Source organism: Notolepis coatsorum (genome assembly GCF_963971535.1).
Source record: "Notolepis coatsorum genome assembly, chromosome: 17".
In the NCBI taxonomy this organism is placed as follows: Eukaryota; Metazoa; Chordata; class Actinopteri; order Aulopiformes; family Paralepididae; genus Notolepis; species Notolepis coatsorum.
In genome coordinates, this window is record NC_140181.1 from 35,543,769 (window position 1) to 35,832,126 (window position 288,358).

Consider the following 288,358-nt stretch of genomic DNA (forward strand, 5'->3'; position numbering starts at 1 on the left):
ACGGAGCGCACAGACAGGCAGCCGGTCGTAGCGGCGCCATCTTCTCGCCAGACAGTACTGAAAGCTGAGACTCTATAGTGTGACCACTTGACTTAACACGACTTACAAGTGAAACTTGCATGACGACATGCAAGTTAGTCAACAGTAACATAGTCCACATTCAGAAAACTGTCAGCTCCTAGTGGTCAACACTGTCAACAGTGTCAGACTGTGGTTGTACTGGGAAGCTCCTAGTGGTCAACAGTGTCAGACTGTGGTTGTACTGGGCAGCTCCTAGTGGTCAACAGTGTCAGACTGTGGTTGTACTGGGCAGCTCCTAGTGGTCAACAGTGTCAGACTGTGGTTGTACTGGGCAGCTCCTAGTGATCAACAGTGTCAGACTGTGGTTGTACTGGGCAGCTCCTAGTGGTCAACAGTGTCAGACTGTGGTTGTACTGGGCAGCTCTTATTGGTCAACAGTGTCAGACTGTGGTTGTACTGGGCAGCTCCTAGTGGTCAACAGTGTCAGACTGTGGTTGTACTGGGCAGCTCCTAGTGGTCAACAGTGTCAGACTGTGGTTGTACTGGGAAGTTCCTAGTGGTCAACAGTGTCAGATCATGGTTGTACTGGGCAGCTCCTAGTGGTCAACAGTGTCAGACTGTGGTTGTACTGGGCAGCTCTTAATGGTCAACAGTGTCAGACTGTGGTTGTACTGGGCAGCTCCTAGTGGTCAACAGTGTCAGACCGTGGTTGTGGTAAACAGTGTCAGAGTGGTTGTACTGGGCAGCTCCTAGTGGTCAACAGTGTCAGACTGTGGTTGTACTGGGCAGCTCTAGGTCGTCAACAGTGTCAGACACAGTGTCAGACTGTGGTTGTACTGGGCAGCTCCTAGTGGTCAACAGTGTCAGACCGTGGTTGTACTGGGTAGCTCCTAGTGGTCAACAGTGTCAGACGGTGGTTGTACTGGGCAGCTCCTAGTGGTCAACAGTGTCAGACCGTGGTTGTACTGGGCAGCTCCTAGTGGTCAACAGTGTCAGACTGTGGTTGTACTGGGCAGCTCCTAGTGGCCAACAGTGTCAGACTGTGGTTGTACTGGGCAGCTCCTAGTGGTCAACAGTGTCAGACCGTGGTTGTACTGGGCAGCTCCTAGTGGTCAACAGTGTCAGACTGTGGTTGTACTGTGTGAATGTGACACAGGGCTTTGCTGAAAAAGAGCACCCGTGCTCAGAGAACCTCAAAGTAAGTCAGTCTCCTTCCATTAAATATGCATTCATACCTCTAAACCTCACCCGGTCTGAAAGTTTGGGAAGAGCAGTCTCTTTGGGTGTTGATGTAAAATGATTGCCTGGGCTCCTGACCTCTGACCCCTCCTCAGGGCTGTTACCAAGGCGACAGAGGCAACATCCAGTTGGTGAGGCTGAGCGATGATCATTTCTCTCCCAGTAGCTTCTCTGATTCTACTGTCCCGCTTGGCACTTTGCAGGAAATACCAGCTCAGGTACTACACACACACACACACACACACACACACACACACACACACACACACACACACACACACACACACACACACACACACACACACACACACACACACACACACACACACACACACACAACACACAACACATACACACACAGCATGTTGTTGTCCATTGACAACTCACATAAGCAGGGCCGGACTGGGGAAATAATTCAGGCTGGGAAATATAGTGTGAAATATAGCCCCAGTCAGGCCACTTTCTAAGTGGGGGTCCCCCACCAGGAATTATTTTGTTACAAAGACTTAATTTCCTGCATTCTGGTGCAGGATTTATTTTATTTTTACCCTTTAAATTCCAGTGTTTGTGATGGGCATCACAAATTATTGAGAAAAATAAAATAAAAAAACACATATTCAATACATTTTCGAATTGTAACCCTTTAAATGCCAGTTTGTGTGATGGCATCACAAATTATTGTAAAAAAAAAAAAAAACACAAAAAGTAAAATATTTTCAATATATCAAATGCAAAGTAAATTTCTCTGGGGGGGGTTATTACAGGCTAGGCATGTGTCAATGATTAGCAACAACACAGATTTTGATGGATTTTTTGTAATGTCAGATTTAACAACAACTCTTTTCAGAAAAGTGGGAGTATTTCATTTTTTATCTGACATTACAAAAAAATCTAAAAATAAAAATGGTTATGATCAGGGCTGAAGTTGAATAAAAGATGTATGACTGTTTAGACTGCATTACTCTCTGTCACATTGATCTCCTGGTTGTTCCCCACCTAGGTTATCTAACTATCGCGCCACCACAACTAGAAACACTGGCCTGGCCTGCTTCTAAGTTCAGTTGCCTGACTGCACAAAAAAGAAATGATTAAATCTTTTCAAGTACCACCAGCAGTACCACCAAGTACCACTAGTGGTACGCGTACCACAGTTTGAGAACCACTGCTTCAGACAGTACTGAAAGCTGAGATCTCTCTCTATGCAGTACCTTCAGACAGTACTGAAAGCTGAGATCTCTCTCTATGCAGTACCTTCAGACAGTACTGAAAGCTGATATCTCTCTCTATGCAGTACCTTCAGACAGTACTGAAAGCTGAGACTCTATAGTGTGACCACTTGACTTAACACGACTTACAAGTGAAACTTGCATGACGACATGCAAGTTAGTCAACAGTAACATAGTCCACATTCAGAAAACTGTCAGCTCCTAGTGGTCAACACTGTCAACAGTGTCAGACTGTGGTTGTACTGGGAAGCTCCTAGTGGTCAACAGTGTCAGACTGTGGTTGTACTGGGCAGCTCCTAGTGGTCAACACTGTCAACAGTGTCAGACTGCATGTGGTTGTACTGGGAAGCCCCTAGTGGTCAACAGTGTCAGACTGTGGTTGTACTGGGCAGCTCCTAGTGGTCAACAGTGTCAGACTGTGGTTGTACTGGGCAGCTCCTAGTGGTCAACAGTGTCAGACTGTGGTTGTACTGGGCAGCTCCTAGTGATCAACAGTGTCAGACTGTGGTTGTACTGGGCAGCTCCTAGTGGTCAACAGTGTCAGACTGTGGTTGTACTGGGCAGCTCTTATTGGTCAACACTGTCAGACTGTGGTTGTACTGGGCAGCTCCTAGTGGTCAACAGTGTCAGACTGTGGTTGTGGTTAACAGTGTCAGAGTGGTTGTACTGGGCAGCTCCTAGTGGTCAACAGTGTCAGACCGTGGTTGTACTGGGCAGCTCCTAGTGGTCAACAGTGTCAGACCGTGGTTGTACTGGGCAGCTCCTAGTGGTCAACAGTGTCAGACTGTGGTTATACTTTGTGAATGTGACACAGGGCTTTGCTGAAAAAGAGCACCCGTGCTCAGAGAACCTCAAAGTAAATCAGTCTCCTCCATTAAATATGCATTCATACCTCTAAACCTCACCCGGCCTCCTGTCTGAAAGTTTGGGAAGAGCAGTCTCTTTGGGTGTTGATGTAAAATGATTGCCTGGGCTCCTGACCTCTGACCCCTCCTCAGGGCTGTTACCAAGGCGACAGAGGCAACATCCAGTTGGTGAGGCTGAGCGATGATCATTTCTCTCCCAGTATCTTCTCTGATTCTACTGTCCCGCTTGGCACTTTGCAGGAAATACCAGCTCAGGTACCACACACACACACACACACACACACACACACACACACACACACACACACACACACACACACACACACACACACACACACACACACACACACACACACACACACACACACACACACACACACACACACACACACACACACACACACACACACACACACACACACACACACACACACACACACACACACACACACACGCACACACACACAACAGGTCTAAAGTTTAGTCTTATTATATTGAACTGTACTCGGTTTGGTTTACTGCTTATCAACTCTGTCTTTGTCTCTTTCTCTCTTTATCTCTTTAGCTCTTTCTCGCTTTCTCTCTATCTCTTTCTCCATTTCTGTCTCTTTCTCTCTCTTTCTCTTTCTTCTGATTTCTTCTGATTTCTCTGATCATTCCATGGTGTCTTGCAATGTGTTTATTGCAGTTGTAAAACACAAGTCTGCATACTGGCACTTTAACACTGCTATGCTTTTAGATGTTAATTTTAAGGAAGATTTTGTATTTCTGGAAAGCGTTTAGAGCTAGGAAAGGAGAGTTTGCATCTTTGAAATAGTGGTGGGATTGTGGGAAAGTGGAGATTCGTCAGCTTTGCCAACAGTACGCTCTCAATATCTCTTGTGACATCACCAAATCTATGAGATCTGGAGATTTAAATAGTGGAGCTGCAGGCTTCTGCAGAGTCCACAGGAAATAGAGGTTGTAATGAAGACCTCAAAAAAGCCGCACTGGCAGACTTGTTGGGCACTAGAACACAGCTGGTCCGGTCACATTTTCGGAATGTTGCGCTGATGGATTCACCATCAAAGATCTTTTTCAGTCTGGAGAAAAGAAAATGGACAGAGCAGGTTTATCCATGCTCTCCGTTCGGATACAGGGCAGTTACTAACTGGAGCCAGGGATATCCGGCAGAAGGCTGTGGATTTTTATGCTAATTTGTTCAAAAGTGAATAAAAAGAGGATGACGAGGCCTTTGACTCCTTCTGCAGTGGGCTGCCTATTTTATCAAAAGAGATGAATAAGGAGTTGGACGACTCTTTGACTGCAGAGGAGGTGGACGTGGCACTGCTTTCTGGACTGAAATGAAGGAGGATGTGATGGAGGTGTTCAATGAGAGGACTAATTGCTCCCTCAAAGTAGCAGGAGAGCAGTTCTGGCTCTGTTGCCAAAAAAAGGCGATCTCCAAGAGAAGAACTGGAGGCCTGTCTCTTTGCTATGTAGCTAATATAAGCTTCTGTCTAACGTCCTGGCTAACAGACTGAAAAAGGTAATGGACCAGGTCATCCACAGGACACAAACCTACTGTGTGCCTGGCAGGTCCATTGTTGACAATGTGTCATTAATTCGAGATCTTTTGGAATCTTTCTGGTTCAGTGGGTTTTGATGCTGGTTTGGTTTCTTTGGACCAGGAAAGGGCTTTTGATCGGGTTGAGGATCAGTACCTGTGAAAGTGTTGGAAAGGTCTGGCCTCAGCCCTGGATTCATTGCCAAGAGTAAGGTGACGTAGAAGACATTGAGAGCGTGCTGAAAATGAATGGTGGTATTAAGTAAACCTTTTAAAGCAACTTGGGGTATAAGACAAATCAAGTCAAGTCAAGTCAGCTTTATTTTTATAGCACATTTACAATGACTAAAAGCCAACCAAAGTGCTTCACATGTAGGACATGATAAAAACACATACAATGCAGTAACCCTTTAAATGCCAGTTTGTGTGATGGCATCACAAATTATTGTAAAAAAAAAAAAAAAACACAAAAAGTAAAATATTTTCAATATATCAAATGCAAAGTAAATTTCTCTGGGGGGGGTTATTACAGGCTAGGCATGTGTCAATGATTAGCAACAACACAGATTTTGATGGATTTTTTGTAATGTCAGATTTAACAACAACTCTTTTCAGAAAAGTGGGAGTATTTCATTTTTTATCTGACATTACAAAAAAATCTAAAAATAAAAATGGTTATGATCAGGGCTGAAGTTGAATAAAAGATTTATGACTGTTTAGACTGCATTACTCTCTGTCACATTGATCTCCTGGTTGTTCCCCACCTAGGTTATCTAACTATCGCGCCACCACAACTAGAAACACTGGCCTGGCCTGCTTCTAAGTTCAGTTGCCTGACTGCACAAAAAAGAAATGATTAAATCTTTTCAAGTACCACCAGCAGTACCACCAAGTACCACTAGTGGTACGCGTACCACAGTTTGAGAACCACTGCTTCAGACAGTACTGAAAGCTGAGATCTCTCTCTATGCAGTACCTTCAGACAGTACTGAAAGCTGAGATCTCTCTCTATGCAGTACCTTCAGACAGTACTGAAAGCTGATATCTCTCTCTATGCAGTACCTTCAGACAGTACTGAAAGCTGAGACTCTATAGTGTGACCACTTGACTTAACACGACTTACAAGTGAAACTTGCATGACGACATGCAAGTTAGTCAACAGTAACATAGTCCACATTCAGAAAACTGTCAGCTCCTAGTGGTCAACACTGTCAACAGTGTCAGACTGTGGTTGTACTGGGAAGCTCCTAGTGGTCAACAGTGTCAGACTGTGGTTGTACTGGGCAGCTCCTAGTGGTCAACACTGTCAACAGTGTCAGACTGCATGTGGTTGTACTGGGAAGCCCCTAGTGGTCAACAGTGTCAGACTGTGGTTGTACTGGGCAGCTCCTAGTGGTCAACAGTGTCAGACTGTGGTTGTACTGGGCAGCTCCTAGTGGTCAACAGTGTCAGACTGTGGTTGTACTGGGCAGCTCCTAGTGATCAACAGTGTCAGACTGTGGTTGTACTGGGCAGCTCCTAGTGGTCAACAGTGTCAGACTGTGGTTGTACTGGGCAGCTCTTATTGGTCAACACTGTCAGACTGTGGTTGTACTGGGCAGCTCCTAGTGGTCAACAGTGTCAGACTGTGGTTGTGGTTAACAGTGTCAGAGTGGTTGTACTGGGCAGCTCCTAGTGGTCAACAGTGTCAGACCGTGGTTGTACTGGGCAGCTCCTAGTGGTCAACAGTGTCAGACCGTGGTTGTACTGGGCAGCTCCTAGTGGTCAACAGTGTCAGACTGTGGTTATACTTTGTGAATGTGACACAGGGCTTTGCTGAAAAAGAGCACCCGTGCTCAGAGAACCTCAAAGTAAATCAGTCTCCTCCATTAAATATGCAGTCATACCTCTAAACCTCACCCGGCCTCCTGTCTGAAAGTTTGGGAAGAGCAGTCTCTTTGGGTGTTGATGTAAAATGATTGCCTGGGCTCCTGACCTCTGACCCCTCCTCAGGGCTGTTACCAAGGCGACAGAGGCAACATCCAGTTGGTGAGGCTGAGCGATGATCATTTCTCTCCCAGTATCTTCTCTGATTCTACTGTCCCGCTTGGCACTTTGCAGGAAATACCAGCTCAGGTACCACACACACACACACACACACACACACACACACACACACACACACACACACACACACACACACACACACACACACACACACACACACACACACACACACACACACACACACACACACACACACACACACACACACACACACACACACACACACACACACACACACACACACACACACACACACACACGCACACACACACAACAGGTCTAAAGTTTAGTCTTATTATATTGAACTGTACTCGGTTTGGTTTACTGCTTATCAACTCTGTCTTTGTCTCTTTCTCTCTTTATCTCTTTAGCTCTTTCTCGCTTTCTCTCTATCTCTTTCTCCATTTCTGTCTCTTTCTCTCTCTTTCTCTTTCTTCTGATTTCTTCTGATTTCTCTGATCATTCCATGGTGTCTTGCAATGTGTTTATTGCAGTTGTAAAACACAAGTCTGCATACTGGCACTTTAACACTGCTATGCTTTTAGATGTTAATTTTAAGGAAGATTTTGTATTTCTGGAAAGCGTTTAGAGCTAGGAAAGGAGAGTTTGCATCTTTGAAATAGTGGTGGGATTGTGGGAAAGTGGAGATTCGTCAGCTTTGCCAACAGTACGCTCTCAATATCTCTTGTGACATCACCAAATCTATGAGATCTGGAGATTTAAATAGTGGAGCTGCAGGCTTCTGCAGAGTCCACAGGAAATAGAGGTTGTAATGAAGACCTCAAAAAAGCCGCACTGGCAGACTTGTTGGGCACTAGAACACAGCTGGTCCGGTCACATTTTCGGAATGTTGCGCTGATGGATTCACCATCAAAGATCGTTTTCAGTCTGGAGAAAAGAAAATGGACAGAGCAGGTTTATCCATGCTCTCCGTTCGGATACAGGGCAGTTACTAACTGGAGCCAGGGATATCCGGCAGAAGGCTGTGGATTTTTATGCTAATTTGTTCAAAAGTGAATAAAAAGAGGATGACGAGGCCTTTGACTCCTTCTGCAGTGGGCTGCCTATTTTATCAAAAGAGATGAATAAGGAGTTGGACGACTCTTTGACTGCAGAGGAGGTGGACGTGGCACTGCTTTCTGGACTGAAATGAAGGAGGATGTGATGGAGGTGTTCAATGAGAGGACGAATTGCTCCCTCAAAGTAGCAGGAGAGCAGTTCTGGCTCTGTTGCCAAAAAAAGGCGATCTCCAAGAGAAGAACTGGAGGCCTGTCTCTTTGCTATGTAGCTAATATAAGCTTCTGTCTAACGTCCTGGCTAACAGACTGAAAAAGGTAATGGACCAGGTCATCCACAGGACACAAACCTACTGTGTGCCTGGCAGGTCCATTGTTGACAATGTGTCATTAATTCGAGATCTTTTGGAATCTTTCTGGTTCAGTGGGTTATGATGCTGGTTTTTTTTTTTCTTTGGACCAGGAAAGGGCTTTTGATCGGGTTGAGGATCAGTACCTGTGAAAGTGTTGGAAAGGTCTGGCCTCAGCCCTGGATTCATTGCCAAGAGTAAGGTGACGTAGAAGACATTGAGAGCGTGCTGAAAATGAATGGTGGTATTAAGTAAACCTTTTAAAGCAACTTGGGGTATAAGACAAATCAAGTCAAGTCAAGTCAGCTTTATTTTTATAGCACATTTACAATGACTAAAAGCCAACCAAAGTGCTTCACATGTAGGACATGATAAAAACACATACAATGCAGTAACAAGTAAAATACACAAATTACAGAAAAAGGTATTGTACATTTAGGAAAACAAGAGCAAGGTGCAATATAAAAGAGACAAGAAAATAGATAAAAAGTCCAGAGTAACAGCAAACGTAGTGTACAAGTGGCAGGCTAACTTTGGTCAAAGGCCAGGGAAAAGAGGTACATTTTAAGCAGCGATTTAAAAGCCTCTAAGCTCTGGGCAGATCTTATGTGGGGGGGGGGGGGGGGGGGGGGGCTGTTCCAGAGCCGAGGGGCAGCAGCAGCGAAGGCTCTGTCTCCCCTGGTTTTGAGCCTGGTCCTGGGCACCTCCAGCAGCAGCTGGTCAGCAGACCTTAGGGCTCTGGATGGGGTGTGGTGGTGCAGGAGCTCAGCCAGGTACAATGGAGCCAGCCTACAGTATGTAATGCTTTAAAAACAGTCAGCAGTCATTTAAAATCAATGCGGAAACGGACGGGGAGCCAGTGGAGTGAAGCCAGGACTGGTGTAATGTGGTTACGTTTTTTGGTACCAGTGAGAAGGCAGCCGCATTTTGGACTAATTGTAGGCGACAGAGCAGCAACTGGTCAATGCCAACATACAGCGCATTACAGTAATCCAGCCGGGTCGAAATGAAGGCATGGATCGCCCTCTCCAGATCCTTCTGAGAGAGGTATGCTTTGGTCTTAGCCAGGAGTCTGAGGTGGAAAAAACTGGTTTTAACCACCGAGCTAACCTGTTTATCAAATTACTGTCTGTCAAATTACTGTACTGTCAAAGATTACTCCAAGGTTTCTGACAGAGGAGCCGATATTTGAGCCCAGAGGGCCTAGGGCATTGACAGTAGGGTCAACCGAAGCGTTTTGCGCTCGTTTAGGTTGAGAACATTTGCACTCATCCATGTTTTTATGTCGGCCAGGCAATCTAACAGTGGCTGTAGTTGACCTTGCTTTTTGCTTTTAAGGGTAGATAGATCTGCACATCGTCTGCAAAGCAGTGGAAGGACATGGAAAGACAGGGTTGCTCTATGTCTGGTATGCTGTATGCATGTTCCATTTAACCAATGTTGCACAATGTTCGTTTTAACATTAATGGCCTGTTTTTACATTTGATTTTATCTGCATATGCAGATGATAAGATAGATATTAGCTGGAGATCTACCACTTACCGCTCAACATCAGTAAGACAAAGGAGGTGGTGGTGGACCATCGGTGGAGGAAGAGGAAGCCCCCAACTCCCATCACCATCCGGGGGGTGGAGGTGTAGATTGTGGAGAATTATAAATTCATGGGTGTTCTCAGGGCGGCTGGGTGGCGCAGCGGACATTGCACTTGTCACCAACGCAAGAGACACCGGGTTCGACTCCGGCTGTCGGTGTTGCCCCAGGCTTGGGCCGGCCGTCATACTAACTCAATTGGCAGAGTTAGCGGGTGGAAGTCGATGGGTGGTGACGCGCCCATTTCCGCCTCGACCAGCAGCAAACTACCTAACGCCTAGTTTATCACTGGTTAAGCTTAGGCGACTCTTTCGAAGTTGGTTAAGGTTAGAGTTTGGAATCAGGGCTGGCGTTCTATCTCCCTGCTCTAAGACAAACTCTAACCTTAACCAACTTCGAAAGAGTGCCTAAGCTTAACCGGCGAAAGAACTTGCCGTCACACGATTGGTGTGACCAGAAACATCAGTGGCCAATCAGAGCACAAAACGCGAACGCGGAAGCATGAACCGGTTGGTATTCGAATAGACGCGGTCGGGCCAAAATTACCATTTATAAGAGCAGGAAAATCCAAATGGAAAATGGCTCAGGTGGTGAGCTGATGCCAATGTTTAAGGCCAGGGTCAAAGAGGATTTTAGATTTTATTCACTCATGAATAATATTGATGCATTTTTGTTTCGGCAGAGCTTCAATTAAGTTATTTGTTGTGTTGTAGAGGGGCAGTTGTATTTTAGCACTGCTTTTATGTGAGATCTCATGTGTTTTTGAGTATGATGAAAACACATGTATGATGTGAGATATAATGTGTATTTATTGAATTGTATTGACACACACCTTGTAGTGAGATTATGTAAATAAATGTTCTTCTAAAAATCAAAAGATATCTAGAAATCTCTTTCTCTGTTTCTCTCTTTCTCCGTCTCTCTCTCTCTCTCTCTCTCTCTCTCTCTCTCTCTCTCTCTCTCTCTCTCTCTCTCTCTCTCTCTCTCTCCAGGATGGTGCTCTTATCTACACAGCACCAGGACTGGGTTATGTCTCTACTTTTCTTCCTCCTCCTCCTCTCTCACTCCATCCTCTCATCCAGCCCAAGGAGGAGGAGTTCCTCATGTATGATGTGAGATATAATGTGTATTTATTGAATTGTATTGACACACACTTTGTAGTGAGATTGTGTAAATAAATGTTTTTCAAAAAAGAAAAAAGAAAAAAATCTCTCTCTTTCTTTATCTCTCTCTCACCTGCTCTCTCCTCTCTCTGTCCTCTCTCTCTCTAACGGAACGTAGACCAATCTCAGTCACTCTTATTGTCTGGGACCAAATTCGGTCACGCCCCATTTTGCGCAACATCCAGGCTTTTTTTACCGTCAGCGTTTGGGAATTTCATGTCGACAGGTAGATGAAGTGAAATTATACTTATTTTAGAATATATATATCAAATTTCATGAGTATTCATCTATATTTAGTCATCTAAAGACTATTAGATATGAACCTATGTACCCGTAAAAAGTGGGAATCTCTAGAATGTGTTTTGGGCGACGGTGTTTACGGAAGTGCGGGTAGCCTCTCAGGTTGACGTTATACTATAACTTACACAACACTTTCTGTTGTCAGTAGATGGCAGCATTGGTTTAAAATTAAAAGGTGAACATGTGAAAACTACAAAATGAATACAATTCCCAAGACCTTTAGCACAGGTCACTGGGACGCGTCTATTCTTTGACGCGATCTGAACAGCGTTAAACTATTAATGGGACCGTGTACAGTGATCGAGAATGGTCACCCAATTATCTTAACAAAATCATCATTAGCATTATGTTTATTGTCTAAACGGGAACATAATGGTACAATTTAAGATTTGAATGTTATCCGCATATAAAGGACAAATAAAACATCGTTAATTTGTAAGAAACCTCAATGAAAACGGCGCAGGGTAAGTTATATTCGCTATTGTTATGAAAATGTGATCGAATCCTATAAAAATGTGGACGCATTTGGTCACCGTGACGTTATCTCTCTCTCTGTCTCTCTCTGTCTCTCTCCAGGATGGTGCTCTTATCTACACAGCACCAGGACTGGGTTATGTCTCTACTTTTCTTCCTCCTCCTCCTCCTCCTCCTCTCTCACTCCATCCTCTCATCCAGCCCAAGGAGGAGGAGTTCCTCATGGAGATCAGTGTGGAAGGGGGGATGAGAAGAGAAGAAGTGATGAGAGAGGAGCAGACAGTCAGTGAGGATGGAGGGATGAGAGAGAATGGAGAGATGAGTAGTAAACAACAGACAGTAGAGACCAGGTAGGAGAACAACTCGTCTGTTTACATTAATATATTAAAGGGGAACTATCTTATAAATGGCCTTTTTCAGTGTTTAGCATTGTTTCCTAGCTATGTGGACTTATATTAATAGGATCTATGTCTCTAATTCTCATATTGGCACATTCTTCCAATTCTCCTCTCACAATATTCACCCTCACTGAACTGAGTCATCTGAAAATGTGCATATCTGTGATGTCAGAGATTTCTCGGCTGCATAATAATGTGGCAGTTGATGTGGCAGTTGGCACCAGGCCACACAGTGGTTGGAGCCCAGCCTCAAAACGGCTTAAAATCTTGAGGTAGAAAAATGCTGTTTTTGAGTACTTGATTAGAAATACAAAACAATTTTTTTTTAATTTTTTTTTAAACCTTACAGAGGTGTTCCATAGACTAACAGGAATTGTGTAAAAGTGCCCAAATAGTGAAAGAAATAGTAAAATAGTTCCACTTTAACACTCAGAGCATCATCCTCTCAGAGAGTTCAGAACATCATCCTCAGAGCATCATCCTGTCAGAGAGTTCAAAACATCATCCTCAGAGCATCATCCTCTCAGAGTGTTCAAAACATCATCCTCAGAGCATCATCCTCTCAGAGTGTTCAAAACATCATCCTCAGAGCATCATCCCCTCAGAGTGTTCAGAGCATCATCCTCTCAGAGTTCAGAGCATCATCCTCTCAGAGCATCATCCTCTCAGAACATCATCCTCTCAGAGCATCATCCTCTCAGAGAGTTCAGAACATCATCCTCTCAGAGCATCATCCTCTCAGAGAGTTCAGAACATCATCCTCTCAGAGCATCATCCTCTCAGAGCATCATCCTCTCAGAGAGTTCAGAGCATCATCCTCTCAGAGCATCATCCTCTCAGAGCATCATCCTCTCAGAGTGTTCAGAACATCATCCTCTCAGAGCATCATCCTCTCAGAGCATCATCCTCTCAGAGAGTTCAGAGCATCATCCTCTCAGAGCATCATCCTCTCAGAGCATCATCCTCTCAGAGCATCATCCTCTCAGAGTGTTCAGAACATCATCCTCTCAGAGTGTTCAGAACATCATCCTCTCAGAGCATCATCCTCTCAGAGCATCATCCTCTCAGAGAGTTCAGAGCATCATCCTCTCAGAGCATCATCCTCTCAGAGCATCATCCTCTCAGAGCATCATCCTCTCAGAGTGTTCAGAACATCATCCTCTCAGAGTGTTCAGAACATCATCCTCTCAGAGCATCATCCTCTCAGAGCATCATCCTCTCAGAGAGTTCAGAACATCATCCTCTCAGAGCATCATCCTCTCAGAGCATCATCCTCTCAGAGTGTTCAGAACATCATCCTCTCAGAGCATCATCCTCTCAGAGCATCATCCTCTCAGAGAGTTCAGAGCATCATCCTCTCAGAGCATCATCCTCTCAGAGAGTTCAGAGCATCATCCTCTCAGAGCATCATCCTCTCAGAGCATCATCCTCTCAGAGTTCAGAGCATCATCCTCTCAGAGCATCATCCTCTCAGAGAGTTCAGAGCATCATCCTCTCAGAGCATCATCCTCTCAGAGCCAGGCAGCAGTTAAAGGACCAGTGTGTATTATTTAGGGGGATCTATTGGTAGAAATGGAATAATTCTAGTAGTTATAAGTATGTTTTCATTAGTGTATAATCACCTGAAACTAAGAGTTGTTGTGTTTTCATTAGTGAGAGGATGATGCTCTGAGCTCTCTGAAAGGATAATGCTCTGAAAGGATAATGCTCTGAAAGGATCATGCTCTGAGAGGATGCTGTTCTGAGAGGATGCTGTTCTGAGAGGATGCTGTTCTGAGAGGACAGAAAAAGGATAATCAGTTACTCACCCTGTGATGCCTTGAATTCATGCCTCCACTTTGAAAGTAGAATGCAAAAAACAAACAAACAAACAAACAAACACATCTTGCAGTATAATCCAAGTCGTATGCGCAATACTTCTGAATTCTGCATGAACTCTGCCTGTGCATTCAAATAGTCTGTTGTTGATATAGATGGTTTGTTGATATAGATGGTCTGTTGACTTTATATAGATATAGTCTGTTGACTTGATAGTCTGTTGACTTGATATAGTCTGTTGACTTGATAGTCTGTTGACTTTATATAGTCTGTTGACTTGATATAGTCTGTTGACTTGATATAGTCTGTTGATATAGATGTTCTGTTGATACAGATGGTCTGTTGTAGGGCTGACCCTTATTATTATTTTTTGTTGACCAATATTCGACTAACGGCAAATTTTGGCCAATCATAGTCGACCATCCAAATCCTTAGTCGGGGACAGCCCTAGTCTGTTGATATAGAATCTAGATGGTCTGTTAACTCATTCACTGCCAACAACTATTAAACTCGTTATTGGCCGCCAATCGTTGAACGCCAACAACGAGTATACTCGTTATTTGCTCGTTATTTCTTTTATTCAATATTTCCATTCATTATCCTATCCATCCAGGGAACTTGGTGTTATCATGGGGTTGAGTCTGAGATCACTAAAGTGCAATACCGGCCGCATCCTACCAGGCGGCGGTATCAAGCACCATTTGAAACCTTGTGTATTGGGCTGTGCCACACGCTAAACGCTCCGGGCGCTCTTTTCTACTAACCTGAACCTAGGGCTTCACCCGATCGCATTGAATCGTTTTCGGGACCCCCGATTCATTATGCTGTGGTGGGTTATGTCGTGGGCCAAATGGACATACGATCTACCAGATGGCAATCAAATAATTGGAATATTCTTTTTGGAATCCCACCGGCCACAGGTAAGAGCAATGTAACGTCAATTTCAGCTTGATTGTGCCTTGTTTTCATAGCCATCGCCCTGATCAGCATATGTTGTTGTACTAACAAATGCCGTTATTGACAATCAATTAATCAGAAACAACCCCCCCCCCCCCCTTTCATGCATTCATGATGGAACATAATACCGATCATATGCATTTGAATTTTTTATTGTAGCGTGTGTAGGGACGAAATGCCAATGGATTTAGTATAATACACATCACCGGCTATTACTAGCCTCCCAGGAATTACCCCAGACCGATCTAAAACCATACTTATATTCACCACAGTATAAAACGGGAATGTATGGATGGAAAAATTATTTCTTTTTCACATATTGAACGATAGATACTCGATGTCAAATGGGCCATAGTATTGCATCTATAGCTATAATATAGAATATAGTTATAGCCCTGCAAACAAGGTGACGGACTCCATTGGTTTAATGCGTGGCAGCGCATAGCCATATCCCGGAAACAGCGTGGCAGCCAATGAGTTAATATAGATGGTCTGTTGACATCTGGGTTCATCCCTGAATGAAACAACTTATTTTGTGTTCCCAGGTTGGAGACGGGGGACAGGAGGCAGTGTTTTGACATTGAGGTGGAGGTGCCCAGGTTTGACTCAGAGGATGACATCACACCACCCTGCCATGACATCACAGAGGTCACCAGAAAGGTCACAGATGATATTACGTCGATGGACCTCCCGGAGCACATTTCATGGGTTAGTTGAGGTGTCAGTCAGTAATGAGTAATGAGGAACCTACCTTTCATTCATTCATTCAATCAAATTGAATCGGGAAAGATCATTGAGAACAAGGTCTCATTTACAATGACATCAAGAAGTATAGCACATAATAAATACAGAAACAGTACAAGTTAATCAATTCAACAATTTAAATGAATTAAAACAACTACAGACTGAGGTGAAATGGTTGGCTATTATAGATTTAAACTGACCAATGCATACAACAAAAAAGTGCTTTGCAAAACTCTGGGGACCTTAAGTCTAAGCCAGAATGAGTATGCTCACCAGGGTGAGTGTGATAAGGTCCAGAGTCCCAGTCCAGTAATGAAGTGATGTAGGGTGGAAGATCATCAATAATGGCTTCATACTAGGGCTGCACGATTCTTGCTAAAATGTGAATCACGATTTTTCTCTCTAAGAATTGAGATCACGATTCTCTCACACGATTCTTATTTTTTCCAATAAAATAACTTATTGCACTCTTTCTTAAACTTAAACATAACATATCAAAGTGCTTGACTTAAACTTAAACATAACATATATGAAAGTGCTTGACTTAAACTTAAAAGTATCTTGTAACATACAAAATAACTCAAGTCAGAATCGTCATCATTTAAAAAAGTAAAGTAAAAAGTAAAATAATAAATATTGTCATAATTTGGGGTGACAGTGGCTCGGGAGGTAGAGCAGTCGTCTGGCAATCCGGAGGTTCCCTGTTCGATTCCCGCTCCTCCCGGGCAGTGTGTCGATGTGTCCTTGAGCAAGACACTTAACCCCTAATTGCTCCCGATGAGCAGGTTGGCACCTTGCATGGTTGCCTCCGCCGTCGGTGTGTGAATGTGTGAGTGAATGGGTAAAAATGTGAGTAACAAATTGTAAAGCGCTTTGGATAAAACCTTTCTAATAATGGGAAACCTAGGGCTTCACTCGATCGCATTGAATCATTTTCGGGACCCCCGATCCATATGTTGTGGTGGGTTATGTCGTGGACCAGATGGACATGGGATGGACCAGATGGTGATCAAATAATTGGAATATTCTTTTTGGAATACCACCGACCACAGGAAAGGACAATCTGACGTAAATTTCAGCTTGATCGTGCAAGGTACCCATCCCCCTGATCGGCGTGTGTTGTGGTAATAACGAATGACGTTACTGGCAATCAAATAATCAGAAACGACCCCCCCCCCCCCCTTTCATGCATTCATGATGAAACATAATACCTATTATATAGATTTGATTTGGAAATAGTAGCATGTCCAGGGACAAAACGCCAATGGTTTTAGTAGAATTCACGTTGCGCCCTATAACCAGCCTCCCAGGAATTAGCCCGGATCTTTCCGAAATTATACTTATATTCACCACGGGATAACGCGTATTCATGAAAAAATTTATTCTTTTTTGCATCTTGAACGGAAGATAGTTACTGTCAAATGACCATTGTATTGTATCCATAGCTATAATATAAAATATAGATTTAGCTCTACAAACAAGGTGACGCACAGTGAAACTATGTAATGGAAACCTGGCCCAGCTAGACCTAGATGGGGAAATCGAATGGCCTCGAATGTGTTAAGAACACGGACACCAGTCTGTCCTACTTACGACTGTCTTTCCTCGTTCGTAAATCCTGTCCGTAGCTACGAACGAATCTCTCACGAAAAGAAACCATTAGGTCGTGCCAAAATCGGCCCGAGAAGTTCGTAAGTGGAGTTGTGAAGAAATTTGTTCGTAACTTTCTCGTGAAGTCCATTCGAGCATGAGGACCATTATTTGTTGTAGGCAGCCATCTTTATGTTTTGTTTCTGTCCCCAGAACCCCTGGAATTTCAGCCTTGCGGGGGAGGCTGGGGTCAACCGTAACAACGTGGGAGAGAGGTGTCTGCTGCGTCTCCTGAGGGAGCTGAGGATGACGGTGCTTCCCGCTCACTGGGTGGGTGTCATCGCTGCCGGACCCCTGCTACAGCTCCTGCAGACCTCCAAGGTAAGAGTGTGTGTGTGTGTGTGGGCTGCTTGATTATGGCAAAAATTATTATTTTGATTGATATTAAAATCACGATTATTAAACACAAGTACTCATTGATTTGAGAACATGATGACGACTGCATTTGGTTGACCTTTCTTCTCAACCAAAGGCTGCCTTTCTGTCCAAAGACATGTATCTCTATAACTGGAGAAACACACGTGGCTCCCTCCTCCCTCCTCCCTCTCAACACCAGCTGAAACTACTGCTTGGGCTTGAGGGGGGAGGTGGGAGCGCACCGCTGTGAAAGAAGGATGTGCTGCACTTACAACACAAGACAAAATGAGAGCAACATGGCATGCGGCACAATAATCATTCTTATCTTGGTTATCTTGTTTTCATGATTGTGGGAAGCCAAAATCATAATTTAAATTGAAACTACATTAATCACCCAGCCCTAGTGTGTGTGTGTGTGTGTGTGTGTGTGTGTGTGTGTGTGTGTGTGTGCGTGTGTGTGCGTGTGTGTGTGTCAGACACATGCATTGCTAATAAACTCATTCATAACAAATCAGATACGTTTTCCCTCAAAATAACAGTATATTGTGGAACTCTAGAACCCTATATCTTTTAATGGCCAGTAGCCATTGTGACATCATCAATAAAATCAATAGAATGTTCTAACCGCCGTCTACCCAGATACCGAGATGTCACTCCATGTTACCTGCTACCTGTTACTGCACAATGTTGTTTCTTCTTTTGATTCTATTATATGTACCACTGTATTGCACATCGTTGCGGGCAAGACCACCCGCATTTCATTGTATACCTGTATGCCGTGACAATTAAAACTCTTGACTTGACTTGACTTGACTTGACCCCACCATGCACCCCGCCAGTTGCCTAGCAGCGGGATGCAGAAGGCGTTCCAGCTCTAAGGGCCGCACGAGAGGTGGGGCCCTCAACCAAGGCCGCGAGATAGAACCCCCCAAAGGTTCCGATGAGGACCAACGCCCTACCCCCCCCAGGGCCACCGTGCTACTTACCGAGCCGAGTGCCGAAAGAGGGAGTGCGCAGGCGCTTGACCGTGAGTCACAGAGGGTGCCATGGGGGCTAGCTGCCTGAAGCAGCTCCGCCGTAGCCCACCCGCTGGGTGAGCCCCCCCTGTGACAGCAGGTCTGCCCCACCCATTCCCATACTGGAAGCTCTGGGCTAGGTCTGACGAGGCAGCCGCATAACTAGGCTAAGACTGATCCCGCCCGGCGCGGCCAGGACGAGACCTGTGTCCCCCAACGTAGCTGCCCCTCTGTAAAACTGGAGCACCAGCCAGGGGGCGCACGTTTGGCCATAAATCACAGGGGGCGCTAGAGGGACCGACTGCCAGAGAGCAGCACCCCACTGGCCCACCCACTGGGTGGGGACCCCCCTGTGACGAGAGGCCTGCCCCGTTACCCCCTCTTGGGAGTCTCTGGCTACGTCTGACCAGACAAGCCCTCTCACAGAGCCTCCCAGGGGTTTCAGGGGCCTACAGGCTGACCAATACCTTAGTAATAGCAAAGCTCGATTGTCTGCCTGGAGGAGGGAAAAAACTCCTTCCTATCTGTACACATAGAAAACGCAGTTTTATGCTGTTTTGACAGATCTGGGGGCGTGCAGGTTCCTAACGGCAGTGTCATAAAGACACCCGGAACCAGGAAGCACTGACCTCTAACTACCAACACGTTAGTCTGTAGGGAGGCAGAATAGGCCAACTACCTCCCCACAGTATTTGGCCCGACACCCCACTTTAGCCCCCTAGAGGTGGGGGAGTCGGCGAAGCCCGCCATGTGAGATGTGACACAGCCCAGTGGCCGAGGTCCCACATAAATGATTGATTAACTAATTGAAAAATTCGTATTAACAGATTGGAGAATGGGTACCACACCGTACGCTCAATACACAATTGTTAAGGGGGGGATGCAGACCAGAGAAAGATCTTTCGTCTTGTTTACCTCCGGGCCCCCCATTTTCAATTCATAATGAAGATGATCGGAGATGTGGGATCTCATTCTAAGACTCTACTCGCCATCCAACCACTCATGAGTCGGGGGAAAAACATACCATAGTACCACTGTGTGTTCTTCCCCCCTACATTCAGGCGATGAGCAGGGCCACATCTCCCTGTCATCCGTATTACAGGCACCCCCGACACCAGTCAAAGACCCAGAACTGGGGAAGTGCGCACGTAATTCCCCTGGTTGGCTAACCCCGGGGCTAGCAAGGATCCCCACATTATCCGGGTTGACGGATAGCGGGGAACCCCCCTTATGACAAGGAAGATATGCTAATACAGCTCTGATGTTGAACACGACGTCAGGTCATCCTGACCGGGTGGGAATCCCACGTATACGTCACCACGTAAAAACTTAACGAGACCCTTTTCCCAGTTAACATACAGGAAAAAGACGGGGGGACTCGAGTTTAATTTATTACCATGTTCAACCCCAGGCTCTGCCTTGATGAAAGGGGAAAACCCCCTGGGGGGTCTTCCCTTCCTAGACAGCCTCATATCACAACATATTATATGAGCAGATTCAGGGAACCCCAGATGTAACGTTAGCTCCAAGTTTCAACCGAAAGCTGAACCAACCACCGCTCGTGGGCTCTGGGCTACGTTTACCCAAAAAAGCGGCACATGAGACAGCGGCTCCCAATTTTACCTTTAAATACAATAAAAAAGCGGGGGTTCACCGGATAAATCTATCACACATCAGTCAGTTAAAAAACCTGCTGATAACAGACATACAAAATGTCTACCACCTACCTTCCAAAACCAGGAATGGTAACGTGGTGTACTCGCTGTTTGGCACCATATCCTAGACATATTTATGGAGGAAATGATTACACGGTTGTTGAACAGACAACCACCGGTTCTAGCCGGACATTTTTATTTCGAACCATCAACATCAACGTCAGCCACACAATATATACAGCGTAACAAAATTACGTACATAGTGGCACGTTTGTTGAACAGAAAACTGCCAGTATGGCTTCAGAGCTGACTTTTTATTTTCCAACACCACCCAACTCCAAACATAAAATTACATACATAATGGCGAGGGGGGGAACGTATGGCGTTCCAACAACCAACACCAACACAACAAATATGTACATAACGGGGCGAGGGGGAACATAAGCGTAACGCTTGTTTCCGACAACCCTCACCTCCTCCTGTGTACTGAGCCTCGCCCTCGGTAACCGGACGTCTAACCGGTTCTGGTACACATCTGAAAACAGAGTGGGGAGTGTGGCAGGGTCCCTCTCTGAACACACTGCATGGCTCTGAGACGCTTCACCTTATTCAAAATAGGTGAAGCAAGACGCGAGCCAGTATGATATATTGATTGAAAATTGTATTAACAGATTGCAGAATGGGTACAATACTATATACAATACTAAATATATAATTCCCCGTTGTCGTGCGTTCAGCCCCCGGTCCAATGTAAGGACCTGGGCAGCCTGCTGACATAACACAGGGAGAAAAACCAGGCTGCTCTTTAATAAGTGCGGTCAGTGGTCACAAGGAAAAACAACAGAGCACCAGAGACAGTAGAAATGATGGGGCGGTCCACTCCCCCCGAGAGCTTCTCAGTACACTTGCCGCTGGTCACGCTCCTTTCCTTGGGGAAGGCGGCCAAGCTCTTCTGGACGTCTCTCCACAAAACACGTCCAAATGACACATGCCCAGCGGCGGTGTCTGGCTTGTCTTGCCGGCGCCGATGCTTACACGTAGAGATGTCCAGTCAGAGTGCACACGATACACAGGGGCGAATGACTGCCCGTTTGTTTTAACACAAAACTGCCGGTCTTTTCATAGAGCGGTCTTACACTTTTATAAACAAACAAGAATGATACGCAGACGGGGTGGGGGACAGGTGCCTTTCTTCAAGCCGGTCCCAGCCACCTTCGCTTCTGTCTCTATGTCGCGTGCTCTCTCCGTACCTGGCGAGGGCGGGCTCAGGGAACCCCACTTTAGGGAACCACGCCGAGCGGGGGTAAAACATTCGGGTGTGTTTTAGCTCAAGTTCAAGTTCTTTAATAGTTGTCATACAGAAGTACAGGATACTTTCATACAAAATGCTTCTTACTGTTACGCTCCAGAGACTGTGCTAGACAAGATAGTATCAAATAACATAATAACATAATATAGCATGAATTTAGAAGAAGAAAATGAGGTCAGTGTTCGGTATAGACATATGTACAATGTTCTGAGTTACCATATAATATACAATACACAATACTATGCAGTGTACTAATGTACAGTACTATCTAGTGCAAAGCAGAAATGGGATGAGGTACAATTTTAGGTACAATTTACAGTAAGGTGTACGAGTTGTAGTGCAATCCTTCATCCATAAATATAAAGTGTGGGGAGTGGGTGCTACAGTGTGTTTGTTTAAAGTGGGTGTGTGCTATAAGTGTGTGGAGTGGGTGCTACAGTGTGTTTGTTTAAAGTGAGTGTGTGCGTGTGGATGTGTGTGCTATGTGCGTTTGGTGGTTGTTGTTGTGTAGTGTTCATTCATTGTTCGTTTAGCAGCCTGATGGCCTGGGGATAGAAGCTTCTTCTGAGTCTTTCTGTGCTCGCCTTGAGACTCCTGTATCGCTTGCCTGACCGCAGCAGTTCAAAGAGGCAGTTGTTCGGGTGACTGGAGTCTTTAATGATTCTCTTAGCCTTGCCCTTGCAACGCTTGTAGTAAATGTTCTGGAGGGTGGGGAGCCCCCCTCCAATTGTGCGTTCGGCTGAACGTGTCACTCTTTGTAGTCTGCTTTGGTCTTGTGCAGTGCTATTCCCAAACCAGGAGGTGATGTTGCCGGTCAAGATGCTCTCTATTGTACATGAGTAGAAGTTCTTAAGGATCTTCTGGCTGACTTGGAACTTCCTTAGGCGCCTAAGGAAGTAGAGGCGTTGTCGTGCCTTCTTCACAACACTGTTAATGTGTGTGGTCCATGTCAAGTCCTCGGATATGTAGGCTCCGAGGTACTTAAAGCTGTTGACTCTCTCAACCGGTGCCCCGTCGATGCTGAGGGGGCTGTAGTCCTTGACCCCCGACCTCCTGAAGTCCACAATCATCTCCTTTGTTTGGCTGACGTTCAGGGAGAGGCTGTTTTCCTGGCACCATCCCGCCAGGACCTTGACCTCTTCCAGGTAGGCCCTCTCGTCGTTGGCAGAGATCAGGCCCACCACCACTGTGTCGTCAGCAAATTTGACGATTGTATTGCTACTCCGCTGAGCCACACAGTCGTGTGTGTACAGGGAGTAGAGGAGGGGACTCAGAACACAGCCCTGGGGGGCCCCTATGTTGAGGGTGATGGATGAGGAGGTGCAGTTGCCTGCTCTCACCACCTGGGGTCTGCCAGTCAGGAAGTCCAAGACCCACTGGCAGAGGTCATAGCCCAAGCCCAGGTCCCTGAGCTTGGCTATGAGTATGGAGGGGACTATGGTATTGAATGCCGAGCTGTAGTCGATGAATAGCATTCTCACATAGTTCCCCTGCCTCTTGTCCAGGTGTGATGCTGCTGTGTGCAGCACATGGGATATGGCGTCCTCCGTGGACCTGTTGGGGCGGTATGCAAATTGCAGGGGGTCCATGTTGATGGGGAGGGAGGAGCAGATGTAGCCCTTTACTAGCTTCTCGAAGCACTTCATGGCTATGGAGGTGAGAGCTACAGGGCGGTAGTCGTTGAGGCAAGCAGGCTTGGATTTTTTGGGTACAGGGATAATAGTGGACTTCTTCAGGCAGGTGGGGATGACAGCCTGTTCTAAGGACAGGTTAAATATGTCAGTGAATACTGGGGCCAGTTGGTCGGCACAGACTTTTAGGACGCGGCCGGGGATGCCGTCTGGACCTGCTGCCTTCCTGATATTCACTTTTTTAAAGGTCCGCCTCACCTCATGCTCTGTTACCCTGAACACTGCGCCTCCATCAGCAGCCGACCCCCCCCCCCCATTGCCGAGGCTTGTGAGCTGGTGTTGTTATTACCAGCATCAAACCTCGCATAGAAGGTATTGAGGTCATTTGCTAAGGAGATGTCACTGTTCAGTTTGAGGGAGGCGCCTTTGTAGTCTGTCATCGTTTTGAGCCCCTGCCACATAGCTCTAGAGTCAGCTTGTTCAAACTGGATGTAAACAGTGTTTTAGCTGTAATCTACACTGTGTTTTAGCTGTAATCTACACTGTGTTTTAGCTGTAATGTAAACTGTGTTTTAACTGTAATGTAAACTGTTTTAGCTGTAATCTACACTGTGTTTTAGCTGTAATGTAAACAGTGTTTTAGCTGTAATCTACAATGTGTTTTAGCTGTAATCTACACTGTGTTTTAGCTGTAATGTAAACAGTGTTTTAGCTGTAATGTAAACTGTGTTTTAGCTGTAATGTAAACTGTGTTTTAGCTGTAATGTAAACTGTGTTTTAGCTGTAATGTAAACTGTGTTTTAGCTGTAATCTACACTGTGTTTTAGCTGTAATGTAAACAGTGTTTTAGCTGTAAACTGTGTTTTAGCTGTAATCTACACTGTGTTTTAGCTGTAATCTACACTGTGTTTTAGCTGTAATGTAAACTGTGTTTTAGCTGTAATGTAAACTGTGTTTTAGTTGTCCACCATGGCGGACACCATCCTTCAGATCCAGCCTGGTTTCCTCTACCAGATCACTGTCCAGGGACAACCACTGCTGCCTACACACCCTCTGTACGATACTTATCCTGAGAGGTTCGCCAACATGGTCCAGGTAACACACACACACACACACACACACACACACACACGCACGCACGCACGCACGCACGCACGCACACACACACGCACACACTCTGTACGATACCTATCCTGAGAGGTTCACTAGCATGACACAGGTAACACACACACACACACACACACACACACACACACACACACACACACACACACAAAAGGTAACACACAAAGTGTCCTTGAACAAGACACTTAACCACGATGAGCAGGGTGGTACCTTACATGGTTGCATTATAACAGTAGTACATAAGTACCGGGCTCTATCTCTCACTCTCTCTCTCTTTATCCCTCTCTCCCTGTCTATATCTCTCTGTCTCTCAGGTGGTCTCTCTACTGCTGGACTTGGAGGGCCTGGTAGTGTGTCAGGGCATCGCTGTTCGATCCTGGTTATCACGGCAACGTGACCAGCCTCTACTGGTGGTCAGAGCTGCCACCTGCCAGCTGCTAGTCCCGCCCACCCAGGAACGCTGCCCACCCTGCCAGGGGGAGTGGTCTGAGGAAGAGGAGGAGGAGGAGGGAGAGAAGGAGGGATGAAGAGAGAGATAGAGAGACTGGGAGAAGGAGAGATAGAGAGAATGTGACAAGCTCTGCCAAGATTGACAATTAGTCTGAGGAAGAAGGGATGGCATAATCGATGAAGGGATGGAAGAGTGAGAGAATGACGGTGTAGATCTTTGTGGAGCAGCTGTTGACTGAAGAAAGAAGAAATGTTTGTTTGTATTTAAAAATAAATCACTTCCTCGCAAGTTTCATCCACAGACTTTCAACCATTTGACATTTTTGCACCATCTTGTGGTGAATAAGAACTACAACAAACCTTCACTTCGATGCAGGGATGGAAACCGTGCCATCCTGCCATTGTCGTTTCTAACGAATGGGAGAGACGAACGGTCGAGATACTGATGGCAGCACAAACACCCCCGCTAGGCTAATGGCCCAAATACGTCCTTACATCCTTCCAGCTCCACCCCTCTGTGGGACATCCCGGTCAAGACTGAACTGTCATTGTGTTTCTGACTCGTCCCTGCTGTTAGCAAGACCTGCTGGAGCTACAGTGATACAGAATGTGTCCCAAACACAGCCTACCTCACACTAGAACACTAGAACACTAGAACACGCTATTGCTTTCAAACCCCGTTTTCTGGGAACATTTGGAGTTGTTTGTTATTGTTTGATAACCTAAAGATTGTTTTCTTGATTACTGATATTTTGTTTTGCATTGTATATAGATGAATCTGTACCCTGTGTTTAGGCTACTGACCTGCCAGCCTGCAGTGTGTTATTCAGCTGTGGTTTATGTAACACAGCCCTCTGTCTGTCCTGTCCAGACTCTTCAGATTAGACTCTTGAAGAGTTCACTTCCTGAAGCCGCAGGATTTTTCCAGGATAATTTTGGGGCCTGTTTTATTTATTTTTTCCCTTGAACCCAAATGTGGGTTCTGATCCAAACTTCACTACCTCACTGGGGATCTGACCAATCAGCAGCTTCTCCACTTAGGAGATGTAGAATTGGAATGGTACAATAGCCTTAACCCTGACGCTGTATGAATGACAGCTCTTACCCCACGTCACCAACGTCCATTTTGGGATTATTCAGATACCTGACGTCAACCCAGATCAAATGTTAATTTTGCTAATTTTAGGATGTACCCGACCATGTTGTGAATCAGGTTCAAAACATGATGTTGTATTCTATTGAAACGCTGCGTAGTTCTCTTAGTATTGTATTCACATGCTGTATTATACCAGACTATGGTGTAGGGCTTTAGCCTGGCTCTCAGGCTGAGAGAGGGCTAGTCTACACAGCACCGTAGGGCTTTAGCCTGGCTCTCAGTCTGAGAGAGGGCTAGTCTACACAGCACCGTAGGGCTTTAGCCTGGCTCTCAGTCTGAGAGAGGGCTAGTCTACACAGCACTGTAGGGCTTTAGCCTGGCTCTCAGTCTGAGAGAGGGCTAGTCTACACAGCACCGTAGGGCTTTAGCCTGGCTCTCAGTCTGAGAGAGGGCTAGTCTACACAGCACCGTAGGGCTTTAGCCTGGCTCTCAGGCTGAGAGATGGCTAGTCTACACAGCACAGTAGGGCTTTAGCCTGGCTCTCAGTCTGAGAGAGGGCTAGTCTACACAGCACCGTAGGGCTTTAGCCTGTGGCTCTCAGGCTGAGAGAGGGCTAGTCTACACAGCACTGTAGGGCTTTAGCCTGGCTCTCAGTCTGAGAGAGGGCTAGTCTACACAGCACCGTAGGGCTTTAGCCTGTGGCTCTCAGGCTGAGAGAGGGCTAGTCTACACAGCACCGTAGGGCTTTAGCCTGTGGCTCTCAGGCTGAGAGAGGGCTAGTCTACACAGCACCGTAGGGCTTTAGCCTGGCTCTCAGTCTGAAAGAGGGCTAGTCTACACAGCACTGTAGGGCTTTAGCCTGGCTCTCAGTCTGAGAGAGGGCTAGTCTACACAGCACAGTAGGGCTTTAGCCTGTGGCTCTCAGGCTGAGAGAGGGCTAGTCTACACAGCACCGTAGGGCTTTAGCCTGGCTCTCAGTCTGAGAGAGGGCTAGTCTACACAGCACAGTAGGGCTTTAGCCTGGCTCTCAGTCTGAGAGAGGGCTAGTCTACACAGCACAGTAGGGCTTTAGCCTGTGGCTCTCAGGCTGAGAGAGGGCTAGTCTACACAGCACCGTAGGGCTTTAGCCTGTGGCTCTCAGTCTGAGAGAGGCCTAGTTTACACAGCACCGTAGGGCTTTAGCCTGTGGCTCTCAGTCTGAGAGAGGCCTAGTCTACACAGCACCGTAGGGCTTTAGCCTGTGGCTCTCAGTCTGAGAGAGGGCTAGTCTACACAGCATCGTAGGGCTTTAGCCTGGCTCTCAGTCTCAGAGAGGGCTAGTCTACACAGCACTGTAGGGCTTTAGCCTGTGGCTCTCAGTCTGAGAGAGGGCTAGTCTACACAGCACTGTAGGGCTTTAGCCTGTGGCTCTCAGTCTGAGAGAGGCCTAGTCTACACAGCACAGTAGGGCTTTAGCCTGTGGCTCTCAGGCTGAGAGAGGGCTAGTCTACACAGCACCGTAGGGCTTTAGCCTGGCTCTCAGTCTGAGAGAGGGCTAGTCTACACAGCACAGTAGGGCTTTAGCCTGGCTCTCAGTCTGAGAGAGGGCTAGTCTACACAGCACAGTAGGGCTTTAGCCTGTGGCTCTCAGGCTGAGAGAGGGCTAGTCTACACAGCACCGTAGGGCTTTAGCCTGTGGCTCTCAGTCTGAGAGAGGCCTAGTTTACACAGCACCGTAGGGCTTTAGCCTGTGGCTCTCAGTCTGAGAGAGGCCTAGTCTACACAGCACCGTAGGGCTTTAGCCTGTGGCTCTCAGTCTGAGAGAGGGCTAGTCTACACAGCATCGTAGGGCTTTAGCCTGGCTCTCAGTCTGAGAGAGGGCTAGTCTACACAGCACCGTAGGGCTTTAGCCTGGCTCTCAGTCTCAGAGAGGGCTAGTCTACACAGCACTGTAGGGCTTTAGCCTGTGGCTCTCAGTCTGAGAGAGGCCTAGTCTACACAGCACCGTAGGGCTTTAGCCTGTGGTTCTCAGTCTGAGAGAGGGCTAGTCTACACAGCACCGTAGGGCTTTAGCCTGTGGCTCTCAGTCTGAGAGAGGCCTAGTCTACACAGCACCGTAGGGCTTTAGCCTGTGGCTCTCAGTCTGAGAGAGGGCTAGTCTACACAGCACTGTAGGGCTTTAGCCTGTGGTTCTCAGTCTGAGAGAGGGCTAGTCTACACAGCACTGTAGGGCTTTAGCCTGTGGTTCTCAGTCTGAGAGAGGGCTAGTCTACACAGCACCGTAGGGCTTTAGCCTGTGGTTCTCAGTCTGAGAGAGGGCTAGTCTACACAGCATCGTAGGGCTTTAGCCTGTGGCTCTCAGTCTGAGAGAGGCCTAGTTTACACAGCACTGTAGGGCTTTAGCCTGGCTCTCAGTCTGAGAGAGGGCTAGTCTACACAGCACCGTAGGGCTTTAGCCTGTGGCTCTCAGTCTGAGAGAGGGCTAGTCTACACAGCATCGTAGGGCTTTAGCCTGTGGCTCTCAGTCTGAGAGAGGCCTAGTTTACACAGCACCGTAGGGCTTTAGCCTGTGGCTCTCAGTCTCAGAGAGGGCTAGTCTACACAGCACTGTAGGGCTTTAGCCTGTGGCTCTCAGTCTGAGAGAGGGCTAGTCTACACAGCACTGTAGGGCTTTAGCCTGTGGTTCTCAGTCTGAGAGAGGGCTAGTCTACACAGCACCGTAGGGCTTTAGCCTGTGGTTCTCAGGCTGAGAGAGGGCTAGTCTACACAGCACCGTAGGGCTTTAGCCTGTGGCTCTCAGTCTGAGAGAGGGCTAGTCTACACAGCACAGTAGGGCTTTAGCCTGTGGCTCTCAGTCTGAGAGAGGGCTAGTCTACACAGCACTGTAGGGCTTTAGCCTGTGGTTCTCAGTCTGAGAGAGGGCTAGTCTACACAGCACCGTAGGGCTTTAGCCTGTGGTTCTCAGGCTGAGAGAGGGCTAGTCTACACAGCACCGTAGGGCTTTAGCCTGTGGTTCTCAGTCTGAGAGAGGGCTAGTCTACACAGCACCGTAGGGCTTTAGCCTGTGGTTCTCAGGCTGAGAGAGGGCTAGTCTACACAGCACCGTAGGGCTTTAGCCTGTGGCTCTCAGTCTGAGAGAGGGCTAGTCTACACAGCACTGTAGGGCTTTAGCCTGTGGCTCTCAGTCTGAGAGAGGGCTAGTCTACACAGCACTGTAGGGCTTTAGCCTGTGGCTCTCAGTCTGAGAGAGGGCTAGTCTACACAGCACAGTAGGGCTTTAGCCTGTGGCTCTCAGTCTGAGAGAGGGCTAGTCTACACAGCACTGTAGGGCTTTAGCCTGTGGCTCTCAGTCTGAGAGAGGGCTAGTCTACACAGCACTGTAGGGCTTTAGCCTGTGGCTCTCAGTCTGAGAGAGGGCTAGTCTACACAGCACTGTAGGGCTTTAGCCTGTGGCTCTCAGTCTGAGAGAGGGCTAGTCTACACAGCACTGTAGGGCTTTAGCCTGTGGTTCTCAGGCTGAGAGAGGGCTAGTCTACACAGCACCGTAGGGCTTTAGCCTGTGGTTCTCAGTCTGAGAGAGGGCTAGTCTACACAGCACTGTAGGGCTTTAGCCTGTGGCTCTCAGTCTGAGAGAGGGCTAGTCTACACAGCACTGTAGGGCTTTAGCCTGTGGTTCTCAGTCTGAGAGAGGGCTAGTCTACACAGCACCGTAGGGCTTTAGCCTGTGGCTCTCAGTCTGAGAGAGGGCTAGTCTACACAGCACAGTAGGGCTTTAGCCTGTGGCTCTCAGTCTGAGAGAGGGCTAGTCTACACAGCACCGTAGGGCTTTAGCCTGTGGTTCTCAGTCTGAGAGAGGGCTAGTCTACACAGCACCGTAGGGCTTTAGCCTGGCTCTCAGTCTCAGAGAGGGCTAGTCTACACAGCACTGTAGGGCTTTAGCCTGTGGTTCTCAGTCTGAGAGAGGGCTAGTCTACACAGCACCGTAGGGCTTTAGCCTGGCTCTCAGTCTGAGAGAGGGCTAGTCTACACAGCACCGTAGGGCTTTAGCCTGTGGCTCTCAGTCTGAGAGAGGGCTAGTCTACACAGCACCGTAGGGCTTTAGCCTGTGGCTCTCAGTCTGAGAGAGGGCTAGTCTACACAGCACCGTAGGGCTTTAGCCTGGTTCTCAGTCTGAGAGAGGGCTAAATGAGGTCTTGTCCTGCTGTAGTTCTTTAAACACACACAGTTCTTCTGACATGTAAGGGGCCCACTGCAAACATGCCTCGACCCGGAGTTTAGAACATTGTCTGTTTCATTTTTATCAACCCTGCTCTTGAGATTAAAGGGGCACTTCACCAAAAAAACAATGCTGATTTATTTTGCACATAATCTCACACACATCCAAAAACTAAACAGTTTTGCACACATTAATTTTTTTGTTTGACAGTTATTGAGAGTAAATGAGTTTGAATATGGCCAACAGTGATGTCATCAGGAACACTGAATCATTGTGTTGTGTTAATTACAGCTCACTGAAATGATAAGGTAACAGTCCATATAACAATAAAGGTATTGCTATTTTTTCATCGACATAATTTCATGTGAGATTATGTGTAAAATAAATTAGCATTGTTTTTTGGTGAAGTGCCCCTTTAAGGTTTTCTCTGACGGTGGAGAGACCTGCTTTGTAGTACGTCCTCTGAATATATTTCACACAAACTTTGGGCGTAAGTGTATTTCCCGTCAGCTATTGTACAGAGGGGCGCTACGACAGGAAATAAACGTGGGGCCATTTAGGATGTTTATGTTGTCAAGTTTGAAAAAGTTGTATACATGCTGATTGATATTTTATTGTAACTGTAATGACAGGTGACATTGATTGTGTTCCTCTTGTAGAAAACATGTTTAATGAAAATACACATTGTAAAATGTAAAAATGTACTTAATGCCCTGCTGCCTCCGGTGCTTCATAATAATCATGTTAACTCTGTGGAGTTTTACTCCTGATAGATCAGAGACCTCCTCTGAATGAGTAGATCTGAATGAATCCTGTCAGATGAATAGAGCTTTACTCCTGATAGATCAGAGTAGATCTGAATGGATCCTGTCATATTAATAGAGCTTTACTCCTGATAGATCAGAGTAGATCTGAATGGATCCTGCCAGATGAATAGAGCTTTACTCCTGATAGATCAGAGTAGATCTGAATGGATCCTGTCAGATTAATAGAGCTTTACTCTTGATAGATCAGGGTAGATTTGAATGGATCCTGTGTCATATTAATAGAGCTTTACTCCTGATAGATCAGAGTAGATCTGAATGGATCCTGCCAGATGAATAGAGCTTTACTCCTGATAGATCACAGTAGATCTGAATGGATCCTGCCAGATGAATAGAGCTTTACTCCTGATAGATCAGAGTAGATCTAAATGGATCCTGCCAGATGAATAGAGCTTTACTCCTGATAGATCAGAGTAGATCTGAATGGATCCTGTCAGATGAATAGAGCTTTACTCCTGATAGATCAGAGTAGATCTGAATGGATCCTGTCAGATGAATAGAGCTTTACTCCTGATAGATCAGAGTAGATCTGAATGGATCCTGTCAGATTAATAGAGCTTTACTCCTGATAGATCAGAGTAGATCTGAATGGATCCTGCCAGATGAATAGAGCTTTACTCCTGATAGATCAGAGTAGATCTGAATGGATCCTGTCAGATTAATAGAGCTTTACTCCTGATAGATCAGAGTGGATCTGAATGGATCCTGTCATATTAATAGAGCTTTACTCCTGATAGATCAGAGTAGATCTGAATGGATCCTGCCAGATGAATAGAGCTTTACTCCTGATAGATCAGAGTAGATCTGAATGGATCCTGCCAGATGAATGGATCCTGTCAGATTAATAGAGCTTTACTCCTGATAGATCAGAGTAGATCTGGATGAATCCTGTCATATTAATAGAGCTTTACTCCGCATAGATCAGAGTCCTCCTCTGAATGGATCCTGTCAGATGAATAGAGCTTTACTCCTGATAGAGCAGAGTAGATCTGAATGGATCCTGTCAGATGAATAGAGCTTTACTCCTGATAGATCAGAGTAGATCTGAATGGATCCTGTCAGATTAATAGAGCTTTACTCCTGATAGATCAGAGTAGATCTGAATGTCTCAGAGACACTGTGTCCTAAATGGACTGCTGTAGACCAGAGTACTGTATAAGACAGGACTTGTATAGTCTCCACCCTATATTTTGTTTGTTTGTTTGTTTTGTGGTCTGGTGTTGTTTTATGCTGTGCTCACTTTAATGCAAGTCTTTGACTTTGAAACGTCATTCCAGGGTTCATACTGGTTGATTGTGACTGGCTGGTTGTTTATTTTTTTATCCGCCTAGACCGAGACCCCTGAATCGCCCACTTCTGCCCTTTAAAGTAAATCCTATAATATTTCTACGATTCAGGTCAGGTGATTAAAATCATGTAATCACTCTTTATTTGACCTCAGAGATGTCATTCTGATTACTACAGTCTACACCAGAGCCATAGACATCGAGAGTTTGGTAACTTGTTTTCAGGAGCAGCCATGTTTGCACCATCAGTCCATACCTGTTGCTATAGTAACTGTTGATTCTCTGCAAGCTAGAATGTTGGTCACCATGGTGATGTTATGATTCTATACCAGCTGATGTTTAGAATGTTGGTCACCATGGTGATGTTATGATTCTATACCAGCTGATGTTTAGAATGTTGGTCACCATGGTGATGCTATGATTCTATACCAGCTGATGTTTAGAATGTTGGTCACCATGGTGATGTTATGATTCTATACCAGCTGACCTTTAGAATGTCGGTCACCATGGTGATGCTATGATTCTATACCAGCTGACCTTTAGAATGTTGGTCACCATGGTGATGTTATGATTCTATACCAGCTGATGTTTAGAATGTTGGTCACCATGGTGATGTTATGATTCTATACCAGCTGATGTTTAGAATGTTGGTCACCATGGTGATGCTATGATTCTATACCAGCTGATGTTTAGAATGTTGGTCACCATGGTGATGCTATGATTCTATACCAGCTGACCTTTAGAATGTTGGTCACCGGGCGGTTAGGTGGCCGAGCGGAGATTGCGTTCGTCACCAGCCCCGGAGCTGTGAGCTGGATTCGCCTGTTCGAATCCAGCTCACAGCTCCGGGGTTGTCACCAGCTTGGCTGGCCGTCTGCACTAATACAATTGGCTGTATTAGAGGGTGGGAGAAGCTGGCGGGGTGGGTCCGGGTCGTTGTAAACAGCGACTCCTACAGTTCGGTCGGGGCGCCTGCTAAGCGCGGATAGGACTCGAGGGGGATAGTGTGGTCCTCCCACACGCTACGCCCTCTCGATGAGAATCCGCGCTGCCAGGTGAAAAGAAGCGGTGATTGGCTGGACGTGTGTCGGAGGAAGCACGTGGTAGCCTCCACTCTCCCAGATGATCTGACTGTGGGGGGTAAGTGCGCAGCGACCAGGAAGGGACTGGGAATTGGCATACGACTAACATTGGGATGGGAGAAAATCGGAGGAAAATGGAGGGGGAAAAAGACCAATAAAAAAAAATAATAATAATGTTGGTCACCATGGTGATGTTATGATTCTATACCAGCTGACCTTTAGAATGTTGGTCACCATGGTGATGCTATGATTCTATACCAGCTGACCTTTAGAATGTCGGTCACCATGGTGATGTTATGGAGGAGAAGAGACTACTGCACTGCATGGTGCCCATAGTCCAACCTGGGCAAACTCTTGTCTATATATGGCTCTGCAATACACTGCCAAAGGGTGCTTTCTCTGGCTTTATTTAGTTATCTCCTGTGAATATTTTGTATGTACATAATGTGAAAAGGTTTTGATATAAATACAAGGAGTTTTCTAGCTGCTGTGTTTGTGTTTTTATTACTTAGTGCACCGTTACCACTTTTTATAGCCAAGAAGTACAGGTACAGTACATGATGTTGAGTCCTCACTGATGCATAGTACTGAATACCTTTCATGGTATTGAACATTTTGGTCAACAGCTTCAATCAAATAGAAAAGTGTATGAGCGGCCTCACAGCTAGAAGGTCCAGGGTTCGATTCACGCTTGGGGACCAGGTTTCCGCGTTGCCAGGTACCCAGGTGGGGTATCTCCCAGGCCTTTCTGTGTGGAGTTTGCATGTTCTCCTCATGCTCGCAAGGGTTCCCCTCCCCCCATAAGATAAACCCAATGGAAAAACATGCACAACAGATCGCTAACGCTGTTGTGTCCCTGACAAAGACAGACAGGAGCACTTGGATTTTGGTCCCCTTATTATCTGCTCCCGGCTGCCCTTGGGGGGAAGGACGATGGGATGGGTGAAGCGCAGACATTCAATTTCATCGGCGACCCAAAAATAATTGCATGTGTGTGCCGCCCATCGCAAATGGGGGACCCTGATGTAAACAAAGTCTTTCTCTGGTCTGCATCCCCTTGAGCTGTACTGTACTGTACCCATTCAATCTGTTAATAACGTTTTCAATCAATCAATCAATGTGTCACTGCATGATAAATAAAGACTTCTTCAAAAAGTCCAGTTTTTATAAACGCCTGATGCATTTCCTACACGTTGTATTAACGTTAATCAAATCAGTCCCATAGTGGCATTAACACAAACGTTAAAATTGTGACTTTTATTTTGAAAAACGTGCCAAAGAGCAGCTGGTGAGTGTGCCAGTAGTGGTCCTTCCTGTACCCTCTCTCTCAGTAGTCAACAGACTGGCGTTAGCCTGCTAGCTAGCTGCACAGGTAAACATGGCCATGGCGCAGGCTCTGTCCGAGGAGGAGTTCCATCGGATGCAGGTATGAAAACACGACAGCTTGTCGTGTTATAGCCTCTGTTGTCATCATCGGTGTGTAAATCAAAACTGTCATTCTGCACAAACCCCCAGCATCACTAGCTGGTAGCCTGTTAGCTGACGCTACACTACTAGCTGTTAGATGTGAGCTAACGGGCGCTAGTTCGTCTTGCAGAGAGACACGGCTAGTAAACTGAGTGATGATGGGAGTGTTGACTGTCAGAACAGACACCCTTGTCAGATGCTGATAGAGTCGTGCATTTTTCATGGGAGCTGACGTTTGTGTAGTTTGATATGTGAGCGAGCTAGGTTAACCTAACCACCTCCCTCTCTAGGAGGAGGAAATGGGACACTCCTGATAGCTGGCTAACTAACTAGCATCCACGGGACACTTGGCCTGATGTTGGATGTCACGGGGTTAGCTCGCCAGCTGGCAAAGCTAACATATAAGACAGGGAGACAGCTAGACAGGGAGATAGACAGACAGACAGACAGACAGACACACACACGCGCGCGCACACACAGACGGGGTGACAGGGAGACAGACAAGACACCTACGTTGTTTTCTGGGAGTCAGGTTATAATACAATAAGTATTCGGGTAACTTAAAGGGGACATGCATTATAAATGCCATTTTTCTGTGTTTAGCATGGTTTTATAGTAATACAGGTTAGTATCAAATCAATGGGTCTGTGTCTCTAATTACCATATTGACTCATCAGTCTAGTCTCGAGTTCACGAGATCCTCCCTCACTCAACTAAACTGTTATGATTTGACGGTTTCCGTGACGTTAATATAGCATTGATTTGCATAGCTCCGCCCCTGGTTGTACTCACCTCCACCGCCCACATCAACCATTATAGTGCAGAGACCGCATTGTAACCCGACACTTCCTCAAACTGGTTTGACAGGCAGAGAACGAGCGAGGAGAGGGAGGTAGAGAGAGAGAGAGAGAGAGAGAGATTTTTTTGATTTTATAAAAAAACTTTATTCTTTACTAAAAACACTCAAGATGCAACATAAACTTTCAACATTAAAATATTCTACAACCCAAACAACACAAACAAAACAAAGAAACAAAACACACAAAAAACAAAACAAATCACAACAAACAAATCAATTAGGGACAACACTGCTTAAACTGAACCAAATTGTCACTTAGAACTTTTCCCCCATATGGAGGGGGGGAAAAAAACTCTACACGATCCAAAAGTCTGAGTGTATCAACGAGAGACACACCGGAGAGGCACTGTAGCGTCTCTGTCTTCACCTTTCCCCTTTTGGTACAACACAACAGGCCTTTGTGCGTGTCTGACAGACTCCAGTCACCACCCATCTCGTGGATAAAACGGGCCGCTTCGACAGCCGACCCTCCTCCTTCATCCTTATCACGTAAGCTCCATTTCAAGTTTGAAGTCGTCCTACCGTCCACCCGTCTTATATCATATGGCCTCAATGATGTCAGGGGCCGAAACCAGAGCAGGGGGACCGAGATGCCCTCTGGACCGACATCCTCAGTAGACATTTTGTAACCCTCGCCTCCCCGTCCGAGGCCGCCTTTTCCTTCCCGGTCCAGATGCCGCTCCAACCTCACCTCCCACACCCCCGTGCGGAGACTGGCAGCCCCCAGTGACTTCCCATCTTCCATCACCCTCCGAGGCTGAGCCAGTAAAATGTTCACACAGTTCCACAAATGCATACGAGTACATGAGATGATCAACCAAAGTCTCAGCCTCCAGGCCTCAGCATCAGGACACCATGAAACGTCCAGTCCTAAGTGACAACACACCAGTCCCGTCAATAAAAAAAACTCTCATTTCAGAAATAAAAAATAAAAATAAAACAAAACAAAAACTACACCTATTCCACTCCAGCCCCCTCCACACTGGGGCCCTGTATTACCTTCTGTACAATCTTCCTCATCCTGTATATATCTGTGTCAACAAAACGACCTTCTCCTTTAAACCTCATATGTTCCTTTGCTGCTGCAACAAACAAAATTTGATCTGGAAAAAAATCTTTCACCTCCACACTCTTCCTGTTCTTTGTCAACTTTAAAAACAGTTTCATTGCCTCCATTGAATAGGAATAACCATCTTCCACATATTCATCATCACTTTCCACAAAGTCTGCCCATAAACGCCCCTGCGTACTCTGCGTACTGCTAAGTTCCTCCGTCACATCTGCCTTCTTAGCTTGAGAGCTCGACACCCCAAACACCTCAACCTGCCTAGCAACCCCCACCCCGCCGTCCCCCTCCCCCATGTCAATATCCTCTACTTCCTCCACCCCGACCCCCTCATCATCTGCAGCTACCCCAGGTACACTCCCCACATCTTTAACCCTTCCCGCCATGACCCCCCCCCCCCCCCCTCATCCTCATCCCCTTCTCCAGTCCCTTGTGTCTCAACAGATCCACCCTCCACCTCCGTAATCCTTCCTGCCACGACCCCCCCCCCCCCCCTCATTTCCATCCCCAGCAACTGTCCTCATTACATCAACAGGTTGCTTCGTACCTGCTACACCGGTTCTGTGACCCTGCAGCTGGATACCATCCGCTGTGCTACTGACGGTCTGCACAAGGACACTATTTACATTGCTGGCGGTCTGCAGCGGGACTCTGTTGTCGTCACCGCTCGCTGCTTTGCGCTGCAACACTCTGCCCTCCTCTGTACCACTACTTGCGCTGAGCCCAGCCCCGCGCTCGTCTCGGGGCTGAGACGGAGTTCGCCTTGCCCCTCTCCCCTCACTCTCTACACCTGCACTACGCGCAGCTTCAACTGAGATCACCGTCCCTGTTGCGCTATGCGCATCCGTGACTGGGATCACCGTCCCCGCTGCACTGCGCGCAGGCTGAGACCGTACGCCTCTCCCCTCTTCCCTCACACAATCTCGAATTAAATGACCCTCTTCCCCGCAACGGAAACACCTTGAGCTTCCAGAGTTCACAAAAACAACGTAATCAAAATCATCGACTCTTAATTTCAAAACCAAATCAATCTCCTCTCTGTTGTTCTCGAGAATCATTAAAACCTGGCGTCTATGTGACACAACATGTTTTAACAACGGAGATTTGCATCCAGATGACAGTTTTCTTATCGGGGAAATTATCCTCCCATACCTTGCAAGTTGAGTTATCAGTACTTCGTCACTTATGAACGGCGGGATGTTATTTATATTAACCCTTCTGCCTGGTGTGGACAGATGCTCCACCGCAATAGACACATCCTCGATATTGATCCCCGATTCAACAACCGAATGCACCTTCTCAAGGCAATCTAGAAAAATGACAATACTACTGCTCATCTTCGCGGCTGATTTCACACTTTTATGTCCAACGACTTTACCTATTGCCAAGCTGCAATCCTCTACGGACACATTAGAAGCATTAATCTTTATACCATGCTTCCTGCTCATTTTGGCAAACTCCATACTGGCGTCTGACGTCAGCCAGCAAACGAGCCTGGCCGACGCGACTTCCAAACAAACAATACACTCCCACTTAACCCTATACACACCAAAACACACAGCAACCCAACACTACCCTTATAAAACAATATCCCATAAACAAATTACCAAAATAGACAGATAAAGATAGAAAAAAAAACTCACTACACCTCCAACCTCCAACCTCTCCAATCTCATTCCCAGCAGAGAGAGAGAGAGAGAGAGAGAGAGAGAGACTGCAGAAGTGTGTGTAAATGTGTATGCCATCTCTCCCTCGTCGGGGACGCATCTCTCTCTCTCTCTCTCTCTCTCGCTCTCTCGCTCTCTCGCTCTCTCGCTCTCTCGCTCTCTCGCTCTCTCGCTCTCTCTCTCTCTCTCTCTCTCTCTCTCTCTCTCTCTCTCTCTCTCTCTCTCTCTCTCTCTCTCTCTCTCTCTCTCTCTCTCTCTCTCTCTCTCTCTCTGCTGGGAATGAGATTGGAGAGGTTGGAGGTGTAGTGAGTTTTTTTTTCTATCTTTATCTGTCTATTTTGGTAATTTGTCAGTGCTGTAAAGTTTAAATCTTAGACAAACAAAACACTTGGCTTGTAAGTAGGGCTGACCTTCGAAGTTTTTTTTGTCAATCGTAGCTTCGGGGCCGAGCTTAGATTTTAATTCGAAGCTTCGAGAAAAAAAAAAAAAATAATAATTAATTATAATATATATATATATATTTTTTTATATTATGTTGTGGGACTTGTACAGCACTTTGGTAAACTTTGTTGTTTTTAAATGTGTTCTATAAATAAAGTGGATTGGATTAATTAATTAAGTAGCCCCTTTCGACAAGGTTTCACTCGGCTGCGCTGCCTGGGTGCAGTGGGGCTGCTCTCACAGCCAACGACATGACATTACATAATTATGTTGCAACCTTCGTCTATCAAGCAAACAATTATATTATATTTAATTAATAATTTATAATTATATCAGACAATGCACCTACAAAAGCAGATGATTACAATTAAATTAGCCAACTTGGTAACACATTAGTCATAGCAGCATAGGCATAGCCTTATTAATGTTTTGTGTGGCGTTGCCGTCGTGTACAACGATACTTACGTTTTTTAGGAGATTTGACAAAGTTGTTGTAGAGTTGTGATATGCCATTTTCTTTGGGCACTCTGCTTTTTGGGCATTGTCTTTGCATATTTTAAAGTGTAACCACACGTCTGATGACTTCTTCGTCGACATGTCTGCTGCACATGTCCTTGTTGTTTTCAACACAGATAATCTCCACGTGCTTGTTGTAGAGAGGTGGAGTCGAGGCGCGCTTACTTTCGTTTCATTGGAATGGAGGCGGGAAGGCGCCGCTTACTTTCGTTTCATTGGAATGGAGGCGCAAGATTTGAGGCAATTTTTTTTCTTCTTTTTTTACTTAGATTTGTTTTTAATGTTCGAAGCTTGTGCCATCGAACAAAGCTTCGAAGTATTTAAGACAGCCCTACTTGTAAGCCGCCATTTGAGGCTTTATAAAAGCAGCACAATGAACACAAATCTGTCAGTGCAGAGTCCGACCTCATCTTAAATAACAAACAACATTGCTTGTTGTAGTTAACACTTTAACTGCCAGAAGACGAGTTTAGGCGTCCTTCCCCGCCATGCTCAAGTTGCCGAAGACGCCGTAACTCGTCTTTGATATCAATATTTCAAAAATCTGTGATCGGATTCATATTTCCCATCCGCTGGCCTGAGACCCACCAAAAAGCCCCACTGAACCCTCTAGCGGTTCAAGAGCGCCATCTGGTGGCCGATCGGCGCAATCGCCAAACAGGAAGTTACTTGGGCGATGTGCTGTTCACCCATATTACTTCCGGGCACTCTGTATAGGTTCCGGCACTCTAGCTCGTCACAATACATAGCGATCCGTTGCCAATAACTCGATAAACAACATGATTTGGACGTATATACTATTATACAAGCTGGAAATGGACCGGATATTTTTACATCCCATAATGTAGGGCTGGGCGATATGACCAAAAACGTTATCGCGATAAAATTATAAAATTATTTTCATATAACTCGATATTAGGCCTGCCGCGATAAGCAATAAATCGATTAATTGCTGCGATAATTAAAATGAATGCAATGATTTTGACGGGCGCGATTAATTGCTATTTGCGCGTTTGTTTTAATGAGGCGGAACCAGTGCCGCTTGTCAGTCACTGTCCGTGTTGGGAGGCGGGTCGCTGACGTTACTAGAGTACAGCACGGGAGCCCCGTGGGGCAACGCCACAGCTTAACTACATTTCTCAATAGTGTGGCTCCTTTTAACCAAGTAGCATTATTTGTAGTGTAACGTTAGCTATTTTTAGACCCAAGTAGTTACTCGCTACTGCCCGGAGAAACTGGACTGCTAAATAAAGATGAAAGATAGAGCTTTGATTCTCATTCCATGCTAACAACATTAGCTAACAAACGAAATACAACGTATAGCATAGCTACAAGTACAACACAGAATAACGTTAATACAATTACATGCATCATTGTTTACAATGAACGGGTGGGGCTGGTCAAAGGACTGGACACGGGGACAAGTTAAACATGAATTAATTTATTATAACACTCCGGTAGTTTCGAGTCGTGCTGCAGTGCCTACGCACCACAGCTATTCTATTATATACTGCTTTGACGCTTCCTCCTCATCGTTGATTGCCTGTAGTAGCTGCATCTAACGTTAGTAGCTAACGTTAAAACTAACCTAAAGTTAGTTGTTCACCAACAATCTCAACATTTGTTATTAGCTCAAAAACAACCGGACGAGACATGTTGTCGGCTCATATGTTCTGCTTAGGATAATCGCAACAATACTTCCGGTCCGGTCGGTGGGCTTCAAAATAAAAGTCTAAAACCGGAAAAGACGGAGCGGTGGGCTTCAAAATAAAAGTTTTGGGAAATAAATTTCTCAAAAAAAATTCTCTAACCGGTCGCAATAATATCGCTTATCGCGATATTTTCGGGGGCAATTAATCGCCCAGCAAAATGTGTTATCGTGGCAGGCCTACTCGATATCGATAATTATCGTCGATATAATGTCTGTCAAGTTTAATTAACTTTTTATGCCCGGCGCCGATGGACGGGCTATTAATAGACTTATTTTTCTGCGTGAATGTCTCGAGTTGATGTCGTCATCAGTCCGCGCACGTTAGCCAGAGCGAGCAGTACTGTGTATCCCATGACAATGTACTAGTAAATATCCCTAAAACACTCTGTTCCGCCACAATACATTGCAACGACGTCCACCGTATATCACACACTACTCTAACCGTGGCATCAGAATTCTCGCCACACACATACTCTGCACGTAAATATATAAAAACAGCGCAGTGCAAGCTAGTTAACCTAGCCAGCTTCGTTTACAAGCGATGTATTCCATGACAATGTAGGGCTGGGCGATATGACCAAAAACGTTATCGCGATAAAATTATAAAATTATTTTCATATAACTCGATATCGATAATTATCGTCGATATAATGTCTGTCAAGTTTAATTAACTTTTTATGCCCGGCGCCGATGGACGGGCTATTAATAGACTTATTTTTCTGCGTGAATGTCTCGAGTTGATGTCGTCATCAGTCCGCGCATGTTAGCCAGAGCGAGCAGTACTGTGTATCCCATGACAATGTACTAGTAAATATCCCTAAAACACTCTGTTCCGCCACAATACATTGCAACGACGTCCACCGTATATCACACACTACTCTAACCGTGGCATCAGAATTCTCGCCACACACATACTCGGCACGTAAATATATAAAAACAGCGCAGTGCAAGCTAGTTAACCTAGCCAGCTTCGTTTACAAGCGATGTATTCCATGACAATGTACTAGTAAATATCCCTAAAATACTCTGTTCCGCCACAATACATTGCAACGACGTCCACCGTATATCACACACTACTATAACCGTGGCATCAGAATTCTTGCCACACACATACTCGGCACGTAAATATATAAAAACAGCGACGTGCAAGCTAAGTATCCTAGCAGCATTGAGTCCTGAGCTGTGGTGCGTAAGGACGTCATCACGTAACGTTGGTTGTTAGTGAGTGAGCTGAGCCGAGGCTGAACGGAGCCAAACTTGGAAAATCGATATATCGAAACTTTGCGACCACGTTTCATGTTTATTTCGAGGAAATAATTTATCGCGATATTTATCGTTATCGTTTTATCGCCCAGCCCTACCATAATGGAAAACTGTCTACCCCACGCTGATCGCCCAACGGCCTGCGGAGACTGGGGTGAGTTTTAGCGTGTAATAATTCCGTGTTCGACACTAACTGCTATGATGAACATTTGACCCACATTAGATGAATGGTATAACGCTGCCCACGGAATTATAAACGCCCCCTCGCCCATCCGGTCAACATCAGATGACGTGTAGTAACTTCCAGAAGTCCGTCCAGTTGGATTTTTTTATATCGCGCCGATTGCTATCAAACTGTATTTGATCATCAATATAATGCATTTGGGGCTATAAATCACGTTCTGGAGAAAGCTGCAGAAAGAGATGAAAACATACTTATACTTTAGATCATATTTTAGTATGAATATGTGAATGAAAAAGTTTAACGTTCATACACCCTGAACAATACATATAGGACATTGAATGGGCCCTAATAATGGCAATTTAGCAATAGAATTTAAAAAGTTATAGCCCTGCAAAGAAGGGGAACTTCTCCATAGACAAATAGAGCTGGCAACCTATGGTATATCATGAATTTAGCCTTAGGCAATCAAAGTGTTAACAAAGAGTGGCACAGTTGATTTTGCACACAAAAAAATAAATCATATATATATATTTTTTTAATCAAAATTTATTTTCATATTCGAATCCCATGCCCATCGAACGAAGCTTTGAAGTATTTAAGACAGCCCTACTGAGGACACAGCCACTAAGCCAGGGTGGTGCAGCAGTGTGAGGTAGGGCTGACCTTCGAAGCTTTTTTTGGCAATCGAAGCTTCGGGGCCGAGCTTCGATTTTAATTCGAAGCTTCGGAAAAAAAATAATTTTTTTTTTTTTTTTATATATATTTTTTTTAATATATATTTTTTTTGTATCTTATGTTGTGGGACTTGTACAGCACTTTCGTAAACTTTGTTGTTTTTAAATGTGCTCTATAAATAAAGTGGGTTGGATTAATTAATTAAGTAGCCCCTTTCGTGACTGTGACGCATCCAACAAGGTTTCACTCGGCTGTGTGATTTAATTCAAGGTGAATCGCTGTTGAACAACTTCAGATTTCATGGGAACTACCAATCCCCCAAATCAAGAATGTTTAAGATGAATGAAGTAAGATTTTGATTATTTGAAATATGGCCTGTGTAGACTAAACTATGCACAGAATTATGTCAGTCTACAAGGTCCGGATTCTACATGGTCCGGCAATGTAGACCTTGTAGACTCCACTACAGACCAATTATCAGTGAATGTTCATGCATTTTTAAGAAGGGCAACTTCCACAAAAAAACAAAGAACTCACCAAAACATCTCAGTAGCACCTTATCTAAATGTTATATTTCATATATGGAGATTCATATTTATTTATGTATTGCATGCATTTCTACATTTTATTTCCTATTTTGTTTATTCATCCCAGTATCTTTCTTTCTTATGTGTGGAATTCTACAAGGCGCGCGCACACACACACACACACACACACACACACACACACACACACACACATCTACACACACACCTACACACACACACTTACATTTAGTCATTTAGCTGACGTTTTTATCCAAAGCGACTTACAAGTTCTGTACGACAAGACAGCAAGAAGGTAGAGCCATATGAAATCCGTTTTATTATTTTCCAAATTCCATTTTATTTTTTCCCAAATTCCATTTTTTCCGTTTTAATATTTCAGAATTCTGTATTTTGCCTTTTATGCTCATTTTACCATCAGAAATAGTGTCTAATAAGTGGGAATGAATAAATGTCCACAATTGAATAAGATATAACAGTCCATTTAATGTTTTTAAGTGCTTCAACTCAGAAATACAGTTCAATTTTACACTATTTTTCAATTAATATTGTGACAAAATAAAAATACATATTTCAAGTGTAAACAATAGATACAGCTAGCTACTACTGACATTATCACAATGACAATGTCAGTAACCTAGCTATATCTATTATATTGTGATGAAATATAGTAATGCATAATTTAGGCACCTTTAGTTTATTTCGTTTATAAAGGACAGTGTATAATGGCAAACGTTTGCATTAAACAAATGGATGAGTGCACCAGATTTAGCAAGAAGCTATCATTTCCATCTATAGTCCTATGTACTGTAACGTTTCATAGCTATTTAAGTTTATTTAGATTATAAAGGGCAGTGTATAATGACAATAGTTTGCATTAAACAAATGGATGGGTGCACTAGATTTAGCAAGAAGCTATCATTTCCATCTATAGTCCTATGTAATGTAACGTTTCATAGCTATTTAAGTTTATTTAGATTATAAAGGGCAGTGTATAATGACAATCGTTTGCATTAAACAAATTGATGGGTGCACCAGATTTAGCTAGAACTTCTAGAAGCTATCATTTCCATAGATAGTCCTATAACGTTACATAGCTATTTAAGTGTATTTAGTTTATAAAGGGCAGTCGTTTGCATTAAACAAATGGATGGGTGCACTAGATTTAGCTAGAAGCTAAACGTCCTAACGTATAGCTATTTAATCACAATAGTGTCGCAATTGTTTTTGCGGGTCCAGTCCACGGAACGTTGACAGAATTAGCAAAACACCTTATCACCGGAGGCATAAAAGTCATTAGGATACTGTTCTGCTCTGAATTGAGGGCTTATTGTGGAATAGTTTAGCTTCTTGACGATGTTAACACAAGCAGCCAGACGCTTGAGCACCGCGGCTGTGTTGTGTGTAACACGCTGTAGCGTCCCCGCATCCCCGGTCGCGTGTACACCAAACGTTCCACCCAAAAACGAAATTTCAGTCCAGATTAGGCCAAATTCTGCAATATTCCACGTTTTGCAGTTGATTCCATTTTTATTGGTTAATTCCGCGATTCCGTCCGCGATTCCGTGAACGCGGATTTCATATGGCTCTACAAGAAGGGTACAACTCTATCAGCTGAGTAACAATGTTCATCAAAGTGTTGCGTGTTACAGTGTAGGTTAGTTTATTAGGACAAGTGCATGACAGTAAGGTTAGTCACGGTTAGATTTTTTTTTTTTTTTTTTTTTAATCATTTCATATAATGGTTGAAGAAGTGAGTCTTTAGTCGACGGCGAAAGATTGGACGGGATTCGGCTGTCCTAACTGGGATGGGTAGTTCACACACACACGCACACACACACACACACACATTTTTATTTTAATGTTCGAAGCTTGTGCCATCGAACGAAGCTTCGAAGCTTCGAAGTATTTAAGACAGCCCTAGTGTGAGGAGAGTAGAGTTAGGCAGAAATATCAATTTGGCCAAAAAATTACTTAGGCAATTATGCTATGAGGCTAATTCAACTCTTCCATTTCTATATTTGCTGTGTAATGCCGTTGTTCACTGCCCTTTTGTATCTCTCAATCATGTATTTTGTATCTCAGCTCTCCACACCACAGAAGGCCACACACTAGGCATATTTACCCAACCACTCCAGTCAGTCCACTCCTCTTATTATATTTCCTTTACTGAGACAGAGTAGGGGAGACGCAGGAGACATAGGACTAGAGAAGGTTCTTTTATTGAGACAGTAGGCGGTCTGAGATGGAGACAGTAGGGGAGACATAGGAGAGAAGGTTCTTTATTGGCAGTACGAAGGATGAGAGGAAGACACAGTAGGGGAGACACAAGGGAGAAAGTTCTTTATTGAGACAGTAGGAAGGCTGAGCGGGAGACAGTATGGGAGACACGGGAGATAATGTTCTTTATTGAGACAGTAGGAAGGCTGAGAGGGAGACAGAGTAGGGGACACACGAGAGATGGTTCTTGAGACGGTAGGAAGGCTGAGAGGGAGACACAAGGGAGAAAGTTCTTTATTGAGACAGTAGGAAGGCTGAGAGGGAGACAGTATCGGAGACACGGGAGAGAATGTTCTTTATTGAGACAGTAGGAAGGCTGAGAGGGAGACACGGGAGAGAAGAGTCTTTATTGAGACAGTAGGAAGGCTGAGAGGGAGACAGAGTAGGGGACACACGAGAGATGGTTCTTGAGACGGTAGGAAGGCTGAGAGGGAGACACAAGGGAGAAAGTTCTTTATTGAGACAGTAGGAAGGCTGAGAGGGAGACAGTATGGGAGACACGGGAGAGAATGTTCTTTATTGAGACAGTAGGAAGGCTGAGAGGGAGACACGGGAGAGAAGAGTCTTTATTGAGACAGTAGGAAGGCTGAGAGGGAGACAGAGTAGGGGACACACAAGAGATGGTTCTTGAGACAGTAGGAAGGCTGAGAGAGACACATGAGAGAAGGTTTTTTATTGAGACAGTAGAAGGCTGAGAGGGAGACACAGGAGAGAAGGTTCTTTATTGAGACAGTAGGAAGGCTGAGAGAGAGAGACACATGAGAGAAGGTTCTTTATTGAGACAGTAGAAGGCTGAGAGGGAGACACAGGAGAGAAGGGTCTTTATTGAGACAGTAGATGGCTGACTGGGATACGGAGTATGGGAGACACAGGAGAGAAAACACACACAATGGAAAAGAGGACAGAGGACCGAGCAATCACGTATTAAACAATGATGCGTCTATTTCTAAGCTGGCGCCAAGATTTCACTGCAAAAACAAAAATACATTTAAGTTTAACACATGATTGCACTGCAACCCTATACCATTGTTTATTTATTTATACTTTTTATTTTTTTACCTTTTTATTTACCCAGGGTAGGTTTTGAGCATTGGTGCTCTTATTCAGCAACGCCCTGCTTCACACTCACACAGTTCCATTCACACCTGAGAGCTGCCCAGTACAACTAGAGATGTTCCGATACCATTTTTTCCTTTCTGATCCGATTCCGATACCTAAGCTTTGGGTATCGGCCGATACCGATACTGATCCGATACCAGTGCATACATTAAAAAAAATGTAAATTTAAAAATAATTATATAAATTATAATTTTTAATTTAATTTTTTATATACAGAGCTGTTTTATATATACTGTTTTTTAGTAATAACTAGAAAGTAATGGTATTTATTCAACAACAGGTGATTGTATAGATTTGTATTAGTATCATTAATCAATGAGTGGGGCTGCAGCACTGCAGATATACCCTACTCCAATGATCCACACGGACATTATTAGTTGCTGCACTTGCTACCAGAAGGCTCCGGTTCAGTTAGTAGTAGAGGCTCTGTTGTGATTTTTGCACAATAAATATTAAACATTCTCTTTTGAGACTCCGCCTCAGACTCTTATCATTTGGCACTAAAAGCTAAACATTGTCACCGATATGGCTGTCCGCAACATGTCGTTAATTGTGTACGCGAGGTGGTTCAGTGATGACGCTAACGTGAGCTAGGTTAGCTAGCATGAGCTACCGGCAGATGGAAAGACTAACGTTACTGGTGAAAATGTGATTTACGTTGGAATACTCCTTTGCCAACTTGCTGTACTTTGCTTGCAGGTCTGCAGCCATTATTGCTGTATTATGAATAGCCCCAACTTTAGCCAAGGTAACGTTAAAAACGTATGGCTAAACCTTTAACGTTAGTTAACGCTAATAACACCACCAAGCGAACCCATCTGAGCTCCCCGTCAACACCGCTCTGTCGGGAGGATGGCATTTAAGAAAGTATCTGCTGTTAAAATGACAAACAGCATTGACACTTTAATTCACGGTCGGTTAAACACACGTTTGTTTTATAATGCTCACTCAACAGACCGCAGTGTTGTTGATAAATTACGTGGTATCGGAGCGCAGCATTAGAGGGTACTCGCCGATACCAGCATTTTAGGCAGTATCGGCGGCATTTCCGATACTGGTATCGGTATCGGAACAACTCTAAGTACAACCACAGTCTGACACTGTTGACCACTAGGAGCTGCCCAGTACAACCACAGTCTGACACTGTTGGCCACTAGGAACTGCCCAGTACAACCACAGTCTGACACTGTTGAAGGAGCTGCCCAGTACAACCACAGACTGACACTGTTGAAGGAGCTGGCCAGTACAACCACAGTCTGACACTGTTGAAGGAGCTGCCCAGTACAACCACAGTCTGACACTGTTGAAGGAGCTGCCCAGTACAACCACAGTCTGACACTGTTGGCCACTAGGAACTGTCCACAGTCTGACACTGTTGACCACTAGGAGCTGCCCAGTACAACCACCGTCTGACACTGTTGGCCACTAGGAACTGCCCAGTACAACCACAATCTGACACTGTTGACCACTAGGAGCTGCCCAGTACAACCACAGTCTGACACTGTTGACCACTAGGAGCTGCCCAGTACAACCACAGTCTGACACTGTTGCCCACTAGGAGCTGCCCAGTACAACCACAGTCTGACACTGTTTACCACACCCATGATTGCTTAGGCTGTGTTTATGATATGGCAATATAATTCATTTATATTGATGCTTTGTAAAATGTTGATGTTTTACACATCAGAACAGAGTCCACATTCCTCTCTAAGCAGGTCTGCCTACGTGTTCACTGATAGGACAAGACATTGAGCCCCTGGTCCTCTGTCCTGTCACTCGTAAACTACTTTAATGCTTTCATATGACAACGCAGTTTTGTGTGGTTTGAAAGACAATCCACATAATAGACTGAGTGTGAAGTGAGTTGACTTGAGCCTGGAGTGTGTTGTCGAGTGAACCAGCATTTCAGTCATGGTTTCCGATAGCAATCTTTTTGGCCCGGCCAATGTGGCCGACACGATTCAAATTTACCGGCCAAATGTAAGAATGAACAGCCATATCATGTAATACACATGCGGTTATAGAAAAATGCATGAAACATGGTTTGGCTGCGGCTACATTGAACCGTCACTGAGCGGATCCAAATTTGATGGAAGGTATATTACCAGTGATGCAGTGGTCATGGGACGGGGTGGCACGCCATTCCACCAGGTCTTTGAGCAGAAGCACGCTCACGCACATGCACGGATGTGCACGCGCGTGCACACAATAATGCGTTCCACTCGACTTTGCACCAAGTACCCACCTGGCTACTAGAGCTGTCCCCGAAGCCTGTTTTTGTGCTTCGAACTTCGTCAGGTTTTTCGAACGGACGTTCGAACCTTCATTTTTAATAAAATTATAAAACATTTTAAATCTCTTATTTTTTGTATAAAATATCCTCAATTTGAATAAAGTGATTAATCTCTTTAAAGTTAGTCTTTAAATTTTTTTTATCAACTTTCTTTAATGAATATAACTTTCGTCAACATAAATAATCCAATAAGGGCACGGTTTGTACGAAAGTGATGGTGACGTCTTGATGGAGCACCGAGTCCCAAGTGGACGCATGCGCGTGATGTCATTAAAACAGAGTGCAACCAGAGATAAAATCACCACTGGGTATTACTGTCCCATTTGTTCATTTTCAAATTAAAACCGAACGTATTGTGCGGGATGGTAACGTATCTGTCGGTTCCAAAATTGCATTTATTTAGCAATTCACAATTTGTTTTACAATGGTGTTTTAAATTAAAAACCTTTTGACATTTATGGCAATGTGAGAAGAAGGCTCCCTTATAGTAGGATTTACTAATCAGTAATCACCATATGTCCACCATTCCTACATCCTCACTAATCATATGTAGCCTATTGCAGCTCTGTCCTTAGGCATTATTGGTCCATTACATTTACTCTTATCTAAAAAAGCATCAAAAAACACTTGATTGAAGTCTCTCCTGCCAATATTATCTGACTCTCCATTTCTCCCCATGACTTATTTACTTCATGGAAAAAGTGTGGATCACCTTTTATTAGGTCCGTAAATGTTGCACATCATGTATCATTTCAGTCTCATTAATCAGTGCTTGTATGCACTAAGGCTGAGCCCGAACCCTGTTTTTAGGGTTCGAACGTTCGCCAGGGTTTATCGAACGAACGTTCGAACGTTCGTTTTTTGTAGATTTTTTAATAATTTTTTTTTTATTATTATTATTATTATTTTTTATATATATATATATATATATATATATATTTTTTTTGTATCAAAGTTCCTACTTATGATAAACAATAGCCCTTGCATACCGCAGTCACGTAAGGGGCTAGATAAACAAAGGCATTCGTTTTGTGGCATTAACGTTATATAGTTAGTGTTACACGTTCAATAACAGGTATTCACTCTTGGTCGACGGGAAGGAGAGAGGCGCGCGCCTCGGCTCCTTCCACCGTCTACCTCGGAACGGGGGACGGCAGAGAGACAGAGAGACACCGGCGCGGGGGTCAGGGCTCGAGACTAACGATGTCCCGTCGTCCCGGGGACGATCAAATATTGATTTGGGACGCACAGAAATCTTTGCTGGGACGCATCCGGGACGGAGAGGATTTTTTTTCACAGGAAATGTCAATTGGACGACTGTCAGTGCGCGCATATATTGCTGTCAAATGGTTAATGTCTCGTGCTGACTAAGTTCACTGAAGTCTAAACGTAGCGTGATTTGCCAAATCCAATGACTATCTCCGCTTCCCAACGCAGCAATACGCTCATCCAGCATCAAGTTCCTACCCACCTCTCCTCCGGTACAGTACGCGCTGTGCACCGTACAATTGCAACGGTGCGGAACCTTTTTTTGCGGAACTTAAATCCCCACGTAATTTATCAACAACACTGCGGTCTGCTGTGAGCATTATAAAACAAACGTGTGTTTAACCGACCGTGAATTAAAGTGTCAATGCTGTTTGTCATTTTAACAGCAGATACTTTCTTAAATGCCATCCTCCCGACAGAGCAGTGTGACGGGGAGCTCTGATGGGTTCGATTGCTGGTGTTAGCATTAGCTGAAGAGCTAGTTTTAGCTTAACGTTACCTTGGCTAAAGTTGGGACTATTCACAATCCAGCAATAATGGCTGCAGACCTGCAAGCAAAGTACAGCAAGTTGGCAAAGGAGTATTCCAACGTAAATCACATTTTCACCAGTAAAGTTAGTCTTTCCATCTGCAGCTACATGCTAGCTAACCTAGCTCATGTTAGCGTCGTCACTGAACCACCTCGCGTACACAATTAATGACATGTTGCGGACAGCCATATCGGTGACAATGTTTAGCTTTTAGTGCCAAATGATAAGAGTCTGAGGCGGAGTCTCAAAAGAGAATGTTGAATATTTATTGTGCAAAAATCACAACAGAATAGATCCTCTCCAACGGAGCCTTGTAGCTGAGTAGGGTATATCTGCAGAGCCACTTGGTAACGAGTGCAACACCGTGTAATGTCCGTGTGGATCGTTGGAGTAGGGTATATCTGCAGTGCTGCAGCCCCATACTCGGTGTATAGATTTGTATTAGTATCATAATCAATCACCTGTTGTTGAATAAATACCATTACTTTCTAGTTATTACTAAAAAACAGTATATATAAAACAGTAGCTGTATAAAAAAAAATAAAAAAAAGGTATAATTTATATAATTTAATAAAAAAAAGAAATGTATGCACTGGTATTTTTGGGACGGTTACATTCACTTTGGGACGGTTAAAATTGTATTTCGGGACGGTTCTGGGACGGTGGTGAAAAAAGTTAGTCTGGAGCCCTGGCGGGGGTCCCGCCGGGCTCCCAACACGCCTGCCGCCTCGGCCAGAGTTGTTTCCAACGCAACCACCTCCCGCCATGAAGCTCGTGCTCCGTGGCCGAAAAAGGCTGGTATTCATTAATGATCCTTCCGCAGGTTCACCTATGGAAACCTTGTTACGACTTTTACTTCCTCGGCGGGGAGCTAACGCTACGTTAATGCTTCTCTCAAGCAGATCAATGGCGGCATTGCCGGAAGTAAAAAAAATAATAAACGCTTGCCGATTGGTGGTAACAGCAGAGGCGGGTGCAAGCGGTGTGACGTAATTGGCAGAATCGCCTGTCATGCAATCAAAATTGTTCTATTGCATTGGTTGAGACTAGAGCTCTGGTTGAGTATCCAGCAACAGCCCGGCAGAGACCATACTGGTTGAGCCGAGCGACTCGGGGGACGCGCCGCTTCACATCGCCTCACCGTCGTTGCGCCTGCTTTATTTTTTTTCACCGAACGTTCGAACCCATTAATTAAAGTCCGAATGTCAGCTTAACGTTCGAACGTTCGAACGTTCGGGCTCAGCCTTAGTATGCACACCATTCTGCCCTCCTTATCTTTGACCTCTGAGTAAAATAAGATTAAAACCTTTGTTTATCAGCATGATTATTCCGCTCTGCTTACTGGAGAAAGAGCTATGAAAGATTTGTCCAACCCAACCCCTTTTCAGTTTCACTGCCTTTTCTTTATCTACTGGATGAAAGCTACAGTTACTGTAGGTCCATGCATATCTGTACACCACCACAATGGACTTGAAATTAAACAAACGGCCAGAGAAAAATGTGGGATCGAATGGGAAGGCAAGGGTTTAATTCAGATTTTGTGCTGCCTAAGGCCTAACAAAAAAAAATAGTTTGTTTCCGGTTGCCGACTGACCCTGCTGATTTATGTGCGACCCAAATGTATTTTATAAAAAAAAAAATCAATAAAGTTTAACTCATTGACCGCCACGCTCTTTTCCCATCTTTACTCAATGGCGCCAGAGTTATTGACCATTTTAGCGATGTTTGTGGACCCATCGTGTGTTCTATATTATAGCTATGGAGACAATAGTATGGCTCATTTGACAGGCATTGTTCATAGTGCAACACTGACTAACCAGTTAATTTCTACATACTGTAGTTTGTGCGCTATTCCATGCTAAACATCGCCCCTTTCCAAAATAATCCAGTCTTTTTTCATAAATCGCGAGATATGACGCGTTATATGCATTATGCCCAACTCGTTCGGGTTGCCCACCTGAAAGTCCAAATACGTTTTAACTCAACTGCAATCGTTACCAAAAGCATGTTTTAGGTCTGGTAAAATACGACACTGTGATCGTTACAAAAACATGTTTTAGGTTAGGTAAAATAGACATAGAATAGACCTTACCTTAGCCAGAAGTACTCCAAAAAGAATAATCCCAGTGATCCCATCGCGGTTGGGAATACTTGTGTATATGTGTATACTCGTGTACGGGAAATAGGTTTGAGGCGATAAAATCTCAGAGCGATCGCTCTGTCCGGATTCCCTCTGAAAGGGAGGAGTTCTTGCAAAAAAAAAAGAAAAGTGTCCCCACACTAAACTATCCCAGTTCAAAAGGTAGGTGATACTGCCACCTGGCATGATTCAATCGTCATTGCAATTTTAACGTAGGCAGATGTGCCAGGGAGACCCAGGGAGCTCCGGCCGAGTGTTTAGAACGGGGATCAAAGGAAAAAGGTCAAAGGATCAAAATCCGAGAAAAGTCGGCTTTGGCGCTCAACCGTTGGCGACGAAACCCGACCTTTCTCGGGTTTGGCGGGCAAAGAGTTAATTAAATCTTAGTAAAAAAGTGCAGTCCATGTCAAGAATGAGAATATATAAAGAGCATTTCACAATATTTGCACAGCTCTCTGAAGTTGGGATATTTAGTGAGTAGTATATTTAGGGGTGACATTTTTAATACATGTACATTGTACATTGTACTTTTGTAGTACAGTGTCTTTGTATTTTAACCTTTAGTACATTCATTCGGTATAAAAGCAACTATATGTATGGATATTAATAAACATGCTGGCAGAGTACATGCATCCATGTTGTCGTAAAAATAAAAAAATGTATTCCCTATCCATAGTTGCCGTGGGAAAAAAAGAAATTCCCTACCCACCCATGGCCTTAACACATCCAGCGCCAAAAACGCTGTCCAGCGTTATTGGCCGCCATGCGTTGACCGCCAGGATCGCTGTACAGCGTTTTTTGAGATCAATATTTATTTTTTTCGCCATGGTATTCATAATTCATATACCCATCCCCGGTGCTGCAGCTGGACCTTAGATGTGACTGCAACAACGGCTCAATACCGCCGCCTGGTGGATGGTTGGGCGAGTTACACTCGCCAACAGGATGTGCCATCAGTGCATCGATGAAACTCATCCGGCAGTCACATCTCGTTACGGGACTCCCGACAGACACTATGTACATAATGGATCGCTTTCTAAATTTAATAATCTATATGATTTCGGCGTTTAGTTCGACATACAAACCGGAAATGGACCTAGGCGATCGGCGTCGTATAATTGGGATCTTTCACCGCCAGTCTCATTGGCCCACGGTAAGAGGAATATAACGTTATTTTCAACCCGATTGTGCGTTTCCTTGTTTGCAAACCATCTGATCAATTATATCCACCCAACCTACATAAAGCATTTACTGATGATCGGGGAATTATAAACAACCCCCCCCCCCCTTTCCTCCGCGCATGATGAGGCATAATGTATACCGATCATATACATTTGAGTTTTTTGGTGTAGCGTGTATGGGGGGGAAACGGCAATCGATAATCTATATAATGCGTTTGGGCCTATAACTAGCGTTTTTGGAATTACAGCAGAAAAGATTAAAAACATATTTATATACTAGAAGGTATTAACACAACAATGTATGAATGAAAAAGTTCCCACATCCTGAACGATAGATAATCGATGTTGAATGGGCCATAGTAATGTCAATATAGCAATACAATTTTAAAAGTTATAGCCCTGCAAAGAAGGTAAACATCTCCATAGGCTTACAGCGCTGGCAGAGAGGGGCATGAGATAAGCAATACCCCCGGCGGGCAATGTGTTAACTGACCAACATTTTTTTTTTGTTAGGCCTAAGCAGCAAATTCAGAGAGTTTCTACTGGCTGGGTGGGTGCAGTGGTGGACGATGCCCCACAGACAGTCATCACCGTTGTGTTTTTTTTTTAAATTTTATTTAACCCTTTCACTACCACACTATAGAAGGTTAAACTTTCACTACCACACTACAGAAGGTTAACCTTTCACTACCACTAACCACACCACACTACAGACAGTTAGCGCTTTGGGTGACCTGTTTATTATTGATCTATTTCTTCTGTGGTAACGTAGTAATGTTGACATTGTTGCACACAACTTGTTTAACGTAAAATGTTTAATGGTAAAATACGTAAAATAATATGCTTTAGATAAGTCAATAGGGAGGTGTAGTGGTTACGTCATTGTTGTTTCTGGCTACTTGAAATTGCAATGTATTTCCAATGGACACATTTCTAAATCGTCTCCTTTAAAACAAATAAAGCATGAACATTGGCATGGTGTACCTTTTCTGTGTGTATTCATCCACAATCTATAGCTCAACATGAAACAATTGGCAATTAATCGTAAAATAATTACGTATAATTTTATTTCAACCAAAAATGCTTATACAATAATGTTAGTGATAGAAGGGAACTCATTTTGTGCAAAAATGAAAGCATGCCAATGTTCATGGCTGTGGAACTATCAATGACAATGGAGAGAGGCTTGTTGACTTCTGCATTAACAACAGATGCACAATAGGTGGAACCATCTTCCCCCACAGAGACATCCTCAAACTAAGCTGGAGATCCCCAGATGGGCATACGGTCAACCAGATTGACCATGTCATTGTCAACAAGAAATGGCAACGATCTCTTCTGGATGTCAAAGTCCACCGGGGGGCGGATGTTGGCAGTGACCACCACCTGGTGATAGCCAAGATCAGGCTAAAACTCAGAGCAACACCTAACACCAAACAGCGACGCAAAGTGTTTGACATCAACAAGCTTCTTGCACCAAAAGTCCAAAAAGAGTTTACCATCGAGCTTAGAAACCGCTTCAGTGCACTGGAAGATGAAGATGGAGAAGAAAATGGAGATGTTGAGAAAACATGGGGGAACATCGCAAAAGTATACAAAGAAACAGCAGAGAGTGTCATAGGCTTTAGAAAGAAAGGAGACAAACAATGGATAACACCTCAGACATGGACAAAAATCGATGAGAGGAAGAAAGCCAAAGACAAACTGCTGAGTGCAAAGTCACCCAGGCTAACTGAACGTGCAAAGAAAGAGTACAAGGTGAAAGACTTAGAGGTCAAGAGGAGTGCCCGAAGGGATAAGAGAGCCTTTGTGGAGAACCTGGCAAGTGAAGCAGAGACGGCTGCAGCTAAAGGACAACTCAGTATTAGGGATGCCCCGATCACGTTTTTTGCCACCGATACCGATCACCGATCGTCGTGAGCCATATCGGCCGATACCGATCCGATACCGATCGTTTTTGATTAAAAAAAAATTAAAAATAATTTTATATAAAAAGTTTTTTTTTTTTTTTTTTTATAAAATATATATATTATATAATTAGACTTGTACTTGTATTATCTGCGAGACATCGCCACCACGCAACAAGTCAAAATGCTCGCTATCTGCAAACAGCTCCACTGTCTGTGTGTACTCTAGTAGCCCTAGCTCCAAAAAGGATTCTCCGGCGCTGCAGCGGGACCCTATTGCCTTGGTAACGTTATGCTTTGGTCATTTCACATTCAGCAAGCCCTCAGCTCGAATACGCATTCAATCAATGTTATAAGACATTGATATCAGGAGCTATCTGTAGCTACTGCTAGCCGGCTAGATGACGTTAAGACAACTATTTAGTTCAATCGGACATTTCGTTTTGAACCGTGAACTAACGTCAGCTAACGCAAGCTAACGGAGATATCAACATGGGCTACTAGACTTCCTGGGGCATTTGTTGATATCCGGAGCTATCAGTAGCTAGCCGGCTAAATACCGTTAGACAATGCCTACTAAAAGTGAATAGTTGACTGGGTAATTTTGTTTAAACAGTAACGATAGCTAGGTAGCTAACGTTAGCTCAGGTCGAATGCACTATCTAGACTCAGCAGAGGAGGTCCGCCTCCTCTGTGTTTACAAACTCTACACGGGTACGGGCGGGGCTAGGGAGGAGGAGCAGTTTGCAGGTCCTGTGCGTCTGAGACAAGCGAGTGAGATATCCACTTGATCAGTTTCCGCGATCGGCGAATATGACTAATTATCGGAATTCCCCGATCGCATATTTATACTGATTATCGGCCGATAACGATCGGTGGCCGATCGATCGGGGCATCCCTACTCAGTATAGTGTATAGCAGGGGTCGGCAATAGGCGGCCCGCGGGCCGACATTGGCCCGCCAGCAATAATTTCTGGCCCGTCAGTTTATTTTGAGAATATGATATTTATTTTATTTTCATCATATAATTTGTATTATATGCATACTTTATGTTTTATCCATGTTGAGAGTGAATAACAGGTATAGGCAGTGAGGTGCAATGTACGTATATATAGGCTTGCTCAAAGTGAGGTGGACAGCGCGTGGTGCTGAAATGGGAAACACAAGTCCATGAAATAAAAACACCAGTTCAGTAAGTCATTCAAGCTTTATCTTTACTCATGACTGACGGCACCACACATGCATGTGAACACTAATGCAATTCAAAACAATGCAAAAACAATGCAATTAACTTTAAACAAAAAGAGTGCTTGAAGAAGCTCCTGAAATGACAGCGCTATAGGTATTTGAATTACGAGACATTCATTAGCTCCATTTCCAGTGCAGCCTCATCTAACAAGGTTAACTATCATAATCGATCGTCCCACTATATTCCTTTATCCATAATTGATCAGTCTCCCCAGTTAGTAGCTAGATTAATATATTTAGCGGAAGTGTCAATAATCGATCACGGGGGATTCCCCAATCTGGATGCATCAGCCCCAGGCTCCTCCGTAGACCAGACCGTCTCATTTAACAAGACGAGGCTTGTTTGAGATTCAATAAGTATAATAATAAGTAAGACAACGGATAAGTTTAACGAATTCCATATAAATCGATAGTTTTAACATTAAACATTCAACATTAAACCGGTCCATGGCCGTCAGATAGACGGTTGCGCGCGTAATGTAGGATAGACCGATAGAGAGGCGCTTTATAATACAATGGAAAAAAGACAAAGGTATAATGTTCAGAGCATGTATATGTCGTTTACAGTTTATTATGCCACCTATGCAGCTCGTTTATTTTGACAGAGTTAAAAAAATTTCACTATCATTATATTAAATTAGCCATTGTTTTTGGTTCTGGCCCGCCATTCAATGGCTTGGGGGACAATTGGCCCGCCGCCAAACCTAATTGCCGACCCCTGGTGTATAGGATCACTAAACAGCTAAGCGGTCCAAGGAACAAGCTGAAAGATGGGCTCAACACTTTGAAGAAGTGCTCAATGGACCAGAACCTGAAGAGCCTGCAGATCCAGAACCTTTGGATGAAATCGCGATCCTCCCTCCCAAGCTGAAGTACAAACGGCAATCAAGGATATGAAGCGGGGAAAAGCCCCTGGAATCGACATGCTACATGCAGAAATGTTGATGGCAGATATCACAACAGCCTCCAGGGTGCTGACCGACCTCTTCGCCAAGATATGGGAGCACAATGCCATACCAAGGGAATGGAGCAAGGGCCTCATATGCAAGCTTCCTAAGAAAGGTGACCTGAAAAACTGTGACAACTGGCGAGGCATAACACTTCTGTCCGTCCCTAGTAAAGTCATTTGCAGAATCCTTCTTAAGAGATTTGATAGTGCCATAGATGTCAAGCTAAGAGAGGAACAGGCAGGATTTCGCAAAGGTCGAGGTTGTATCGATCAGATCTTTACCTTACGCAACATCATCGAACAGTGTATTGAGTGGAACGCCCCCTTGTATATTAACTTTATCGATTTTAAGAAGGCATTTGACAGTATTCATCGTGAGAGCCTATGGAAGATCTGTTGTGACTTTTTGATAGTAATATAATTTGAACAGCTTGAAATATATCATTTTTTTATTGTAGCAAAAGGTGTAATCGAATTGGCATAAATATGTTTTATAATAGCCTAAATGGAGATTCACGTTAAATTGTTTATCATATTGTTTAGAATTATTGCATTATAGGACTATATTCTGTAACGCACCATTTTTGCCCCCAGTGGAAAGTCAGCTGCGCGCAGGCCTAGGCCACACGCTTCAACGCTAATTAGGGACGCGTGCCACCTGTAAAATGGTGTGTTTGATCCTTCGGGAGAAGTGACAGAATGTTTGTTAGAATACAAGCTATGCCTCGCTGCTGCTCTGCTAGAGAACCTGTAAAGGGAGAAACAAATTAAATGAAATGGAATTGAGAACTACATTTCTGCCTCCTGGTCGTCAATGAAACATGAAGAACAAAAACTGTGAAATATGAATAATCATATGTGTTTAAATTAGGGATGCACCGAATGGGAAATTCTTGGCCGAAACCGATACCGAAAATAGGAAACAGTTGGCCGAAAACCGAATGCCGAAAGGCCGAAAATGATTAATATAAATATATATATATATATATATATATATATAGTTTTTTTTAGCTACCTGATTATGGCAAAAGACATGATTATGGCTAAACTTAACTTAAATAATATTAATAATCACTATTATGGGCCCATAAAACATTTATTCAGCACTTTTGAATGCATACATTAATTCCAGACTGTTAAGACTAAAAGACTACAACGATTGATGACGACTTCCTGTCCTCGCATTTCCATTTCCGGTTTAACGATAATACATTTTCAACAACAGATTGCTGCTAATTAAACAGTTAATTTAAACGGAGTAACGTTAACGTTATGTCGAGTTCATACGTGTAGTGTAGTATGAACTCGTCATAACGTTAACATTACTCAGTGTCCACTGTTGCTGCCACCGTTGCGTCGCAGATGGATGGTACACTGTTAGCTCCGTAGCTAATCCGCTCCTAGACTACTGATAGCAGTACCGCTAACGTCGGAGCTGATCAATACTCCGGTTTTTTCTAATTTAGTTTAGAACCGGGTTTCGGGGGGCACCCCTACTCCCAAGAGGAGTTAGTTATCACAGGCTGTAGAATGCAGGAAGAGCTGCCAAGCTGCTCACGTTACATGTTGCGCATGCTACCGGTATGTCTGTAGTCGCGTTTTGATGACGTCATCACAACAACACGTTATTTGACTTTCGGTCATATATTTTCGGTGCTAAAACCCTTTCGGCCGAAAGCCGAAAGAGCCTTTTTAACCATTTTCGTCCGATAATTTTCGGTAGCCGAATTTTCGGTGCATCCCTAGTTTAAATAAAAAGAGGATTTTGAACAGTTTATTGTGCAAACAAGATCCTAAGGGCATATGGAATACCTTCCAAAATTGTCAACATCATTGGAAAATTCTATGAACACTTTGAATGCAGTGTCATCCTTGATAACACCTTGACAGAGTCATTTCCCATTAAATCTGGAGTAAGACAAGGCTGCATCCTCTCCTCTATTCTGTTCCTGATTACCATCGACTGGGTTATGCGTCAAACTACATCAGACCGTCCCCGTGGAATCCAATGGACCCTGTTCTCCTTTATGGAAGACCTTGACTTTGCAGACGATCTGGCGGTCATGTCATCCACTCGTAGCCACCTCCAGGAGAAGTCTGACCGGCTAAGCAATTATGCAACGCAAACTGGTCTCTACATCAACCAGAAAAAGACCCAGGTGATGTGCATCAATGCCCCAACAGCACCTCCAATCACCATCGATGGAGAGGCATTGGAATGTGTAGAAGACTTTACATACCTCGGAAGCCTCATAAGCAGTGAAAGTGGAACGCAAAAATACATCAAGACGTGTCTCAACAAAGCAAGAGGTGCTTTCAGCCAACTTCGCAACATCTGGAAGTCTAAACAATATAGTAGAGCTGCCGCGGTATTGATGTTTTCCTTACCGCACACATTTGCAAAATATTTCCTACCGCCGCGGTAATAACCGCACACACACACACACAAAAAAGTTTGAATGCATTTTTTTTGTAGTCTACTCTTTATATAGCATATAGCCTGCCTCTAGTCTAAATGTCTATCTTTAGAGGGTGACTTTGCAGCATGAATATTGTTTGGGATTCGGCATGCACGCATTCGTTATTAAAAGTGAAACACGGATTCGAAGTCTCCCCTCGGTGTCGCGCCCGCCGGTTACCCCCCCGACCCTTTCTTCTTCTTCTTATTATAACGTTACTACTTATGATTACAAAGGCATTCGATTTGTGGCATTAACGTTAGTATAGTTACACGTTCGTATTTACCGGACCACATAGCAAGGCAAGCGTTACTCAATTAATATCTAAGTTCCTTTCTTTGCTCAGAGCGTGCCGAGTTGTACCCATTCTGCGGTCTGTTAATAAAGTTTTCAATCAGACAAGTGTATAGAACGAAGGGCTTTTATTATAACATTTCGTTGCAGTAAAATCATTATGCCTCGTTCCCTGAGGAGCGACGGCGTCGGTAATCCACTCCGTTCTCCGGTGGGAGCTAACGTACTATTAGCCGTGTTGTGATGGCTGAGATTCAGGAAGTAAAAGCACTGCAAGATGCTCCAAGCATGTGACGCGTATCTCTTCTGACCAATCAGTGGTCTGCAGTGTTTCATGTGACTTTTCTGGTACCCAATAGGGTCGCTTGGAATCTCGACAGAGAAGTAGGGTATATCTGCAGAGCCGCAAGCCCAACGAGAGCGTAATAATAATAATAATATAATAAAAAACAGCGGTGATGCCGGTATTCAGCCCAACGCTGCGGTGGGCATGATGTAACAGCGATACCGCGGTAATACCGATACCGCGGCAGCTCTACAATATAGCCTTAAAACCAAACTCAGGCTCTACAACAGCAATGTTAAGTCTGTCCTGCTATATGGCTCTGAGTGCTGGAGAGTAACAAAACAGGATATGAGAAAGGTTGACGTCTTCCACAATAGCTGCTTACGTAGGATCTGTTGATGAATGACTGCACTCTAGTCATTGTGATCTTGGGGTGTCCTCCACGTCTCTGATCCGTATAGGAGTACTGGCTTGATGTTGGATTTGAAGAGTCTGATCTTTGTCTGCTGACTGATTACCTTGGAGCTCCAGATGTTCTTTAGTTGGATACGAGGCCCTTGCCTTGCTGATTCTTGCTCTTGACATCTGCCTCCGTGCCACCCTTCTTGTCTATGCTGCTACCTAGGTAGGTGAAGGATTCTACTTCCTCAAGTGCTGTTCCCTCCAGGTTTACTGGGTCTTCGTTGTTTGTGTTGATCTTGAGTATTTTGGTCTTTGCTTGGTGGATGTTGAGGCCTAGTTGTGTTGAGGTGTCGGACTGTCTGCCAGTATGTTAGTCTTCTCCTGCATCTGTTGTCGACTGTGGGATAGTAGGGTAAGGTCGTCTGCGAAGTCTAGGTCGTCCAGTTGTGTTGAGTATTCACTGGATCCCGTTTCTCCTCTGTGCTGTTGTGGTCTTCAATATCCAGTCGATGGCCAGGAGGAAGAGGAAAGGGGACAGTATACCGCCTTGCCTTACTCTGGTCTTCACTTGGAAGCTTTGTATGAGCTGTCTGCAGGTCATACCTTCATAGGAGTTCCTCATGATGTTGACGAGCTTTTCTGGTATGCCGTAGTGTCGAAGCAGTTTCCAGAGGGTGTTTCTGTGGAGGCTGTCAAATGCCTTCTCGTAGTCTACGAAGTTGATGTTCCATTCCAATGATTGCTCGACTATCACTCACTTTTTTTTACCGGCCACGATGACCATCAAGATTAATATTTGCCGGCCAATTGATATTCTAGACAGTCACCGGACAATATTTACCAGCTAACCGTGCCTACAACTAGGGCTGTCTTAAATACTTCGAAGCTTCGAAGCTTCGTTCGATGGCACAAGCTTTGAACATAAAAAAAAAATCGAAGTTTAATTATTTTTTATTTTTTTTTACTTCGATTTTTGTGTGTGTGTGGGGCCATTGGGTGGGGGCGGGGAACTAATACACTGGAGGAAAGTAACCCAGTTCAGCACTGCCCAAATTATATCATCACTATTGCCTGTTTGAAGGATATCATCCTCAAACACATATACACCTACATGCCTTGTAGAATTCCACACATAAGAAAGAAAGATACTGGGATGAATAAACAAAATAGGAAATAAAATGTAGAAATGCATGCAATACATAAATAAATATGAATCTCCATATATGAAATAGAACATTTAGATAAGGTGCTACTGAGATGTTTTGGTGAGTTCTTTGTTTTTTTGTGGAAGTAGCCCTTCTTAAAAATGCATGAACATTCACTGATAATTAGGGATGGGTACCTTTCACATTTGAACCGATACCGGTACCGGTACCTGTGAATCGATACCGGTACCCAACGGTACCTTTTTTCGGTACTTTAGTCTCAAGAAATTTAATTTACCTACCTCAGTCGTAAAAAATAAAATCCAAACTTCAAATAACTACAATTTTGACAGTTTTCGGCTTGTCATTGCTCCGACTGCTTTGTTGTTGAATCAAGTCAAATCCTAGGTAAGCATATATTGTGCGTGTGAACGTTGACATGAAAAAAAAAAGTAAAAAAAAAAAAAAAAAAAAAAAAAAAAAAAAATTTTCGGTTTCTCACTTGATTCAATACTCGGTAGTACCGACGTGTTTTGGTTCGGTACCTCAAAAGTACTGAATTCGGTACCCATCCCTACTGATAATTGGTCTGTAGTGGAGTCTACAAGGTCTACATTGCCGGACCATGTAGAATCCGGACCTTGTAGACGGACATAATTCTGTGCATAGTTTAGTCTACACAGGCCATATTTCAAATAATCAAAATCTTACTTCATTCATCTTAAACATTCTTGATTTGGGGGATTGGTAGTTCCCATGAAATCTGAAGTTGTTCAAACGACAACAGCGATCCACCTTGAATTAAATCACACAGCCGAGTGAAACCTTGTTGGCTGCGTCACAGTCACGAAAGGGGCTACTTAATTAATTAATCCAATCCACTTTATTTATAGAGCACATTTAAAAACAACAAAGTTTACCAAAGTGCTGTACAAGTCCCACAACATAAGATAAAAATAAAAATAAAATAAAATATTAAAAGAAATAATTTTTTTTGAAGCTTCGAATTAAAATCGAAGCTCGGCCCCGAAGCTTCGATTGCCAAAAAAAGCTTAGAAGGTCAGCCCTACCTACAACACCAAGTTATTTCTTCCCCTTTTAAAAAATCATTATCCGTCACTGAATTTAGTTTTTTAGTAGTTTGTGTCAACCTTCCAGAATGTCTTTGTCATGTTTGTTTCCTTCAGCTTCTTCATATACACCGTTTAATTTATGCACGCTCTCTCTCTCTCTCTCTCTCTCTCTTTCTCTCTCTCTCTCTCTCTTTGTCTCTTTGTCTGTCTGTCTGTGTCCAGGCCCAGCTGTTGGAGCTGAGGACTCAGAACTACCAACTGTCTGATAACCTGAGGAAGAACTCAGCTGGTAGGATAACCATCACATCACTACTGCAATATAACCATCACATAGAACCATCACTACTGTACTAGAACCATCACATATAACCATCACTACTGTAATAGAACCATCACATAGAACCATCACTACTGTAATAGAACCATCACTACTAGGGGTGGGAATCACCAGTTTCATCACGATACGATATCGATTCTTTGGACAACGATACGATATTTTCCGATATCACAAAGTCTGCCACGATACGATACGATTCAATTCAGGTGCCTGCGATCGATATGAGACGATATTATATGCCCATTTAACACAATCAGTAACATTTAAATCAACAAAAAAAAGGCAATGGAAATATCATTTGACATTTTAATTTTTGATCTCTTCCAGACATTTAAATGAAAAACAATCGATTGTTTTTAATACAAATAGACCTCCTGTTCACTGTTTTTGGTTCGTTCGATATTAATATCCTTTCACAGCGCTGTATTTTGGCTGGAAAAGGCATATTGGGAGTCAGAAGGTGCAGTACCGGCCAGATCCTGTTATCTCGAGAATGCAGTAACCCCCCTCCTTCCCAGTCCCTAGTGGACCTTTGCCGTTCTCTCTATATGGCTCTATCAGCTTAGCTTAGTTAGCTCACGCTAACGCAACGTTAATTTCGGTATTTAACGCGACGTGGGCATAAAGGAATGGCGAGGATGGAAAGCATGTTCGATGCATTTGACCCCTTGTGGGGAAAAAAACAACAGGCACTTATTTCGGGCAAAATAGGCGGACTCTGAAGTAGGGCTGGGCGATATGGCCAAAAACGTTATCGCGATAAAATAATTAAATAATTTTCATATCACTCGATATTAGGGATGGGTACCTTTCACATTTTAACCGGTACCGGTACCTGTGAATCGATACCGGTACCCAACGGTACCTTTTTTCAGTACTTTAGTCTCAAGAAATTGAATTTACCTACCTCAGTCGTAAAAAAATAATAATCCAAACTTCAAATAACTACAATTTCGACAGTTTTCGGCTTGTCATTGCTCCGACTGCTTTGTTGTTGAATCAAGTCAAATCCTAGGTAAGCATATATTGTGCGTGTGAACGTTGACATGAAAAAAAAAGTTAAAAAATAAAAAAAAATAATAATAAATTTTTTTTTTATTTATTTTTTTTTTTATTTTTTTTCGGTTTCTCACTTGATTCGATACTCGGTAGTACCGACGTGTTTCGGTTCGGTACCTCAAAAGTACCGAATTCGGTACCCATCCCTACTCGATATCGATAATTATCGTCGATATAATTTCTGTCAAGTTTAATTAACTTCTTGTGCCCGGCGCCGACGGGCTATTAATAGACTCACTTGTTTTGCTGCGGTAGAACGGAGACGAGTTGGAGAGCCGTTGCGTGTCGAGCCAACCCTTTGAGAAGCGTTGTGGTCCCGGCTTGAATTTTCCACGAATGTGTCCAAGTCCATAATCCATATAAATCCATTTAGTTATATCCAACACAGTCTGAATGAATGTTTCTTGTGATTATGCCGCGTGATTTCAAACAACCAAAACAACTGAATGTCTCGAGTTGTCATCAGTCCGTGCACGTTCTTCTACGCAGTATACTAAACACCCCAGTGCATAGATTATTATATTCCACCAGGGGGCAACCTACCGCCACTGGATCATATGCATTATAAGAATGGAACTAACAGTTAGCCAGAGCAAGCGGTGTATCCCACGACAATGTACTAACTATCACCCTAAAATACTCCGTTCCGCCCCAATACATTGCAACGACGTCCACCGCATACCCCACACTACTCTAACCGTTACCATCAAAATTCACGCCACACACCCACTCCGCACGTAAACTATAAAATAGCGGCGTGCAAGCTAATGATCCTAGCCAGCCTTGTTTCCAATGTACTAACTATCACCCTAAAATACTCCGTTCCACCCCAATACATTGCAACAACGTCCACCGCAGCATACCCCGGCCCACACTACTCTAACCGTTACCCTCAGAATTCACGCCACACACCCACTCCGCACGTAAACTATAAAATAGCGGCGTGCAAGCTAATGATCCTAGCCAGCCTTGTTTCCTACCCAGAGGTGCACCGCGGGTCTCCTTCGCTGTCGCCATCTCCTTCACTGATTGGTTGTTAGTGCGTGTGCTGATATCCAAGCTTGGAAAATCGATATATCGAAACTTTGCGACCACGTTTCATGTTTATTTCGAGGAAATAATTTATTGCGATAGTTATCGTTATCGTTTTATCGCCCAGCCCTACTCTGAAGCAATGCTGTCTAACGTTAACACACACTGAGCTGCGCTGAGCTACTGTTGTTGCAGCCGGGCGGATATGCTCACGAGGGGATTTTCAAAATAAGAGTATCGCAATATGAATCGATCTTTTTACGTTGCATCGATCCGATTTTATAATTGATAATAGATCGATATATCGATCTGGATCGATGTATCGTCCCACCCCTAATCACTACTGTAATAGAACCATCACATAGAACCATCACTACTGTAATCGAACAATCACTACTGTAATACAACCATCACTACTGTAATAGAACCATAACATAGAACCATCACTACTGTAATAGAACCATCACATAGAACCATCACTACTGTAATAGAACCATAACATAGAACCATCACTACTGTAATAGAACAATCACAAGAACCATCACTACTGTAATAGAGCCATCACTACTGTAATAAAACCATCACTACTATAATAGAACCATCACATAGTACTATCACTACTGTAATATAACCATCACATAGAACCATCACTACTAGGGATGCACAGACATTTCGGTGGCCGAAAACTTTCGGCCGAAAATGGCCAAAAATGGCCTTTCGGCTTTCGGCCGAAAGAGTTTTTTCACCGAATGTCAAAGAACATAAACAACCTGTAACCTAACGCGTGTTGTTGTGATGACGTAATCAAAACGCGGCTTCAGTCATTACATGCGCAACGTGAGCTCTTCAGTCCTGCGTTCTAGCAGCCTATGATAACTCCTCTTGGGACTCGGGAGTCGCGCTGTTTCTATGTAAACTCTGCGCGCAACACGTCCAATAAATGAGTCTTTAACATGCTTTATATCCTCGCCATTACTATATGCCCCGTCGCGGTTAAAAACCTTAACTAACGTTAGTGTTAAGCTAGCTAACAACGCTTCAGTTCCTCTTTCAATCGTCTTTCTTAAGCTACGTCATCCCCCGCTAAGAGTCACGGGAGATGTAGTAAATACAAGTCCTTCCATGTAGGCTAGAACGCAGTGAATTATGACAGTAGTTCAAGTTTCTTTATTAGTTGTCATACAAAAATACAGAGTACTTTTATATAAAATGCTTACTGTAGCCACTACAGTAACATCATTAAGTCTGCTATAAGCTATTCTCCCTCTTGTGTGTGCAGATCTTTATGCAGTTTTAAAGCACCTTGGCTTTGTTCTGAATGCACTTGGTTGTATAACCTACAGAGAAAAGAAAATGCACTTGACTTTTATTAATATTATTTAAGTTAAGTTTTGCCATAATCATGTCTTTTGTCATAATCAGGTAGCTGAACAAAAAAAAAGACATTATATATATATATTTCTATTAATCATTTTCGGCCTTTCGGCATTCGGTTTTCGGCCAACTGTTTCCTATTTTCGGTATCGGTTTCGGCCAAGAATTTCCCATTCGGTGCATCCCTAATCACTACTGTAATAGAACAATCACATAGAACCATCACTACTGTAATAGAACAATCACATAGAACCATCACTACTGTAATAGAACCATCATATAGAACCATCACTACTGTAATAGAACCATCACTACTGTAATATAACAATCACTACTGTAATAGAACCATCACTACTGTAATAGAACCATCTCTACTGTAATAGAACCATCACTACTGTAATATAACAATCACTACTGTAATAGAACCATCACATAAAACCATCACATGTAACACCTCTACTTTGTAGTAAACATATAAATACATAGTGTATATACAGTGTCAAGGGCGAAACTTTAGTTTGAGAAGTGGGGGCGGGGCACAATTATTATGGGATGGGAAATATGTGCGCGCCATTGATTTTTTCGTGCATGTGAAGAACACATGCCTGTGAAGTTCAAATCATACCCACGGCGATTTCCATTTAACCATACTTTTTTCATTAGCCATACTCCTCTCGACATGTCATTGCACAAACGCACACATCACAGAACAAGTCTTGCATATTAATTAACATTATATAATGTTAGTTTTCGGACTGTAAAAAGTGAGAGGGACAAAAACAAGATGTGGATTCCCTGTCCCTAGTGGAAATGTTGCCCCTGTACAGTGTAGTAAACATAAATACATACTGTATATACAGTGTAGTAAACATATACATACATTCTGTATATTCAGTGTAGTGAACATAAATACATACTGTATATACAGTGTAGTAAACATATAAATACATATACAGTGTAGTAAACATAAATACATACTGTATATACAGTGTAGTAAACATATAAATACAGACTTACATACTGTATATACAGTGTAGTAAACATACTGTAAATACATATTGTATTAGGGATGGGCGAAACCATGTGATTTTGTTTTTACTTAATAGCGAACGTGACATATTCAAACAAGTGAGGTATCTGGCTGCTGTCATTCCGAACAAGTAAATATTTGTGAGTCTCAGTAGTGTAAGATCCTGATCAAACTGGCCAGTATCACGTCTTCATCTGTTTTGGCTCTCCATCCAATTCCTCTGCGTTGTGTCATTTTAATGGTCCTGACGTCTCTCCGACACTGGCTGATAAGATCCTTATCTCCCCGTTAGTGCAATCCATAAACCATACTAATTCTCCACCTCCGTAAGAATTCGACACTTCGACACCGTGGAATACCTTATTGCGTTGTTTTATTGCTATAAACAGAACCTCATAATCAGATGTTATCAGATGTTATCAAATTGTATCGTCCTTGAAGAGTCTATTCTAATGATCTTTCGGTGTGTTCGTCTATCTAATGATCTTTCAGTCCAGTCTATTGTCCCTCTGTCTCTCAGTCCAACAGTGGTCAGGCCTGTTCGTTAGCCAAGACCATCCTCGTGGTAGCCGAAGCTACTGATGATGTGCCATCCCCCCCCCCCCCCCCCTCTGTGATAAGAGGAGAGAGAGAGTCTCTCCTGGTTTCTTCCCTCTTAGTCTCAGCCATGTCAACTGTTGTCATGACAACTGCTAACCTTTCACACATTAAAATGCAGTTTCTACTGTTTCATTAAAATAAACCGCTCTCCCTCGCTCTGGGAGACACTTGCTCTTATCTCAGATGTTCTTACAAGGAATGTCAACAAACATTCTCTCGCTGGCAGTGTGGTGCTCACTCGCTCTGAACCAACCTCTGCTAAGCCAAACACATTTCTGCCCTCTCTGACCTGGCACCGTTAGATGCTACCATCTTCCCCCAATCTATACATCACATACATTGAAAAAGCACCCCAAATCCCTCAGTAGGCTAACGTTATTTCCAGGAACAATAGCATTAATTCTGAAAGTTACATTGTTGAAATGAAACAAAACGTTTCCAGGAACAAAATCACTGATGCCACAGTACCTGGCTAGCTAGTGAGCTGTACCCAGCATGCCGTTCAGCGGTGTAACAGTTAATAGGGTCCCCTCTAAATACACTACACCAGTGGTCACCAACCTTTTTAAGCCCAAGATCACTTTTTTTTTTTGGTGAAGGCAAGATCTACCTATTGAAGCGTTGAGAGAAAAATACAGCCAAGATTGTACTTTAAACTAAATTACTTTTATTTGCCTGTATTCTAATTACATGCAATGCTTTGGTCCAACATTAAAACGTCAAAGTAGAACTATTATGTACTTTCTCAGTCAGTGCTAAGTGCAGTCATCTTATGCAGCATCACTTTTCACATCAAAACAAAAGTAGAACTGTAATGTGGACTTTCTCATATTATTAACATTGACAAACATATTTACAATTAGCATTTTATAAAGTAGAACTGTAATGTGTACTTTCTCAGTCAGTGCTAAGTGCAGTCAGTGCTAAGTGCAGCATCACTTTTCACATCAGAACAAAAGTAGAACTGTAATGTGGACTTTCTCATATTATTAACATTGACAAACATATTTACAATTAGCATTTTATAAAGTAGAACTGTAATGTGTACTTTTTCAGTCAGTGCTAAGTGCAGCATCACTTTTCACATCAAAACAAAAGTAGAACTGTAATTTGTACTTTCTCAGTCAGTGCTAAGTGCAGTCAGTGCTAAGTGCATCATCATTTTCACATCAAAACAAAAGTAGAACTGTATGTGTACTTTCTCAGTCAGTGCTAAGTGCAGCATCACTTTTCACATCAAAACAAAAGTAGAACTGTAATGTGGACTCTCAGGGTAAGATCTAAAAAAAGAAAAAGAAAATTTTAATTTTTTATTTTCATGGAAAGATCTACAGGGACAGTCTCAAAGACCGACCAGTCGATCAAGATCGACGGGTTGGTGACCACTGCACTACACAGTGTAGAGGTGCCGGTAAAAAATTGGGAAAATATATTTTTGTAGACCAAACGATATTCGCCTAAATTAATCGTTTTTCTTTATAATTTCATGACTATTTAAGCATTACATCACGCGCAGGAGTGGTTTGTGACCAATAAACCATGCCTAGGGGTGGTCGTTAGACCCCCCTAGGCATGGTTTATTGGTCACAAATCACGACTACAAGTGGTGTAAAGCTTTTATACAACTGCCAGATTCATCCAACCTTATTTCTATACAATAAACACACATTAATCGAAGATTTATTGAAAAAACCATCCGCCAGAAAAAGTAGTTCCCACAACTACAAAAAAGACAAGTTGCCTCCATGTGGAAGCAGCTTGAAGTGCATCCAACCAAACTAACACATCCAACTGTGTATTATTGGAATGATTGAGAGAAGTTGCCTCATGTGGAAGCAGCTTGAAGTGCATCCAACCAACTAACACATCCAACTGTGTATTATTGGAATGATTGATTGAAAATGTTATTACCAGATGCAGAATGGGTACAATACAGTACGGCTCAATACACACAATTGTTAAGGGAATGCAGACCTACTTTCCATAGAACTTCATTCTTAGATGCTTCTATATAAAGTAGGTAAAACAAATTAAAACGTTTTCTTTGCCCTATAGGAAAAAAACGTTTTCTTCGCCCTATTTTTTTATTTATTTCTTTTAGCCTAAACTTAACCAGTTGGAAACCAGGGGTACAGTAATAAAATTAGCAATCAACCAATCAATCAATTCAATAGACCATGCTCACTCAAAACAGCGCTGCTTCTCTCTCAGTCTGACTCCCCCGCTGTTGCAGACAGGAGTGTGTGTGTGTGTGTGTGTGTGTGTGTGTGTGCGTGTGTGTGTGTGTGTGTGTGTCACAGTGTGTGTGTGTGTGTGTGTGTGTGTATGTGTGTGTGTGTGTTTGTGGGTACGCCAGCGTCGGACAGTGTGAGAGTGAACGCTGCAGTCAGTGGGAAGGAAGTAGAAATTTAAATCAATCAATTAATCAATCAATCAATCCGCGATTTTTCTTTTGTTCTAGATTGACTCAAGACCCATCAATTACATCATCCAACATTGTTTAAAGGACTAACACATTCCCCTTGACAGAATCGCTTCATATTTAGTCGTTATGGTGCTATCAACATATCCATTTGTTGTCCGCAATCTTGTTTTCTCCCGGAGTGAGCCGGGGAGTGATATGTGATTCGGTTGTGGGCGGGTCCTGAGCCCAGGACCGTGGATTGTTGCCAATAAAGACGTGTAAATGGCCAATCAGAATCGAGAAATTTGCATGCCGTTGTATAATAGAACATCTATGCCCATCCTATATTGTATATACAGTGACACAACTCTGCAAAACAAAACTATATGTATACTACACTCAGTATTTGTATGTATCTTATATACATGCTATATAGTATACATATAGTTTTGTATTGCAGAGCTGAATGTCTCTTATATTATACATACTATATACAGTACAATGTAATAAACATAGTTTTGTATTGCAGAGCTGAATGTCTCATATATATATACAATATATAGTGTAGTAAACATGTACTTTTGTATTGCAGAGCTGAATGCTGTCCGTCAGAAGAGCGCGGCCTTGGAGAGGGATTATATCAAAGTCCAGAAGGTATATAATAATGTTATGGTTATCTATTCTAGATTATATCAAAGTCCAGAAGGTATATAATGTTATGGTTATCTCTATTCTAGATTATATCAAAGCCCAGAAGGTATATAATGTTATGGTTATATATTCTAAATTATGTCGAAGCCCAGAAGGTATATAATGTTATAGTTATATATTCCTATCTCATCTTTATGCCTGTTATTTATACCAGTCAATTTAAGTCTGTATTATTCTTCTCCTCACCAGGCACTGAATAAGAGCAAGAAGGCTCAGGTATGTGGACTAGATGTTAGTCTGTCTGTCTGTCTGTCTGTCTGTCTGTCTGTCTGTCTGTCTGTCTGTCTGTCTGTCTGTCTGTCTCTGTCTCTGTCTCTGTCTCTCTGTCTCTCTCTCTGTCTCTCTCTCTGTCTCTCTCTCTGTCTCTCTCTCTGTCTCTCTCTCTGTCTCTCTCTCTCTCTCTCTCTCTCTCTCTCTCTCTCTCTCTATGGTATTATTGTGTGCTTGTGCTTTCAACATCTGGGGTAAACTAGGGTGAAACCTCACTGTTTACGCTAAATGTTTCCCTTAGTCCTTGTTTTAAGTTGAAACTACCTAAGGGGGACTGATATCCTGTGTGTGTGTGTGTGTGTGTGTGTGTGTGTCTAGGAGGTGGATGCGTTGCTCAGTGAGAATGAGATGTTACAGGTTAAACTCCACAGTCAGGAGGAGGACTTCAGGCTACAGAACACCACTCTGATGCAGGAGCTGTCCAAGGTACGTGTGTGAGTTGGATGCAGGTTGCAAGTGCAGTTGCAACAATTGAGGTGAAATTAGTCAAGCACACGTTCCCACCCCAAAAAAAAGAGTTGTACCCTTCCTGCTGACTTGTTGTACTTGTAAGTTGCTTTGGATAAAAGCATCAGCTTTTACTAAATGTAAATGTATAGAGTTGCTATAACATAACTAATTGGTTGCCAACCTAACTGATTAGTCTAAACTGAAATCGTTGTGATTTTCACAACTTAAAATCATGGAAATAACCAACCAGAAGGTTTGCAGACCCTACAGCTTCAGGTAGCTCTCTCTTTTTTCACCCTACATATGTGTGCTTCCCTGATTCCTGCATTGCTAGAAGGACTTAACCATGATCATTTGAATCCCTCTCAGGAGGGTCATACAGAAGCAAATATTTCACTATAATGTATATGACAAATAAAACAAGACTTGAAACTTGAATGTAAGAGCTACACAAACATTTTATGGCCTGATACAGTCAGAGCCTCATTCCTTGTCTATGGAGCAGCTTCAGATTTAATATCTCAGATTGTAGGGTTCAGATTGTAGGATTCAGATCATAGGGTTCAGATTAGTGATGCACCGATGTGAAAATTGTGGCCAATACCGATAACCGATATTAATATTGCCGGTCTGGCCGATACCGATATTTACCGATGTCGATATCTCTGTATAGAAAACACTTTTCAAATAAAGAGCTATTTTGTACTTTTGTAACTTATTTTTAGAAATGACTGATATTTTGAAACTATTTAAGGCCAAAACAAGTAAAAAAAAAATATAAATAAATAAATAAACTTTTTTTTTTATCGGTTCATATCAGCCCTATCTTGATATCGGACCGATACCGATGTGTAAAAAAACGGCCATATCGGCCGATATTATATCGGCGGCCGATATATCGTGCATCACTAGTTCAGATCATAGGGTTCAGAGAGGGTTCGGATCATAGGGTTCAGAGAGGGTTCAGATCATAGGGTTCATGCCTCCATGAAACAAACAGGAGAGGCGATGAAAGCTGAAACGATTGTAATCTTACAATTAGGGATGCACCGAATGGGAAATTCTTGGCCGAAACCGATACCGAAAATAGGAAACAGTTGGCCGAAAACCGAATGCCGAAAGGCCGAAAATGATTAATATAAATATATATATAATGTATTTTTATTTATTTTTTGCTACCCGATTATGGCAAAATACATGATTATGGCAAAACTGAACTTAAATAATATTAATAATCACTATTATGGGCCCATAAAAAATTTATTCAGCACTTTTGAATGCACGTCATCACAACAACATTTTAGGTTTACGAATGTTATGTAACCCTGTTCTTTGACATTCGGTGATATATTTTCGGTGCTAAAACCCTTTCGGTCGAAAGCGGAAAGGGCCTTTTTAACCATTTTCGGCGGATAATTTCCGGTGGCCGAATATTTGGTGCATCCCTACTTACAATACTCTATTGTGATTGCACTTATTGTATTTATCCTGTATTTATTATTATGTTTGTATGCTCGACATCATTGAAAATGTCCCCTCAATGAATGTTAAAAAATATATATATATATTAGGATTTTATTTATAGCATTTTCAGCTTTTTTGGTCAACGCAGGACCTTTTGGCCACGCAGGACCGACAGAGGAGAGAGGGGAAGACATGCGGCATATGGCCACCGGGTCGGGGAATCGAACCCGACTCAGCGTGCTATGTGGTGTGCTACTGGAGCGCCCAATGAATGTTTGAGTAGAAATAAAGATTGAATGAATGAATGCTGTAGAAGAAGATCATCTGACTCAAATGGATACTTCATGGAACAGGATACTTCATAAGTACACAATGTACATAATTTGTACATGTCTCTCTCTCTCGCTCTTGCTCCCCCCCCCCCCCCCCCATAGCTCTGTACTCAGATAGAAGAGTTGGAACAGGAGAACCAGGGGCTGAAGGAAGGAGGAGGAGCCACTGCAACAAGCCCCGCCCCCAACCCTGCCTCCAGCTCTGTGGATGGGGAACTGCTCCACCTACAAGCTGAGAACTCCGCCCTACAAAAGAAAATGACAGGTGTGTGTGTGTGTGTGTGTGTGTGTGTGTGTGTGCGCGCACGTTCAGTAGGGAGCTGTACAGACTAACTACACGCATACATATTTCATAGAAGATTTGCTCATGGAGCCCTGTGTGTTAGAATCTCAAATATCAGTGATTTGAATCATAACGTTATCTGCATTTCCTGTTCCTGTTGAAAAAGAAGTGTTTTAAAACTCTCTCTCTGTCTTTTTCAATTCAATTCAGTTCATTCGTCTTTATTTTCATGAATGTAATAAATACAATGTTGCCAAAACTTTATAATGACATTAAAAAGAAAAAGATACAGTTCATAAAATCAAGAAAATCGCAGAAAACAATGAATGTGCATGAATAGATAGATGATAGATGGAACTCTTATCAATGCTCAATGTTCTGCTTCCTCATGTCCTCACGTCCTCATGTCCTCTCGTCATGTTTTGATGTTACTGGTCTTTTCACGTATTGACCCACTTCAAACCTTTAGGAATCCCATTACGGGACCCGACCCATATGTTTAGAACCCTGTGTATTAATCTACCATCGAACCCCCCTTAGCCCTGCAGGAGCGCTATGACCAGGAGTTACAGAGGCAGGCTGTTGCCCACGGCAATCAGAGCGCTACCATGGAGACAGATGGATCGACCAGTGCTAACGGAGTCTCTGATGTCAGGGCGAGAGAGGAGGAGTTGGCTGCAGAGGGAACCAATGAAAGACTGGAACAGGTGATGGAGGAAAATAAGAGACAGAGAGGGGTTCGTTCACATCAGGTGTGTTCACATTGAGAGTGAGTTCACAGTAAGAGTGAGTTCACATCAGGTGTATCTATATTGAGAGTGCGTTTGCATCAGGCATGTCCACAGTTAGCCCTTTTACACCGGCAGGGCTCCGTGCCGGTTCCCGAACCGAATCTTGAACCGGCCGGCGCGTTCAGACCTGAATTAATTGGTTCGGAACGTGAAAAGTCGGTGCTCAGCTGGAACCGAACATTTTTAGTTTTTTCCTTGCGAACTGTGACATCATCAGTGGGCGTGTCATATTCTAGGCTGTGAAGACAAGTGAGAACGGCGAAAACCAGAGGTTCGGCATTGCACTCAATCGATTTCAAAATTTGATTAGATTCCAATGTATTGTTATTATACAGCACACATACAATACACCATCCAACCAGAGTGGATGCTCCAGAAATAAATATGCATGGAGAAAGGCTTAGTGAGGCAGCCTCAGCACACGAGCACACACACGCACACGCACACGCACACGCACACACACACACACTGTATACATGCAAAATGAATCGTTCCAGCAAAGTAGGCTTCTATTATTATTATTTTTTTTAACTTACATTTTAATTTAACATTTATAGACATACAACACTTAGACAATACTTACAATGACATCCATAACACAACAATATACAAACATGGGTCCCTTGAATATGGCGTCGTTCAGCCGCCCAGACCCCCATAAGAGGCCCCCCCGCTCCCTCCATCCACCCCTAGAAACTGGACTCCCCCACATCCCAGGTCCGTCCCACTCAGCAACACGGGTCCCCTGAATTTAATTGGGCCAGGCTCAGGTGGTACTACCCCCCCCCCCCCCACCTCCCCCCCCCCCCGAGCCAAGCCCGCTACCTCCCATGTCACCAAGCACCCCACCCCACGCACAACAAACCCACAACCTACAAGACCCCACTCTCCCGGGCCAAACTGCGGAAACGATGGTGTGTCCCCCCGACATTCCCCCCCTGAGTTAAGCCCGTAGAACTCCCCCATATCCCAGGCCGATGCGCGCGGAGCCGGGCCCCCAGCGACACGGGTCCCTTGAATTAATTGGGCCAGGCCCAGTAGAGGAGAGGGACCGAGTCCCCCCCCCCACCGAGCCAAGCCCGCTACTTCCCATGTCACAGAGAGCCACGCCCACCGACCCCGCAACACACAGGACCCCACTGGGCAAAGCTCAGCCGCTCTGACCCCCATAAGAGAAACCCCTCCTTCCCTCTTTCCAGAGAAACAGAACACCCCCATATCCTGGTCCACCATGCGCGGAGCCGAGCACCCAGAGCCCCCCCCCGCCCGACCGCCAGGCCCCCGGCCCACGAGAACCCCAAGCCCAGGCCCGCAGAAGGCCTAAGCACCACGCCTCAATGGCCCTGCGACCCCAAGCCCGGTGCCCCCCCGGCCTGGTGACCATACCGGCCAGGCCCTGGCGGCCGAGGGCCCCAGGAACCCCCCCCCCCATACCGATCCCACAACACGCAAGGCCCCCCTCCCCCGGGTCGAACCGCCGGAACGATGGCCCCTCCCCCCGGCATTCCCCCCCACTGAACTCAGCCTGCCCACCTTCCCATGTCACCGATATCACTATATACATTTATGAAAAAAGAAAACTGACAACACAATAAGAAAAAATTTAATGAAGATGAAATAAGCTCTATGGTTAGCACTCTTTCCCCCGTTGGCGGTTTGGAGGGGAATCAGCTCTCCCATTGGTCTAAAATTTATATCACGGTATAATTTGAAGCATAGACGGTAACGGTATATATCACGGTATATTAACTTATCTTTAAATGTCTATATAAATGCTTCTGAAGGGGTAAACACTGGTATGGCAGCTATTACTGTACTATTGTATTACTAGGACATATTTCACATAGTACAGAGGTATTTTAAGAACATTTATTGTGCAAAACTGCAATAGAAAAATACGAAACCTTTTCTCAAGTGTCTGCAGGCAGGTAACGCGTATCTTGGATCCAGTGCTTTGACCATGTCTTTAAAGCCCTTTCGATCGACAGTTTGAAAAGGAACCATGTCCTTACACAAGTAAACAGTGTTTACAGTGTTACTGTAATGCTTTCATGCTTGCTTGAATTTTGGGCAGATAAAAACATACAGCAAGAACTGGACAATACCCACAAAAACTATATTTATGGGCAATTTGGCGAGTTCAGACCTCAACCAAACAAGCATGTTGAGCCTCACGGCTCAGTGGATGATGAAAACTTCGAGATGAAGCCTTGTTACAAGCCCCTGGCTCGCATTAGGCATGGCAATCTTTTTGCCATTGGTTTCTTGTTCGAATGCATTTATTTCTATAGACTGATGTATTTTTCTGCCACGAAAAATGGAGCCTCTAATAATTGCCCAAAACGTAAGCTGTAAAAGATAAGCTAAAACACGTACAAAGCCACTTATTCTGAGATGATAATTCATGTATCTGGATAACCAATGCATGGATTTTGTCGAGGCCGGTAGCGTTATTTCGGGGAAAATGATATCTACACAGTAAATTTCGCTGTTAGTCAGTTTGAGTAAAATGTACTCAATTTGAGTCAAATGTACTCAATTTGAGTCAAATGTGAAATGTACTCAATTTGAGTAAAATTTACTCTGCGAAATTTACTGTGTATAGTCGGGTGTAGTTTTCATCCACGAAAAATGGAGGCTGTAATAATAATTATTGCTCGAGAGTCTATGAATAATAATAATTAGAGCCTTAATTTTCCGTGGATGAAAACTACATCAGACTATAGATATCAATTTCCCCGAAATAACGCTACCGGCCTCGACAAAATCCGTTCATTGGTTATCCAGATACAGATGAATTAGCATATTAGAATAACAACTAACGCTTAAAAGACGCACGCAACATCCAATTTGGTTTTTCTCCAGCGCGACCAGCACGTCTTTCGTTATTGGCATGTCTAATAATGCTTTTATTAGAAAATGTGCGTGCATGGGTACAACGGATCAGTCAACAATGTCGAGCTAAAAAGTGAAGAAGATGAGGCTTCAATATCTTTTCCGTGGTTTGATGCAGTCAGTGGACCGCATAATCGGCCAAAACCAACCAGTGATCCCTCCGTTGTCCACAGTAATGTGGCAGGTTAGCCCATCCAAAGCGCCCGACATTGTGACTAGTTGTGTTCAGCGGGACTATAGTGATCAAGTATATATGCATATTATCTTTTACGTTGTTCGTTATATATCATATGTTTTGTCTAGAGAGAGAGAGGGAGGGAGGGGGCTGCTAGAGTGGAGCTAACGTTAACTTGCTGAGGCTACATCAACATTTAACATTACATAAGGTTTTAGTGCGACGTGGGCATTCCAGTATGGCGAGGATGCAAAGCATGTTAGACGATTGGACCCGTCGCAGAGTTTACATTACACATAGAAACTGCGCGACTCGCAAGAGAAGTTGTCACACAGCCTTCAAATGCAGGGCGGAAGAGCTAGTTTGCTTCTAGAATTGAAGGTCCGCTCTGTTCCGGGTCTATTATGAAATGACAATTGCGCGTTGACACGCCCACTGCGCGAAGCCTCTGTGCCCCTAAATAACTTTTTTCCAGTTCGCACATATCTATTATCTATATCTAATTCTATCTATTTTTAGGGGCAATGTGAGTGAAATAGTTGCACTGTCGGGCCCTGGCTGTGGTTACGTGACGTCATTGCTATTTTAGAGCTGCTCTACCGGTTACAAGGTATAGTCAAAATCCATACCGTAGCGCAAATTCATACCGTATACCGTTTATACCGTCCACCCCTAACTGATCATATGCATTTGAAATTTTTATTGTAGCGTGTATAGGGACGAAATGCCAATCGATTAAGTATAATAATGCATCAGGGCCTATAGATCGCATTCTAGGAATTACCGCAGACCACTCGTACTTATATTTATACTTACTTATATTTATACTTATTATATATTATACTTATATTCACGACGGTATTAAACGACAATGTATGAATGGAAAAATATAACATTCCCACATCCTAGATGGATACCAGATGTGGAATGGGCCATAGTAATGCAGATATAGCTATACTATTTAAATAGTTGTAGCCCTGCAAAGAAGGTGAGCGACTCCATAGGCTTACAGCGGTGGCGTCGGAGCTATAAGATGCTCATATTGCGTGGCGGCTATTGTGTTAATGGCTCTCTACTTTCTACCATCTCCACGTGGTAAATACACAGGTCACAACATGTTTACAGGAAAGTTTTGGAGTTGATGATGGGATGATATTTGGACTAATGTCACAATGGCTTCCTGCAACCCTAATCACCAGCAAATACATTATAATTATATTCATAGGACATATCTCAAACCCAGGAGGTTGTGCGCTGTGGGGTTGGTGGCCAACTCTCGATGCACTCTGTGCGCTGTAGGTGCTACAGGCACTTATATGCACATGTTTTGGGATTGCCCACCAGTGGCTCATTTCTGGAAATCCATGGCAACTAAACTTTCAAACATATGCAGCCTGACAATACCACATACAGCAACAACACTACTACTAAATTATATAACATCACTACCGGCCTTCATACAGCAAAAAATAATCATACTGGCGGGGCTTACAGCAGCCAAGAAATGAATAGCCATGAGGTGGAAGCAACCGGAGAAAATTACAATGATCACTTGGTCACTAACTTTTTTAGATGTCATATATATGGAGATCTCTCTGCCCGGGTGATGGGGATTGGGCAATCCATTATTGAATTATGGGTCTCAGCGGCTGAGAAAGTGAAGGCCATGATGTAGCAGCGAAGCAGAGTCGGGGTGCTGATCCTGGGGGTGGGGGGTCCGGGGGTCCTGGGGTGGGAGTGGGGGAAGAAATGTCTTTTGTGGTGTCTCTGGTAACGCAATTCAATTTTTGTATTCTGTTTTATTAATTTGAGTTTTTTCCATTGTCATTATCGTTGTTATGGTTAGTACTATGTCCTGTGAAGTCCTGTTTATTGTTATTGTTGCTGTGTTGTGTTGTCTTGTTTCATGTGGAAGAAAAGAGAGAAAATTAAAAGAACATTTAAAAAAGAAGGGAAAGTTTTAGAGTTGTAGAGTTGAAGAAGTCCACTATTATCCCTGTACCCAAAAAATCCAAGCCTGCTTGCCTCAACGACTACCGCCTTGTAGCTCTCACCTCCATAGCCATGAAGTGCTTCGAGAAGCTAGTAAAGGGCTACATCTGCTCCTCCCTCCCCATCAACATGGACCCCCTGCAATTTGCATACCGCCCCAACAGGTCCACGGAGGACGCCATATCCCATGTGCTGCACACAGCAGCATCACACCTGGACAAGAGGCAGGGGAACTATGTGAGAATGCTATTCATCGACTACAGCTCGGCATTTAATACCATAGTCCCCTCCATACTCATAGCCAAGCTCAGGGACCTGGGCTTGGGCTATGACCTCTGCCAGTGGGTCTTGGACTTCCTGACTGGCAGACCCCAGGTGGTGAGAGCAGGCAACTGCACCTCCTCATCCATCACCCTCAACATAGGGGCCCCCCAGGGCTGTGTTCTGAGTCCCCTCCTCTACTCCCTGTACACACACGACTGTGTGGCTCAGCGGAGTAGCAATACAATCGTCAAATTTGCTGACGACACAGTGGTGGTGGGCCTGATCTCTGCCAACGACGAGAGGGCCTACCTGGAAGAGGTCAAGGTCCTGGCGGGATGGTGCCAGGAAAACAGCCTCTCCCTGAACGTCAGCAAAACAAAGGAGATGATTGTGGACTTCAGGAGGTCGGGGGTCAAGGACTACAGCCCCCTCAGCATCGACGGGGCACCGGTTGAGAGAGTCAACAGCTTTAAGTACCTCGGAGCCTACATATCCGAGGACTTGACATGGACCACACACATTAACAGTGTTGTGAAGAAGGCACGACAACGCCTCTACTTCCTCAGGCGCCTAAGGAAGTTCCAAGTCAGCCAGAAGATCCTTAAGAACTTCTACTCATGTACAATAGAGAGCATCTTGACCGGCAACATCACCTCCTGGTTTGGGAATAGCACTGCACAAGACCAAAGCAGACTACAAAGAGTGACACGTTCAGCCGAACGCACAATTGGAGGGGGGCTCCCCACCCTCCAGAACATTTACTACAAGCGTTGCAAGGGCAAGGCTAAGAGAATCATTAAAGACTCCAGTCACCCGAACAACTGCCTCTTTGAACTGCTGCGGTCAGGCAAGCGATACAGGAGTCTCAAGGCGAGCACAGAAAGACTCAGAAGAAGCTTCTATCCCCAGGCCATCAGGCTGCTAAACGAACAATGAATGAACACTACACAACAACAACCACCAAACGCACATAGCACACACATCCACACGCACACACTCACTTTAAACAAACACACTGTAGCACCCACTCCACACACTTATAGCACACACCCACTTTAAACAAACACACTGTAGCACCCACTCCCCACACTTTATATTTATGGATGAAGGATTGCACTACAACTCGTACACCTTACTGTAAATTGTACCTAAAATTGTACCTCATCCCATTTCTGCTTTGCACTAGATAGTACTGTACATTAGTACACTGCATAGTATTGTGTATTGTATATTATATGGTAACTCAGAACATTGTACATATGTCTATACCGAACACTGTGACCTCATTTTCTTCTTCTAAATTCATGCTATATTATGTTATTATGTTATTTGATACTATCTTGTCTAGCACAGTCTCTGGAGCGTAACAGTAAGAAGCATTTTGTATGAAAGTATTCTGTACTTCTGTATGACAACTATTAAAGAACTTGAACTTGAACTTGTATTTGGACTGTTGGGAACTAGGCTACACTGGCACACCTACTTCCAGTGAATGACGCTAAGCTAGGCTAACGGTGCGGCTGTTCCCTAAGCCTAATGCATGCACAGAGAAGAAAAGGGTATGTATCTGCTTGTCTAACTCCAGGGTAGATGGCAAATGAGCAAATTTCCCAAAAAGTTGGCGTGTTCCTTTAAGACTCATCTGGCCTTTGACCAGAGCTGAGCCTGCCTCCTAGGTCATTACTTTGAGTCCTTTTATGCCTTATTTTTGTATTCTACTGCACTTTTCTTTCTTTTCTTATTTTGTTTTTATTTCTATTTGAACCCCTGCACTTATTTGTATTTGCACTTTTTGCACTTTTATATTTAGTATATGTATTGTATATGTATTTTTTTATGTATGTTTTTATCTGTGAAGCACTTTGGTACAGTCATAACTGTTGTAAATGTGCTATATAAATAAAATTGATTATGATTATAATTGGCTCTTGACAAGTGTAAACTATGGATTTACACTTGCATTTACACTCGCAGGGAATGTCTGATGCTTTAGCTGAACTGGTTAGTGCGGCTGCCTGTGGATCCTATGGTCACAGGTTAAAATCTCTTGGCTACACAAGTTTTTATTTTATTTTATTCATTTATGCATTTATTTATTTCTGGAGCATTTATTTATCCACTCTGGTTGGATGGTGTATTGTACTTGTGCTGTATAATGACAATACATTTGAATCTAATCTCATTTGCGCTACTTGTTGAGTGGATCAGCATAGTGCCACTGTTGTGTTTACTTCCGCCTGAGTTACGCCCCCTGTTGATGACGGTGGAACGTTGGTTCTGCCTAAATAGGTGTAAACGTGGGCTGGTTCGCCAGAAAGCACCAAGGTTCAGAGGCTCCAGAACGGAGCCGGAGCTTGAACCGGAGTCCTGCCTGTGTGAAAGCGCCCAGTGAGAGTTTATACATAAAAAAAAAAAATTTTAATTTTTAAGTGCTTTTATTGACAGGACAGTTTGGAGATGGGGAGGACATGCAACACATGTGCTGGGCCTGATTCAAACCCAGGACATTGCGATTACGCTACAAGCGTATATACGTGGTGCGCCACCGGGGCGCCCCGATACAGTGAGAGTTTTAACCGTGTAGTTTTGTGTGTTTCCCAGGTTGAAGCTAAACTGGAACAGAGATGTAACCAGCTAGGTGGTGAGTAAACACTGATTAAATGGTTTACTTAATTTTTTTGTTTACTGTTGAACCCTTCAGATCAATAACCAGACTCTGTTTTCAAACGGGCTGTGCAGACCATGTAAACTTGATCGCTATGTCCGTAACTATGACTGTACACACAACACTCAATGTACCAACCTTAGATATAGATATAATAGTGTTTGAAAACATTGTTCCTCTGAAAATGTGGAACTATGGTTCTTCATCTGAGGGACTCAATTCTAGACTGTTATTCTTCTGCCTCAGTCACAATGTGGGGGATATGTCTGTATGCCTGGTAGGGGTGGGACGATACATCGATCCAGATCGATACATCGATGTAATTATCAACAATCGAATCGGATCGATGCGATGTAATAAGATCGATTCATATCGATACTCTTATTTTGAAAATCCTGTGGCGAGTCTCGTATCCGCCCAAGAACAACAGCAGTAGCTCCGTGTGTGTAGATGTTACAGCATAGCATTCTCCCTTTCTGTGTGTGTGTGTGTGCGCGCGTCTTTGGAAAGACCAGATGAGGTCAGAGGAGTTTGATGTTTAAATGTTATTTAAACATAAACAATATAATACATAATAAATGTAGGCCTATACATGATCATGCAACATCAACAAATTGTTGTAGGAACGGTTTGGGAGAGGGAGGTTGTGAGTTTTGAGTTCCAAAAAATGTAGCTTAAAGTTTAAAGCTCAATATATAAAAACGTGGCACTTTACAGTGAACAGGAGGTCTATTTGTATTAAAAACAATAGATTGATTTTCCTTTAAATGTCTGGAAGAGCTCAAAAATACAAATGTCAAATGATATTTTCATTACCTTTTTTTTGTTGATCTAAATGTTACTGATTGTGTTAAATGAGCATATGATATCATCTCATATCGATGGCAGGCACCTGAATCTAATCGTATCGTATTGTATCGTGAGAGACTTTGTGATATCGGCAAATATCGTATCGTTGTCCAAAGAATCGATATCGTATCGTATCATGATGAAACTGGTGATTCCCACCCCTAATGCCTGGCAGTGCGGCTACATGCGTTGGGCTCCCGGTTGGACGTTAAACGGAGGTCCTGGTCGGGTGCTGCACATTGGTGATGGAGGAGGAAATTTACACAAAGATATATTTATATACGTAGATATATTTGTCTGTTACCTTCTACTACGCGCTAATATTGTTAGCATGTTGTTAGTAAGTCTTGCTGACATCAATGGGCTCTGCTAGCAGCCAAACACCCATTCGTTTTAATGAGGAATGCTAAATACTGTATACTGTTCTTAGTTCAATACTACATACTGTATCTGGATTTCGTTTTTGAGTGTCTAAATGTTGGGTAATATATATTTAAAAAAAATTATATTTACATTATTATATTGTGATTATTATATTTAAATCACAATGAGAAAAATCTCAGACTATCCATTTCTGAAGGCGATGCTGTTCCAACATGTCATTAATCGATTTGCGAGTACAGACTCTTCTCCCACAATGTGACCAAAGTGCCTGGTTCAGAAAAACAACAATCTGCAGTTCAACACATCACCGTATCTTAATGTTATCCATGTCTGGAGATGAGTTGTGATGACGTATTGCAAACTGTAACTGTGTCTGTTCAGAATCACTTGTTCCTGTCTCAGTGCTGCTTTATTGCTAGAGGCCTTGCACGGAATGTTTGTGTAGTTCTCTTTCTTCCAACATGGCTGCCTGTAACCGTTGGTACCCACTTTTGAAAGTGGCAAATGCCAAATTTTTGTGCAGTGGTAGAGTAGGTAAACATTGGAAAATCATGATATTACTGTTCCACTGTGAGTTGTTTACAAGATCCAGTGATATATAATATAAAAGATATATTTCTCATAGCAACCGTTTTTTTGCACTTAGCAACGATAATTTCTTCCATCATTGGAAAAATGGGTGTTCTAAACGTTCCATGAAAGGTCTCTATTCGGTTTAGGTCCTGTCCATTTCTCACCAGATCATTGACACCCTTGTAGTGTTTCACCATCTTGTTCTGTCAACAGCAGGCCACCGGCCAGTTCTAAATACCTTGCTGATTTCTAACCTGAATCCTGTCGTTCTGTTGTGAGGAGGACATGTGATAATCCGACATAAAACGTACGAACGTGTTCTTCTGTCTCCAGAGCTCAGCTGGATCGGGAAAAAAAACCTCAGACATAAAACTTAACAACGTGTTCTGTGTCTCCTCCAGAGCTCAGTTGGATCGCACCAAACCCCTAGAGAAACTCCACCGGATGACGTCAGCCAGAGGAGAGCAGACCTCTAGTGAACTACAGACACTGTTTCCTCAACTGTTTCTTCAACCTTCCTCCAGCCTTTAACCTGTTGTACACTTGAAACTAGTTGAGGGAATAGGGCCTAACAAAAATAATGGGTTGGTTCCGGTTGCCGACCGACCCTGCCGATTTAGGTGCGACCCAATTTATTTTATGAGTTTAAAAAAATATATATATATATTTGTTTTTGTTTTTTTTCAATAAAGTTTCATACAAATCTTAGTCAAACCTTTAGTATTATGGATATTAAACATGCTGGCAGAGTACATGCATCCATGTTGTCGTGAACATTTTAATTAAATAAAGAAATTCCCTATCTATAGTCGCCGTGGGAAGAGATCAAATAAAATAATAAAATAATTAATCAAATAAAATATGCCCAGTGTCTGCAGTTCACTAGAGGTCTGCCCTCCTCCGGGTGACGTCATCTGGCAGAGTTTCTCAGGGGGCCGATGTGGCCGAGCTCTCGAGACACGGAACACGTTGGTACGTTTTATGTCTGATTATGACATGTCCTCCTCACAACATAATGGAATAGGATTCAAGGTTAAAATCTGCGAAGTTGCCCTTTAACCTGCTTGCTGGCCTAGACCTCCAGTAGCCACTTGGCTACAACTAACCCTTCCTATCCTCTTATCCAATGCTCTTCTCTGACATCTGCTCACTTCTGTCCTTAAATCATTACCTATAATAGTTCATTCATTAGTCTGTAATCATTATTTTTTATATGTGAGGAGCAGGTTTAGGATGAGTTGAAATGTCTCATCGTCTAATCTGCACCGCAGTGGTTCTCAACCTCTAGCCCTCTTTAAATATTCATACAGGTCATTCCTCTGGTCTGAGACGGTCCAGACATAGTGAACATTAAAGGTGCTATAGATAACATTCAGCCACTAGATGTTGCACTACAGGACCAGCATGTCATTTATCCAATCAGGCGCATTCCACTTGGGGAAATGGAAAGTAGGGAGGGGATACATGCCTGCAACATGTAAACAACATTCATTTTGGAGCTGCAACTTTTTTTTTATGATACATACATTAATCAATACTTTTTTAATGATTACTCTACATAGACATGTTATCTATAGCACCTTTAACAACTCTCTTTCAAACCCAAAATCTGGAGGTGCTAAAACTCCATACTTGTGATGTCATCAGGTATAAAGTCTGGAGATTGCTTTCTGAACACCCAGCCTAGTCCAGTCAGCCTAGGGCCACTAGCTGGCTAGGGATGGACACACACTACAAGTAGGCTTACAATACCTCACAATACCTCACAGACCCTATCAGATAAACATGGTCTTGGATTGTCAGTTAATTCTGTATGGCAGTGGCTTGATATTCTGTATGCACAACACTATCAGCCGTTTACCCAGTCAGCCATTAAAACTACACATCAAACCTTCTACCCAGTCAGCCATTAAACTACACTTCAAACCTTCTACCCAGTCAGCCATTAAAACTACACTACACACCTTCTACCCAGTCAGCCATTAAACTACACTACACACCTTCTACCCAGTCAGCCATTAAACTACACTACACACCTTCTACCCAGTCAGACATTAAAACTACACTACACACCTTCTACCCAGTCAGCCATTAAACTACACTTCAAATATTCTACCCAGTCAGCCATTACAACTACACTACAAGCGCCAAACCTTCACAAAAAGGTATCACATATCACATCACTAAAAATTATAAAATATCACATCACCAAAGGTTATAAAATATCACATCAACTCTTTGGACTCAGTGCTACATTTACTCAAATCCAAATTTTTGGTCAAATGCTGCAGTAGCTGACTGGCTAATGCTCTGATCTTACGTTCCTGTGTCTGATAAAGACAATGTCTCACACCTTTTGGAGGGCCAAGGGCCTCACAGCCCCCACCACTCCTCAATAGCCAACAAGAGGCTTGGGCCCTCCCTCCTCTCCCTCAGTATGGTCCTGGTGATAGAAGCACACTTCTGTCAGCTAGACTTTTTGATCTCTTTACTTGTCATGTATACATCTATATTGATCATGAAGATCTGCGCCTAATTGATTGATCCTGATCCATGGCACTAGCTCATGTTAGATGTATGAATTTGGGTAAATTTTGGTTAGCGTCAACATGAGATGGTGTTCAGTATGAAAAACAGATTTAGCTAGCTACTGGAACACCCGGGACATTCAAAACATGTGATAATGTTATTTCATTGATAACTTTGGGGATTTAAATCGCAACTTGGAAAAGTTTCCCACAAAATGTTGAACCGTGAGTCACGTGACAGGAAGTAGCGACTGTTAGGGTTGTGCATTGAGCCGACCGGGCCTAAATCTGACTGTATTCTCCAAAGATCAGAAAACCTGGTGCTTGGAAGCAACCGTCACCAGTAAACCACCAGTAAAGCCTTGTAGTGTGTGTCTGGCCTAACGGAATGCTCCTGCTGTGTGCAGCGCCCCCTTTAGGCCTATCAGAGAAGAGCGTAGAGAAGAGTATAGCTAAGCAGGCTGTAGGCTGGTCGGCCGCTCTCTGTCCAATAACTCACTGCTTTGGACCAGAGCTGGAAATGGCCCTGAACACGGAACAGGAGGAGAAGAGGCTTCTGAGAGAGCAGATACACAACCTGGAGGTAAGAACATCATACATACCTCCTAACGTACATTCCCAGACCTGTCAAGTCAAGTGTTCCTTTATTAATCCCCCCAAAATAGTTAGGATGGTTAAATGAGGACTTATTCCTGGTATATGTAAATGAACTTGGCAAAAGACTTTCTGTAACTGTGTTGTAACCTGTGTTGTGTCTCTCTCTAGTCTTCCAAACAGACAGAAATCACCAAGCTTCAGGAAGAGATGGCTAAGGTAAGTAACAGTACAACGTACTCACATCACATACTGTACATCTAATCATCATTATTCACATAAGCACCATTTGCACCATTGGAACTTTAATTGCCAGGAACTACATTTCACTGAACTTTATTTTCCTTCAGCCCACTGTTCTCTGCATCTGCACCGTGATGTAAAGACCCGTGAGGATTAGGGATGGGAGTGAGTAATCGATTAATCGATTACTCGCAGCTATGAGAAAAATCATTCTTAAATTATTAACCCTTTATCTGCCAGGGATTATTCTGATCTTAATCCACTGTCTGCCAGTACTGTAAGTCTATGGAGATGTTCCCCTTCTTTGCAGGGCTATAACTTTTTAAATTGTATTGCTAAATTGACATGACTATGGCCCATTCAACGTCAAGTATCTATCGTTTAGGATGTAGCAACGTTCTACTTTTTCATTCACATATTCATACTAAAATACGGTCTAAAGTATAAATATGTTTTTATCGTTTTCTGCAGCATTCTGCAGAACGCGAGTTATAGCTATAAATACATATATTACATCATCAAATGTAGTTTGATACCGATTGACGTCAGATTAAAATTTTCAATTGTACAAGGTCCTACACGTCATGCCTCATCATCTGCTGGTGACCGGAGGGGGGGGGGGGGGGGGGGGTTTATAAGTCCGTGGCCAACGTTAAATCATTCATGTAGTATGGGCGATACATAGATCACAGCAGTTTATATGGATCATAATATTCAAACACGCTGAAACTTACCGCAGCTTCCTCTGACCGTTGGGTGGTCAGCGTGGAGCAGAAAGTTCGCGATTATGGGATGTTGATATATGCGATCCATGTCAAGGTTGTATAATAATATATACGTCCAAATCATGTTGTTTATCGAGTTATTGGCAACGGATCGCTATCCAGTGTGTCGAGCTCGAGTCCCGCGAGCGATAGCGAGTGGCCGGACCGAATATGGATGAGCACCACTTCCTACCGCTCATTTCCTGTTTGGGCGATCCGCCAATCGGCCACCAGATGGCGCTCTTGAACCGTTCGAGAGTTGAGAGGAGATCAACAGGAGATCTCAAGTCTCCGTGGGTGAAATATGATTGCCATCACAGATTTTTGAAATATTGATCTCAAAGACGCCTTACGGCGTCATTGGCAGATTACGCATGGCGAGCAATGACGTGGTAACACGTTCTTGGCGAGAAAAGGGTTAATAATTATTATGAAGAAAAAATAAAAATAAATTCTTTTACATTTGTTTCACATGTATGTGTACGATTATAACTGTTGGTTTCCTTAAATATATACGTGAATGAACAAAATTAAGTAAAAAAATAAAAAGATATATTCAAAAATATTATTATTTTTTTTATTTACGAGTAATACACAATCACTCGAGTATAGCATGCGATCAATCTATCTGGATTTTTCTTAAAAATGCCCATCCCTAGTGAGGATTAGTCCGTATTAGTTTGTTGACGTGAAACAAATTCTCTAGGCATTCCAGTGTCTCATTAGAACACGGACGGACAATTTTCTCTGATCAGATCTTCATAATCATGGTTAACACTTTCACTGCCACTCACGAGATATCTCGGGTTTCCGATAGTTATGTTGAAAGCTACTCACGAGATTTCTCGGATTTCTTTTAATTTTTTTTTTTTAGCGATCTGAAATCATATTGCATCACGCGAGCCTACCCTAGTATACCCGAGCGCCGCCGGTGATCAGATGTGGAAAAAAGCGCCCCCTATCATCTCCCAGATGACATAAGGGATTTTGGAATGGACTCAATGAAAATGCATGGGGGAAAAAATCCTGTACTCCACATTTTCCAGTCCACTGATGCAGCCGGGGTTATCACAGATCACAGTTCATTCTGGAGCCTCTGAGACCCGCGGAATCATGTACTGCACTGTACACACGTTGGATCCATACACTTATCGATTTTTTCGAATGGTGATCAGGAATTGGAATATACCAGTTGGATACCATCTGATGTCAGGTAAGGAATCTATGTTATCAGTGTTAGGATAATCAGACTAATTTTGATGAAGATATAAGCTGTTTTGTGAAATGGGCCCTTTCGGTTTCACTGTAAAAGTCCAAGAGGAAATGAACACAACGATTATCCGTGCGCGGCTCGAATGTGCTTGCGTGCACGTATAATATTGATCATCTAGCGTTTATTTGAAAACGATTCATAAATAGGCCGACAAATATCAAGGTTCTGGAATATTCCAGTAAAAGACGATTATCATAGAATGGTCTAGAATGAACAGTTTTTTACCTCAAAACGGGTGCTTTTCAAAATGCTCTCAAACGGAAATGAAGCGATAAAAAACCAATCTGCCTTGACAGCACTGACTGGAAAAGGATTCTTTGATAAGGGACGGGCAGATTAGACACATAGCCATAATTTAAAACATAGATTAGGCGATATTAAGCGTAACATTGGCGCCGATGGTGGCATTGAAGCGCTAACTCTGGCGCCACCTCGTGGCACTCAAAGTGTTAAAAACAACGTTAGTGCGGTCAGGTGGTGTAGCGGAGATTGCGCTCGTCACCAACGCAGGAGATGCTGGGTTCGAGCCCAGCTCTCGGCGTTGCTACCAGCTTGGCTGGTCGTTCATACTAATACAATTGGCAGTATTAGGGGGTGGGAAGCTGGTGGGTGGGAATCTGGCATTGTGGACAGCGACGCCTACAGGTCAGGTCTCGGCGCTTGCTCAACAGGGGCAGGACTTGGTGGAGATAGCGTGCCCTCCCACGCGTTACACTTCACCAATGAGAGACACATTGGACCCGTTGCCCGCGCTGGTCTGTGTCTATAATGAAATGACAATTGCTCGTCATTGGAATTCTGATTATTTTCGAACTGGGCGGGTCTTAGGTACTGAAATGTGGCACCGATTGATCTAACGCAGGGGTCTCAAACTCAATTTACCTGGGGGCCGCTGGAGGTAGAGTCTGGGTGAGGCTGGGCCGCATCAAATATTCCACAGAAAAAGGGTTTCAAGTATTCAAAAAAAAAGTACAACTGATCCAATCTTCTCAATCTTTAGCAATAACATTTCAGAACATGAACAGTTCTTCAGAACATGAACGGTTCTTCAGGCTTCTCAGTGGTGTCAGTGGACTCATCCACAGCTATGGAAATGCACTGTGCATTTTTTTTATTCTATCACAAAGCTGTTTAATCAAATCACCAGCCAGTATTTCAGTTATTCTGGTTGCTGTGCGATCTGAGGGGGATTTGCTTTTGTTTGCCTTCAAACATGGTCTCCATCACTTCAGTCATACATTATTTTCAAATAGCTACCGTTGCTTGCCCTATAGTCACATAATTGGTTTGGTGCTGGGACCAGGGGAGTAGCTGGGGGGAAGGTTAGGATTATTCCAAGGGCTCGCCTGTTTGAGCCCAGCGCTCCACATTGCTTTCAGTTTAGCTGGTCGTTCATACTAATACACATTGGCCGTATTAGGGGGTGGGAAACTGATGGGTGGGGATCGGGCGTTGTGGACAGCGACTCCTACAGGTCGGTTGGTGCGCCTGCGCAGTAGAATCAGGAAGTGTCGGGGGCAGCGTGAGTCTCCCACGCGTTACTCCTCGCCATTGAGAGATCGAGCTGCGCAGGTGAAAAGATGCGACTGCTGTTACCTCAAGTACCGGAGGGGACTTGTGATATGTATGACTTAGTCCACATTGCAGCCGGCTTGTGGGAGGCAAGAAACAGCGTTCGTGACAGGGGAGGGTTGAATTGGATGATACGAAATTGGGATGGGAGAAAATATAGAAAAATGGGAGAAAAAGTGGATAAAAAAAAGGATTATTCCAAGGGCCCAGCACAGGGAATAATAGGGGGGGGGGGGCAGAGAACACTATTATTATCTTTTTATTAATATGGTTTTATTATTATCCTAAAGTAAGTTAATGTAGATGACTCAAAAGTATAATTGCCTGTATTATAAAAAAAATGGTAAAAACCATATTATGCGTTTTCATCAATAAATAAATGCCCCAAATTTTTGTATAGATTGGGGGCCCCACATTTTTTAATAGATTCGGGGCCCACAAATTGATTCTTTCATGGGGCCCAGAATCTCCAGCTACGCCCCTGGCTGGGACTCAGGATGAACGCATATTTTTCCGTCCATTCACCTTTGAATTGCAGTCGACTTTTCTTTTACTGACCATCTTTGAAAATGCCATTTTTCTGCTGGCTGCCTGCTGGCGAAAATAGGCTAATAGCTACATTTATCTCCACAGAGATAAAACTGGGAGCGAGTTTACTGTAGATGCGCCGTCAACTCTGCTCCGACTTGAACTGAAAGAGAGAGACGCCATGCAGTCCGTGAAGACCCGCCCTACTCCCCTACTCTGCCTCTGATTCGCAGACTGTGGGTGAGGGGGGAAAACGCTGACGGGACGCGTATGTGATTGGACCAGACTCGTACACAGACAGACAGTGGCAGTGCAGCCGGACATGCAGAGCACTGCTCGCAGAGGAGAGAGATAGCGAGGATGCATTTGCTTCCACTTTACTTTATCACTCCGGAATCACGTTTCAACCAAGTCACTAACATAACGTTGTAGTCTTGTAGGCGCTATGGTAGCCTACAAGTGATAAAATAAATAAAACTTCCAACTCTCGCGCAACGACTCGGCAAACAGTTGCGCGCGGGCCGCATTAACACTAAACTTTGATGTCCAGTAGGGGGCCGCAAAATATCATCCCGCGGGCCGCAATTGGCCCGCGGGCCGCGAGTTTGAGACCCCTGATCTAACGTGAATCGATACTATGTAGTACCGACGTAATTTGGTCGGTACCCTTAAAAGTACAGAGTTCGGTACCCAACCCTACTTGTCAGTTCAGGGCCGTTTACAACCGGACGTTGTCACTTGTTCGAACGGCTTGTCAAATGACACTCACTGGATATTTTGTCTGTTTTTTTTTAATCCACTTTTTCTCCTTATTTTCAATTTTTCTCCCATCCCAATTTCGAGTTTCCAATTCTCCCCTCCCCTGTCTTGAACGTTGCTCGACTATGCCCCCCACTGGTCGGTTGTAGGGAGGATAGAAGCCTTGCATCACGTGTCCCCTCCGGTACACGAGGATGCAGCCTGTCACATCTTTTCACCTGCCAGCGCGGACTCAGTGGCAAGGTGTAAAGCATGCGAGGCTCACACTACCCCCGCTACTTCCTGTCTCTGCTGTGCAGGCGTCCCCCAACCGACCTGTAGGAGTCCCTGTCCACAACGTCCAAATCCCCACCCATCGACTTCCACCCTCTAACTCTGCCAATTGAGTTAGTATGACGGCTGGCCCAAGCCGGAGGCAATGCTGACACCCGGATTCGAGACCGGAGTCTCTTGCATTGGTGACGAACGCAATCTCCGCTGCGCCACCCAGCCGCCTCGGATATTTAGTCTTGTAACTCGAGACTCAAAGCACGCAATAGGTCGAGAGTGGTGTCGGATCGAACGGTGGGAAGTTTAACTTTCCAACAATGTATTGAATGATCAGGAGAAACGCAGCCCGGAGACGAGAGCAGAGTGCTGCGACGTGCGCGACTGCCCATATGAGGGCCACCGAACGTTAAAAGTTTAGCGTTCTGCTGTGATAACTTTTTCCTCTAACAGAATAATCACCTCTTTTGTCTTTATCAGCTCTTTGTTGTATGTTTTTACAGTGTGAGTTAACCTCTTAAGTATCGGATGGCCCGACGGCGGGCCGTCACACACTCGCATGCACTCGCGGTACTTTGCACTCGGCTCCGGGCTGCATTTTTTGCCGATCATCCAATACACTGTTCGAAAAAGTTGCATTTGACGCCTTTCGATCGCCACCACACTCAACCAATAGACCTATCTCAAACCCTGCCCTCTTTTCTTGATCCTCCAATCACAATTGTCGCTTAGTTTGTCCGAGGTAAGCGACAGTTGTGATTGGAGGATCAAGAAAAGAGGGCAGGGTTTGAGATAGGTCCATTGTGTGCTTCGGGTCTTGAGTTATAAGACGAAATATCTGGCGAGTGTAATTTGACAGGCCTCTCCATCAAGTGACCACATCCGACTGTATATGGTCCCGAACTGACCAGTCACCGCTGATGGCGAAAATTATTGACCACCGTTGTAGCCAAGGAGTGTCTGCTCCGAAAGAAATCCCAGATGGGTGGGTGAGAGTGGGGGAAGTGGACGGCCATTTTGGATAATCACGCAGAATTTTTACCGCTACACACATTACAAAAACCTTTGTCAAACACTTATTTTCCGTGGGAAATTTGGCCCTGTACTACATAAGACTTCAGGCTATGGAACCGTTATGTTTTCCAGCTCCTACCTCTCAGCTGGAACTTAAAAACAGGCATCTGGCAACCACTAAACAGAAATATGAGTACACACAACTTTTTCTTCAGTGTGTTCAAACCTCTGTTACTCTATTTCATTAGCACTCAAAGTGATTTTTATTTATTGTTAGCAACTTCAGAATGTTACATTTCAAAAGAGACCAGACTCATGCATGTGCTATAAGTATAAAGTATAATAAATCGCTAAATACTTTGGGTATATAATTATCAAAAACAAACAAAACAATAGCCCAGTTTTTGCCCGATGTTCCTGGACACTCACTGGATATTGTGGACACTCACTGGAAGTTCCTGGACATGTTCCTAAACAGTTTCCCAGTTCCTGAACAAGTTCCTAGTTCCTGGACATGTTCCTAAACAGTTTCCCAGTTCCTGAACAAGTTCCTAGTTCCTGAACAAGTCCCTAGTCACAGGGGAAAGTTCCTGATGCAAATGTGGCTTTAGTCTCTCCAAGTGGGAGAACGAAAAACTGAAAAAACTGCTCTATATATACTGCTATACTAATCCCGTCTGTCTGTCTGTCTGTCTGTCTGTCTGTCTGTCTGTCTGTCTGTCTGTCTGTCTGTCTGTCTGTCTGTCTGTCTGTCTGTCTGTCTGTCTGTCTGTCTGTCTGTCTGTCTGTCTGTCTGTCTGTCTGTCTGTCTGTCTGTCTGTCTGTCTGTCTGTCTGTCTGTCTGTCTGTCTGTCTGTCTGTCTGTCTGTCTGTCTGTCTGTCTGTCTGTCTGTCTGTCTGTCTGTCTGTCTGTCTGTCTGTCTGTCTGTCTGTCTGTCTGTCTGTCTGTCTGTCTGTCTGTCTGTCTGTCTGTCTGTCTGTCTGTCTGTCTGTCTGTCTGTCTGTCTGTCTGTCTGTCTGTCTGTCTGTCTGTCTGTCTGTCTGTCTGTCTGTCTGTCTGTCTGTCTGTCTGTCTGTCTGTCTGTCTGTCTGTCTGTCTGTCTGTCTGTCTGTCTGTCTGTCTGTCTGTCTGTCTGTCTGTCTGTCTGTCTGTCTGTCTGTCTGTCTGTCTGTCTGTCTGTCTGTCTGTCTGTCTGTCTGTCTGTCTGTCTGTCTGTCTGTCTGTCTGTCTGTCTGTCTGTCTGTCTGTCTGTCTGTCTGTCTGTCTGTCTGTCTGTCTGTCTGTCTGTCTGTCTGTCTGTCTGTCTGTCTGTCTGTCTGTCTGTCTGTCTGTCTGTCTGTCTGTCTGTCTGTCTGTCTGTCTGTCTGTCTGTCTGTCTGTCTGTCTGTCTGTCTGTCTGTCTGTCTGTCTGTCTGTCTGTCTGTCTGTCTGTCTGTCTGTCTGTCTGTCTGTCTGTCTGTCTGTCTGTCTGTCTGTCTGTCTGTCTGTCTGTCTGTCTGTCTGTCTGTCTGTCTGTCTGTCTGTCTGTCTGTCTGTCTGTCTGTCTGTCTGTCTGTCTGTCTGTCTGTCTGTCTGTCTGTCTGTCTGTCTGTCTGTCTGTCTGTCTGTCTGTCTGTCTGTCTGTCTGTCTGTCTGTCTGTCTGTCTGTCTGTCTGTCTGTCTGTCTGTCTGTCTGTCTGTCTGTCTGTCTGTCTGTCTGTCTTCTCATCTGTATTTCCTCCAGCTGTCAGACAGACTGAGGAAGAAACAGGAAAGGTGAGTAATATAATGTGATGATGGTAAATGCTGATGTGTTATTGAAGTCAGTACCTCTAGCGCCCCCAGCTTTGAGCAGGTGTTATTGAGTGGTTAGATGTCATGATGGATGATGTTCATACTATCTGTTCTCCTCCTCCAGCTTCCTGCGTCTCCAGGGAGAGAAGGAGGCTCTCTACAATGACAGCAGGTGAGCCCTGAGGAACAGACATCATTGATTAAACATTCAATACAATAAAAATCATGTTTTTCAATCTCATTGCATGTTTTAACAGAAGGAATGTTGTTGTGATAATAAAGCATTAAATCACACGCAGGAGTGTGTTATACTCATTAGATCACGCCTAGGGGTGGTTGTTAGCCCTGACACGCAGCGGAGGGGTGTTAGACCCCCCTAGGCGTGATCTAATGAGTATAACACACAACTTCAAGTGATTTAATGCTTTTATACAATGGCCCAATTCACCCAACCTTATTGCTATACAATAAACATACAGTAATTGAAGCATAATGGAGATGTATTCACAAAACCATCCACAGAGAAAGTAGATCCAATAGTAGATCCAATGGTCTGACCAAAAAAAAAAAAATTATAAGGCCATTTTTCTTTTGTTTCACAATGGGTCATGACAAACCAACTACATAATCCAACATATGTGTAACAAACTAACATATTCCAGTTGACTTTTTTGGAGGATTCGTTCAAAAGATATTCATACTTCCATTTGTCTATTTATGGCAGACTCATTCAGACTCATTAAAAAAAATTATATATATATATATTCGGTTGTGGGAGGGATTTGCGGTCACGTGGAGTGTGTTATACGATATAACAACGGCTAACTTGACTGTTTCAGCCAATCAGAATCAATCATGCCATTGTATAATGATTACTAAAGCCCTTTGATCTCTATGCCTGGATATCAACAGAATCAAACTATTTCAGATATCCAGCATAATGTATGTTTGTTATTGAAGTCAGTGCCTCTAGCACCCCCCAGTTTTGAGCAGGTGTTATTGAAGTCTGTACCTGTTATTCGATATGCTTTATATACCGTATACATATATATTATATATATATCAGTAGTACAAATTTTATATATTTTATACCCAGTTTAATCACCTGTACAATGTATATTACTATTGCACTTTACCGTTACATTTGCCTCTGGTTGGATGCCAAACTTTCTTTCGTTATACTGTACTTGTGCTGTATAATGACAATACATTTTAATCTAATCTAATCTGCTTCCTTGAAGACATTACATAATATACTGGGGTTACCCTGATTGGCCAATCAGTCACATCTAGCTGGCGTAAGCACACTGTTCTTAACAATCAAACGTCTATAGTGTGTAGTAGATATGGTAGATATGGTGTACATAAAAACCTTGCTAAGAGTAAAAGCCTACCAGTTTGTATTCAATGTCTCTTTCAACCAAGAGAAGGAAAGTATAATTTAAGAGGGTTGTGTATTCTTAAAACATGTAAAAAGGTAAGAACTAATGTAAAAGCTAGATGTGTGTTCAATTTGGGGAGTTAAATTATAGAATAGCCTTAGTGACGGGTTGAAGTTGTGTACTTCTCAGGCGAGATTAAAAAAAGCCTTAACACTTTGAGCGCCGGAGGTTAATTCCCATTTAGTCCCTTGAATGCCACCATCGGCGCCAATGTTAACGTTAATATCGCCTAGTCTATGTTTGAAATTATGGCTATGTGTCTAATCTGCCCGTCGCTTATCAAAGAATAATTTTCCAGTCAATGTTGTCAAGGCAGATTGGTTTTTTATCGCTTCATTTCCGTTTGATAGCATTTTGAAAAGCACCCGTTTTCAGGTGAAAAACAACACATTCTATGATAATCGCCTTTTACTGGAATATTCCAGAACGTTGATATTTGTCGGCCTATTTATGAATCGTTTTCAAATAAACGCTAGATGATCGATAGTATATGTGCACGCATGCACGTTCGAGCCGCGCGCTGATAATAGCTGCTCTCATTTCCTCTCATGGCTTTTACAGTGAAAACAGCTAGAGCACATATCACAAAAAAGCTTATATCTCTGTGAAAACGAGTCTGATTATCCTAACACTGATAACATAGATTCCTTACCTGACATCAGATGGTATCCAAATGGTATATTCCAATTCCTGATCACCTTTCGAAAAAAATCGATAAGTGTATAGATCCAACGTGATACAGTAGGAACTCATGATCCGCGCGGCTCAGAGGCTCCAGGATGAACTCTGGTAACCCCGGCTGCATCAGTGAAAAGTAAAATGTGGAGTCAGAAATCCGTTCTCCCATTCACTTTCATTGAGTCCATTCCAAAAGGGTGATTTACCACCTGGGAGACGATAGGGGGCACTTTTTCAGATCTGAGCGGCGGCGGTCCCTGGATCTCCAACGGTAGGCTCGCGTGATGCAATATGATTTCAGATCGCTAATAAAAATTAAAAATAAAAAAAAATCCGAGAATACTCGTGACGTGGCATTCAACGGTCGGGGCGTAAACCCGAGAAAATGGCCGTGAGTGGCATACAAAGTGTTAAAGGATACAATAATTTAGGAGTACAGTTTTGAGTAAAACATCAAACATTTGTTTTTTTTCTTTAAAAAAAATTATATCTTGCAGCATATATTAAGTTTTTCTTTCTTATATTAAAATATATTTAGTTTTTAAGAATTTGTAAAGGATAGGCAAAAATAATCATGTGCTTCAGCCTATTCCTTTTTATGAGTCGTTGATTTTGAATTTTGTGTGTGAGCTTGTCTTGAATATGTACATTTGTGATTTTCAATTTATTTTGTATTTTTTGTCAAATACAAAAACACAGGTGTGTTTGATTTGTCTGTAAACAAGACCGTAAATAAACGTCATTCATTCATTCATTTGTAGTGAACAGAAGACAGCTCAGAGAGGGTGACCTAAAACACTCATAACAAATCAAATGATACTCATGTCATTTACATTCCACAATAAGCTTTTTATGATTGAATTTAAACATTGTACTGGATCTTTAATATCTATATGAGCACTGATGAATAGTACAGACATTAATGATAATTATTATTAAGATTCTACAGTATATTGTCATAATATCACCTCTCTCTCTGTCTCTCTCCATCTCTGTATGTCTCTCTGTCTCCTTTCTTTCTTTCTCTCTCCATATTTCTGTCTGTCTGTCTCTCTGTCTCTCTGTCTCTCTCTCTGTCTCTCTGTCTCTCTCTCTCTCTCTCTCTCTCTCTCTCTCTCTCTCTCTCTCTCTCTCTCTCTCTCTCTCTCTCTCTCTCTCTCTCTCTCTCTCTCTCTCTCTCTCTCTCTCTCTCTCTCTCTCTCAGGACTAAGATTGAAGAGATCAACCAGAGGAAAGAGGAGGAGTTAAAGTCTTTAAATATCCGCATCCAGAAACTACAGACTGACCTCATGACAGCCAATCAGGTGAGGCCTTGTTAACATATTGTATTTATTGACAGCCAATCAGGTTAGACCTCGTTAACACATCCACCGCCATCCACGCTGTAACACGGTATTGCCCGCCATGCTTTGACCGCCAGATCTAGCTGTACAGCGTTATTGAGATCAATATTAAATTTTTTCGCCATGGCATTCATAATTCATATATACACCTCCGACGCTGCAGCTGGACCCTATGGATCAATACACCGAAGGCTCAATACCGCCGCCTGGTGGATGGTCGGGCGAGTTACACTCGAACAACAGGAAGTGGGAGGTGTGCGTCGATTAAATTCATCCGGCCGTCAGACATTGTTGCAAGGCTCCCGACAGACACTATAGTACATATCGATCGCTTTATAAACGTAATAATCGATATGATTTCGGCGTTTATTGCGACATACAAACCGGAAATGGACCTAGGCGATCGACGTCCTATACTTGGGATATTTCACCACCAGTCTCTTTGACGCACGGTAAGAGGACGCTAACGTTATTTTCAGCCCAATTGTTTATTCATTTCACTGCAAACCATCTGATCAATATATCACCCATACTACATAAAGCATTTACTGACGATCACGGAATTATAAACGACCCCCCCCCCCCCCCCCCCCCCCCCCTTTTCTCCGCACATGATGACGCATAACGTATACGATCATATACAGTTGAACTCTATATATGCGTTTAGGCCTATAACTCACGTTCTAGGAATTACTGCAGAAAACGATAAAAACATACCGGTACTTATATTCTAGACAGTATTTTTGTATGAATGTATGAATGAAAAAGTATAACGTTCCTACATCCTGAACGATAGATAATCGATGTTGAATGGGCCATAGTAATGTCAATTTAGCAATACAATTTAAAAAGTTATAGCCCTGCAAAGAAGGTGAACATCTCCATAGGCTTACAGTGGTGGCAGACTGGCTATATTGATGGATATAAGTAATGGCAGGGAATGTGTTAACATACTGTTACTCTGGGTTTAATTGCTTTTTGAGATGGATTCAGTGACTTCTGTGTTATGTTTCCTCATCTGGTTTGCATATTTACAATATCAAATTGTGAAAATTAGGGACATTTGTAATTTTGACCAGTTTCTACTATTGATATGCGAGTTATCATTACAAATGGTTATTTGACCCCAAACTAAAGTGTGTGTTGTGTTGTCCTGTGTGTTGTGTTGTCCTGCGTGTGTGTTGTTTTTTGCTGTCCTGCATGTGTTTGTTATCTTGTTCTGCATGTGTGTTGTGTTGTTCTGCGTGTGTGTGTTGTCTTGTGTGTGTTGTGTTGTGTGTGTTGTATTTGTTGTGTTGTCCTGTGTGTGTTTCTAGACTGTGGCAGAGCTGAGGGAGCAGCTACAGAGCAGACAGAGAGAACATGAGCTGGTCCTGCACACACTGAAAGATGAGGTAATACACACATACAGTTAAAGCTGCAGTAGGCAACTTATGAGAAATTAGCAAGAGTGAGTTTACCTGCCCAGCAGAAATTAAGCTCTGCATCACTTTTCAATCCATGCACGTTGTTAGAAAACTGTGTTTTTGGCCTTTATCAGCCTTCATCGACCCTTCCGTGAAGTCTCTGCGTTGTGTTTATTTAGTTGTTTTGTTAAGGCAATCGTTCTGTGGAATTCTGTCCTCCCATGTGCTGGCTGGAACTGTTTCACCTCGTTAATGCATCCGGACAAAAATTTAACTGGAGTCGTCATCTTTTTATCAGAAAGGATGTTTATTTCCATAAACATAATATCTCGTACAGAATGAAAGTCTTTGGTGGTATAAGAAATTGGATTAATAGATTCTGTCTCTGTCTTTGGTGGTTCTGCGGCTTGTCCTGTTAGCCGAAGCCTGTCTGTTAGCCTGTAGCTATCTCTCTACCACGTGGTCTTTTCCCCTCCCCCTCCCAACCCTCGTTCAGAGAGCTGGGAGCTCAGCTCTCAGTGTGGTCCGTCTCGCTGTCAAAACTCGTCTGCCCCATACCGGAAGAACTAACAGCTATAAAGTCTCTGTCTCGTTGTTGTGGCTATCTCGTCCTCCTAGCAATGGCTTTCCCCCTAGCAACGCCTTCTGAGCTATATATACACGCTGCTACTGCACTCCCGGCTATCTGACCTTGGCTTGTATCTCTCCCACAGGCCCTGCTACAGAGAACATGTCTGTCTTAGAGTTTAACACACACAGAGTCCTTTAAACTCCAATCTATATAGATATTTACATTACATACATGTTGTTGTAACTAGGGATGCTCGATATTGGCTTTTTTACCGATACCGATATACCGATATTGTCCAACTCTTAATTTCCGATACCGATATCAACCGATATCACATTTGAATGCCGATATCGGCCGATAATATCGGACATCATTTCTATAGAAATGTAAATTATTATTATTTATTTATTTTTTTGAAAACCGATACCGATATTTTCCGATATCACATTTTAATGCCGATATCGGCCGATAATATCGGACATCCCTAGTTGTAACCATATGAAAACCAGTGATATTCTTCAACGTGCAACAAAGGTTTTCCACAGACTCACAGAGGAACCAGCAGCTTTAAGTTGGATACAAATTAAATAAATTATATACTGTATATTTCCCAACTCCTGATCGGCAGGTGGTGCAATGTGACCCTAGGAACACCACTTGGCAGGCCAAAAACGTCTGATTTGGTTATTAATGCAGGGTAGGGATGCTCCGATATTGGTCTCGGTATCGGCCGCCGATATCAGTAAAATAGCTGGATCGGGTATCGGTAAAAGAAATTATATATATCTGATTTTTTTTATAAGAAATAAAATAAGAAATAACCATTCAGTACATTTACTGTATATCTATGTGTTAATTTGTTACTTTTAGTTTCACTAAGTTAGGAAAGTAATGTTTTAAGTCAAGCCTGATGTTGCCTTGCACAAAAGAATGATCCCAGTCTCTTCCACACAGTGACAGTGAGGCATACAGTTTATTAATTGAATGAATTAAGTTTATTTTCTGTCTTTGTTTACAACAAATCAAAAACACACTTGTGATCCTTTACAATTTTTTTTTTTTGTATTTTATCTTTTTATTATTTTTTAAACATAACATACAATTAGACATACAAGCATTAACAGTAAACATCCAATGAAATCACCATTTAAATAAATGTAGTATACACCTAATACTTGCTATCTAATACCCTACATACATATGCTCTCGCTCGCCCCCCCCCCCCCCCCCCCCCCCCCCCCCCCCGGACGCGTGTATGCTTTCCGCAACGGAGTTCGGTTTCCGGGTTCCTCTGATTGGCCGCGACCCCCATGTGACGCTGCCGCTCTGCTGTGTGTTGTGTTGCAGCGCGCACCAGAGCGGCAGATGTCCCTGCCTTCCTCAATTTATACGCATGGAAGTATTGACTACGCCGTAACGAATAATTAAAAAAATATACCGTTAACTGGAATATGTTGTGCCTTTACACATATGTTGGATTATGTAATTGGTTTGTCATGACAAACAAATAAAAAAAATCGCGATTTACCCGCTGGCTACAACACACTCAAGAGGCAGGAATACTAAGCTCCCCCTTAAGCTCCAGGAGAGAGGCTGAAAACCTGCAGTTCTTGCCCGACTGATGGGAGCCGAATCCCCGGATCCGATTTGTCTGATGAATACCCCCAAAACATGGAGGTCCCGAATGCATGGAAGTATTGATTGCGCCGTAACGAATAATTAAAAAAAGATACCGTTAACTGGAATATGTTGTGCCTTTACACATATGTTGGATTATGTAATTGGTTTGTCATGACAAACAAATAAAATATCGCATCGCCGGCCAGCGGCGAGAATATGCTGCCGCGAGCGGCATGGCTGAGCTCTGGTGTCCGCTGGAGCAAGCCAGAGACAGCCGGCAATGCGATATTTTATTTGTTTGTCATGACAAACCAATTACATAATCCAATATATGTGTAAAGGCACAACATATTCCATTAACGGTATCTTTTTTAAATTATTCGTTACGGCGCAATCAATACTTCCATGCGTATAAATTGAGGAAGGCAGGGACCTCTGCCGCTCTGGTGCGCGCTGCAACACAACACACAGCAGAGCGGCAGCGTCACGTGGGGGTCGCGGCCAATCAGAGGAACCCGGAAACCGAACTCCGTTGCGGAAAGCATACACGCGCCCCGGACCCCTACTTGGATAATCCATCCATTATCATTCGTTCCTAACCAGGCACTACAATTCATATGCTAGCTTTTATTCTCTCCACCACTTCTAACCAGATTGCAATTTTGGCTTCACTGACACCTAAAATTCTTGCTGTAGATATTTCTAGATAGATCACATCGAGATATGTAAGAACCCATACCTTCCGACACATTTTTTCCGGTTGAAACCATCGTGATGCTATCAGCTTTTTAGCCGCTGTGCGACCAGATAAAACTAATCTCTTTAGCTGTATAGGGGCTCCATACTGAAAAACATCATTCAACAGCAATACAGAGGGGTGTACAGGTATGTTCAGAAATAAGAAATTTGATAATTGCTGGGCCACTTCTTTCCAGAATATCTTAACTGGTGGGCAATCCCAATACATGCGCATAAATGTACCCTCATCCCCATTTGTACATAAGGAACATCTGGAGATCCTTTACAATTCTTAAAAACAAAATATATTTTAATATAAAAGAAAAAAAAACATGGATTAAATTTATATTTTTTTAACTTTTTTATAAAAAAAGATTTGGACAATGGCTATCGGATCAGTATTGGCCGATACCCAAACCCAGGTATCGGTATCGGGACTGAAATGAAGGGTGCTGTTGTTTTTGGCCTTCCAAGTGGCCTTCCAGGGTCACATCAGAAAACTATGACTACCATCACATTCCTCGTCAAAAAGTACACATAATGTACAAATTACTTTTGGTACTGTGGAACCCTTTGCTGTAGTCTTTTTTTCTTCTTATTTTTTTTATCTTTTTCCTCCTCCTTTTTCCTCCGATTTTCTCCCATCCCAATGTTAGTCGTTATACCAATTCCCAATCCCCTTCCTGGTTGCTGCGCACTTACCCCCCACAGTCGGTCTGGGGTTCCTCCGACACACGTCTAGCCAATCAACCGCTTCTTTTCACCTGGCAGCGCGGACTCTCACTGAGAGGGTGTAACGTGTGAAAGGATCACACTACCCCCCTTAGATCCTATCCGCGCTGAGCAGGCGCCCCGACCGAACTGTAGGAGTCGCTGTTTACAACGACCCGGACCCACCCCTCCAGCTTTCCCACCCTCTAATACTGCCAATTGTATTAGTGTGAACGGCCAGCCAAGCTGGTGACAACGCCGGGAGCTGGATTCGAACAGGCGAATCCAGCGTCTCCGGCGTTGGTGACGAACGCAATCTCCGCTACGCTAGTCTTAATACATCACTCCTGGGGTGTATATGGAGGGCTTTTGTAACTGGCCTTTGACTATGTCTATGTACTGTCATACAACTCTTAAGAATAAGGAATACTACATTCCGTTAACATTAGTAATTCATATCCACTGCATTTAAATCTAAAACCGAGTGGGACTTTTTAGTTTGTCCAAGTATCACAGATACATTTCAAAGGTGCTCACAGTTGCACGAGGGTTTCGAACAGAGAAACGCTAGGGTTTGAAAGCCTGGCGTTGCTAATAAACATTTTAAATTATTTTTATAAACTGGTCAACACAGCTTTATTTCCGGCATTGGGTGCCTGATGCGCATGCGCTGTGATCACAGCGCAGGCGCACCAGGCAGCCAAATACGGAAATAACGCAGTTTTGAGCAGTGTTGACCAGTTTATAAAAATGATTTAAAATGTTTATTAGCAACCCTAGCGTTTACTAGCAACCCTAGCGTTTCTCTGTTTGTGCAACTGTGAGTACCTTTGAAATGTATCTGTGATACTTGTATAACGAACGGTTCGGTTAGAACCAGTCCTTCATGGTAAATCTAGGTTGGTTTCCCATTGAGGAGCAAGTGACTGTGTATTCACTCGGCCAAACCTTGTTGGCGTGCATCATAGTCACGAAAGGGGCTATTGCCCTCCTTACTCCCATTCCGCTGGAGGCTTTCCTCTCAAATCACATAATTTGGCTGAAGTTTTAATTGAAGTTTGTGTTCCTTATGCTTTCAGCTAATGCATTGAAGACACAACTTTATTTACATCTTTTTAACCAAATACTATTTGAATTAGCAATGGAATTCTTTCTCTGCTGAATCGTACCAAAAGCTGTGACCCCAAAACCGTGATATCAACAAAACCGTGATATTTGTAAACCCTTCCATCCGTAGTTGGTAGATAGAACTAAATCACACTGTCTGGCTACATATTACAACAGATATATAACTAAATCACACTGTCTGGCTACATATTACAACATATATATAACTGAATCACACTGTCTGACTACCTATTACAACAGAGATATAACTTAATCACACTGTCTGACTACCTATTACAACATATATAACTGAATCACACTGTCTGACTACCTATTACAACAGAGATATAACTGAATCACACTGTCTGACTACCTATTACAACATATATATAACTGAATCACACTGTCTGACTACCTATTACAACAGAGATATAACTGAATCACACTGTCTGACTACCTATTACAACAGAGATATAACTCAATCTAACCAGCTGTTCTTATCTTGACAGGCCTGCAGTCCCCAGGCCACTAACAGGTTTATAAACCTGCACAAGGAACCAGCTAACTAAATTATTAGTCTACACTTCTAGCCGAGGCCTCTGATTTGTATGGCCAAGGACACACACACATACACAGTATGTATACTGACTAAACACAGTAAAAACCTGTACAAGTGAAGTAGATTTTGTGTTAAAGTTAACTTTTCAGTGTTGAACTGCTTGCCCTCCTTACTCCCATTCCGCTAGAGGCTTTCCTCTCAAATCACATCATTTGGCTGAAGTTTTAATTGAAGTCACACTGTGTCATGAGGAGTCACAGAGGTGGCTGCTGAACTGTGTGTCAGTGTGAGGGCAGCTGGAGAGGGAGCATGCGAATCACAGATTAGAGAAGGAAGGAGGGAGGGGAAATATAACATAGAACCTAAGCCATAGAACAGACTCATGGTCATTAGTCATGGCTGTCGATATAATGTTTGATAAGGTTGTCATTGGTATAGACCTGTTGAGTGAAGTTCCACCTGGGTTTTATAGACCTGAGGAGTGAAGTTCCACCTGTGATTTATAGACCTGAGGAGTGAGGTTCCACCTTTTTCCACCAGTTTGGCATCCAACCAGAGTGCAAATGTAACAGTAAAGTGCAGTAGTACAATGTACAGGATACAGTCTTGACCTTTTTCTTGTTTTCCTCAAATGTAGAAACGCAGATCTCATTTAATTATGCTCAACTCTGCTCCCCTCAAAGACCAATTGAATAATAAATGGATCCATTTCAACGCTATACCTGGAGAAGCTCCTGTGGTAAAAGACCATGTGTTACAAACTACCTCTGTTACCAGACCTTACAAACATGGCTGCCTGTATTACAAACGACCTCTGTTACCAGACCTTACACACATGGCTGTGTTACAAACAACCTCTGTTACCAGACCTTACACACATGGCTGTGTTACAAACGACCTCTGTTACCAGACCTTACACACATGGCTGTGTTACAAACTACCTCTGTTACCAGACCTTACACACATGGCTGTGTTACAAACTACCTCTGTTACCAGACCTTACACACATGGCTGTGTTACAAACTACCTCTGTTACCAGACCTTACACACATGGCTGTGTTACAAACTACCTCTGTTACCAGACCTTACACACATGGCTGTGTTACAAACTACCTCTGTTACCAGACCTTACACACATGGCTGTGTTACAAACTACCTCTGTTACCAGACCTTACACACATGGCTGTGTTACAAACTACCTCTGTTACCAGACCTTACAAACATGGCTGTGTTCTATTTCTATATTTCTACACTGGAGACTTGTATTCCTACTGTTGCTCTCTATAACAGCTGGCTCCCTTAACTGACTTTTATTTTCTCTTCTCTTTTGTCCTCTCATCCCTCTGTTCTGATCCCCATTATTCTGTCTTCACCTCCCTTTCTCTTTTTAACTTATTCTGTCTGTCTGTCCGTCCGTCCGTCCGTCCGCCTGTCTTTCTTTGTGTGCTTTCCCCTGTGCTCTTTGTGTTTCACTTGTTATCTTTCTCTCTGGTGTCTCTCCTTCGGTCTCCCTCTCTCCCTGTCCACTCTCTCTCCTCTCATCCCCTGCTCCTCTCTCCCTGTCCACTCTCTCCTCTCCTCCCCTGCTCCTCTCTCCCTGTCCACTCTCTCTCCTCTCCTCCCCTGCTCCTCTCCCTGTCCACTCTCTCCTCTCCTCCCCTGCTCCTCTCTCCCTGTCCACTCTCTCCTCTCCTCCCCTGCTCCTCTCCCTGTCCACTCTCTCCTCTCCTCCCCTGCTCCTCTCTCCCTGTCCACTCTCTCTCCTCTCCTCCCCTGCTCCTCTCCCTGTCCACTCTCCTCTCCTCCTCTGCTCCTCTCTCCCTGTCCACTCTCTCTCCTCTCCTCCCCTGCTCCTCTCCCTGTCCACTCTCCTCTGCTCCTCTCTCCCTGTCCACTCTCTCTCCTCTCCTCCCCTGCTCCTCTCTCCCTGTCCACTCTCTCTCCTCCCCTGCTCCTCTCTCCCTGTCCACTCTCTTTCCTCCCCTGCTCCTCTCTCCCTGTCCACTCTCTCCGCTCCTCCCCTGCTCCTCTCTCCCTGTGGTCTCTGCTCCTGTCCTGTGTGCTGCTGTGGTCTCTGCTCCTGTCCTGTGTGCTGCTGTGGTCTCTGCTCCTGTCCTGTGTGGTGCTGTGGTCTCTGCTCCTGTCCTGTGTGGTGCTGTGGTCTCTGCTCCTGTCCTGTGTGGTGCTGTGGTCTCTGCTCCTGTCCTGTGTGGTGCTGTGGTCTCTGCTCCTGTCCTGTGTGGTGCTGTGGTCTCTGCTCCTGTCCTGTGTGGTGCTGTGGTCTCTGCTCCTGTCCTGTGTGCTGCTGTGGTCTCTGCTCCTGTCCTGTGTGGTGCTGTGGTCTCTGCTCCTGTCCTGTGTGGTGCTGTGGTCTCTGCTCCTGTCCTGTGTGGTGCTGTGGTCTCTGCTCCTGTCCTGTGTGCTGCTGTGGGTCTGTGGCATCAGAGTGCAATCAGTCAGGAACAGGTGGACAACATCCTGCAGGAGAACGATGCTCTGAGGACTAACCTAGCAGCACTAGAACAGGTAAAATATATAGAGAACATTATGTAGAACCCAAACTTAGAACTATACTAACCTAGCAGCACTATAACAGGTCAAATATATAGAGAACATTATCTAGAACCCAAACTTAGAACTATACTAACCTAGCAGCACTAGAACAGGTAAAATATATAGAGAACATTATCTAGAACCCAAACTTACAACTATACTAACCTAGCAGCACTAGAACAGGTAAAATATATAGAAAACATTATCTAGAACCCAAACTTACAACTATACTAACCTAGCAGCACTAGAACAGGTAAAATATATAGAGAACATTATGTAGAACCCAAACTTACAACTATACTAACCTAGCAGCACTATAACGGGTCAAATATATAGAGAACAGTATCTAGAACCCTAACCTTAGAACAATACTAACCTAGCAGCACTGGAACAAGTCAAATATATAGAGAGCATTATCTAGAACCCGAACCTTAGAAGAATACTAACCTAGCAGCACTAGAACAGGTAAAATATATAGAGAACATTATGTAGAACCCGAACCTTAGAACCATGCTTGTCAGACTAAGTGAGTCACTCTAAAACAGTGTAGATCACTTTTAGAATTATAACTCATAATGGAACCCTAATCCACGTTGCAGGAGAACGCTGCTCTGAGGACTAAACTATGCACTCTAGAACAGGTAACAATCTACCAAGATTTAGAACCCAAACTTTAGATCCTGTAGATACTAGAACCGTAGTCCAGAACTCCCATTGCTGCACTAGAACAGGCAATAGTGTTTGGATAACCGTATCTAGAATCTTACAGAAACATAGATGTTCTAGGGACTAATCTATCTGCTTTAGAATCCTAACCACAACATTTACTATCCTCCAGCTACAATAGAATAAGACCTAGAAGACGAAATCTAAATGTCTTCCTCACCTCCACCCCCCTCATCATTAGCTGTGATGAAACCCAGCCTCATCCCCATCTCTACGGCTACATTGCAAACGCTAAGGAACCTCATCCTCATCCTCTATCATCTACATGGAGCTGCTGTTTACTAGAGCTATCCTGCTAACGCTAAGCATCCTTTACCTCATCCTCTATCCTCTACATGGAGCTGCTGTTTACTAGAGCTATCCTGCTAACGCTAAGCATCCTTTACCTCATCCTCTATCATCTACAAGGAGCTGCTGTCAGTGTTTACTAGAGCTATCCTGGTTACGCTAAGCAACCTTTATCTGTGCTGCCTGTCTGTCTCACTCATATCATTGATCATCACACACTCTCATTCTCTGCCTGTATTCCCTTTTTTGTGTGCTTTTACATCTGTACACATGCTTACGTGTGTGTGTGTGTGCGTGTTTGTGTGTGTGTGTGTTTGTGTGTGTGTGTGTGTGTGTGTGTGTGTGTGTGTGTGTGTGTGTAGATCCAGACAGTGAAGACCCAGGAGTTGAACCTGTTACGTGAGCAGCAGGGGGCACTGTCTGCTGAGCTACAACAAAGAAGTGTTGAGCAGGAGAGTCTTCTAGCCCAGAGCGATGACCTCAACTCACAACTACAGGTATTTTAAATACTTTATTTGAATTAGCAGACCAAATGTACCTAGGATTCAGATATTACAGAGGTTCAATGTGTTTTTAGAACGTCTATGGATACAAAAGAACATCTTCTCCACCACTGTCTGGCTACCTATTACAGCAGAGATATAACTAAATCACCCTGTCTGGTGACCTGTTACATCATTCATAGATATAACTGAATCACACTGTCTGACTACCTATTACAATAGAGATAGAACCAAATCACACTGTCTGACTACCTATTACAATAGAGATATAACTAAATCACACTGTCTGACTACCTATTACAATAGAGATATAACCAAATCACAGTCTGGTGACCTGTTACATCATTCATAGATATAACTGAATCACACTGTCTGACTACCTATTACAATAGAGATATAACTAAATCACACTTGTCTGACTACCTATTACAATAGAGATAGAACCAAATCACACTGTCTGACTACCTATTACAATAGAGATAGAACCAAATCACACTGTCTGACTACCTATTACAATAGAGATATAACTAAATCACACTTGTCTGACTACCTATTACAATAGAGATAGAACCAAATCACACTGTCTGACTACCTATTACAATAGAGATATAACTAAATCACACTTGTCTGACTACCTATTACAATAGAGATATAATTGAATCACACTGTCTGTCTTGCTCCAGGTTGAATGAGCATCCATATCTTAAGGAGAAAAACGTGTGTTTTCATATTTGCTGGTTCCCGCAGCTATCTGACAAACTATCAACTATTCTGTGTGTGTGTGTGTGGTGTGTGTGTAGGAGTCTAGTTTTGCCAACAGTAAACTCCTGGAGCAGCTGACAGAGGAAGGGCAGGCGAAGGAGTGTCTCCATAGAGACCTGGATGAGGCTAAGAAGGTATTTATTCAGCTTCTGTCACACTGAGGCATGACAACAGGGGGAAAAGAAAAAGTTGCTTAAAACTATTTTAGTTTTAGTCACAAATAGTCCAAACATCACTATAAGATAAGATACGATGAGATATTCCTTTATTGATCCCCTTGGGGAAATTCAGGGGCCCTATATCAAACATCTCTCCAATTCTATGGTCTGGTTTTCACTTTGTTTACATTGGGATTACAGATGGCAGCTTTAATGATTGGTATCTATCTAATATTGGACCTGTGTAGCTGTTATTTGAATTAGTTTTAAACTCCTTCCTCTATGAGACAATGACGAAGACTAAAGCCATGGTAATTCAAGTGTGTGTGTGTGTGTGTGTGTGTGTGTGTGTGTGTGTGTGTGTGTGTGTGTGTGTGTGTGGTGTGTGTGTGTGTGTGTGTGTGTGTGTTACAGACGGCAGAGAAGCGTAAAGTCATGTTAGATGAACTGGCCATCCAGTTAAGCCAGGAGAAATCTGACCACAAGGAGGCGCTGTCTGACCTCAAACTACAGCATGAGAAAGAGGTAGGTACTACGGATACAGTACATAGATAATACTATATATATATATATATGAAGAGCAGTATATACTACTAATACTATAGATACATATACAGTACAAACTATATAAACCACAGCATGAGAAGGAGGCAGGTACTATAGACACATATACACAGGGTGTGATTTGCCAGGGTTTGGGAGGGATTTCCATACAGTACCTCTGCTTTTCACGTCCCTCTCTCTGGTCATTCATTTTCATCACCAGTGGCGATATGATTTATCCTCATTCTGGTCATCTATAATTAATTCTTCTGGTAGTTTATAACAGACTATCGTTCACCCTTCGGGGTAGTCAGAAAATCCGATCGTTAGAAAAAGCCTTGTTTATGACCGGTACAGCAACTCCGATCGTTACATAAACATGTTCCACATTCGGTAAAATAGACATAGGGGGTTCTTACTAGGGATGCTCGATATTGGCTTTTTTACCGATACCGATATTCCGATATTGTCCAACTCTTAATTTCCGATACCGATATCAACCGATATCAAGCGATACCGATATATGCAGGGTTCCCCCCCCCCCCCCCCCCCCCATCCCTAGTTCTTACCTTAGCCAGAAGGTAATCCAAAAAGAATAATTCCAATGATCCCATCGGCGATCGCGATTACAAGTTTATATGTAATTACACGTTGTTTACTGGACACTAGGTTTTGAGGCGACGGATCTGCTTGCTTTGGCAGAGCTCCCCCACAGAGCCAGTCTCGATGCATTCAATGACAATAATGCTGCCTTCCTGCCTTCCTATCCGAGTTCAAATGGTAGACGATACTGCCATCTGGTGATATTCGATCGGCATTGCAGTTCAAGTGTATGTGGCTGTGCCAAAGTGATTGAGAGCGATTCGGGCGAGTCTGTAGCACGGGGATCAAAGGAAGGCGATCAAACAATCTAATAACGTATATATACGTGATTGACGTTCAACGCATGGCGAGCAAACGCGTATACAGTATATACGTGGTTGGCGGAGATTGAGTTAATAAATAAACAAAAACGAAAAATCTACTCATGTCGACGAACATTTCCAATAGGCCTAACTAACAGATTACATGCATAAAACGCTGAAAACAACCTAACGAAGCAACAATAGTATTTTTTATGAGGCTATTATTATTATTATTATTATTATTATTATTATTATTATTATTATTATTATTATTATTATTATTATTATTATTATTATTATTATTTTGCTACATGGAACATAAATAGCCTGACTCGCATGCATGGTCCCGATTCCAGCCTGGGGAATCTCCCCGCATTGACTTTCCAGTCGGATTTATATCCAGGGATGGGGAATGACACACAAAGGCTAGGCACTACACACACACAAACACACAGTGTTGTCACAGTGTTGTCACAGTGTTGTCAGTGTTTTCACAGTAGGCCACACACACACACACACACACACACACACACACACACACACAAACAGTACTGTATTTGCAAATCTGGTATGTCATAAATGTATAAATGTAGCAGTACTGTCTATCTGTATGTCGTGTGTCATATATGTTATGATGAATTGAAAATGGGGGACCCTGATGTAAACAAGACGAAAGTCTTTCTCTGGTCTGCATCCCCTCAACAATTGTATGTATTGAGCTGTACTGTACTGTACCCATTCTGCAATCTGTTAATAAAATTATCAATCAACACACACACACACACACACACACACACACACACACACACACACACACACCTACACACACACCACACACACACCACACACACACCACACACACACACACACACACACACACACACACACACACACACACACACACACACCTACACACACACCACACACACACCACACACACACCACACACACACACACACACACACACACACACACACACACACACACACACACACACACACACACACACAGTGTTGTGTTATTAGCCAAGGATATGTTACTAGCAAACCCATATACAAGCCATGCTACAGAGCTGTGCCAATCAAGGTGCTAACACAACAAAGGTTCAAATTTTTCTCTAGAATTTCAAGAGGTTGGTGACGGCTCTCGTTTCAATATCACTGAAGCATTCAAACAAGATGTCCCTGAAAGCTAAGCTAACCCCCTCAGGGCTATCAGGACTGAGACACAACACACTCACAGACTACCGTAACCATACCATACAGCTGGTATTAAAACAACACACTCACATCCTACCCTAACCATACCATACCAGCTGTATTAAAACAACACACTCACATCCTACCCTAACCATACCATACCAGCTGTATTAAAACAACACACTCACATCCTACCCTAACCATACCATACCAGCTGGTATTAAAACAACACACTCACATCCTACCCTAACCATACCATACCAGCTGGTATTAAAACAACACACTCACATCCTACCCTAACCATACCATACCAGCTGTATTTAAACACACTCACATCCTACCCTAACCATACCATACCAGCTGGTATTAAAACAACACACTCACATCCTACCCTAACCATACCATACCAGCTGTATTATAACAACACACTCACACCCTACCATACCAGCTGTATTTATACAACACACTCACACCCTACCATACCAGCTGTATTAAAACAACACACTCACAGCCTACCATACCAGCTGTATTATAACAACACACTCACAGCCTACCATACCAGCTGTATTATAACGACACACTCAACAACGATGTATGATGTTAAGAAACTGAACAGAACGCAGTGGTATCGAAAATGGTATTGAATATTGATATTTCTCAAGGTATTGTATTAACGTTTTTATAAATTCCAGTATGGTGACACTACCTATTGATATGCTTGTCTCTACAGGTCCTGGGGGTCAGAGCTCGCTATGAGAAGGAGCTGAGAGGTCTGCATGAAGAGAAGAACAGATCAGAGGAGGAAATACGGCAACAACTACGAGATGAAAAGGTGGATGAGGAGGAAGGAAGGGAGAGGTGGAGGAAGTGCGAGGAGAAGAGTGGAGGTGACAGGAGAGGAGGAGGTGAGGAGGGGGAAGAGTAGAATGAGTGGAGGTGAGAGGAGTGGAGATGACAGGAGAGGAGGAGGTGAGGAGGGGGGAGAGTAGGAGTGGAGTGGAGGTGAGGAGGAGGTGAGAGGAGGGGGGAGAGTAGACGGAGTGGAGATGACGGAGGAGAGGAGGAGGTGAGAGGAGGGGGGAGAGTATGAGTGGAGGTGAGGAGAGGAGATGACAGGAGAGGAGAGGAGGGGGGAGAGTAGACTGAGAGGAGTGGAGATGAGAGGAGATGAGGAGGTGAGAGGAGGGGGGAGAGTAGACAGAGTGGAGGAGAGGAGTGGAGATGACCGGAGAGGAGGAGGTGAGAGGAGGAGGTGAGCGGAGCGGGGAGAGTATGAGTGGAGGTGAGGAGAGGAGATGAGAGGAGAGGAGGGGGGAGAGTAGACTGAGTGGAGGAGAGGAGTGGAGATGACAGGAGAGGAGGTGAGGAGGGGGCAGAGTAGGAGTGGAGGTGAGGAGAGGAGTGGAGATGAGGAGAGGAGTGGAGATGAAAGGGGGAGGTGAGATGAGAGGAGTGAAGGTGAGAGGAGAGAAGGATGTGATGGGGAGAGGAGGAGGAGGAGAGGTATGAAAGAAAGAAAGATGGTGGAGAGGAGAATGATAACCTATTGCATTGTGTCTGTGTCTATGTCTGTGTCTATGTCTATGTCTGTGTCTGTCTCTACAGGCTCGTACTAAGGAGCTAGAAGGCCTCCAGCAGAGTGTAGAGGAGCTACAGGCTCAAGTTCTGTCTATGGAAGGAACCAAAGGCTGGTATGAGAGAAGACTCAAAGATTCTGAGGTAAGAGAGAGAGAGAGAGATATCATAGATAGATAGATACCACAGAGAGAGATATCATAGAGAGAGATATCATAGATGGATAGATACCATAGAGAGAGAGATACCATAGATCAGCGGTCGACAATTAAGTTTGGCCTCAGGCCTCATTTTTTCCAAGCCATTATATGGCGGGCCAAAATAAAAAACAATGGCTAATTTAATAAATTGATAGTGAAAATGTCACAGACCACCTTATAACTAAGACATACATTTGTGGCAGAGGCAGAAAATGGATCAAAATAAACCCTGCTGCATAGGTGTAAACAAGCAGTTTTTTCTACTTTCCATTTTTATATATATAATTCAAATAATACAAATAATTTGCACTGAACATTATACCTTTGTCTTTTTGCCATTTGATTATAAAACCAGAGACAATCGATTATGCGCAACCAGCGTGTCTATTTGACAGCCCGTTCTGTGGAGCGGACTGACAATGATTTGAAAATGGGGGACCCTGATGTAAACAAGACGAAAGTCTTTCTCTGGTCTGCATCCCCTTAACAATTGTGTGTATTGAGCTGTACTGTATTGTACCCATTCTGCAATCTGTTAATAACATTTTCAATCAATCAATCAAGACTATTGAGAAATTATAAGAATTTTACATTGGTTCTTCCAGTCCACGTGACCATTTCTAGCATTTCCATTGGCTATAGTGACAGATATAAGATATATGATAAATAGATGGATACAGCGGATTAGATGCAGTCCAGAGAAAACAACCAATCTAGATATTTCAAGATTATATGCTTTACTTCCGCGCATCAGATAGCCAGTGGGCGACGGAGAGATACACTTAAAGGAAAACTCCAACATTTTGGGAAATTAGCTTATTTGGCATCTACCCTGGAGTTAGACAAGAAGATACATACCCTTTTTCTTCTCTGTGCATGCAGTAGGAGTAGAAAGACACGCACCGTTAGCCTAGCTTAGCGTCAGTCACTGGAAGTAGGTTCCTCCATTAGCCTAGTTCCAAACGTCTTCCTACTCCTACTGCATGCACAGAGAAGAAAAAGGTATGCATCTTCTTGTCTAACTCCAGGGTTCCCAAAATGTTGGAGTGTTAAGATACATACCTTTTTCTTCTCTGTGCATGCAGTAGGAGTAGGAAGACGCGCACCGTTAGCCTAGCTTAGCATCAGTCACTGGAAGTAGGTTCCTCCATTAGCCTAGTTCCCGCAACGTCTTCCTACTCCTACTGCATGCACAGAGAAGAAAAAGGTATGTATCTTCTTGTCTAACTCCAGGGTAGATGGCAAATAAGCTAATTTCCCAAAATGTTGGAGTTTTCCTTTAAGATTTTGAGAGGACAGTCTCCCGATTCCGATACAATAAAGCGAGTCTTTATCACAAACTGATCCAAAGATATTTAATGTTTTGCAAAACATGTCTAGTGTTGCGCCCGGCTTTAGAGGGTTAAAAGCCTAATTATATTTTTTATTTAGTTAATGAATATCTTGTTGTAATTCTTACCTAATGTAGCGTGTCTTCTTGAAGCGGATTCAGCTTTTTTTGCCCCAATTTGACGTCAGTTTAATTGCATTGTCACTGTTCATGTGTGGTGCCGTCACAGTCATAAAGTAAAGATAAAGTTTTAATGATTTACTGAACTGGTGTTTTAATTTCATACCACACTGCTTGTTTGCTATTTCAGCACCAGGCGCTGTCCACCGACTTTATTCATATTGAGCAAGCGCTACATTGCACCTCGCTGCCTATAGCCTACCTGTTATTCACTCTCAACATGGATAAAACAAAGTATAATAAGCATTCTTTAGGTGGTGGTAGTTTCTCTGTTTGGACATTATAGCTTATATATATAGCCTAGCCTATAGTCGGTCTGAAAGAATAACTAAAAAAATCATATTCTCAAAATAATCTGACTGGCAAGATATTGTTGGCGGGCCAATTTTGCCTATTGCCGACCACTGTCATAGATACGATAGAGAGAGAATATAGATAGATACCATAGAGATATATCATAGATAGATACCATAGAGAGAGAGAGATACCATAGATAGATAGATAGATAGATAGATAGATAGATAGATAGATAGATAGATAGATACCATAGATACGATAGATACGATAGAGAGAGAGAGATTTCCAAAGACAGACACAGGTCAGTAGATAGATCACTTGAGATCAGTAGATAGAGAGAGACATGGAGAGATCATGTATTATCATTGGGGTTTATTTTCCTCTGCAATACTGACCACATGGGGGCGCTAGTGTGATTTAGTGATTCTAAATACATGCCCTCTGTCTTCTACATGGTGTGTGTGTGTGTGTGAGAACAGGAGAACATGGAGAAGAATACCCTGGAACATCAGGAAGAGACGGAAAGACTAGAGAAAGAACACACACTACAACTAGAGGTAACACACACACACACTACAACTAAAGGTAACACACACACACACTACAACTAGAGGTAACACTACAACTAGAGGTAATACACACACACACTACAACTAAAGGTAACACACACACACACTACAACTAGAGGTAACACTACAACTAGAGGTAACACACACACACACACACACACACACTACAACTAGAGGTAACACACTACAACTAGAGGCAACACACACACAGACACTACAACTAAAGGTAACACACACACACACACACACACTACAACTAGAGGTAACACTACAACTAGAGGTAACACACACACACACGCACACACTACAACTAGAGGTAACACACTACAACTAGAGGCAACACACTGCAACTAGAGGCAACACACTGCAACTAGAGGCAACACACTACAACTAGAGGTAACACACTGCAACTAGAGGCAACACACTGCAACTAGAGGTAACACACTACAACTAGAGGTAACACACTACAACTAGAGGTAACACACACACTACAACTAGAGGTAACACACACACTACAACTAGAGGTAACACACTACAACTAGAGGTAACACACTACAACTAGAGGTAACACACTACAACTAGAGGTAACATACACTACAACTAGAGGTAACACACTACAACTAGAGGCAACACACTGCAACTAGAGGTAACACACTACAACTAGAGGTAACACACACACTACAACTAGAGGTAACACACTACAACTAGAGGTAACACACTACAACTAGAGGTAACATACTACAACTAGAGGTAACACACACACGCACTACAACTAGAGGTAACACACTACAACTAGAGGTAACACACTACAACTAGAGGTAACACACTACAACTAGAGGTAACACACACACGCACTACAACTAGAGGTAACACACACACTACAACTAGAGGTAGGTAACACACACACACTACAACTAGAGGTAACACACTACAACTAGAGGTAACACACTACAACTAGAGGTAACACACACACACACTACAACTAGAGGTAACATACACATACACACTACAACTAGAGGTAACACCCACACACACACACACACACACACTACAACTAGAGGTAACACACACATACACACACTACAAGTAGAGGTAACACACACACACATGCATACACACACACACACACACACACACACACACACTACAAATGGAGGTAACTTACTGTGTACACACAAACCCTTGGATAGAAAAAAAGTCCACATGCTGAGATCAATGCAATAATTATTACACACATTAAGACCATGATGATAATAGTTTATATGGAGCTATATTAGGGGTGGAACCGTATTCATTCGAACCATACACCGTTCGGTACGACCTCCACGGTTCGGGGCATGTGTGTATTGTTCGGTTATAACGTTAGCCTCGAGCTAGGCTAACGTTACGTTAGCCACAAGCTAACTAACTTTAGCCGCGAGCTAACCGTGGAAACGCTCACAGCGAAGTGACTCCACGACACCAGTTCCATTAGTTGGGAAGGGGGGTATATTGACGAGGCTTGACAACAGAGGTTAAAAGATAACTGTTTGTGTTCAATAACGAGCCAGGAGACTAGAGCGTGTGTGTCAACTGTGCGTCTGTTTTGCCAACCCATAACACAACGTCATAGTTTACATCCTGGTCCCTGCTGGGACGTACCAACAGTTACAACATGACTTAGTGCAAATTATTATTAATACAAGAAACCCCATAAACGTCCTTATTTAAAACCCTAATTATCTTTTCTGTGACTTATCCTTTTTGATAACAAAGTCTAGTGCTGGTTGAGCATATGCATACTTTATGTTGATGGCCTTTTGTCTATAATGTGGCCACATAAATTGAAAGGTTTAATTATTTAGTTTGTTTGCACCAAGTTAATACTTTGACAAATGTTGCCTATATTTTTCAGTCAGTTCGGTCTTTGTGTGCCAAACATTATTTAAGGCAAACCGCTGTAAAACAATTTTTTTACCAAATAAATGAGAAGCATGTTTAAATCGGCAATGCCTCCCCTCTTGCTGTACCAAAATCTCTCCTAGCTCTAACCCGGTCACTGTCAAAATGATGTGCCTGATGTCAAACTGCCTCATTATTTCAGTTTTTGCATGACTACGTCCTTGAGAATAACTGAAAAGTTGGATTATTTTTAGGCTATATATCTTATGCTGATGTATGGTATTTTTGGAGTGGTAAAAGAAAAAGAAAAAAAAGTGAACCGAACCGAAAACTGTGACGCCAAGACTGTGATGTGAACCGTTTCACCCCTAAGCTATATACAATTGACTCCATTTTAAACGGTATTGATATCTCTCCTAGTTGCACACACACACACATAGTCCTCATATCTCTCCCAGTTACACATAGCCTCCCCCCATCTCCTCTCCAGGGGAAGGTGTCCGAGATGGAGGGAGTGATGCAACAGCTGACGGAGGTGGAGAAACAGAAGGAGGAACATGGTGAAACCATAGAGGAACTCAAACAGGTAAATAGAATGTGAGGTCATGGTCAGGGTTCCCGTGGACAGATTAGAGATGGGATTTGTTTGTCCATCAATCCTTGATGTCCTTCTTTCTATCTACCTCTCTCTCTCTATGTGTGTGTGTCTGTCTCTCTCTTTCTTTCTCTTATGTGGCCCCCCTCTCTCTCTGGTTCTCTCTCTCTGTGTCTCTGTCTTAATATATAGACCTCCATCACCTCTCTCTCTCTCTCTCTCTCTCTCTCTCTCTCTCTCTCTCTCTCTCTCTCTCTCTCTCTCTCTCTCTCTCTCTTTCTGTCTCTTATGTGTCCGCCTCTCTCTCTGTCTCTGGTTCTCTCTCTGTCTTAATATACAGACCTCCATCACCAGTTCTCTCTCTCTCTCTCTCTCTCTCTCTCTCTCTCTCTCTCTCTCTCTCTCTCTCTCTCTCTCTCTCTCTCTCTCTCTAGGAGGTGAAGGACACAGTAGATGGTCAGAGGATTCTGGAGAAGAAGGGCAGTGCTGCAGTGAGTCGGTGCCCATAGTTTAAACCACAGCTCTCCTACAAGCATGGAATGCAATCATAAGCATTCATATTTGTGTTTGTGTGTGTGTAGCTGAAGGACTTGAAGCGACAGCTACAGCTGGAGAGGAAGAGAGCAGATAAACTACAAGAGAGACTTCAGGAGATTCTGACAAACACTAAGACCAGGACAGGTACACACACACACACACACACACACACACACACACACACACACACACACACACACACACACACACACACACACACACACAGACACACCTAACCCTGTGTCTGTATGACTCCAGTAGTGACCTAACCCTGTGTTTGTAGTAGTGACCTAACCCTTTGTCTGTAGGGCTCCAGTAGTGACCTAACTCTGTCTGTAGGGCTCCAGTATTGACCTAACCCTGTGTTTGTAGTAGTGACCTAACCCTTTGTCTGTAGGGCTCCAGTAGTGACCTAACTCTGTCTGTAGGGCTCCAGTATTGACCTAACTCTGTGTCTGTAGGGCTCCAGTATTGACATAACCCTATGTCTTTAGGGCTCCAGTAGTGACCTAACCCTGTGTCTGTATGACTCTAGTAGTGACCTAACCCTGTGTTTGTAGTAGTGACCTAACCCTTTGTCTGTAGGGCTCCAGTAGTGACCTAACTCTGTGTCTGTAGGGCTCCAGTATTGACCTAACTCTGTGTCTGTATGGCTCCAGTAGTGACCTAACCCTGTATCTTAAATTTTTTTTGATCAACTTTTTCTCCCATTTTCTATTTTTCTCCCATCCCCAATTTCGTATCGTCCAATTCTACCCTCCCCTGTCTCGAACGTTGTTAGGCCATGCCTCCCACAAGCCAGCTGCAATGTGGACGAAGCCTTGCATCACGTGTCCCCTCCGGTACTCGAGGAAGCAGCAGTCTCATCTTTTCACCTGCACAGCGCGATCTCTCAGTGTTGGGGGTCTGCGTTTGGAGGGCACGCCACCCCCGTCGCTTCCTGATTCTGCTGCGCAGGCGCACCAACCGACCTGTAGGAGTCGCTGTACACAACGTCCGATCCCCACCCATCAGCTTCCCACCCCCTAATACTGCCAATTGTATTAGTATGAATGACCAGCCAAGCTGATAGCAATGCGGAGAGCTGGGCTCGAACCCAGCGTCTCCTGCATTGGTGGTGAGCGCCTTGCCCACTGCACCACCCAGCTGCCCTGCCTAACCCTGTATCTGTAGTAGTGACCCAACACTGTGTTTGTATGGCTCCAGTAGTGACCCAACCCTGTGTCTGTAGGGCTCCAGTAGTGACCTAACTCTGTGTTTGTAATAGTGACCTAACCCTATGTCTGTAGGGCTTGTTGGATAACGTTGGGGACGTCGTGCTGAATATTTAATCAGGTCCTCTGATCTCCAGACTGGCGTCTTCATTACTTTGCCAGGAGGAGGCGCGCACACACACACACACACCTACACACACACCTACACACACACCTACACACACACACACACACACACACACACACACACACACACACACACACACACACACACACACACACACACACACACACACACACACACACACACACACACACACACACACACACGGTCAGGGCAGTCCTCTTGCAACAGTCTTCATGTATAATTGAGCAGGTGAATGAATGTTTAAAGATATCCTCTTCACAAACTAGAGAATCAGACATTTTAAAGTAGTCTCTTTATCTCTGCCCACTGGCAGTGTTGGTCTTAAGCAGGGGTCTCAAACTCAATTTACCTGGGGGCCGCTGGAGGTAGAGTCTGGGTGAGGCTGGGCCGCATCAAATATTCCACAAAAAAAGGGTTTCAAGTATTCAAAAAAAAAGTACAACTGATCCAATCTTCTCAATCTTTAGCAATAACATTTCAGAACATGAACAGTTCTTCAGAACATGAATGGTTCTTCAGAACATAGGCTTCTCAGTGGTGTCAGTGGACTCATCCACAGCTATGGAAATGCACTGTGCATTTTCTTTTATTCTATCACAAAGCTGTTTAATCAAATCACCAGCCAGTATTTCAGTTATTCTGGTTGCTGTGCTATCTGAGGGGGATTTGCTTTTGTTTGCCTTCAAACATGGTCTTCATCACTTCAGTCATACATTATTTTCAAATTACCACCCTTCACAAGAGCTACCGTTTCTTGGCATATAGTCACATTGGTTTGGTGCTGGGACTCAGGATGAACGCATATTTTTCAGTCCATTCACCTTTGAATTGCAGTCGACTTTTCTTTTACTGACCATCTTTGAAAATGCCATATTTTTCTGCTGCCTGCTGGCGAAACTAGGCTAGTAGCTACATTTATCTCACGGAGATCAAACTGGGAGCGAGGCTACTGTAGATGCGCTGTCAACTCTGCTCTGACTCTGACTGTTTAAGACCCGCCCTACTCTGCATCTAATTCGCAGACTGTGGGTGAGGGGGGAAAACACTGACGGGACGCTGAATGTGATTGGACCAGACCCGTACACAGACACAGACAGTGTGGCAGTGCAGCCGGACATGCAGAGCACTGCTCGCAGTCAGAGGAGATAGCGAGGATGCATTTGCCTTCCACTTTACTTGATATCACTCCGGAATCACGTTTCAACCAAGTCACTAACGTAACGTTGCTGGCATGAGCCTGCGCTATGGTAGCATACAAGTGATACAATAAATAAAACTTCCAACTCTCGCGCAACGACTCGGCAAATAGTTGCGCGCGGGCCGCATTAACGGAGTGTTGAATGTCCCGTGATTAAGACGGGGAGGACGCGACCCTCTCTGCGCTGCCCCTGTGCCTCAAATAGATTCGCTATCAGCTCTATCTTCAATCTTTCAAAATGTTCAGTTGCTATCGCTATCAGCTCTATCTGTAATCTTTCAAAATGTTCAGTTGCTATTGCATGCACTCATCTGTGTTTCACTACACACTTGAGTGCATGCTTACCAACTGTCCGTCTGCAACACTACTATCACCGACATCTAAGAAGGGAGATCCCCCCTTGAATGGCCCTTCTAAGGTTTCTCTCCTCCACACTGCCTGTGGAGAATTTTTTCCTATTGTTAGGTTTTAGTGAGTTTTTCCTTACCTTCGCGTGGGGTATGACTGGGAGTGCTTGCATTCTTTCATCTATTTGCATTTATTTAAAATTTGTTGGACCTTATGGTGTCCTTGTTCTATTCTTGACCTATTGTTATGTTTTCTTCTTGACTTGTTTAAAGAAGACTTGTACGGCCCATGGGGACATTAACGTGTGTTGTTGGGCCTTATAAATAAATTTGATTTGATTTGATTTGATTAACACTAAACTTTGATGTCAAGTAGGGGGCCGCAAAATATCATCCCTCGGGCCGCAAAAGTGCCTAACCTATATTAAATATTATAGCTATGGACCTTATAACAGTCGATTGTCAGTGAGTTTCTTCCACTCAATATGCAAAAAACAGATACTTTTTTCATCCATACATTTTCGTTTTATACCGTGGTGAATACGAGCATTGTTCCAGAGCGATTCTGTGTAATCCCAGGAAACGCAGCCAAATAGCGCTTCACTGCATTTCACTATAAATCGTGCCATTTCTCGCCTGGATCAATAATCAATCTGAAATAGATTATCGGTATTATGTTTCATCATGCATGAAAGAAAGGGTGGGGGGGAGGTCGTTTTTCTATGCTTCGATCGTCACCAACGGGACACGGCCCACACACACACCGCAGACACACAAGAAATTATCGGATCAACGCAAGATTGATAATATATAGCCCTTACCATGTCTATGATGTACTGCAAAAAGAATAATCCAATTATCTGATCGCCATTCCAAATACTGATCGCGATTGTCTACTGGCAGTGCTGGTCTTAAAGGGATTGTCTATTGGCAGTGCTGGTCTTAAAGGAATAAAATAAAGAAATAAAGGGATTGTCTACTGGCAGTGCTGGTCTTAACACATTGGTTGCCAACAACGAGAGATCTCGTTGTTGGCCGCCATGCGTTGGTTGCCAATGACGAGATTTCTCGTTATTTAATCGTTATTTCTTTTATTAGCGATATCCATAAATTTTTCATCCGTCCAGCCTGACATTATCATTGGGAATGGCTCTGAGCTTGAAAAGGGCAAATACCGCCCCCTATCGTCTCCCGGATGGTAATGCACATCATTGGATTGGATTGAGTGGAAAAGTGCATCAGAGAAAAACTCTGCCCCAGGGTTTCCCCACCTCTGGCAAGCAGTGTCGTGTTACGACTCACTGGCGAGGCTGGAAGCAGCTTGGATCATGCGTTTCGGACTATAACGTTGGATCAATAAACGCGATCAATATTTGGAATGGCGATCAGGAATTGGATTTATCTTTTTGCAGAACATCTGATCTGAGGTAAGGAATCTATTTGACCAGTTTTGGGTTAATCAGAGTTGTTTTTCACAGATTGCACAACGTGTGTGTGTGGCGTTAGGCGCTGAGCGCGGCACGAATAAATGATTTTTCAGCCCGCTTTTGTATCGTGCATAAGAACACAAATACTCTCGATAATGTAGCGTTTATTTGAAAACGATTCATAAATCAGCTGGAAAATGACGTGTTTTGTGTATTACAGTAAATGGCTATCGTGGAATTTCTCTGAAATTACTAGAAATCACCAAAACTATACTCGTATTCAAAAGGGTATAAAACGGAAATGTACTGATGAAAAAACTATCAGTTTCGTACATGTTGACTGCAAGCAAGTCATTGATAAGCGACTGGTGTATTAGAGACACAGCCATAATTTAAGATATAGTTTATGCGTTCGCAAATGTGCTCGTCCTCCCATTCATTAACGTGGTGGCATCCAAGCGATAAATCGCCATATCCGGCTGGCAACCAATGTGTTAAAGGGATTGTCTACTGGCAGTGCTGGTCTTACAGGGTTGTCTAGTTGGCAGTGCTGGGCTTAACACTTTCAGTTCCCAGCAGGGGGCGCACATTTAGTGCTTGAATGCCCACCATCCACTTCAATGTTAGCATTAATATCGCCTAATCCAGTGGTTCTCAAACTTTTTACACCAAGTCAAGTCAAGTCAAGAGTTTTAATTGTCACGGCATACAGGTATACAATGAAATGCGGGTGGTCTTGCCCGCAACGATGTGCAATACAGTGGTACATATAATAGAATCAAAAGAAGAAAACAACATTGTGCAGTAACAGGTAACAGGTAACATGGAGTGACATCTCGGTATCTGTACATAGTTATTTACAGAGCATATGGGACATGCTAGTTAGCTTTGGTAGTGCAATACACTGTTCCTGTTATTCTAATTTAAAGTGTCCTTTCCTTTGGCCATAAGTGTGCGTGTGTGCGACATGAGTGTGTGCCCGCTCATGTTAAAGTGTTAAGTGGCTGCTCGTGTGTGAGCGTGCACAGTGTGCGTGTCGTGTGTGTGTTCATGTGTGCTTGTGTGTGGACAGTTCAATGTTCTGAGCACTCAATGTTCATTGTTCATGGCTCTGATGGCCTGGGGGAAGAAGCTGAGCCTAAGCCGCTCTGTCCTAGTAGCTGGGGTTCGCAGGCGTCTGCCTGACCTCAGCAGCTGAAACAGGCTGTTATTGGGGTGGTGAGGGTCTTTCATTATCCTGCAGGCTCTGGATTTGCACCTCTTGTTGTATAGAACCTGCAGGGGGGGTAGTGCAATACCCGTGGTACGCTCGGCTGAGCGCACCACTCTCTGTAGGGCCTTCTTGTCCTGTGCCGTGCTGTTTCCATACCAGGCCAAGTACCACCTGAGAACGTAGCTGGCTCTCCAAGTACCACCATATGACCGGCGTTAAAATACAGTATATTCAGCTATGCGCAGTTCACGCAGGAGGCAAATGTATTCCTAATACCATTATGTATTGTTAACTTTTGTCAGACACAGCCACAATGTACAAAGGGATAGCACTAGAACTAGCAAACGCTTCCACACAACTCATACAATGCAAGGGGCATTGAGAACATAATAACTAACATTCTCACATAGCAAGTGAGAAAATTAAGAACAACTATTTCAGCAAATGTACTTAATTCTCTCTCTATCTCTCTCTGTCTGTCTGTCTGTCTGTCTGTCTGTCTGTCTGTCTGTCTGTCTGTCTGTCTGTCTGTCTGTCTGTCTGTCTGTCTGTCTGTCTGTCTGTCTGTCTGTCTGTCTGTCTGTCTGTCTGTCTGTCTGTCTGTCTGTCTGTCTGTGTGTCTCTCTCTCTCTCTGTCTCTCTCTCTCTCTCTCTCTCTCTCTCTCTCTCTCTCTCTCTCTCTCTCTCTCTCTCTCTCTCTCTCACACAGCAAGAGATTGTCCATCATTCTCTCTCTCACTCACTCACTCACTCACTCACACACACACACACACACACACACACACACACACACACACACACACACACACACACACACACACACACACACACACACACACACACACACACACACACACACACACACACACACAATTATTTTGTTACAAAAACTTAATTTCCTGCATTCTGGTGCAGGAATTTTTGAATTATTACCCTTTAAATGCCAGTGTTTGTGATGGGCATCACAAATTATTGTAAAAAAGAAAAGAAAACACATATTCAATACATTTTTTAATGTTTACCCTTTAAATGCCAGTTTGTGTGATGGCATCACAAATTATTGTTAAAAAAAACACAAAAAGTAAAATATTTTCAATATATCAAATGCAAAGTACATTTTTCTGGGGGGGATTGTTACAGGCTAGGCATGTGTCAATGATTAGCAGCAACACAGATTTTGATGGATTTTTTGTAATGTCAGATTTTTTATCTGACATTACAAAAAAATCTAAAAATAAATGGTTATGATCAGGGCTGAAGTTGAATTAAAGATTTATGACTGTTTAGACTGCATTACTCTCTGTCACAGTGATCTCCTGGTTGTTCCCCACTTAGGTTATCTAACTATCGCGCCACCGCAACCAGAAACACTGGCCTGGCCGCGTTTTCCTTAATGCCAAGCAAGCAGTGCAAAAATGCTTCCGCATTCGTCACCGCACGCCAGTGCGGTAAAGCGCCCTTCTTTTCAGACAAATGCTACCGTGCGTGCACCGGCGGCGGCGTGCTCGCTCAGGTGCGTGCGTGCGCCGGCGTGCTCGCGCGAGGTGCCCGCGCATGCGCATGAGATCCCGCCTTGGTTCGACACGAGCGGAGCTCAATATATATAAGTCACCGCCCCTTATTCAGTATCTAGCAATAGCTCAATTGGCAAGGACACATGGCTGTGGATCCTATGGCTCGTTTGCTGGCGAGTTCGAATCCCATTGAAAATATTTTTTAACGTGATTTTTTTTTAACGTGTATTCTTTCGCCGGTTAAGGTTAGGCATGGTTAAGGTTAAGGTTAAGGTTAGGCATTGTTTCGGAGTTGGTTAAGGTTAGAACGGTTAAGTTTAGGCGCTGTTAAGGAGCTGGTTAAGGTTAGAGTTTGTCAAAGAGAATGGCAATATAATTTCTATGGTTAAGGTTAGGCATGGTTAAGGTTAAGGTTAAGGTTAGGCATTGTTTCGGAGTTGGTTAAGGTTAGAACGGTTAAGTTTAGGCGTTGTTAAGGAGCTGGTTAAGGTTAGAGTTTGTCAAAGAGAATGGCAATAGACAGCCTATTTCCGCGCGACCTGGGCGCTGGGCGGCGGAAAATGAAAGGCGCATTACTGCACGCCACTACGGTAAATTTTTGCACTGCTTGCTTGGCATAAAGCTACACGCGGCCTGGCCTGCTTCTAAGTTCAGTGGCCTGACTGCAAAAAAAAATGTTTACTGGATGTTTACTGTTAATGCATGTGTGTCTAATTTGATGTTATGTTTAAAAAATTATTAAAAAAAAAATAGTAAAAATAGTAAAAAAAAAATAAAATAAAAAAAGGCTTTTTTGTACCACCAGCAGTACCACCAAGTACCACTAGTGGTACGTGTACCACAGTTTGAGAACCACTGGCCTAATCTATGTTTTAAATTATGGCTATGTGTCTAATCTGCCCGTCGCTTATCAATGACTCATTTCCAGTCAACATTGTCGAAGCGGATAGTTTATTTATCGGTTCATTTCCGTTTTATAGCATTTTGAAAAGCCCTCGTTAAGATTCCATGATAATCGCCCTGTACTATTCTAGAACGTTGTAATTTTTCGGCCTATTTATGAATCGTTTTCAAATTAACGCTAGATTATCGATAGTATATGTGTACGTGTGCACGCTGGTGCCGCGAGCTGAAAATCGATTCTCTCAGTTCCTGATCGCTCTTACAGTCAAACAGCCATATCACATTATAGGGGAAAAGCTTATATCTCCGTGAAAACAGGTCTGATTATCCTAAGACTGGTAAAATAGATTCCTTACCTGAGATCAGATGGTATCCAAATGGATTATTCCAATTCCTGATCGCCATTCTAAAAATCGATCCTTTTATTGATCCCACGCGTATACTGTAAAACACATATTACACGCTGTGCTGAGGGTCCAGAATGAATCTGATCGGCTCCGGTTACATGCGTGAGAAGTAAAATGTGGATTCCGAAGTTTTTTTTTCTCATCCATTTTCATTGAGTCCATTCCAAAATGGTGCATTACCATTTTGGAGACGATAGGGGGGCGCTTTTTTCACATCTGAGCGCCTGGCGGGGCAGGTATGAAATATGAATTCAGATCGCTAATAAAAAAAATAAAACGAGAATTCTTGTGATGGGCATTCAACCCGCGGGCTGATAACCCGAGATATCTCGTGATGGGCATTCAAAGTGTTAAAGGGATTGTGTACTGACTTGTGTCCGTGTTGTTCTAAGGGATTGTCTATTGGCAGTGCTGGTCTTAACACATCCCATGCCGGAAACGGCTTACGACGTGTTTCAAGTTCATGCGAATTCTGCCAATCCACGGCGTATGACGTTATTGAGACTATATTTAATTTTTTCGCCATGTTATTCATAATTCCCTCACGGAGCCTCGTCTGATGCAGTGGGAGCATGCACAACTCTGCAACGCTTCAATACTGCCCCCTGGTGGATGATCGGCGAGTTGCCAAACCGGAAATGGACGAGTCGATCTCGGTGCGTCTTGGAAATGCATCCGGCACTCGCATATTGTCGCGGGACTCAAGACACGCACCGTATATATGGATCGCTGCCATAACTCAATAATCGACATGATTTGGGCTGTTATTATTATTATACAAACCGGAAATGGATCGACTCGATCGCCGTCAAATAAGTGGGATCTTTTTGCTCCAGTCTCACCGGCCAACGGTAAGAGGACACTGACGTCATTTTCAGCGCGTTTGTTTATTATTATCCATGCAAACTGCTCCGATCAATATATCACCCATACTACATAAAGCATTTACCGACGATCACAGAATTATAAACGACCCCCCCCCCCCCCCCCCGCCGTTCATCCGCGCATGATCAGTCATAACGTTTAGGATCATGTACAGTTGACATTTTTAATATAGCGTGTATCGCCAACAAACGGCAGTTGATAATCTATATATGCGTTTATGCCTATAACTAGCGTTCTAGGAATTACTGCAGAAAACGATAAAAACATATTTTTTTTTTTGTATTTTATTTTTTTATTATTTTTTAAACAAACACATAAACAAACATGACAACACACAATAGGATATACAAATACACATATGCTCCAGCTCGTACCCCCCTCTCCCGGACCCCCCATTGGATAATCCAACCATTATAATTTGTTCCTGACCAGACACTACCATTATATGCTGGCTTTTATTCTCTCCACCACTTCTAACCACATTGCCATTTTGGATTCATTGAGACCCAAAATTCTAGCTGTTGATATTTCTTGATAAATCACATCGAGATATGTAAGAATCCAGACCTTACGGCACATTTTTTCCGGTTGAAACCATCGTGATGCTATCAGCTTTTTAGCCACTGTGATACCGGATAAAACCAATCTCTTTAGCTGTGGAGGTACTGCATGCTCAAAGACATCATTCAGCAGTAATACAGAGGGGTGTACAGGTATATCCAGAGTTAAGAGATTTGACAATTGCTGGGTCACTTATTTCCAAAATATCTTAACTGGTGGGCAGTCCCAGTACATGTGCATAAATGTCCCTTCGTCCCCATTTGTACATAAGGAGCATTTGGAGTCTTGATAAAAACATATTTATATTCTAGACGGTATTTTCGTATGAATCTATGAATGAAAAAGGAAAACGTTCCTACATCCTGAACGATAGATAATCGATGTTGAATGGGCCATAGTAATGTCAATTTAGCAATACAATTTAAAAAGTTATAGCCCTGCAAAGAAGGTAAACATCTCCATAGGCTTAGACTGGTGGCAGTGATCATACATTGATGGATATAAGCGTGGCAGTTAATGTGTTAATTGATTTTCTGGGAATTTTTTTTGTATTTCGGGGGCACTGAATTTTTAGGATGAAAATTTACACATTGTCGACACTTACCATATGCCATTTTGTGGCTGCGGCTGTCTTGGTGGCGCAAAGCGCTGTATTTTTTTTTTACAGTCTTCGTCCCTATGTTTGATAACGTAATGTTAATATCTCCATATATAGGGCTCTACGCTAACCTTTTTCCCAAGGAGCACATGGCCTCCTAAATAAAATCTAAATAAAAATTTAGAAGCACACAAAGAAAGCTGCTTTTGTATGTTGTAGTGTTGTCACGATACCAACATTTTGACTTTGATACAGATAGGAAAGGTAATGGAATATATTATTAGATGACAGAACATAGAAAATTCTTTATACAATTATTTAATTTATTATAATTGAAACGCTATTGAATAATAGTTAATTAATTAATAGTTAATGCAATTATTCTGTTACAGCTACTGAGCTATAATTTATACTATAGCTACTGTGCATCAATATCTTCCTTTTGAATGAAATAGGTTCAGGAGAGAGAGATGTAGAGAGGGAGAGAGAGCGAGACACACACACACACAGATATACACAGATATTCTCAGCCCCCCCTTCCCTCACTATGTCTCTGAGCGTTCCCAGTGATGGCTTACTGTGTGTGTGAGTGTGCAAACGGGAATGGGACACACATCTGTGCAATACACCACCAAAGTCACTGGCTGGCCCACAGTGTGCGTGTGCTAACTTCGCTAGCGTTATCAGCCGTCAATATAATGTTATCCGCCTCAGTAACATTAGCTGCCTCGCCGGATTCCTCTTTCTTCTCGTCTTTTTTTAGCTCAAAAAAAAATGAATGGGCTTCATGGCTGGCTGAATTTTTAGCGTTGTCTGAATGTATAACTTGCCTATGACGTAGGGCTGGACGGTATGGTCTAAAATGTATATCACGGTATAATTTGAAGCGTAGACGGTAACGGTATATATCACGGTATATTAACTTATCTTAAAATGTCTATATACATGCTTCTGAAGGGGTAAAACACTGGCAGCTATTACTGTACTATTGTATTACTAGGACATATTTCACATAGTACAGAGGTATTTTAAGAACATTTATTGTGCAAAACTGCAATAGAAAAATGCAAACCCTTTTCTCAAGTGTCTGCAGGCAGGTAACGCATATCTTGGATCGTGTTTTGACCATGTCTTTAAAGCCCTTTCGATCGACAGTTTGAAAAGGAACCATATCCTTACACAAGTAAACAGTGACAGCGTTTGCTATGTCGGTCCACCGCTGGCTTTTTTGTCATTGTTGAAACATAAATACCGGTAATAAAAAATTAAAGTATTCTGTTACAGCTGCTGAGCTATATACTATAGCAGTAATGTCCATCAATATATTCCTTTGGAATGAAATAGGTTCAAGAATCGAATCAGGATTGTTAGCAGAGAGAGAGAGATAGAGAGGGAGAGAGAGAGAGAGAGTGAGAGAGTGAGGGGGAGGGCTGCTAGGGATGGAGCCGGCGTTGGCTTGCTGAGGCTACATCAACAGGCTGCTAGGACTCCTAGCAGCCTGTTGATGTAGCCTCAGCAAGCTAACGTTAGCTCTACTCCTAGCCTAGCTTTCTGAGGCTACATCAACATTTAACATTACTTAAGATTTTAGCGCGACGTAGGCATTCCGGAATGGCGTGGATGCAAAGCATGTTAGACGATTGGATCCGACGCAGAGTTTACATTACACATAGAAACTGCGCGACTCGCGAGCGAAGTTGTCACACAGCTGTGTGCAACGCAGGGCTGAAGTGCTAGTTTGCTTCTAGAATTGAAGGTCCGCTCTGTTCCGTGTCTATTATGAAATGACACTTGCGCGTTGACACGCCCACTACGCAAAGCCTCTGTGCTCCTAAATAATTTTTCCAGTTCGCACATATCTATTTTTAGGGGGAAATCCGAGTGAAATAGTCACACTGTGTGGAGCCCTGACTCGGCGCGCTGGCGTTAGCTCCGCTCCTGGCAGCCCCCTCCCTCCACACTGTGTTGCTCTACCGGTCACAAGGTATAGTCTAAATCCATACCGTAGCGCAAATTCATACCGTTTATACCGTATACCGTTTATACCGTCCACCCCTACTATGACAGTACCGTGAGTTTATTTTCTAGCGCGTACTGTGTTATCGTTTCCTTTCTCTCGCATGAAACCAGTCGCATCACCACAGGAAACTCTACTGTGATTGGAACGTTTATGCGGCTTGTGGAATGTGTGAATGTGTTTTTGAACGATTAGCAGCGGAGCGAAAAAAGCACTACTGAGTTTGTAATCTTCACTCGTCTCGCGCACTATGCGAGTAAATTATTTTTCTGGTTCGCGCGCACACATTTTTAGAGGCAAATGCGAGTGAAATGCTCGCACTGTAGAGCATAATATAATTATATATATAATTAGTAAACTGTCAGGGGCATTTTTTTGCCCCCCTTAACTGATTTTCGAGGGCATTTGGTCCATTTTCAAGGGCATTTTGCCCCAAGCCCCCGTTAATTTCTAACCCTGATCATAACTACCTACCTCATACTATGGTCTACCCATATCACTCTGTATGATAGCATGTACAATAGTGCTATATATACCGTATATAAACATTTACATATTTATATTTACCGCATATGTATGTATATATATATATATATATATCTGTCTAAATATACCGGCATATAATCCTTCTATATACCTACTTATACACCTGCATATAACCCATATAACTATTTATGATAGCATGTACAATAATCCCTTACCTACTCTTACTAGTCATACCGCTGGCCAGTATGACTTACTCCCATAGTGTCTTCATACCTGTATCACTGTACATATCAATACTACAACTTTGTACATACATCTGATTAGCACTATTACTCAGTAGTACTAATTTATATATTTTATACCTAGTTTAATCACCTGTACATTGTATATTACTACTGAACGTTTTGTTGTTGTACTGTGCTGTGCTGTATAATGACAATACATTTGAATGTAATCTAATCTAGAGTCGTTGTAATGTGTCCAGGCTTGGAGGAGCTGATGCTGGCAGAGATCAACTCTCCCAGCAGAACTCAGCAAACGGGAGACTCCTCCTCCGTCTCCTCCTTCTCCTACAGAGACATCATGAAGGAGGCGCAGCCGCAGAAGGAGAACAAGGTAGGAGGTCTCGTCTTGGACAAACTTGGCTCAAAGGAACCCGGCAATATTATGGGAAACAAGCTCACCATCTTCTCCGGAGTCAGACAAGAAGAACCAGGTCGCTCTCTGACTCTGAAGAAGACGGTGAGCACGTTTCACATAGTGTTGGCGTGTTCCTTTAACCCTTTCACTGCCACACGACAGAAGGTTAACCCTTTACTATCACACAACCGACGGTTAACCGGCTGTTGTGTGGCAGTGAAAGGGTTAAAGCTGCACTGATGACGACTAACCTCTGAAAAGTCTAAATAAACTATGATATATATTTAGTGTTGAAAGCATACAGTATGATATACTATATGTATTCAATACAAAATAGACATCTCATAGATTATAGATTCATTACACACAAAGTGAAATATTTCAAGCCTTTATTTGTTTTAAAGGTCCCGTGTCTTATAAATGGCCTTTTCCAGTGTTTAGCATTGCACTCCCTCACTGAACTAAGCTATTCTGAATTTTGCGTACCTGTGACGTCCAAGAATTCTCATCTGCATAACTAATCTATGGTTGTAGAACTAACGCCCCCTCTATGGTTGTAGCCACACTCAACCATTCGCTCAACAACAGTGCGAGTGGAAATACTGACACTTCCTCAAACGGGTTGACGTGGCGCGAGTGCCGACAGAGAGAGCAGAGAACAAGCGAGCGAGGGAGAGAGAGAGGGACACGGAGCATTTACACACACACTCCCGACCGCGCGCGCGAGCAGGGAAACACACACACATAGTCGGGAGCACTCGCATATCACTGTCAACCTGTTGCAAAATATCATTGCGCACACTCCCACGCGTGCGCCCGTATTCCAATCCATGCAATAATATTCACAGGGGTATATATTGTCATATGAAACAAGTTACCAATGCATTGTCCCATGGGATTATGGCCACCCCCCGCGGCTAAATTAATTAGTATCCCCCTCAATCTCTCTATGTCTCTCTCTGTCTGCCAGTGCAGACTGTGGGTGACTGTCACCCAAAACAGCTTGAAATCTTGAAGTGCTGCTTTAGAGTACTTGATTAGAAATACAAAACAATGGGCACCCAAGTGGCAACCCATGTAACGCGCTGCGTCGCGAAGCGGCCGACCCGGGTTCGATTCCCGGACCCGGCGTCCTTTGCCGAATGTCTTCTCCCCGCTCTGTCTCCCGTTCCTCCTCTCTCTCTCTACCGGACTGCCCGGTAGTACAAACAAATAAAAATACCAAAAACATAATTAAAAAAAAAATAAGGAAATACAAAACAATGAATTGTTTTGAAAAAAAACGTACAGATGTGTTCCATAGACTCACAGGAATTGTGTAACATTGCCCAAATAGTGAAAGGAATAGCAAAACACAGGACCTTTAATTTAGATAATTATGGCTTACAGTTCATGAAAACCCCAAATTCAGTATCTCAGAATATTTATTTTTTATATAGAAATGTCGGCCTACTGAAAAGTATGTTCACTCAGTACTTAGTTGGGGCTCCTTTGTGGCGAAATAAATTGACTTTTCCACGATATTCTAATTTATTGAGCTGCACCTGTATTTATTATTGAATACATAAAGTACATAAAGTTGATTCACTTTGATTCAAAGAAGCAACCTCTAAGAGCAATGTTGATTCACTTTGTTCAAACATTTATCCAGCATGGTTCACTTTGTTTCAAAGGGTGATCTCTCTTTCTCTCTCTCTCTCTCTCTCTCTCTCTCTCTCTCTCTCTCTCTCTCTCTCTCTCTCTCTCTCTCTCTCTCTCTGTCTCTGTCTCTGTCTCTGTCTCTGTCTCTCTCTCTCTCTGTCTCTCTCTCTCTCTCTCTCTCTCTCTCTCTCTCTCTCTCTCTCTCTCTCTGTCTCTGTGTTCTCTCTCTGCCGCTGGTTCTCTTTCTGTCTCTGTTTGTTTCTGTCTTAATATATGGACCTCCATCACCACCTCTCATCCTCTCTCTCCATCTCTCTCCCCCCTCTCTCTTCCTCTCTCTCATCACCTCTTCTCTCCATCTGTCTGTCTGTCTCTCTCTCTGTCCCTCTTTTTCTGTGTGTCTCTCTCTCTGTCTGTCTCTCTCATCACCTCTTCTCTTCTCTTTCTCTCTCTCTCATCACCTCTTCTCCTCTCCATCTCTCTTTAAGTCTATGTGTGTCCCCCTTTTATCTCTGTCTATCTCTGTCGCTGGTTCTCTCTCTCTTTCTGTTTGTCTCTGTCTTAACACTTTGGCTGCCATGGGTTAAATTCATTATCAACCGTAGGTTGCCGGCTCCATTTGTCTATAGAGAAAGTCCCCTTATTTGCAGGGCTATAACTTTTTAAATTCTATTGCTACATTGCCATTATTAGGGCCCATTCAAAGTCCTATATGTATTGTTCATTGTGTAGCAACGTTAATCTTTTTCATTCACATATTCATAGTAAAGTATGGTCTAATGTATAAGTATGTTTTCATCTCTTTCTGCAGCTTTCTCCAGAACGTGATCTATAGCCCCAAATACATTATATTGATGATGCAATACAGTTTTATGGCAATCAGCGCGATATAAAAAATTCCAACTAGACGTACTTCTAGAAGTTACTACACGTCATCTGATGTTGACCGGATGGGCTAGGGGGCGTTTATAATTCCGTGGGCAGCGTTATACCAATCATCTAATGTGGGTCAAATGTTGATAATAGCAGTTAGTATCGAAGACGGTAACTTTACACGCTAAAACTCACCCCAGTCTCCGCGCGCCGTTGGGCGATCATCGTAGAGTAGAAATTTTACCATTATGGGATGTCGATTTACCCGGTCCATCTCCAGCTTGTATAATGGTATATACGTCCAAATCATGTTGTTTATCGAGTTATTGGCAATCGATCGCTATGTAGTGTGTCGAGATCGAGTCCCGGAACCTATAGCTAGTGCCCGGAAGTAATACGGCCGACCAGCACAATCTCCATAGCACTTCCTGTTAAGCGATTGCGCCGATCGGCCACCAGATGGCGCTCCTGAACCGCCAGAGAGCTCAGTGTGTCCTCCTGGTGGATCTCAGGCCAGCGGAGGGGAAATATGAATCCGATCCCAGATTTTTGAAATATTGATATTAAAGACGCTGTAAAGCGTCTTCGGCAACTTGAGCATGGCCGGGAATGACGTGTTTAGGCGTTTTCCGGCAGCCAAAGTGTTAATATATACGTCCTCCATCACCACCTCTCTCCTCCTTTCTCTCATCCTCTCTCATTCTCTCTCCACCTCTCTCTCTTATCTTCCTCACTCTCTTCCTCTCTCCACCCTCTCTCTCCTCTTCCTCACTCCTCTTCTTCTCTCTCCACCCCTCTCTCTCCTCTCTCTTTCTCCTCTCTCTCCACCTCTATCTCCTCTTCCTCACTCTCCTCTTTCTCTCTCACCACCTCTCTCTCTCCTCTTCCTCACTCCTCTTCTCATCCTCTCTCTCTTCTTCCTCTCTCTCTCCCTGGATATATCTACCCACATTTTCCTTCTCCTCTTCCTTCTCTCTATCCAGGGATCATACTCAGATCAAGGAAGAAAATGTATTTGATACACACACACATTTTAACTTATTTATTTGTGTTCACATTTTAAACAAATCAAATCATTGAACACAAACAATAATAGAAGCATAAACCTTTGTCTCTTTCTTTCTTTCTTTCTTTCTTTCTTTCTTTCTTTCTTTCTTTCTTTCTTTCTTTCTTTCTTTCTCTTCTTTCTTTCTTTCTTTCTTTCTTTCTTTCTTTCTTCTTTCTTTCTTTCTTTCTTTCTTTCTTTCTTCTTTCTTTCTTTCTTTCTTTCTTTCTTTCTTTCTTTCTTTCTTTATATCTGTCTCTCCATCTCTCTCCATCTCTCTTTTTCTATCTGTATTCATCTCCGTCTCCTCTCATCATCAGTTTTTATCCTCACATCGCTCCTCTTTCTTTTCATCCCTCTGTTTCTCTCTATTTCTGTTAATCTCTGTCTCTGTGGTGAAGTTAACTTATAAATAGTGGCTTCTATTGATAGGCGCACTCAGAATAAACATGTCTCCTCCCAGAGAGAGAGATGGAGAGAGAGGTAGAGATGGAAAGAGAGAGAGAGAGAGAGAGAGATGGATATTTGGTTCAACAACGCATAACTATGTCAAAACATCAGTTTACAACTATATCACAACTCGTGCAATATAATCCAAGTCTCATTTATCCAGTCATATAATAACTTAATTTATATAGCACCTTTCATACATTGATTGCAGCACAAAGTGCTTCACAGCAAATAGCATAAAATAAACATAGGCATACAATTGCATACAGTTGACAGAATAAAAGCAATGCATAAGGTGCAGACATAAGAATAGGTATAAAAGTAGTGCAGTGTAGAAAGTGCAGACATAAGAATAGGCATAAAATAAGTACAATAAGTACAGTGTTGCTTGAAAGCATGTGAGCAGCACTGTACTTGTAAAATAAGTACATACGTACAGTGGAGCCACACAGCAGGCCCTCCACCAAAGGAGCCACGCAGCAAGGCAACAACTCCAAACACTCAAGCAGACAGACGGAACAGCGGTCAAATGAGAAGGGACGGTCCAAGACGACACCGGGACCCCTGGGACCCCTGGGACCCCGGGACACAGCAGAAGAGACGACACCGGGACCCCTGGGACCCCTGGGACCCCGAAACACAGCAGAAGCCGCAGCGAGCCCCCCACGCAAGCAATCCCCAAAACGCCAGTGAACCGAGGGAGCCCAATGATGAAAACCAACCAAAATCCATCAAAGCACATGCAAGAGACCAGCACCCAGCTACAGGAAAGGTCCGGGAAAGGGCCAGCCAAAGCCATAAGCGCCATAGACTCCAACCAAACCGCCCCCAGAGCCAGACATCAGTCTTCCGCATGCGCCCCCGCCGGACCGCGGCCAGTCCCCACCACTGAACTCACCGACACCCCAGGGACCCCCCGAATGAAGAACCCACCACAACCCCCACAGCACCCCAAAGGTCTCAGTGCCATCCCAGACCACCCACAATGCCACCCCCCCCTCCACCCCCCCCCCCCCGGCATGGCCACAGGCCATGGAGCACACGACCCGCCATCCCTGTGCAGAATCCGAAAGCAAAAACAGAACCCACTGATTCCCCCGCGTTGGCAAGGCCACCAGGACCAGAGGCAGCAAAGCAGCCCACAGAAACGACACCCCCGCCACAATGGTGGCTCAATCACTGTACCCAGCAAACAATCCAAGTACACTCAAACGACCACGTCCCCCCACAACCACGACACGCCCCTCCAGAAACTGCATCCCAGATGAAGATATAACAAAGACCAATGCGCGAAACACCTGGAAAACTGACCACCCCAAAGGGCCCCCCACCCCCAAGCAACACTGCATACACTAGACAGGACAAAAATAATGCCGTAAAATAGCTCTCATTTACAGTACAATAAGCATGTCTTCAAATGTTATCCATAACATTTGCCATAAATAAGCCAATACAGATATTAATTAATATAAAGCACATTTAGTTTAAATTCAAATCCATTTTGGTGGTGTACCAAAGGAGAGCCATTGTGTCAAATATTTACATCTCTCTCTCTGTCTCTCTCTCTAGTCCAGTGGTGGTAGTCCTCAGTCTACTCTAAACTAACAGATGATCGACTGCGTCTCTCTCTCTCTCTCTCTCTCTCTCTCTCTCTCTCTCTCTCTCTCTCTCTCTCTCTCTCTCTCTCTCTCTCTCTCTCTCTCTCTCTCTCTCTCTCTCTCTCTCTCTCTCTCTCTCTCTCTATCTCTCTATCTCTCTCTCTCTCTAGTCCGGTGGAGGTAGTCCTCAGTCCCAGAGACCAGCAGAGCTCTCAGATGATGAGGTAGGAGAGTTGTTCCAGAGACTAGCAGAGGTCCAGCAGGAGAAGTGGATGCTGGAGGAGAAGGTAGGTCACATGTTACTTATAAACCTCATAGCTAGGTGATATTGAATAAACCTCATAGCTATAGTGGGTGATATGGAATAAACCTCCATGGAGGAACACAGAGTCAGGGGGCAGTATATTTAGCTGAGACTCAGTGTGATCTACAAAGATAATGATTGAGGAGCTATAATGGCAAAAATAAGGCATGTTACTTGTAGGGCTGGGCGATATGGCCTAAAAATAAAATCTCAGATTTTTTAAAATAAAATCCGATTTACGATTTTAATCGATTTCTTTCTTTCGACACCAAGGAAATCATTCAAGTAACCTTTGTTTTTATTTGACACAAACTGAGATTGCCAAAGTGCAATACCGGCCGCATCCAGCTAGACGGCGGTATCGAGCACCCTTTGAAACCTTGTATCTTGGCCTGTGCAACGGGCAAATGTCACCAGGCTCACTTTACTTTGTCGGGCGAATGGAGCGGTTATAACGATCGGATTGAGAAGCGTCAAATGCTCCCGATGCATGATGTGTGGTGGATTATGTTGGCAACACGATCGACACCAATACTGGGACTCGCGATCAGATAATTGGAATATTCTTTTTGGGGTACATCCTAGTGAAGGTAAGGGCTATATAATATCAATCCTGCGTTGATCCAACCATGTCTTCCCCTCGATCGCAACATGTGTGTGTAACGTTACTCCACAACGTATGCCGTTGGTGACGATCAAAGCATCAAAAAACTACCCCTGTCATGCATTCATGATGAAACATAATACCTATGATTTTGATTTGGGAATAGTAGCATGTACAGGCAAGAAACGACAATGTTTATAGTAGAATTGACATATAAGTCTATTACTCAGCCTTTCGGAAATTACCCCAGACCACGCTATAACTATACTTATATTCACCACGCTATAACACGGGAATGTATGGATGAAAAGATTAATTCTTTTTCACATATTGAACGATTGATAGGTGATGTCAAATGGGCCATAGTATTGTATCCATAGCTATAATATAGTTATAGCTCTACAAACAAGGTGACGCACTCCTATCTTTTAAAGCGTGGCAGTGCTAGAACGGGACCCGTCTAATCCCCGGCGGTCAATGAGTTAACACTGGAGGGACTGACGCCGTTTTTTTTTTTCATTGTGTGTGTGTGTGTGTGTGTGTGTGTGTGTGTGTGTGTGTGTGTGTGTGTGTGTGTGTGTGTGTGTGTGTGTGTGTGTGTGTGTGTGTGTGTGTGTGTGTGTGTGTGTGTGTGTGTGTGTGTGTGTGTGTGTGTGTGTGTGTGTGTGTGTGTGTGTGTGTGTGTGTGTGTGTGTGTGTGTGTGTGTGTAGGTGAAGCACCTTGAGGTGAGCTGCTCCTCCATGGCTGAAGACATCTGTAGGAAGAGTTCTATCATAGAGACATACGTTATGGACAGCAGAATAGGTAAGACACACTACACGCACACATTTCACACACATACTCTCCAGTATCTCTCTCCATCCATATTTCTGTGTCTCTATCCATCCATCTCTCTCTGTCTCTTTCTCTCCATCCATCTCTCTTTGTGTCTCTCTCCATCCATCTCTTTCTCCATCCATCTCTCTCCATCCATCTATCTGTCTCTCTCTCTTGTTACTGTTCAGCTCAATTCGCCTTTATCGCTCTCAAAGTGGAGCTTTACATAACAAATGCACTCAACAAGAGGCATCAAAAGGTTTAAGTTACCTGAGTTGACGAAGCCCTCATCCCATGACCATCCTCAGTTCCTCCGTTCTCGGATTCACACAAACTTCTAGACTGACACTAAACATTCTGCTCTGCAAGATGCTTTTTACTGTCGCTCCTTGTCATTCTGCCGTATCGCTACCTTAATTATTTATTATAGCCCTTTCAACTCTAAATACTCGTTAACTCGCAGTTCCTATGGTACTTCTCTAGAACTGTGAATTTATATTATTCCGATTAAGACCGCAGTGGATCGTGGAAAAGGACTAGCTTAGCCACCAGCTATATATCAAGCAGCTATATATCAAGTAGTCTACCATCTAGCTCTCACTACAGTATTCCTTGCTGAGACTGCTGTGGACATTTAAAGAGGATCGCGCTGCTTGAAACAAGGATATCTCATATAGAGAAGGACTCGACAGTACCCTGGACGCCAGTTGTGAAGGACAACAAGACCCACCATTACCAGTGACACTGTCGGTAACGAAAATGCCCTCTGGAATACTAACGAAAATGCCCTCTGGAATAGGCATGGGCCGAAAAAGAAATGCAAAATTACGATGCCTGAAACAGCAAAAATCGAACACCCAGAAATAAACTCAGCGACTGGCTGGCCCTCTTTATCAACAAGCCAACCAGCTAACATGGCTAATGCAGCTACTGCTAATTCAGATTCAGATTCAGACAACTTTATTGATCCCGCGTGGGGCAATTCATATTTGCAACTTCACCAACAAGCAACAAAGACAAACAAACAACAAAACATCTCAACGACAGCAAGGCAAAAAAAAAGATAAACACTCCATGTGATACACAATCCAGAAAAGTAAAAGTAAAAACAGACAACCAAGTGCAAAAGGCTACTTAAAATGACTACTGTCTGTGTTTAAAAGTCTGATAGCCGAGGGGACAAAAGATTTGGCGTAGCAGTTGGTCCTACTTGGTGGGACGTCATAACGGCGGCCAGAAGGCAACAGTGAAAACATCTGAGACAGAGCATGGAGGGGTTGATTAGTGATGCTCGTCCCCTTCTTGACCACCTGGTCTGTCCAGAGAGAACATGGGTCTCTCTGTTTTACTCCAATTATTTTGGAGCACACTTTCACTATGTACTGTAGGCTGTTCCTATCTTTAATAGACAGGCCACTGAACCAGCAGATAAAAGAAAAAGTTAGGAGGCTTTCAATAAAATAACTATAAAAAGTGCTCAGGATCTTCGCACTAACTTAAAAGAGTTCAGCTTTCTCAGCAGGTAGATCCTCTGCTGACCTTTTTTAATAATAGACTCTGTATTTAAGTTGAACTTAAACTTGAACAGTCAAACACAGTTCCCAGGTATTTGTACGATTCAACAATCTGGACGTCCTAATCGTGATTTACACTAGCTACACTGGCTTGATGATCGGGGTTGTGTCTGAAGTCAATTATTATGTCCTTAGTCTTAGAGACATTGAGGTCCAAGTAATTCTCATCACACCAATTCACAAAGTCGTGAAGTACAGGTCCATGATCAGTTTCGGAGCGCTGCAGTAGGGATACCAGGACAGTGTCATCTGAAGACTTAACCAGATGCCTTTGGTCATGAAGCGATCTGCAGCTGTCCGTGTACATAATAAATAAAAGGGGAGACAAAACGCAACCTTGGGGGGAGCCAGTGTTGGAAATCGACATGTTGGACATCTGCCCATTGACAAAGACTTGCTGGACCCTCTCAGTGAGGAAATTTAAAATCAGCATGAGAAGCTGGTGTGGGAGACTAAAATAAGAGTCAAACCTTTCAATTAAAATGTGGGGCTGCATTTTATTAAAAGCAGAGGAGAAAACTGCAAATAAAAGTCTAGCATGAGCTCCAGGTGTTTCCAGGTGTTTATGCTATCACAGCTAACACAAAAAGAGACTATAGATACCTACCACTACTGCATGAACCAGGATTATCATCGGAGGACCTGACCCCCTGGCCATCAACCCCACGCCGCTCAGGAAGAACAAGGTGCCGTGGAAAAGTGGACAAGCAACCACAGCTACTGGCTAATGATAAAGACACCGAAGCTAACGGTATGTGCCATAAGCGTGATTTTTTTTCCGTAGCCTGTAGTTTGCGAAGACGCTCTCTGATTGGCTAGCCCACGTTCAGCGAAGACCCTCTCTGATTGGTTTAGCTCCGAAGGGCTCTTCCGCCTTGTACATATATATTCTCTGCTTCACAGTGGTTATGCTTTGGCCCTCTTTCGAAGTGGGTTATGCTTAGAGTTTATCTTTAGAGCAGGGCGATGGACCACCAGCCCTGATTCCAAACTCTAAGCATAACCCACTTCGAAAGAGGGTCAAAGCATAACCACTTCGAAGCAGAGAATATATATGTACAGTACAAGGCGGACATTTCTATCCCAGAGCCCTTCGGAGCTAAACCAATCAGAGATGGTCTTCGTTGTACGCGTGCTAGCCAATCAGAGAGCGTCTTCGCAAACTGCGGCTATGAAAGAAATCACGCGTGCCACCATAAGCAAGTGAGAAACCCACCACAGCTCCAAGCTAATGAACAACAAGCTAACGGTAGGAAACGCCCTGGCCCTGAGAAAAAGAACAGGCACACTGACTAACAGGAAAACATTGTACCAACAACGCTGATAATAGGTGATTCTGTTGTAGGCTATATCAACAATAAGAGAAATACAAAGATATACTGCTACCCTGATGGAACTGTTTGTGAAATAACAAAGCAAATTCCAATAATCCTATCTGAAAACACAGCAGCCAGGAAATGTATCATCCATGTAGGAGCAAATGACATCTCAAAACGACATGATTTTAATGAATTGCTGAAAATGTTGGATTCCACAAATATTGAATCCCACATCAGTGACCCCTTACAAACAGTCTCTATATTGACTGAACGATTCAGCAGACTTCCCCAGCTAAACAAATGGCTCAACTGCTTGTGTGCTACACAATGTAAATTACACTGTGAAACTTCAACATGTTCTGGAGCCGTGAACAGTTGTTCCATAAGAATGGATTTTCTCTCTAAACAGATCTGGAGGAAAAATGTTCACTTCACATTAGTGATGCACCGATGTGAAAATTGTGGCCAATACCGATAACCAATATTAATATTGCTGTTCTGGCCGATACCGATATTTACCGATGTCGATATCTCTGTATAGAAAACACTTTTTTATTTTTGATATTTAGAGTTTTTATTTTTCACAAACAAGACAATACATACATGACAAGACAAGACAAGAAATTATAATAATAATAATAAGGGGCAAGGGGGGGGGGCAGTTGCAGAGCGTTACAAAGGTTCAGTACACAGTGATCTAATAAAGTTCAGGGGACCTTGAAGGCCATCGGGCCTATCACTCTCTTGAAGAGACAGAGCAGCCTGTTCCATCGATAGCAAGTCCATGAAGTCCTTGCGCCAGTTCTCCAAACTGAAGCAGTTCGGTTTGCGTTCTTTCCAGTTCATTAAAATAATCCGTTTGCATGCTAGAAAAGCCAGTGCTACAATATTATTTACAATCCTTGCTTGAGCAGTGTCCATTTTTACACCCAATATGCACATTATAGGGCAAGGATTAATGTCAATTTGGAGAGTAACTGACAGGTCCTCAGCAATGTCCAACCAAAATGTCCTAACAAGCGGGCAGTGCCACAGCAAGTGCATGAGCGTACCCTCTACTCCACACCCATGCGGCGTAGAGGGTGTGTGTGGGTCAGGGGCGGAGCTAGGGGGTGGCTACCTGGGCTCAAGCCCCGGATGTATTCTGAAAAGCCCCGAATCTATTTAAAAAAAAATAATTTTTTTTTTTTTTTTTTTTTTTTTTTTTTTTTTTTTGCAATTCATCATTGTTACATGAAAATATATTTGCACCAGATTTAGCAGAAGCTAATTTCCATCTGTGGTCTATCCAGCTGCTAACTGTATTTGAGTGAGTTAAGTCTTGGTGTTATGGTAGACTCAGACCTAAGCTTTAAATCACAATCAACAAGTTGACAAAAACTTAATTCTTCCACCTTAGAAACATAGCTAAAGTACGGCCATTTATAAATCAAAAGGACGCTGAAAACCAGATCCATGCCTTTATCTCAAGCCAACTCGACTACTGTAATGCACTCCTTACCGGCCTCCCGAAAAAATACGATGATAACTATTTTATTGCAATGCACTATTGCATTATTTTATTCTATTTTACTAACTATTTTATTGCACTGCACTATTTTACTTTGTATCAGTGAATCATAGACGCCTGGCCATAAGAGCATTCGGAGCATCTCTGCTCTCCCACTATTGAACTTGGGGGAGCAAAGGTATGATCTTGCTCCACCACTTTTTGATTATATGAAAAATATGATATATCCCCCCCCAATATATAAATCTAACCATAACTACGTTATGGTTAACTGAGTTTTATAGTGAAAAGAGCAGCTTTATTGGTCAAGATTGAAGGCTCTATATTGCAGGAAATTGCACGTACAGGTTCATTAAATTAAAAAAAAAAAAACCTTGCCTGCCCAAAAAATTGAAAAACTAAAAAAATAAAAAAATAAAAAAAGGGGGGCCCATCTGGGCTAAGCCCCGGATCTCCTACAATCCTAAATCCGCCCCTGGTGTGGGTGTGGGTGGGTGTGTGTGTGTGTGTGTGTGTGTGTGTGTGTGTGTGTGTGTGTGTGTGTGTGTGTGTGTGTGTGTGTGTGTGTGTGTGTGTGTGTGTGTGTGTGTGTGTGTGTGTGTGTGTGTGTGTGTGTGTGTGTGTGTGTGTGTGTGTGTGTGTGTGTGTGTGTGTGTGTGTGTAAATGAAGGACAATTGCTTGCTGTGTGATAGAGAGAGAGAGAATTAAGTACATTTGCTGAAATACAGTTGTTCTTAATTTTCTCACTTGCTATGTGATAATGTTAGTTATTATGTTCTCAATGCCCCTTGCATTGTATGAGTTGTGTGGAAGAGTTTGCTAGTTCTAGTGCTACCCCTTTGTATTGTGGCTGTGTCTGACAAAAGTTAACAATAAATAATGGTATTAGGAATACATTTGCCTCCTGCGTGAACTGTGCATAGCTGAATAGACTGTATTTTAACGTCGGTCATATGGTGGTACTTGGAGAGCCAGCTACGTTCTCAGGTGGTACTTGGTATAAAAAGTTTGAGAACCACTGACCTAGACTGATACATTGCCAATAGGGATGTATAAGTTTAGTTGTAATAGTAATCCAGTATATTTTTATATTTTCTAAAAAAAGAAACCAGTTCAACACAGGTAACCACTTTTGCTTCATTTCTTTGATGGCTCAAATGTATGCTCTAGTCCAGTGGTTCTCAAACCTCTCCTCGAGGCACCCCAGCCATTCCATGTATTTGTTAAATTCCACCACCAGCACACCTGATTCAACTAATAAAGGGCTTGTTAAGTTATTTATATTTATTTACCTAATTTATGTGCAATCTTTTCATTTCAGCTCAGTGTAGAGAAATGCACCGATACTAACAACCGCCTTACTGCGAGCGTCTATGACGACACTGTTGACACCACGTATCCGTGACACACGGGCCACGCGACAACACTAGTCGTTTTGGGGGGCCTACCACCCCCCCTGAAAAAAATCCTAGGGGAAACACTGAACGTATATATACGTTTTTGACTCATTTCTTCTTTTATTCGCTTTTAATATCCTATTCAATGTCACAGAGCTGTATTTTGCCTGGAAAAGGCATATTGGGATTCCGAAGGTGCAGTACCGGCCATATCCTGGTGGTGGCGCTGTCTTGAGAATGCAGTAACCCCTGTTGCAGACCTGGTGCCACACTAAAACGCTCCGGGACTTTGTCTACTAACGTGAACCTATGGCTTCACCGGATCGCATTGAATAACCCTCGGGACCCCTCGGGACCCCCGACTCACCACGCTGTGGTGGGTTATATCATGAGCCAAATGGACATATGATCTACCAGATGGCAATCAAATAATTGGAATATTATTTTTGGAATCAGACCGGCCACAGGTAAGGACAATTTAACGTCAATTTCAGCTTGATTGTGCAAAGATTTCATAGCCATCCCCCTGATCAGCGTATGTTATGTTGTTTTTAATCTTTTTTGCATCTTGAACGGAAGGTTCATACTGTCAAATGAGCATGATATTGTATCCATAGCTATAATATAAAATATTGATTTAGCTCTACAAACAACGTGATACACAGTGAAAGTTTGTAATGGAAAGCTGGCGTTCCAGCCACATTCCAATGGCCCCGAATGTGTTAAGGGGATGCAGACCAGAGAAAGATATTTGTCTTGTTTACATCACATTATATATTTACATCATGACATTCATGGCATAGGGACATACATGACATACAGGTTACATACTGTTACATTTGTGACATATACGATATGCAAATATACAGTACTGTTACCCATAGATCCTAACAGAGAATATATACATATGATGGGGAGGAGACTGTACATTAGGAGGGGGTGTGTGGGTGGGAGAAAAAATATACATAGGGTGGGGAGGAGACTGTCTATTAGGGGGGGTTGGACAATTACGGTGGCCAGTTTCGAATTGCAGCCTCCCGGACTAAACACGTTCCGTAATTATGCCACATCAATGTGGAACGCCCTACCCACAGCCGTACATTTTTTTGAATCACTACCCACCTTCAAAACCGCTCTCAAAGAGCACCTACGGGAGGCTGCAATTCTAAACTGGCCCCCGTAAATGTCTGAACCCACCTCCCACCCACCCCCTCCTAATGTGTTCCCTCCCCCTCGTATGTATATATTTACTTCCACCCACCCACCCCCTCCTAATGTGTTCCCTCCCCCTCGTATGTACGGTATATATTTACTGTTAGGATCTGTTTAACATTACTTTATATTTGCATATCTTGTTGTATGTCACAAATGTAACAGTACTGTATATCTGTATGTCATGTATGTCATACATTTCATGATTAGATTAGATGATTCGATTAGATTAGTATATTTGTATATCTGTATGTTGTGTATGTCATAAATGTCATTATGAATTGAAAATGGGGGACCCTGATGTAAACAAGACGAAAGTATTTCTCTGGTCTGCATCCCCTTAACAATTGTGTGTATTGAGCTGTACTGTACTGTACCCATTCTGCAATTTGTTAATTCAAGTTTTCAATCAATCAATCAGGCCTAGACTTTCATGAAATAAAAAAATGTATTGTCCATGGCAGAGTAGCGCAACACTCGTTTGTTTAACACAAATAAAAACAGGCTATTAACCGAATGGAAACTAGATATGCAGGGCCGCTTCGAACGTAACAATTAGCATACATTTCAAACAACCAAAATGCTAATAATATTTGGATCAAGCAGAAACCATGGGATGGAAATCAGAGCGTGTCAATGCGAAAAGTGGCATCTCCGCTCAAATGCGAGTTTTCGAAAGTTGGGCTGATATGATGTTGTGGCGAGGCGGAGGCACTGGTGGAGGTGTTCATTCGTAATTCTGTTTCTTTGTTGACTTTTGATTAAGTTCATTGTGGAGAAGCCGGACACTCAGGTGTATGTCGATCCAAACATGGCCAGGAAGAACATTGCCAGCCTAGCCTTTTGATGTTCTTGAAGTTGGACTCGGACATGATGCTGGACCAGAATTCACAAAATGTTGCATCACTGTGTTGCGCTTTTAGCACCTCTAAAGTGGACCGCTTCACCATCTCCAGTGTGAGAGCTCCTTTGTGTCTTTCCTGTTTCATAATAAAAGTTCTCTGCGCTACAATTTTCATAATAAAAACGGCCGCTGTCATAGGAGAAACGTACATAGTATTTAATTATTTTCGTGTTTGATTAACATAACTTGCCAGGCCAAATTAAAATGCCGCCTATTGGGGACTAATACAATATTGCCCTATATTATATGCACAATATTTAATAACCATACCATGTCTGGTGTGGAGCTGAATCGTAACACTGTCTCTCTCTTTCTCTCTCTGTCACTTTCTTTCTCTCTCTCTATTTCTCTCTCCAACTCTTTACTGTAGTCGATATGTTTTTCCTATTGTTTGAACTATTTCTGTCTCCTTGTTGCAAACGCTTTAAATGTTCCAACACTGCTATATTTAAAATGCTAAATGAGAGGGGGAGAGAGAGAAAGAGGGAGATATAAAGGGAGAGGAGAGAGATAGGGAGGGAACTGTGAAGAAACCATGTTACATGTCCTTCCAAAATAAGAAACGCATATATAACCAGATTTGTCTTCATACTGAGGAAAGTATTGTGAACTGTACATCATATCAAAAGTTATGAGTTTCATAGGCGTTGTGCTGTCTTAAGTTGCCTAGTTATATATGTAACTAACTGGCCTATGAAACTCATTGCTTTTAACATCTGACAGCTACCAACTATTCTACCACTAATGGCTAACACAGCTGAACTGTACCGTGGCACTGAATATTTAATCAGAACTCTATTTTCTTCTCTCCTCTTCGCTCTTCTCTCCTCTTCTCTTGTCTCTCTTTTCTTCTCTTCTCTCAGCTCATCTTATCTCTTCTCTCTCTTCTCTTATCTCCTCCTCTCCTCTTCTCTTCTCTCCTCTTCTCCTCTCTTTTATTTTCTCCTCTCTCTTCTCCTCTCTTCTTTCCTCTCTTATCTCTCCTCTCTTTTCTCTTCTCTCCTCGTTTCTTTTCTCTCTTCTCTCTTCTTTCCTCTTTTTTCTCATCTCTTCTCTCCTCTCTTCTCAGTTCTCTCTTCTTTTCTCCTCTTCTCTCTTCGCTTCTCTTCTTTTTTTCTTCTCTTCTCTATCTCATCTCTCTTCTCTCCTCTTCTCTTATTTGATCTCCTCCAAAGAGGAGACTCTTTGTCCTCTGTCTTCTCTTTTCCTGCTGTTTTTAATTTCACGAGTGACTAAGTGTGTGTGTGTGTGTGTGTGTGTGTGTGTGTGTGTGTGTGTGTGTGTGTGTGTGTGTGTGTGTGTGTGTGTGTGTGTGTGTGTGTGTGTGTGTGTGTGTGTGTGTGTGTGTGTGTGTGTGTGTGTGTGTGTGTGTGTGTGTGTGTGTGTGTGTGTGTGTGTGTGTGTGTGTGTGTGTGCGCGCATATAACCCACTGCTAAGTGTCTGTACATAACCACAGTATATTTAAATATTTAACTACACAGCTGTCAGTAAAACAAACTACTTACCATGTAAATACTAAATATAGTGTTTAGATACAGCTGCTGTCAGCTGGTCCAGCGACCAACATGTTAATATTTAACTGTGAATGTGCTAAACATAACATGTATGTATGGTTTAATGAACATGTATGTGGTCATATGCACGCATAATGCTGCTAGTTAAATATTTAGGCTGGAGGTTTGCAGAATCAGCATTCCGTCTAGTAACACTATGTGCTGTATACTGGACCGTCAATGTATATATTGTATATATACATTTAAATATTTATATTTACTGCATATATATATAAATATATACATATCTGTCTGAATATACCTGCATATACCTTTATAGCTACTTGCATATAACCCATATAACTCTGTATGATAGCATGTATAATAATGCTGTATATTCTGTAAATATATATTTATTCTTACTGTACAATATATATCTATATCTGTACATATCCCCATCTACTCTTACTAGTTGTGCTGCTGGCCATTATGACTTACTACCATGGTGTCTTTATACCTGTGTCACTGTACATATTAATACTACAACCCTGTACATACATCTGATTAGCACTATTACTCAGTGGTACTGGAGCGACAGTGGCTCGGGAGGTAGAGGTCTGTAGTGGTTCAATTCTCGCTCCTCCCCGGCAGCGTGTCGAAGTGTCTATGAGCAAGACACTTAACCCCTAACTGCTCCTGATGAGCAGGTTGCCTCTGCCGTCTGTGTGTGAATGTGTGAGTGAATGGGTAAAATATGAGGAAAAAATTGTAAAGCGCTTTGGATAAAAGCGCTATATAAAATGCACCATTTACTAATTTATATATGTTATACCCAGTTGAATCACCTGTACATTGTATATTACTATTGCACTTTACGGTTGCATTTGCACTCTGGTTGGATGCCAAACTTCTTTTTGTTGAATCTAATCTAATCTAATCATACATGGTATCAAGCAGATTATATAGTTGTAATGTTAAACCTGAAGTATCAAGCACCCTAAGGTTTTTTTCCCCCTCCTTTTTCCTCTGATTTTCTCCCATCCCAATGGTAGTCGTTATGTCAATTCCCAATCCCCTTCCTGGTCGCTGCGCACTTACCCCCCACAGTCGGTCTGGGAGAGTGGATGCTACCACGTGCTTCCTCCGACACACGTCCAGCCAATCAACCGCTTCTTTTCACCTGGCAGCGCGGATTCTCACTGAGAGGGCGTAGCGTGTGGAAGGATCACACTATCCCACTTAGATCCTATCAAGACTGTACTATTGTAATAGTTTAACCTTGATAAGAATTAGATTTGAATGTATTGTCATTGTACAGTACAACAATAATATATTGGCATCTAACCAGAGTGCAAATGTAACAGTAAAGTGCACAATGTACAGTTGATTAAACTGGGATTAATATAAATGAGTACTGAGTAATAATCTGATGTATGTACAGTATAATTATGTACAGTGATACAGGTATAACTATACTATGATAGTAAGTCATACTGGTCAGAGGTATAACTAGTAAGAGTAGGCATGGGATATATACAGATATAGATATATTACAGGTGCAGCTCAATAAATTAGAAAATAGTAATTCAATACAAAAAAATTATTATAGAAAAAAATAATATAGAAATGTCGGCCTTCTGAAAAGTATGTTCACTCAGTACTTGGGGCTCCTTTTGCACTAATTACTGCATCAATACAGCGGAATATATTTACTTTTCCACAACATTCTAATGTATTGAGCTGCACCTGGATATACATGCAGATATATCCAACCTTTGTATGTATAGCTATATATACAGTATTATTGTACATGGCTATCATACAGGTATGTAAACACTCATATATGGATAGACTGTATGATGAGGTACTGTAGGTAGTTATGATTACAGTGTAAGGCAGTTGTAGACAGTGAAGTAAGTAGACAGGTATAAATTAGGTATAGGCAAGGAGTAGGAGTTCAGAGGCCAGAGTTTGTACGGTATGGGCAACTAACAGGATTGAAACACTCATTAAAGGTGTCCAGTGGAGTTCTTGACCACTAGGCGCTGTAGAGCACAGTAGAAAAGAGGTCCCTGAAAATTGTGTATCACGACTATCGCATGCTCTTTCAGCACGAGGATGCACATGCATGCCATGAGCATGGGGATGACATAGAACACAAAAGGAGTTCACTGGAGGCGTATACACATGGCCTTGTGCTTCAAATTGATTGGTCTACACGATCTTCCTCGAAATCTAACAGTGAGAATGTTTATATATAGTTGTTTATAGAGAGAAAGAGATAGACAGACAGACGGAGAAAGAGAGAGACACAGAGAGGAGATGGAAAGAGAAAGAGGGAGACAGAGAGAGACGGAAAGAGAGGAAGAGAGACACGGCAAGAGAGAGACACAGATACAGTAGGAGATGAAATGAGAGGCTGAGTGAAAGAGAGAGATGGAGAGAAGAGTTAGAAAGAGAGAGAGATAGACTGAAAGAGGAAGGGAGAGAGAGGGAGCGAGAAAGCTGACATTAGCAGTGTGTAAATGATTCAGGAGGCAGACATAACTGGCTTAACCCAGAACCCCCCTTTAATAATATATAGACACACACACAGACACTATATACATACCGGTACACACATACTGTAAAAACACTAACATTGAATACATCCACATCACAAACCATCTGTCTAATTTTCTTTCCCTCTTTGTTTCACGCCCACTGTGTATATGTATGTGTGTGTCTGTGTATTTTGTATGTGTGCACACTCTACTGTATGTTCAGGTTCATGTCCAATATCAAGTGGACAGATCGGACCAGCATTGATTCTGCTCACAAAGCCAAAGTGAAAATGTACATTCCAGATGAACTGCAGAGAAAATTCCCAATTTTCTTTTTTTATTTAACCTTTATTTAACCAGGAAGTCCCATTGAGATACAAGATCTCTTTTGCAAGGGAGACCTGGCCAAGATGACAGCAATAACACCCGCAAACATCAGACAGCAATAAAATGTGCGGTACATCACACAAGAACATAATAAAAGTGCATGTACACAATACACAATACATCACACGTAAACATAAAAACACAAAACAGAACAGTCTACATAACAGTAAAAGTGTACGACAGTAAAATAGTAAAATAAAATAGTAAAATACAGGGCAATACAGTAACTCTGCAGTTTTGCAGCTGGGACCCGACTAGAGAAAGCAGCGACACTCTTCCTGTAGGAAGTTATGTAATACAGACCTAAACTCGCAGAGGGAGACCAGGGTATCTAAGTGGATATGGTCCTGTAGCCCATTCCATGCCCAAGGTGCGAAGCTTGAAAAAGCTGTTCTTCCTAGTTCAGTGTTTATTCTCGGTTTTTTTTAAAAAGTAGCCATCTTGTGGACCTGGTATGGTAGCTGCTAGAGGCAAAGCTAATTAGGTTGGAAAGATATAGGGGAAGCTTCCCTATGATGGCCTTATATATAAAAACAAACATGTGGGATTTCCTCCGTACGTACAGAGAGGTCCATCCTACCATTTGGTAAAGCACACAATGGTGAGTAAGCCCTTTGGCACTAGTGATGAAGCGCAGAGAAGCATGATACACACTGTCTAGCTTTTTTAGCATTGAAGAGGCAGCATGCATATATATTATGTCACCATAGTCAATTACAGACAGGAATGTGGCTTGAACAAGTTTCTTTCTGGCCTCAAAAGAAAAGCTAATATAAAGGTGCCGGAGATCTCAAAGCTCACATGGACACAGAAAAACATTAAAAATAAAGCTGTGGGAGGCGAGAGTTTGATGGCAAAGTTGACAGAATTGATTGAAGTATGCAGCTATACAGTGAGAAAGAAAATTATTTTAAACAATTTTGATGCCTCAAAATTATGTTTTGGTTTGATTTATGATGATATAAGATGCTATGATACAATCATTCTAAGGATTATGTCATGTAATAAATTTGTTTTGCACACTAATTGCAAGTTATCCAAATGTAAACAAATCCGAAACTGCATTGTGCACTTTTAAATTAGTATCTGTGTGAGGTTACTGTTATAATTTACATTACATTGAAAAGATACAAAGAAATATATATTTTTAAAACTAGATTTTCTAATACAGAAGAGGTATTATTAGAACATTAATTCATATTTATTTTTTAATTTATTTTGTCGAGTAAGACTTGAAAAGAGCTATTATTTAGTTATAGGTTGATTTAAGAAAAAGAAAATGTAATACATTTATTTATTAGTCGTCAAGGTACAGTGGAATACAATACACATTGAATGGCACATTTTGTATTTGAAAATAGCTGTCCAAAAGCTGTGTAGGCTTTGCGTCATATTTATTATTCACATAATATTGGGATATATTTTGGAGAGTTTAGAGTTTGTGTAATAGATGCGATGGACCATCGACGGGACCGGTACCGGTCCCAAAATGGCATCTGGTCATAAATCAATATTTTTAAATCAAAGTGTTTTCAAGTATTAACATCACAAAAGCATGTAGAATATATATTATCATCAATACGTTAGTTTAGCAATAGGTTAAAAGTGCCTTTAGATAGATTTCACTTTTCGATTTGGTGAAGTCTAGTTGCGAGGGCGACCATCTTGGAAATTTTGAACCGTGGGAATTGTAGTCTTTTTGCTGCCATTTTGTAGAGGGGGTGCATATCTGTCTATCAGCGGTGTAATTTTTCCGAACTACACTTCCTGAAAGATTATATGGGGTTCAAGGTTCAGAGCTCTGTATGAATTATTTCAATAACTGTTATTATTCTGGATAATAAGCCACAAAAGGTAACGTTTTTGACACATTTTTAAACGCAGTTAGTTTCTCTTCCCTATTGTTAACATGTAGGAACAATTAGATCTGAAATTAGTTTCAAAACGGTTGCACTGTGGGGAAAATTAAAAAGTACAGTAGATTACAGTAGATTTCATTATCTGTTCTTATGCATGCCTGGTGATACTAAATCCAAATTGAACTCGGGCATTTGAAAGATAATATATGTATATATATAAATGTGCGAATTGGCTATAATAAGGTAATTTATAAGCATCATATTCTATATTCTATAATAATATTTCAAATTGCATTGGTCCGGATGGGAGAATTCAGTACTGTATCTACAGAACCTTCGGTTAAATCATTTTCCCTTTATTAATTTCCTTAGATTTTTTTACACATGATCTCAAGAGGGTACTGAACGAGATCAGTGGCAGTTTTTTAAGTTTGGTCATTATCATGGTGTTATTCACTGTCAAAGATGCAAAGAAAAATCATAATTCATATTCTCCTTTGTTTCATCACAATTTAAGCAAGCCTAGTAATAGACACAATATTTCTGACACTGTGAATACATTCCCTGAGGTCCATAGATGTCCCTAGATACCAAGAATATGCAAATGTCCTTGTAGAAGTGGAGCAATATTCCATTTACCTAGGTATATATATATTAGGCGAAAATATTCCACGGGTGGAACAGGTTCAATTGCATCAGATTGAGCCTGGAACAAGATGTACTGTCATTTACTCTGGCCAATGCTCCATCCCAAACATCCTCATCTATAACATCGCCCAATTCCTTTTCCCAATCTATAGGTTGATTTTTAAGTAATTTTTGTGAGATTTGTCAGAGAGATTACTTTAGGCATAATAAAGCATGTTGAGTAACTTTGGTTATAGAGAGATATTATTTTGTTATATACAATAATATAAATAATAATTTTCTATACAGACGAGGCATACTTTAAATATATTAAAATGATAACACATCTTTGAGTAAACTTTGAGTATCATTTAAGTATCTTAAGTATACCCTAATCTAACTTCATTAACTGAAATATTCTAAAATCATTAAGTCTGCTATAAGCCAATCTTCCTGTGTGCATGTGTGTGTGTGTGTGTGTGTGTGTGTGTGTGTGTGTGAGTGTGAGTGTGAGACGCCCGTCCCATCTCTGGTCTTGAGGTCAAAGAAGTTTGATAGTATTTACTGAGGATGGCCAGATAATGTTGATATTTAAACTTAAAAAATAATAATACATAATAAATGTATACATGATCATACAACATAAAGAAAATGGTATTAGGAACGGTTTGGGAGAGGGCGGTAGGGAGGGGTTTTAGTTTGTGTGGTGTGATGACAATGTTGAAATTGAGATGTTTAGACTTTAGTTTTACAACTGAAATAACATTATTACAGAGAGAGTAAAGTACAGAAAAAAAGTTTCTGTCTGGTACCGGTATCGATTTCCAGGTACCGGTATTGGTTCAAATGTGAACGGTACCCAACCCTAGTACTAGTTAACATCATCCTAGACGATGTTTGGTAGAGCCTGGGTTCAGTATTGGCATATATTATTATTTCTATTACTAATTTTATTATTATTAATTACTATTATATTATTTTCCTTTTCTTTCATTTAGATTGCATATGTTTTTTGCACTGTATGTATGTACGTAGGTATGTATACACATATGTAGGTGTGCATGTTTGTATGTAGGTATGCATGTTGTGTGCATGTTGCTTGTCTGTGTGTGTGTGGGTGTGTATATATATGTATGTGTGTAATGTGAATATTTGTTTATTAGCAAATGATCCCCATTAGCTGACGTCAATTAGTCTTCCTGGGGTCCGAGACAACATTAAAACATTACAACATATACATTACAATTAAAACATAATACAATTAAAACATAGCAAGACGTACCAACCGAGGAAACACAACATAGCAAGACGTACCAACCGAGGAAACACAACAACATTAACACACAAACAAATTATATCTAAATATATACAAATCAAAGGTAACATATTCATGCATTAAAGCATTCCGTCTCCAGACGGATTTCCGTCAATTTGATTGGGGAGATCCGTCCATTTGATTCGCAGTCTGACGGAAGTATTTGCATGATTTGTAGATGCATACAGATTGAAACAAAATTGAGCCAATCAGAGGCGCCAAATATGGAAAAGGGATTTTTTTTCCTATCGCGCCAAGCAGTCATCATCACTCAGCGACTCGAGAGACAGGTCGCCTTTTTTGCAGCCTCACGCGTCAACTGCTTGTTTACCAACGTCACAGCCACCACGCTGCTTGCACTCGCTGCTATATACCGATTAGCTAACGTTAGCTTAATAGCGTCTGTTAAATGGAAGGAGTAAGCCGGCCACTAAAAAGAGAACCCACCGCGGGGTTCTCAGATGAAAAGGATCAGCGGGACCACCTAACAAAAAGTTTCGAGAGGAGAGGACGTTTGAAGAGACTGGCTAGGCAGCGCTACTGGGGGCTGTAGTGGTGAGTTAACTTGTTCCGTGTGCCGCAACGATGTCAAAAAGAAAAACAGAAACAACACGTTTGTCATTGTCGTGTTACTTCACAGTACAATATGTGAGTCCCCTGCTGTGGTTGTGAGTATACGTTTATTAGCTTAACTCCGTAGCAACATCACACAGGTGTATCTAGACAGTCTCCTCCCCACCGTATATATTCTCTGTCAGGATCTATGGGTAACATTACTGTATATTTGCATATCGTATATGTCACAAATGTAACAGTACTATATACCTGTAGTATGTCCCTATGCCATAAATGTCATGATGTCAATGTCATGCATGTCATAAATGTCACTGAATTGAAAATGGGGGACCCTGATGATGTAAACAAGACAAACGTCTTTCTCTGGTCTGCATCCCCTTAACAATTGTGTGTATTGAGCCATACTGTATTGTACCCATTCTGCAATCGGTTAAATATTGATTGATTGTTATAACGGATTGCAGAATGGGTACAATACAGTACAGCTCAATACACACAATTGTCAAGGGGTTGCAGACCAGAGAAAGACTTTCCTCTTTACATCAGGGTCCCCCATTTTCAATTAATCATAACATATATGACATACATGACATACAGATAGATAATACTGCTACATCTATACATTTATGACGTACCAGATTTACACAGTATTGTTTGTGATACAATAAGTCTAAAAAAGAGAGCATATACATTTGACGAAGAAACTGTACATTGGAGGAGGTTGGGTGGAGGGGGGGGGGGACTGTACATTGGAGGTGGTTGGGGAGGGAAGGGTTGGGTAGGCGGGGTGGGGGGGTAACTGTACATTGGATTATCGACGAAACCGAAACAAGTAGGCTCCCTTAAAACGCCAACGCTATTAAAAAGAAATACAGTGGAGGTTAAAATAAGAATATGACTTGGCCTGAAAAAAATTTCAGTCAGGAGATTTTTTTTTGCTTTAATCCCTGAACATATTGCATTACTCAACATTATCAATATTGGCTTACAGATTTTAATTTATTTTTTAAGCTTGCTACACCTCTACAATTCCATGCCCTGATAGCCCTATATAAAACTGTTCTTTGCATACTGTTAGTATTTGCATGGGGTAGAATAATCTGCCCTCTACTTGCCCCTCTGGTAATGTGCACATTTGAGCTGTAAATTATTTTATCCGTGATATATTTAGGACTGTGGGTCGTGATGACTTTATGAAGTAACCGGTAATATACCGGTAACGGTATATATCGCGGTATATAAATGTATCTTAAAATGGCTAACGTTAGCCCGTTGCTGCGCTAAAGCAAGTCTCCTCTCAGCCTCCTTAGCCAAATTGAAATGCCCAAACTATATGACAAGAAAGTGGAGTGAGCAAGCAAGTGAGCAAGTGGAGAAAAATTCAGTACAATTAAACACTATGCAACGACCACTGCAAACGTTGAGTGAATCGTCAAGTAACGTTAACGTCATTGCTACTGCTGTGACTAGCTGCTCTAGTCTACCGTTCACAAGGTATGAAGGTATAATCAAAATCCATACCGTTTATACCGTCCACCCCTAATACAGATATGTACTTTATGTATTCTGTAAGCTGTGGACCCCCTTGAAAACGAGATGGTTAATCTCAAGGGGTAATTCCAAATAAAGAATTTCAATATATAACATCACAATAGACATCCTTCACTGGGTTCAGTACTAGTGAACATAATGATGTTTAAATAGAGCCTGGGTTCAGTACTAGTGAACATAATGTTTAAATAGAGCCTGGGTTCAGTACTAGTGAACATAATGTTTAAATAGAGCCTGGGTTCAGTACTAGTGAACATAATGTTTAAATAGAGCCTGGGTTCAGTACTAGTGAACATACTGTTTAAATAGAGCCTGGGTTCAGTACTAGTGAACATCATGATGTTTAAATAGAGCCTGGGTTCAGTACTAGTGAACATAATATTTAAATAGAGCCTGGGTTCAGTACTAGTGCACATCATGATGTTTAAATAGAGCCTGGGTTCAGTACTAATGAACATACTGTTTAAATAGAGCCTGGGTTCAGTACTAGTGAACATCATGATGTTTAAATAGAGCCTGGGTTCAGTACTAGTGAACATACTGTTTAGATAGAGCCTGGGTTCAGTACTAGTGAACATAATGTTTAAATAGAGCCTGGGTTCAGTACTAGTGAACATAATGATGTTTAAATAGAGCCTGGGTTCAGTACTAGTGAACATAATGTTTAAATAGAGCCTGGGTTCAGTACTAGTGAACATCATGATGTTTAAATAGAGCCTGGGTTCAGTACTAGTGAACATAATGTTTAAATAGAGCCTGGGTTCAGTACTAGTGAACATCATGATGTTTAAATAGAGCCTGGGTTCAGTACTAGTGAACATCATAATGTTTAAATAGAGCCTGGGTTCAGTACTAGTGAACATAATGTTTAAATGGAGCCTGGGTTCAGTACTAGTGAACATACTGTTTAAATAGAGCCTGGGTTCAGTACTAGTGAACATCATGATGTTTAAATAGAGCCTGGGTTCAGTACTAGTGAACATAATATTTAAATAGAGCCTGGGTTCAGTACTAGTGAACATAATGTTTAAATAGAGCCTGGGTTCAGTACTAGTGAACATCATGATGTTTAAATAGAGCCTGGGTTCAGTACTAGTGAACATCATGATGTTTAAATAGAGCCTGGGTTCAGTACTAGTGAACATAATGTTTAAATAGAGACTGGGTTCAGTACTAATGAACATACTGTTTAAATAGAGCCTGGGTTCAGTACTAGTGAACATAATGTTTAAATAGAGCCTGGGTTCAGTACTAATGAACATACTGTTTAAATAGAGCCTGGGTTCAGTACTAGTGAACATCATGATGTTTAAATAGAGCCTGGGTTCAGTACTAGTGAACATAATGTTTAAATAGAGCCTGGGTTCAGTACTAGTGAACATACTGTTTAAATAGAGCCTGGGTTCAGTACTAGTGAACATAATGTTTAAATAGAGCCTGGGTTCAGTACTAATGAACATACTGTTTAAATAGAGCCTGGGTTCAGTACTAGTGAACATCATGATGTTTAAATAGAGCCTGGGTTCAGTACTAGTGAACATAATGTTTAAATAGAGCCTGGGTTCAGTACTAGTGAACATACTGTTTAAATAGAGCCTGGGTTCAGTACTAGTGAACATAATGTTTAAATAGAGCCTGGGTTCAGTACTAGTGAACATACTGTTTAAATAGAGCCTGGGTTCAGTACTAATGAACATCATGATGTTTAAATAGAGCCTGGGTTCAGTACTAGTGAACATAATGTTTAAATAGAGCCTGGGTTCAGTACTAGTGAACATCATGATGTTTAAATAGAGCCTGGGTTCAGTACTAGTGAACATACTGTTTAAATAGAGCCTGGGTTCAGTACTAGTGAACATCATAATGTTTAAATAGAGCCTGGGTTCAGTACTAGTGAACATAATGTTTAAATAGAGCCTGGGTTCAGTACTAGTGAACATAATGTTTAAATAGAGCCTGGGTTCAGTACTAGTGAACATACTGTTTAAATAGAGCCTGGGTTCAGTACTAGTGAACATCATGATGTTTAAATAGAGCCTGGGTTCAGTACTAGTGAACATCATGGTGTTTAAATAGAGCCTGGGTTCAGTACTAGTGAACATCACAATGTTTAAATAGAGCCTGGGTTCAGTACTAGTGAACATCATAATGTTTAAATAGAGCCTGGGTTCAGTACTAGTCAACATAATGTTTAAATAGAGCCTGGGTTCAGTACTAGTCAACATAATGTTTAAGAGAAAAAGGGTTAATAACTAGTCAACATCATGTTTAAATAGAGCCAGGATTATTCCTGGCTACTGTACTGCAGCACCAGAGGTATTGATCTAGAATGGTATTCTGACACATTTTACCTTCATCAAATATTGTCTCATGGGATGTGGATATTGCATTCATTGATTGTGATTTAGATAATGTTTTGATTAATAGTGCAGCCCTTGTGTGTGTGTGTGTGTGTGTGTGTGTGTGTGTGTGTGTGTGTGTGTGTGTGTGTTATAGTACAGTATAGTGTATCTTGTGACCTGATAAGCTGATTAGAATTTGAAAGAATAAAATGGCCAACAGCCTTCGGGAGAAAAGGGAAGTCTTGAATTAATAATCAGCCAATCATAAAGGCCCGTTCCAGTGACCTCATCGGCCCTTCACATGTGTCCTGGTGATTAATGAAGACCACTAATCAACAACAACATCAGTTGTCACTCAGCATCAGGATACTGACTTATGGATGAGAACATGTCAGATCCTGCTGACCACATGGGCTCTGTATTGTGATAATCAGCTGATATCAGCTGTTTCCTGTCAGAGGAACAAAGAACCTTATTGGCTTTAACAACATTTCCACACAACCTTCATCACGCTCATCTTAACCTGAGATCTCTCTCTCTCTAGATGTATCGGGAGCAGCAGTCGGTCATGGCCATGGGGGTTCTCAGGGCGAGCGAGGAGGTCTGGGTTCCGTTCTGAGGGATCTGGTGAAGCCAGGAGACGAGAACCTGCGAGAGATGAACAAGAAACTGCAGAACATGCTGGAGGAACAACTCACCAAGAACATGCATCTACAGAAGGTATATATAGAACCCCACTTTGAGAACCACATCACAGCTTTTAGAACCATATCACAGCTTTGAGAACCATATCACAGCTTTGAGAACCACATCACAGCTTTGAGAACCATATCACAGCTTTGAGAACCACATCACAGCTTTGAGAACCATATCAAAGGGGCAGCGGTGGCCTAAAGGTTAGAGAAGCGAGTTTGTGACCGGAAGGTGGCCGGTTCGATCCCCGGGACCGGCAGGAAAAATCTGGGCTGGGGAAGTGAATTCATAACTCTCTCCCATACCCTTAACAACTACCGCTGAAGTGCCCTTGAGCAAGGCACTTAACCCCCAGTGGAGTTGCTCAGTGGCCAATGGTGTCGACTGTGGTTGTACTGGGCAGCTCCCAGGTGTGAATGGAACTGTGTGAATGTGAAGCAGGGCGTTCCTGAAAAAGAGCATCTGTGCTCAGCGAACCTACCCTGGGTAAATAAAGGTTAATTTTTTTTTTTTTTTTTTTTTTCTTTTTTTTTTTTTTTAATATCACAGCTATGAGAATCAAATCACAGCATTGAGAACCATATCACAGCTATGAGAACCATATCACATGTGTGGGTGTATGTGGGGGGGGGGGGGAGTGTACTGTAAGTGTATGTCTTTTAAGTGTGTGGACCCCAGGAAGAGTAGTTGTTGCCTTGGTAACAACTAATGGGGATCCAAATAAATAATACAAAATGTGTATATACACAGTCTGGGGACCAGACTCGCCATGGTTCAAATTCAAAAGGTCCACACAAGAGCAATATCAATCAATAAGAATATTTATTGAAATAAGGCAAAAATCCAGTCTGATAAGCAAGAGAATGGTCATAGACGGTCCAATGGTCAAAAACACAAAACGGGCTCGCCGAAGGAAAAAGGGATTGTTCAATACTCAGGGTAGTCGTCCGGTCCAGGGTCCGTACACCAGGGGGAATCTCAGCCAGTCCAGGGTCCAGTACACAAAGAACACCTACTCGCTTTCTCCTCACCTCTCACTACTTCTCACCGTCACAACTCTGAATACTCAATCTCTCTCTCTCAATAACACAACTCCAACTCCTACTCCGCTCCACTTACTCCTTTCTAATCTAGTGTTAATGTAGTGTGTGGGACTGGGTGTGTGCACGTGAGATGTGGCTGGACTAATTATGTGCAGGTGTGTTCTATCAGTACTAATCATATACCTAATTGATATATATATTGTGTGTGTGTGTTAATACCTGTGAGGACCAACTTGAGTTCTGGACACAAGTAAGGACCTTTTGGGGGGAAGTGAGCACGTGTTGGCTGGTCCTCACTTTGAAATAGACCATGTTTGGATTAGGTTAGGTATGTTAACACTTTCAGTGCCGGCCATTAACATGGTAAAGCATTGTTAAATGCCAGCACCCACTTCAATGATAGCGTTGTGAACGCATAATCTCTGTCTTAAATTATGGCTATGTGTCTAATCTGCCTGTCGCTTATCAATGATTTGTTTGCAGTCAACATTGTCGAAACGGATTGTTTTTTAATCGGTTCATTTCTGTTTTATAGCATTTTGAAAAGCCCTCGTTTTCAAGGGAAATATAAAGATTCCGTGATAAAAGGCATTTACTGGAATATTCTGGCATACACAAACACGTTGTAATTTTTCGGCCTATTTATGAATCGTTTTCAAATAAACGCTAGATTATCGATAGTATATGTGTACTTATGCACGCTATAGAGGCGGGCTGAAATATCGATTCTCTCATTTCCTGATCGCGCACACACAGACACACACACACATGCATAGGGCAAACGCTTATATCTCTGTGAAAATAGCTTTGATTATCCTAAGACTGGTAAAATAAATTCCTTACCTGAGATCAGATGTTATCCAAAAAGATTATTCCAATTCCTGATCGCCATTCCAAATATCGATCACGCTTATTGATTACAGTGTTGGGTACTGTAAATACATAATCCACACGTTTTCCGGGCCGGCGAGCACAATGGATTCTTCAGTTGGCTTGAGGGAAAAGTAAAATGAGGAAACTGGCTACCCCCCCTTCGTCAGTGTAAAGTAATGGGGTGCAGTTACACAGGGAGAGACGATAGGGGGCGGTATCTTCCCAATTGAGCTCAGAGAGAGTCTGCAACACTAGCGTGAGGCTCGATTGATGAAATATGAATTCAAATCGCCAATACATTTAAAAAAAAAAAAAAAAAAAAACGCTATATAGCGTCGGGGGCACTCAAAGGTCGGCATGAACTAACGACAAAACACGTCCGTGGCACTCAAAGTGTTAAGGTAAGGGTTAGGGTAAGGGGTTATGTTGAGGTAAGGATTAGGGTAATAGATTATGTTAAGGTTAGGGTAAGGGGTTATATTAAGGTAAGGCTTAATGTTAGGAAAGGGGTTATGTTAAGGTTAGGGTAAGGGTTTATGTTAAGGTTAGGGTAAGGGTTTATGTTAAGGTTATGTTGTGTTTTGTGTAAGTGTTCCAGGGGGTGTAGTGGTGTTTTGGAGAGAGATCACTGCCCTGAGGGAGTTCACAGTTACACAGACACACTTACTCACATAGCTGTAGCTGCAACCTTGACAGCGTTTAGGAGAAACGGAAAACTACTTCTCTTCTCTCCTCTCCTCTTCTCTTTCCTCTATCTCCTCTCCTCTCCTCTTCTGTTTTGTCTATCTCAGGGGTGGCCAACCCGCGGCTCTCGAGCCACATGCAGCTCTTTGCCATCCATTGATAAAAAAAAATATATATAATATTATTATTTTATTTTTTTTATGTCATTCATTCCATAAGAATGTAGAATAAACATTATAGAGTTTTTTTTAGGAGGGAACTATTCCAGATGACAGGAGTTGATGATGTCCGTTATGATGGGGCAGAGGGTTTGAAGGCAGGCCTTGACCAGCACCATGGGCAATGGGCATGGGGTCGAGGGCGCAGGTGGAAGCTTTGGCTCTGGTAACCAACTTCATGACCAGCGGAACATCCACTGGGGAGAAGTAGGAGAGAGAGCATTGGGGATGGAGGGGTGCAGCTGGGAGCGTGTAGTCCGGTGTCAGGGGTATGTGAGGAGGGGAGGGGGCGGGCTCTGTGAGTTGTTGATGGATGGAAATCACTTTAGCCTGGAAAAGGTCAAGGTACTTAGAGCAGAGGTCAGGAGCTATCCTGGTCTTGGCGAGAGCCGCCTTGTAGGACCTCACATGGTCGACGAAGGCCAAACGGTGGGCGGTGAGGCCAGATCGCTTGGAGAGCCGCTCCAGTCGACGACCAGCTATTTTCATCGAGCGGAGGTCAGAGGTAAACCATGGGGCGAGGAAAGGACACAGTCCGGCTTCTGAGGGGCGCCAGAGAGTCCAGGCTGAGGAAGAGGGCGGCATTGTAGCGGGCCGCTAAGGTGTCCGGGGAGGTATCGGAGGGAAGGTATCATGAGAACCTACCAGTTTGTTTACTGTAATTATACCAAGGTGTCGCAACTAAACTGACAATGATGTGATGTGATTGTATTATTGTTGAGGCTTTAAACCAGCTTTGAAATCAGCACTGCTGCCGTTTAACACACTCCCGGCCGCGTGAATATTAAAGGCAACCAACGTGTGTGCGGCTTTTCTCTGATTGGCCGCGCCCCCACGCGCAAGCAAGTGGCATCCCCTCCCACGTCCCAAATGAAACCCAAGGAGCTAGCGGCAGCGCGGGCAACCAACTTGTGTACCACTACCAACCAACTTAAGCTGCTGTACCAACCAACTTGTGTTCAGCTGCGGTAGCAGTGGAGCGCTGCTGACTGATTATTATGTTTAGCGTTTTTAACAACCAACTACCAGATTCACTCGTCACTGTACATCACCTCTGTCTCTGAAGTATAAATGTAACTGAGGGGTACAATTCCCTGACTGTATTGATAAGTATGGTATCATTAAACCACTACCGTCTTATGTACATTCCTACTGGCCATACAGTACACAGGTATCTAATGATGAACACTTCCCACAATGACTCGGTTCCACACAAAACTGGATTTAAGTATTTATTAGCAGTAATGATAGTACATAATATACTTTACTTTGGATGCGCTTATAAGGCAAAGGAATGTGCGTAGGCAAATCAATAACGTATGTCCATTCTCATATTACGCAGGAGATAATAATACAACCTGAATCTTAGGAATTATATCTATGGTACACTAGTAATATAGCAGGAGATACTGGTAGGGTCCCCCCGGTTGTAAGCCAGCAAGGGTAGAGGATTTGTCGGTAGTAGAGTCTGGGTCAACGATGATAAGGAGACTCCAAGTACAGGAGACGGTGCAATAAGATCTTGATCCGCAGACGAATACAGCTGTTCTCCGTAGCATGCAGCTCAGCATGGAAGAAAGCTAGCCGGCCTCAGACTTCTGAGAGGCGGACTCGACGTGGCTCCTCACGGGGTAAATCCCACACAATTACAGGACCAAAAGCAAATATAATCCAGCCGAAAAGGGCTATGCAGTCGTCGGTAGGTTATCCAGTGTACATAATCCACACGGTCCTCGTCTAGGGCCCCTCGGGTGAAAGCGCCATGGTAAGCAGCCCAGCCTGGATAAGCACTCTAGCTGGTACGAGGAAACGTTGGTGATGCTGGTCACTGTAGAACTTTAGCCGCACGATACACTATACACAAATAGACTATTACTGACTTAATAGAATCGGTCGAACTCGACGGTACAGCGTTAAACTCTGATACTTCAGTTATTAATTCGCACGCGGTCTCAATGCTCTATTTGGGGCCAAACAGGCCATACTTCACCACACGTTGTATCGTGGGTGAGGCTTCAACTTATTGGTAACTCTACTTCTGTATTCACCTGCGCCGTATTTATACGTTTAGGTGAACAAACTAGTACCAGCTTTATTCCTGTCTCATATCCTTGCGCAGAACCGTTCATGTCCAGGCAAGTCCCCGGCGGTGACTTTGAACCAGACCTTGGAGGTATGGCTATGGCGCCTGTGGACCGCTGTCCAATAGGAGAATGAAATATTATGGTCTGTACTAGGCTAAAGGGATATTCCGTGTATATGTACAAGGAATATACAAGGGATATCAAACGATATACAAATATTATGCAATATATATCAATCAATAAATATATATATTCGGTTTAATCTGATCCTTCGTAACAATAAACAAAGCCCATACAGTTATGAAATGCGCTGAACTAGAAAGCGTAACGTTATTATGTTTCGCGTTTTTAACAACCAACTACCAGATTCACTCGTCACTGTACATCACTTCAGCTCCAGCAGCAGCAGCGGCCGCGCTCCGTTGAAGCCCTTCAATGACAGAGCTCTCATATTTTGCGAATGCATAAACTATATCTTAAATTATGGCTATGTGTCTAATATGGCTGTCGCTTATCAATGACTTCGCGACAGCCATATTAAACACTCACTGTACATCAGTGTGGAACTGTACGCTGTAACGTTATATGTTATTTCGCCCGTGGAGGCTGCTGAAGCGCCAGCGCGGCGACGCGGTGGTTTTTCCCCGGCTTCCGTGCGCCGCCCGTGGCTTGATCCAGCTTCAGCAGCAGCAGCGGCGGTGCTCTGTTGTAGGAAGCCCTTCAATGACAGAGCTCTCATATTTTGCGAATGCATAAACTATATCTTAAATTATGGCTATGTGTCTAATATGGCTGTCGCTTATCAATGACTTCGCGACAGCCATATTAGACACATCGCCATAATTTAAGATATAGTTTATGCATTCGCAAATATGAGAGCTCTGTCATTGAAGTGGGTGGTGGCAGCATTACTAACAGTAGCGATTTTTATTGTTTTGTCATGACCAAACATAATCCCAACATAGATAGGAGGTGTACTGTATGTCAAATGTCGGTCATCATCGCCATAATTTAAGATATAGTTTATGCATTCGCAAATATGAGAGCTCTGTCATTGAAGTGGGTGGTGGCAGCATTACTAACAGTAGCGATTTTTATTGTTTTGTCATGACCAAACATAATCCCAACATAGATAGGAGGTGTACTGTATGTCAAATGTCGGTCATGTGGTGGAAGAGTTTAGTACAGTCACACAACAGAACACCAGTGTTTCTAGTAGATATGTTTATTAATATAAATAAACACCTCTGTCTGAACTGGTTCGAGCAGCGCGTTGGTTCTGCCGCGTCTCTCAGCGGAAAAGGGCGTGTGCTAGGGCGGTCACGTGGCCGTGTGGCCAATCAGAGAAACGCTGAACGAAAAGCTGAACACAAGTTGGTTGCCTTTAATATTCACGCCTCCCGGCCAACCACGTATATATATATGTTATTGGGAGCCAGCGGTTGACGGCCACAGGTAAGAACAATTTGACGTCAATTTCAGCTTGATCGTGCAAGGATTTCATAGCCATCCCCCTGATCAGCGTATGTTGTGGTAATAACGAATGCCGTTATTGGCCATCAATTAATCAGAAACGACCCCCCCTCCCCGCTTTCATGCATTCATGATGAAACATAATACCTATCATATGCATTTGATTTTTTTTATTGTAGCGTGTGTAGGGACAAAATGCCAATGGATTTGGTATAATACACGTTGCGGCTTATAAATAGCCTCACAATATCATTCCAAAATAACACTCATATTCACCAAAAAAACGGGAACGTATGGAGGGAATTTATTTTTATTTTTTGCATCTTGAACGGAAGGTTCTTACTGTCAAATGACCATGATATTGTATCCATACAGTAGCTATAATATAAAATATAGATTTAGCTCTACAAACAACGTGACGCACAGTGAAAGTGTAATGGAAAGCTGGCCCAGATATAGCTAGATGGGGAATTCCAATGGCCGTGAATGTGTTAACACTTTCCCCGCCAATCACGTTGTACGACGTGTTTCAAGTTCATGCGAATTCTGCCATTCCACGCGTACGACGTTATTGAGATCATATTTTATATTTTCGCCATGGTATTCATATTTCCCTCACGCAACCTGGTCTGATGCTGTGTGAGCCGGCACAACTCTGCAACGCTTCAATACTGCCCCCTGGTGGATGATCTGCGAGTTGCCAAACCGGAAATGGCCGGTTGGATATCGGTGCATCTCCTAAATCCGTCCGGCCACTCGCATATCGTCACGGGACTCTAGCCACACACCGTGGATATGGATCGCTGCCATAACTCAATAATCTACATGATTTGGGCGTGTATTAGTATTATACAAACCGGAAATGGATCTACTCGATCCCCATCAAATAACTGGGATCTTTTTGCTCCAGTCTCATCGCCCAACAGTAAGAGGAGGCTGACGTCATTTTCAGCGTGAATGTTTATTATTATCCATACAAACTGCTCTGATCTATATATCACTCATACTACATAAAGCATTTAACGACGATCACGGAATTATAAACGACCCCCCCCCCCCCCCCCCCCCGTTCATCCGCGCATGATCAGTCATAACGTTTAGGACCATGTACAGTTGAAAAATTGTATATAGCGTGGATCGGTAACAAACGGCATTTATGCGTATATCTCACATTCTAGGAATTACTGCAGAAAACGATAAAAACATATTTATATTCTAGACGGTATTTTCGTATGAATGTGTGAATGAAAAAGTAAAACGTTCCTACATCCTGAACGATAGATAATCGATGTTGAATGGGCCATAGTAATGTCAATTTAGCAATACAATTTAAAAAGTTATAGCCCTGCAAAGAAGGTGAACATCTCCATAGACTTACAGTACTGGCAGAGACTGGTATAAGATGCTGAAAGTGCGTGGCAGGGAATGTGTTAAGGAGTATCTGTGAAGTTCACCATGTGGTAAACAGTGAGGAGGAGCTTTGTTGTTGTTGATACTGTTGCCATGGTTATATTTTCAGTGGCAATGTAACTGAGGGGTACAATTCCCTGACTGTATTGTTAGATATGATATTTAATACCACTACCTCATGTACTTTAACTTCTGGCCACCCAGTACAAGATATAAGTATGATGAACACTTTCCCACCTGATGAAACGAACCAACACAAATGTACCAAATCGAATATTTAATACAGCAAAAGGTGTATACAACATTCACTTAATTACATTTATGATTTGAAATATGGAATATGCACTTTTATGGCAAATGAGTATTCGTAGGTAAATCAACATTGAATGTCCAATCTCTGGTTGCGCAGGGAGTAAGTATACAACCTGGAATATTTAGGAAACGATAGCGATGGTACTTAAATGATTATAGCTGGATACACTAAGGGGGGGGGGGGGGGGTCCCGCTGGTTGTAAGACAGTAGGAGGGGGGGTTAGAGAAGCCGCTGGCGGTATCCCATCTGGCCGACGGTGTCTTGGGAGAATCCAAAGTCTTGGACACGGTGCCCACAGAACCTCGGGCCGCAGACGAATACAGCTGGACCCTCTGTGGAACGGTATCTGCCGGTCCACAACGGAGAGACGTGGTGCGACCTCACGTGTAGAGCGCCGCCTCACCTGGAGTCCTCTCCGGGGGGTAATTCCAACACTCTGCAGTGTTGGCCTTTATCCATGGAATAATCAAAGCACACAAAGCATAATCCAAGAGCCGTGGAAGGCTTGCCGTCGTCAGGGTAGAGTAATCCAATATACAGGTCCAGTCGCTCTTGACCCGGAGCTCCTCGGATGCAATCACCACTAGGGGTCTGACCAGCCTGGTTAAGCGTCCAGATAACGTCAGGAACGATGGGGGTGCTGATAACTGTAGAACTCTAACCGAACGATGCACCATACATAAATAGACTATTATTAGCTTAATAGAATACGTCCAACTCGACGGTATGGTGCCAAACTATGACCATTCAACTATTAATCTACACGATATCTCAATGCCTATTCTGGGCCAAGTAGGCCTTACTACACCGCACGTGCGTCGTGGGGAGGCTTTTGCGTCTGTCACTCTGTTGGAGGGTAAAGAACTGGACTAAAAGAAAGTTCTACTTTACGAGCGCCATATATATATGCGCTATGAACAAATAGTACCATTCGTATTTCGCCCGGCATATTACTGCGCGGAACCGGGGGTTGCCTCGACATGTTAGGCGGCACGATTGAACTTGGACCTAGGGGTATGGCAACCTGGCGCCAGGTTCTCGTCCAATGGTAGAATGAAACTATTATGGGCTGTTTAGTAGAAACGGGGATATTCAATGCATATTGTACAAGGAATATACAGGGGATATCAAACGATATACAAATACAATTAAATATATATATATAAATAAATATACATATTCGGTTTAATCTGATCCTTCACAACAGGCAACATTGTGATGATCAGCGCTCTATGATTTACACACCTGGGGAATGTACAGTCACTCCAAAGCTTTGGTTACTGTAAGATAAGATGAGATATTCCTTTATTGATCCCTTGGGGAAATCCAGGCGTCATAGCAGCATGGGGGAGGGGAGGTACAAGTATGTGCAGGGTAATAGAAGAAAGACATACATATAGGCGATACAAATTTTATCTGAATATTAGATTAGATTCAAATGTATTGTCATTATATAACATCTCGGTGACCAAATGCGTCCAAATTTTTATAGGATTCTATCACATTTTCATAACAATAGCGAATATTACTTACCCTGCGCCGTTTTCATTGAGGTTTCTTACAAATTAACGATGCTTTATGTTGTCCTTTATATGTCGATTATCATTAAAATCTTGAATTGTACCAGATGTCCCCCTTTAGACAACATATGTAATGCTACCAGCGCACTTTTGTTAAGATAATTAGTTTACCATTCGTGTCGCTATACTGAGGTCGCATTAATAGTTTACCGCTGTTCAGATCACGTCGAAGAATAGACGCATCCCAGTGACCTGTGCTAAGGGTCTTGGGAAATGTATTGTTGTAGTTTTCAACATTTTCACCTTTTTAATTTTAAACCAATGCTGCCATCTACTGACAACAGAAAGTGTTGTCTATCGTCACCATGAGAGGCACTTCCGTATACACCGTTGCCCAAAAGACATTCTAGAGATTCCCACTTTTTACTGGGAATGGGGCGTGGCCGTATTTGGTCCCAGACAATAAGAGTGGCTGCGATTGGTCTACGTTCTGTTAGCACAAGTGCAATACAACAAAAATATGTTTGGCATCCAACCAGAGTGCAAATGTAACGGCAAAGTGCACTAGTAATATAGAATGTACAGGTGATTAAACTGGATATAAAATATATAAACTAGTATCAAACACTGTCAGAAGGTCTTTATCAAACACCTCTATTAGAAGGTCTTTATCAAACACTCTGTTAGAAGGTCTTTATCAAACACCTCTATTATAAGGTCTTTATCAAACATTCTGTTAGCAGGTCTTTATCAAACACACCTCTGTTAGAAGGTCTTTATCAAACACACCTCTGTTAGAAAGTCTTTATCAAACACATCTATTAGAAGATCTATATCAAACACTCTGTTAGAAGGTCTTTATCAAACACTATTAGAAGGTCTATATCTTGTTGTGTGCCATGGTGGTCAGGACTCCCTGGAAGAAGAGATATTGTATCTCAATGGGACATTCCTGGATAAATAAAGGATAAATAAAATATCAAACACTGTTAGAAGGTCTTTTCAAACACTCTTATTAGAAGGTCTTTATCAAACACTCTGTTAGAAGGTCTCTATCAGTGTGATGTCAGAGAGATGGATGTGCTGTATTAACAATGTCATCTTTGTTTGCTCTTTCTCTGTCTCCATCTGTCCCTTTATCTCTCTTTTCTCTCTCGCTCTCTTGCTCGCTCACTCTAGGATTTGGAGATGTTGTCCCAGGAATTAGTTCGTCTCAGTAAAGACGGTGGTGCAGGTGGGGCCGGGTCGGGCTAAGACCTTCACCTGGAGCCTTCCATTCCTTCCACCCGGTCTCCATTCACCTCAACCAGGAGGAGGGGCTGGGTCAGACTATGACGTGGAACCTCACACTTTTCAATTCCCCTCTCCTTTCTCATTACTTAAGAACCAGCCGTGGGCTCAGACTAATGCCTGGAATTGTCACCGCCGCACCACTGAAGTCTAATGCTAGGGATACGACTACATACTGGAAAGCAGACACCCACCCACCCACCCACCCAGAAGGACAAAGGGGATGGAAAGGAGGAGTAGATGAAGTCTTAGATGAGAGAGATGGATGGATGGAGAGATGATGATTGAGGACAAGTCCATCCAGCTCTTCTCTGTGACGGAGGAACAGAACGAGAGAACAAGGAAACGGAGGAGTGGATGGAAACATGAAAGAATGAAAGGATGGAGAGATAGATGAATATCATAAATGAAAGAGTGGAACTCCACCCTGCTGTGTTGCTACTGAATGTACTGTAATTAGACCGTACCACTCTGCTTTGGTTGCTGTACGTGACTCAGTTGTTTTAGCTATCTACTGGGCCCTGACTATGTCCTGGACCATGGGTCCCATGTCTCTAAAGGACTTCTTGTATTGTAAGTGACGGTATATTTATGTTTGGTTGCTTTCTATTACTTTAAATTCTGTTAAGTCTTTCACATGCCTGAAACAATGGTTTTGACTCTCGTTGGTTTATCCCATTTGTTGGGCCCAGGCTACACATCCCGGACCACATCTAGCTCATACTGTAACCTTAACTTTTAGGTTGCCTGTCAGGCCCTGGCTATAGCCTGGATTATATCGTAATAATGTGACTATTCTTGAGTTGTTTCTGTGATCTCTGATGCTAAATGATGTCTGTGACCAGAGGCGTTTTCTGGATGACTTTCTGTTGCGTTCGCACTGCGGAAACTGAGGACCATCGTAGTTCCTGAACCCTGTTTTGATTAGCTTTTTTTTTTTTTAGCTCCCATCTCAGGGCAGGGACTTTCCCGGCACAGAGGAACCGCGAGTGATGCAAGTGTACAGTGATTAGTCCAGACGTCAAGTTTATGGTCTCAGACCTAAGTGCTCTGCTGGTTTCTGCTGCGCGGGGCTGGACAGACCTTCCAGAGTCGACCTCGTATTGTAGTTGAAATACCTATGCATTCAAAACATTTCCCCCAGCATATCCCTTAGTCACATCAACATAGTGCTGTGCTGTCAGAACATTCAGATTCAGATTTCTTTACAGGTACAAAATGGAACGTGATTTGACATTACAGTGCATGATTGATTTTTTCACAAGTAGGAACAACATAATAATAATAATGATAAATAAATAAGTAAGTGCAAAACAGGACAGAACAGTGAGACAACAATAAGACAGTAAAGTGCAGTGGTAGGGGACATGGAAACAGTGCAGCACAGTTCAAGTCCAGAGGTCCAGCCCTAGCAGCTCGCCATAGAGGGGGGGAGCAGGGGGACACCTGACTCATTTACCAGGCGAGCTGCTGAGGGGAAAAAGCTGAGTCTATGGCGGGACTTTAATGTCTTGGGCAGCCGTAGCCGCCTGCCGTGGGGGAGCATGGTGAAGAGGTCGTGACCCGGGTGGGCGGGGTCTGCCATGATCTTCCTCGCCCTCCTCAAGGCCCTGGAGGAATGTAGGGACTCGAGGGAGGGAAGGGGGCAGCCGATCACCCTCTCCGCTGATCGTATCACCCACTGCAACTTGGCCTTTGTAGGTTAAGTATTTCAAGTTCACTATTGGCCATTTTAGCACTCATCTTGTTATCAACCAGGAAATGCTTAGTTGTAAGTTGATCAATCCAGTATGATCTATGCACAAAAACCTTTGTCAGCAAATCTCTTAGTTACAACAAGATTGTATAAGTTAAATAGTGTTGTTGTGTTTATAGGTGAAGTAATGTTATTTCCAGTGTTCACTATTTGGCCAAACTGGAATGCAGCTAAGTTATCTCGCGACACTGTCCTCTGGGGACGGCACTTCAGCTTTCCTATTGGTGGTGCGAATGCAAACAAAAAGCCTGAAGGTATGTAGTTCTCGGGGTGCTCCCTAGTGGGCAGAACCTCTTGGGGAGCTCCCTAGTGGGCAGAACCTCTTGGGGAGCTCCCTAGTGGGCAAAACTTCTCAGGGAGCTCCCTAGTGGGCAGAACCTCTCAGGGAGCTCCCTAGTGGGCAGAACCTCTCGGGGAGCTCCCTAGTGGGCAGAACCTCTCAGGGAGCTCCCTAGTGGGCAGAACCTCTCAGGGAGCTCCCTAGTGGGCAGAACCTCTCTGGGAGCTCCCTAGTGGGCAGAACCTCTCGGGGACCTCCCTAGTGGGCAGAACCTCTCTGGGAGCTCCCTAGTGGGCAGAACCTCTCAGGGAGCTCCCTAGTGGGCAGAACCTCTCTGGGAGCTCCCTAGTGGGCAGAACCTCTCAGGGAGCTCCCTAGTGGGCAGAACCTCTCTGGGACCTCCCTAGTGGGCAGAACCTCTCAGGGAGCTCCCTAGTGGGCAGAACCTCTCGGGGAGCTCCCTAGTGGGCAGAACCTCTCTGGGACCTCCCTAGTGGGCAGAACCTCTCAGGGAGCTCCCTAGTGGGCAGAACCTCTCAGGGAGATCCCCAATGGGCAGAACCGTTTGGTCCAAAGACGCCTCATGTCCTAGACCACATGGCTCTAACAGTCTTTGCTCTGGTCGCGCTCTGATTTGTGTTTATTTCAGGTTTAGAGTATGTTCTGGATCACACCCCGTCTGACACATCTAACACATGACCATATCACATTTCTATCTGTTGTATGTTACTTTTATCTCCTCTTGCTTTTGGTGGTCTCGGCACCAAACTGGCTAATATTTCATTTGCCTGCCCTGTCTGCTTTGGGGGTGTAGTTGTCTTAATAAGGGCATGGCTAATGTCTGAGATACATGCGTATAGTCTTGATTTTAAGGGACAGGCTAATTCCAAAGTACCCTCAGTTGAATGTGTTATGGCAACAAAGCGATAGAATTCCATTGTTGTCATAGAAACATGTTGGGAAATCCTGCTGTCCTCTGAAGACCAATATGTCGACCCAGCACTGTGGACGGAAGACCTATTGCTGTCCATCTGTCTGCCAAGGCTTATATTATGTGTTATAAACTGCATCTTTATCCTGTATTCAAAGCTGTCAAAATGATCTCATAATATCAAATAATCTTTCTGTAATTTAGCTTGTTTTGTTGACATGGACCTGGTTTCAGGGTCTGACTTCTAGCTTGGTCTACAGGTCCTTCTTCCACGTCATGTCAGCTCATTATATTTCAGGTGTAGTTTTATTAAGTATGAAGAATTGGCGATTCTGAACGCTACTCATCACGGAGATCATTTTGAGACAGATTTGGTGTGAAGAGTTTTTTTTCTTGTTCATATTCTTATGAACTGAAACAGGAATATCATCATAGAACAAGAGAAAAGAAAAGTCTTGAAGTCCAGTAAATGACCAGTGAATAGATTGACTGAAATCCTGAAATATGTGTTTGAATAAAATATGTGTTTTCTGAGCTTTGATGTATATCTGCAGTGATATTGATGTATATCTGCAGTGATATTGTTGTATATTTGAGTGATATTGATATATTTCTGCAGTGATATGGATATATTTGCAGTGATATTGATATAGATCTGCAGTGATATTTATATATTTTATTTTGTCATCTTAATTCAGTCAACAAAGGCGACTATGGCTGTTTTGTTAGTTGTTTCTGATTGCATTGTTTAATCCTGTATATAAGCTCTGATATGACTAACTGTACGAAGAATCAACTATTTATGAAGAAATTATTTGAGACTGATGTCATCATTGTAACTATGAATGGTATAATAATATTAATATTGTCCAAGAATGATGTGTCTGTGTGACTTCATAATATTTCGACATGTGACCAAGTTAATCTAATTTGTCATTTTATCATGCATTTAATTTGATAGATTTGTGAGAACGATCAGTGAAATAAGAAGTCATGTTCTATAATCCCTATGACTTGTGCTGAAGAAGCCCAGTCTCTTTTGGTACATTGAACAGATTAGACATCTCTGTTCGTGTCTTCAAGTGATTTGAAGGTAGAACCAAGGTATCTGGGATGGTATGTGACCAGAAAATAACACGACAGAGACTTTATTTATACAGTATATTATATCATAGCTGTTGTCTGGGCAACCCAACACAGACACAGTAGTGAAGTGCAAAACACGTCCCCCAGAGGGGTGCTAGAAGTGGCTAGCAGAATGCTATTTGATTCCACTGGTCCAGGCAGCATGGCAGAGAAGGTGTCGTCCCAGCTGAACTGAAAGCTAGGCGCGATTGTTAGGAGTAACGCGATTGGGCGCTGAGAGAAACGTCAGTGGCCAATCAGGCCACGCAAACCGAACACGGAAGTGCAACCCCCTTAGGGAAAGTATTCACGCCTCCGGGACAGCAACTCACAGGGAGACAGGACAGGCGTTAAACAGCTCGCGTGATTGTAATGGTCGGACATAGCAATAGATACAAGTGGTAAGCATATATGTGAATAGAATAGATATATGAAGTAAGCATATTATGTGAATAGAATAGAAGTACTTAACCCAGCAATGAAACTACGTTGACAGACCACAAAGGGATTTAAAAGCTTCGACAGAGCAGGCGCCCCTGATGACGGCAGGTAATTTGTTCCACAGGTAGGGAGCGCGGTAGACAAAGGCTCTGTGGCCGGCGGATTTCTTTTTAAACCTAGGAATCGATAGAAGCCCCGCATTTTGTGAGCGCAGAGCACGAGCGGGCGAGTATCGGGAGATGAGATCGGATAGATAGAGCGGTGCAAGCCCATTTAAAATTTTGTAGGTGAGGAGTAGCACTTTAAAGTCAGATCGGGCTTGAATAGGAAGCCAGTGTAGGGCGGACAAAACTGGTGTGATGTGATAAAATTTTCTAGTTCTAGTTATGTGACATTGCGGCTAGTCTACATTAGCTAATAAGGTACTGGTTTCATAGCTTCATAGCTAGCTTCGAAATCCTCTATTGTCTGTGTCTGTCACTTTGAAGATGTCGTCACAGCGCCCTCGCTATGACGACCAGCTACACTGACGGCGTACTACCTGCAGTGGAAAACGAACAAAGTACCAGGTACCAAAAGCTGTTACACTCCCAGACCTGCACAAGGTTGGGAGAGGCAACCCCACATTGACATTAGAAACAATATGGGTTACTGCCCCACACAGGGGGTTGATGGTGGGGTCATGGCTCCATCTGGTGCTCACCAGCAGTTAATGCAGTCAGTTAACACTGGATGCCAGCGACGTGTTTTGTCGTTAGTTCATGCCGACCTTTGAATGCCACCAACGCTATATAGCGTTTGTTTGTCGTATTTTTATTTATTGGCGATTTGAATTCATATTTCTCAGGTTAGTGTTGCAGACTCTCTCTGAGCTCCCTGTGTTACTGCACCCCATTAGTTTAGACTGATGGGGGGGGGGGGGGGGGGGGGCGGGCCAGCCTCCTCATGTTACTTCCGGATCTCGACATGAAGGGTCGCAGGATACCCAGCTCTTGCTGTTCCCATGGATACCAACAGCAAAAATCAGCAACAAGAAGATCTACGGGAATATTCGCGCATTTCTTGCTCGCCATACTGTGGATTACAGACGTGTGCCTGAATTCAGCACAGAATCGTCAGGAAACGGCGGTGGAAACCAACAAACTTGAAAATCTACAGTCCCATTGTGACTTTTTCCTGTTGAATGGCTCGGAGAGGAAACATCCGGCTATTGGAGCTGGACAGTAGGACAGTACATCACAGTGATGTAGCAGGACAGTACATCACAGTGATGTAGCAGGACAGTACATCACAGTGATGCTGCAGGACAGTTAAAGGTGTATTCCACCCAAATAGTGTTAAAGGTTATAACCCAAATGTGTCTTCCCCGAATGATTTTAAAGGTGTATTCCACCCAAATTGTTTTAAAGGTTATAATACAGTAGCAGGACAGTGGATCACAGTGATGCAACAGTAGCAGGACAGTTAAAGGTGTATTCCACCCAAATGGTTAGCAGGACAGCCCCATCACAATGTGCAGGAGGTGTGTACAGTAGCAGTACAGTAGATGTACAGTAGCAGTACAGTAGGTGTACAGTCGCAGGACAGTTAAAGGTGTATTCCACCCAAATGGTTAGCAGGACAGTACATCACAGTGATGCACCAGTAGCAGGACAGTTAAAGGTGTATTCCACCCAAATGGTTTTAAAGGTTCTAATACCCAAATGTGTCTTCCCCGAATCATTTTAAAGGTGTATTCCACCCAAATGGTCTTAAAGGTTCTAATACCCAAATGTGTCTTCCCCGAATCATTTTAAAGGTGTATTCCACCCAAATGGTTTTAAAGGTTCTAATACCAAAATGTGTCTTCCCCGAATCATTTTAAAGGTGTATTCCACCCAAATGGTTTTAAAGGTTCTAATACCCAAATGTGTCTTCCCCGAATCATTTTAAAGGTGTATTCCACCCAAATGGTCTTAAAGGTTCTAATACCCAAATGTTGTCTTCCCCGAATCATTTTAAAGGCGTATTCCACCCAAATGGTTTTAAAGGTTCTAATACCCAAATGTGTTCCCGAATCATTTTAAAGGTGTATTCCACCCAAATGGTTTTAAAGGTTTGAATACCCAATTGTGTTATGGTGTCTTCCCCAAATCCTTTTAAAGCTTATAACCCCAAATAGTTTGAATGAATAAATGAATGAAATGGGACTATGAAGTCTTTATTTGTAACACATGTGAGATGGGCAGCACACACGCATTCCTTTGGGGGGGTTGCCATTGAAATGTCATCTGCGCTTGACCCATCCTGTCATCCTTCATCCTGTCGTGGGTCTGCTCCAATACAATACCTTGCCAATCCAAGTGCTCCTGTTCATCTTCATCAGGGACGTGACAGCATTAGCGATCAGTTCTGCATGTTTTTCCATTCTTTCGTTTTTATTTTTGTATGTGTATTCCCACAAATAGCTTTAAAGGTGTATTCATCCCAAATGTTTCTAAAACTTTATTCCACCCAAAGTTAAAATACTACTTCATGTTCAACTCCTAAAGGTATATATGCTTGAATTACATTAAAGTAATCTCATGACTTCCAGCTGGCTATAATGGAGGCGGTGAGCCCTCTAGTGTTCAAACATAAATAAGACACTATTCTAGACAAAATTAATTCTAATATTCTAGCAATACAAATCCAACAAGTCGGCCATGGCCTCTACACACCGGCGCCTAATTGTGCCTTAAACTAAACACAATTACAAAATATATATATATATATCGGAGAAGCTACCGACATAATCAAAACACTCATATGGCCCTTACACTGTGTCTACGTACGTGACTTCTATTTTTACTTCTATTTTTACATGCTATACTATTTTATTTCACTTATCTTTTGTCTAGCACAGTCTCTGGAGCGTAACAGAAAGAAGCATTTTGTATAAAAGTATTCTGTACTTCTGTATGACAACTATTAAAGAAACTTGAACTTGAAACTTGATACATGACATACAGATAGACAGTACTGCTACATCTATACATTTATGACATACCAGATTTGCAAATACAGTACTGTTTGTGATACATGGCAGGCATGTTAGACATCGTTTTGCCTCCTGAGCACAGTGATGTACAGGTGCAGCTCAATAAATTAGAATATCGTGGAAAAGTATATATTTAGTTGTATTGATGCAGTAATTTGTGCAAAAGGAGCCCCAACCGCGTGAATACTTTCGGTAAGCAACAAGCCCTTCCGCGTTGCTCTGATTGGCCGAGCGCGCGCATGCGCATGAGCCGCAACAAGCCCCTCAGCCAGGCAGCAATACTAAGGTCCGCTTAATGCAATTTATACAAATGGAAGTATTGATTTAGCCGTAACGAATCATTAAAAAAATATACCGTTAACTGGAATATGTTGTTTCTTTACACATATGTTGGATTATGTAATTGGTTTGTCATGACAAACCAATAAAAAAGACAAACCAATTACATAATCCAACATATGTGTAAAGAAACAACATATTCCAGTATCTTTTTCTGATCAGTTAGGAGTTGTTTAGAAACAGTGTAAATAATAACAATCAAATAGCACACAAGCTAACACTACTACTACAAGCACAACACATAAACAAGCACATCATTTGTGATAAACTGTAATCCTCATTGTGCAGGTGTTCTCAGTGAGCATGGTGAGGTTATGTGCACACATTCAGATTGTCTTGTAGTCTTTAAAGTATGTCCTTTCATGGTGCTGGTCCTCAAAAAAATTGCAGTTACTTTGTTGGGCAAAAAGAGCAATAGACTTAAGCTAAATTCAGGCAGCCAACCACGTCCAATGGCTGCCGATATCCTCCACCCTAAAAAGGTGCAGGATCACAGAGCCTGAAGAAGAGTGGAGCAGGAGACCAAACACACCCAGGACAGGATGACCACAGTCAGCAGATGAGGGATGGAGCAGGAGAGATGAGGAATGAGATAGGACTAAACAGACCAGTAAGTAGTGATTCCGGGCCCCCTGGGAGACATGCCAAGGAAAGAGAAAAAGTAAAGTATTGTTAGTTAGTATTGTTGCTATATGATGCTAATTATGTGAGTTAGTCAACTGGCCTACTAGAAGGCCTTTTATATGAGATATTTGGTATGGTCAAATATTCAGTATACTCAAGTCCCATTATGGAATATGGGTTTATTTCTGTGGCCACTACTGATGACCATTTTGTATAATGCGTCATTGACAGCAACATCATGTGAAAATGTGCCCCATTGCATTGGAGCCTGGTGAGAGGATACAACATAGTGCTATGTTTCTAAGTACTAAAGCGATCAGTGAAATCTTGGCCTGTACAGCAATATCAGAACCTGAACCAATCCCAGCTACTCACATAACCTGGTTTTAGGTAGAAGCATAAATGTCATAACCTGGCAGATCTCAAAACAAACTGGTCAGACTACTGCTTGACCTTACTCCTAGAACCCACCTCACCCCTGCCCACTTTGACAACCTAGGATGGCTTAGAGTAGATGACAGAGTACAGCAACTTGCAATGGGCCTGGTCAACAAGATACACTATACGACTAAGGTACCCATGTACATGTCAAAATACTTCCCAAAGGTCAGTGAATACCACGATCACAACACCAGAGGGAGCTCCACAAATCATGTTAAACCCAGATTCGGCTCAAACAAGGGACTAAACACGGTTCGCAATTATGCCACATCGATGTGGAACGCCCTACCCAAAGCTGTAAAGCAGGGGTCAGCAACCTTAGGCACGAGTGCCACCATTGGTACACATTATCTAAACCAACATGGCACACTAGCAAATGTGTAAGAGGAACCTTTTTGGAAATGTTGAGTTACCTCCCCATGCAGTTACCTCTTTCACAGCCATTGGCAGTTGCACAGCCTGTTATTTATGGTACTGTAGGTTGACTGATATACCAGGGATATTTCATGGTCAGAGCCAATGAGAAGGGTCAGTCTGTTGTTGTTTGCCGAACATTGAGTGTTAAACGCCATTTTGAGACCAAACATGAGAACTTTAAAGGATGAGGCAGACAAGGCTGAATGTGTCCAGGTATGGCAAGCAAGCATCTCATAAAGACAGCAGCATTCTCTTATATATTTATGAGAGGAAAATGGTTATTAAAACTATTGCTATACACGTTGCCTATATGGATGGAATAGAATTACAGATCTGTTGGAGATTTACATTGTGATGTGGTGTCATAATTAACCTTAACATTGATATGGCACACTGGTTAACAAGAACATTTTAAAATGGCACTTCGTATCAAAAAGGTTGCTGATCCCTGCTGTAAAGGAATGTGAATCACTACCCACTTTCAAAACCACTCTCAAAGAGCAACTACGGGAGACTGCAATTCGAAACTGGCCCCTGTAAATGTCCTAACCCAACCCCCTCCAATCAAATCAAATCAAATTTATTTATAGGGCCCGACAACACACGTTAATGTCCCCATGGGCCGTACAGGTCTTCTTTAAACAAGTTAAGAAGACAACATAACAATAAGTCAAGAACAGAACAAGAACACCATAGGGTCCAAACATTTTTTAGATGAATGCAAATAAATGAAAGAATGCAAGCACTCCCAGACATACCCCACGCGAAGGTAAGGAAAAACTCACTAAAACCTAACAATAGGGAAAAAAGCTCCACAGGCAGTGTGGAGGAGAGAAACCTTAGAAGGGCCGTTCAAGGGGGGATCTCCCTTCTTAGATGTTGGTGATAGTAGTGTTGCAGACGGACAGTTGGTAAGCATGCACTCATGTGTGTGGTGAAACACAGATGAGTGCATGCAATAGCAACTGTACATTTGAAAAATTAAAGATAGAGCTAATAGCGATAGCAACTGAACATTTTGAAAGATTAAAGATAGAGTTGATGGCGGATCTATTTGAGGCACAGGGGCGGCGCAGAGAGGGTCACGTCCTCCCCGTCTTAGTCACGGGACATTCAACACTCCGGTCGTTGCTCAGGGACAGCCGGAGACAGGGAGATAGGGGGTGGCGCAGAGAGGGTTGCGAACTCCCCGACATCATCGCGGGACATCCGGCACTCCGGTCACCACTACGAGACCTCCGGAGACAGGGGGGCACGCAGAGGGGGTCGCAATCTCCCGGCCTTCGTCACGGGACGTCCAACACTCCGGACAACACTCCAGGACAGCAAGTCATAGGAAGACAGGGAGACGGGACAGGCGTTAGACAGCTCATGAGATTGTAGTAGGCGGACATAGCAATAGATACAAGTGGTAGGCATATATGTGAATGGAGTAGATATATGAAGTAAGCGTATTATGTGAATAGAATAGAAGTACTTAACCCAGCAATGAAACCGCGTTGACTGTTAATCTGTTAACAGTCTGTTAATCAGTTGACAGGACCACGGACAGACGGCGGAGAATAACTGATCCAAGGCCTCGGAGGTGCATGTAGAGCAGTCACTACAAGCTTGGCCAAGACCCCGAGGCATCCATCACCTTGGTCAGCGCCAGGAGACGGGTACTCAGAGAGAAGGGGGAGGGAGGGGGGGGGGGGAGGGGGGGAGAGGGGGGGGGGGGGAGAGTTAGAGAGTTCCCATGTTTGTGGTGCTGCAAAGGAGCAGACATGTAGTATCCTGTAGTGCCATGTAGTACCCCGTAGTGCCATGTAGTACCCTATAGTACCCCATAGTGCCATGTAGTACCCCGTAGTATCCTGTAGTACCCTGTGGTGCCTTGTGGTACCATGTAGTACCCCGTAGTGCCATGTAGTTCCATGTAGTGCCATGTAGAGCTATGTAAGCCATGTAGTACCCTGTAATGCCATGCAGTACCATGTAGTACTCTGTGGTACCATGTAGTACCCTGTACCCTAACTAAACTACCCTATAGTAAACTACCCAGTGGTACCATGTAGTACCCTGTACCATAACTAAACTACACAGATTAATCTAAAGGTCAGTCCCCGACCAGGTGAGATCAAGGTAGGTTGAAGGAGAGAGAGAAAAGATGAGTCTTAAGCAGGGATTTAAAAGCTTCGACAGAGCAGGCGCCCCTGATGACGGCAGGTAATTTGTTCCACAGGTAGGGAGCGCGGTAGACAAAGGCTCTGTGGCCGGCGGATTTCTTTTTAACCCTAGGGGTCGATAGAAGCCCCGCATTTTGTGAGCGCAGAGCACGAGCGGGCGAGTATCGGGAGATGAGATCGGATAGATAGAGCGGTGCAAGCCCATTTAAAATTTTGTAGGTGAGGAGTAGCACTTTAAAGTCAGAGCGGGCTTGGATAGGAAGCCAATGTAGGGCGGACAAAACTGGTGTGATGTGATCAAATTTTCTAGTTCTAGTTAGTATCCGTGCAGCCGCATTTTGCACGAGTTGAAGATTTTTGATGTACAGTAAATGTACAGTAAATGACCAAGTATGGTTTCGTCAATATTCCAATGTACAGTTTTGCTTGTACAGTTGTACAGTGTACTTAGTATAATAGTAGTAGTAAAGTATAATTTCTGGGTACTTTTTACACCCCTGTTTATGATGAATTGAAAATGAGGGACCCTGATGTAAACAAGACAAACGTCTTTCTCTGGTCTGCATCCCCTTAACAATTGTATGTATTGAGCTGTTTTGATTGATTGATTGAAAACTTTATTAACAGATTGCAGAATGGGTACAATACAGTACAGCTCAATACACACAATTGTTAAGGGGATGCAGACCAGAGAAAGACTTTCATCTTGTTTACATCAGGGTCCCCATACATGACATACAGATAGACAGTAGGCCTACTGCTACATCTATGTACTGTACTGTACCCATTCTGCAATCTGTTAATAAAGTTTTCAATCAATCAAACATGTATATATTCCCTCCCCGCCGTATGTATATTTCTCTCCCACCCACCCACCCCCTCCTAATGTACAGTCCCCTCCCCATCATATGTATATACTCTGTCAGGATCTAGGGGTAACAGTACTGTATATTTGAATACCGGTTATGTCACAATTTACAAATGTATCAGTACTAAATACCTATATGTCCCTATGCCATAAATGTCATGTATGTTGTGTATGTCATAAATGTCTATATGAATTGAAAATGGGGGACCCTGATGGAAACAAGACAAACGTCTTTCTCAGGTCTGCATCCCCTTAACAATTGTATGTATTGAGCCGTACTGTATTGTACCAATTCTGCAATCTGTTAAATAAAGTTTTCATTCATTCATTCATTCACAACTCTCAAAGCCAACGTAGAGTAGAAAAGATCGCTCCTGTGAATTAGAAAAGCCAGCCCCGCCCCCAGCCTAGTGAATGAGAAAAGCCTGCCCCTAGTGGAGCAGGACAGTCCCTACACAGTACAGTACACAAAATGATCTAACTCCTACTGAGCAAAAGGCTGGCTGTCACAAAACAGTCACATCTAGAGACCTCAAAACCTACTCTAGCGAGGCCTTTAACCTTGAACTGGAGAGCCTGGACTGGTCAGATGAGCTCAATGGTACACTGGTTGAAGAAACCTGGCTTGGCTACAAAACCAAATTCTCAACAATACTAAACAACATGGCCCCCCTAAGAACCACCCGGGTAAAAAACCGCGCTGAGCCGTGGATGCACACTGAAATACTGACTATGAAAGCCAGAGACAAAAAATGCTCTGAGTTTCGTAAAAGTCAGTCAAAGCTTACCAAAAGCACGAGCAGTGAACTCCAAGCCCACGTGACTGAACTCAAACTAGAAAGAAACAGACTAAGAAATGACGTAAACTCCATGATAAAAATGACTAAAAAAATTTCATCAATGACAAAACTGAGGAAAACAAAAATAAACCATGTGCATTTTGGAAATTACTCAATAATCAACTAGGCTGCAGTAAAAAACTTAAAACCAGGTTCTCAAACATAAACATAAAGACGGACAACACGCTCATCACAGACAAGCTGGATGTAGCCAATTACTTAAACACTTTCTTCACAAACATAGCCACAACACTGGTAAACAAACTACCTCCCACTCAGGGCAGTATGGGGTAGAACACATAGTAGCATACTCAGGGCCGCCTGGGAGAAATGCGAGGCCCTGTGCAAGATTTAAACGCGAGGCAATGCAAGGAGCCAATGGCCGACATCAGCTAAATAGGCTAGCCAGGTAATGACACCAGGCCACACACAGCTTTGGCCAACGGCCCAACGCTACCCAAGCTACCCAAAATTCACACACAGCACATGTCGTATCTCCAAATGTTGTGAAGTAACATATGTTTTGCCTGGAAAAAAACATTGTTATTAACAAAACATTCGGAAGGGGAAGGAAGGAAGAGTGGGGTAATGTCATTACATTTTCATTCATCTTACCTGCACCAAGGAACGCAGGGCGAAAGGCCGCAACACAGGTCTCCACGTTGATGAAAGGCCTCTCGCTGGCGGGACAAAAATAAGCTATGGCCGGAGCCTTGTCATGGTGCAGGCCCGACTACATCTTCTGTCAAAGATGATGTCGTAGTCAGAGTGCCAGAACCCCCTGCTATTCTCACGGCTAATGTCAATGGTCGTAGCACAAGCTAACAGCTAACTCTAGGCTAACTGATAGCATCAAGCTAACGTTCCCAGCCGAGCGCAGCCGGCAGCTAACGTCGTAGCTAAACAGCTAACTGGCTAACAGTTAGCTCAACCCGGCTATCGCTAACCATTAGCTAACGCAGAAGCAAGCTATGCGGCTACCACTGAAAAACTGTAACGTGAGAAAAGCAATACAGGTGCTGACACCAGGCCACACACCGTTAGCTACTACACTACTACAACAGCTAGTCGGCCAGTTTGGCTCCAGAGAGAGAGAGAGAGAGAGATCCACGGCGGGAATAGAATAGAGGGCATTAAAAACTCACCAAACGTCCAAGAGGATGGAGACAACCGCGTGGAGTTGACGAAGTTCATCTGCCGAACGACCATCATCTTCATCTTGGCTGCACGCGCTGTCTCTAGGTTAGCTAACGCTAGTTAGCATTTAGCTAAGCTAGCTACTAGCCGACATCATCATGGCTATATCCCGACTGAACCACACTTAATATTATAACGTAGCTAAAGCTAACTAGCTGTCCCTGTCTTTAACCGGGATGGCTAGCCTGACTGAACTGTCTAACATGCAACAACTTTCATCTTCAGTCCATCTGCGGACGATGTCCTCTTCATCTTGGCTGGCATCCAATGCTGCACGCGCGAAATAGTCAGACGCTAGTGATGGGTCGGTCATGAGCGACTCGTTCATAAGAGCCGATTCATTGCCGTGAGCGTGAGTCGAATCGCTCACGTCTGGCAATGAGTCGTTCACGCTCTGCTCGCACATCCCCTGAGGCGGCCCTGTGCATACTACAAGAACCTAGGCGTCCACAAAGACGACTTCAAACTGGTAATGGTATCTACAGATGAGGTACTCAAAAAACTGAGCGCCTTCCAACCGAACAAGGCCACTGGCCATGACAACATCCCCTCCAAATTCCTCAGAGACTCAGCAGCCGCCATCACCCCAGTCATCACACACATAATAAACCTCTCCATAAAACAGGGACACGTCCCCAAGGACTTCAAAATTGCGAGAGTAACACCCCTGCACAAAAAGGGCAGCAAATTAGACCCAGGCAACTACCGCCCTGTTTCTATCCTTACATCCATCTCGAAAGTCATGGAAAATGTTTTATACGAACAGGTCGAAAAGTACCTAATCTACGAATTCCAATCTGGCTTCAGAACATCCCACTCCACTGACACATGCCTTCTCTATTTGAACGACCACATCAAGCAAGAGGTGGACACGAGCAAATACTGCGGCATGGTCATGCTGGACCTACAAAAGGCCTTCGACACTGTCAATCACACCATTCTGATTGACAAGCTAAAAGCAATTGGTTTTGATAGTCTATCAGTGAGCTGGATACAATCCTACCTGGAGGGGAGAGAACAGATGGTGGAGGTAAACGGTACCCTATCCCCCCCCCCCCCTCACAGTGAGCTGTGGTGTTCCACAAGGAAGCATACTAGGACCACTACTGTTCCTAATTTATGCAAATGACATGTCGGAATCTATATATTTTCCTAAAAGACGAGGGCTTTTCAAAATGCTATAAAACGGAAATGAACCGATTAAAAAACAATCCGTTTTGACAATGTTGACTGCAAACAAGTCATTGATAAGCGACGGGCAGATTAGACACATAGCCATAATTTAAGACAGAGATTATGCGTTCACAACGCTATCATTGAAGTGGGTGGTGGCATTTAACCACGTTTTACCATGTTAACCAGTGGTAATCAAAGTGTTAAGATGCTATCTGATTGCCGGGCGGCTACGTGGCGTAGTGGGCAAGGCGCTCGCCACGAATGCGGAGACGCTGGGCTCGCCTGTTCGAGCCCAGCGCTCCACATTGCTTTCAGTTTAGCTGGTCGTTCATACTAATACACATTGGCCGTATTAGGGGGTGGGAAACTGATGGGTGGGGATCGGGCGTTGTGGACAGCGACTCCTACAGGTCGGTTGGTGCGCCTGCGCAGTAGAATCAGGAAGTGTCGGGGGCAGTGTGAGCCTCCCACGCGTTACTCCTCGCCACTGAGAGATCGAGCTGCGCAGGTGAAAAGATGCGACTGCTGTTACCTCAAGTACCGGAGGGGACTTGTGCTATGTATGACTTAGTCCACATTGCAGCCGGCTTGTGGGAGGCAAGAAACAACGTTCGTGACAGGGGAGGGTTGAATTGGATGATACGAAATTGGGATGGGAGAAAAATATAGAAAATGGGAGAAAAAGTGGATAAAAAAAAAAAAAATGCTATCTGATTGCATTAGAAATATACTATTGTTACATGTAGGTTATTTGTTACAAGTGTTGTCTGTTTAGGTTGTTCTTGTGTTTTGTATTCTTTCCTGTGTTTTGTATCGCCTAGTTTATCTTCCTGTTGTTTTGATTATTGTTTGGTTCTATGTTCCCCAGCTGTTGTGATTGTTAATTGGCTTCAGTATTTATTGTTTGTTGGTTGGTCGAGTTATTGTGGCGTCATTGTCTCCTCTGTGTCCCCGTGTCGTGCCTGCCTTCCCTGTTGTTGTCAAGTGAGTTCATGCCTGTCTACCCCTGTCGTTTTCTTGTTTTCCTTCGTTGTTCTGTTAGTACTAGTGCCTTTCGTTTGTATTGTATTTTGGATTACTCAGTAAAGCTCCCTTCATCAAGTATCACCCTTCGTCTCTGTCTCGGTTCTCTCTTCCTTGTCCGCAACTGTGTTCTCCTCCCTTCATCGCCAGCCCCGTTCGTAACAAAAAGCGAGTCGAGTCGAGTACCGTAGGTACCATGCAGTGGAAAAGCAGCATTATACTGTCTTCTATCAAGCACTCTTCCTACTATACTAATATGTCTTTACTACTATGCAGTGCACTCAACACTGCAAAAAAAGTTTCAGCACTGTTTGATGGACATTGCTACTCAGCTGAAAGAGTTGTACCATTCCTGCTGACTTGTCGTACAGAACTTGTAAGTCGCTTTGGATAAAAGCGTCAGCTAAATGACAAACTGTAAAAATGTAAATGTGGTGAAGAATATATTAGTGAAATCAAATCATTAATATTCCCAATTTTGCTGGGGACCCCCTAGAACCCCCCCCCCCCCCCCCCCAGGACCCCACTTTGAGAACCACTGCTCTAGTGTGCTGCTCAGGGGGTTGCCTGCTTCTCTGTTCAGCCAACAAACTAATTGGCTGTCAGTTACTTCCTGTCCCACAGGAAGACACAGATTAGAGAGGTGACTAATGAGTTCATCCTTAATGAGATAGCAGATGATTGGCTGAACCGAGGGCTAATTGGTGCTGTCAGTGTGGCAAACTCTGCAATCTGTTTTTAATTAAAGACAATTCACAGTGGTGTCCATCAGTCTGTCTGTCTGCCTTCCTGTTGGTCGATCTGTCTGTCTGTCTGTCTCTCTCTTTGTCTGAATGTTTTTCTGTCTTTCTGTCTGTCTGCCTGTTTTGCCAGTCTGTGTCTGTCTACCCATCTGTTCTATAAATAAGATGTCTACTTGTCACACCAGTACAATTCTCTCCGTGTTAGTAACTTGAGACAGTCCAGACTCTCCATCTCCTCACATTAACACAACGCTCGCACTTTTTAAACACGAATGGCGCTTCAGCAATATTTCAATCTAGGAGGGTAGAATCGAGGAGCAATTCATCGCAAGTCACAGTGACACAGACATGGTGTCATGTCATCGGAGGAGCAACACATAGAACATGGATGATTCATAGGGATGATTGCTTCTTTTCACTGAGACGTCCACAGTTAACCTTGGCTCGGTCACTCCATTAATTTACAACTCATGTTGTAGGCAGCATTGCAAGGGGCTTTTACTCTGGATTATAGTCTACTAGTCTGTAAGGAAACATGAGAAGTGGGCTGCAGTCTTTTCTGCCCAGTAGTACATATCTGCATCCAGAAGACAATCATTCCATGTATGTCTTTTGTGAAAGCCATGGTTAAAATAAACTAAGCATCCAAAATATGCTGTTAGGCACAAGCTAATTACTTAAGCATTACACTAAGTAAGCATTGATTGAGCACTGTTAACACATTTAGCTCCCAAACCCAAGATGACCCTATTAAAAACACATTTATTGTATTGCTTATATACAATATGTAGGCTGCTTATCAGTGAGTGTACACAGAATCTCCACACCGTATCTCAACAGTTTTGAAAGCAATAGCCAAACTTTGAATGTTAACATCATTTTATTAAACAATATACCTCAATCACAATAGAAAAATATTTCAAATTGGACAAAGTTAGCAAATGTACCCAATAGACAACCTCAGCATCCAATGGAAAGGTGTTTAATACAAAAGACTTGTGCTTAATACAAAAGCATATCATGTTGAATAAAGGTAGATGAGAGCAGATGAGAGATGAGAGGAGAAGGGAGAGAAGCAATGAGAGGAGAGAGGAGAGGAAAGGAAGGAGAGAGGAGAGGAGGGGTAGATGAGAGGAGAGATGAGATTAGATGAGATGAAAGGAAAGATGCAATTAAAGATAAGAGAGGGGAGATGAGAGGAGAGATAAGATTAGAGAAGATATTAGAGAATAGGATAGATGAGAGGAGATAGGAGAGAGGAGAGGTAGGGGAGAGATGAGAGGAGAGGTAAAGATGAGAAGAAAGGAAGGGTAGATGTCAAGTAAAGTCAATAGTTTTATTTGTCACGGCATACAAGTATACAATGAAATGCGGGGGGTCTTGCCCACAATGATTGTGCATAATACAATAGTAATATATAATAAGAATCCAATAGAACGACATTGTGCAATAAAACAAGTAAACAAAGTAGGGCATATCGGTATATGTACATGAGTTATTTACAGAGCATGGTAGGACATGCTATGGTCCTGTGGTAGTGCAATACACTGTTAGCTACGGATGAGGCACTGGGTCTTTATGTACACTTCTATACAATGCTATATTATACAATCTCAAGTTATACTATACTATTCTTAAAGTGACCTTTCCTTTTGTAAAGTGACCATAAGTGTGAGCGTGTGCAGCATGAGTGTGTGTGTGCTCATGTTAAAGTGGCTGCTAGTGTGTGAGCGTGTACAGTGTGTGTGTTGTGTGTGTGCTTGTGTGTGGAGAGTTCAGTGTTCAAGGCTCTGATGGCCTGGGGGAAGAAGCTGAGCCGAAGTCTCTCTGTCCTAGTTGCTGGTGTTCGCAGGCGTTTGCCTGACCGCAGCAGCTTGAACAGGCTGTTGTTGGGGTGGTGAGGGTCTTTCATTATTCTGCAGGCTCTGGACTTGCACCTCTTGTTGTATAGGACCTGCAGGGGTGGTAGTGCAATACCCGTGGTACGCTCGGCTGAGCGCACCACTCTCTGTAGGGCCTTCTTGTCCATCTGAGAGAAGAGAGGAGGGAGATAAGAGGAGGGGTAGAGGAAATATGGGAGGAGAGGAGGGGTATATGAGAGGAGAGATGAGAGGAAATGAAGGGTAGCGGAGAGGAGAAATTAAAGGAGATGAGAGGATGGGGAGAGGAGGTAGAGGTGAGATGAGAGGAGGGGTAGAGAAGAGGAGAGAGGAGGGGTAGAGTGGAAATGAGAGGAGAGATGAGAGGAGAGGAGGGGTAGAGTAGAAGAGGGGGAGAGGAGAAGAGGGGTAGACGAGAGATGAGATGAAAGAAAGATGAGAGGAGAGATTCAATTAGAGATAAAATGAGAGGAGAGATTAGATGAGATGGGAGGAGAGATAAAATGAGAGGAGAGATGAGAGAAGAGGAGAGATGATAGAAGAGATGAGAGGAGAGAGGAGAGGTATAGATGAGAGGAAAGGAAGGGTAGAGAGGAGAGGAGGGAGAGATGAGAGGAAAGGAAGGGTAGAGAGGGGAGAGGAGAGATTAGATGAGATGAGAGGAGGGGTAGAGGAGAGATGAGAGGAGAGATGAGATGAGAGGAAAGACTCAATTAGAGGAGATGAGAGGAGAGAGGGGAGATGAGAGGAGATAATAGAATAGAGGAAAAGAGGGTATAGGAGGGTAGAGGAGAGATAGATAGATAGATAGATACTTTATTCATCCCCTAAATTCAGGGTATCTCATAGCTCACACAATAGACAAATACAGACAATGACAGTTTCTCAGTCGTTCATGTCCGCATCATGAAAAAAGTAAGCACATGATAAAAAAATCAAGTACATCATATCTACCAGTAATAATAATAAAAACGTGATAAAATAAAACAGGTGTATAAAAAACCGGTGTATAAAACAGGTGACTAAAAACAGGTGTGGGGAACAGGAAACAAACAGCCACAGGTCAAAGGTCAAGGTCCCCCGCACTAGACTTGAGTTGTTGAACAGTCTGATGGCTGTGGGGACAAAGAACCTCCTGTGCCGCTCGGTAATAATAATAATAATAATAATAGATTTCATTTGTAATGCGCTTTACAGTTGCGGGCAACTCTCAGAGCGCTACAGTTAAAGGAACTTAAAAGCTAGCGAGAATAAAGGAAAGAAAGAATATAAAAATAGGCAAGACTAAAACATAAAATAACATAGAGAAACATAGAATAATAAAACTGATAAAAGAAATTGGTAAAAGAACATAAAATGTGTGGAGCAAAAAATTTGATAAAAGGTCAACAGAAGGCTCTACTAAAAAGGTGGGTCTTGAGGCCTTTCTTAAAAACATCCACAGTCTCTGGTGCTCTCAGGTAGTCAGGGAGAGCATTCCACAGACTGGGAGCGGAGGAGCAAAAAGCCAGATCTCCCATAGTGCAGAGATTTGTCCTTGGGCGCTGGAGGAGGTTTGCCTGGCCAGAGCGGAGATGTCGAGAGGAGGAGTGAGGGGTGATGAGTTCTTTGAGGTATAGGGGGGTGTTTCCGTAGAGGCATTTGTGGGTGAGCAGGGAGACTTTGAACTCAATCCTGAGTGAGACAGGGAGCCAGTGAAGGGACTTGAGGATGGGGGTGATGTGGTGGTATTTCCGCACTCTCATCAGGATCCTAGCAGCGCTGTTTTGGATACATTGTAGCCATTGGATGTTCTTGCTAGGAATCCCGATGAGGAGTGCGTTGCAGTAATCCAGCCTGGAGGAAACAAAGGCGTGGATGAGCTTTTCGGCATCTGACAGAGTGAGTGAGGGGCGAAGTTTGGCGATGTTTCTAAGGTGGTAGAAATAATTTTTGTATAGTTGATTTATGTGTGCCTCAAAGGTCAGGTGAGGGTCCATTTTGACCCCTAGGTTGGTTATTGTTGGTGACAGGGTGATGTTTTGGCCGGAAAAGGTGATGGTGGTGATGGTGGATGAGTGAACCTGGTGTGGGGTGCCAATGATAATGGCTTCAGTTTTGGAACTGTTTAGCTGTAAAAAGTTGTGCTTCATCCATGCCTTGGTCTCCTCCAGGCATGTGGTCAGCGTGGAAGATGGCAGAATTGTGGATGGGGTGGGGTTTATTTTTAGGTATAGTTGGGTGTCATCAGCGTAGCAGTGGAATGATATTCCATGCCGGCTGATGACAGAGCCAAGGGGGAGCATGTAGAGGGTGAATAGGGTGGGGCCGAGGACTGATCCTTGTGGGACACCACAGGTGACATGATGGGTGTCAGACCCTGCCTCTCCCAAGGAGACATATACTCCGTTCTTCCGGTGAGGTAGGATCTGAACCACTCAAGGACAGAGTCTGAAAGTCTGATGGTGGACTGGAGCCGGTGAAGGAGGATGTCATGATCGACAGTGTCGAAAGCTGCTGTGAGGTCAAGGAGGATGAGGAGGGAAGGAGAGCCAGCATCAGCCGTCATCAGTAGGTCGTTGGTGACCCTGACCAGGGCAGTTTCTGTGCTGTGGCCAGAGCGGAAACCTGACTGGAACTTCTCGAGAAGTTGGTTTGAGTTTAGGTGGTCCTGAAGCTGAGCGGCAACTACCTTCTCCAGCACCTTAGATAGGAATGGGAGGTTGGATATAGGTCTGTAGTTAGCCAAGATTTCCGGGTCTAGGGAGGGTTTTTTAATTAGTGGCTTTATGACTGCAGTTTTAAGGGCAGAGGGGACATGGCCAGCCTGGAGAGAGAGGTTTATGACCTTGGTGATGAGAGGGCTCATAGTGACAATATTGGATTTCACCAGGGCTGAGGGAAAGGGGTCCAGGATACAAGTGGAAGGCTTCATTTTCCTGACGATTTCCTCAACCTCTCGCTGTGTGATGATTGAAAAGCAGCAGAGAGGTTGAGTAGTCGCCGGCTGTGGTTCAACTGTTTGGACTGGAGGGGCAGAGGGGCTAGAGAGGAGGGAGCGGATTGTGTCAACTTTGGTCCTGAAGAAGGTGGCAAAGTTGCTACACTGTTCCTCAGAAGAATCAGAGTGAGGTGATATTTGGGGTTTGAGGAGGTGGTTGATGGTGGAGAATAGTTGCTTGGAGTTTCCAGGACTGTCATTTATGATGGAAGAGTAGTACTGGGACCGTGCCAGACTGAGGGATTTTGAGTAGGCCTTCTGGTGTTCACGGTAGGCCATTTTGTGTACAGTGAGTCCTGAGACCTTGAGTCGCCGCTCAAGGACACGCCCAGCAGTCTTCATACTCCGCAGCTCGCTGGTGTACCAGGGGGCTGAGGGTGCGGTTACACCTTTCGTTTCATTTTCGTATCATTGTCATATGCGTTTCGCCGCGACGTTGTGCGCCTCGAGTCACACTTTCGTTTTTTTTTTTAGTTTTTGTCACCCGAGCACACTGATGTAGTACACTGCCAAAGCAGTAGGTGGCAGTAGGTGGCAAACATGAAGGCAATTTCAACCAATCAGAACTTTTGAATGTGCCAATACACTTCCTGGAAGCTCCAGCAAAGAAAATGTCAATAAGGCAGGCGCCTATGCCGCGCCACCATCTTGCCTATTTACTCAATGCAGCAATTCTTTTTCAGCAAAGCCTAATAAAAGTGCAATAAACAAAACGGATACATTCACTGTGTGTTCTGCCTGTCATTTGTTGATGAAACAAAACTAACATCAACACAAGTGACCACCAAGAGCGGATAGTTTAGTCTAAAAAACGATCGGTAGCATTGTTAGCTGCATGCTAACGTCAATGGAATTTTGCCATTATAACAGTATAGCATTGTGGCTAGAAGCTAACGTTAGCTCACGCTACTTAGCCAGCACCAAACTGATGATATCGGGAGCTATCAGTGGTTAGATAACATTAGAGACAACGCTGTGTGTATTAAACAAAGGTGAATAGATGACTGGGCCATTTTGTTTAATGCTTGTTAAGTTGAAAGAGGAGCTTTGAGCTAACAGGGTTTGATAGCTAACACTAGCTCATGTTATCCAGTGGCAGTGCCAATCGGTAATGCTAGCAGAATGAATGGATGTAAACTTTCTTTAACATATTGCATATGGGTACAATACAATACGGCTCAATACAAACAATTGTTAAGGGAATGCAGACTGTTGTAGCTTGGACTGGGGTCCTTATAACAATAACTTGACAACACATAGTAGCTGCAGCTATTTGGTTTGGGACAGCTCTCTGTCACCGGAAGGGCACGCAGATGGTATCTACTGCGCATGGGCGTTTTCGCAACAACGGCTCATGCAGACTACATGCTGTTGTCTGCGCGTTTCTTAGCGTTTCTCCAAAACGCAAACACAATTTTGCGTTTCAGCCGTATCCACAAAAAAACGCCAAAAAACGCATTTCTGTGTAATAGGGACATGAAACGTATTCAAAAACGTATAAAAAAACGCCACAAATACACTAGTCTAACCATGGTGTGAGTGTGCGAAGGTGACTGTTTTGGATTTGACAGGGGCATGGAGATCCAGAAGACTGTTCAGGGATTTATTGTAGAAGTCCACTGACTCAGTTGCTGATGAGAAGTTGACAGAGGAGAGAAGCTGGAGGTCCAGGGTCATGGTGTCCGGGTTGATATTTTTGAGGTTCCTGAAACGGATTTGGCGCTTGGGCTTGTTGAGTGGAGACTGGAAAGACAGCTCCATTGAGATGGTCTTGTGGTCAGATACCCCTAGATCGTAGACTAGTAGGTTGTTGATGGGGGCGGAGTTTGTGATGACCAGGTCGAGCGTGTGGCCCTTTGTGTGTGTGGGGACATCAATGTGTTGTGTGAGGTTGAGTAGTCGCCGGCTGTGGTTCAACTGTTTGGACTGGAGGGGCAGAGGGGCTAGAGAGGAGGGAGCGGATTGTGTCAACTTTGGTCCTGAAGAAGGTGGCAAAGTTGCTACACTGTTCCTCAGAAGAATCAGAGTGAGGTGATATTTGGGGTTTGAGGAGGTGGTTGATGGTGGAGAATAGTTGCTTGGAGTTTCCAGGACTGTCATTTATGATGGAAGAGTAGTACTGGGACCGTGCCAGACTGAGGGATTTTGAGTAGGCCTTCTGGTGTTCACGGTAGGCCATTTTGTGTACAGTGAGTCCTGAGACCTTGAGTCGCCGCTCAAGGACACGCCCAGCAGTCTTCATACTCCGCAGCTCGCTGGTGTACCAGGGGGCTGAGGGTGCGGTTACACCTTTCGTTTCATTTTCGTATCATTGTCATATGCGTTTCGCCGCGACGTTGTGCGCCTCGAGTCACACTTTCGTTTTTTTTTTTAGTTTTTGTCACCCGAGCACACTGATGTAGTACACTGCCAAAGCAGTAGGTGGCAGTAGGTGGCAAACATGAAGGCAATTTCAACCAATCAGAACTTTTGAATGTGCCAATACACTTCCTGGAAGCTCCAGCAAAGAAAATGTCAATAAGGCAGGCGCCTATGCCGCGCCACCATCTTGCCTATTTACTCAATGCAGCAATTCTTTTTCAGCAAAGCCTAATAAAAGTGCAATAAACAAAACGGATACATTCACTGTGTGTTCTGCCTGTCATTTGTTGATGAAACAAAACTAACATCAACACAAGTGACCACCAAGAGCGGATAGTTTAGTCTAAAAAACGATCGGTAGCATTGTTAGCTGCATGCTAACGTCAATGGAATTTTGCCATTATAACAGTATAGCATTGTGGCTAGAAGCTAACGTTAGCTCACGCTACTTAGCCAGCACCAAACTGATGATATCGGGAGCTATCAGTGGTTAGATAACATTAGAGACAACGCTGTGTGTATTAAACAAAGGTGAATAGATGACTGGGCCATTTTGTTTAATGCTTGTTAAGTTGAAAGAGGAGCTTTGAGCTAACAGGGTTTGATAGCTAACACTAGCTCATGTTATCCAGTGGCAGTGCCAATCGGTAATGCTAGCAGAATGAATGGATGTAAACTTTCTTTAACATATTGCATATGGGTACAATACAATACGGCTCAATACAAACAATTGTTAAGGGAATGCAGACTGTTGTAGCTTGGACTGGGGTCCTTATAACAATAACTTGACAACACATAGTAGCTGCAGCTATTTGGTTTGGGACAGCTCTCTGTCACCGGAAGGGCACGCAGATGGTATCTACTGCGCATGGGCGTTTTCGCAACAACGGCTCATGCAGACTACACGCTGTTGTCTGCGCGTTTCTTAGCGTTTCTCCAAAACGCAAACACAATTTTGCGTTTCAGCCGTATCCACAAAAAAACGCCAAAAAACGCATTTCTGTGTAATAGGGACATGAAACGTATTCAAAAACGTATAAAAAAACGCCACAAATACACTAGTCTAACCATGGTGTGAGTGTGCGAAGGTGACTGTTTTGGATTTGACAGGGGCATGGAGATCCAGAAGACTGTTCAGGGATTTATTGTAGAAGTCCACTGACTCAGTTGCTGATGAGAAGTTGACAGAGGAGAGAAGCTGGAGGTCCAGGGTCATGGTGTCCGGGTTGATATTTTTGAGGTTCCTGAAACGGATTTGGCGCTTGGGCTTGTTGAGTGGAGACTGGAAAGACAGCTCCATTGAGATGGTCTTGTGGTCAGATACCCCTAGATCGTAGACTAGTAGGTTGTTGATGGGGGCGGAGTTTGTGATGACCAGGTCGAGCGTGTGGCCCTTTGTGTGTGTGGGGACATCAATGTGTTGTGTGAGGTTGAGGCAGTCCAGGAGTAGCAGAAACTCAGCTGCAGGGTGGCAGGAGGGCGTGTCGACGTGAATATTTATATCTCCAAGTATTATGATATTGGCAGAGGTTGTGCAGAGTGTAGTGAGGAGGTCCTGCATCTCTGGGATGAAAACAGAGTTGGGTTTAGGTGGCCGGTAAATCAGTAGCATTGTCATGAGGAGAGGGGGTTTACATTTGAAAGCAAGGCATTCAAATGAGGACAGTACAGGCAGGGGCAGGGGGGACAGTTTCAGTTGGTTTCTAATGAATAACGGCTAAGCCTCCACCACGACCGGTGCTGCAGGCTTTCTCCAGGTAACTGTAGCCAGGAGGACAGGCTTCGTTTAGGGTGAAGTAAACCTCTGGCTGGTGCCAGGTTTCAGTGAGACACATGAAGTCTATCTCCTTGTCAATAATGTGGTCTTGTATGAATGATGATTTATTATTGAGAGATTGTGTATTTAGAAGTTCTATTTTGACTTTTGGTAATGAGGTCCACGAGTGCAGGGAGATGAGCCGTCCGCTGCGACTGATGCTCTGCCCCACCAGTTGTTCCGGAGGCTTATTGCTTAATGACAAGCATAGAGTGCTGCTTTTGCTTCCGCGTTTTCCCTGATTGGCTGCGCCATGCCCCGCGGCAGGCGCGGCAACCGCAGAGCAGAGCGGCAGAGCGAGCGGAGCGGCAGAGCGAGCGGAGCGGCAGAGCGCGAGCAAAATTAGGTAACCGCCCAAGTAATACGCCATGATTTTCATTTGGCGCTTCAGCTCACCTGGCAGAGCAGCGGTCCTGCTGTCCTGCGGTTCGTTGTTGACGAGTTCGAATCCCATGAATCTTTTTTTTTTAACATGCTTTTTTTTTAACATGTATTCTTTCGCCGGTTAAGGTTAGGCATGGTTAAGGTTAAGGTTAAGGTTAGGCATTGTTTCGGAGTTGGTTAAGGTTAGAACGGTTAAGTTTAGGCGCTGTTAAGGAGCTGGTTAAGGTTAGAGTTTGTCAAAGAGAATGGCAATATTCTTTCTATGGTTAAGGTTAGGCATGGTTAAGGTTAAGGTTAAGGTTAGGCATTGTTTCGGAGTTGGTTAAGGTTAGAACGGTTAAGTTTAGGCGCTGTTAAGGAGCTGGTTAAGGTTAGAGTTTGTCTTAGAGACAGCCTATTTCCGCACTGCCGCTCTCCGCGTTGCCGCGGTCACATGGTCAAAGCAGCCAATCAGGGAAAACGCGGAAGCAAAAGCAGCACTCTATGCTTGTCATTAAGCAACAGGCGTTCCGGAGAGGTAGAGGAGAATAGAGGTGGAGGAGAGGAGAGGTGAGCACCCCGCTATGACAACAGGACAGGACACCCATCCTCCAGGGGATAACATCCTCAAACTGAGCCAGACCAGCAAAAGAAAGACAATATGTTTCAGAGGCAGATAGTTTCCAGTCTCTCTGGAGTGTGTATGTCAGGGCCGTGATCCCTAAGAGGTCAGGTTACCAACATTTTACTGTACAGCATATTGTGTCATAACAACCATCCTTGTGTCCATAGAAAGCATCTTCTTCATCTGGCAGCGTTTCAGGGGAGAGCTTCTGAACTAGCGTTGTCAGGAACGTGCACTAGCGTTGTCGGGAATGTGCACTAGCGTTGTCGGGAATGTGCACTAGCGTTGTTGGGAATGTGCACTAGCGTTGTCAGGAACGTGCACTAGCGTTGTCAGGAACGTGCACTAGCGTTGTTGGGAATGTCCACTAGCGTTGTCAGGAACGTGCACTAGCATTGTCAGGAATGTGCACTAGCGTTGTTGGGAATGTGCACTAGCGTTGTCAGGAACGTGCACTAGCGTTGTCAGGAATGTGCACTAGCGTTGTTGGGAATGTGCACTAGCGTTGTCAGGAACGTGCACTAGCGTTGTCAGGAACGTGCACTAGCGTTGTTGGGAATGTGCACTAGCGTTGTCAGGAATATATATAAATAAAAATTCTATATATAGAATACATTGTCTTTACAAACAGCATCATGCCTTTTGCTTGGTTTGTTTGTCATACACATTTGTATGTTACCACTGTCAAGTAGTTGTTGTTGTTGTGGAGGCTAAAGGCCTTTATGTTTTGTCAATATTATGTGACTGTCTGAGGGGCGGGCCTGTGTTTGATTGACAGGGTTGAGGCCCTGCAAGGTCATGGTCTGGGGCGGGCCATATGTTGATTGACAGCTGGGGTCTAGGTTAGAAAGGATTCCCTGGCTTATTGATGTCCAGACCCCAGATAGAATGTTCCAGACACCTAATGTTTCTAGGCAACAAGGACGCTGCTGAACTTGACCGTTCTGTCTCTTAACTTCCTATGCCACTAGAAAGAGACATATTAGCCTTCAGAGTCCATCAAAACATTTTAAACCATGTTTATTGGTATTCATTGTTTTACTAATAGATTCCATGTGAATAATGTTTTTGTTTTACAAACAAAAAAAGTGAAAAGAAAAAAAGCCTAGTAGGCTATATCTATGTTTGAAGGATAATGAGCTAAACAGTCCGTTGTTTATTCAGTTAATATCCACTCTAACATCTTTATCACTGGGTTCAGCCACAGGAAATAGAGAGGCAGATGTGGGCAGGACCTATACAAACAGTTGTAACTGTAGAGAGTTTTGACAGATACAATGTAGTTCCAAGTCAAAAGAAAATGAGATACTTTTATAGACACAAGACGTTCCTATTGACTAACTTAGTGGGATGAGTCTTATGCTGGAGATGAGTTTGTGTGTGTGTGTGTGTGTGTGTGTGTGTGTGTGTGTGTGTGTGTGTGTGTGTGTGTGTGTGTGTGTGTGTGTGTGTGTGTGTGTGTGTGTGTGTGTGTGTGTGTGTGTGTGTGTGTGTGTGTGTGTGTGTGTGTGTGTGTGTGTGTGTGTGTGTGTGTGTGTGTGTGTGTGTGTGTGTGTGTGTGTGTTTGTTTCCAGCTAACTTGATTCTGCTTCAGTGTTTTTGGCACAAACTGAGCCTCTACTCTCAGATCATCTTACACATACGCACGCACGCATCACGCATGCGTGTGCACACACACACACACACACACACACACACACACACACACACACACACACACACACACACACACACACACACACACACACACACACACACACACACACACACACACACACACACACACACACACACACACACACACACACACACACACACACACACACACACACAATATTCAGGCAGGCAGGCACACACAAACCCAGGTGGAGCACTTTAGGGGCAATGTGTGTGTGTTGGTTGGAACAGGAAACCACAGGGTCACCACAGAGATCCTCACATGACAGGGAGGGGGGGTCAGAGAGGGAGAGAGATACAAGAAGAGAAAGAAAGAATGAGAAGAGAGAGGTGAAGGAGAACAAATAGAGAAAATGGGTGTGAGAGAGAGAGGAGAGAGTGAGAGAGAAAGGTAGGAAGAGTGAGAGAGACAGAGGAGCGAGAGAGGAGAGATGGAGGGAGAGAGAGAAATTAAAGGAAAATAAAGAATGGAGTGAGAGATAGAGAGTTGCCAGACTTTAGAAATGCAGTAGTCTGTTACTGTATAGTGACATGTCTGTCTGCTAACAGCTAGTTATACATATAGTAACATGTCTGTCTGCTAACAGCTAGTTATACTGTATATAATAATATGTCTGTCTGCTAACAGCTAGTTATACTGTATATAACAACATGTCTGTCTGCTAACAACTAGTTATACATATAGTAACATGTCTGTCTTCTAACAGCTAGTTATACTGTATATAATAACATGTCTGTCTGCTAACAGCTAGTTATACTGTATATAACAACATGTCTGTCTGCTAACAGCTAGTTATACTGTATATAGTAACATGTCTGTCTGCTAACAGCTAGTTATAGCCTACTGTATATAGTAACATGTATGTCTGCTAACAGCTAGTTATACTATAGTAACATGTCTGTCTGCTAACAGCTAGTTATACTGTATATAATAACACGTCTGTCTAACAGCTAGTTATACTGTATAGTAACATGTATGTCTGCTAACAGCTAGTTATAGCCTACTATACCTACAACCTACAAAAAAAACTAAAATAAAAAACACTAACCTTCTTACTGTACTCCTACTATACTAATATGTCTTATGTCTATGCACTCAATACTGCAGCACTGTTTCAGCACTGTTTCACACATTCACACACTGATGATAGAGGCAACCATGCAAGGTGCCAACCTGCTCATTGGGAGCAATTAGGGGTTAAGTGTCTTGCTCACAGACACGTTGCCGGCAGGAGCGGGAATCAAACCGGGAACCTTCCGATTACCAGACAACCGATCTACCTCCTGAGCCACTGTTGCCCCCAGGAAGGCAGATACTAGACAGACAGACAGAAAGGTAGGCAGACAGACAGATTGTCACTGTTATGTGACACTTACAGTAATTGTATATGAGCTGCAGCCTTTAAAAGTTGAGAGTTGTACTGTATTTCTTTTATTTTATTTCAGATATTGGTCGACGTCGAAAGATTTGTCGGGTTTCGGCTGTCCTAACTGTGGTGGGAAGTTTGTTCCACCATTGTGGGGCAAGGACTGAGAATAGGCGGCTTCTCTTTGATGACCCTCCCGGAGCTCGGATAGGAGTAGGTCTGAGGCGGCTGGAAGATGCAGAGCGTAGGGGTCTTGAGGGTGTGTAGTTAGAGACCATTGACTTGAGGTAGGCGGGAGCCGTTCCCTTCGCCACACGATATGCCAGGTCGAGGGCCTTGAAGCGGATTTGTGCGGCTATGGGGAGCCATTGCAGGTCCCTAAGAAGTGGGGTGACATGGGCTGACTTCGGTAGGTTTTAGATCAGGCTGCGTTCTGAATGAGTTGAAGAGGCTTGGTGGCAGTGGTCGGAAGGCCAGCAAGCAGTGTGTTGCAGTAGTCGAGGCGGGAGATGACTATTGATTGGACGAGGAGTTGGGTGGCTTCTTTTGTCAGGAAGGGGCGGATCCTTCTGACGTTGCTCAGGAGGAATCTGCAGGTTCTGGTTGTCGCTGCAATGTGAGCGGAGAAGTTCAACTGGTCGTCAAGGACAACACCAAGGTTCTTGGCGATCGGGGACACGGTTACAGCTGCATTCTCGACTGTGATGGAAAGGTCGGTCAGGGGGGAGGATTTGGCCGGCAGGTGAAGCAATTCTGTTTTGCTTAGGTTCAGTTTGAGGTGGTTGGTCGTCATCCAGGCGGAGATGTCGGACAGGCAGGCCAAGATCCGCTCGGAGACGTGGATATCCGATGGAGGAAAGGAGAGGAAGAGTTGAGTATCATCGGCATAGCAATGATACGAGAAGGCATGAGATGTGATGTTACCCAGAGATTTTGTGTATGTCCACATACTGTAAATACAAGTATGTCAAGAACATAAACACTAATAATGCAATCAGATATTGAGAGACAGTTAGTTAGAAAAATGCCTGATTGGCCACATTGTTGGACACAAACGGGATAATAACACACATGAAGAAAATAACAGCTGAAAAGCTAAAACACACTTAACACTTTGAGTGCCAGGGACGTGTTTTGTCGTTAGTTCATGCCGCCAGTTGAGTGCCGGCAACGCTATATAGCGTTTGTTTGTCGTATTTTTTTTATTAGCGATTTGAATTCATATTTCATCAATCGAGCCTCACGCTAGTGTTGCAGACTCTCTCTGAGCTCAATTGGGAAAATACCGCCCCCTATCGTCTCTCCCTGTGTAACTGCACCCCATTGGTTTAGACTGATGGGGGGGGGGGGGGGTCCAGCCTCCTCATGTTACTCTCCGACGAGGCATCTGAAGAGATCCAAGTCTTCGCCGACCCTCAGAACAGCGTGGATTATGTATTTCCAGCACCCAACGCTGAATCAATAAACGCGATCGATATTTGGAATGGCGATCAGGAATTGGAATAATCTTTTTGGATAACATCTGATCTGAGGTAAGGAATCTATTTTACCAGTCTTAGGGTAATCAGAGCTTTTTTCACAGATATATCAACGTGTGCCCTATGTGTGTGTGTGTGTGTGTTTATTTGAAAACGATTCATAAATAGGCCGAAAAATTACAACGTTTTTGTGTATGCCAGAATATTCCAGTAAAGGGCGATTATCACGGAATCTATATATTTTCCTGAAAAACGAGGGCTTTTCAAAATGCTATAAAACGGAAATGAACCGATTAAAAAACAATCCGTCTCGACAATGTTGACTGCAAACAAGTAATTGATAAACGACGGGCAGATTAGACACATAGCCATAATTTAAGACAGAGATTATGCGTTCACAACGCTATCATTGAAGTGGGTGGCGGCATTCAACCATGTTTTGACCATGTTATGGCCGGTAATCAAAGTGTTAATGGATATAAAAAGCAGCATCCATATTGAGCGGCTACCAATAACAGCAGATACTGAACAATGCCGTGGCTTGGCTCTTAGAGAGACCAGCCATCTGGAGGCCCCTCACAACCAGCTTGTGTACTTGGCCTAGGCTACCAAATATAAAAGCTAAAAGTCTACACTTGTAGCCCAGCTGTGAAATGGTCTCCATACTCAAGACCACTACACTCTACATCTTCTGGCCGCCTCAGACCCACTCCTATTCGGGCTCCTGGGGGGTCATTGAAACGAAGCAGGCTATTCTCTGTCCTCGCTCCACAATGGTCAGGACAGCCGAAACCAGCCAATGTATTGCCATCAACTAAGAACACACTTCTTCAATCAATATCTGAAATAAAAAATATTAAAAAAAAATACTAACCTTTTTACTGTCTTTTACTATTATGTACTTTGCTACTATGTCTACACTACTATGTACTATGCCTATATTACTACCTACTGTGCTAATATGTCTATATTATACTATGCACTCAGAGTGTAGCACTCAAGTCCGACACTGGTTGATGAACAATACCACTTCCTCTTAGCTGCCAGAGTTGTACCCTTCCTGCTGATGTGTTGTATAGAACTTGGAGAAAAACGGAATAGGTATAAAGCACATGGTGAGGGGATAGGGGTAGATGTAAGTAGTAAGAAGAAAGGTAAGGTGGTATGGTAAAAACAACAATTGAGACCTCAATCAAATACTAGTACAGTATACTATATACGAGACAGGCCAGCTTTTATAACAGCTGTAACCTGGCCCTGACAGTTAACACTCAATTTACCACAACAATGGCAGTACCAAACCCAGTTTAAATCACCCAATTATCAGTTTAAATCAATTATCCGATTTAAATCAGTTTAAATCACCCAACTATCGAGACCACAATCAAATACTAGTATACTACTCAATGTAGCAGCAGTTTTTTTCATATACTGTAAACAGAACAATAGTGCAATATTACTCTAGTAACTACTTTAGCTGCCGGTAGGATGTGACTTCTCTCTCGGCTTGACTTTGGTATTTTAGTAAATAAATGGTAAAATGGTAAATGGCTGCATTTATATAATGCTTTTATCCAAAGCGCTTTACAATTTTGTTCCTCACATTTTACCCATTCACTCACACATTCACACACCGATGGCAGAGGCAACCATGCAAGGTAGCAACCATGCAACGTGCCAACCTGCTCATCGGGGTTAAGTGTCTTGCTCAAGGACACTTCGACACGCTGCCCGGGAGGAGCGGGAATCGAACCGGGAACCTCTGGACTGACTGCTATACCTCCTGAGCCACTTTCGCCCCTTATATAACTTTTTGACCTTACAGCAAATGTACAGAACACCACCCCACCCCAATTTAGGTTGTGTGTGTGTGCCCAAGTGTGTGTGTGTGTGTGTGTGTGTGTGTGTGTGTGTGTGTGTGTGTGTGTGTGTGTGTGTGTGTGTGTGTGTGTGTGTGTGTGTGTGTGTGTGTGTGTGTGTGTGTGTGTGTGTGTGTGTGTGTGTGTGTGTGTGTGTGTGTGTGTGTGTGTGTGTGTGTGTTTGATGGACACATATAGGTCATGTGCAATGAGAGCAGTATAAGATTGATTTGGACCCGTCAGACAGAGAGATCTGGTTCCATCCTCAGGTGAGAGCGTGTCGGCTGTCTGACAGTCAGACTGACTGCTAGAGTTTGATATTTAGGTCATGCTCTGGTCAAACAGACTGTAGAGTTTGATATTTAAGTCATGCTCTGGTGAAACAGACAGTCAGTAGAGTTTCATATTTAGGTCATGCTCTGGTCAAACAGAGTTTCATTTTAGTGTTGGGACTAACGCGTTACAAAGTAACAGCGTTACTTTTGGCAGTAACTAGTACTCTAACGCATTACTTTTTAAATTCAGTAACTCAATTACCGTTACTAAATGGTTAATTAGTTCGTTACTGCATTATTTTTATGTAGATTGGTAGCAAGCTGCAGCGCAGTTCTGACTCCTGTGTCATGTCACTCACATGCGGAGACACGTTGTGGGCGTGTTTGTGTTTACTATAATCACTCTCATGGTGGCACTCACTAAGTCAAGTTTTTAACATAAATAGTTAATGCCATTGAATAAGAACATAAATAGTTAATGCTATTGTGTAAGAAAGAACATAAATAGTTAATGTTATTGGGTCATATGTATATTCATATGAGATTAGCAACGTTTTGACCAAATCCTTTGAATTGCCTCACTGCCCTTTAAATTACCTCATGACGCGAGATAGGTGTCACGACAGCCACGCCTTGCCTTACGGCAGGTGAGCCTTGCCATACGGAAGATGAAATTACAGATTGAAACGAGACTGACACAGCTGAATGCTGCTGGATACTGAAATGAACTAGCACCACGAAATTGTTATCAAACAGTCATAAAAGATTCCCCCAGTTACAAAACCGAAGAAGTTGTTGCAGTTAAAGAGCATACCATTTCCGGAAGCGGTTTTGGTGAGTTTCATCAATATTGTGCTGTTCATTGTCGAATGTACAAAATCGCTAGCTCAAGGCTAATCAGCTAATAATGTAGCTTCATCCTGAGTCACGCTAGCGAAGCTCCAAGCTCAATTCGGTTAAATGAAAAATAGAAAGAAACCATTTCAGAAGTACTTATAATTGTATTGCTGTACGATAAGAACATGGTCTATATACATTTTGACTGCTTTTGAGAGTTTAATATGGAATGTGAGGAATGTTCCCATATGCTAGCGCACTTTAGCCTAACCTAGACAGATGGATATTCCCACGTGCTGTGATAAGGTAGCCTACTTTAGCTTAGCATAGCTAAAAGTAGCCTGATTGATTATTCATTCTAAAAGCAATGAAAAGATGATGAAGCGATAAAAGATGGTAAATAGCTTTTATTTTCTGAATTCCTGTATAATGCAGGCCAGGTTTTTCTAGCACCCCGTTTCACCCCCGGGAAGAAGTTCCCAGGAGTCCCGGCCGACCACCATTCACCACGTGTGCCCACGCGGGACTAGCCAGTGTGCCGGACCGACACAAGATTGCGAGCCAACCCACTGAACCTCAGATCTAGATCAAGGCTATGCCGGCCTGATCTGATTACCCCTGTTGCCTCAACAACTGTTGCCTCAACAGCCTGGTAGGATTGTGAAATTGCCTTCCTCATTCCCAGTGAGGAGGTGGATCAGGAATTAACGAACTAATTGAACTTGAGTCACAAGAACTTCCAAGGACCATCATATCCTTTTCTATGACACGAACTGATTGAACGAGAACACAAGGACTTCCAAGGGCTTTGACCCCGTTCACCTTTTGTATTTTGATATTGTATTTTGTATTAGATTGATGCACATTGTATATATGGGTACTGATATTTCTCCTATAAGAAGGGAGAGTTAAAGGGGAAATGCACCCAGTAAGATACTTGAACCACTGATATTTTTCCTATAAGAGGGAGAGTTAAAGGGTAAATGCACCCAGTAAGATACTTGAACCACTGATATTTCTCCTATAAGAGGGAGAGTTAAAGGGTAAATGCACCCAATAAGATATCTGAACTACTGATGTTCTCCTGTAAAGAGGACGAGTTAAAGGGTCAATGTACCCAGTAAGATACTGTGAGGATTGGTCCAATACCGCACGCTTCCAGGTACCAATTGCCCTCACGCACCTGAAGTGAGTTTCAAATCAGCTCGTGGGGTTCTGTACGTTCTGTGTCGGGTCGTTTTGCTTACCACTACCTGCTGCTTGTTCCTCCCGTGTGTTTCTCCGTCGTTTCTCCAGAACGTCTTTGGAAGTCGCCGCTCTTGCTCCTCTCTGCCATCCGTGGATCTGTGCCTCGTAGATCGCTTTGCGCAATTGCGCCTTGGTGAGTTTTTGGAAACATACTTTTTTGGATGCTCTGTTTTTTCCTCGCATTTTCCTGGACTCGGGACCTTTCTGTTTTTGTGTGTTTTGGTAAACACTGAAGATGTGTCGCTTGTGTTAGTACTGGACTCAGCTAATAATACTGGACTGCCTCGTATTCCATACGCTCGTTTGTTGACATTCTCTCTCTCTCTCTGTTCCTCCCCGAGTGGATGTCCAAGTAGCTGCAGAGCCGCAGAGTCAGAGGCGCAACGCCACAGTGCCGTCTCTGCTCTGAGCCGAGCTGCAGAGCCGCAGAGCCTACTCTGCCCAAGGACATTCTCCCCTTGTGCTTTTTGTTGTTTTTGCTCTTCTCTGTTTTGGAAATAAATACGCCCTAGTTTTTGGCTAACTCTGAACTACAGTCTGTGCCGTGCTGTTGGGGTTGTTGACAAACCATAACAGATACTTGAATCTCACTGATAACATATTGATTATAGTTGAATCACTGCTGGTTCTCCTGTAAAGAAAGATGGTTTAAAGGGTCATTCCACCTGATAAGGTATTTGCATTCCTATAACCTTGAATATTTCTATTGGTACTTTGTTCATATTACACCCTGCACACTTAAAGGTTTAAATTAATATGTTTAAACACTTACCTATTGAAATGATAAACTGATATAGAGTTTACTGAACGATAAACTATTATAGAGTTTACTGATCTGCAATTGCAGAAGAAAGATAATGAGTTACTAACGACTGTTGTGTCTGCCCAGTCAGGCCTGTCATCTGTTGTTTCATCTGCCCAGTCAGGCCTGTCGTCTGTTGTTGTGTCTGCCCAATCAGGCCTGTCGTCTGTTGTCGTGTCTGCCCAGTCAGGCCTGTCATCTGTTGTTGTGTCTGCCCAATCAGGCCTGTCGTCTGTTGTTGTGTCTGTCCAGTCAGGCCTGTCGTCTGTTGTCGTGTCTGCCCAGTCAGGCCTGTCATCTGTTGTTGTGTCTGCCCAATCAGGCCTGTCGTCTGTTGTTGTGTCTGCCCAATCAGGCCTGTCGTCTGTTGTCGTGTCTGCCCAGTCAGGCCTGTCGTCTGTTGTTGTGTCTGCCCAATCAGGCCTGTCGTCTGTTGTTGTGTCTGTCCAGTCAGGCCTGTCGTCTGTTGTTGTGTCTGACCAGGCAGGCGTGTCATCTGTTTATCTGCAGGACGTCCTGCCAACAGGATCAGGTTCCTCTGTCCTGCCCTCCCTGTCCTGTTATCTTGCCCTACTTGCCCTGCCCTGCCCTCTCCTCTCTGTCCCCTCTCACTAGACTGGTACTGATGTTGGAAAAAAGCTTTCCGGGTGTGTTGAGAAGTAGGGCAGTGTGATATGATATCTCTGCTGTTAAATCAGGTTACTATGTACTGTGATGTGATATCTCTGCTGTTAAAATCAGGTTACTAATACAGTGCTGTGATGTGATATCTCCTCTGTTAAATTAGGTCACTAATACAATAGTGTGACCTTTTCCAGTGGCTGGTAGAGTGAACAGTGACATTATTAGGTGTTGAAAGGAGCACCTGTGTAACTACTGTTTTCTGTGTGTTGGTTGTCATCAGTCGCTTACTCGGTTGGTTCATCTGTTTGCATGATTGCTTCCTCAGTCAGCCAAGCTACAACACTCATTCATCATCAACAAGTGAACACCGGCTCAGAGACACCTGTAAAGCACTAGCTGTTTGTTGTTACATCTGTAAGGGTGTAGAGCAGTGGTCCTCGTGGGGGGGGGGGGGCAGCTAGCTTAAAACTCAGTAGCACACCATGTAACGCGCTGCGTCGCGAAACGGCCGACCCGGGTTCGACTCCCAGACCCGGCGTCCCTTGCCGAAAGTCTTCCCCTGCTCTGTCTCCCATTTCCTCCTCTCCCTCTCTCTCTACCGGACTGCCCGGTAGTACAAACCAATAAAAAAATCTACAAAAACATATATAATTTTTTTTAGAATAATGAATTTTCAAGCACTTTTATTACTTGGTAGGAAAAAAAATTGTGTATGGAATGTAGCCACTCTTGTTGGCAATATAGAACAGCTGACAGATTAGAAATAGCATCTATTGGGGCGGTCGGGTGGCGTAGCGGAGATTGCGCTCGTCACCAATGCAAGAGGCTGCGGTTTTGACTCCCGGAGTCAGCATTGCCTGCGGCTTGGGCCGATCGTCATACTAACTCGTTTGGCTGAGTTAGCGGGAGGGAAGTCGTGGGTGGTAGTCTGGCGTTGTGGACAGCGACGCCTACAGGTCAGGTCTGGGCGCCTGCTCAGCTAAAGGCATGAAGTGGTGAAGGCAGCGTGACCTCCCACGCATTACACTTCACCAATGAGAGTCCTCGCTGCCAGGTGAAAAGAGAGCCACTGGCTGTCTCCGCATGTGTCGGAGGAAGCATGCGGTAGACTTCAGGGTTCCCTTGTACCGACCAGTAGGGGGAACATGTGCACAACGACCAGGTAGGGGAGGGGGGAATTGGCATAACGACTAAATTGGGATGGGGAGAAAAAGAGAAAAATTGGAGAAAGAGAGGATAAAAAAAATAATAAAAAAATAGCATCTATTGTTCAAACGTTTTTTTTTTGTGTGTACATATTAGATATTATTCATAAAATACTTTAATGTGTGTGTTAAAAATGTTATTCAAACGTACCCCGTTCTCTTCCTAGAGCCTTGTCTTCTTCTATCCATGTCCATCCCATCGCCGTTGTGTCCTTGGGCAAGACACTTAACCTACTTGCCTCGTATGAATGTGTATGCATGTGAATGAATGTTGGTGGTGGTCGGAGGGGCCGTAGGCGATGATTATTCGCCACGCTTCCGTGAGTCTGCCTCAGGGCAGCTCTGGCTGCAATTGTAGCTTACCACCACCGGTATGACTGTGTATGAACGAATAATGGACTCTGTGAAGCGCTCTGGGTGTCATGAAGAGCGCTATATAAATCCAAGCCATTATTATTATTATTATTATTATTATTATTATTATGCCCTCTGCCTCCCTACAAGCATCTTCCCTGGGTGCGGGGGTGGCCAGAAAATCTGGGTCTTGGCTTGCTTGTTGTTAGCCAGTGCTAGCATGGGAGCTAGCTGAGCTAATGCAGGCATGAAGCATTCAGCTCTGGCTATGCTGGTCGCACACTCATCCTCCGTTCTGGGTTGATACAATGAAATATATTATATATAGAATATGACCCAGTAATGAATAAACTAAATACAGCAATGTGGCTATTTGAAAACATTGCATTAGCTAAATAAATACATTGTCCCTCGGGCACGAGCGTGGGCGGTGGGCACCGCGCAGCGTGACCAACGTTAGCCCTCAGCTAGTGTCTAGCAGGTAGGCCTCAGACACACTCATCATCAATTCTGGGTTGATAAAATGAAATATATTATATAGAATATGACCCAGTAATGAATAAACTAAATACAGCAATGTGGCAATGTGGCAACATTGCATTCGCTAAATAAATACGTTGTCCTTCGGGCACGAGCGTGGGCGCGCCGCGCAGCGTGACCCACACACAAAGCGATGTTTTCTGGGTATTTTTCTTACTTCACGTCGGTACTTTTAGAAACAAGCTTTTTGAGTGTAAAATATTACAAACATCTCTGGAAAAACATCTCACAAACACTATAGACTGTCAGAAACTTAACGAATACTATAATATGGCCAACAATTACCTATAAACAGTACTTACACCGTTGTTTCAAACTGCATGCAGGACCTCATTTTCCTGGGAGGAGTAATTTCATGACCGCTGGCTCTGGGGATTTCGGCAAAAGACAGGAACATTTTTCAAAATTGCTCCCTGTGACAACTTGCAGAGTGATACTACAGTCGATTTACCACATAGGGCATAGGGACAAGTCCATGCAAAGATTTTGTCCCTCCGCCGTAAACTGCCAGAATGGGAGATCGCCTGGCAACAGGCTGAACAGGGATCTAGATGGTGTCAAGGCTTTCATAGTGCCAAGAGGGTGTTAAGGCCCTTTTTTTGGGTCACAACTAGACTATGGCGACAAAGTTTATAGATTTGCTTGTCCTACTGCCTTAGCTAAACTCGATCCGCTTCATCATGCCGCTCTCACCTTATAGGACGCATCACTGTACAATCTATTCACTAATTGGTTGGACTTCACTGGCTACACGCAGGTTGCAGCACTGGTATGTTTTTATATATAAGGCTGTTCTTGGAAAACTTTCATGGTACATCAGTTCCAAGCTTGAATTAATTCAAAACTCGCTCAACCTCAGATCCAGCACCTGGATGCGCTTTTAAATACCGCCCGTGCGGACAGAGGCATGTAAAAGAAGCCTATTCTATTTTGGTCCTTGGGCCTGGAATGACCTCCAGACACGTCTCAAATTGGCCTCTCCGATCTCCTTGTATTGTTTTAAACAAAAAATATCGGAAATCCTTTCCACCTGCTGCTCCTGCTTTGATGTTGAATTCAAATCTTTGGTTCATAACTATTGTTTTATTGTGCTTGTATTTTTTTTTAACAGAATTTGACTTTTAACACTTTAATCGCCATGGGTTAAATTCATAATTTACCATCCCTCGCCAGCTCTATTTGTCTATGGAGAAGTTCCCCTTCTTTGCAGGGCTATAACTTTTTTAATTCTATTGCTAAATTGCCATTATTATGGCCCATTCAATGTCCTATATGTATTGTTCAGGGTGTAGCAACGTTAAACTTTTTCATTCACATATTCATACTAAAATATGGTCTAAAGTATAAGTATGTTTTTATCGTTTTCTGCAGCTTTCTCCAGAACTTGATTTATAGCTCCAAATGCATTATATGCATGATGAAATACAGTTTGATAGCGATCTGTGCCAGATAATAAATTTCAACTGGAGGTACTTCTAGAAGTTTCTACGTATCATCTGATGATGACCGGATGGGCGGGGGATCGTTTATAATTCCGTGGGCAGCGTTAGATGATTCATCCAGAGTGGGTCATATGTTCATCAGAGCAGTTAGTAAAGAACACGTTAGAATATAACGCTGGATCTTACCGTATCTTCCTCGCGCCGCTGGCAGATGAGCGTGGAACAGAATTTTTTCTATTATGGGATGTAGAAATGCCCGATCCATTTCCAGGTTGTATAATAGTATATACGTCCAAATCATGTTGTTTTTTCGAGTTATTTGCACCGATCGATGTTCACTGTATCAAGACGGAGTCTCTCTAACGATAGCGATGTGGATGAGCATATGGATGAGCACTACCGGTTCAAAGGTTAATATCCGGTTGGCGATCTGCCGATCGGCCACCAGATGGCGCTCTTGAACCGCTAGAGAGTTGAGTGGAGCTTTGCACTGTGTCTCAGGGCTCCGGAAAGGAAATATGATTTCGATGACAGATTTTTGAAATATTGACATCAAAGACGAGTTACGGCGTCTTCGGCAGAATGAGCATGGCTCGGAATGACGTAAAAACTCGTCCCCGGCGATCATAGTGTTAATAAAAAATATCGGTTGTATGGTATGTGTATTGTGTCTTGTTATCAGTGATGCCACAGATTACTTGTAAAAAATAATCTGATTACTGATTACTCCTTAAAAAGTAATCTAGATACTTTACTGATTACTTGATTATCAAAGTAACTTACGAAGTTGTCCGCGTCCCCCCTGCTGCTGCCACAACATAAGAATGACAACAGTTTTTCTTTTTTAAATAATGCTTTATTGAAAGTGCATAATGTCATAAATCATGATTGGCTGCTCAGACAGGTAGGTCATCATGAGACGTCATCAGCCATCAGGCCATATAAGGTCACAGATGTCCACTGCTCAGGCACTCTAGGACAGTGGTTCCCAAACTAAATAAAATAGAAAATGTATATAATATAATTTTTATTAAAAATAAAATTGTAAAACCGTTGTGTAATATAAAACATGGTATTATAGTTTGTTATTCTCTCAAATTAGGTTTATCATTATGGGTAAATAGTGGCTCTTGTGTCAGCGTTGCTTCCAGCTTGGCCGGCCGTCATACTGGCTCGATTGGCAGTCAGCGGGAGGGAAGCCGGTGGGTGGGTCTGGGTCGTTGTGGTGTGGTGTGGTATCCTTGACTGGCATTTCATAACAAATATGTGTATATAATTAGAAAACCAAAATGCAAAAGTCTGGTGTGCCATAAGGAGTGATACTAGCGTGACAGGAAACAGGTAAAACTGTTTGAGCCCCTATGAAACCCCTGCTGTGTTGAACTGTATTCAGGAGACAGTCAACCCCCACACTAACAGATGTACTTAACTACTTAGAACAGAAGGAACAGTCACTCAACCCCCACTCAAGCAAAGGCTAATCTATAGAACAAACAACACCTTTCCACAGGGACAGTTGCACCAAAAAGCAGAAGGCTAAATGAAACAATTATAGATTAGAGACAAAACACACTGTTACATCATCACTGAAACCTGATTATGCAATTTGGTATCAAAAGGTAAACAAAAGAGTAAAACTGTGATAATACTGGAAGAGTGTAATTCATACACACTGGAAATACTTTGTAAAAGTTTATGGGAATACCCCTCTGTCCAACTGAGAAAACCAGCCCAAAGGAGGGGGCCATGGCCCCCCTGGGGCCACAGACCAGACCCCAAGGAGGAAGACAGGGGGCGGACCGCCCGCCCCCAGAAGACAAACCTGATAAGAACCCAAGAAACAGAAGAAACGCCTGTTTTTAGTATCAAGAACCAATTGGAACAGAACGCCATATATATATAGTATAACTGATTGGCTATGAATCAAGTCAACTTGTGACATCATTTTGAGTATAAAAAGGAAAACTCATTGTTAAGAGAGGAGGCCAGACACCCGAAACCCCAGGGGTGTGACTTAGATAATCACACCTTAGTCAGCCAGGTCATTGTCTGAGCTCTGGGGTTGAATTAACATCTCTTTTGTTCTAACATTTCACATGTTGATGCAATCAGCCAGTACTATTGTCCACTAGTAAGTTAGTTGCCAGGCCAGTTCTATATGCAAAATTGGTGTCAGTGACAACATTCCGAGTCTTGTCAACACACAGAAATATTCCCTTAGTATTGACCCTTGGTGAGGCTGGCCTGGTCATGGGGTTTTAAAACAATTATTGAGTCATATTGGAAGATAAACACTGATTATTAAAAACTGGTATTATTAAGCATGAATTATACCACACACGTAACATGAATCTCTCTCTCTCTCTCTCACTCTCACTCTCTCACTCTCTCTCAAGTAGCCAAATTACACTATAAAACGAACTGGATAGTTGATTTAACGTCATGCTGAAGCCATTCTAAAATCAGCTATAAACGTAAACATGTGTGTGTGGCTGTGTGTGTGTGCGAGCGCACGTCCCATCTCCGGTCTAGCTGACTGTACCCCTGGCTCTCTTATCATCAGCATTATGAGATAGTAACTAAATAGTAACGCACAGCCACTTGGAAAAGTAACTGTAATCAGATTACTGGCTTGTAAAAAGTAACAAGTTAGATTACTATTTACTGAAAAAAGTAATCAGATTAGAGTAACTAGTTACTTAGTAACTAGTTACTGGCATCACTGCTTGGTATGTATGTTTTGTCATAATTTGTGCTTGCCTTCTTGGCCAGATCACCCTTATAAAAGAGACCTCGGTCTCAATGGGTTTTTTATTTTCTGGTTAAATAAAGGTTTGATGATGTTCCTCCCCCACTTCCAGTCATTGTGCTAAGCTAGGCTAGCTGTTCCTCTGTATGTATATCCTCTCAAACCTGATTCATACCCTCTTCCTCGGATTGAGGATTGTATAGACCAAGTTGGATTAGCTAAATTTGTTAGTAAATTCAATCTCGGGTTACTGGCAGGTACCGTTGATGGCAAGAGCACAGGAAATATCGTCTTTCATCACCCCCTCTGGTCTGTATTAATATGTCATGTGTTTTGGCTTGCAAAATGCCTTTCAACTTCTTATGAACCATGCCGTTTTGTTATGTTTACTTGTATCATTTTCAGGGTTCTCTTACAACTCCAGTTTTATGGGAGGGGGTATGGTGACCCCTCCCCCTATTTGTTGTTCAGTTTTCTGTTCTATTCTGTTTTGTTCTCAGGTTGGGAGGTGGCTCGTCAGCACTGAGGGCAACACCTGGGCCTCTGCTCCTGGATAAAGTCTTCTGCCAGGACTCAGTGTGATCTGTCTCCCCTCCAGCACACCTCTTTAGTTGCCTGATTAATTTACACCTTGCAACACACACAACATATTCTACACACACACAGACCAACTTATATCCTGTGCTGGACCCACTGCAGTTTGCGTACAGAGCCAACAGATCCACAGAGGACGCTGTGAACATGGCTCTGCACTACACGCTGGAACATCTGGACTACACGGGCAACTATGTCAGGATCTTGTATGTGGACTTCAGCTCGGCCTTTAACACTATCCTTCCACCCATCCTGGAGCACCAGCTATCCCTGCTGCAGGTGCCGGCCTCCACTCGTAGGTGGATTACCGACTTCCTGTCCAACAGGTCTCAGCGGGTGAAGAGCATTTCCAGCTCTAGGTCCACCAGCACCGGTTCCCCGCAGGGCTGTGTCCTGTCCCCACTGCGTGAATACTTTGGGCAACCAATATGTCCTTCCGCGTTGCTCTGATTGGCCAGCGTTGGCCAGCGCTCGCCTTCGTGAATACCAGCGTTCTACGCCAGAAAAGTCACGTGAAACACTGCAGACCACTGATTGGTCAGAAGAGAGACGCGTCACTCGTTGGAGGCTCTCCACAAAAACATGTCTCGCATAGGATTTAATGTCTCGCATAGGATTTCATTTGCAGCAGGAACAAGTGCAATAAACAAAAAAGGATACAGTCACTGTGTATTCTGCCTCATTTATTGATGAAACCGACATCAACACAATTTGCCACAGAGGGGAGAGTTTAGTCTCACAAAAAGATCGCTGACTTGTTAAGCTTGTTGTTAGGTTAGGTGCTAATGTTGTGCTAGCGTTTTAGCATGGCTATCGTACATAGCGTGATCAATATAACTCGCTATTGATTGTTTGTACTAGTAACTAATGGTTAATGCTAGTAGAATAGACACAACGTGGGGTAATCACCATCCATTTTAAACCGGTTATTACCTAATGCTAACGTTAGCAGATAGACGCGAGACTGGTGCCGTTACAGCTTGTTAGCCTAATGCTAATGCTAACGTTAACATTAGCAGATAGACACAAGAGCCTAGGTAACGTTAAAGCAATGAGAGGTAGCGTTAGCAGAATAGCTATGCTGGAGCTCTCAGCTGTACAGGGAGACAAGTATGAAATGCGCATGCGCGCGTTACCGGCGTAGGGGGAAAACGAGTGTAGAGGGCTGGCCGATCGCTGGCCAATTAGAGAAACGCGGAAGGGCATGTTGGTTGCCGAAAGTATTCACGCGTCCCCACTACTGTTTTCCCTTTACACCAGGGGTGGCCAACCAGTCAGAGACTAAGAGCCACAAAAAAATGACTGTGGTACCACAAAGAGCCACACCATATACCAGCGTTTCTCAACCTTTTTTTTCAGTCACGGCACCCTTCATGTGTTTATAGGTCTCACCCTCTGGCCTCTGAAGTTGCTAATGTCTTTTTTATTTGGGCCTCACAGGGTTAAAAGTACCCTGTGAGACCCACGGTTGCAAAATTACAAAATCACTTTTAGCCATTTAAAAAAATAATGTTTATTTAAAAAATGTTAAAGGGGAACTATTTTACTATTTCTTTCACTATTTGGGCACTTTTACACAATTCCTGTGAGTCTATGGAACACCTAGGTTTTTTTCAAAAAAAATGCATTGTTTTGTATTTCTAATCAAGTACTAAAAACCGCATTTTTCTACCTCAAGATCTTAAGCCGTTTTGAGGCTGGGCTCCAACCACTGTGTGGCCTGGTGCCAACTGCCACATCAACTGCCACATTATTATGCAGCTGAGAAATCTCTGACATCACAGATATGCACATTTTCAGATGACTCAGTTCAGTGAGGGTGAATATTGTGAGAGGAGAATTGGAAGAATTCGCCAATATGAGAATTAGAGACATATATCCTATTAATATAAGTCCACATAGCTAAGAAACAATGGTAAACACTGAAAAAAGCCATTTATAAGATAGTTCCCCTTTAAGCACATGTATAGTCAATTGGTCCTGTTGTTCAGCCTCACAATGCTATTTGATAGTAAATGTGTTTATATGTCCCACCCTCTGGCCTCTGAAGTTGCTAATTTCTTTTTAATTTGGGCCTCACAGGGTTAACCTCTTAAGCCCGAGATATACAGTAAAAGTGTATATTTTCAGCATTATGTTTGTTTACCAATTATTTTAACTGTTATTAGTGAAATATAAGATTATAGAAATCTCAGGGCATTGAGTCGGAAACCGGCGCATATTGACAGGAGGAAGTGGCACAGCCAAAAGTGAGTGTAGTCTTTTGAAGGAAGAGACTCAGGGCTTTCAAATTTCGAAAAACTACCCTACCCAGCTCACACCAGCCCCTGTCAATCATCTGACTTCTGGATTTACTTTTTAATTTCTCTTATTTTTTGGGATTATCTCCCACAAACCTGAACGTTATTGCCATAAAACAGAACGCAGTTAGTTTCTCTACCTTTCTGTGAACGTCTTGCAAAAAACGGTGTTGCAATATGATGAAAAATGGTGGAGAAATTTACATTATAAAAAAGATGGCAGAATTCAGTACTGTATCTACAAAACCTTCTGTTTAATCATCTTCCCTTTATTCATTTGCTTAGATTTTTCAGGTCTGGTCAATTTTAGCATGGTGTTATTTACAGTCAAAGATAAATTTTTTTTTAAATAGAATTGATATTCTCCTTTGGTTCATTACAATTTACTCAAGCCTAGTAACAGACACACTATTTCTGACACTGATCCATATATGTCCCTAGATTCAGATACCAAGAACATGCAAATGGACCATTTAAAAAAAAATTGTAAATGTTTATTCTACGTCCTTATGGAATGAGTGACAAAAAAAAAAAATAAAAAAAAATAAAAAAAAATAAAAAAAAAATAAAAAAAAAATAAAAAAAAAATTATTTTTTTAATTTTTTTTAATTTTTTTTATGGATGGAAGAGCCGCACATTGACGGGCAAAGAGCCGCATGCGGCTCGCGAGCCGCGGGTTGGCCACCCCTGCTCTACACAAACAGCTGTGTTTCTCTCCACCTCGGTCAAACTCCTGAAATTCGCTGACGACACCACCCTGGTGGGACTCATCTCCAGGGGGGACAAGTCGGCCTACAGGAGGGAGATCGAGAGGCTGCAGAGCTGGTGCAGCTGCAACAACCTGGAGCTCAATGCTCTTAAAGGCTCTACATGCTCGAGCAACTGCAACGCAACTGCAACACAACATGGGCTCTGCGACATCTGCAACCGTCGCAGAGTGGGTTGCAGAGGGTGTTGCGTACCTATCACAAAAATCAAACTAGCGACTGCAACACAACCATTTGCGTTGATGTTGCGTAGCATTGATTGATTGGTTAGCGAATGGGGGCGGGGCTGTCATATAATATTGGTTCCTCGTAATCCAAAAATAGCTAACTTAGTGTTGTAGATTTATTTTGACGAAATAGTTGGTTCTGGTCCATGGGAAGAAAGGTAGGCTTGGACAACGGGTCAGAGTAAATGTCTCCTTGGTTGGTTGTTGATTTATTTCAGCATAGCAGAAACAGCATGTTCATAGCACAGCAGAAGATAGGTCCATCCATGACAACAGCCTCGGCTAGACTGTGTGAGTTACTGTTCAATACAAGTGGTTTTAAATACAATCTTCTGAGTCTGACCCTCCTCTGTGATTGGCCTCCATACTTGGTAAACTGGTTTGTTGTGTCTCTCTGTGTGTGTGTGTGTGTGTGTGCCTCAGTCTAGTAACAAAAGGTCATTCAGTCACACCCTACTCAACTGGTTTTGACCTCCAAGTGGGGGCACTCTCTCTGGGGAACGATAGGTTATGTAGATAACCTAGTTATATTAGTATTGGCTGAGCGTCCCGCTCTGAGCCTTATGAGATACCCCTTATCTCCTATGATACCTATTGTATCTCCAACGAAAACAACTACATGCACCCCACCTGTCTGGGGCCCCGCCCCTATGGTGGCACCGCCCATATAACCGTGACTCTGGTCACCAAAACACCCTTCCTCGCCAAATCCCGTCCCAGGAAAAGATCCCTCAAGAGGGAACTCAGGGCCGCGCAGAGCGGGACGCTCAGCCAATACTAATATAACTAGGTTATCTACATAACCTATCGTTATATATCGTATTTGCTTTCGCGTCCCGCTCTGAGCCTTATGAGATATGGGGAAGAGTGGACGCGAGACCCGACAAATGTACCCCCTGAGGACCCGTAAGCCCACATCAAGGGGTGCGGGGAGCCCTGTCACCCCATCCTTCCTAATGAAGGGGGGGCGCAGTCAACTCCACCTGAATGCGAACATGAGGGAACTAGAACCCCTTGAACACACCGTACAGGCGGAACCACGTGTGACTCAACACACTGTGGCCCATACCCATACACTCCTGCTACCCGACCAAAGGACGGGAAGCAGGAAAAGCCACAGACCCCAGAACCGCCTGGGAGACAGAACCCCCGGTCATGTCCATGAGGTAAAACCTTACAAAGGGACCCGGGGAGGACCATGAAGCTGCAGCACAGATGTCCTCCACCGAGGCCCCACCCAGGAGAGCGGCAGAAGCAGCCACCCCACGAGTGGAGTGCGCCCTGACGCCCCCAGGGGGATCCTGCCCAGCCAACGTGTAGCAGAGGGTAATGCCCTCGCACAACCAATGGGACAGGCGCTGCTCCGACAGTGCCTTACCAGCACGAGCCCCACCGTAACAGACAAAAAGCTGGTCGGTAACCCTGGAGTCCTGAGTACGGCTGAGGTAAATCCCCAAGCACGGACTGGACATGACAGGTGAAGGCCCGCATCTAACTCACTAGTGTGAGGAGGAGGACGAAACGCCTGAACCACAATATCCCGGGAGCGGAAGGAACTCCGGATATTCTTAGGCACGAAAGCAGGATTAGGTCGCAGAGTGGCACCGCAATCGGTCCGAAAAGACAGGCACTCTGGACGTACCGAGAGAGCACAGAGCTCACCTACGCGTTTAGCGGAAGTGACAGCCAGTAGGAACGCGGTCTTGAAGGACAGCTGTCCCAACGGCGCCTGCTCGAGCGGCTCAAACGGGGCCAAGGACAACCGACCGAGGACCAATTGAAAATCCCAAGTCGGAGCCAAGGAGCGTTGGACCGGCTTAACGCGTCGAGCGCCAAGCTGGAAACGCTTCACAAGAGGGTGGCTGAACAAGACATCCCCTCAAACCCCTCATGATAGGAGGATATAGCTGCTGCATATACCCTCACCGTCGAAACCGACAGTCTATCAAGGAGAGACTGGAGGTAACTAAGGACAGCATCCAGGGGGCAGGAGACTGAGTCCCGGCCCCCGCCTTACACCACACTTGGAACATACGTCATCTGCCCGCGTAAGCGCGACAGTGGAGGGAGCATGCGCATTCCAGATGGTAACACCATCAGGATCAAGAACCTGCGCCCCTCAACGTACCCGTCCCAACAACTGACCTAACAGATGTATGGGGAAGAATCCCTGGCGGCACGGCATCGGTCCCAGACCCGCCCGGCCATGTCCAGACGTAATCCTCACCCGTCAGGATGAGGACCGCCCCGCGTCAGTACACCTGCACCCACATTCTCCCTGCCGGGGACGTGGGGAGCCCACAGGCCGCGCAGATGGAGGACGCCCATAGCCAGCCGCCTGCCGCCTGGTGCAGACAGGGGAAGCGTACTCCTCCCTGTCTGTCGATACACGACACTGACGTCGTATCGTCCGTCCTGATCAACACCATTTGTGGACCAGAAGGACCGCTTTCAACACCAACACATTGAACGTAGCGCAGACCGGGCAGCATGGTTTGCCAGCTGCCCCCTACTGCGTTGGCCCGACCCGTCACCAGCGAGGGAGGCGTCTGTGAAAACGCGACGTGAGACAGCGCTGTAACCGTCCTAGGACGGAACCTCCCAAGCGTGTTGACAACACGCTCTGAGATGGATGCCCATAGCCCTCCAACCGTTGACTGGGAAGAGGAGTACTCTACATCCAGTCTACAGCAACCCCAGGCTGGTAGAGACCTGCCTGGTACGAGACCTGACGATCCACCTTGACCGCGAAGGACCAGAACGTCATCAGGGCAGAACACTCCGTAACCCCTGATGACGCAGAGGCCCCAGTGCGGCCTCCACGCACTTGGTGAAGATGCGGGGAGCCAGAGAAAACCGAACGGCAGCCTCTGGTACTCATACGCTAACCCTGCAAAGGAAGCGTAGGTAAGCCCTAGGATGGAAGATCGGAGATGCGCATACGCATCCTACAGGTCTATGGAGGAGAACCAGACCCTCACCTGACAGTGTTCAACAGGTAGGAGATGATCCAAAAAATGCTGAACCTTCCCATGGGACAGGTCCAGCCTGGGTCTTACACCCCTCCCTCCCGACTTCTCAGGCAGAGAACACCGGGAGGAGAACGCCACGACGATGGCTTGCTTCGTCCACAGAGATTGGAACTCGTTGACCAGAGCTGTCACTGCTGGAGACCCTGACAATAGGGTCTGTACCAAACCTGAAAACGGGTGGGGTTGTGTAAACACAAGTCCCCGCCTCAGCGTTCTCTCCACCCACCTCGACATATGGTACTGCCGTAGTCATATGTGACAACACTCCCAACGCACCCGCCGTCACGTGGCGCAGGTCCGCCAGGAACTGTAGATAGTTGGCCCGGTCCCCCCGCTGTGCGTAGCCAACCCTGGAACCGTGCGAGCAGCGCGTTCCGTGTCGGAACATCTGACCCTGACACCACCCACGAGGCAATCGCACCCAAGGGGGAACCCCGACAGAAAGGGCCGGTCTGATACGGGGGGCTTCCGATGAAAAAAGCCCCCCCACTGAACACCCCTCCAGAACATGCTGAGGAGTTGTTCTGCAGCCGGACATGCAAGGTGTAAGGCCCCCATGGGTTCCTACACACCGTAGCCCTGCAGTGATATTACTACCACCCCAAATCATGTGAGCTGCAACCACTTGCCAATATTTCAGGAGTGGGAGGCACCAACATGATACCTGGCCTGGCGAAGGCGAGGCCGGGGAAGCCCGCACTGTGTGCCTCAAAAGGTTTCAAGCCCCCCTGCTGACAACACTTAAGTTGACAGACGTAAGCTCAACCAACACAGTTCAAGGTGTGGGAGCCGCTTGACAGCACAACATTCTCACGGACAGACCCAGGCTCAGCCATCAACTGGGTGTCAGCCCCTGTCCCCATGAGAAGCGAAAGGGGGGCCGCCCGCGCATCAACGAAGGCACGCGGCCCGCAGCCAAAGGAAACAATCAGAGCCCACTTTTTCCGCTGGTGTTGGGGAGGGGAGTGATCGGAGAGCGGGCTGCTCGCGGCAGGACGGTGACGGCTTGTTTGTTCAAGCCGAACCCATCCTACATGGCCGATCCCTCTGCCGCCAAGGCTGTCGGCCTTGTGGACACCTGTCGAATCAACGCCCAGGATACCTCCGGCGGGGGAAAACATGGCCGCCTGTCGAGGGCCTTGTCATCGCCGCTGACGAGGCCGTGCTCTCTCCTCTTCTGGCTGCGCGGTGTGAGGCGGTGTAGGACCTAGGACAATACCGCCCGCGCTCCAGCAGAAGACCAAAATCCCCTGCGGAGAGGGGAACCCTGAGCGGTTATAGCTTGCGGCTGGGTCAAAGCTAATAACGTCAACAACCTCGCGCGATGTGTCGACGTCGGCTGGCCCTCAAGGCCCCGCCACCAGACACCATTTTTTTAATAGAAAAAAACAGCAATTCGAACACAGTTCTAATCGTTGCCAATTCCATACCGTGGCGGTACAAGCTTTAACAGCCCACCAGCCACTCGCCAGGCCGACCCACCCATGGCGTCGGCCGGGCGGGGCACTGTTTCAATATGTCAAAAACAAAGGACTGATGTTAACACGGAGCACCAGTGGTGGTTGCAAACAGCAACCTCCACTGTGGTGTGCACCATGAAAGGGTTAAATGAATAAAAGAACTAAACCACAAAATACTGTAGAATGAGCAAACCCATACACACAACGTTAAGGGGAGGCGGACCAGAGCGAACTAGTCCCGCCTTCATTCAAAATATTCACAACAGCACACCAGCCCTAGCTTAGCCCATTTACCAAAAAAGGTAAACAAAGCCCCCCCCGCACTACTCCCCCAGTATACCGATTGATCGTCAGTATGAATGGTTGAGAGGAGAGAAAACTGTAGCAAGACAGACCTTCTCATAGCAGAGTGACAGAACGAAACAATAGCCCACTACACAGGGCCGCCTCAGGGGGTGGGGGGCCTCGCGTTTAAATTCGCCCAGGGCCTCACATTTCTCCCAGGCGGCCCTGCCCCTATACTACTACAGCCTAGCGTGAGGCGATGTGGGACCCAGATCGACAACGCCTGCGCACAGACACGCAACATGTTTACCATGTCGGCTGGACCCATAGCCCCACTACCCGACGCCAATGTGGATAGGAACTAGCCAGCTGAGCCATAACCCGCCGTTAAGTCCCATCCTGCAGTAATATAGCTCTACTGATACACCGCCGAGTGCACGCATCGCCCCAGATGGGGACACCGTTCCATAGACCCCGCCGGAACACAAGATAACATACCTGGCTAGGAAACCTAGCCACGGCCTACCCTGTTGTCAACCCATTTACCCGAAAAAAGGTAAATAGGACTCAGCAAAAAAACCCACAACAGCTACCGACTGACCTTCATTGATGAACCGGGCAAGAGGAGGGAGAAGTGACAACATCTCACGGCGGAGACATTAGAACAGCGTAGCAGTTAGCAGTAGCAATAGCATGTGGCATTAGCGATAGCATGTAGCATAGCATTAGATGTTTAGTAGCACGCCCAAGACAGCTTGGAAACCGTTCCCTGCAGTGAACGTTCACCAAACCATCCTGCCCCCGGCGCCAACACACAACATGGTTGTGTAACAAAACAAACCAGCATTACTAACACTAATACCCATGCCTGAAGACACAGGGCCTACCTGAGTACAAGCTGGCCCGACAGCCAATCTTGTACAGCTGAACCTCGATCTGCTGTCATTAGACGAGGAACATCAACATAGGCCCGTCGTGTCGCCGAAAACATGCGTCGAAGATGCCAGGGGCCAGCAACCTCCGGTAAACTTTCAACATTATGACTCTGATCTTTTTCATCCTGCTAGTTAACATATGGTGCACGCAGCCAGTACGCTGGGACGAAAATAGAGGAAGGGTGTTTTGGTGACCAGAGTCACGGTTATATGGGCGGTGCCACCATAGGGGCGGGGCCCCAGACAGGTGGGGTGCATGTAGTTGTTTTCGTTGGAGATACAATAGGTATCATAGGAGATAAGGGGTATCTCATAAGGCTCAGAGCGGGACGCGAAAGCAAATGCGATATATAACCTGTATTATGAGTGAGCTTTGGTTCCAGCCGTGGGGGACAGATGGCTCAATCCACATTGTCTGCTCTCAACTGGCCATTATGATTATGCTTATAATAATGTTTAATAACTAATCAAAAATATACTACATTAGCTTATCGATAGTTACATTGAATTTGATTGTTACATTTAATTTAACAAGAAAAGTGGAGCTGCAGGTGGAAGTCAGAACAAGCCGACCTTCTACATCATGCTGTCCTGGCTAGAAGTGTTTATTAAACACCGGGAGGCTACTGTGATGAAATACACGATACGATACTAGCTAGAGCAGTGGTTCTCAACCTTTTTACACCAAGTACCACTTGAGAGCGTAGCTGGGTCTCCAAGTACCACCATATGACCAACGTTAAAATACAGTCTTAACTCTATTCAGCTATGCACAGTTCACGCAGGAGGAAGATTTATTCCTAATAACATTATTTATTGTTAACTTTTGTCAGACACAGCCACAATGTACGAAAGGGGTACTAGAACTAGCATTGAGAACATAGCAAGTGAGAAAATTAAGAACAACTGTATTTCAGCAAATGTACTTCATTCAAACACTCGCTCTGAATGAACACTCTCTCCATCTCTCTCTCACACACTCTCCCTCTCACACACACTCTCCCTCTCTCTCACACACACTCTCTCCCTCTCCCTCTCACACTCTTTCCCTTCACCCACTCTCTCCCTCTCTCTCACACACACTCCCTCCCTCTCTCTCTCTCTCTCTCTCTCTCTCTCTCTCTCTCTCTCTCTCTCTCTCACACATGCACAAAGTGTAACAGGGAGGGATATAATACAGTTCAAACAAATAAATAAGTGTCTGTCAGATGGATGCTCTCTCTCTCTCCACCACTGTGTCTCTCTCCCTCCATCTCTCCCTCCCTCTCCTTCCCTTTCTCTCTCTCTCTCTCTCCCTCTCTCTCTTCCCCCTCTCTCTCACACACACACACACTAGTTTTGCGCGGGCTGATCCAGAGTCGCGAGTCAAACTAAAATATTTGTATTGTTTGCGGCCGGGTTAGTTAAAATAATTTTTTTATTTTAGCATAATATTGCCGATATCCTGCATCAAATCCAGACTCTTTCCTGAGTCCAATCAAATAAAGTCTAATCCGACAGCAGTAACAGCATAATGATGAATGAATAGTGATGTGGATGTAAATCAACAAAACAGTTTTACATTTTAGAAGAGACGGAAGGCTTTGAGAAACGAGTGTTCAGTCACTCGGTATAGTGTTACCTATACCTGGCACGATACGAGGCTTGGCTGTGGTTGTACAGCAGGATTGAATCGACTTGTGCTTATTCAGTCCATCACGTTTTCTTGTGAAGAAATCTTCTGGTTAAAAAGATATTCTCCTCCACTATTCTCTTTAGAATATCTCCCGTTTTGAGCCACTTTTGCGACATCCCTCGGCTAGTCATCACTAGCTTGCTTGTAACGTTAGCTAATCGTGCCTACACCACAGGTACTAGTGTCCGTCAGAAACAACGTCATGGAAACAAACATTTATTTTGTTTCTGAATCTAAAAACAACCAAATAAATGTAGGCCTACAACTTATTTTAAACCCCAATTTCAATTATCTCAAGCTTATTTTCATTCATTGTAGTATTAGTATTTTGATTTTAAAGTTGGTTTTATAAAATTTTTTAAAAACATTGATAATCCAGGGATCCCTCCGAGTACCACCAGCAGGTGGCCCAAGTACCACTAGTGGTATGCGTACCACAGGTTGAGAACCAATTGAGCTAGAGATTAGCGTCACATAGCCGGCCTTTTACTGAAAACCCAAATAAGCCAACGTTAGCTAAGTAGCCAAGCACATAGACTGTTTCATAGCATACGCCTTCAGTTGATCATGACAAATCCTCTCTTACCTTGATGATTAAAAAGCCTCCATAATTTAGTAAACAGTATTCCCATGGCTGGTGTTGAGATTTTACGATGCCAGCTTGTGATCATTCGTTGTAGCCAGCCAGCTAGCGTTGATGCTATTCATTGCTATCAACATTAGCTAAATACAATGACAGTGGTATCCTGAGGTAACGTTAAAGACAACTTTTGATTACCAACGATAGCTAGCAAGCTAACTAAATAGCTTTGTTTGTCTGGACTATCATACTAGCTAACATACCCAACTAACGTTAATGCCATTCAGAATTTATTAACATAGCTACAACACACAGTAACGTTAATATAATTACATGCATCATTGTTTACAATGAACAGGTGGGGCTAGCCGAAAGGACTGGGCACATGGACAAGTTAAACAGCAATCAATTAATTGAATACAACAGGTAGTTCGAGCTGCTGTCGTGCCTACGACCGCACCACAGGGATATTATATTATATACAGCTTTGACGAGCTCTCTCTCCTGCCGATTAAAATCAGCAGCTCATCATCGATTGCCTGTAGCTGCATTTGCACAACGGCATCCATCCCTGCTGCTAACTTAGCTAACGTTAACTTATCTAACGTTCGCTAACGTTAAAACTAACCTAAACTAACATTAAAACTAACCTAAACTTAACAAACTAACTAAATATAACTATATTACACTATATACAAGAACACAAGCAAAAACAAACATAAACACGGCTATTATATGGGTTGTTATATTATCGTACTTGGCCATCGCGTCCCGCTCTTAAAGCCTATCGAGATATACCTCATCTCATGTACCTATTGTACTCCATCAACGAAAAAAACACGTACACCTACACCTGCCGGGTCCCGCCCCTATGGAGGCGTAGCCTATAAGACAGTGGGCCTGGTCACACTCTTCCTCTATTTTCGTTTCCATCATAACGGATGCAGTGCACCTTATGTTAACTAGTTTTTATGAAAAGATTAGAGAAATTGCGTAATGTTGAAAGCTTACCGGAGGTTTGCTTACCCCTGGCATCTTCGAGGCATGTTTCAGCGACACGTCGGGCCTGTGTTGATGTTTCCTCATCTGACGGCAGCAGACCAAGGGGCAGCGTACAAGGTTTGGCTATCAAGCCGGCTTGTACAAAGGTAGGCCCTGTGTCATCAGGCATCAATGTTGGTATTGGTAATGCTGTGGAGTATGTTTCGGCGCCAGGGCCGGGGTGGCTTGGTGAACGTTCCACTGCAGTGGACGTTTTCCTGGCGATCCTGGGATCGGCCATGTAGGATGGGTTCGGCTTGAACAAACAAGCCGTCACCGTCCTGCCGCGAGCAGCCCGCTCTCCGATCACTCCCTTCCCCAACACCAGCGGAAAAAGTGGGCTCTGATTGTTTCCTTTGGCTGCGGGCCGCGTGCTTTGGCTGCGGGCCGCGTGCCTTCGTTGATGCGCGGGCGGCCCCCCTTTCGCTAATGCTACTAATGCTACTACTGCTAATGCTAATGTTGACGCTGAAATGGGTCGTTGTTCTAATAATCCCCGCCGCGGGACATTGCCGCTTTTCCCTCCTCTTGCCCGCTTCATTGATGAAGGTCAGTCGGTTGCTAATGTGGGGGGTTTCGCTGAGTCCTATTTACCTTTTTTACGGGTAAACGGGCTAACAACAGGGTGCAGGCCGGGTGTACCGTGGCTACGTAGCCAGGTAGCTTTGTTCCTGTGCCCCGGCGGGGATGAACGATGTCCCACCCGGCCGATGCTTGAGAGCGAATCGGCTCGGAGGGTGGCAGTATGGACGGATGAGTGGTATACTGCTGCAGGATGGTTTGTAGCAGCGGCCAGTGTTATGGCTCAGCTGGCTAGTTTCCTATCCACATTGGCGTCGGGTAGTAGGGCTATGGGTCCAGCCAACATTGTAAACATGTTGCATGTTTGTGGTGTTATAGAGATTTTGACTCAGTCGCAAGCTATAACTGCAGGGAGGATTAGGATGCTATCAACGTTTGTTGTTAGGCATGTTTGGTTGGAGCACTCTCCTCTTGGGGAAGAGGATAGGTTTTCTCTCCTCACGACTCCTTTTTCCACAGAAAGTCTTTTTGGTCGTTCTCTGGAGGCGCAGGCGGTTGTTGATCTGGGTCCTACACCGCCTCACGCTGTGCAGCCAGAGGTGGGAGCACGGTCTCGTCAACGACTATGGTGAGATCCTCGACAGGCGGCCATGTTTCCCCCGCCAGTGGTGCCCTGGGCGGAGAGTCAACAGGGTTCCACAAGGCCGAGGGATCGGCCATTTTGGGTGAATTCGGCTTGGATAAAACAAGCCGTCGTCACTTTGCCGCGAGCAGCCCGCTCCCCGTTCAATCCTTTCTCTGTTACCCACGGAAGCGGGGCTCTGATCGTTCTCCTTTGGCTGCGGGCCGCGAACCTTCTTTGAAGCGCATGCGGCCCCATTCTTCACTTCTCATGGGGACAGGGGCTGACACCCAGTTGATAGCTGAGCCTGGGTCTGTCCATGAGAATATTGTGCTGTCGCGTGGCTCCTGCACCACATGTTGTGTGATGGATGAGCCTGGTGTTACAGCTGCCACTAGCTACGGTGGTCAGCAGGGGGACTCGAGACCTCTTCTGTTGAATGTACAGCAAGGGTTACCCCGGCCTCGCCTTCGCCAGGCGGGGTATCGCGCTGATGCCTCCCACTCCCGTGAGAGCGGCAGTGGTCTGCAAAGAAGAGGCGAGGTGATTTGGGTGGTAGCAATATCACTGCAGGGCTTCGGCGTGTAGGAGCCCATGGGGTCCTCATGCCTTGCGTGTCTAGCTGCGGAACAACTCCTCAGCATGCGCTAGAGGGGTGTTCAGGGGGGGGGTGTGTGTCAACCAGTTTGATGACAGCTTCTCCTGTATCAAACCGGCCCTTTCTGTTGGGGTCCCCCCTTGGGTGCGTCGCACAGCGGGAGGGACCGGGCCAACTATCTACTGTTCCTTGCGGCCCAGCGTCAGTTGACGGCGGGTGCGCTGTGGGATTATTTTCACATATGGCGACAAGAATGCCGTTTGGAGGGGTGGATAGAGAGAACGTTGAGGGAGGGGCTTGTTTTGCAGTTCGCACAACCCCACCCTCCGTTCTCAGGTTTGGTGCCGACCCTATTGTCAGGGTCAGAAGCAGTGACAGCCCTGGCCGACGAGATCCAATCTCTGTTGGCGAAGCAGGCCGTCATCGTGGTTCCGAGAGAGGACGCGATGTCAGGCGTCTACTCCCGTTATTTTCTGGTACCCAATAAAACAGGGGGGGTCAGACCTATACTGGATCTGTCCGCGTTCAATCGGTTGATTGTAGCGAGACCGTTCAGAATGTTGACCGTCAAACTCCTTCTGCTTGCTGTCAGAAGGGGAGACTGGTTCACCTCCATAGACCTGAAGGATGCGTATTTTCACATCCCGATTTTCCCTCCTCACAGGAAGTTCCTACGGTTCCTGTTTCAGGGCGTAGCGTACGAGTACCAGAGGTTGCCGTTCGGCTATTCTCTGGCTCCCCGCACATTCACCAAGTGCGTGGTGACTGCGCTGGAGCCTTTACATCGTCGGGGGATACGAGTTCTATTCTATCTCGACGACATTCTACTCCTCAGTCGTTCGGAGGAGGTTGCCAGGTCTCATACCAGGCTGGTGGTGGAATTCTTCACCAGGCTGGGTTTTGCTGTGAATTGGAAGAAGAGTACGCCTCTTCCCAGTCAACAGGTGGAGTACTTGGGCTTGACGTTGAGGTCGAGGCCCATGATTGTAACCCTCTCGGAGCAGCGCCGGGTGTCTATCCTTCGCGCGCTCGGGAGTTTCCGTCTGGGAGGGACGGTCACGGCGCTGCAAGTGATGCGTCTGCTCGGTATGATGGCATCTGCTCACACGGTGGTTCCTCTTGGCCTCCTCTTCATGAGGAGGATACAGAGGTGGTTTTTCTCTATGAGAATAGATCCGGTGAGGGACAAATGGAAACGGTTGACGGTTCCTTTGTCGATATGGGGAGATCTCGCCCATTGGAAGAGGCTGGGTATCCTCACCATTGGGGTCCCCATGGGCAGCAAGCGCTCACACGTCACGGTCTTCACCGACGCCTCTCTCACGGGTTGGGGAGGGACGTGTCGGACCCACGCAGTGGGGGGCAGCTGGACGGAGGTTCATGCTGGCCCATCTACCCCGCACATCAATGTGTTGGAATTGAAGGCGGTCCTCCTGGTCCTCAAACGGTTCGACCACCTGGTGGTAGGCGAGCACGTTTTGGTCAGGACAGACAGTATGACGGCAGCGGCGTATATCAACAGGCAGGGTGGGACTCGTTCCATCCGCCTGCTCCGGGTGGCGGTCGAACTTTGGCTATGGGCATCTCGCAGGCTGCGCAGTCTGAGGGCGCTCCACATTCCTGGTACAGAGAATATGTGCACGGATATGATGTCTCGGGGCGGTCCTCGTTACGACGAGTGGGAACTCCGCCCCGACATAGTCAGACAGATCTGGGATCGGTTCGGGGAGGCCTCGGTAGATCTGTTTGCGTGCCGACGCTCTCACAAGTGCCCCTTGTGGTTCTCGGTCAGTCGAGCAGATCATCCCCCCTTGGGGGTGGATGCCTTCTCGACCTTTCCATGGCCGCCCGGTCTTCTGTACGCCTTTCCTCCTGTACAGCTGTTGGGTCAGCTGTTGGAGCGGATACGGAGGGAGCGCAGGACAGTGATCCTGGTCGCGCCGGACCGGGGCACGGCAGTGTGGTTCCCGGTCTTGATCCAGCTTCTGGTCACTCCTCCTTGGGTCATTCCTTGGTCGGCGATGGCCCTCTCACAGCACAACGGGTCACTGTTCCAGTACCTGATGTTGGGCCATGTGTGGCTGGTGGGAGGGTGAGTCTGGAGAGGATGGACCCTTCTGTGGTTGATACCATCCGGAATGCACATGCTCCCTCCACTGTCGCACTTTACGCGGGCAGATGGCGTATGTTCCAAGAGTGGTGTAAGGCGGGGGGCCGGGACCCAGTCTCCTGCCCCCTGGATGCTGTCCTGCGTTATCTCCAGTCTCTCCTTGGTAGACTGTCGGCTTCGACGGTGAGGGTATATGCGGCGGCTATATCCTCCTATCATGAGGGGTTTGAGGGGAATGTCTTGTTCAGCCACCCTCTTGTGAAGCGTTTCCTGCTTGGCGCTCGACGCGTTAAGCCGGTGCAACGCTCTTTGGCTCCGACTTGGGATCTTCAATTGGTCCTCGGTCGGTTGTCCTTGGCCCCGTTTGAGCCGCTCGAGCAGGCGCCGTTGGGACAGCTGTCTTTCAAGACCGCGTTCCTGCTGGCTGTCACCTCCGCTAAACGCGTGAGTGAGCTCTGTGCTCTTTCGGTACGTCCAGAGTGCCTGTCTTTTTGGGCCGATTGCGGTGCCACTCTGCGACCTAATCCTGCTTTCATGCCTAAGAATATCCGGAGTTCCTTCCGCTCCCGGGATATTGTGGTTCAGGCGTTTCGTCCTCCTCCTCACACTCACCTGTCATGTCCGGTCCGTGCTTTGGGAATTTACCTCAGCCGTACTCAGGACCTCAGGGTTACCAATCAGCTTTTTGTCTGTCACGGTGGTTCTCGTGCCGGTAAGGCACTGTCGAAACAGCGCCTGTCCCATTGGTTGTGCGAGGGCATTGCCCTCTGCTACACGTTGGCTGGGCAGGATCCCCCTGGGGGCGTCAGGGCGCACTCCACTCGTGGGGTGGCTGCCTCTGCCGCTCTCCTGGGTGGGGCCTCGGTGGAGGACATCTGTGCTGCAACTTCATGGTCCTCCCCGGGCCCCTTTGTAAGGTTTTACCTCATGGACATGACCGGGGTTCCCAGGCGGTTCTGGGGTCTGTGGCCTTTCCTGCTTCCCGTCCTTTGGTAGGGTAGCAGGAGTGTGTGGGTATGGGCCACAGTGTGTAGGTCACACGTGGTTCCGCCTGTGCTGTGTGTTCAAGGGGTTCTAGTTCCCTCTTGCTTGCACTCAGGTGGAGTTGACTGCGCCCCCCCTTCATTAGGAAGGATGGGGTGACGGGGCTCCCAAAACCCCTTGATGTGGGCTTACGGGTCCTCAGGGGGTGCATCTGTCGGGCCTCGCGTCCGCTCTAACCCATATCTCGATAGGCTTTAAGAGCGGGACGCGATGGCCAAGTACGATAATATAACGTAAGGTTATGTATATAACCTAGTTATATGAGTACTGGCTAAGCGTCCCGCTCTTAAGCGGCCCTGAGTTCCCTTTTGAGGGATCTTTTACTGGAAACGGGATTTTTGGCGAGGAAGAGTGTTTGGTGACCAGGCCCACTGTCTTATAGGCTACGCCTCCATAGGGGCGGGACCCGGCAGGTGTAGGTGTACGTGTTTTTTTCGTTGATGGAGTACAATAGGTACATGAGATGAGGTATATCTCGATAGGCTTTAAGAGCGGGACGCTTAGCCAGTACTCATATAACTAGGTTATATACATAACCTTACGTTATCAATGGGTTGGTCGAGAAGGAAAATCGGTTATGTTTCATCTAGGGAACCTAGCTACATCCGGGGTACAATGTTAAATAGGCTGCGCGTAGCTGTTGCAGAAGTATAAATGCAGAGTGTTTTTGTTTTTGTTTTTTATTAAGGATCCCCATTAGCTGGTGCCATGGCTCCCAGCTAGTCTTCCTGGGGTCCACACAACACAATACATAAAACAGTTAATGCATAGATCAATACAAAAGATAAAAACAAGGATTTAGTATATAGCAAAATAAGATACTTTCACAGATGCTATAGATGGAAATAAAAAACAAAACAATTAACTAAAAACATACAATAAATATCCATTTTAAAAGATACAAAATGAGAACTTGTAGGCTAATAGGCAAAAACCCATACACAAATGCAATACACATTAAGGCAACAACTGTAATTGAGATTTGAGTTTCTTTTTAAAAATTGATTTACTAAAAGTGTAGAGATAACTAGGTAGGTTGTTCCAGAGTGTTATGCACCTATAAATAAAAGACCGCTTTAAAGCATTGGTTCTAGGACGAGGGAGTACAAACTGACCATTTCTGGCCCCTCTTGTATTATGGTCTTGTATAGAGCTTCTGTAAACAAGTTGCTCAAACACAAAATATGGAGTCTTGCTGTTAATGACTGATTTACACAATACAAGTGAGTTAGACGATAACCTTTTTTCAACTGTGAGCCAGGAGAGACCAGCATGCATACAGTTGACATTGGACCTTAGTGAGCAACCCAAAGCCAACCGTGCTGCCCTGTTCTGGACTACCTGTAGTCTCCTGATCTCACCTTTGATGGCAGATGACCAGATCACCGAACAATAATCAACATGACACAGGACTAGACTCTGAATAATCTGACGTAGAAGAGGACGATCAACAAAAGAAGCACATTTTCTAACAATGCCTACAGCTCTTCCCATCTTTGAGACAATGTTAGTGATGTGGTTTGACCAAGATAGAGTACTATCCAGTGTCACTCCCAGGAGCTTAATGCTTTCAACTTGCTTAACGATGGAGTTACATGAATTTAAAATAAGCTTTGGGTTACAAGACAACCCATGCCTCGATCCAAACACCATGCTTTTTGTCTTAGAGATGTTCAGTACAAGCCTGTTAGCTACTATCCAATCATTCACATCATTAAGTTCTCTGCTCAGGACTTCATTAAGCATACCATTTGATGGAGAAGCATAATACAAGGTGGAATCATCTGCATATTGAACCAATTTGGCATTCTTAGTAGCCCACGGTAGGTCATTGGTGAACACTGAGTAGAGCAGAGGCCCTAGGGAGCTCCCCTGTGGAACACCACACTCCAAACTTCTACTACTAGATAGGCTGCCATTCAAATAAACCTGCTGAGATCTGGAGGACAGATAACTCTGCATCCACATCAAAGCCAGGGGATTAAAACCATAACATTTAAGTTTATCAATCAAGAGAGAATGGTCAAGCACATCAAATGCAGAACTGAAATCTAAAAACACAGCTCCTACTATCATGGAGTTGTCAATAGCTCTGAGCCAGTCGTCAGTCATCTGAACTAGAGCAGTCGATGTGGAGTGACCAGATCTGTATGCATGTTGAGACTCTGTAGCCAGACTGTTAAACTGAAAATATTCTTGGATTTGTGCAAAAACACACTTTTCCATGATTTTGCTTAAAACTGGTAAAATGCCTATAGGTCTGGAGTTGCCCTCATTAAAAACTGATTTGGAGTCTTTGGGTAAGGAGTAACCTTAGCCTCCTTCCATCTCTTTGGACATAGTCCCACTTGTATACATCTATTAATAATATGACACACTGGACTTGCTATGATCGTAGCAGTAATTCTCAATAATTTACTATCCAAGTTGTCTGTGCCAGCTAACTTGCTGTCAGGTAGAGCCTGGAGTAACCTTTCAATATCACTAACCTCAACCTGTTTAAAATCAAATTTACACCCTTTATCTTTCATTATGATATTCTTAATTATGTCATTTGATTTTGTATTGTTTGAGATGTGCAGTCCCTGTCTGAGCTGAGATATCTTACTTACATAAAAATTATTAAAATGGTTGGCAATATCACATGGTTTGGTTAGGACAATTCCATATGACTCAACAAAAGGTGTACAGACATTGGATTTTCTACCCATAATTTGATTTAAAACATTCCATAGATTTTTACCATCATTTCTCACATCATATAACCATTGTTTAAAATATTCCCTTTTTCTCACCTTATTTAACTTTGTGACTTGATTACGTAAGGAACGGTATTTTTGTCTGTCATCTGCAGAACTGGAACACACTGATGCTTTTTTGGCTATGTCTCTCTCATTCATTAAAATCCTTAAGCTACTATCTATCCATGGGGCTGATTTGTTTCTGACTGTGAACTTTTTTAACGGAGCATGTTTATCTGCTACACTCATGTACCTCAACATAAATAAGTCCAGTGCAACCTCTGGGTCATCCTCACAACATACCTCCTCCCAGTTTATACCCGACATTTCATTAATAAAACCTTCTACATTAAAACTCTTATATGACCGTGAGACAATAATTTTTGCTTTGGCTTTTGGGACCTTCGTCATTCTGGAGACTGCTATGATGTTGTGGTCACTGAAACCTACAGGAACAGAGACTGCCTTTGAGCATTGGCCTGGCACGTTTGTATAAATATGATCAATACATGTAGATGAAATGCTACCATCCTTATCTATACTTATTCTAGTGGGAAGATTGACAATTTGTGACAGATTACAAGTATGTAATATAGAGAGCACCTTGTTCCTATTGGTACATGGCTTTCCCAACCAGTCTACATTCATATCCCCAAGTAAGAATATTTCTCTGTTTTCGTCCGATATCCTATCGAACATATCACACAAATCATTAACATATGTAGCATTTGCACTCGGAGGTCTGTAGAAACTGCAAACTAGAATTGGTTTGAGATAGGGCAGGTGAACCTGCACACAGATAGCTTCAATGTTGTCCTTCATCAGATCATATCGTGTTTTGACAGGTAATTGATTCTGAACATAGATTGCCACACCCCCACCAAACCTGTTTCTATCTTTTCTAAAAATATTAAAACCTTCTATAGTTACAGCAGAATCAGAGAAGGAATCATCAAGGTGCGTTTCAGAGATGGCAAGGATATTAATCCAGTTAGCTTTGACCATACATTCAATTTCATAGCACTTATTTCTCAGGCTACACACATTGATATGAGCTATAACCAAACCCTTATGCAAGCCTAGCTTAATACAGGAAGTATCAGTAGGCCTACCAACCATAAAGCAATAGTCTCAATGGGTTTCAGAATAACCAGGGAGTGATACTGGAGTCCCTATACAGTTGGTTGTTGATATATAGTCTACTACAAGGGCGACACGTTTGTTTAGGCTTCGATGTTCTTTCATGATAGGATATAATAGCTTACGTCTTCCATTGATCTCGGGAGGAAATTGGTCGTTCATGCCAAAGGTGGTGTTCTTTAACTCCCTGCCCCTACCCTTGACAAGCTCCTTCTGCTGGTGATGCTCAAAACGAGCCACTATTGCCCGTGGTCTGTCCCCTGAGGGTTTTCCCATTCTGTGTACTCTAGAGAAGGTGATGTTCTGAACAGTGTCCCTAGGCAGTCTTAGCTGGTCTGACATAAACTCCCTTATGACTGTTTCACAGTCCTTGCTCTCCTTCTCTGCTATCCCTGTAAAAACCAGATTGTCTTGCATAGACCTACACTGTACATCCAGAAGAGATTCCTTCAACTTCCTGTTGTCTATCTCAATTATGTCTACTTTGTTTCCCATGTATTCCACCTTTCCTTTCAGCTCAGCATTATCCTTGACCAGCTCATCAATTTGTCTCTGACTGAACTCCAAGCTTTCTTTGAGGCTCTTAATTTCCTGCATCATCAAGTCCAACATATCCAGTTTATCAAGTCTCTTATTGATGGCCTGTAATGTTAGATTCATGTCAACCTCTCTTGTCAGCGCTTCCTCCAATGAAGCTTCCTCTGCATCTTCAATGTCAGAACGTGATCTTTTACTCAGTTTGGGCTTAATACAGTCTGTAATCTTCTGTGACTTTGTCTGAATGTTAAGTTTCACAGGCTTCTGTTGCGACATGTTGATATTGTCGTAATGTTTGTCTATAAAATGCTCCAGCTGAAACAGCTGTTCAGATGGATCCAGTGTGCTAACCCTGTGCGGTATTTCAGTACAAGAAATGCCCCTCTACACAGTTAAACAGTTAAACTGGCCTGATGGTGTAGCCTGGGCCTGGCCTGATGGTGAAGCCTGGGCCTGGCCTGATGGTGGTAGCTGGGCTGGTGATGCCTGGGCCTGGCCTGATGGTGAAGCCTGGACCTGGCCTGATGGTGGTAGCTGGGCTGGTGATGCCTGGGCCTGGCCTGATGGTGAAGCCTGGGCCTGGCCTGATGGTGGTAGCTGGGCTGGTGATGTCTGGGCCTGGCCTGATGGTGAAGCCTGGGCCTGGCCTGATGGTGGTAGCTGGGCTGGTGATGTCTGGGCCTGGCCTGATGGTGAAGCCTGGGCCTGGCCTGGTGGCTGGTAGCTGGTAGGCTGGGGCTGGCCTGGTGGTGATGGCTGGTAGCAGCTAGGCTACTACTAGCCTGGTGGCCTGGTGCAGCCCGGTTGGCCTGAGTTGCTGCAGGGCCTGGCCTGGTGGTAGCTGGCTGCTCCTGAGCCTGGCCTGGTGGTGACTGGCTGCTGCTGGAGCCTGGGCCTGGCCTGGTGGTAGCTGGCTGCTCCTGGCAGGCTTGTTTGTTATCCAAGCAGGTAATCCAAGCAGATTTCCAGACTAAATCCAGTCAGTATATAAATGAAGGCAATATCAAGCAAGCTTTAGCAATAAAAACTCATAAAAAGCTATAAAAAAACACATTTAAAAGACATAAAATCGCATAAACACACAGCCTAAAAACATGGAGCTGCCATCTTGGAAAAGGGGCGTGACAGGGGTGCTTGCAATATTGTTGCCTTGTCCATGTTGCGTCGCAGTTGTGTTCCTGTTGCTGGAGCATGTAGAGCCCTTTAGACAGTGGAGATTTCCAGATTTCCAGATTTCAGGATCATGCTGGGAGGCACCCAGGTGGCCTCCGTGGAGTCATGCCGTTTTCTGGGCATGGCCATCTCCCGGGATCTGAAGTGGGAGCTCAACACCATGGCCCTGCTGAAAAAGGCCCAGAAGAGGATGTTCTTCCTCCGGCAGTTGAAGAAGTTCAAACTGCAGAGGACCATGATGGCCCAATTCTACACGGCCATCATTGAATCACTCACCCACTCCATCATCTCCTGGTTCCCCGCTGCAGCGGCAAAATATCTCGCCAAGCTGCAGCGGGTGATTCGCTCTGAGGAGAGGGTGATCGGCTGTCCCCTTCCCTCCCTCTAGGGTGCTGAAGAGGCCGACCCCTCCCACCCCGGGCCTCTTCACTCTGCTCCCCTCTGGGAGGCGTCTCTACAATTCGTAGCCGCATTTCTGCAGACCCCTCTCTGATTGGTTGAACTCCATTTATGCAGACCTCTCTCTGATTGGTTGAGCGAAGCCCCTCTCTGATTGGTTGAGCGAAGCCCCTCTCTGATTGGTTTAGCTCGTCACGCGGTAAAAGGCGGATGTAATGTTATCATATCAAGATTGAAGATAAAAAGATATGTACTACCAGATTCGCGTATAACGTTATTTCGCATGACTTCGCGGTTTATTCATAACGTTATGCACATTTCACAACACAGCCAGCTGTTAGAAACTGTACATTGTAACATTATATAACATAACAGAATTAGTTATTATTTCGCGGTTTATTCACATAACGTTATATTGTTTACACTGTCTTTCTTCTATTATAACCCTCCCAAATCATATTCAGAAAGTATCACAGAGACTTCTATTGACCAAGGAATTAGTTATTTTGCGGTTTATTCACATAACGTTATATTGTTTACACTGTCTTTCTTCTATTATAACCCTCCCAAATCATATTCAGAAAGTATCACAGAGACTTCTATTGACCAAGGAATTAGTTATTATTAGTAAGGCACAACATTTAATGATAAACCAATTACATAATCCAACATATGTGTAAAGGCACACACAACATATTCCAGTTAACGGTATATTTTTTTAATGATTCGTTATGGCGTAATCAATACTTCCATGCGTATAAATTGCGTTCGCGACCTCCATGTTTTGGGGGTAGTCATCAGAAACCTCGGATCCGGGATTCGGTTCCCATCCGTCGGGCAACAACTGTGGGTTTTCAGCCTCTCTCTCTGGAGCTTAACGGAGTTTCGACTCCTGGTTAGAGGAGCTTGTCGCGGCTCATACGCATGCGCGCGCTCGGCCAATCAGAGAGGGGTCTGCAGAAATGGCCTCAACCAATCAGAGAGGGGTCTGCAGAAATGCGGCTACGAATTGTAGAGACGCCTCTGGGAGAAGGCTGCGGATTCCGAAGGCTGTGAAATCCCGACAAAGACTGAGCTTTTTCCCCTCAGCTGCTAGGCTGATCAATGACTCAGGCCCCCGCGCCCCCAAGTGACACTGGCACAATGCGCTGGTCTTTACTGGAACTCTGCACTTTACACTTTATATATATATTTATTTATTAATCCTCCACTGCACTGTTTTTTGTCCTGTGTCTGTTGTTGTTGTTATTGTGAAAAAAATTATGAAAAAAATGCATACACTGTAATGCCGCAACAATTACCAATGTGTTTTAGACAAATGGCTTAATAAAGGAATCTGAATCTGAATCTGAATTACACCACTGAGTCCACTGGCATTAATTATTTTGTAATAAATTGTTTGATTATTTAAATAGTTTCATGTGTCTCCCATCTTTTGTCGCAATAAAAAGGGTTGTAACACTGTATTAGCCAACGGCTCTCCCCACTGTAAACAAGACTTGCACACATGAATAACACACAGATAAACACAGAGAAATTATCTTTTTCCTCTACTTTAATATCATTACAGTGCCAGGAATTCATTACAGGTGAGAGATGTGACACCAACACTAATTTATTAATTAATTTAACTATTCATTAATACATTTTATTTTATTTGACATTTAAAAAAATATATATATAAAAGGTCATACACATATTCATTGAAAATGCAGAGGACAACACAATGAAGTTAACGTATAACTTATTTCCATTGCCCTCTAAATTGATGACTAGGTATTGGTTTACGACTTTGGTGTGACGCGTTCAGACCAAATGGAGAAGCTAAATTGCGATGTGTTCCATGCGTCTGATGTGTCAGGAGGATATTTACAACCCTGTGTTCCATGGTGTTCTCTTGCTCTCTCTCTCTCTCTCTCTCTCTCTCTCTCTCTCTCTCTCTCTCTCTCTCTCCTTAGACAGTGATGTTGTAGTTAGCTGCCAGGCTGTTATCTGATCTGTTTGTTTTTAATGAGCAGTAATGGGACAGATCAGGTGGCGGTCTGAGACGGCAGCTCTCCAGTATCCTGGCCTCTCTGTTAGAGAGACAGACAGATACGGACAGACAGACAGACAGACAGACAGATACGGACAGACAGACAGACAGACAGACAGACAGACAGACAGACAGACAGACAGACAGACAGACAGACAGACAGACAGACAGACACTGTACACACACAGACAGGCACTGTACATGGACAGACAGACAGGCAGATACATACAGACATACAGACAGATGCAGACAGACAGACAAACAGATGGTAACAACTGGTAGCCTAATTCTAATGATAAGACACATTTAAACCCTGTTGCTTGCTGATGCAAAGGAGATTTAGCTGTTTGCTCCACCCAAACATTTCTGATGAGGTGTCCTATGGGGCTATGGGGCATTTGGCCTGCTTTAATGTAGGCAAAGGAAATGCTTTCAAACAGTCAGTGAAAAGGTGTTGTTTGGAGAGTGCTCTGCCACTGGCCGACTAACCGTAGCGCTGCACTGGATACAGTATGGTGAAGATATTTCTCCCTCTCGCCCCCGCACGGGGAGGAGGGTAAAAAGCCCTTAGGACAAAAAGGCCCTGTTTGCCGTCTGGCCCAGACCAGCAGACTGTGGGACAATATACCCCCATGGATTATAGGTACCGTTGGAGTAACGTGGACATAATTATGCCTTGAATGACTGAATAACTGAGACGCAACTATGAACCGCTTGAACTGTGTGTTGCATGATGTCTCCCCCACAGCTGCCCAGAACATTTGGACATTATTGACTAATTGCTAGAAAATTCGCCTACAAATACATACCCAAGTATATGGAAGATTGCTCCACTTCTACAAGGTCCATTTGCATGTTCTTGGTATCTAGGGACATCTATGGACCTCAGGGAATGTATTCCCAGTGTCAGAAATATTGGGCCTCATTCACCAATACTATTTCTTCTTAAATCTGTTCTTACCCAGGTGTGTTGAATGATGAATCCCACTCATTGAATGAATGAATGAAAACTTTATTTAACAGATTGCAGAATGGGTACAATACAGTACGGCTCAATACACACAATTGTTAAGGGGATGCAGACCAGAGAAAGACGTTTGTCTTGTTTACATCAGGGTCCCCCATTTTCAATTCATAGTGACATTTATGACATACACAACATACATGACATTTATGGCATAGGGACATACATGACATACAGGTATTTAGTACTGTTACATTTGTGACATATACGATATGCAAATATACAGTACTGTTACCGATAGATCCTGTCTACATATGATGGGGAGGGGACTGTACATTAGGAGGGGGTGGGTGGGTGGGAGAGAAATATACATACGGTGGGGAGAGAATATATACATGCGGTGGGGAGGAGACTGTCTATTAGGAGGGGGTGGGGGTGGGGGGGTTTGGACATTTACGGTGGCCAGTTTCGAATTGCAGCCTCCCGTAGGTGCTCTTTAAGAGCGGTTTTGAATGTGGGTAGGGATTCACATTCCTTTACAGCTTTGGGTAGGGCGTTCCACATTGATGTGGCATAATTGCGAAACGAGTTTAGTCCCTTGTTTGAGCCGAATCTGGGTTTAACATGATTTGTTGAGCTTCCTCTGGTGTTGTGGTCCTGGTATTCACTGACCTTTGGGAAGTATTTTGACATGTACATGGGTACCTTAGTCGTATAGTGTATCTTGTAGACCAGGCCCATTGCAAGTTGCTGTACTCTGTCGTCTACTCTAAGCCATCCTAGGTTGTCAAAGTGGGCAGGGGTGAGGTGGGTTCTAGGGGTAAGGTCAAGTAGAAGTCTGACCAGTTTGTTTTGTGATGTTTGTAATCTTGTTTTTAGCGCCTTTGAGGTGCTTTGGTACCATGAGGTGCAAGCATAGTCGTAGTACCCTTGAATGAGTGCTCCTGCCAGAGTCTTCAGGGTATTCTTGTTTACCAGAGAGGAGATCCGGTACAAGAATCTAGTTTGTTGGTTGACTTTTTTTATTACCTTGGATGCCATTTTGTCACAGGAAAGATTTGCCTCTAGGATGGAACCTAGGTATGTAATTTCATTTTTCCTTGTGACAATATTGTCACCCACTGTAACTGAGAAGCCATCGGTCTTGCTGAGTTTGTTATTTGATCCGAAGAGAATGGACTCTGTTTTACCCAGGTGTAATGATAGTTTGTTATCAGCGAGCCAGGTGCAGATTCTGCCGAGTTCAGAGCTGAGGGTTTTTTCAACCTGTAACTTGTTCTTGTCAGAGACCAGCAGGGCTGAGTCGTCCGCGAACAAGAACAAGTTGCAGTCACAAGCTGACGACATGTCATTTGCATAAATTAGGAACAGTAGCGGTCCTACTGTAGTATGCTTCCTTGTGGAACACCACAGCTCACTGTGAGAGGGGGGGATAGAGTACCGTTTACCTCCACCATCTGTTCTCTCCCCTCAAGGTAGGATTGCATCCAGCTCACTGATAAACTATCAAAACCAATTGCTTTTAGCTTGTTAATCAGAATGGAGTGATTGACAGTGTCGAAGGCCTTTTGTAGGTCCAGCATGACCATGCCGCAGTATTTGCCCGCGTCCACCATTCTTAACACATTCACGGCCATTCGATTTTCAAGTTTCAAGTTTCTTTAATAGTTGTCATACAGAAGTACAGAATACTTTTATACAAAATGCTTCTTACTGTTACGCTCCAGAGACTGTGCTAGATAAGATAAGTATGAAATAAAATAAAGTAGCATGTAAAAAGAAGTAAAAATAGAGGTCCCAGTGTTCAGTATAGACATATGTACAATGTTCGATGCAGACTAGAAGTAACTGAGTTACCATACAATATACAATATACTATGCAATATACTAATATACAATACTATATAGTGCAAAGCAGAAATGGGATGAGGTACAATTTAGGTACAATTTACAGTAAGGTGTACGAGTTGTAGTGCAAATCCTTTACCAATAAATATCAAGTGTGTTTAGGTGATCTAAAGTGTGGAGAGTGGGTGCTGCAGTGTGTTGTTTGTTTAAAGTGAGTGTGTGCGTGTGGATGTGTGTGCTGTGTGCATTTGATGGTTGTTGCATAGTGTTTATTGTTCGTTGAGCAGCCTGATGGCCTGGGGATAGAAGCTTCTTCTGAGTCTTTCTGTGCTCGCCTTGAGACTCCGGTATCGCTTGCCTGACTGCAGCAGTTCAAAGAGGCAGTTGTTCGGGTGGCTGGAGTCCTTGATGATTCTCTTAGCCTTACCCCTGCACCGCTTGTTGTAAATGTTCTGGAGGGTGGGAAGCCCCCCTCCAATTGTGCGTTCCGCTGAACGTGTCACTCTTTGTAGTCTGCTTTGGTCTTGTGCAGTGCTATTCCCAAACCAGGAGGTGATGTTGCCAGTCAGGATGCTCTCTATTGTACATGAGTAGAAGTTCTTAAGGATCTTCTGACTGACTTGGAACTTCCTTAGGCGCCTGAGGAAGTAGAGGCGTTGTCGTGCCTTCTTCACAACACTGTCAATGTGTGTGGTCCATGTCAAGTCCTCGGATATGTGGGCTCTGAGGTACTTAAAACTGTTCACTCTCTCAACCGGTGCCCCGTCGATGCTGAGGGGGCTGTAGTCCTTGACCCCCGACCTCCTAAAGTCCACAATCATCTCCTTTGTTTTGCTGACGTTCAGGGAGAGTCTGCTCTCCTGGCACCATCCCGCCAGGACCTTGACCTCTTCCAGGTAGGCCCTCTCGTCGTTTGCAGAGATCAGGCCCACCACTACTGTGTCGTCTGCAAATTTGATGATTGTGTTGTTGCTCCGCTGAGCCACACAGTCATGTGTGTACAGGGAGTAGAGGAGGGGACTTAGAACACAGCCCTGTGGGGCCCCTATGTTGAGGGTGATGGATGAGGAGGTGCAGTTGCCTGCTCTCACCACCTGGGGTCTGCCCGTCAGGAAGTCCAAGACCCACTGGCAGAGGTCATAGTTCAAGCGCAGGTCCCTGAGCTTGGCTATGAGTTTGGAGGGGACTATGGTATTGAATGCTGAGCTGTAGTCGATGAATAGCATTCTCACATAGTTCCCCTGCCTCTTGTCCAGGTGGCGTGTAACTGTTCCGCAACAGTAAGTGACTTCCGGGGTAGGCCTGATTGGCCCCGACAAGGCACGTGACGCGCAACTTTCTCTGCCGCGCGGCACGCTCCGCGGAGCCGAGCGGCAGAGCTTACGGAATTACGTAACCGTCCAAATACGCCATGACTCTCATTCGGCGCTATAGCTCACCTGGCAGAGCAGCGGTCCTGCGATCCTGCGGTCCGTTGTTGGTGAGTTCGAATCCCATCAAAACTTTTTTTTTTAACGTGATTTTTTTTTTTAACGTGTATTCTTTCGCCGGTTAAGGTTAGGCATTGTTTCGGAGTTGGTTAAGGTTAGAACGGTTAAGTTTAGGCGCTGTTAAGGAGCTGGTTAAGGTTAGAGTTTGTCTTAGAGAATGGCAATATTCTTTCTATGGTTAAGGTTAGGCATGGTTAAGGTTAAGGTTAAGGTTAGGCATTGTTTCGGAGTTGGTTAAGGTTAGAACGGTTAAGTTTAGGCGCTGTTAAGGAGCTGGTTAAGGTTAGAGTTTGTGTTAGAGAATGGCAATAGACAGCCTATTTCCGCGCGACAGCTCTCAGCAGCCTCGTTGCGCGTCCTGAGTTTGCCGCGTCACGTGCCTGTCGGGGCCAATCAGGCCTACCCCGGAAGTCACTTACTGTTGCGGAACAGGTACACGCGTCCAGGTGTGATGCTGCTGTGTGCAGCACATGGGCTATGGCATCCTCCGTGGACCTGTTGGGGCGGTATGCAAATTGCAGGGGGTCCAGGTTGATGGGGAGGGAGGAACAGATGTAGCCCTTCACTAGCTTCTCAAAGCACTTCATGGCTATGGAGGTGAGAGCTACAGGGCGGTAGTCGTTGAGGCAAGTGGGCGTAGATTTTTTGGGTACAGGGATGATGGTGGACTTCTTCAAACAGGTGGGGATGACAGCCTGTTCTAAGGACAGGTTAAATATGTCAGTGAATACCGGGGCCAGTTGGTCGGCACAGACTTTTAGGACGCGGCCGGGGATACCGTCCGGTCCTGCTGCCTTCCTGATATTCACTTTCTTAAAGGTCCTCCTCACCTCATGTTCTGTTATTCTGAACACTGATTCTCCATCAGCAGCGCCCACCCCCTCCATTGCAGTGGTTTGTAGGCTGGTGTTGTTATTCACCGCCTCAAACCTTGCATAGAAGGTATTGAGTTCATTTGCTAAGGAGATGTCACTGTTCAGCTTGAGGGAGGTGCCTTTGTAATCTGTCATCGTTCTGAGGCCCTGCCACATGCCTCTAGAGTCAGCCTGTTCAAACTGAAGTTCAACTTTGTCCCTATAACGCCGTTTTGCCTCTATTACTGCTCTCCTGACGTTGTATCTTGCCGTTTTGTGTTCATCCATGTTGCCTGTCACAAGCCCGGTGTTGTATGTTGAGGTGCGCACTTTCAGAGCCTCACGGACGGATTTATCTACCCAAGGCTTTTGATTTGGGTAAATTCTAATTGTGGTAGAGGGGATTGTTTCTTCTACCAGAGTACAGACAAAGTCAAGCACCGTTTCAGTGTATTCGTTGAGGTTGTCTGTGTTATCACGAAACACATTCCAGTCTGTGCATTCCAGCGCAGCCTGCAGTGTCTCCTCTGACGTCACAGTCCAACGCTTAACCTCTCGCGATACTACCGGCGTGCGCTTGATACTCTGTTTATACTTTGGCAAAAGAAAGATGGCGGCGTGATCGGACTTACCGAATGGACTAAGAGCCTGTGACTTGTACCCATTCTTAAATTGCGAGTATACATGGTCTACATCTAGCTATAGCTGGCCCAGCTTTCCATTACATAGTTTCACTGTGCGTCACCTTGTTTGTAGAGCTAAATCTATATTTTATATTATAGCTATGGATAGAATACCATGGTCATTTGACAGTAACTATCTTCCGTTCAAGATGCGAAAAAGAATATATTTTTTCATGAATACGTTCATGCGTTATCCCGTGGCGAATATAAGTATAATTTCGGAATGATCCGGGCTAATTCCTGGGAGGATTTTCTTTCGCCACCTGTTTTTTCTTAATCCTTGAACTGTCTATTTCAAGATTTTAACAGGTAACAGGTTGAAATAATGTCGCATGGGGTTTATTCTTAACCCTTTATTACACCTATCCTGAACAAAAACCTGAAAAAGAAGAAAAAGAAAACAGCATAATTTTTGAAGTTAACAACATATAGAGACAAATTAAAACATTTCCCCAAACAATATTGACCCAAGGAATTCAGTAAACATTTTATTTTTAAGATTCAAAGACATCTTGATTCTATTTCAGGACAATCAAATGCAAAAAAAGCTGGAAATATTTAGATCACATCTCTATTTTCCCACTTTACTCAAATGTCAATCAGTAAATCAGATGAGATCAATTTGAGGTTAATGTTGGAAATACAATGTTAATAAAGATTGTATCATGCTGTTATACCCTAAATATTGTAAACAAGGCCAAAAGTGGAAGACTAATGTGAAAAGACTAATTCGTCCTACAGAGACAAATTAACACATTTTCCTATACAATTTGAATTCCAGTTAAATATGTTTTGTTAAGGTTCAAACAAAGTACTATTAGAGTACATCTTATCTGTTGGCACAACATTAAAACATAAACTACTAATCATCATCATCATCATCATCATCATCATCATCATCATCATCATCATCATCATCATCAAAGAGATCGTCAAAGTCTATCTCTCCAATCTCCATCCTCATCACACTCGTACTCTCCATCCTCCTCATCCACTTTATGTTTTGCATAATCTGCCTCCTGAGCTTCTTGCTCTTCTGACTCCGCTTTCTGCGCCAGTACCTCAACAAGAGAAGGAGGGAGGATGGGTCCAATCGTCCAGACAGGCTCTAACACCCCCTCATCCATCATCTTCTCCCAGCCCATATCCTGATCATAGGGTTTGGGCATCTCAAATATTGGCTGGTCTGCTCTTTTGTAGCAGGCAACTCTGAAGTTGACTCGCTGTACATGTGGGATGAGACAGACCTTGGGAGGAGGCAGGTGTTCAAGGTCTACTTTGGTTCTGGATATGCCCATCAACCTCCAAGAACTCATGCATTACCCCCTCTCGCCTCATGCACTTGGCTCTCCCGATGGCTTTTTGCCAAGACAAACAATGATGATCCTCCTCTACCAGCATGACCAACCTCTCTATATACTGATGATCCTCCTCTAACAGCCCGGTCCAGGTATTTTGTATTAGGTCATCAGACCTTTGTATATGACAGTCAGCATGACCAACCTCTATATACTGATGATCCTCATGTACCATGTCAGCATGACCAACCTCTTTATATACTGATGATCCTCTACCAGCCAGCATGACCAACCTCTCCATATACTGATGATCCTCCTCTACCATGTCAGCATGACCAACCTCTCTATATACTGATGATCCTCCTCTACCAGCATGACCAACCTCTCTATATACTGATGATCCTCCTCTACCAGCATGCCTAACCTCTCTATATACTGGTGATCATCCTACCAGCATGACCAACCTCTCTATATACTGATGATCCTCCTCTACCAGCATGACCAACCTCTCCATATACTGATGATCCTCCTCTACCATGTCAGCATGACCAACCTTTATATACTGGTGATCCATCTCTACCATGTCAGCATGACCGACCTCTCTATATACTGAAGATCCTCCTCTACCATGTCAGCATGACCAACCTCTATATACTGATGATCCTCCTCTCCCATGCCAGCAGGATCAACCTCTCCATATACCTCGACCACAGCACTGGCATGCATCGCAAGCTGATAAATGTGTCTGAACTGGCTGAGTCTCTGGGCCCTGAGTACTGCAGCACTCTGCTGGGATACTATGTATTTTCTGGGGAAGACTGTACCAGTGCCTTCAAAGGCAAGGGAAAGGTGAATCCCTTGAAGAAGTTGCAGAAGAACCCTAGTTCCAGAAGACTTTCAGTCAGCTTGGTGCATTATGGCTGCATGGTGACAGATGAGCTCCAACAGGAGATGGAGTCCTTCACTTGCATTATGTATGGCCATGGTCGGATGAAGTCAGTTGATGTTGTGCGGGCCAAGATGCTGCAGAAAATGGTGGGTCTTGATAAAGTCCTGGATGCAAAATCCAAAGTAGACCTTGAATGCCTGCCTCCTCCCAAGGTCTGTCTCATCCCACATGTACAGCGAGTCAACTTCAGAGTTGCCTGCTACAAAAGAGCAGACCAGCCAATATTTGAGATGCCCAAACCCTATGATCAGGATATGGGCTGGGAGAAGATGATGGATGAGGGGGTGTTAGAGCCTGTCTGGACGATTGGACCCATCCTCCCTCCTTCTCTTGTTGAGGTACTCGCCCAGAAAGCGGAGTCATAAGAGAAAGAAGCTCTTAATAAGGAAGCAGATTATGCAAAACATAAAGTGGATGAGGAGGATGGAGAGTACGAGTGTGATGAGGATGGAGATTGGAGAGATAGACTTTGATGATCTCTTTGATGATGATGATGATGATTAGTAGTTTAGGTTTTAATGTTGTGCCAACAGAGAAGATGTACTGTAATAGTACTTTGTTTGAACCTTAACAAAACATATTTCACTGGATTTCAAATTGTATAGGAAAATGTGTTAATTTGTCTATGTAGGACAAATTAGTCTTTTCACATTAGTCTTCCACTTTTGGCCTTGTTTACACAAAATCTACAATATTTAGGGCATAACAGCATGATACAATCTTTATTATCTTTCTTTTTTTCTTTCTTTTATTCTTTATTATTATTATTATTATTATTATTATTATTATTATTATTATTATTATTATTATTATTATTATTATTATTATTATTATTATTATTATTATTATTATTATTATTATTATTATTATTATTATTATTATTATTATTATTATTATTATTATTATTATTATTATTATTATTATTATTATTATTATTATTGTTTAATTTTTTCTTGTTTAACTGTGGATTGTGTGTTTCTTGTATAATGGTATAAATGATTATTTTGTGTAAATTAGGTTGTACGCCGACCATTAAGTAAATACTTGTTTAGTTTAGGAATAAGGGGCAGGTAACTATAAGATTTATTGTTCTTCCTGCTCCTTTTGTCCATGGAATGATATTTATGATTGTGTAATGAAGAAACTCTGATTGTATTGATTCCATGTGGCAAATAAAAACTCTGAACTGAACTGAACTGAATTAACATTGTATTTCCAATATTAACCTCAAATCGATCTCATCTGATGGACTACATTTGAGTAAAGTGGGAAAATAGAGATGTGATCTAAACATTTTCTTGTCCTGAAATAGAATCAAGATGTGTTTGAATCTCAAAATAAAATTTTTACTGAATTCCTTGGGTCAATATTGTTTGGGGAAATGTTTTAATTTGTCTCTATATGTTGTTAACTTCAAAGGTTATGCTTTTTTCTTTTTCTTCTTTTTCAGGTTTTTGTTCAGGATAGGTGTAATAAAGGGTTAAAAATAAATCCCATGGGACATTATTTCAACGTGTTACTTGTTCAAATCTTAAAATAGACACTTCAAGGATTAAGAAAAAACAGGTGGCGAAAAAATATCCAGACCATGCAGGTGGACCTATGTTTCCATCTAGACTATAGGTATTATGTTTCATCATGAATGCATGAAAGAGGGGGGGGGGGGTCATTTCTGATTATTTGATTGCCAGTAACGTCATTCGTTATTACCACCTATGGTACCAAAGCACCTCAAAGGCGCTAAAAACAAAATTACAAACATCACAAAACAAACTGGTCTGACTACTGCTTGGCCTTGCTCCTAGAACCCACTTCACCCCTGCCCACTTTGACAACCTAGGATGGCTTAGAGTAGATGACAGAGTACAGCAACTTGCAATGGGCCTGGTCTACAAGATACACTACACGACTAAGGTACCCATGTACATGTCAAAATACTTCCCAAAGGTCAGTGAATACCACGACCACAACACCAGAGGGAGCTCCACAAAACATGTTAAACCCAGATTATGCTCAAACAAGGGACTAAACATGTTTTGCAATTATGCCACATCAATGTGGAATGCCCTACCCACAGCTTTCAAAACCACTCTCAAAGAGCACCTACGGGAAACTGCAATTCGAAACTGGCCCCTGTAAATGTCCTAACCCAACCCCCTCCAATGTACAGTAAATGTCCTAACCAGTGTTAATTTTGGCAGCTATAGTTGTAGTCTTAGTCATGTGTCAAATGCTCCTTTTTCGTTTTCATCATTTAGTCACCTTCATTTATTTTTAGTTTAGTCAGTTTTAGTCTCGATTTTGTCTTTTTTGTTTTAGTCTAGATTTAGTAGCAGAAAACGGATGACATTTTTGTCTAGTTTTCGTTTTCATGTAGACACCCCTCTCCCCACTCCCCCCATAACGAAATGAGTTAAAGATGTAAACAGTTAAAGACCCTCACCAGTCTTAAAATAACAAAAACAGTAAAGTAAACCGAACGTTTCCACAGCCCATGTGAAGCAGACATGACCCCTGGTTGTACAAAAAGAATATATACATATAGAGCATAGAGGTGCTCCACATAAATACAACATAAGACATAATCAAACCAATAGTTTTAGTCTTAGTCATGTGTCAAATGCTCCTTTTTTGTTTTCATCATATTTAGTCACCTTCATTTATTTTTCATTTTAGTCTTAGTCAGTTTTAGTCAACTACAGGTCTGAGCATTTTAGTCTTAGTCAGTTTTAGTCTCGATTTTGTCAGGGGAAAAAGCTTTGTTGACGACCATATTTAGTCATCATTTTCGTTGACAAAATTAATACTGGTCCTCCTAACCCAATAATACACGAGACCCTCTTCTTGGGACCAAGTAAGGTTTCGTTGATAATCCAATGTACAGTTACCCACCCCACCCCACCCCGCCTACTCAACCCCCCCCCCCCCGCCCCACCCACCCAACCACCGCCAATGTACAGTTTCCCACCCCCCCCTCCACCCCACCTACCCAACCTCCTCCAATGTAGAAATACTGTATTTGTAAATCTGGTATGTCATAAATGTATAGATGTAGCAGTATTGTCTATCTGTATGTCATGTATGTCATATGTTATGATTAATTGAAAATGGGGGACCCTGATGTAAACAAGACGAAAGTCTTTCTCTGGTCTGCATCCCCTTAACAATTATGTGTATTGAGCTGTACTGTATTGTACCCATTCTGCAATCTGTTAATAAAATGTTCAATCAATCAATCAAACCACAACACACGCCGATCAGGGGGATGGGTATGATAACCTTGCACATCAAGCTGAAATTGACGTCAGATTGTCCTTACCTGTGGTCGGTGGTATTCCAAAAAGAATATTCCAATTATTTGATCGCCATCTGGTCCATCCTATGTCCATCTGGTCTAACCCACCACAACATATGGATCGGGGGTCCCGAAAACGATTCAATGCGATCGGGTGAAGCCCTAGGTTTCCCATTACTAGAAAAGTCCGTCCGGAGCGGCTTAAAGGTAGCACCCGGTCTGGAACAGGGTTTACTGCACTCTCGATACTGCCTACTAGCAGGATCTGGCCGGGACTGCACCTTCGGAGTCCCAGTATGCCGGCAACATACAGGTCCCTGACATTGAATAGGATATTAAATTCGAAAAAAGGGAAAACGATCCAAAAACGTATATATGTGTATATACGTTTTTGGCCATTAACCGCTGGCGCCCAATAACGTATATATACGTGGTTGGCCACGAAAGTGTTAAACTGAAATGCGCATTCTCGCTCGATTCATTTGCATACAGACACGCCCGCCAGCTCCTTATAAGGCGAATGAGGCGTGTGCAAAACAGCAGAGGTTCGGCATCTGATCCATTCAACAGGAAGTGATTCAAATGTATTGTTATTATTATACAGCACAAGTACAATACACCATCCAACCAGACTGGATAAATAAATGCTCCATAAATAAATAAATATAAATAAATAAATAAATAAATAAATAAATAAATAAACAGCTTAGCGGGGCACCCTTAGCGCACGAGTGCACACACACATGTACTGTAAGATGCTTTGCTGGAACGAACCCAGAGTGCACTCAGAACTTGTAGGTGTGGAGGCACAGGATTTGACCGGCGTGTGTTGTGTCTGAGTTGAGGCTCCAGAATATTGCATACATCTAAAAGGACCGCTCTTGGCAATCTGAAACGGTTAAGCAGCGACAACCAGAACCTGCCGATTCCTCCTGAGCAACGTCAGAAGGATACGCCCCTTCCTGACAAAAGAAGCCACCCAACTCCTCGTCCAATCAACAGTCATCTCCCGCCTCGACTACTGCAACGCACTGCTCGCTGGCCTCCCGGCCACTGCCACTAAGCCTCTTCAACTCATTCAGAACGCAGCGGCCCGCCTGATCTCAAACCTACCGAAGTCGGCCCATGTCACCCCACTTCTTAGGGACCTGCACTGGCTCCCCATTGCTGCACGAATCCGCTTCAAGGCCCTCGACCTAGCATACCGTGCGGCAAAGGGAACTGCTCCCGCCTACCTCCGGTCAATGGTCTCTAACTACACACCCTCAAGACCCCTACGCTCTGCATCTTCTGGCCGCCTCAGACCTACTCCTATCCAAGCTCCGGGAGGGTCATCAAAGAGAAGTCGCCTATTCTCAGTCCTTGCCCCACAATGGTGGAATGAACTACCCACCCCAGTTAGGACAGCCGAAACACGTCCAATCTTTCGCTGTCGACTAAAGACGCACTTCTTCAACCATTATCTGAATTAAAAAAAAAAAAAAAAAATCTAACCCTAACTAACCATACTGTCATGCACTTGTCCTAATAAACTAACCTACACTGTAGCACTCAACACTTTGATGAACATTGTTACTCAGCTGATAGAGTTGTGCTCTTCCTGATGGCTTGTCGTACAGAACTTGTAAGTCGCTTTGGATAAAAGCGTCAGCTAAATGACTAAATGTAAATGTAAATGTAAATGTCATCTGGCTCTGCAAATAGATAGACAATCTCTAAATATGCGCTCTATGCATATGGCCTGGGCGGCCAAAGCATCTAACTGATCTAACAGCAATATATAATCCATTTCAGAAGTTATAATAATAATAATAATTATTATTATTGAAAAGTTCTGGGTTTTTTAACGTGACACTACACCATATACAAATACAAACACAATATTACTTACCTATACTAACCTGATGTTTACATGGTGTTACAAATACAATAATAATGACCAACCCACCTACGTCACAAGAGGTCATCCCTTTTCACCTCCTCAATACTAGACACATAGGACCCATTACAGTTCGCCTACAGACCAAACAGGTCTACAGACGACACCATCGCCCTCACCCTCTACACCGCCCTCTCCCACCTGGACCAGAGGGACACATATGTGAGAATGCTGTTCATCGACTACAGCTCGGCATTCAACACCATTGTGCCCTCCAAACTTATGAGGTGCTGTTTGGGTCAAAAGCCTGTGGAATACAAGACACCGCCTATCCAGTTGGTCCGTGCGCGCTGACAAGTTTTGGTCCGCAAGAGAGGCCCAGATGGGTCCGCGACCCCCCAGACAGCAGACACCTGTGTCAATTGTATACGTGACATGTGTCCAACTTCCTCCTCTACTGTTCTTGTAATGTTAGTTGATGATGACGATAGTGCTGCATCTATTGAAGTTAATATTTCGTTGTTGTTAAGAATTATATCAACTATTCTTCTAGCCATTCCCGACATTCTGTCTGTGTGGGAAGGCGGGAAAGAATCATTGAACATGCGCAAAGGCTGACTGATCTGATTGCGGAAGTGAAGAATAAAATAAGATAAGATAAGATATTCCTTTATTGACAACGAAATATTAATTTCAATAGATGCAGCACTATCGTCATCATTGTCATCATCAGTATCATCAATTAACATGACAAGAACAGTAGAGGAGGAAGTTGGACACATGTATACAATTGACACAGGTGTCTGCTGTCTGGGTGGCCCGCGGACCATCTGGGCCTCTCTCGCGGACCAAAACTTGTCGGCGCGCACGGACCAACTGGATAGGCAGTGTCTTGTATTCGACAGGCTTTTGACCCAAACGGCACCTCATACAACTCCGGGAGGTCTGGTTGAGTTCTAGGGAGGTCTGCTTGAGGTCTGGGGAGATCTGTTTGAGGTCTGGGAAGGTCTGTTTGAGGTCTGGGGAGGTCTAGAGGAGGTCTGGGGAATTCACACTCAGTTGGGCCCATTAGATCAGACAAGCTTCATGTTATTGAACTAAAATCTGAGGGCAGATTGCCGTTCACTGCTGTTTAGAGCTGCTGGAGAAGTCTCTATTCCTGCCGTTTTATCAATTAATTTAAAGGTGCTATAGATAACATTTGTATGTATAATAATCATTAAAAAAGAATACACCCACAGAGACTTTAGAAAGGGTTGGAATTAAAGTATTGCTTTTCCCCCAAACAAATATTGATTAATGAATTTTTCATTTACATTTGGCAGGTCCAAAATAAATGTTGTTGTTTACATGTTGCAGGCATGTATCCCCTCCCTACTTCCCATTTCCCCACATAGAATGCACCTGATTGGATAAATGACGGAGGTAAAAAAAAAATATTAACAAAAAAAAAATATATATATATAAAAAAAAAAAGATTATTATCAAACAAAATGTATGGTTGAAACATGCAAACGTTCAAACGCACACACACTAATAAACATTGGAGGCTTTTAACCAGGGCCAGACTGGGGAAATCATTCAGGCCAGGAAAGATAGTGCAAAATATAGCCACAGTCAGGCCACTTTTTAATTAAGCAAGGGGTCTGGGGGTCCCCCACCAGGACGTTTTTTTGTTACAAAGACTTAATTTCCTGCATTCTGGTGCAGGAATCTTTTTATTTGTACCCTTTAAATGCCAGTGTTTGTGATGGCCTCACAAATTATTGTTAAAAAACAGGCTAGCATATGTATGATTAGCAACAACACTGATTTAGATGGATTTTCAGTTTTTTGTCAGATTGAAAAAAATACTCACTCTTACCATAAAGGCCATAAAAATATTGTTGAAATGTTGAAATAATTTACCACTTTTTCTTTCATAAATCTTTTATTCAACTTCAGCCCTGATCATAACACCACATATCCAATTCATTTTTTATTCTAACTGTAACTGAGGGGTACAATTCCCTGACTGTATTGAGAGTATGGTATTATTAAACCACTACTTAGTTATGTACTTTAATTACTGGCCATACAGTACATGAATATATATGGTGAACACCCACACAAGAATACGGCAATGACACATAAAGTACTATTTAGAGGGTATTTATTATTATCAGAGCAAGCAACGTTAGGTTACAGATTGAGAATTATACTTGCGCTTGTAAGGCGAAGAACACACGTAAAGTAGGTCAAGAGCGTAAGTCAATGAGAATAGTAAGATGGGTCTAAACTGACGCCACCTGTAGCATAGCAATTACATAAGGCACACTAGTACCAGCTAGGGACACTGGGGGGTTCCCTCCGGGTGTAAGTCGGCAGGGTAGAGGAATGCTCGGGCACAAAGTCTGGGTCAACGAGGAACAAAGAGGCTCCAGCTACGGGAGTCGGTCCATGTACTCCCTTGATCGGCAGACAAAGCAGCAGTTGTAATCCAAGATGCTCGAATAGCATTGACGACAGCCAGCCAGCCTCCTCCTAGAGGCGGGCTCGAGTGATGATCCTCACGGGGGTAAATCCCAAACGATAGTGGAATCCACGGTACTCTCCTCCAGCGGTAACGGTACCAAAGCAATATAATCCAACCAGAAAAAGGTTCTGCATTCGCCGGTGTAGATTCTCCTGTGCACTATACTTCACATTTAACTAGGTCGAACTTGACGTTACTTCACTAAACTCTGACACTTTTACTATCTTATTCGCACATGTTCTAAGTGCTCTATTTAGACGCAAGGTTGCTCACTTCACTTGGTCGTTGACTCGTGGTGAAGGCTTTACTAGTAATGAACGAATTGCTGCTGTTTCCACCTGCGCCGTATTTATACGTAAGGTGAATTATCTAGTGCCAACCTCAGTTCTGTCTCGTATTACTGCGCAAACCTGGACATGTTGAGACATGCCTTGGCGTTGCCTTTGAACTTGCCATTGGGGGTATGGTCGTTGGCGCCTAGGGGTCGCTGTCCAATAGGAGAACGAATATTATGGTCTGGTTTGTACCCAGGTAAAGGGATATTCCGTGTATATATACAAAGAATATACAAGGGATATCAAACGATATACAAATATTATACAAGGGATCTCAAGCAATAAATATATATATTCGGTTTAATCTGACCCTTTGTAACACTAACCCTTTAAATGCCAGTGTGTGTGATGGCATATATTTGCAATATATCAAATGCAAAGTAGATTTTTCTGGGGGGGATTATTACAGGCTAGCATGTGTCAATGATTTGCAACAACACTGATTTTGATGAATTTCTATTTTTTTGTAAGGTTCCCACCTCCACAAATCACATGCGGCTCCCTTGTGTGTGTGTGTGTGTGTGTGTGTGTGTGTGTGTGTGTGTGTGTGTGTGTGTGTGTGTGTGTGTGTGTGTGTGTGAGCGAGAGAGATAGAGAGAGATAGTTCTCCAACTTGTGTGAGTTGCAGTGATCAACTAGAAACACTGGCCTGGCCTGCTTCTAAGTTCAGTGGCCTGACTGCATAAAAAAAAAATCATCATGGAGATCATCTCGCGACCCCCCTGCGGCGGCTCGTGACCCCCCTAGGAGTCACGACCCCCACTTTGGGAACCACTGCTCTAGGGCACTCTAGGGTAACATCTAGTGGCTGAATGCTATCTATAACACCTTTATTGTATGATCGCTCTGTTTTCCTAAAACTGGTGAATTTAGTTAAGACCTCTGTCAGCAGACCATAGCAGTCTAACATAATTGGTGGCATCAACTCTCCATTAGATTCCAGCTTCTAGCTTGGTCTATACTATACTACAATGAATATATGTAACATAATTAGCAAGTAGGAGAGAGAGCTACATTTAGAATGCATTCTGTGGATGTGTTATATATATATACATTCTGTGGGCAGAGATTTTTAATTCAGAATGTATTCTGTGGACATTTATTTTTTTAATTTCAGAATGCATTTAGCGGGCTTCCTGTACTTTTTGATGACATTGTGTGGGGATATCTGTTTGCATGTAGACATATCTGCTTTCATTCAGCATTCATTATATATGTGGAAGTGTTCAGTTGTTTGTTCAGGTTAATTGGGACATAGAGAGATCTTGGCAGATGGACCTGGTGATACTCGGTGTCGCCATATAAATCATGTTTCCACCCACCTCAGCCAACCATCCCAGTTTTGGGGACAGAGCTCTTCTTCAGGGCAGCACCCAGGCTCTGCCCCCCCCCCCCCCCCCCCCCCCAAGACATTAGAGACTCAGGGGCGAATTCACAAAGAATGGATTGTGTGGTGCTAATTGCACCCTTAACTGCGCGAGTTTAGCGTGTGGTATCTGCTCCATCTTTGCGCGCTATTCACTAAGGACATTGCACGGATGAGATACTAGCGCAAATATGCCCATATGTGTGCAATTTGCTCCTGATTTGCTCCAGCGCAGTTTGCTCGCGGAGCAGTTTGCACCTGCAGCGCTGTTGGCAGATATCAGGAAGGGGGGGAATAAACCAATAAGCTCTTAAAACCTCTTATCAAGACTTCCGGTTTGCGACGTTCTGGTGAGCAGCCACATGAAAGAGCTCCCGGTCAATGAATATCAAAAAAAGGAAGTAAAACAATTCAAAACTAAATTAAAAGTGAAGATTCGAGGACAAAAGAAAGAAGGAAGAATGAACACGAGGACAAATGAAAGAAAAGCAAACCCAGATGAAGTAAATACACAGATGGAAAAGACTCAACACGAGGCAATGATGCAACAGGTAGAACAAGCTAGCGGGATGCTGAATGTCAATGCAGAGAAGCTACAGGCTAACATACGAACTAGCTTACAAGCTAACATAGAGGCTAACCAGGCCACCACGCAGATTGGATTAGGAGCAATGCGGAGCATACAATGTAACACTGAAAAATCCAACGGAGGTGGCAATGAAGCGTCGGAGCTATGTAGGAATAAAGAAAACTCAGAAAAAGAAAGGAACTAGGTCCCAACAACGTGCAGGAGGTGGCGAAGGGACACGGCGTGGAGAGGATGGAAGGTGCCAGGAGGGGAAGGAGAGAGGCCTACGCTGACGCAGAGGATGGAGAGGGCGTGCAGGTGGACCAGAACCGAGAGACGAGGATGAGGAGAGGAGGACGGGAGGAGGAAAAGAGCGGACCTGAACCGATTCAAAGCAGATCAACTATGAAGAACGACAAAGGGACACGAGAAAGGGGCATGAAGGGACACGGTGATCCAAGGAAAGATACAAGACAAAATCAACGTGGAAGAGCACCCAATACAAACATACACACGGGGGACCTGGGGATGAGAATAGATACAACAGAGGAAAGATAATTGAACAGTTACCCCAAGTAGTATAAAACTATAACACCAGAATTTAGAATAATTAACACAATTTACAATACACATGTTATAGACAAACGATTTGAAATTTATTTTAAAAAAGGGACACGCTGATTAGGAAACGTATTGGGGAATAATACACAGTGGACTGGTATGAAGGAACTACAGGATTACACGTGACACACAATACAAATGAACATGTGCATAAGAAAGACAAATTCAGAACATTGACCGGGAGCTCTGAGGCCGTCCACAGAACGAATGTTGGACTTAGGGATACGACAGAGGGATACGACTAAGATCCTCTAACACCATGGGAGCGCCAAATGTTGTCTTTTTTCTTTGAGTTATGTTAGAATCTGAGTTATGTTAGAATAGCAGTTGCTTTAAATGTGCACATGGACATTTGTGAAGGACAAGAATTAAAAAATGTTGGACATGAAGAGAGGCCATTGAGGCGTGGGGCTTCTGCGGGCCTGGGCTTGGGGTTCTCGTGGGCCGGGGTCCTGGGGGGTAGCGGGCTTGGCTCGGTGGGGGGGGGAGTCTCGGTCCCTCCCCTCTACTGGGCCTGGCCCAATTAATTCAAGGGACCCGTGTCGCTGGGGGCCCGGCTCTGCACGCATCGGCCTGGGATATAGGGGAGTTCTACGGGCTTAACTCAGGGGGGGGGGGATGTCGGGGGGGGGCATCGTTTCCACGGTTTGGCCCAGGAGAGTGGGGTCTTGTATGTTGTGGGGTCGTTGTGTGTGGGGTGGGGTGCTTGGTGACATGGGAGGTAGCGGGCTTTGCTCGGTGGGGGGGGGAGTACCTTCCCTCTCTCCTCTACTGAGCCTGGCCCAATTAAATTCAAGGGACCTGTGTCGCTGAGTGCTCGGCCCCGCGTGGGACGGACCTGGGATGTGGGGGAGCCCTATTTCTGGGGGTGGATGGCGGGAGGGGGGGGTCCCTCTTATGGGGGTCTGGGAGGCTGAACGCAGCCATATTCAAGGGGCCCATGTTAGTGCATTGTTGTGTTATGGATGTCATTGTAAGTATTGTCTAAGTGTTGTTTGTCTATAAATGATGTTAATACAAATTTAAGTAAAAAAAATTAAATAAAATAAAATCTTATCAAGCGGGCAGAAGAGTGGAATTTTTTTTACTTGAACTTGAGGACTGCATACTTTTTTTGCAAACCAAAACAACATACTTTATACTTATAGCGCATGCATGAGCCTGGTCTCTTTTGAAAGATGACATTCTGAAGTTTCTGATTCCAGAAAAGAAATTCACTTTTAGTAACGTAATAGAGTACCATAGGTCTGAACTTGAGTTGTAGAAAAACTTGTTACTCAAGTTTTTCTGTAGTAGTTAGTAGTCCAGAGGTAGTATTTCCCCAGAAGGTGGTATGGCTTACAGCCTTATGTAGTACATATCCAAATTTCATAAAGATCCATTCAGAAATTAGTGATTAGGAGTGATTTTGGTAAACTGTGTACAAAGAAAAACTCAGTTTTCTCATTAAGCATTACATCACGAGACAGAGTGGGTTATAGAAATTAGATCACGCCTATGGGTGGTGGTTAGGCCCGAGGCGCAGCCAGACAATGTTTCCTCCATGCTGTCTGGGACGAGCAGCAGGAAGCCGGCCTATAAGACACAGACACGGGTCTCATATGACGCGTCTGAGGGTAAAACCCTGTCAATTCTGCTCTTTACATAAGAGGGGAAGACAGAAGTTCCCCCAGAGAGACCTCTACGTGAGTAACAATTGAAAACGATACATGTATAATTGGGCCAAGTGACCAACGGCCCAATACACACTTTAATACACACACATTAAAGTTAAATGATCTTGTGGAATTTAAAACGGCACAATTAATGTATAAAGCAAAAGGTCATGTACTTCCAGGAAACATTCAAGAACTGTTCTTTGATAGGGAGGGGGGTTATAAACTGAGGGGAGAACTCAATTTAAAAGTTCTAAATGTACGCACTACCATGAGAAGACACTGCATCTCAATATGAGACAATTCAAACTGATGTATAAGGAAATGATGTTCACAAGGTACAGGGATGAGGAAGGGACTTGATATTCACGGGTGTTTACATTTTAAAATGTTTTCATGTTTTACATATATAGTTTTTGTTTTTTGTTTTGCATTAAATAAGTGTATACTTCTTCCTACTCCTTTCAAACATGTAAATTGAGTTATGTTTTGCTTTTGTTTAGTTAGTATATTGTTTGAGTTATGTTTTGATTTTGTTTAGTTATTTATTTTGTTTGTATTCATCTACATGTTCGAAATAAAGATTTCAAATCAAATCAAATAGAGAGCAGAGCAGAAAACAAACAGTTTTCGAATGCATTGCATCATCCAACTTTGACAATGACAGCGGTCTGCAGCACAGAGCCTGAAAACTCACGGATATCTCATGGCCAATAGGAAAAACGCGCCCAGTGACATATTACATGGCCGGGGGGAAATCCCGTGACCCACCCATCCTAACATGGAGTGGAACCAGGGAACCCCCCGCTTCCCCCTCCCTGTGACGCGCTGACCCCTCAGCCGACAGGGAGACTGACAGGCAGGAGGTCCAACCTCCCGGCCAATCAATAAAGGGGGTGAGGGGTTTATTAGTCCACCCCTTATGACCCCTCACCCCTGATACGATGCAACAACAAAGCAGAGCCATGACACCAGTCGTAGCGCGCTACATGAAAGCGCATATACCTGTTAGGGTAATAGCTTCACATTCTGCACGCCAGCCACAGACGATAACCTCGTTTGTGCAAAAAACTGGCTTTATACACAGCTTCAGGCTCATGTACGAAACTTGCCACCTGAATTTTTACACCTTTACCCTAAAGTAAAGAAAAAACACAGATCAAAGAGAGGGGCCAAAGGCCTTGCTACAAGAGCTATACATGTAAACTTCTGTAGGCTAACACCTAACCCAGTTGTGGACTTAATGCCACATTTATCTTAAACGTAAAAACATGATACACACAACCCTCTTGACACAATAAAAAAAGCAAAAGTTCACTCTCACTACTGCAAGAGGAACGCAGTCTTTTATGACGAGAGAAGACATAAGTCCTCGACCAAATGCTAGCTACAGCTACAGGCCTTGCTAAGTCATACATAATAGTGACCAAACAATTTTCAGAGAAAACTGCACTCTCCCTAAGCAAGAGCACAACCCCAGCAGTAGCCGAGGGATTACACCATATCCCCAAAAATCAACACATGTTTTGTAAACAAAATCATATTTGGGGGGGGGGGGCAAACCGGGGAATAATTTCACCCACCCCCTCACCACCTCACCCCTGATACGACGCCAAAAGAAAAAACAGAGCCGTGACACCAGGTGCATGGCGCGCCAGATGAAGCACATACTCACCTGTAGAGTAAAAGCTTTACATCATGCACGCCAGCCACAGCCGATAACCTTGTTTGAAAACAGGTTTTATCCACAGCTCTGCTTATGTGTGAAAAGTTGCCACTCGTTATTTTTACCATTACCCATATGTGGGACGTTGCATGCTAAGAGGTAAGGCTTTGACATTGTAAAACGAAATAAGTGCAGTTTCGAAGCTGTAAGCTGAATACAAGTCATAGGAACACCCACTTCTTCCCCCTTCCTACTGTATAAGACAGAGGGAAATCGCAAAACGCACAAACGCTACAGTAATAGTAACGTTAATACACTATTGACACATGTGCAGACAGTTGAAATTGAAATTTATTAGAAGGATAATGATAAGTTGCTGAGTAATGATTTGACAACTTCTGTCCATAATAAATATAACCGACAGTGAATCAATGGCCAATGGCTCAGCTTCAACTCCCATATGAAATGCACGCACACACACACACGGAAGAGTACCGTAATACACAAACGGATGAATGAACGAGGTCCTACTGCTAATTAACTAATTACGATGTACTGTATGTACTTACTGATTCGATGCTTTTCTTTCGGTTGTGGAGCACGATATCTTATGTTATGGATGGATCATCACCGTTTGTCCTCTTCCTCTTTATAATAATATCCAATAGTTCGCCATTGTAGGTGATCGCCCAGCTGTAGTCTGGGTAGCTCTCAACTCGGTGACAAATAATGTTACCTCCTCGGCCGGTTTGACTACTGTGATGGTTTTGTCCTCTTCTAATAGTCTCCACAAGTCGCGATCGCCATAGCTCACAAACTTGGCCCATTGATGACGGATCACGACATCATCAGGAAATGAATGCAAGGACATATTCGCTGCTTGGCAGTCAGGAACAGCACAACATATCTTGCCCGTTTTGCTCATGTGTTTAAATGCTAACCCAATGCTAACTCACTGTTAAACTTCAATTCCACGCATTTGCTTGCATACTGCAATAAATAATGGTTGAGTGTGTGCACCTGCGGTGGGTGGCAACAAACATAGAGGGGGCGGGCGTTATTATGCAGATGAGAATTCTTGGACGTCCGAGGTGTGCAAAGTTTCAGAATGACTCAATTCAATGAGGGAGAATCTTGTGAGATGTGAATTGGAAGAATGCGCCAAAATGAGAATTAGAGACGTACCCCATTGATACAAACCCACATTGCTAGAAAACAATGCTAAACACTGGAAAAGGCCATTTATAAGATTATAAGTTCCCCTTTAAGACATGTTGTAAAACATTAAAACAATATTTGGGGTGGCGGTTAGGTGGCCGAGCGGAGATTGCGTTCGTCACCAGCCCCGGAGCTGTGAGCTGGATTCGAACCTCCGGGGTTGTCACCAGCTTGGCTGGCCGTCTGCACTGATACAATTGGCTGTATCAGAGGGTGGGAGAAGCTGGCGGGGTGGGTCCGGGTCGTTGTAAACAGCGACTCCTACAGTTCGGTCGGGGCGCCTGCTAAGCGCGGATTGGACGTGAGGGGGATAGTGTGGTCCTCCCACACGCTACGCCCTCTCAATGAGAATCCGCGCTGCCAGGTGAAAAGAAGCGGTGATTGGCTGGACGTGTGTCGGAGGAAGCACGTGGTAGCCTCCACTCTCCCAGGTGATCTGACTGTGGGGGGTAAGTGCGCAGCGACCAGGAAGGGACTGGGAATTGGCATACGACTAACATTGGGATGGGAGAAAATCGGAGGAAAATGGAGGGGGAAAAAGACCAAAAAAAAAAAAAAAAAAAAATATTTGGGGGCGCCCGAGTGGCGCACCACGTTACTGTGCTGCAGACCTACGCGGTCGACCCGGGTTCGTCTCCCGATCCCAGACAAATTTGGCGCATGTCCTCCCCCCATATCTTCTCCCGTTCTTCCTCTCCTCTGCTCTTTGTCGGTCATGTCTGACCAGAATAAAGCTGTAAAAATGCTAAAATAAATCTTTAAAAAAATATATATATATTTGGTCTTCAAAAAAGTTTTTTTCCAAATATGAGTCTTGAAAAAGATTGGTTGTCTTATAACCAGGGTGGTCTTATATTCTGGACAATACAGTAATACAACAAACTGCAACATGCAAGTGACGAAGCACCTTCAATATGATGATGCATTTGCTTCAGCACTCTTTGTACATGCTGCGGTCTCCCTGACACCGCACCAGATACACTTAGCATTAGCAACATTATCACTTCACATTCGAGTACAAGAATCTGCTGACAGCTGACATATGCCTTTTTTTCCCACCAGGGGGACATTATAAAATGTAGTATCACTGTTTGTGAGTGCAGGCCAACCAGCCTGTACTTGGGTGCAGAAAGTCAAAGGTGCGCAAGGATGTGCATGTAGGAGTATGTTTCACATCAGGCAACACAACGTTTTTTCCCATGTCCATTGGCCCACATACAGTTCTGTGAGAGAGTTTATGTTACACCTTCTTAACGCAAGGATAACAATAACGGTTTCAAATGCTGCCACAGAGACTACTTCCCTGGTCTACTAGTGATGGGAATTACGGCTCTTTGAAGGGAGCCGGATCCATTGGCTCCATACCTTTCCAACTTACTTTACTTACTTAGGCCTTTAAATTCCCAAAGGAACATAGGCCATCGACGAAGCTCCTCCATCCTCTTCGGTCTTGTGCCCTCCGCTCCAGATCTTGCCAGGACAGCCCTTCTTTCTTCATCTCCTGTTCTGTGGTTCTTCTCCAGGTGGTTTTCGGTCTACCTCTCTTCCTCCTGCCCTGTGGGTTCCATGTCAGCGCCCGCTTTGTGATTGATTTCTTTCTTCTGAGTGTGTGACCTATCCACTTCCACTTCCTCCTCCGGATTTGAATTTCTATTGTGTCCTGTTTGGTGAGTTCCCACAGGTTGGCGTTAGAGATGGTGTTGGGCCAGTATATTCCCAGGAGGCGTCTGAGGCACCGGTTGGTGAAGGTCTGTAGCTTATTGAGTATAGTGGTGGTGGTTTTCCAGGATTCTGAGCCATATAGTAGAGTGGTCTTTACGTTTGAGTTGAAGATCTGTAGCTTGGTCTTGAGTGAGTTTTTTGCCTTCCAGATAATGTTTAGCATGTTGAATGTTGTCCTTGCCTTTCCAATCCTGGCTTGGACATCGTCTTCCATACCCCCTTCCACAGAAATTATGCTTCCAAGGTAAGTGAAGCTGTTTACATCCTCTAATGGGGTTTGTTCCATGGTTATGGGTGTGTTGTTCTTGCTGTTGATACACATTACTTTGGTTTTGGATGAGTTTATTTTGAGCCCGAGCAGAGCAGCAGTTTCTTCCAGTTTTCCCGATTTGTCCTGCATCTGTTGATGTGTGTGAGCCAGTAGTGCCAGGTCATCAGCGAAATCCAGATCTTCCAGCTGCTCTGTCAAGCTCCATTGTATGCCGGTTTTTCTGTTGCTGGTTGTTTCTTTCATCACCCAGTCTATGCAGAGGAGGAAAAGAAAGGGTGAGAGCAGGCACCCCTGCCGCACACCAGTCAGGACCTCGAAAGCTTCTGATATACATCCTTCATGGAGGACTTGACATCTCATCCCTTGGTAGGTGTTCCTTATGATGTTGATGATCTTTGCTGGGATCCCATAGTACCTTTCCAAGAGTCGTTCAAAAGAACGGCTCATCTTTCTTCTTTTTTTAGGGGGCAGGGGTTACTTGTTTAAATCTTTAAATCAAAATATTTAGTTAATCCGCAAAATAATCACTAAAATAATGATAGGATAAGATTTGTATCAGATTCAAAGTTAGATACTTAAAGCCCCTGGAAACAAAGCCTCAAATCGTTAAAATGTATGTATGATATCCAACATGATTATATTACTCATTGAAGTTAATTAGTTAATTAGTGCCGGGAATTAGATGGGGGCCCGCTCTAGCACTGCCACGCTTTAAAAGATAGGACTGCATCACCTTGTTCACCTTGTTTGTAGAGCTATAACTATATTCTATATTATAGCTATGGATACAATACTATGGCCCATTTGACATCACCTATCTATCATTCAATATGTGAAAAATAATAAATGTTTCCATCCATACGTTCTCGTGTTATACCGTGGTGAATATAAGTATGGTTTTAGAGCGGTCTAGGGTGACAAGACATCCCTGATTTTCAGAGACAGTCTGTCCTCGACCATATCCTGTCCCCTGCCAAATATGACTCGGTTCCCTTTGTTCGTAAAAAAAAAGAGCTGTTCAAAATAATCAGATTGTTCGCGAACATCACATCATGATGGTCTACCCACAATGCCTTGCATGGAAGTAATGTTAGGTCTATTGTAATGTGTGCCTCCTGCTTGGTTGGATTTCTTAAGAGCAGCTAACATTGGGCGGAGCCAGGCGTGATGGAGTGAGGTCATGTTTCACAGCAGCTCTCCACCAACTTTGAAAAACACACTTTTTACCCCCATAGTCTTTGTTTAATTTTTTGGTTTTTATTTGGTTTACATCGACAGGTTGGCTATTTAAAAATGTTATATGGATATGGCGAGCAAGCGGACTGTGGGACGATGCATGGCGACGCCGGCAGCTGATAGGACACCAATTAGCTCCTTGTGTACCACAGCTGGCACAGCAGGGACTGAGCTAAGTGAAGCTAGCCTTGCAGCCATTAGTAAACTTATATCAGCATCGGCGGCAGCAACAGAAAGACAATTTGCTAAACACTTCGACGCATATCGTCAGTCGGTGACGGAGGAGATATGAACGGCAATTGAACCGGTGATGGAAGAGGTGGGGATGCTGCACCAGATCCTTGGCTAACGTTAACGAGATAGCCTCGCTCACTGGGGAAGCCTGGAAACAGAGCGAACGGCTGAAGCGCCCTGCTCGACAAACAGACAGAGTTGACCAGAATGCAGGCCAGAATTAGCTATACAATCCCGGGAGAAATGACTCAATATAAGAATCATTAGAATCCCTGAGGGCTCTGAAGGGAACCGTTCTTCAGACTTCATACCCGGCTTACTGCAGGAAATTCTGGACAAAGATGTTCTTCCTAAACCACCGGAATGTGATGTAGCCCATAGAGCTAATCTAGCGAGGCCCAGTAAGGATCAAAGACCAAGACCTTTTATTGTGAAACTCCACAGACTGCAGACGAAAGAGCTTATCGTCCGAGCAGCCCGCTCCAGGAGAGGAGATCTACGTTTTGGAGAACAAAAAGTTGCCATATTTGAGGATTACACCCCTGAAGTGTTGGCGTAGAGAGGGGAATATCAATATTCCATATCCAGGCTATGGAAGCTAGGTTGCCGACCAATGTTGCTTTTCCCGGCCAGATTGTCCGTGAAGCTGAAAGATGATCAGACCAGGCTGCAGAAACAAATTAGTGGGGGGGCATAAAATGTTCTCGGGGAGGCACAATGGTTTTTCAACACAAGTTCCCTTTTATACGTTTCAGCGGGGACAACGGCACTGTGGCTTGCTTGGCGCTGCCCACGGTGCTGAACTAAACAGCAGAGAGGCAATTGAAAAATCTAATTTCTCTCTATCTTAAGAACATTCACTTATACAAAAACAGACTGAACGGATATATATAACAGACCTGCTGGGGCAGCGGACTGAGAGCAGGGGACACAAACAGGCTGGATAAGATGGTCAGGAAGGCCAGTAGCGTGGTTGGGGTGGAGCTGGACTCTAGCGAGGGTGGCGGAGAGGAGGAACCTTGCTAAGCTCCAGGCCATCAGGGAAAACCCCTTCCACCCACTATACACAGACTTGGCTGACAGGAGGAGCATGTTCAGTGCCAGGCTCACACTACCTAAATGCAGCACTGAACGGCACAGGAAGTCCTTCATTCCGACAGCCATCAGACTATACAATGCATCACTGTGCCTCACTGCATCACTGAGCACAGAGTGACAGTTACCATCTTCCTGGACTCTTACTTTTTAAACAGCACTGTGCAATATTACACCTACTGTAGACTTCAGTATATTTTTACTGTATTTATTTACTGTATCTTTTATTCTATTTTATTCTATTTCATTTTATTCTATTCTTAGGCCATTTGTTTTGTTATTCTTATTCGTGACTTGTTCTGTTTAATGTTGAGTGATTTGCAGTGTCAAATTTCCCTTAGGATAATACATTTCTATTCTATATCTTTGAAAAGTCTCCATTTATTCAACACTTCTGAATTCACTGACAAACTGAACTGACAAAAATAAGGTGCATAAAAAAGCAAACAAAATTCCTCCACAGGCTACTCACCATCATTAGTAGAGCGGCAAGCAGCATTTGGGGACAGAGTGAAATCTTCTTAAAACACTGCCCCTCTCCACTCATTCCTGAACTTTTTTGTTAAGTCCTTCTCAAATGCCAACTGAATTAAATTGGCCTTGCGTCGATGAAGCATACTAAGGCGATGTTCTGTAAAGACGTTCTTGAGGGTAGAAAACGAATTCTCACAGAGTGCCGTGCTAGCTTCAGTAGTGTTGTTGTTGACATCAGTGCCCACTAGGGCTGTCCCCGACTAAGGATTTTGGATAGTCGACTTTGAGTGAAAAAAAAAATTATTTTTATTTTTTTACCAGGGTGGGCACAGCTGACTCAGTGGGTGGGCCCGGCCCCCTAATGCCCGCCCATGGCGCCGGGTCTGAAGATGATGAATGGCGGACGTTTTGGACGCTTGCCGAGGCTGAAGAATGTCTGAAGAAAGAGGGTTAACCTGGAGAATGGCCGAGAGTGATTGCTACTGGCGTGGGTATGGAACTGGCTATGGCCGGGCTGAGCGGAGCTAGGTTGGCTAACAAACCTTGAACTTCTGTCATGCTAAGCTAAGCTAGGACATGTGCTTGAATTGACACACTGTATTGCACCTAGCTCACTCTCACTCTTTGGCTAGCGTTATGTAGCCTAACATACCTGTAAGAGCCAAACCTTGAAAAGTTATATTTTGAATATATTTGTATTTATATATTTAGTTATTGCATAGAAAACGAGCAGTAGTTTAATTTGTAGTGCTGTGGTATGCTACAAGCCATATTTATAGTTTAGTTGCGAACTATTCTAAGAATTAACATTACATGTACGTTAGATGTGTTACTGCGCATGTGCGAGAGTCTTTATATGCAGTGAACTTGAAGTGCCTAGTTAGTAGTGAGACAGTGCCCATGCAGTTTGGAAGCACATAACTTTTTGACCGTAGTCCATGATCCTAGTTCGGTCTATATATCCTAAAGAAGAATGATGTTGTACTTTGTGACTGCCTAAAGAAAGTAAAGAACCTTCAAACAGTACTCTGGAGTCCGTGAGTTTGTACATCATAATTGTGGATACAGTATTAGCCATTGGACACGAGTCTGAAACTTTTTTGCTGCCTCCACTGAAAATGAAATGGTAAACGAAAATCTAAAGAAATCCTGCCATTACAGTAGTCAAAAAGTTGTCTAACCAAGAGGAAATATTGCTATTGACATCGTTATCAAGAAAATAAACTGGCTATTGGAAGAGTTAGTTAAAGAAGCCCCTCGTTGACGACGAAAGCAGGAGCTAGCAACGATCAGCATGTGGACTCGTGACGTGACGTCAGCTATAGAGAGAAACTAAAGTTACTTTGCTGAGCTAAACTGGATGACGACGTTGCAAAAACGAAACAAATAAGAACATTGTGCATGTCAACTGAATAAAGAAAAGTGTCTGGATCTTTATCAAAAGTGTCTCAAGTGACACCTGAAGAAGAATATAACTCAACGAGTTAAGTCATTACCGTGCTCTTCTCAAGTTGTGTATCTCCTCATCGAACAACAACAAAGATGGCCGACAGTGATGCTGCAGCCGAAATCACGGAGCCTGAGATTGAGGGTGCAGTTACACAGAATGTCTGCAAGAGGGAGCTAACACCCAAGGGATTAGAGGACAAGCTGACTGGGCTTATAAAAGCCAGGAGATGCAAGCTAGGACAATTAACTGCAAAATCAAACGAAATAGAAAGTCTTCTGTCAAATGAAGAGGAACAAGCCCCTGATATAACTATTGTGCAAAGGGAAATAAGAATGTATGCCACATTCTATCAAGAATTTATTAACCTTAATCACTTGGTGCTGTTATATCTCAGTGAAGAAGAAGAAAAGAATGCTGATCAAGACATGTGGTTTCAGCCTAAAGCAGATCAATGTGAACAATTTATCACAAAAATAGAAGAATGGATTCAGGCTGCAACATGTAACGATGAGGTGACAAGTAAGGACAGCGTGTCTAATGTAGCCACAGGTGCTTCTACTACAAGTTCAGCACGCATTAAAGAAGAAGCAACCAGAGCTGCCCTCATGGCACAGAAGACAGCCCTGACAGAAATACAGGCATTAGACAGAAAATAAGCAAAGCTTAAAGCTGAACGGGAACAGTTAGAGATCAATACAGCTCTAGCAGTATCCAATGCAAAGATCAAAGTGTATCAGGAATGTGAGGAACAGCGGAGCAACGTGAGCAGGAACAAACGCGTGTCGACTACGCTGCCCCAGGTCAAATCTGAGTCTGGAGCTGGGTATGGCTGCACGAGTGGCACCCAACCCGCCAAGCCACAAAAGAAAGAAATGTCCACGTTTCCAGTGAAAAGTACTTCCAAGCAAAAACATACTCATCTGAGACCTGATACAGAACAATGTGATGATCATCAACTACACGATGACAGTCCACAACAAATGGACAGTGCTAGAGAAATATATCGGCTCATGCAGCGACAGACAGACCTCGCTGAAATGCTCGCAAAGAACCAGGAGCTCTCTCGTTTGCCACAAAGAGACGTGCCAGTGTTCAGTGGAGAACCATTAGAGTTCAGATCCTTCATGAGAGCTTTCAATCATGCTATTGATGCACGAGCCGACAGCAGCGCTGACAAACTGTACTTCTTAGAGCAGTACACCAGAGGGGAACCACAGGACCTCGTGAAGAGCTGCCACCATATGACTGCAGCGCGTGGATATGCAGAGGCAGTGAGACTGCTTCACGAACGTTACGGAGACCCGCTGAAGATCGCCGACTCTTTGATCAACAAGGCTTGCAATTGGCCGTTGATAAAGTCAGAAGATGGGAAAGCCCTCAGCGCTTTTTCAGTGTTTCTTGTGAGCTGTCGCAACGCTATGGAAGATGTCGATTACATGGAAGAGATGGACAATCCGACGACCATGAGGGCGGTTGTTGCTAAGCTGCCATTCAAGATGAGAGAGATGGAGAGTTCATGCATATGACCTTCAAGAACGCCGTCGGAGGCGAGCCAAGTTTACAGATCTGGTGAGCTTCGTAGATTGCCAAGCAAAGATCACATCTGACCCTCTCTTTGTCGATCTTGACTCTGCAACAGCGGACAAGAAAGATACAAAGAAACCTCAGCACGGAAAGAAAGATCAAAGAGAAGCTAAAAGGGGAAGCAGCTTTGCTACCAGTGCTGAACAAGTGGATGATGAAAAAGGCGAATCAAAGTCAAAGGATGCTACATACTTCAACCGTGCCTTTACAAAGCCATGTGTGTTCTGTGAGAAAGGTCACACCCTGGAAGAATGTCGCAAGCTAAGAGACAAACCACATAAGGAAAGAGTGGAGTTTCTGAAAGATGAACCCGCCTCCCAAGCCAGTACAGAGGAAAACAAAGTGTTAAGTGCCTGCACTGGGGCCGGAGACAACTGCGTGCTCGCCATAGTGCCAGTCAGAGTAAAGAACAAGAAAAGCAACAAAGCCGTGGAGGTTTATGCATTCATGGACCCAGGCAGCTCTGCTACGTTTTGTACAGAGACACTGGCGGAGCGATTGAACATTCAAGGCAGAAAGACGGAGCTAGTGCTAAGCACCATCAATGCAAAGAAGCGAGTGGAGAGTTACATCCTCACTGACTTGGAAGTTAGTGGGTTAGAGGAGAATAACTTCATTGAACTGTCCAAAGTGTTCACACAGAGGAACATCCCCGTCTCCGTGAAGAACGTTCCACAACAAAAGGATGTTGACAAATGGCCGTACCTCAACGAAGTCAGGTTGCCACGCATCAACGCCGAAGTGGAGCTTCTCATCGGAACAAGAGAACACAAGCTGCTAGAGCCATGGAAAGTGATCCACAGCCAAGCAAACGGACCATATGCGGTCAAAACTGCTCTTGGGTGGATTCTGAACGGTCCACTGGAAGAGCCAACGGACACTACAGCACGTGACGGTGAACAATCAAGTGCTGCAGTGAACAGAATTGCTGTCGAGACTGAGGATATAGAACGGCTTCTTCTCCAGCAATATAACCATGACTTTCCCGAACGAAACTGTGATGACAAGTTAGAGATGTCACAAGAGGACCATCGTTTCATGGACTTTGTGTCAGGCTCTGCACGCTATGTGGATGGACATTACTACATAAATCTTCCGCTGAAGAGAGCGAGTGTCCAAATGTCAAACAATCGAAGTGCTGCTATGCAACGAGCACTAAACCTCAAGACCAAGCTGAAGAGGAATCCTGAGTTCCATGCAGAGTACACCAACTTCATGTGTGACATGTTTAACGCAGGATATGCAGTGAAAGTACCAACAAGACTGTTAAGTCGGCAGGATGGAAAAGTATGGTACCTTCCCCATCATGGAGTCTTCCACCCACAGAAGAAAAGGATTCGTGTGGTGTTTGACTGCGCCGCCAGCTACCAAGGAGTCTCATTGAACAGTGAGCTTCTACAAGGACCAGACCTAACGAACACCCTGGTCGGAGTGTTGACTCGCTTCAGACAGGAGCCGGTCGCCATGATGGCTGACATCGAAAAGATGTACTACCAAGTGCGCGTGCCTGATGAAGACACCGATCTCTTGCGCTTCCTGTGGTGGCCCGAGGGAGACATCACCCAGGACATCGCTGAGTACAAGATGGTTGTGCACCTCTTCGTTGCGACCTCCTCACCCAGCTGCGCCACATTTGCTCTACAGAGGACAGCACAAGAGAATAGGAGCAAGTCTCCACCTGAGGCTGTAGATACAGTTCTCAAGAACTTTTATGTAGACGACTGTCTAAAGTCGGTCTCCAACGAAACGCAAGCTATCGCCCTACGAGCAGACCTCACCGCATTGTGCGCCGACGGAGGTTTTCACCTGACCAAATGGACAAGTAACAGTCGCAGGCTGCTTGCGTCTGTCCCAGACAACGAAAGAGCAAACGAACTGAGAGACCTGGATCTGACCAACGATGCTCTCCCTGTGGAAAGGGTCTTAGGAGTGTTGTGGTGCATCGAGTCCGACTCATTCAAGTTCAGGATCAATCTTAAAGACAGACCCGTCACAAGACGAGGAATCCTTTCAGTAACCAGTTCTAAATCAAATCAAATCAAATTTATTTATAGGGCCCGACAACACACGTTAATGTCCCCATGGGCCGTACAGGTCTTCTTTAAACAAGTCAAGAAGAAAACATAACAATAAGTCAAGAACAGAACAAGAACACCATAAGGTCCAAATTTGTTTAGATTAATGCAAATAAATGAAAGAATGCAAGCACTCCCAGACATACCCCACGCGAAGGTAAGGAAATACTCACTAAAACCTAACAATAGGGAAAAAAGCTCCACAGGCAGTGTGGAGGAGAGAAACCTTAGAAGGGCCATTCAAGGGGGGATCTCCCTTCTTAGATGTTGGTGATAGTAGTGTTGCAGACGGACAGTTGGTAAGCATGCACTCATGTGTGTGGTGAAACACAGATGAGTGCATGCAATAGCAACTGTACATTTTGAAAGATTAAAGATAGAGCTAATAGCGATAGCAACTGAACATTTTGAAAGATTAAAGATAGAGTTGATAGCGGATCTATTTGAGGCACAGGGGCGGCGCAAAGAGGGTCACGTCCTCCCCGTCTTAGTCACGGGACATTCAACACTCGTCGTTGCTCAGGGACAGCCGGAGACAGGGATATAGGGGTGGCGCAGAGAGGGTCGCGAACTCCCCGACATCATCGCGGGACATCCGGCACTCCGGTCACCACTACGAGACCTCCGGAGACAGGGGGGCACGCAGAGGGGGTCGCAATCTCCCGGCCTTCATCACGGGACGTCCAACACTCCGGTCAACACTCCAGGACAGCAAGTCATAGGGAGACAGGGAGACGGGACAGGCGTTAGACAGCTCATGAGATTGTAGTAGGCGGATATAGCAATAGATACAAGTGGTAGGCATATATGTGAATGGAGTAGATATATGAAGTAAGCGTATTATGTGAATAGAATAGAAGTACTTAACCCAGCAATGAAACCGCGTTGACTGTTAATCTGTTAACAGTCTGTTAATACTGTTAATCAGTTGACAGGACCACGGACAGACGGCGGTGAATAACTGATCCAAGGCCTCGGAGGTGCATGTAGAGCAGTCACTACAATCTTGGCCAAGACCCCGAGGCATCCATCACCTTAGTCAGCGCCAGGAGACGGGCACTCAGAGAGAGGGGGGAGGGGGGGGGGGGGAGGGAGGGGGGAGGGGGGGGGGAAGAGTTAGAGAGTTCCCATGTTTGTGGTGCTGCAAAGGAGCAGACATGTAGTACCCTGTAGTGCCATGTAGTACCATGTAGTACCCTGTAGTGCCATGTAGTACCCTATAGTACCCCAAAGTGCCATGTAGTACCGCGTAGTACCCTATAGTGCCATGTAGTACCCTGTAGTGCCCTGTGGTACCATGTAGTACCCTGTAGTGCCATGTAGTGCCATGTAGTGCCATGTAGAGCCATGTAGAGCCATGTAGTACCCTGTAGTGCCATGCAGTACCATGTAGTACTCTGTGGTACCATGTAGTACCCTGTACCCTAACTAAACTACCCTATAGTAAACTACCCAGTGGTACCATGTAGTACCCTGTACCATAACTAAACTACACAGATTAATCTAAAGGTCAGTCCCCGACCAGGTGAGATCAAGGTAGGTTGAAGGAGAGAGAGAAAAGATGAGTCTTAAGCAGGGATTTAAAAGCTTCGACAGAGCAGGCACCCCTGATGACGGCAGGTAATTTGTTCCACAGGTAGGGAGCGCGGTAGACAAAGGCTCTGTGGCCGGCGGATTTCTTTTTAACCCTAGGGGTCGATAGAAGCCCCGCATTTTGTGAGCGCAGAGCACGAGCGGGTGAGTATCGGGAGATGAGATCGGATAGATAGAGCGGTGCAAGCCCATTTAAAATTTTGTAGGTGAGGAGTAGCACTATAGTAGTTCTATCTACGACCCACTGGGTTTCCTTGCCCCAGCAATCCTCCCTGCGAAGATGCTCATGCAGCAGCTGTGCAAAGAAAGGCTTGCATGGGACGACAAATTCCTAAAAAGTTTGCCCAAAAATGGACCACGTGGCTGCAAGAGCTTCACCAACTGTCAGAAGTGGGTGTGACCAGATGTGTAAGACCAGTGGACTTCGGACCTGTTGCAGAAGCACAGCTTCATCACTTTTCTGACGCGTCTGAAAATGGATACGGGATAGTCTCCTACCTCAGACTGACAAGCGGCAATGGACAGGTTCACTGCGCCTTCATGATGGGACGAGCCCGTGTTGCTCCAACAAAGCAAACTACTATTCCACGAATGGAATTGACAGCAGCGGTAGTGGCCGTGAACACTGACAAGATGTTGAGACGAGAGCTCAAGATGGACCTTCGTGACTCGACATTCTGGACTGACAGCACAACCGTGTTGAGATATATAGAGAATGAAACACTGCGTTTCAAGACCTTCGTTGCCAACCGTGTCGCCACCATCAGAGATGCAACGAAGGCGCACCAATGGAAGTATGTCAATACCTCAATCAACCCTTCCGACTGTGCTTCCAGGGGGCTTACACCTACCAAGTTCATGGAGAGCCCTAGCTGGTTTCATGGTCCAGCTTTCCTTCGAGAACCAGAGAGTCAATGGCCGGACAGACCTGCCGAGATGAAGGTCGAAGAGGACGACAGCGAGGTGAGACACGTACACCTTACACACGCAGTCGAAGACACAGACGCTGTGAACAAGCTGATCAACCACTATGCCAGCTGGTACAGATTGAAAAGAGCCGTCGCCTGGATTCTCCGACTGAAGGATATGCTGCTACAGCGCTGTAGGAAGAAGAAGACAGATCTACAAACAGATCCCGATGGTCAAACAAGAACTGACAACCAGAACGACAGCAAGTCGACGCCAGACCTGGGCACCTTGACAGTTGAATGTCTAACGAGAGCTGAGATGGAGATCATCAGATTCAGTCAAACCCAGCATTTCCCTGAAGAAGTACTCATGCTGGAGAAAGGAAGCAACGTGAAGAAGAGCAGTCATCTAACAAAGCTTGACCCAGTGATCCAGGATGGAGTTCTGAGGGTCGGAGGCCGTCTCTGCGCATCTGCTATGCCGGAGCATGTGAAGCATCCGGTCATCATCCCAAAGGATTCGCACGTCACCACACTGATTCTGAGAGACACTCATGAGAAAATAGGACACTGTGGAAGAAACTATATGCTCTCACGTTTGCGTCAAAGGTATTGGATTCCCTCAGCGAACTCAATGGTGAGGAAGTTCTTGTCAAGATGTGTGGTCTGCAGAAAAGTCAAAGGCAAGACCCTCGGACAAAAGATGGCAAACTTGCCTCCAGACAGGCTAGAACCTGACAAGCCCCCTTTCACTAACATAGGGGTGGATTATTTTGGTCCGTTTGACGTGAAGCAGGGCCGCAGCACTGTGAAGAGATATGGCGTCCTGTTTACCTGTCTCACTACGCAAGCAGTACACCTTGAAGTAGCGCACTCGCTTGACACTGACTCGTGTGTGAATGCAATCCGTCGTTTTCTGTGCAGGAGAGGACAAGTGGCAGTTATGCGCTCAGACAATGGGACAAATTTTGTAGCCGCTGAGCGTGAGCTGCGAGAGTCGATTCAGCAGTGGAATCAAGCAAAGATTCAAGATGCACTGATGCAAAGAGGAATCAAATGGGTTTTCAACCCACCTGCAGGCTCAAATTTTGGAGGAGTCTGGGAGAGACAGATCCGATCTGTAAGGAAAGTAATGAGATCTGTGCTGAAGGAGCAAACAGTGAGTGATGAGTGTCTACACACATTGCTGTGTGAAGTGGAACACATACTAAATGACAGACCACTCACAACAACAACAGACGACCCTTCAGATCTCGAAGCATTGACCCCTAACCACTTACTACTGATGAAGAAGCAGCCAGTCATGCCGCCTGGACTGTTCAGCAAGGAGGATTCATATGCACGCAGAAGATGGAAGCAGATACAATATCTCGCCGACTTATTCTGGAAGCGATGGGTGCGTGAGTTCCTTCCCCAGTTGCAAGAGCGTCAACGATGGACCCAGATCAAGAAGAATCTGTCAATTGGAGATGTCGTCATGATCTTGGATGAGTCAGCGCCACGGAGCTCATGGTTGCTGGGAAGAGTCGCTCAGATCATTCCCGATGCAAATGGTCTTGTGAGGCGTGTGCTGGTCAAGACGACGACAAACACCCTTGAAAGACCTGTCGACAAGCTGTGTCTCATCTACTGTATGAGAAGGACAGTTAAACAAAAGAACTTTGATCTACGTATCCTTTATACGTTCATTACATTCACGCTAGAATTTGATTAGCATATAGGATAATGCTTTATGTTTGAAATTTACGTTGGCTCTAGTTTGTTTATTGAGTAATTGGCAGCCTGCTTGTCTTCCAATTAGAGGCCGGCTATGTAAGAGCCAAACCTTGAAAAGTTATATTTTGAATATATTTGTATTTTATATATTTAGTTATTGCATAGAAAACGAGCAGTAGTTTAATTTGTAGTGCTGTGGTATGCTACAAGCCATATTTATAGTTTAGTTGCGAACTATTCTAAGAATTAACATTACATGTACGTTAGATGTGTTACTGCACATGTGCGAGAGTCTTTATATGCAGTGAACTTGAAGTGCCTAGTTAGTAGTGAGACAGTGCCCATGCTGTTTGGAAGCACATAACTTTTTGACCGTAGTCCATGATCCTAGTTCGGTCTATATATCCTAAAGAAGAATGATGTTGTACTTTGTGACTGCCTAAAGAAAGTAAAGAACCTTCAAACAGTACTCTGGAGTCCGTGAGTTTGTACATCATAATTATGGATACAGATTGGTATTAGCCATTGGACACAAGTCTGAAACTTTTTTGCTGCCTGCACTGAAAATGAAATGGTAAACGAAAATCTAAAGAAATCCTGCCATTACAATACCTGTTACAATGGCTATTGACCACTGTTTAGTTTTATTAATAATTTTTTTTATTTCTTAATACAATATCTTTCTACAATATTTTTAACTATACTGTTTGCTCATGTCCTGGCGCTATGAAAGCGTTGACGCCATCTAGAGCCTGTTGCCTGGCGATCTCCTCCCATTCTGGCAGTTTACGGCGGAGGGACAACATTTTTGCATGGGCTTGTCCCTATGCCCTATGTGGTAAATCGACGGTAATATCACTCCGCAAGTCGTCACAGGGAGTATATAAAACCCCCCTGAAAATGTTTTGTGTCTTTTGCCGAAACCCCCAGAGAGAGCGGTGATGGAATTACTCCTCCCCAGGAAAACAAGGTCATGCGCACAGTTTGAAACAACATGTAAGTACTGTTTATAGGCAATTGTTGGCCATATTATAGCATTTGTTCAGTTTACGACAGTCTATAGTGTTTGTGAGATGTTTTTCCAGAGATTTTGGTAATATTTTCCACTCAAAACGTTTGTTTCTAAAAGTACCAATGTGTTGTAAGAAAAACACCCAGAAAACATCGCTTTGTGTGTGGGTCATGCTGCGCGGCGCGCCCACGCTCGTGGCCGAGGGACAGCGTATTTATTTATATTTATTTTATAGCGAATGCAATGTTTTCAAATAGCCACATTGCTGTATTTAGTTTATTCATTACTGGGTCATATTCTATAATACATTTCATTTTATCAACCCAGAATTGATGATGAGTGTGTCCGAGGCCTAGACGATAGCTGTGGGCTAAGGCCTAGACGATAGCTGCGGGCTAAGTTGGCTAACGTGAAGCTACAATTGACGTATTTATTTAGCGAATGCAATGTTTTCAAATAGCCACATTGCTGTATTTAGTTTATTCATTACTGGGTCATATTCTATATATAATATATTTTATTGTATCAACCCAGAATGGAGGATGAGTGTGCAACCAGCATAGCCAGAGCTTGCATTAGCTCAGCTAGCTGCCATGCCAGCGCTGGCTAACAACAAGACCCAGACGTTCTGGTCACCCCCCGCCCCCAGGGAAGATGTGTAGTAACTTCCTAGCTTTAACTCCTACTCTGCGTTGTGATTTAAACCTTACAAAGCTTCTTAGAAGAACTACTCTTTCCAAATGCAGATAACCACTGTTTAATCTGGTTTCTGCTTACCCAGAGAGAAAATACGGCGCGGCCGTTGAAATGAAGCGAGATCTGAGCAGTTTGAAAAGAACCCGTTTTTAATGAAAAAGGCTTTCAATTAGATGTTACAAAAGAAATAATGTGCAATGAAATATACGAGTTGCATCCTCTATGCCGGAGGTTCGTAGAATTTCAGGCTAAATTCTCAATAAAAAGATCTGTCTAAAAACATGTCTCGTCTCGGCTTCTTCAGATGGTATTTTGGAATTTGCCGTCTCTCTGCTGTATCTTCTCGTCGGTCGGGTTTTCCTTGAGTCAAAGGGAGTGTGTAGAATGAGCTGTGTCCTTGTCTCGTTCGTGGGATTGTGTCTCTCATCTCTCCGTGGAGCCGGCCATATTCAAATCTAGACTCCGCCCCTAGTTTTACGACAAGTGGGCGTATCCGTCTAATTCGTACCGAGCTTTCTAATTGGAGAAACACTCGCTTTGGCTGTCTATAGGCTAATCCACTACAGTGACGTCAAAACTGAATTTATTAGTGGGCGTGTTTCCAACAGTTCAAGATACCCCTACGGGGCAAACGGAGGGGGGCTGAAGGCAAAAGGGGAACTATTTGATCTATTCTTGTAGACCAAATGTCTGGCTCCTAAGGCCGTTTGAGTATATCCTGTGTATTCAACCTCACAGACCAGATGTCTCCTGGAGGTTCTTTGATCTTAAAACTGTAAAACCACGCAGCTGCTGATTTCACCACCTTCTCAGGAAATGAAACAGCCACTGTCTCTGGTTAAATTAGCTTGCTGCTTATCTCATCGCCCCCACCAGGAGATTGAGACAGCCAGCTGGTTCTCTGATTGATTTGTCTGCATTTTCTAATCTTGTGTTGTGCATTTATGTGGTGTATATTACCTTTCCCATTTTCGCCATTCTGTGCAGTGCTGGTACATTTTACACAGATTGGTTGACAAAACTACCACAGTTTCCCCGGTTTGGGGATTAATGATCCCCAATATACTTGTTAGTATTTTCTCAATCAAACTGTTTACAATTACCTTAACCTTACTGTTTAGCCAAATCACCTAATGAACCAAATATTTCCAGAATCCTTCTAACTAATTTTTCATATTTGTTAGTATCAATTACTTTCAACACCCACATTAGCTCCCTCCTCCACTGACCGACTATGAATCCATTTTTGTTTACACAGTTCTCTATTCACTCACACCGTTTAACAATTTCCACTCATTTGCCGGTTATACACAATGTATCAGTTATATCAATTTCACTTCAGCCTAGGTCCGTCCCTTTATACAAAAAGATGATCGTACCAATTACCAGGTTTAGACTATACTTATGTGTTTTTTAACCAAATGTGTCTGTTTTGTGCAATTCACTCTGAAAGAAAAGACCTTACATTGCATTTACTATCTAAACATTTCTAAAAAAGGAGAGAGCTCAGCTAATGAAAAATGAAAAATTAATATGTACACGCCCTCTCCAAGGCCTATCAGTTACACTATCCCTTCTTTCACCTATGTATACCGTTTAGGCTTCTGGATGACTCGTTTTGGTCGAGTATCTGGTTCCGGGCTTGTGCTAAGCACTGGTTCCTCCGGTTCTTCTGGTACCTTCTCCAAGTCCACAGAGGAGAAATTATTATGTTCCAATTCATAATCTTCTCCTCTGTCTGGTTCCTGTAAAAAACCTTCATCTTCTACTGGTGGCCAATCGTGGCCCCCTCGGTCTGGCTCGCCATAATCATCCGGGTCTTCCCCATCGTTTGGGGTTAGCGCCGCCTTCACTTCGCCTTCGTGTAACGGTTGCGACGCCCCGGTTTTACCGTCAAGGTCTTGTGGTTCAGGTTCCCATTCTTGGTCCGTATTACTTGCTTTTACACAATGAGTAACGTGAAACCACATAGGCGATCCTTGAATTTGTAAAGCCCTCTCGGTGGCACGAACGACTTTGTATGGCCCTTCTCGTCTCGCGCCAAACCACTTGCGTCTAAATACTTTTACATAAACGTAGTCGCCTGGTATGATTTGAGGTGTAGTCTGCCTATTCACCTCCTCCCCGGTTTCATGCTCCTGTCTACTGGAGACATGAACCAGAATACTTTTGTGTATCTTTGACATGTATTTTACGTACTCACGCATGTCGTTGTCCAGGATGTCCAAACTCGGACCTTTGCCTGTCGCGCGCAAACCTGGTACTACCATGCAGCGACCTAACATCATTTCGTGCGGTGTCAGACGCAGACCGCGAATTTCGCTCGAACGACAAGCCATCAAAGCTAAAGGGAGAGCGTTCAGCCAATTCAAGCCTGTGTGTTGACAGATCTTTACCAATTTGTTTTTTAGGGTCCCGTTCATGCGTTCCACCAACCCCTGGTTCTGCGGATGATAAACGGCCCCCAATCGCTGTTTTATGCCTAAGTGTTGGAGTATTAAACGTACAGTTTTGTCGACAAACTCTTTTCCATTGTCGCTGCTGATCCTGTCCATTAAACCAAACCGGGGACATACCTCCTGGCATAGGAACTTAGCCACAGATGCTGCATCCTTGTGCCGGGTGGCGCACGCCTCCACCCACCTTGAAAAACGACAGACAACGACAAGAATATATCTCTTCTGATTAATGGGCTTAATCATGTCAATGTAATCAATTACAAGGTCTCGCATTGGGCCATTGGGCGTGGGGATATGTCCTGGTGACACACTAATCCCCTTACGTATATTGTTTTTCAAACATATTACACACCTCTGTAACACATGATCAATTTGACTGATCAAATCTGGCGCCCAAAAGCCATATTCTCTGATTTTTCTCCTTACCTCTCCTTTATGCGCATGGCAAAAGTCGTGCGCCGTGTGGATCAGCAGTCCGACCAGGCCAGCAGGAGCCACCACAAATCCACCGGCGTCGCGCCACAAACCTGAATCATCCTGACAAGCTCCCCTGGTTATCCAGAGGTTCCGTTCTACCTGACTAGCCTCCTCCTGGAAAGTCAAAACATCTTTGTAGGTTATCTTGTCCTCTAACTCAACTCCGTGTGTGATAACCAATACCTTGCCTGCTCTGTCAGCACCTGTCACTTCCTTGGCAGCTTCGTCTGCTCTTCTGTTTCCTCGAGATATCTTCGACTCGTCAGACTGGTGGGCAGCACACTTGATTATCGCAATCCGCTTTGGTTTCATAATTGCTTCTAACAATCGTTTAATCTGACTACAATGTTTTATGGCGCTTCCGTCAGCTTTCTTAAAACCTCGCCCTTTCCACACTGTTCCATGTAAAAATGCGGTACCGTGAGCATAACTGCTATCGTTATGAATATTCACAGTTCTGCCCTCTGCCATGTTACATGCTTCCGTCAGTGCGACCAACTCTGCTAATTGGGCCGAACAAGGTTGTGATAATGCTTCGGCTTTTTCTACCACAAATCCTTCGCCCTGTGACCTTACCACGGAGTAACCTGCTTTTAGTCCCTCGCCAACACGATAACAAGAGCCGTCAGTCCATAACTCCAGATCTGGACTGTCAAATGGAAATGCCTGCTAGTCTGCTCTGAGTTTAGAGTACCTCTCGACTTCGACTAAACAGTCGTGGGGTTCTCCATCTTCAGGC

The 288,358-nt window shown here is 43.9% G+C and overlaps 1 protein-coding gene across 3 annotated transcripts; it reads left to right on the plus strand.

Annotated features, from left to right (window-relative positions):
• The first annotated feature begins 34,756 nt into the window (after nt 1-34,756).
• Nucleotides 34,757-179,477, plus strand: gripap1 (GRIP1 associated protein 1). Of its 3 annotated transcripts, none has more exons than XM_084334144.1 (29): nt 34,757-34,856; nt 64,622-64,688; nt 72,828-72,889; nt 73,136-73,162; nt 73,535-73,642; nt 75,565-75,727; nt 76,286-76,452; nt 84,464-84,503; nt 89,269-89,444; nt 89,627-89,674; nt 97,600-97,631; nt 97,774-97,821; nt 100,974-101,073; nt 102,429-102,506; nt 110,270-110,350; nt 111,754-111,888; nt 112,695-112,790; nt 113,229-113,339; nt 116,192-116,293; nt 117,067-117,180; nt 119,523-119,600; nt 121,984-122,079; nt 122,523-122,579; nt 122,670-122,769; nt 136,028-136,158; nt 141,960-142,076; nt 143,409-143,502; nt 164,670-164,845; nt 175,616-179,477. In XM_084334144.1, exons 1-29 carry the CDS (start codon nt 34,809-34,811, stop codon nt 175,688-175,690), a joined length of 2,727 nt encoding a protein of 908 aa, XP_084190270.1. In that variant the 5' UTR covers nt 34,757-34,808; the 3' UTR covers nt 175,691-179,477. The 3 variants fall into 3 exon arrangements, with proteins under 3 accessions (XP_084190270.1, XP_084190272.1, XP_084190271.1); XM_084334146.1 differs by having other exon boundaries at nt 89,374-89,444; XM_084334145.1 differs by lacking the exon at nt 110,270-110,350.
• Nucleotides 179,478-288,358: the final 108,881 nt, after the last annotated feature.

Coding starts and splice junctions, on each gene's coding strand:
- gripap1 (XM_084334144.1), top strand. CDS start 34,809: ATGGCCATGGCGCAGGCTCTGTCCGAGGAGGAGTTCCATCGGATGCAG. Junction 113,340..116,191: donor AACTACAGCATGAGAAAGAG/GTAGGTACTACG, acceptor TTGTCTCTACAG/GTCCTGGGGGTCAGAGCTCG. Junction 143,503..164,669: donor CGTTATGGACAGCAGAATAG/GTAAGACACACT, acceptor CTCTCTCTCTAG/ATGTATCGGGAGCAGCAGTC.